The 234,246-nt window shown below is 35.6% G+C and overlaps 8 protein-coding genes and 2 long non-coding RNA genes across 14 annotated transcripts; 7 read left to right on the top strand and 3 right to left on the bottom strand.

The window, feature by feature from the left end:
• The first annotated feature begins 10,318 nt into the window (after window positions 1-10,318).
• On the top strand, window positions 10,319-119,547 carry LOC135118904 (uncharacterized). Its single transcript, XM_064042031.1, has 16 exons — window positions 10,319-10,924; window positions 83,063-83,204; window positions 106,040-106,129; window positions 106,824-106,972; window positions 107,752-107,864; window positions 108,267-108,461; window positions 108,894-109,005; window positions 109,804-109,873; window positions 110,896-111,011; window positions 111,590-111,678; window positions 113,347-113,497; window positions 114,788-115,209; window positions 115,577-115,830; window positions 116,450-116,625; window positions 117,344-117,781; window positions 118,529-119,547. The coding sequence occupies exons 1-16, from the start codon at window positions 10,772-10,774 to the stop codon at window positions 119,120-119,122; spliced, it is 3,264 nt and encodes a 1,087-aa protein (XP_063898101.1). The 5' UTR covers window positions 10,319-10,771; the 3' UTR covers window positions 119,123-119,547.
• A 2,005-nt stretch (window positions 119,548-121,552) lies between these two features.
• Window positions 121,553-122,724, top strand: LOC110384636 (uncharacterized). The gene is made up of 2 exons (XR_010277899.1): window positions 121,553-121,791; window positions 122,442-122,724. It is a non-coding gene; the product is annotated as an uncharacterized LOC110384636 (long non-coding RNA).
• A 2,875-nt stretch (window positions 122,725-125,599) lies between these two features.
• Window positions 125,600-128,681, top strand: LOC135118945 (uncharacterized). Its single transcript, XR_010277875.1, has 2 exons — window positions 125,600-127,087; window positions 128,442-128,681. It is a non-coding gene; the product is annotated as an uncharacterized LOC135118945 (long non-coding RNA).
• A 194-nt stretch (window positions 128,682-128,875) lies between these two features.
• On the top strand, window positions 128,876-131,108 carry LOC110384671 (translation machinery-associated protein 7 homolog). Its single transcript, XM_021346079.3, has 3 exons — window positions 128,876-129,037; window positions 130,297-130,419; window positions 130,810-131,108. The coding sequence occupies exons 2-3, from the start codon at window positions 130,297-130,299 to the stop codon at window positions 130,879-130,881; spliced, it is 195 nt and encodes a 64-aa protein (XP_021201754.1). The 5' UTR covers window positions 128,876-129,037; the 3' UTR covers window positions 130,882-131,108.
• An 845-nt stretch (window positions 131,109-131,953) lies between these two features.
• LOC110384670 (uncharacterized) lies at window positions 131,954-133,865 on the top strand. The gene is made up of 2 exons (XM_064042239.1): window positions 131,954-133,055; window positions 133,627-133,865. Exons 1-2 carry the CDS (start codon window positions 131,981-131,983, stop codon window positions 133,707-133,709), a joined length of 1,158 nt encoding a protein of 385 aa, XP_063898309.1. The 5' UTR covers window positions 131,954-131,980; the 3' UTR covers window positions 133,710-133,865.
• Window positions 133,866-134,081: 216 nt separating this feature from the next.
• Window positions 134,082-150,954, bottom strand: LOC110369604 (PC4 and SFRS1-interacting protein). Of its 3 annotated transcripts, none has more exons than XM_064042042.1 (17): window positions 150,863-150,954; window positions 150,579-150,738; window positions 149,617-149,672; window positions 149,049-149,211; window positions 148,486-148,599; window positions 148,034-148,114; window positions 147,697-147,878; window positions 145,941-146,100; window positions 145,436-145,472; window positions 142,354-142,518; window positions 141,809-141,910; window positions 141,302-141,436; window positions 140,441-140,622; window positions 139,819-139,945; window positions 139,083-139,202; window positions 138,270-138,661; window positions 134,082-135,929 (listed from the first exon to the last, which is right to left on the bottom strand). In XM_064042042.1, the coding sequence occupies exons 2-17, from the start codon at window positions 150,657-150,659 to the stop codon at window positions 135,870-135,872; spliced, it is 2,157 nt and encodes a 718-aa protein (XP_063898112.1). In that variant the 5' UTR covers window positions 150,660-150,738; window positions 150,863-150,954; the 3' UTR covers window positions 134,082-135,869. The 3 variants fall into 3 exon arrangements, with proteins under 3 accessions (XP_063898112.1, XP_063898113.1, XP_063898114.1); XM_064042043.1 differs by having other exon boundaries at window positions 150,579-150,731; window positions 150,863-150,944; XM_064042044.1 differs by lacking the exon at window positions 150,863-150,954 and adding an exon at window positions 137,503-137,561 and having other exon boundaries at window positions 150,579-150,856.
• Window positions 143,139-144,679, bottom strand: LOC135118857 (uncharacterized protein DDB_G0283697-like). The gene is made up of 2 exons (XM_064041910.1): window positions 144,373-144,679; window positions 143,139-144,084 (listed from the first exon to the last, which is right to left on the bottom strand). Exons 1-2 carry the CDS (start codon window positions 144,564-144,566, stop codon window positions 143,139-143,141), a joined length of 1,140 nt encoding a protein of 379 aa, XP_063897980.1. The 5' UTR covers window positions 144,567-144,679.
• Window positions 150,955-151,450: 496 nt separating the features above from the next.
• On the top strand, window positions 151,451-211,740 carry LOC110384607 (phosphatidylinositol 4-phosphate 5-kinase type-1 alpha). 3 transcript variants are annotated; one of them, XM_064041947.1, is made up of 15 exons: window positions 151,451-151,770; window positions 151,897-151,940; window positions 162,442-162,580; window positions 185,923-186,134; window positions 193,459-193,623; window positions 194,155-194,307; window positions 194,786-194,938; window positions 195,417-195,562; window positions 196,370-196,414; window positions 198,265-198,357; window positions 198,923-199,055; window positions 199,551-199,638; window positions 202,568-202,630; window positions 206,176-206,250; window positions 207,164-211,740. In XM_064041947.1, exons 1-15 carry the CDS (start codon window positions 151,674-151,676, stop codon window positions 208,267-208,269), a joined length of 2,712 nt encoding a protein of 903 aa, XP_063898017.1. In that variant the 5' UTR covers window positions 151,451-151,673; the 3' UTR covers window positions 208,270-211,740. The 3 variants fall into 3 exon arrangements, with proteins under 3 accessions (XP_063898017.1, XP_063898015.1, XP_063898016.1); XM_064041945.1 differs by lacking the exons at window positions 151,451-151,770; window positions 151,897-151,940; window positions 162,442-162,580; window positions 185,923-186,134; window positions 196,370-196,414 and having other exon boundaries at window positions 193,235-193,623; XM_064041946.1 differs by lacking the exons at window positions 151,451-151,770; window positions 151,897-151,940; window positions 162,442-162,580; window positions 185,923-186,134; window positions 202,568-202,630 and having other exon boundaries at window positions 193,243-193,623.
• LOC135118943 (uncharacterized) lies at window positions 172,234-179,737 on the bottom strand. Its single transcript, XM_064042131.1, has 2 exons — window positions 178,939-179,737; window positions 172,234-173,285 (listed from the first exon to the last, which is right to left on the bottom strand). Exons 1-2 carry the CDS (start codon window positions 178,968-178,970, stop codon window positions 172,304-172,306), a joined length of 1,014 nt encoding a protein of 337 aa, XP_063898201.1. The 5' UTR covers window positions 178,971-179,737; the 3' UTR covers window positions 172,234-172,303.
• Window positions 211,741-215,921: 4,181 nt separating the features above from the next.
• On the top strand, window positions 215,922-231,785 carry LOC135118856 (mucin-7-like). The gene is made up of 5 exons (XM_064041909.1): window positions 215,922-215,948; window positions 216,437-216,702; window positions 217,178-217,272; window positions 217,718-217,839; window positions 226,891-231,785. Exons 1-5 carry the CDS (start codon window positions 215,922-215,924, stop codon window positions 226,981-226,983), a joined length of 603 nt encoding a protein of 200 aa, XP_063897979.1. The 3' UTR covers window positions 226,984-231,785.
• The last annotated feature ends 2,461 nt before the right edge of the window (window positions 231,786-234,246 follow it).

Below are 234,246 nucleotides of genomic sequence, written 5' to 3'. Positions count from 1 at the left end.
TTCTCTGATGTATTATTATTCCAAATAAAACATAAATTCATAGCACTAGATGGAAAAAAAATACTTGTTGAGCTTCCAAAGTCTTAAAAATGAAAAAACGTATGAAAAATGTCAAATTCAAAATTAATTATAAAAAAAAGTAAAAGCTTTTATGAACTTCATTTAATAAAAAAATGCCTACTTAATACCCTTTCCAACGATATGCCACATGGGTGTGAAATCATTAATAATGTCGTCACAAACCTAAAGGTACACATTAACCAGTGCCAGGGTAATGAAAACACAAAAATGTTTTAAAATGTTTTAATTAAATTTAAGTTATAAATTATGTTCAAAATGACTGCCTCTGTTGCGAATGCATGCACGGCATCTTTTCTAATTTCTACAGTCGTCGTCCTCAGTCGCATTTCTGCTTTCATAATTTCAAAGGCGCAATTTATTCTTTCGATTAAAATTTCTCTTGTGGGTACTTCAGTCGCATACACAATTTCTTTTGCACGGCCCCAGACATAAAATCCAAGGGCGTCAGGTCTGGTGAACGTGCAGGCCAAGGAATTGGGCCGCCTCTTCCGATCCATGAATTTGGAAAACAGTTGTCCAAATGTTCTCGCACGTCTCGCTGGTAATGTGCTGGACAGCCATCATTTTGGAAAATAATTGGTTCTCCATCTAATACTGGTAATACCAATTCAGGTAAATCTTCGAGTAAAAATTCAAATAATTTTCTCCGGTCAGGCGCTCTGGTAAGAAATGTGGACCGATCAGGTGTCTTCCAATAACCCCGCCCAAACGTTTACACTAAACTTAGTTTGAAAGGAACTTTGTCTTTTCTTGCGGGGATTTTGTCTTTTGCGCCCAATGGTGAAGGTTGTGGAGATTCACAATTCCCTCGTGATTAAAATTGGATTCATCAGTCCACAAAATTCTTTTAAAAATTTGTATCATCTACGTCCGTATGCATCATAAATCGGCAAAATCGAGCCGTCTCCTGTGATCATCATCTATGAGACCTAGAACAATCCATTAAAGACTGGTAAAAATTCACTTTTGAATGGCAAAACTAACATAAATTTAAAAGATAAAATTAGAAAAATAAAAGTTACTAGGTATTTATTTGAAAAACGAACCAGTAAAGCTACAAGGATATTTGTAAACGTTTAAAATAAGTGTATGGTTAAAACCATTTTAAAATACAAGTTTTTTGGGTGCAAAATTTCAGCACAATAAGGTCGAAGATAACTGGTTCAAAATTTAGTTTTACGATTTCGCCTGATAAAATAAATAAAGTACTTAACGTACCTTGAACAGAAGTGTAGTGATACGCATGCTTTCCATTTTCCCGAAGAACTGACCAAACTTTCCAAACCGACAAGTGAAGTCTTTCAGCTACAACTCGAATACTTGTCGTTGGATCCTCATCAAAAGCTTGCAAAATGCTTTCATCAATTACAACATTATGTTGCCTCACATTAACGCGAGGCTCTTGGAAATTTATGTTTCCAGTCTCCCTCAGACGTCGATAGGTTGTAGCAAACGTCTCGTGGTGTGGTATACGCCGGTTAGGATAACGCTGCTGGTAAATTCTACGCGCTTCACGAGCGTTACAATTAGCGCTGCCATATGCCAACAACATGTCAGCATACTCTTCGTTGCTGAAGTTAGGCATTGTAACAAGCACGGTGAATACACCAACAGTTTAACAGAAAAGTTCAACAAACAAAACTTAACAAAAACAAACTTTAACAAAAAACAACGAAATAGGAAAACGTGAAATACACGGACACTTCCGATAGCAGAGATAGTCAAATCTCGACTAAACAAGGATCACATAACAAACTCCAACCCAATGATAGACAAAGACAAGAGATATTTTTCATGCGTAAGAAAGAGACAGGCAGTTTACCTGCCAATTACCTGCTTACCATTGTTCTATCAAACGGGTTCGTTGTTAGAGACGTTAGAGTGCGTGTTCGTTCCTGCTCTGATTTTGACGACATTATTAATGATTTCACACCCATGTGGCATATCGTTGGAAAGGGTATTAAGTAGGCAATTTTTTTTTATTAAACGAAGTTCATAAAAGCTTTTACTTTTTTTTATAATTAATTTTGAATTTGACATTTTTCATACGTTTTTTCATTTTTAAGAGTTTGGAAGCTCAACAAGTATTTTTTTTCCATCTAGTGCTATGAATTTATGTTTTATTTGGAATAATAATACATCAGAGAACGCAATGAAAGTGATTTGGTGTAAATTCGACAACAGACTGAAAAGTTATAGCGTTTTAAAGGTGATAGTTCCGGTAATTTTTAAAAACAAACAAAAAAAATCGTATCTCGAATACAGTGACATATAGGACATTGGGTCTATGAGTGAAAACTAGTACATGGCCTCACGAATCCCCCAAAAATTTTTGTCGGTCCATGCGCCAAACACCCTGTATATTTCTTCATTAAAATCAACATTTTTAGTTAGTAGAAATTTAAACAAATGTGTATGTTATGCAATAGTTTTTTTTTTCTTCTATAAAATCTTGATACTTTTCCCAATATAACAAAACATTTTACCGAATTATGAAATAAATAATATAGAAACTTTACTAAGCTATTGGCAGTTTTCTTCATATATTTTTTAATAGTTATTTTAGTTGATCTTACTAATCATTTTAATGAAGCAATTTTTTTATCATCACTCAAAAGTCCATTATTTTTTTTACAGTTTTACAAGCTGACTAGACAGATTGTAAATGACTGGTTTCCTCAAACATTGCTTATTTACAATATTAATAACGTTAATTAAAATTAACTTTAAATACATAAGTTTTTATCAAAAGCCTAAATACATGCTAGCTTGAATACCATAATACTAACTTAATATGTATCGAAATAAATAATGCTGTTACATAAAATCTATTACTGCTCAATAATTTATAAACTTCGATATATACCCAGATGAAATAATATAAAAAGATGAAATAAAATAATCCATAATAAATAAATATTAATTTAAACTATTTGAAAATGCATAAAAAATAAAGTCAGGCCTGCTGGAAAGCTAAATTCATAGATAAATAAATCACGAAAATTACACAAAATTAGACCGTATTGCAAAAATTTAAAAAACGCCAGATTCTCAAAAAACAGCCCAAATTATTTCCTAGACAGGCATTACGAGACTTTTGTAAAGCTTATGTCAAAATCCGTTGAGTATAACGAGGATAGAATAAATCAAAAAGACACCAGTAACCAACTTCAGACTAGCAAAGTTATTTGACGAAAGGTGTATTTGTAAATCATCAAGGGATGCCTGGCAAATAAGTTCTTAAAATAACACTCATACTATTCCAATATTAAAAAGCAACGAAGTACAAGCGACATCGTACATGCTGAAATTGCATACTTAATGCCTTATCCGGGGCCCGATTCTGCTAAATTAATAATGTCAAAATTGAATAGAAATCGAATCGCAATAGCAGTTTTAACCATATCGGGCATTCTGCTACTAATATAGGCCAATCGTATTTCAATGAATGATATTCGATTGGTCTGCCATTTGGTCTATACGGTAGTTTGCTCTACAGTCATATTGCAATCGTAAATAATTTGCAGACAATATGATTCATTACATTATTGAATCACAGAAACGGATAAAAGGGTTTATTTAAAAGAAAAAAATGCATGGATCCCAAAGAGTGACGTTGTAACAATGTCGCGCCAGGAACAGCCTGTATAGCCTGTCGTCAAACTTTGTGGGGATAAGAACACGTGGAAATCTCTTTTTGTGTATCAGCAAATGGTGGGGAAGGGGAGGGGAATATAAGGGGACATTAGTTACAAAACGCCATGAAGATTGGCGAGTATAGCACCTTTAGTTATCCATTATTACATAATGCCAGGCATCCCGTTACGTAAAGTATTTTTGTCAAGAGCCGCTAGTCGTAATAAAAATCATATTATCATTGAAATTGGCAAAGAGATTATTATTTATTTACAGTTTTTTTTTATGTCCAAAACGGGCTTGTTTGCGGATTTATTACATTAAAATCATACAACTTAAACATACTCAGGTACATTTTTACGCCTGAATTACAGAAAATAAAATTTATTACGTTGGGTTATATTTGTATGCGGTTTTTCAACGACTTGCCAAAAAGGAGAAAGTTCTCGATTATAATATTTCTGTATATTTTTAAACGAAGTAGGGGGTTCTCGATGCGGATGTTTTTAATTGATTTATATTATACATTAATTACTGAAGGACTTTATATGTTGGTTGAAATTATGAAGATATTTGATGATTGCAAGATGGGAAATGAAAAGAGGAATATTGAAATAAGAAATGGATTAGATAGAAAAGCACTGAATGTGAAAATTCTAAGTAATGTTAAATAATACGTTTTGTTATGTTATGTATGTTAGTGTGAATCGATTTGTTAATTTGTGAATGTTAAGATAGTTTAGTTAACTTATAAAAGTAGTTTGCGAGAGATAGGAATTTACAATAATTGTCTAAGTAATTGTCTCTCTGGGAAACTGACCAAGGCTCAGTTCTGGATGGTACTGTTGTAGCTCAGAAATAAATCTATCACTCGCAAAATATTTTTAAATCTTATGCATATTACTAGTTAAGATACATTGAAAGATTAATTTGTACAAAATCTAAGGTTTTATAGTGTTAGGCATTTTTTTATATGGCGACACGCATTTATTATATGGCAATACTAAAAATTGTATGATTGTTTTTTTATTATTGGTATTGTTGCCATGCTTGAAAATATATTAGGATAGTCAAAGAAATCTAACCTGCTTAACAACTGCACGGAAATTGTAGGTAGTTATGTATTATACCATCAAATACTGATCAAAATATAAAATAAATTCAATGTGAACACTATTTATAAGCGAATTTACTAAATTTTAAGTCACTATATTTATTGCACACGACAGATAAATATATATTTTCACTGTATTCAGTATAGGTTTGTACCAAATGTGTCTTGCACTGTAAAATTATATTAATTCCAAGGCAATATGATCTTCACTACCAGAAGACAACTTTGACAACTCTGAAGCCATCAAAACGCACGCGGAAATGAAATAATTCCGTACATTGACCTCTGTACGTAAGTTCTTCACGCTCGCGCAGCAGCCAACGTGCAACAGAGGTATCTGTGGGTAGGTCAACGTACGATATTCTTTCATTTCCGCGCACGTGCTATATACAAAGTTTTTTTTATATGAAGTGAAATGTAATATCAGTCTCGCCAAGATTCTTCTCATTCTAAATTGGTTAATTTTTCAAGGTACCAGACTACCAACAATAGTAAGAAGGTGAAGTCTTCTTTACTTATAATTTTACAGTGTAAAGCATAATTAATATCTAGTAAAAAATAACGTAGCAATCACTCGAATGGTTTTTATAGAAGTTAAACAGCAATATAAACACGCCTGTATTAAAATAAACGGTAAATTGTCAGCTGTATTATAATTTAAACAATAAATATCATGACATTGGTTAGTTGTTTGTTTTATTTTACGTATGTACCATAGACAGTTGCACTGCGCATCATACCTATTATGTGTGGGTATAACAAAGACAAGTAAATGGTAGGTAGGGCAACATACGAAAGTATTCGTGCTCCGCTCTCTAAGTTCATCAGCGTAGATAAAGTCAATAGCATTTCGTATTGTTCACTTGGGGTTCACTTGGTTCACTATTGGGGTCTTCTGTGACCTTTCCAAAGCTTTTGATTGCGTCCATCACGATACACTTTTACGCAAATTACGCTGTTACGGAGTCCAAAACGGAGCTCTAAACGTAATAGAATCGTATCTCCAACATAGATTGCAATGTGTAGATGTAAATGGTGCTAAATCATCGGGCCTTCCAGTTCAGCTAGGTGTGCCACAAGGCTCAATATTAGGTCCATTCTTATTCTTAGTGTACATTAATGATTTACCTTACCACCTCAAAAATATCTGCGATGTTGTATTATTTGCAGATGACACATCTCTTATCTTCAAAGTTGACAGAAATAGAGAGCAATTTGACGACGTAAACAGTGCACTCTCAACAGTTACGCACTGGTTTACAACAAACAATTTAGTACTAAATGCTAAAAAAAACAAAATGCATTAAGTTCACTTTGCCTAATGTAAAAAACCTAGGTCCTAATGTTATCCTAAACAACGTAGTTCTTCAAACCGTTGCATCTACCGTGTTTCTGGGTATAAGAGTTGATACAAAACTTCAGTGGGGTTCACATATTTCTAGCCTCGCAGGAAGGCTTAGTTCTGCTGCCTATGCCGTCATAAAAGTTAGACAGTTCACTGACGTCGACACTGCGCGATTAGTGTATTTCAGGTATTTTCACTGCGTCATGTCCTACGGTATTTTGTTGTGGGGCAAAGCCGCTGATATAGAGAATATATTTATTATACAAAAACGTGCTATTCGTGCAATATACAAGTTAGGTACCAGAACTTCCCTCAGAGAGTTGTTCAAAGAAATTGGTATTCTCACTGTAGCATCACAGTTCATCTTTGCCAACATTATGTATATTAGACAGAACCTACATTTATATACCAAAAAAAGTGAAGTCCATAGCATTAATACTAGAAATAAGCATAAACTGTGTGTACCCTATCACCGGCTTCATAAAGTGCATGACACATTCCTGGGTTTAGGTATTCGTTTTTATAATAAGCTTCATTTGAACTTACAAGAACTGCCGTTTAATAAATTCAAAGAACAAATTAAGGCTGTTCTTATAAAAAAGGCATATTACACCATCAATGATTATTTGAATGATAAAAATAGTTGGTCGCCATGATGAACGCAAGACAGCTATATTATTTAGATAATTTAAATTTCTCCCATTCAATTTCTTGACTCAATGACATTTATTTTATTTTTATTTATTATTTTTTAATGTTTTTACATTATTGACAAGATACATTCTTTGTATTAATTTTCTGTTCGGATTTTAGTGAAAAATACTACTTAGCGGGAACTGATAATTTAATCTTGATATTGAGTTGTGTAGCAGTGAGTACGTCATGCTCCCTTAGACGGCACTGCTTGCGGTAGCGTCGGCGGTCGGGTTGCCTCCCTCCCTCAAAGATGTGCGAGGGGGGCGATGGCTGATCCTCGCGTTATGCTCGTGAACGGGTGCTGCTTGTGGTGCCAGGTCGTCTTACTGACTATATATAAGTTTTTTTTTGTTTTTATTTGTAAACTCTTTTTATTTTACATATGTTCTGGCTGAGTGGTCTAATTTACTAGTTTACAAAAGAATAGCACATGTAGGTGGGCACTCCCTGATATACTATTAAGTGTAAATAATTGGAGGCTATAATTTTCTGTTCATCAAACATATTCAATGCTTGAGTTAGTAAATGTATGTAGGGTGAGTGCTAGCTAGCATGTGGTGTATAAATTATTTTACTGTATTGTCCTCTAATGTAATATACAAATTAAATTGTATACAAATTTACATATCAAACAATGTTTAAGGTTCTTCTAACCTAACAGACAGACATGTGTTGCTGGGGAGTTTGTTGCGCCACTTCTTCTTCCCAGCAAAAACACATAGGAAGTGGTGAAGGGTGGGCGTTTTGGGGGCTGTCTTTTGTAAATTTATTTTTTGACGTTCGAAATGTGCTGTTTTGCAGCCAAGTTTGAATAAATGACTTTTGATTTTGATTTGATTGATTGATTGATCACAAAAATCTCTAATAGGCTCTAGACTCGGAGTGGATGGAAAATCGAAGAATCACTCTTAGTGATAACTTGCCCCAAACATCTTCAATCTTTGCGAGCTATATTTTAGAGATCGCTGTGGTTATGAGCACAGTAAAGTAACATGTAGCAACGAGCGAAGCGAGCGGAAAAGGAAGTACACTACTTTTCTTTTTACTTAGGGTCCGTTCAGATAGACCGGGTCGGAGAGCATCGGCGCGCATTTTTCTTTTCACACAGACCGGAGCCGATCGGCTGCGCGAGCATTAAAGAGCATGCAATTGTAGCCAAACGTCAAGAAAAGCTCCTCTTATTATTTCACCGAGCGCCTTCGAGCATTCTTAATGACAAAAGCGGTGCACGCAAAAAAATAAACCTTACTACAAATACTAAAGTTCTCGATTTTCAACGTATTAAGAATTTGCTCTTCTCTCCGAGCCGGGCCCCGATTCTCCTAAGTTAATAATGTCAAAATCGAATAGAAATCGAATCGCAATATGATCGTAATAGCAGTTTTAACCATATCGGGCATTCTGCTACTAATAAAAGACCAATCGTATTCGATTGACATTTGATTGGTGTGCGATTGGTCTGCTATTTTGATGATTTTGGTCTATACGGTAGTTTGCTGTACAATCATTTTGCAATCGTAAATCATTTGCAGACAAAATGATTCATTATTGAATGACAGAAAAGGCTAAAAACCTTTATTTCAAAGAAAAAATAGCGGAATGCCACACACGCTTCAATCGTAAACGAGTCGGGATTGGATCTCAGTCGAATCGAGTCGAACGTCAATCGAATGGCGCTTAAGTAAAATTAGGAGAATCGGGCCCCGGGTCTGTCTGAACGGACCCTTAATGGTAGGTAAGTCAACGTACGAAAATATTCGTGCTCCGCTCTCTAAGTTCATCAGGGTAGATAAAATCATCAACAGCTTTACGTATTGTTCACAAAAAGTTCTAACAGGGTAGTAAGTTGTAATGTCGAGGGAAGCCTAATTTTACTTATAGCCTGGTCAAAATAGACATTTGAAATAACAAAAATTCCCACAAAGCTGATTTTTGGTGGAGAGCTAGATTTGATCATTTCCTAAAATATGTTTTAAAAGTTAGAGGAGGTATGTATCTTTTTTAAAACTTTTTATCGATTAGTTCCAACAGTATTAAAAGTACCTATTACAAAAATGTAATTCATATACAGCCACTTATTATTTTACTGCAGTTTATCACCCATTAGGTTTGGAAATAAAAATTAAAAAACATTATTAAAAAACACTTCCCACTTTACGTTATCCGTAAAGTGGGAAGTGTTGCTAGGAGGGTATTTACCTCGAATTATTTTTACATAATGCAAGCTAAAAACGAAAGATGGCGTAACTATATTCTACGAACTAAAAACCTAACACCTATCCGTAACTCAATAAACAGTGATCTGCAGGTTTTCCTGATGGGATTTATATTGTAGGTATAAGATCAAGTAAAAAAAAATATATTTATAAACAAAATACTCTTTTCATTTTGAATGCGGATGCTAAAGGAGATGGCCAAAAAAACACCCAGAGTCGACAGGAACTTCATATGTATGATTGGATTCAGTATAATTTGTGGATTTTAAAAAGTATTTCAAATCATCTAAAAACCATGGGGTTCTCTTTTTATAACGTTTTTTCGATCAAGATTTTAGTTCACAAAAAAGTTTACGTTTACTGTTTGATGTTCGTTAGAAGTTGAATGCAGACTCGTGATTGGACCGTTTTGCATTGCTAAGTCATTTGTCATATTTGACAATGTCACATGGCGCGATTTTCAAAGACAATTTCTCCAAAAACATATCATAGCCAGTTGTGAAGGTTGCATGTAACTGTGAAACCTCTCCAAGTAAGTAAGGTCGGTGCTTAATCGCATCTGGAGTGGTTAAATACAAGACCTTTTAATCACCAGGCCAACTCTGAAACTATGGAGATATTACTAGTGGCTTGTATAATGTTAGTTTACTTTGCTTTTTTATGTCCTTTGATGTTAATAATCTTTAAAATCAACATATATTCAACATAACCTATTTTTGCGATAATATGAAATAGCTCCTAAACCCCATGGATTTCAGTCTGGATTTTTTGGCACCATCAAAGGTCTATCATAAAGAACCTATTGGTAACCATTTCATTGCTGTCGATTCTGGGTTTTTTTTCTATGAAAATTTGGCCATCTCCTTTAATTAAGTAACCATATTTAGTAGTTCTAAAGATGTGGGGTACTAACACGAACGGACATCTTTATCAGAAATCAATTTATTGTTTTTCACCCTCCTTAGCAATTTTAAATGTAGGCAGCAAGCAAAAATTCCTTTGCAAAAAAGTAATGTGTCTATGGTTTACAATTTTCATTTCAACTAAAATATTATATTAATTTTCACTCAATTATGTAAAATAATGATCTATATAATTGTTCAAACGTAAAAATAAATATACAACATAAATATATATCATAAACTACAGCATAACAATTCGTAAAAATGTCCATTGCGTATAATGAAACGTAACTCATAGAGTGTCTTTGTCTATGAGTTGACAAGTAACTTCCAGCGTCATTTCTGTACTTTTTCAATTTTTACATTAAAAAACGATTTTAATATCAATATTTATATTTAAATAATATTTTTCTAATTTACTTTTAATATTTCGTGCCAAAAAAGTGAATAAATCTTCAAATAATTTTAATAGTTCAGAAAATGACGAAATTGGTCCCGCGTGTTTCCTTCCCGCGCACGTCGTACTAGGTGGAAGTTGGTCATGGTCGTCCGCCAAACGGAAAGCCGCCATGATGGCTTTCTGTAAAGTACGCTCAATATGTAAAGTTTCGTTAATGTTTTTCGTTAATTGTGACTGAGTGCGTGCAAAAATCAATCATGGGAACGAACTAGAGTGTGCAAAGTTTAGTTTTAGGTCCCTTGGGACCTCCTAGTGGAGCTATAAAGTGTTTTATAAGTGCATTTTTGTGTCGACGCTAGCGTGTTTTGTTCTGTCAACAAAATGTCGAAGCTCTCGTTTAGGGCGAGGGCCCTGGATGCGTCGAAACCAATGCCCATATATCTCGCCGAGGAGCTTCCGGATTTACCGGACTACTCGGCGATTAACCGTGCAGTACCTCAGATGCCCTCTGGAATGGAAAAAGAGGAGGAAAGCGTAAGTATTTTGCGCATTTAGATGTTAAGTCATCGGAAACTACTGTGTGTCGGCCATTACGTTATGTTTCTTATTCTCGCCGCTAGGGGCGGTAGAATTTGTCGGGAAATTGTATATTTTTGAAAATTATAAGGTATTTGGCTGCTACCTGCAAGAAAAAGAATATAATAATTCCGTTTTCAGACGTATTAATTACATGAAAACTAGTTTACCGTCTCGAGTATTTGTCGAAGTTATTGTCAAATTTTGGCGCGCTAAATGACCACATGGTGATTTTAACTTGCTGTATCTCCCTAGCACTCTATTGGGGTTTTCTGAGCTATTTGAAGGCGGATTTTGCTGGTTTTTTCGTATGTTTATGACGAAGATATGTGGGAATGATCATCAACCGGCAGCCGGGTCATATGTTATTTGTTTACAAACAATGGACGCCGGCAAGCGCAAGTTTTTAATAATTAACCGCAGTTTATAATTTAAATTTAAATAAAATCAACATCCTACAATGAAGAAAAAAATGCATTTTACGTGATAATTTTATTAATTTCTTATTTTGTAAAATTTTTCGTCACTTCTTCAATTTAACTGATTCATTATTATACAACAAATTTTATGACACTACCAGAGATTTTAATGGCAATTAATTGCCCTAGTTAGACTTCTTCGATCACGGAACTATAAATTATTTTAAAAGAATACTGCGGTTTTATAAAAAAAATTAGAAGTCAATTTTATCTTACTTTTGAACCACATATTTTATGATCATATTTTGTTGTTAAAAACAACAATGCTAAGTAATTAGTGATATTCAAAAGCATAAATGCTATGTACTCATAAAACCACTTATAATGCTACTCTAGCCAAGGAAAACAGTCTGTCGGTGAATGAAATTGGTATAACTTTATAACAAACATATTGTCATGTCTATCTTTAAATCATACATTTATAAAAGCTGCAAGATAGCTAATAGGTCATCATTACTGAACTACCTACACTTAAGCCCTGGGATTTTCCCATAGCGAGTTTACATGGCTTGTCGGAATAACCAATTTAGCAAATGCGAATATGATTTTATTTATTACACCTTTGTATCAGAGGTTTTGTTTCTAGTGCAGTATAATGGTTACCTGCTACAGTTCCATAAACACAGAGATAGAGTTAGTCTTGAAGAGAAGAATCAGCATGACACTTAAGTTAATGATAAGTTGCTCAGGTAACTTGGTTGAGGAGATCAGAAAGGTCGTCGCTCCATGTGGCACACTGGTACTCAGTTGCATCTGGTTAGACTGGAAGCCGACCCTAGAGCCTCAATTACAAGTAATGTAGTTTTGTTAGGTTTTGCTGTGAGTATGCAATAGAGGCTGGACTCGTGGAATAGTTAATAGGGACAGAGTTGAAAGAGGAATAGAAGCGGAAAACATATTGCACCAACACCTAACAGATTGGAAACAGAGCGGGAAGAAAAATAACATAGTAGGATAGAGTCAGGAGTTGGAGGTGGCTTCAGCATTTGAAGAATTAGTGCTTATATAAGTATTCTGTTGCAATTCTATTATATATTCCATGAAATTGATACTGTTTTAGCACAAAAAGTAGAACATGTATGCATACATTATTTGAATACATTTATTTTTATTTATTCCTTTTAAATGGTAATTGTATTTATTTAATGGCTTGATGTTAGTATAATTAATTCAGAGTAGGGTCATAAATTAAATAAATTGCAACGTTTTTTGTTCATACTTTTATATTCACAGGATTTTGATGCTAATGAATTTTAGACCAGTTTTCCCATAAGATAAAACTGTATTTATTTTTTCTAAAAATATCACTTATGTGAAAGAGTTATCTTGATCTAGCTTTATTATTCTATGTAGTTAGTTAGTTTTTTTAGAATTATGCATGACTAGATGTGTCCCATAGTATATCCAAGTCCCGGAGAACTTCTTCCTGTACCTGGAAAAAAATTGCTTATGTTAGTCGGGGGTAGTGTAGCTACCCAATAGTGAAAGAATTGTTCTAATCGGTTTAGTATTTTAGGAGCCCTTAGGATACAAAAAAATATTTTTTTTATGGAATATTATTCCATCTAAACATAATCTAAAGCCACATTATACTACATATAAACTGCTAATTATTTTATGATTGTCATACTTATGTGCCTATATGCTGTTTATTTTGGTAGGTGATGACCTCATGCATCCATTTAACACATCATACTATGACTACCAAAATTGCCAGTTATGTCATTGTCAAATCCATATACAGTTGGTAGTAGTGCTTTTATCAGTTGTAGTCAGTTTTACCTGATTTGGACTACCTGAAATTGGTTGATAGTGTAGCTATGGATAATTTTCAAATGCTTGAAAAATAAGGTCTCTTTGCTGAGCAGGCCAGATCATTCTATATATTTTTTTTTGTGAAGCTAAAGGATAGGAATAGTCACCTGTCGGACTAAATATGGATGTTTTGTATTTGGTGAAACTAGGTAGACTTCGAGAAAAGATTTTTGAGGAGACCAAGAACTTGGGAGAATTTTTATGTTATTAAAATCTTAGATCAGGTTTTTTAGAGAAACGTTTCACAGATTTTAGTTACAATTTCACTATCAAATTCGCTCATTAACCAAACAAATTACTTATCAGAATCGTAATAACGATTCGGCGAAATATTTTGTCTATCTGCAGACCGGATTTCGCGGGCAACGAAGATATGCTCACAACATGATTGTAGTGGCTGAGTCATGCATTATATCTCGCTATTGTCACCATGTTTATGCGTACCGTTTCATACAAATACTGCCGATGAAACTGTTATAAAACTGACTGCTTGTGTGATCTTCTCATCATCATGTATAGTCATATCCTTCATCATCTCCCGAGCCTTTTTCCAACTATGTTGGGGACGGCTTCCAGTCTAACCGGATGCATTACCTGTGTTTTACATGGTCTGATTGCCTATCCGATCTCATCAACCTAGTTGCCTGGGCAACCCGATACCTCTTTCAAAGACTGGCCGTCAGACTTTCTGGCTTCCGACTACACGTAATGTTTAGAAGACTCATTTCTGTCTCAATTGTAGTCAATTTGTTGACTCTTCTGATTTACTAAAGCTACATAACCATGTCCCAAGGGCTTGAGTCTGTATATTTTGGTACTTGTGTTGCAAAATCCGCTTATCCGTTCATGTATACGTATTTTGCTCCTAGAAAAATTGGAGGGGTACCGTTTTTGAGGCTGCATTTTTTCATTTACCTAACTTGGATGTAGGTACCACGCCTTAGAACTCAAACAGGAATATTACAGTATCACCATAATAATTTATAGTACCTATTTCTTTTTGGACCCTACCTATCGTCAACCTACGCAAGAATTTTTGAATCATAACGTCACTATTATTTTTTAATCCGCACCCATATTTGCTAAAACTATTCGTACATAGATGTATTTATCTAAGAATTTATCAACCTGCAATTTTATGATGCAACTGTTAATGTTTTAGAAAAAAAAATGTAAAGGTCGTACTCAAAGTCCGTCTTTGTTAAGTAGGTATGTTCATCATTTCTTAGCCTGAGTCATATTTAAGTGGTCACTCCTTTACAACCAGCTGACATTTTTCACTAGCATTACGAACTTACTTATAAGTATAAGCTACATGACAATACTGAGTTATTTTTGTACGGTTAAAGTTTGTCTGTAAGACCGGTAAGTTCTAGGAATTTTCCGCATGCAATAAGATATAAGTCATTCACTCTTATTCTGGAACTAAAGGTTACTTGATACCTTATTCCATTGCAGGTTAAGCAATGGTTGTCTTAGGGTCATTCCCAGCATTCTATCATTTGAGATAGTATTTTGTCATTAGCCCCTTACAAGCTATCAAATTCCTATCTCTACTAAGCGAAACACTAGATAGATTCAATATTGGTAACGGACTTTACTCTATGGATAGATCATACTTTTATTAATTCGAGAACTTTCCACCCTTTGAAAGGTCACAGCTGTTTTCAACGCCTGATAAATTTTCCAGACGTATCGGGTTGCCGAATGATCGTAGTCTGAACTCAAGCGCATATTTCTGAACTGCTAGTGCGCAAAATATCCTGTATGGTTACTTGAGGTACTTGGTTGTTTTTGTTCAGATTGGGTTTCGGAATTCCTGCTTTAATGAGAATATTCGGAGAGCCTTTTTTCCTCGTTATTTCCAAGGACGAGAAGATGCAAGTTACCTAGTACCACTAGTACTGGTAATACTGCAAGCAATCTGAAAAGACCGAAAGGCTTTAAAACTACTTTTTATCCGGGAGCGCATAGTATTTCTCACAGGACGCGGGTGAAACCGCAGACGGAAGCTAGTGTACCATACAAAGACAAACTATAATTAACCGACACAACTTTTCCAAAAAAGGTTCATAAATTAGTGTTGTTCATTACTTTCATTTTTCGCTAGGTATAATCATAACACATGCAATAGGGGACGAGTTTATTGACACCGACCGGGAACAAAATCAACAAGACTGCTACTGGGAAAATCCGTGCTATTGATATATGTATAACTTTAGGTCTATTCGTAAATAACCGATAGACTACAACATATTGTGTGCATAACTATGTATTGTGGCGTAGGTACCTAAATAATTGTTTATTTTTGTCCACATGTTAGTAGTTATCAACCAAGCCGATTCACTGGTAAAACCCCCGTTTCAGTAAATGAATCAGACTAGACGAGAAAAATTAAGTCGTTATAGTATTGTAACGTCATAAAAAGTTAGGCGTATAATTTGAGAAAGGCGTTTTGCGTTGCATACTCATCTTGTATGCGTCATTTTAAAGTGCCATGGACCCTTAACGGCAATCCTCAATGCGTAAAAAAATGGTTGGTTACGTGTGAAATATTTTTGAATAAATGAACCCTTTTAAACACGAAAATCGACAAAAACTTTACCCCTTCTTGTGCCTAACTAAATATACTAAGATCTAACTACTCTTCATTTGAAATGTTAATCCATCTTTTATCAGTACATATGATCGATACTAAAATGTCATTAATATTATCACTTAACTTACATAACGTATTCGTAGAAGCTCATTAACGCTAAAACCACCGTTATCATTCATTAAGGAACAGCTTAATGACGTCATTAATTTGTGATTGTTTAGCGCCGCCTCTAATTAGGATTATGTTATTTATTCGTTATTTCATGCTGCTAAATATTGGTACGATTGAATCTCCTGAATACTACTTATCTACTACAATTATATCTTGGATGCCATTGGCTGATTAAAAGGTGAAGGAAAACATCTCGAGGAAACCTGGACTATCAGGTCTAAAATCACTAACCCGCATTGAGCAAGCGTGGTGATCAACGCGCAATTCTTCTCTGTGTGAGAGGAGGCCTGTGCCAAGTAATGGGACGATAAAAAGGCTGTGATGACGACGAACGTCCTGAAATACTGATGATGTCATGATAAACACTCTTGGTTTATAGCCTGTTACACAGATGGTAGTTTTTTTGAAATGTTATTCTATGAAGCTTATGTAATAACTAGCTGTTACAACCGCTTCCCGGGAGAACTTCTTCCCATATCTGTACATAATATAGCCTATGTTACTCGGGGATAGTCTTCTTTCTCCTGCCCTGTTCCCAAATTTTACTTGGGGTCGGCGCAATATGTCATTTTCTTCCATTTTCCCCTGTCACTCGTCATACTGACACTCACTCCCTTCCTATTCATATCATCTTTCAGGCAATCCATCCATCTTTTCTTAGGTCTTCCTCTTCCTCTCCATCCATCTACATTCATACTTAGCACACACTTTGTTGCATGCGTATCATCCCTCCTCATTACATGTCCATACCACGACAATCTTCTACTTCTCATCTTTTCTGTAACTGGCGCTACTTTCAGACTTCCTCTAATGTAATCATTCCTCACTTTATCCATTCTTGTAACACCACACATCCATCTCAGCATTCTCATTTCTGTTACATGCACTCTCTTCTCATCCCTCTTTTTCAATCCCCAACACTCCGATCCATACTAAAGTTACTCGGGGATAGTGTAGCTTGCCAACAGTGAAATAATATCCCACCCAAAACAAAAATGTGAAAGACTGCCAAGTTCGATAATATGGGAATGCTTCGCCTGTAAAAGAAGTGAGATCTGAATAAGTACCAAGTTCCATACACATACCTCATTTAAAAATAGTTACTTTTTAATGATGTTACTTGGCAAGTTTTCATACACCTTGTTATAAACCTACTAAACTCAATGAATCAAGTATTTAATTTTCTAGTAAAACTTGCCAAGTAACATCATCAAAAAGTAACTATTTTTAAATGAGGTATGTGTATGGAACTTGGTACTTATTCAGATCTCACTTCTTTTACAGGCGAAGCATTCCCATATTATCGAACTCGGCAGTCTTTCACATTTTTGTTTTGGGTGGGATTTCATTTATTTTTGTAAGGTTGTTTATTTTATTTTTTTCTTATGATGAAGTTAGTTAAAGAAATGTCTCATTTATACTATCTTTTAGATTGTTTAATATGCACTATGTTTCTTACAAAGAAATGAACTAGATTAACTAAATGGACTAGATTTACCAACTGACTGACATGACATGTTATCATATATGTATTATGTTCGTGGATCAAAGTTACACATTTGTTATTTTCGAAAGTGATTCACACTTGGCCGTTTTCAGATTTTTACTTTACTTTGACTAAATACAAACCTTTGTACCATTCGAAGATATATTATATAAATATAGATAAATTTAGTTCGTTTTAGTTCCTTAGGGGTATAAAACACCGGGTATAAAACACCTTCATTATTATGAAACCGACTCACACTTGGCCATTTTCAGATTTTTCCCTTTACCTTGACATAAAGACCTACCTCCATGCCAAATTTCAAGTCAATACGACCATTGGAAGTGGTCTAGGTTTTTGATGAGTGAGTCAGTCAGTCAGTCAGTCAGTGAGTGTATAGTAAAAATAGCGATTTTGTGAAGTGAATATCTCAAGACCTACAATAGGTATATTAATAAAATTTTGTATTTTAGATAAGTGAGGGGGTCTCAACAGATACTAGAAATTTGATATGCGTAAATAAAATAGATTTTGAGTTACAGGGGGGTCGAATTTGGCCCGAAATGGTTCGTGTAATATAACCCACGGCCGGTGTGTCGCTTTTTTTGCTCGAACTTGGCGGACACACTGCCGTGTGTCTAGATTTCAAATCGGATCAGTACTTTTGGAGCCCATTGGGTACAATTAATAAAGAAGTGGTTCCTATATATTATATTAGTATCTCTACAGTCTACAGATTTGCTTTCAAACTCTATTTAGGTTTTACAGGACTTGCCAAGCTCTAGTACCACATTAATTAAAGTTTAAAGTGAAAATCAATACTTTTGAAGCATTTTTATAATTAATTAATTTGCAACGTAATAAAAAGGATGAAGTACTCTCGAAAATGAGTTGAAAATTCCCTGCGGACGTCCAATTAATAAATCATTTACCTGCAAGCGAGCACAAAGACCCGTACTAAAGTAGCTTTAAAATTAAAACAACATTTTCATTCGCTGGTTTATATAAGGCTGGGTTTTGGCTCCGAATACCGAAGAGTTTTTTACTATGACCAGTATTTCGCACACTCGTACTTGAGAGGCAAATGTTTTAACCACCTAGGCCACCATGATTTCGTCAGTTCTATCACTTTGCGACACCCGTTAAGGTCAATCAAAGTAATACATAATAAGAGGAAAATTTCTGATTGATGTCATTTTTGAATACCAAATGAATCGGTAGCGATTCTACCAACGATATTGACCAATGCTAGATCGTAAGAAAGATAGAAGTTTTGATGGCCGTTTTATAGCCTACGGAGTACCCATAGTGACTCAAAGGAACTTATTGTATTTAAGGCTTCGCAATAATCAATAAATCTGCAGGGTCCAAGAATAAAAGGGAGTGTCAGGCTCGTACCAACCCATAATTGTTTTCTAATATTCCTAATATTCTTGCAGCTTTTATATACTTTGAAGTTAATTATGAAAGTACAAACACAAAATGTCTTCTACCCTAAGCTACCGTAAATACAGGAAAACTCCATTTAATCTCTATTCATTCCTTAATTCGGGATATAGTCTTCCTCATACGCCCAATTACTCAATCCACCCAACGCAAACAATATGGAAAAATAAATAGCAAGCCTGTAGATGTGGACTCATCTTTAAACATGCGCTACTGAGCTCCCATTTTTTTCCGTACCCAGAGCACGTTAACATAAAAACAACATAAATATTTCAATTTGTATTCAGTATATTGCTTGAGTACCTGGCTGCCGGATAGAAATGCTATACGTGGATTATAATTTTATTCGTATCCGTCTCCCTGTATCTATGTTAGGACTTTGAGTGAACGTATCAACAAAAACTCTGTATTGGGATAGACTGACGTAATCCTGTTTTTCGAAGAATGTTCTGTCTTGTTTTTCTAGTAGTTTCTGATAAGGTTTTATTAACTAGAATTTTTCATAATGAAATGAAATGAAATGAAATGAAATGAAATGAAATGAAATGAAATCGTTTATTTTGCAAGTTGGACATTACATCACTTTTACACGTCATTTTAAGAACGCTGAGGCCGGCATTTCCTAACTGACTGATCCCTGAGAAGAAACGCCGAAACAAACTCAAGGGTCATAGTCTCTTTTTAAGTCCAAACATGTTATAATCCAATAATATTATGTGTGAGTGTCACCATGTACGCGGTCTGGAATGGCCTTTTGAGGAAAGAGCCACATCAGGCTGGAGCTGACCAGTCCCAACAGACGGCACGCATGCATCAGTCGTCGTGTAGCTCAACCATATCTTAGGGAGCTCAACGACCTGTCACACGACGATGCCAGATCTGCAGAACATTTGCGTAGGCCATTCAAAAATACTCAAACCCGCCAGACAGTATTTATGTTAGAAGAATATATAATGTTGCTCGCATACACGATACTCACATTCACAATAACAATAATAAATTTAAAAAAAATACAATTATAATATATAAATGTCAATAAAAAGATAAAAGAATGTCATTAACAAAATGTTATCTGATGATAATAATATTTAAATGTCAAAAGTAACAATACACAGGCATTTAAAAAGATATCACTCACTAAGCGAGCAGCTCATTCCCAAGCTTCTTTATCATTTAAATAATCAGATATTTTGTAATATCCTTTTTTCAAAAGTTTGGATTTTATATGATTTTTAAATTTCTTGATAGGTAAATCACGAACCGCTTTGGGTAGTTTATTGTAAAAGCGTATACATTGACCCATGAACGAGTTGCTTACTCTGTGGAGGCGAGTAGCATGTACAGCAAGATTATGTTTATTCCTAGTATTTATGCTATGGACATCAGACATTTGAACAAAGTTAGATATGTTTTTACGAACGTACATTAAATTTTCAAAAATATATTGAGAGGCAACAGTCAGAATATTTATTTCTTTGAATTTCTCTCTGAGAGAAACTTTTGGACCCAGATTATAAATGGCTCGAACAGCTCTTTTCTGTAAAATAAATATAGTTTCAACATCCGCACAGTTTCCCCAAAGGAGGATCCCATACGTCATTGAACTATGAAAGTAACTAAAATAAACTATTCTGGCTGTGTCCACATCGGTGATTAGTCGGATCTTTTTAATAGCATAGGCGGCTGAACTAAGCCTTCCTGACAATTTAAAAATAATAAGTGATTTATGTAAGAAATGTTTAATGAATATACTAAACCCATGTCCCTTTGTCCATAATAAAATGCATAATATATTATGTATTATTGAATAAACAAAAATATCTTCTTAAATAATAACATATTAAAAATCCAATCAGAGCATGAACGGTGGCTATTAATATTACGTTCAGGCACACAATTGACTTTTCGTCGAATTACATGAAGTGAGTATAAAATGTACACGTTTATATTCTTGCATACGAAATTAAAACGAGCAGACTGTCTCTTGATTGCAATTATTTTCGCTTTGAAATCTGCATTTTGTTATTCTTGCTACTAGTAAAATAATTCTTGTTAGTCTTACCTTGTTTGTATAATCTTACCGAAAATAATGTAGTCGAGTTTACCAGTAGTCGGAAATACCTATTAGTTTTCTATGACCTCACGCGTTCACCTTACAAATATGTAAAACATTGCCATAGCTTTCAATAGCAAATTAAATCTTATAACTACATCATCAGACTTAAAAATACCTATCCCTTTAAACTTTAAAGTATTTAATTTGAACCTCAATCTTAGTTTATCGATAATTCTAGACCACACACGAACTTCATACAAAATTGCCCTTTATGCCAATCAAGTATAATTTTGGAGCTAAGATAAACCGTATAATACCTTTACGACCCATCTCAATATTCTATCCATCCATTATTTTCATCCATACTAGAGATAGGAATTTGACATTAACTACTTGTACGGGGCTAATGTTAAAATTCTATCCTTACTAAGCAAAACAAAAGATATAATTTAGGAACGGCCGTTAGTCTATCAAGCCAAATCTTATCCTATATACAATTTATAGCAGTTGGTTCCCTGTAATGAAATGAAATGGTCTGACCGGCTGGGGCTGAGCGATACGCCGATGACGTAAGCAAAGAATAAAGGGCTCATAAGGGATCGTTTAGTCGAAACAATGTCTGGTAAAATCTCGTTTATACCGGATAAAGGGTAGGTACAACTTTGTTTAACGTTGAGGTATTTTTCTCGAAAACTGACACGGAGAACAAATATTTTGTTGGGATTTGTGATTGGGGATTTGGTAAATCGATGTTGGTTTTACAAAGTTGGTAGCTGCTTGAAAATTTTTAAGTATAAAATACATATGGTCTTCGGCGATACTCAAGCATAGATTTAAATACTTTTAATACAAATGACAATATTTATTTTTAGTTTAGATGTATTAATGCTCAATCCTTCTCCATGTGAGAGGAGGCCTGTGCCCAGCAGTGGGACGATAAAAAGGCTGTAACAGTTTAAATGTAAAAATACCAGTTAGGCTTAAAGTAGCCACGCTAAAATAAGCCTACCACAACGCCAGTCTCTCTTTGAACAGATCTTTTCACAAAAGCATAAGCTATGGTCTTCCAGGTTACATTGTTCGGAAACAAGGCTTATTCGAAATGACAAAATTGAATTTAGGACACCAGCTAGCCGCGGCAGAAAATCTACTTTACTATTATAGGACAAAATATGAGACATCTATATTTTGTAGCTTACTAGAACTCGAAATATACCTTTTCTCCTATGCTGTACGTGACTTTAGGCAATTTAAGAATACACCAGAAGCTAGTCTAGTCTAGAGTACCTAGTCTTTTCTAAGTCTAAATTATGTTGTCAATACAAACTAAATCTAAAGCCCATATTTGAATAATATTATTTTTGTCACCTTTAGCTAAATGTGTCTACTTGGAATCGACAAAACTGAACACGGCTGTAAAATAAAAGGTCTAACAGTGAGAAACATTTTACCGTGTTTCGGAGGGCACGATAAACTGTAGGTCCATGCTGTCAATGAACATCTTTGGCAGTCGTTACCGGTAGTTAAAAGCCAGTATGTCCGACAACCAGTTTTAGCAAGGGGTATTGGGTTGCCCGGGTAAATGGGTTGAGGAGGTCAGATAGGCAGTCATTCCTTGTAAAACACTGGGGCTCAGCTGCTTCCAGTTAGACTGGAAGCCGACCCCAATATACTTGGGAAAAGGCTAGGCAGATGAGAGAGAAACATTTTACGTAACTGTGTATTATAGTTTTACTTTTGTTGATTAAGTTTGGCCAATGTTTGATATGGGTTAGGGTTTCGGTAATGGAATAAATATGTTGTTATTGATAAATCCTTCTTGTTTTAGAAGGATATTTCCCGGGGGAAACCCAACCTAGACATGTGTGTTTCGAAATCTACCGAATACGTTATAGTTATAAATATTAATAGATAGACTATTCTTATTTGTATTCCAACAGGACTATGTTAATTTTATCACGACCAATAAGAGGAGTTGGAAATGAGTATGCTCCTTAGCAAGCAAACATACATATTTACTCAGAAAGAGATGTTAAGTAGGTATTTTGACTAGTTTTTGTCATGATATAGGTTTTCGGAGATCATCAATTTTTATGTAAAACTAAATCAACTCCTTTCATACCACATTTGAGCATGAAACCATCTTTTTAACCTTTGTTCTTTCATTCAGACGTACGCATGTACCGGTTACATTATCGTCAAGTTACAGTATTCGTAACCAGCTTATAAATATCGTCGGTATAAACTTCCTGGTACATTTGATACAGCGAACAATTCTGAGAGGATTCCTCAATGATCTTGATTGATACCCGCTTTGGTTGGCAGGTGGATTGATGGTCTAAGTAGCGTTATGTATATTATATACTAAGGTGGATATTCGTGATGAATAAGCTTCGTAAACTTCAGTTGCTGAAGACAGAACATGTTGTAGCAAAATAATGGTGTCTTAAGTTGTGAGTTGTGACCGCTATGTGTATCTGTGTAGCACCGTGACTCTTAAACTGCTGAATCAATTTGGACGCGGGTTTTTAGATGAAAGCTGGTATTCTGTTGGTGGTTCGTAGACAAGTTGTAGTTATCGTCCCATTTTTTTGGAATGTAAACCCCCTGTTCCGTATACATTAAATTTAAAAAGACGTCATGTATTTTTTGCTCAGTGAAGACTGAAACGCTACAAATCAGTTTAATATTCAAAGCGCGAGACTGATAATGAAAAATAATCCAATATAAATCTTCTTTCCCTTTTTAATATTAAACGTGTACCCAATTCGAGTACTTACGATTTCTTCGTAACGAATCAGTTGACAGCCTTTGAGAGCGTATATGATTTACGGTATATTGGTTTCCAGCCCCTTGTTATAGCTGTAAAAGGTTTTTCTACTTTGAATAACCTTCTTTCTTTCATATATTTGAATGTAGGGCACCGTTTGAATGAATGAACTCATAAGAAGTATTAAAGAAAGGTTCGTGTACTTGTTTTCTTTCTTTTTGGACTTTGAAGTAAGCGGTTCTTTTTACCTAATGAAATCCTGATGGGATGGAAGCTTTTGTGCTCTAGTGTGAGGAAATTGAGAAATATATCTTTCTCTTTATTGTAAAGACTTTCAATAGAAACTTGTATGATAATAATTAATTTGCCATATATGAGTCCGCAATTTTGATAGCGTGTTTAAAAAGTCTATGGGTCAACGTAGTGAGCGGATTTTTTCCAATAACGATTTTGAAAAACCTTTTTAAAGTTGTGAAATCGGATAACTAGACGTAGAAATTGTATTACAACTGTTTTACTTCTACCCTATGGGTTTAAAATGAATTTTCTATACCTACGGTCCTGCGCAATGCTTTTATCTCGGCAGTCTCCAAGGGAATTCATCCCTCGTAATGTGAAACGTGACGCTATGTATTGATTTTTAGGGATCATTTTTAAACCTACAGCACGTTGTTGAGTTTTTATGAGACGGATGGAATGGATGAGCTTTATTTTGTCATGGATATTGATGACTAGGTGTTCTCCCGTTCCGAGGGAACGACTTCTTGCATCCGGATAAAAAGTAGCCTGTCTTCTTTTCAGACTTCAGACAATCTGTGAAGAAAATTTCATTTGATTGGGTCCAGTGGTTTTAGAGTTATTATCACTGTATGGATTGATTGCTTTTCCGATACTTAAAAAATAAATATAAGTACTTATCGTCTGGCCAAGCACAGATTTCCTTGAATAAAATTTTTCAGTCATTTCTCTGTAATTCTAAGCTTAAAAAATGCTTCAAATAATACAGTACTGAAACAAGAAAACAACCTGCCTTATAAAAATGCTAATTTCATTGAGGGACGATAAAAAAATAGAACCTCTTTCTAAAAGCCTCCGACGTTTTATGAAGACCTTGTTGTGCCGTCAACCTTGAATGGTTAATTAAAATTGAAATTGCGGTTGACCTCAAGGAAATATTAGTTCTAGGATACAGGAAAATCTAATTTTAGGTCCAAAATGTAAATATCGAAGAGGTAAATTAAGCATAGGTATGGTCAACACTATACAATTTAAAACCAAATGTTTTAATCCTGATAAAATGTTATATTTTTAACCACCTTCCCAAAAAGGAGGAGCTTCTGAATTCGGACGTTTCAGTTTTGGTTTTAAGTTACTGAATTAGGAAAATTTTACATAGAACTCAAAATATTCGCTTTTATAATGCTTTATATTATTTTAATATAATTAACTCCCTTTGATCCTATATTACAGGACCTACAAATTATCCTTGGCAAGCATTGATTACATTGTAAGACATAATTAATAACGTACCATGGGTGGACCCCATCTTGCAAACACGAGCCCTTAATCGGACCCTGACACCATGGGACCGGCAATTATAAGGGTCGAATTTGTTAACTCATGCACATGGGGTTTTAGAAACCTTTAATGTTTTGTGAAATAAAAGCGTTGTGATGGCCAGTTTCCTTTGAATATTATTTAGAAGGTATTCTGTTAAGTTTATGAAGGATAAAAGCATATAAAATGAGCCTAGATTATTAAGGTCTTCGTAATAACGGAGTTGCAAAGGTATTTGACGAGAACTTTACATTTTAATCGTATTTTTTTGTTGAGATTATCGAAATATTAATAAGACTAGTTCGGGCATCTGTCACAACTTTTTTCCTTAACTAATTATTTTTTTTGCTATATTAAAAATGGAAATGGATCTTGTCACCTTAAGAGCTGGTTTTACAACTAAAGTAACCTTCATAGTTTAATTAGAGCATTTCAAACGTTTATTAAATAGTTTGATAAAATTTACCAACGATTGTTCCGAGTTACGGCATATCTTTAGTAAGCAAATCAATAGATAGATAGCATATTGGGAATGGCCGATCGCCGTCACAGCACAAGTTATTCAATAAAACGCCCAACCTATTCATTTCAAATCATACGAGTGGAGATACAATGACTTTGTATAAAATAGTAAAATGACTAATCATGTACGTAGTGAAATAACACGTGTTACAGCGTGATAAGCAAGTGACAACTCACGCTTGGAAAACTTAAAGGACGTAATGAGATTTTTCCAACATTTATTATCGATTACTAGCTTCCGCCCGCGGCTTCGCCCGAAGAATTCTTCAAAAGTCCGCGATAAAAAATATCCTATGTTCTTTCTCAAGGTCAACTCTATCTCTGTACCAAATTTTATTAAAATCATTTCAGTAGTTTAGATGTGAAAGCGTAACAGACAGACAGACCGACAGATTTACTTTCGTGTTTATAATATTAGTAGGGATGTGTCAAAACAACTATGGGCCACTATTTATCCGGGTGGGGCCAGTGGTTCCCTTGGGAATCGGGTGAAACTGTTCTCGAATTTAGTTTTCCATATACCATACTATTAATTTCGTTACCTTTCCATGAAAATGTATCGAGATGTATTCAGATTAGTATGATTTTAGATTCTACATATATTTATCCTGTCCTCAATTATCTAGTTAAATGTAAGTTGAGACTTGAAAGAGGGGACGACTAAATAAACGATGGATGGTCTGTGTGAAAGACGATATGGCTGGAAAGAATGTTGCTTGTGAGATGACGTCAGCCTGAATCATGGAATAAGACATGCTGCGCTGACTCCAAATAAACAAAACAGGAATAGGGGATGATGATGGAACGTAAGTTGAGATCTTAATTAATGCAATATTAGGAAGTTAGCTTTGTTTTTCGGCCCAAAAAAATGATATTAAACATAGATTAACATTAACTAGCAAGCGCAGCGTAGGACGTCCACCAGCAAGGTGGACAGACAACCTTATAAAGGTCGCCGGAAGACGCTGGATGCAGGTCGCCTCCAACAGGTATCTGTGAAGATCTAAGGGGGAGGCCTATGTTCAGCAGTGGACGTCCTACGGCTGAGATGATCATGATGATAACATTAACTAACACTCGCAACTCTAAGGTCTAATTGAGAACCAGCATCAGATATTGATGCTAAGTTTTGTCTATTTGATATACACATGAATGTTTTTTTCCTAATTTGTGTTTGTTTTGTGTAAATAAATGTATTTTCTTTCTGAACTAGCAACTATAAATCTCCAAAGAAAATAAACCAAACTTAACGGTTTCCTTCTATATTTAGAACGGCTAATTCATTACTGAAGTACTTAAGTACGGCGTTGTGACGTCATAGTATGACGTGGTACTTGTAATTATCTTCGCAGACTGGTGGGTTTATGAATTTGTTATTCAGGCTGTTTTAGGCAGCTGTGCTTTCTATAATTTATTATGTTTAAAGGTCGTTTAGTCTTTAGTAAGAGCTTGGAAAGACCTTGTTCGGAAATAGTTCTTAAGTTTTTAGTTTTTACTTGTCTGCGCCAGAAGTTAAGTGTTTTATGACCAAATGGACGATTTTATCATCTGCCTTTGTACAGTTTACTAGGCACATGCCTCCTCTCACACAGAGAAGAATTAAGGTTTAACCACCACGCTTGCTAAATGAGGGATGGTTTATCTTCTAGTTGTATGCTTGTATGATGTACGTTGAAAATTTTCTTACACAAAGAAAAATCGAGAGAATTTTCCTTCCATCAGCTCCAATATAATTTGCTTCACATTGCAACCACTGAAGTTTTTTGACTCTCAGAAGTATCGATTAGTTACAGGTGTTAGGTATATGATATACAGTACAACAATAAGCCCGTTTGGTCAGCAAACGGTAATTCTGCTCCATGTTACACATCTCCTGATAATATCTTAATTAAACCCCTTTTCCACACAAATTGGGAAGGAAAATTCGTCTAGAATTTGAACATGAAACATTTCCACATATTTGTTTTTTAAACTTGATATCTTATCGCGGTATTGTGTAATGCGTGTTTGAATGTCCTGAACTAAATTCTTGTTAAGTTCGTATATTTGTCAATGCGCAGTTTACACTTGAAGATAACTGGACTGAATATTTTTTTTTTGTTAGCAGTGTAGTTATGAATCATTGGGTGCTACTAATTTTGGGAGCTAGTGAAGATTGACCTACTCATTGGGTTTCTTTAATTAACATTACATACTTATTACCACTTTTCTGTACTATGTATGGTAGTTGTACCAGTTATAATATTGCTCACTTCATAAAAATGGGATCTTTTTTATTTCATTTTATTATATTTTCATGTGTTTTGTCCACATTGTCTACATATTTTTCCTCGAGTATATTCGTGGTTTTATATCTTACATCCCAGCTGGTTCATGTTTAAATATAGTCTATTATTACATACATAAGACTCCAACATAATTTTCTAAATCAGTTCAGTATATATCCAACATTACCTCTAAATAATATCATGGTGTAGTATGAAATCTATTACGCATGGAAAATTCCAGAAACTATTGATTTACAACGTATTTTTTATACGTGAGTGAGAACTTACAAAAACATAGTTTCAAATAGAATAGGTTATACTTACTTACCATGATACCTTTAGGAGTACCATTCACGGAGAAGGGAGAGTGCGGCGGTGCATACATCCGCATCGGCTCGTCACGGTAGATGCTGTGAACATAGCTGCCTATGTACTGTCTAGGTTTATTCCTGCTGTCGCTTTTTAGGGTTCCACACTCAAAGAGTAAAAAAGGAAACCCTATTAGTAGGACTTTCCTGGCTGTCTGTCAGCAGGTTGTGTCTTGTGAACCATGATAGTTAAGACAGTTGAGATTTTCATTGATGATGTATTATTGTTGCTGCTAACGCTAAGAACATCATCATCATCAGCCTATCGCAGTCCACTGCTGGACATAGGCCTCTCCAAGTGCACGCCACTGAGGTCTATTTTCGGCTTCTCGCATCCAGCTCCTGCCAGCCGTCTTGCGCAAGTCATCACTCCACCGTGCCTGAGGACGTCCTACACTACGTTTGCCGAGGCGTGGCCACTCTAGAACTCGTTTACCCCAACGGTTATCGGTTCTTCGGCTAATATGGCCAGCTCACGCTAAGAACGAATACCGAAAATTAAAAAAAGTTTGTTTTTGGGGGTTTCCCAAAGATTTGCATGAGTTTTATGAAGATACGGAACCTTTATTAGTGCTCGAGTCCAAACTACCACTAGGATTGGTGGGTTTTGTCAGCGTTATGTTAGAAAGCATTTAATTTTCATGTCGTAGATTGCTCATAAGCTTTGCCATTTCGTTGCTTGTATGTAGGTCTCGTCTTATGAGGAATATTATTAAATTGCATTGTACTGGCTGCATACATGTTTTGATGTTATTATTTTGTGAAAGGAAGGAATTATGGTTTCAAGTATGTTGGTCATAACGTCTGAAATCTCCATATATTGCATGGAGCGAGAGATTTACTTTTACTAGCTTCAGCCTTGCGAAAACTTCTTTCGGCCATATTAATAAAAAATAGCCTATATGTTATTCAGATATGTATTTTGAATGACTTCCGAGATTCATCAAAATCTATTCAGTAGGTTTTGCGTGAACCCTTACAAACTTTTGCATTTATAATATCACTAGATTGCCCTGTCTTCTCAGTATTAAACTAAGACAAACCCAAATTAAGGAGATAATACGGTCGATGATGATAATAAAATTGTTCTGTCATCGACAGGAAAATACTGATACCACGGCCTTTTAATCTTGATATTCCACAACCATCGCACTTTGATGTCGTAAACTCTAATAAACTTATCAGACATTTCGTAAGATAAAAGATTACTTTAACAACACTAGACCGGTTTGTAAAGCAATAATTCGGCTCGTTAGAAAATGTTTTACGACCATTTTTTGCGAGTACTAATGAAATTTTATTAAAATGTTTTTCATGCTGGCAGCGTTAAGCTTTGACGGTGTAAAGCATTCATTAGGAAAATGTTAATCAAGGGAATACGTAAAGAAAGTGTCAGAAATCTTATACATAGGTAAACCTGATTCTGTGAGGTTTGCAATACATAAAACCATAATAATAGATTAGCTTCTGCCAGCGGTTTCTCCGGTGTCCTGTAGTTACCGCTTCTCACAACAAAGTAGCCTTTATTCTGATGAATAAGCTATATAAGTGCTTTGTAATATTATTTTGTAAGGCACTAAAATGTAAGTATTGACTGTCTAGTAAATTGAGGTTAATAACTTCCCTGTTCTATGAGTCATATGTGATATAGGTACACTATTGTTTAACCAAGTATTTTTCTGAATCGTGGACTCTGAAATGGTTAAATTACGTAAAGATTCAAAATGCCGAAGGTCGTGAAAGAGATTTAGTCTATGTAATATTTTTTGGCACTAGGTTCCAAAATCCGGGATGCGTCTAGTCTAGTTTGAAGATATTTAGCCTTCTAGTTACGTCTCTACTAATAATATTAAAAGAAAAACGAAATTACATTTTATTTTAATGCTCTTAATTAAAAAAGCTATCGTAGCGGACGCTAAGGTCGTTGTACTGTAAAAATGTTTAATATTTGAATCATTATAAAATGTCGCTTAATAAATAACCTTGAGTTTAATTATATCGCGTCATTTATCTGCCTGTCTCGTGGTTGGGGACGTTGAGCTTAGTTACAGCAAAAACTAATTTCCCACTACCCTGCGGTTTTCCTCCTATACCAAGTTTAGTTATTTCGTTAAATCAAGTACAATTCTACATCAATGATGTTAATAAGCATCTGTGCGACCAGTTCTCTCTCTCTCTCTAAAATACCTACGTAACGTGAAAAAATTACAGCATCCGTTTTCCATTTTCTTGTCGTCTACGTTTTATAATTTGGTGCGGTTGTCGGTATCCAAAATTCGTACAGTTCCAAATTGGCCTGGTGCCCGAAAATCAGCGGTAATATCAACCTCTTTACTGACGTCTATTCAGTTATAAAATCCACTTCATCATCTGCAAACATGTGCCCTCATGTATTGCTTAAAAAGTACATACATGATTTCAAGATTCTTTATGATGATGATGTTTGAAATCTTGAAGAACAACTGGTTATAATGCACTTGGTATAAATCCTCGATAGTAAATAAACTCGCTGGAATTAAAAACTGCTGGTAACCACACATCGTCGGTTTTAGCCAGCCTGGCATGCAGAAACGACTCATATCTAAAGGGGCCTCAAATTATGTCGACCTGATTGCCAATCGTACAAATAAAATATTATCGAATCGCTGAACATGCGGCCCCAACATGATATGACAGTTGTGTACGAATATTTCAGATCAAGTAGTGACAGATACACTCGTATCTTCAAATTAAATGAATATCGGGACACCATTTTCACACATGGTCGGGTAGCCCCAAGTAATCAATAACTTTTGTTAGGTGCTAATAGAAATGATAAACTACATACCTATACTTTACATTTATATGAAACTTACTATTTTCATGAGGTTTAACCCACGGCTCGTGGCTACTACTGCCCGTATCGGGATAAAATATAGCCTATGTTATTGGGGAATAGTGTAGCTACTCAACAGTGAAAGAATTTTTCAAATCTGTTCAGTAGTTTCGGAGCCTTTACGGTTGAAATAAAAAACAGTTACCTCTTTATTTTATTACTAGTATAGATAAAAACATATCATTACACACAGATCACAGCCAACAAACATGCTCTTCACACAAAAATATTGACTGTACCGAGTATTGAACCTAGGACTCTTCGCATGGTAACCATCACGCCAACGTGGTCGCAAGTTCTTAATTAATTCTATCTCTAATGATACGCGTGCAAACTATGACGTTACACTGTTATACGATGTGATAAGGTTTATCTTCTTTATCGGTCAATCTAATGAGCAAACTAACCTAACCCTTTTAATGGTATGCTGGTTATCTTTGCGGTGAAATTGTATGTTCTTTTTTTCCACGTTTGTTGCCGTTTAACTAAGATTTTGCTTTTCAAATATTAGTTGTGTTACTGGACGAAGTCCTCACAGTGTTAACAGTTGAGCGGACATGTTTCTAAGATTTGAGAACTTTTAGTGACCCGTCTTTCGTCAAACTTCATAATGTTTCACATAAAAGTTAAATAGGACATACCTCCCTCAATCTTTTATCTTTTCAATAAGATTTCTTGCGTTTATCTTCTCTTTTTACAGTTTTCTAGTTTTGGATGTAGCTTTAAGTTACCGATGTTTTCGAGTCGAGGTCGCTAGCCAATCACTTATGTACCTGAAATGTCAGTTGGCACAAAAACTAAGCATTGTGGAGCTTCTAGGTAGAACAATTTCAGTACTTGAACGTAATGGTTTTTGCTTTATATTTCTTAGTTTTTCTATCTTGAGACACACTAAGGTAGTATGTACTGGATTAAGATAGGTGTCCCTACGGGACCATATTGTTTTAGGGATAAAAGGCTATGAAGGTCTTTTGGTCCATAAACTTTAAGTATGTAGAAATATATATTTTATGTCATATTTGTTGGTGAAACAAAGGCAAACATCTACAAATGTTTTTTAGATTCAGTTTTGTTGTAAAAGAGACTTCTGTGTACTAAGTTGACTTGTTTTTCTCAATTTACTTTTAAGTCCTGTACGTAAGTACGTACACTTAAATTTTATGACAAGAAAGTAGAACTTCGCCTTTATAAAACCTTATTACGGGTTCTTTCTATTTTTTTTCTTCCAATTATAACTTCTAAATATAGCAAAATTTTTCTCCATGATGCTATTTTTGCTGTTGTTTGGCAATTTGTTACTAATTACATCATTATTTACAAGAACTTTTTCAATTATTGCTAGGTACTTATTAGTACCGATACCGAGTACCATAGATAGGAATGTAGTCCTCATTACGTCAATTATCGCTGGATTCAATCCTTTTTAGTTCAGTTGATCTTACCTACGTCTAAATAGGTAGTTCATCACTTAACGTAGCTGTCTGAGGGTTTTTTCCAAGACACGTCACATCATTATTTTTCTATAAAGATCCGTCTATTTTGGGATATGATAACGTTTTGTCATCCACTTGTCATTATACCAATTTATCACGTAGTTGTCTTCCATTCATATCGGCTGTCGTTTGGGAACGATCATTTTCCTTACAACGGTATCATCTATCAAAATATATATCCATCTAAGCTTCTAAGCTCTAGTTTATCTTTTATCTCACAAACATTGGAACTGCTCTCAAAATACAGAATAGAATAACCATTCCCTTAAGATAATCTTTCGAAATCTCGAAAGCCGAAAATTAACTTTTGTCTGCTTTAGAAAAACGATTTATTCAACTTGCCTATCTCCGTTTGTAAATAATTCTGAGTTTTAAGTCCTTATAAATAAATTCGGTGATGCCCGCAAAAACGGGCGGCTTTCCTAACGCAGGTAAATCCTTAATTAAAGAAAGGATTCCCGGGAATTACGGGCAAACCTCGGATGCGAACCGGCGGGCCGGAATATACGGTATACGGCAACTGTCACATTTGTACCACTGTACAAACTAATCAGAAGATGGAGTTTGTATGTAATTAGTTTTGGAATGAGAGCATAGTTTTAGGTACGTTGTAGAAAGAATAGTTGTGGTTAATGGTTGCTGATGAATGATGATACAATATAAAGTCATTAACGGCCAGTTTCTTCATCAAAAGTTAAAGTAATGTCTAAAGTAAAAGTAACGCTCAAATTCGTTTTTTTAAGGCTAAAGTGACAGCAAAACTAATAGAAAAAATTAATTTGACCGTAACTTTTACTTTAGACATTACTTTGACTTTTACTTTTGCCTTAAGTTTTGATGAAGAAACTGGCTGTAACAGTAAGAAATTGAATTGTTCCTAAAAATAATATCATTAATTATTAAATCACTATTAACCTGAATTATAACGTTCACATTGAAGGAGCCTTTAATAATAAATTGTGTAAGCCATCTTCAATATGTAATCAATAAAAATGTAGCACAGTCGTAATACAGTATTTTTATATCACACTAATTTACTTGCTTTGTATATAAAAATTATACTATAACTAAAGAAAATTATACTGAAGAAAAAAAAACAGCTCAGTTTCATCTGGTTGGAAAGGAAAACCGACGCAGAAATTCTTTAAAAAATGCCAACATGATAAAAAAGTAGGTACTCCTGTTTCTCAAAGCATTTTTCTTATGTCTTACAGTCTTCGTTGCTGAAAGGTATGCTCGCTGTTTCGTAAGCACGGATCTATTTTTACAGCGAATTTTTATATCTGATACTGTAATATATTTTGTAAGGTAATCTTGAATGGTTTTGTTGTTTAAGCCAGATCAATAGCATTTCAAATGTCTGTCCTAGTCGATCTATACTAATATTGTGAAGCTGAAGAGTATGTTTGTTTATTTGAACGCACTAATCTCAGAAGTAGTGGCCCGATTTGAATCATTCTTTCAGTGGATAGCCCATTTATTATTCCGGAAGGATTTAGGCTATTTTTTATTAGAGTTCGTCTTGGATGCTGGTGAAACCTTTGGCGGAAGCTAGCCTGCTGTAAAATTTGATGTAAGGAAGTATGAACAGCTACCAGCTCCCAGATCTTAGAACACTTTCTTCAAGAAATTTTACTAAATCGATTCTACAAGTAAATTCTCCTTTATTACTCAACAAACTCAGTTCAACGATAACCTCACATAAAAACGAACACAATACGAATTCCGTTAGATATCACAATTTAACCCATACCGCGATAACCTCTTAAATGATAACAAAACTATCACTGAATTACAAACGGACGTAAGAGGGCTGCTAAACAGCTGACACGAGTGTTTATCTCTCAATGAACGTGAGTCAGTCGGTCACGTGGTATGCAGCGTGGAGACACACCAATGATTAATAATAAACCAGAACAGACAGTCCGAAACAGTTGTGTAGCTTATCGTAGGACGGGAATTTGGACTCTATCTTTAATTTGATAAACAATTAAATGCATATTTTAGATAGGTAGAATTGATGCATCATGAGACGTTGTTAAAAGGATATCAGGTGATTGTTAGTTTTTTATACGTCATAACTGATGTTGGATAATATGATACTTGGCGATATCAAGTGTCCTTTTCTTCACCTTTTGATAAGAATTCCATGAAATATTATTATATAGCTAGAGAGTAAGCCTTTTCTATCTACGATATTACTAGCGTAATTTTACCTTTTTGCAGCTGTGTCACGTTTTAAAGTACTATATTACGTTAGGTCTGGTCTGCACAAATAATCTACAGTGTAAAGTAGTTTCCGTCGCCTCAGGCCCTCACAATACTTGTTTTGTAGCGCCCCGCTGATGCGAACTGGCCGAATGTTGTGAAATACTACACAATAAGGTTCCTTTCTTTCTGAATATACCGAAAAATGTCCCATTGTTAGTGCTTGTATAGAAATAATAAGGCTTCTGCTTTTTTTTAGTTAGTTTTCTATTGCGAGCAGATTATTTTTTATTTAATAACTTTCCAACGCCATAGTCTTATTTTTATATTCGTAGTCTGCGTAAAAAAAGTACGCAAAAAAACTTTTTCATACTCTCAAAAAGAACAGCTGTCTTCAAATTATTCCGCATTGATTCTAGCCACATTTGGAAAAGCAGTTACTTTATTCTTTATTTTCCAATACTCTAGATCTCGGAAATCATTAAATTAATAAAAAAAAACAGTAAAAATGAGGATAGGTAGTTATGAAATGTTACTCCGACCATTGGAATTCTGGCTTCTAGCCAGTCTGCGCCAGCGAGAACTGGTTACGTGTCGAATGGCGAAGGCGTAGTTTTCAGACGCCAGTTATCGTTTTTACGTCCACAAAGGATATTGAAAAAATTACCTCTGGTATTGTGGTCAGTTTGAATTTAATCTGTTAAAAAGATGTTCCTGATCTAACATGATATCATTATCTCCTGAGTCTCCCCAACTAAGTTGGGGTCGGCTTCCAGTCTCACCGGATGCAGCCGAGTACCAGTGTTTTACAAGCAGCGACTGCTTATCTGACCACCTCAATCCATGATATATTTAAATAAATAAATCGTACAATACATACAATCTCACAAATATCTAATAATTTAAATTTTATTAAATGAAAAATAAAAGGTACGATAAATGTATGAAGTCAGACTAATGCTTACTTCATTGTAGTTCGTTCTTATATTTTTGATTGTCTACGTCTAATATAATAATGAATAGATCGCAATATAATAGGCTACCCGCCAAGTTTCCTTTGTAAACGTTACAATGTATCATCTATTGTAAGATATAGCCGACAGTTTTTCGTCTACCTTTCTTTATTCACGTGTAAAATAGTTACTGGTTTTCAAATAAAAATGTTTGAATTTTGGCTACTCTGTTAGAAGGCGAAAAAAGCAACAACAAGAATCTAAAAAGGATCATACTTCCTATAAAGTTGTTTTCAGAATCTCAGTTTTTAGCTATATCTCACTATACTTTGGTTAGACGCTTCAGCAAATTATAAGATAGTCAGCTATGGTGATCAATATGATCATAAAATAAAACCATAATCATTAAATAAGCATTTAAATTCTCCCAATTAAAAAAACACCTTTGACATAAGAACCACATAATATTGCACCATATTATGTGATTTCTAAACTAGTATTTTTTTAATCCATTAACCAATTATTTGCATAAAACATGTGTGGGAATAAAACATACAGTTTATAGTCTCAAATAAGAAGTATCGAAACAGGTTGGTAAAAATACTCGAATCGTGTATTATTCCTATTTTATCTTATGTAAGATGTTAGCATGTTTGAAATATTTGCCGTGAACTATCTACTATATTGACCGATTCGTCTCAGTACACGAATCCATTACTTACAAGCTAGCTATTATTCGTTTATGTTGTGTATAAATTCGCCTTATTACATAACTTTTTGTTTCGCACAACGAAATTGTTGAATGAACAGTCGCCTGCGGTATTTTCGAACCTATACGAACTTCGAAACTTAAGAAAAGAGTGAACTCCTTTTTCTGATGATGATGGTGTCCATAGGCAAGAATAATCATTAACCACAAGGCGATCCATATGCTCATATCACCACCATCACACAAAACTAAAACTCATTTTTGCAGCGGCTGTTTTAATTTGTGCAATTTGCACAAATTTTTTTGCAAATTTGTGCAGATTGCAGCTCAAAATTGAGGGCTCATTTCAAAGCTCCCTAAATGCAATCAATATCTTTAAATAATACAAAATGTGTGTGCTGTAGGTAGCTGTCTATCCCATTTGCTGAAAAGTAAGCGTAATATAACATTATGCTACATTAAACAAGCATTTTCAGCTTTAAATTGAACCCGACAAGTCTTGAAGTCGATCGATTTTATCGACGGACACGACCGAGCTATGTGGAAGCCATTAGACAAATTGTCAGACGGGAATCGATAAAATCTGTGCAGTGAACATACAGACAGATATGCGAGAATATCTCTATAAAATATCTTTTTTCCAGTCTTGTTAAGCACTACTATCCCTACATAAAATAAAACAAAGTCGCTTTTTCTGTGGCTATATCCCTTTGTACGCTTAACTCTTCAAAACTACGCAACTGATTTTCAGGCGGTTTTTTTATAGATAGAGTGATTAAAGATAAAGTTTTATATGTATTATAACATATAATAAATAGTGGGGAAGTACTGTTATCCCGTGCGCGTCACGTCTCATACCTAGTGAACATATAATTTCCTAAAAAGAGTGTCCATGGAGGTTCTTGTCGACTCTTCTCCATGAGGCTTACTTTTTGGAACCGTGCAACTAGTGCGATGTTTCATAATTGCAAAAGGCCTATTTGGAACAAAAATATTTGACTTTGACTTTCGTACGCTACATTATCTTCATATCATTTATTTTATGGTAGCAGTGCTGATTGTTGAGGGTGCGCCAGAAAACATTTTCGAACCTATCAGATAACATTTCGTTAGTATGTAACTGTAGGTAGGGCACCATAGAACAATGTGAAACCAGCAAAATTTATTTTTGGTACTTTTCCACAGGTTAAAATATGCGAAAAGTAAACAAAAACATAAAAGTGCCCGCCTTGTTAAAATTTGACGGAATACCTGATTCGAATTTCGTTAATTAAATAAAGTATTTTCTCCCGAAAAATAACTAGGTCCCACCGTAGTTATGTTTTGTACATTTTACTCGGAAAATGGTATCCGAGGTATGTGCCCGTTTGGGGACGTTCAAATTGTTTTCGCAAACAAAGGGGAAACCGGGAGACATGACAACGTGAGCGATGTGGCCGGTGATAGGTATGACGGTTGCATTGTAATGTTTTGTGTCCTCATTCGAGTACTAAAAACATTTGCTTTGGTATGTTTTTAACTAACGGACCTTATTTTTTTAGTTCATCTATTAAATATGTCGCATGAAACTCTAGGGTTTCGTGGAAAGTGACTTGACTGCTTTGGGATTTATTACTAGCAAATAGTGTTTTATAGTTTCTTGTAGAAACTGTACACTAAAAAAACCGACAATTTCTAAGCTAGTTTCTATCCAATCTCTTAAAGAAACTAAAATGTATGTTCAACGCTTTCTAACTTATATTTCACACTACACATTCTAAAGTAGAAAGAAGCCTCAGGTGTTGGATATCCTTCAGAAGTTTCCCTAGCAATAAGACACGTGTTTGAAACAATATACTATCACGAATGAACGGAGATGGAAAACTTTTCGCATAACAAGGCAGTATTTGACTCCCTAATCAGTTTTGTTTGACATTGAGATAACACTGACAACTTTTTCCTGGTATCGTGGGCCCCAAAATATTTTAATGTATGTGCGTATGTTATATATGCTTGTCTTTTCTAGACCATTTTTCCATACTAGTTATTACATGCTTTAGAATCACAACTTCATAATTCCTCTGTCCCTTATCACAATTTATTACGTGGACCGCGCAGCATGTTTTCTTCTTCCGTAATTTCCTAGCTGACGTCATCTCTCAAGTAAAACTCTTTGCAGCCATATCGTCTTTCACGTAATTCATCCATTGTTTCTTTTGTCGTCCTCTTCCACTATCTATCCGTCTTACTTTAAATCTAATTTGAAAATCGTTGTAGTTATTTTACCAGCATACAGCAGCAGCAGTTGTAGTTATTGTACTGTTTGCACTAAAATATTAGAAAAGAACTCGAAAATTTTAAAATAAAACGTGGTAAGCGTAAGCGCATTTCAATATCGCAAGAGGAACGTGCAATATTTAAATACTTGGCAACTGTGTGTCGAGTACGTTTTGGGAGCCGTAGTACACGAGCCGTGTTTAGTTGCCAGACATCGCCTACTGACTTACCCTTTTCATCTTATTAATGACAATAACTGATGTTGCTATGCCCGAAAAAAGAATCTCTATAGAAAAACGGTTTTATATGAAGGGTCTTTATAGATATAATATTTTCTATTCGATGGATCGATCGTCGTTTAAATCGGCAGCTTTTGCTTTTTAGATTAGCTGTTCCCTTATTTTACACCCACATCCCGGGAAAACCACTTCCTGCAACTGGCCAAAAGGAAGTTTTTATGCTTTCTCAGGCTATAGGATATCTGTGTACCAAATGGTCCAATCGTTTTGGCGTGAAAGTAGAAAAGACAATACTTAGAGTAGGAATAAAATGTATAACTTTATGGGAAGAAATAACAGTATGGAAAGAGAAAACATGCTGCCCCGAACCCAAATAAAATTAGGATAAGGTCAGGAGGATGACGAGGAATAAACTTTATAATAATATAACCTAACACCAAGTACATACCTCTATTATACCTAACTTCGACCTCTATTCGATACAACACCGGGTCTGCCGATGACAGTATTGTAACAATTTCACTAAAGCGAACGGTGCCGACGTTTAGAAGGCTATCAAGGGCTCGATACAAAACAACTGTTACGTACTACCCAACTATTGGATCGCATCCAGGCCCGGTATTGCAGTTATTAACAGGAAGGAATGTGCATTTTGTAGATTCAGTTCTGTCTGGAGTTTGTGAATTTGGAAAAAAATATGGATGAATTGTTGATGAGCCTTTTTTAAGTCGAAAGAAGTTGTTTGTGGTCTTTTTTACAGAGGTCAAAGGTTCTCAGTTTGATCTACATGTAGGTATGTATGTAGGTTTGTGTGTGGTTATCTCACTTTTGGCTGAACCGATTTTGATGCATATTTTTAGCATAGTATATGCACTTGGGAAAAGGTTTTCGGTGTGTTATTGAAGAGGGTTTGTTAGGGTATTTAAAACTTTAATTAGACTAATTGATGGATCAACAATGTTTATCATCAACGCATAGAAAATAAAAGTTGTCTTCTTATTGACGAAAAAACAACTCTTTCAATTAAAAGTATGAATTGAGTTACAAAGTTTCTTGCTAATATGAACTCTATTCCCAGTCTCATAACTTGAACAAAAACTTAGCTTTATCAAACTTATGTCCATTAAAGCCGAACGGTATTCCCTCGCTCGTAAAATTCAGCCTTGAAATATGGAAATGAATCTAGAAGACCCGTAAATTCGCCTTCCGAGCTCAGGTCCTCGCAAAAAGACTGGCATATAGCCAGAAAAGCTGCTAGTAAGTAGACCAAGTTTCCTTCAAGCCATGAAAAACTAGTCCGATGCTTGAATATACAAGTTTTGGAGCTAATAATTCCTCTATTGCCGTTCGAAGCAATATAAGCGTGGCTGGAATTTATTAGTGCTACGGGCTTCCTCATCAAGTTTTCCCTAGCCGTTCGCCGATGTATTTAAATTTTGCACATATGTTGCAAAGTACGGATACTGGAATGTTAATTGAATACCAATAACCCTTTTGTTATTTATGGTAGAAACGTTTAAATATAAAAATCTGCCGTATTCCACTCTCAATATCAGCCTAAACTAGATTTTTAGGAGAAAAATGTTTACTTTATTAACTTTACTCTCAGCTGTCAGTTTGTTACAATCCAAAAAAGCTGGTCGTAAAATAATGTTTTATTGCTTTAGTATGCAATCCGTTAAAATGTAGATTTCAAAGCCAATATCCTCATAAAAATATTTATCTCGTAATATTTCTCACAACATTATTATGCATCCATCCTTTTTAGTCGGGTATGAGTTTCATTCGTTGATTTCCATTGGAACACAGTGTGATAATATTGAAACCAATTAATTTCTCTATTGTCTCCAGTGTGTCCCTGCTTGTGAATGAGAATCGAATTAAAATAAGGTTTAGTCAGATTTCAGTCAGATTTCGCTGCTATGATTTTGACTTTTCGAAAAGCGGGTCTAAAATCCTATCCCAGTCACCGAGGGTTTAGTGTGGCTTTCCAACAGTGAAAGAGTTTTCCAACTCTGTGGAGTAGTTTCGAAGCCCTTACAGACAAACAAAAAATACTCTTGTAATATTAGTGTTGATAAAATATATAATAAAAGAGTTTTACCCATATCAACATCTGTACAGTCTAGGACTCTAGGTCAATGGGATCAACTGTGAGAATAATAATGTAATTTGTGACGTAACGACCGGTTTGGACCCAGCGTCAGTTTCTATGTGTGGAAATATTGTTCGAGTATCAGTTTGTTAGAAATTGATTTTTGCTGTGATGTGTATGACTGTTTTTTAATTAAATTTGTATACTTCCATTATTTTTTGTGGCACAGAAAGTCATAGTTGGGAAAATGCTATCCAGATGATGTCTGCCGACAGATCTCTTAATGCATTGTTCTGGTAGACATGTAACTACATAACCTATACACTTAAACCATTTTTCATTTTTTCGAAACTAAAACTTGAACAAAAACCCCGTTTCGATCACACCGCCGAAGTTGAAGACCAGACGCTACGTAAATTGACGGCGCGACATTGCGGAGACGGTTAGCCGTGTAAAACAAGAAAAAAAAAAAAACAAAAAAAAAATCGGGCATCGTTCCAATAGTTATAATGCACCGGTGACACGCATTTATATGCAGATATCCGCTTTTCTGTAGACTTTTTAAAGGACCTTCGTAATTGTTTTTATATCTTTTTTGGGTGTTTTATATTTGTACGTCATAATTTGTAGTACATCGTACATGAAGAAAAAACTAGACCACTTTTCTTCAATAACAAAGAAACTTTTAGCTACTGAAATAAAATGTTTAAACAAAAAGTCTACTTTAATTAATTAATTTAAAATCCGCTATCGTGACCCCAATTAATAAGGTTATCTTAGCAGCCGACTATTTTGTAAAAACTTTTCAAAATATAAAACTACATACACAAACATATGTACATACTACATATGTTAATAAGTACACATGATATCGTCAAAATAACAGCTGACTCACTTGTGTCTTCAGAAAGTTCCAGATTATTCCTATAAATAGTAAACAAACAACTTTAAACCTTGCACAATATTTTGTAACAACGCGACAGTTTCTAAAGTACTTTTACGTAATTAAAAATTGATGCGTCATGATTCTTACATGATATTCGCCCTTGATACTTGATAATTTCTTGATGGAAAAGCATATATCATCATCATCATTAGTCTGTCTTTTTATCGTCCCACTGCTGGGTACTGGCCTCCTCTCACACAAAGAAGGATTGAGCTATTATCACCACGCTAGCTCAATGCGGGTTGGTGATTCCACACAGTCCAGGTTTTCCTCGAGATGTTTTCCTTCACCTTTAACCAGTTATTGGTGTACACGAAGTCCTTAGAAATTACCTGCAGACTTGACCTGACCTGGAATCGAACCCACTCACTCATAATTGCTTTACTCACTAGGCCATCACGATTGACAGTAAAAAAATCCTATATTTACCAATGTCGATGATTAATTGTACCGTTCTATATGTTTTGAGGAGTTAAGACCATATTTATAGTTAACCTTAGTAATATTATAGTACGACATTAAAATTTGTAGGATACATTTTCCTTCATAAACTATTTACCGATATACTTAAATAATCGGGGCTGCCAGTACCTATATGTTGCGGTTTCTCTATCGGATGCTATACGAGAGACGAAATAGTTCGGTTTATCCCAAATTACCCAGCAACAGATCTCTCTACAAACAATTCTTTGAACGTAAACAGTGAAATATTTACTCGCGTTATTGATCTTATATAATATCTTATAATATTACCTATATCTTCTTTCTTATAAACGACTACATATACTTGTGTTCCTGTAAATATAGTAACCTGATCTGTGTAATTGTTTGATCGCGTCTTTATATACTTAACAGATTTTTTATACTTTTCCATTAGATAGAAAAGATATTAAGAGAGTACATTGGCAAGAAATTACGTATTGTATTAACTTACTTCTGTATGAAAAAAGTTAATGTCTAGTTAATGTAGAGATAGTTAAACCAATTCTGATGTATTTAGTCCTCTCTTTGATCTTAATATTATCAATTAATTGGGTTCCTTAGTTGTGTCTTTGTTGTGGTAATCTTATAACCTAAATGAACATTAAGTTTGTTTTCCCGATTCCCTAATGTCACTATTCTCGCTACAGGCTACATTAATCAAGTTTTATTAGTTCTAGAAACTGCTTTAATCCAACAAAATTCCTAGACTTCTAAACCAAATATCAAAGGAAACGTTTACATACTGAAATAGTAATAAATTATTTGTAAGTAGCAGCTGTAGCCCTTAGAAGTACGTTCCCGGACTGTCCTAAATTCATATAGTAACGACTTATAATCTGGTATTTATAATAAATCAAAATCAAAAGGCATTTATTCAAAGTAGGCTGCAAAACGTCGGTTTTCGAACGTCAAAATTACATAAGACAGTCCCCAAAAACGCCCGACCCTCAACCACTTTCTATGTTGTTTTGCTGGGAAGAAGTGGCGCAACAAACTCCCCAGCAACACATGTCTATCTGTTAGATTTGAAGAATTTTAATACAAAATTATGTCGTTCATAATATACTTGATGAAATTATGTAATTCATAATATCATCGGTCGATATCTGAACTATTTCTCGTGCCCTTGCGCCGTTTGGCATGTTTTTGATATTTGTATAGTCTATATTGAAGCTTTTATTGTTCGTTTGATATACATATAACTGATGTCCAGAATATATTTGCCAGGCGTCACAATGTTAACACTTCTATAGTTTATATACTCAAAGAGATAGCATTATTTTGTTTGTTAAAGGCTCTGAAATGACTGAACCAAAGCTATCCTATTCCCAAGTAACATATGGTATATTTTAACCGTTTTCCGTCGAGACGCTAATGAAACCGCGAGAAGATGGTTAGTATCAGATATATCTCGTACTACATCTGATCATGACTCATAAAATTCTGTGATTTAGTACCTCGAACTGTTGATCAACCGTCATTGACGCTTCACCAAAGTCAAACAAGAAAGGGAGTCAAACCTAATACTCTTAAGTATCACTTACTGACTATTATTAGATCTATGTGCGACACTTAATAAGCCTGTAATCCTTCGTTAATTGGATTGCCTCGTGATGACGTACTATATACATTTTATGTTAGACTGCGCTGAACAATATTGATCTGAATTACCTAAGCTTTAGAGTTCATAATTCATCGTTTTCAAGTGGTGTGGTACATTTGAAAATGATTTTTGGGTTTGCATAATCTCTTAATGAGTCAGTCTTGTTTTCTTTAATTCTTAATTACTTGATGGTTTTGTGTCGACTGTAATTTGATTTTACAATCATGGAATGTTTTATTGCTGTTTTATACTTAAAACGAATGACCCTATTTCAATCAATTCAACTATTGTAGTCGTTCTTTTTGATGGGGACTTTCATGCAAGTTGTTGCTGATTTGTTTAAGTATTAAAGAATAGTCTCTATCTATCGATTATTATTTGTCAGTTAAAGAGCTCTACTTTCATTTATATTTATTTCTATCGTTGATGGTAACGTTACAAGTCTTAAAAGAAGTAGTAATTCATAATGTTCATGAACCAAAGCGAGTATGTTGTTTAGACCAGTTAAATAACTTTTTTATTAATTTCTAACACCACTAGTTTTATTCTTTCGTAATAAAAAAGCAAACTGTCAATCCACTATTTATATAAAGCCGTGAGTGACGTAGTTGCGACTCTATCTCGCTAGAAACGCGTGGGTGTTCCGCGTTTATCTATCTATGCCAGCTAAATGGAGCTTAATGAAAGCTAGGGGAGCTTTCATTGACTAATAGGGTTATTACTTTGTTTTGCACCTTTTTATTTATCTAGATAAGTGAGTACATTAGATTAGTTTCGTGTCTGGGAGTTTCTGTTCGTAGTTTATGGATAGAGAGTGGGTGTAAGTACGTGGGTTTTTAGTTTGTCATCTATGTATAATATGTACTAATATTATAAAGCTGATGTTTTTTGCTTGAGCGCGATAATCTGAGAAACTTTTGGTTTGATTTCAAAAATTCTGATGGCGCACTTATCGAGGATGGCTATAAGCTACTTTTTATCGTAGTAAACCGCTAGCTGTGCCTACCTAGAGTAATTATTGATTACCTAAGTTAGTAGTTAACACGTCTTGCAGCGTTGAGAGGCATTTTCTCAATCAAAGAAATATAAATCTCAAATCCTGGCATGCGCTTAGGACATACGAGGCTGCAGACGGACACATAGGCACGTAAGTTTAACTTATGCTAACTTACTAAGTTAGCATCCCTGCTTTATTGGTGAATAAAAAATCTTGCCTATTTAAAGATAAAACAACAGCTAATTGCGATTCATAATTAAATTACGTAAAAGTATAAAAACATGTTATTTTACCGTTTCATTCCGGAATAATCAATTGGTTCCAGGATAGCCGGGTTTTGCCGTGCACTGCCAAATACGTAGCCTTGCTGGTGATTAGGGCTTTCAATACCGGTATTACGGGATCCCGTAATACCGTGATCACGGATATATTTTGGTCTTTTGTCAATACCGGTATTGACGAGCCAATACCGTGATTACGGTATTACAATCTTTTTATAATTTTAGTCCACAAATGCTAGACACAGGGGCTGATTATACTCTTCGGTCTTTTGTATAATCTGCCGCACTGTGTGGATGTGGTCTATTCGCGCAAGTCAATTCGTGATCACTCTTGAGAACAGCTTATATACGTGGCTTAGGAGGGAAATGGGTCGATAGTTCTTCAGCAGGGTTTTGTCTCCCTTTTTGAAGAACAGGACGACAACACTCCTACTCCACGCCTCTGGAGTTCTCCCTTCAAACAGGACGGCTTTAAAAAGCTTCTGGAGCTCCCCCAGTACGGGCTTTCCTCCTGCTTTTAATAGCTCTGTTGTAATGCCATCCTCGCCAGGGGCTTTTCCATTTTTGAGCTGTCTCACAGCGATCTCGATTTCGCCACTGCTGACTTCTGGCAGGTCTTCGGTGAAATGGCGTGTTAATGTGGCTCTAGAATCCTCATTTCTGGGATCAGGTCAAGATGCATGCGATGCGTATAACTGGCCATAGAAGTTTTCCACTTCCGAAAGGACTGCCGGCACCGAAGAAATGACTTCTCCACTTGTTGTGGTCAGCTTCGTCAAGTGGCTTTTTCCAAGAGATTGTACGAACACCTTTGACCCCCGATTCAGCTCAATTGCTCTTTCAATGTCAAGAGTATTGGAGCACTGGAGGTCGCGTCGTACGTGCTTGTTGATCTCTTGGTTTAGAGCCCGCTTAGCTGACGGAGTGACGGGCGGGTTTTCACGTCGTTTCTTCATAAGCCCTAATGTCTCTTCCGAAAGCTTTGATTTCTTGCCCTTACGCTGCATGTTACAGAATCTCGAACCTTCCTCCCTGAGGATCCGAACCACATATTCGTGGTTCTGGTTAACGTCTGTTGTGGTTTCCACGGCGGCAAATCGGTTCGCCAAATTTGACTGGAACGTTTCAAATCCTGAAATGGTTTGGAGCAGTGTTGGTCGGAGCCTGGCCTTCATCAGACGGAAACGTTCGGCCTTGAAGTTGATATTCAGAGAGCCTCGGACAAGTCGGTGATCGCTACCAGTATTAAACCTATTGATCACGGAGACGTCTCTGACTATGTGCTTCTTGTTCGTCATGATGAAGTCAATCTCATTTTTAGTCATAGAGTCGGGGCTATGATTGGACGCTTTTTGAAACTAAAGGATTGTGTTTTAAAAGTTTTAATCGATCTAAAATTAAACTCCGATTTTGAATTAGACGAATTCGATTTGACAATATTATAAAATATTTACAACAGCCTTTCTGTAGTCAAAGTAACTGTATTAAAAATTTGTAAACGGGATGCCAATTTACTAAAAGCGGATATTGCGCTAAAATTTATGTTGACGAAGTTAGATGGTCAAGCTAATGACTTAAGCCGAAATCTTGCAAAAGCACTTCGAAGACGCATAAAGGAGCTATCTGGAGTATTACAATATTTGCATGACCGACAATACCGTGATCACGTGATCACGGTATTGAAATTTCTAATACCGGTATTGATACCGGTAATGAAAAAATCCGGTATTTGAAAGCCCTACTGGTGATTAATCCAATTAAATTAATTGAATCCCACCGTATTTTATACGTACAAAAGCTACAGTATTTTATTAACGAAGTCGCGAGCGATGTTTGTAACTTGATTCCTGTTTTTTGATTGGTTGTTTATTTTGAGAGTTTTGATACTGTACTTGTTTGTAATAAATTTTATGAAGGTAAGTATCGTATATTTGGATGTGGTCGTTACTGTTTGATCCGACTGTCGAGAAGGGTTACGATCTTGCGAAAATTGTTTTAATTACCAATTTTTGTTTCTGGTTTCGTTTTCACAAATGGATCAGTAATAATAATTGGACATTGAGGAATGGAAGCGGGAAATATTTCGCTAACCCCAAATCATAAATTGATTACCGAACAGGAAGAAAAATATGTATTATATAAAAAATTGAGATTACCTACAAATCCATTATTTTATTCCAATTTTAACAAGTCATTTGTAACGTGTAATTGTCTGTTTTTCCTATGAAAACCATCAATAATCGTCTTTCCTGTTTAACTTCGCAAATTGCTCAGCATGACCTGGTAAAACATTGTTTTTCTTGGCCCCGAGACTTGAGAACTAAGTACCTACATAGTCTCTTGCTATTTACTTGGTCGCCATCTTGAAAACTGTAACATTGTGTTAAGGCTTTTTACACTTGATGTACGAAAAAGGACGTTTTGCTTCCAAACTATTAACTTTTTATTTTGGTTTTATGTATGTGTTCAATGGTTGTCTATATCGTTATTTGTTACATAAAACTGTGCGTTTAAAGGTGTTTATGTCAGGGAGCCTTTTATTTTCATTTTTTTTCCATTAGTAACTTTTCTCTTCTAAAAAAAAAAATAGTGTTATAACGTACGATATAATTCCTTTCTGTACGCAATTCATATAAAATTAGAAAGTAAAGTTTCATTTCATTCAGTGAACAAAAAACTGAAAAAAAAAAAACCAACGCTTCAGTCGCGAACACAAAAGCCGTTTTACTGTTAAAATGCCAAAAGCATTACCGCTACAGAATTGAGTGCAGAGAACTAATCGCTTTTTGAAAACCTAAAGCGGGATCTATCGAATCCGCTTCATTCCTTTACAAATTAGACTTGCGAGTTTTTCGACGAAAAAAGCGGCTTTTTCGAGCGTTCGAGCCCACGGGATTCGTATTCGAATCTGTGCCTAAAAATAAAATAATGGTCCGTTCAAGTTGCTCGCATAGCCGTGAGGTGGCTTCAAACGGGAGTTTTGAAAAGATAAATTGCAGCTTAAACGTAGCTTTGTTTGTGGAGTGTGAATTTTGCAGTTGTTTTCACACTAACGGTTTTGTGTTAGTTGATTCTATTCTACAGGGCATATTCACTGTTTTTCGTGTTAGAACTTATTGTCCAAAATCCTTAGTAATATTATAAATTCGAAAATAAATAGTTATCGATTTGAATGTCTGAAGACCGAGAAAGTATGTAGGCAATTTTTTATTTGTATGCGGGAAGATGTTTCCTAAAGATGCGGGTGGAAACAAACATAATATTACTAAGAGAAAGAGTTCGAAATGTTGTTATTTATCATACTTACTCTAATTTCGTGCTGAGTGGGTCTGCCTTTCGTCAATTGCAGTTATATCAAAGGCGTAAATTTTCTATCCTAAAATAGTTATCTATAACTGCCTATCATATCTCTTAAATGTTTTACCATAATGTAATAAAAAAACTACAGCTTATAGCTAAGCTAGTCCAGTAAAGGTTCCGTTGACCTCATAGCACGCACTTTGTTCTATTATTAGTACCTGTAACTATGACGTCACTGTTGACTTGGGGCTTGGAATGATCCCTTGGCGTGAGAAAAATACGTAATATAGGCACTATGGTATATGTAATAGGTTTCCAATAAAGCTTTCTAAATAAATTTCCAGAAAAGTATGAAAGGAAGACGTGGATTGCATGATATGTCTAGCATTTTCCAAACTATGTTGTGGTCGGCTTCCAGTCTAAAAGGATGCGAAGAACCTGTGTATGTCATGGAGCGACTGCTAATCTAACCTCTTCTTCAACCCAGTTAACCGGGCCATCCGATGCCTTTTGGCTGTCAGACTTTCTGGCTTCTGTAAACCCATTTTGAAACACGAAATTAACGTAATAATTTCTAAGTAAATTCCATTTACGATATAATCATCTCTGATTTACTTAAACTTAAGACTCCTCTTAACGATTGTAGCTATATCGTTTTGTTTTTCAAGCATTTTCTAAGTATATTCTTAAGCAGAAAAGAGCCATTTTATCTATCCCTTTGACGCACTTAAGTTTCATATTACAAGGATCGTTTAGCACGGCTTACGCGATCCGTAAACAGATACAAGTAAACGTATATTCTTTTACAGATAGAAAATACGCGAGTGTCTACGTGCGTTTATTAAGTTCTAGACGTAAAAACTGCGAATTTTAAGGCATTTCTTTTTAACAAATCGATACTTGAATGACTTGTTTTGTTGTAAGAATTAAAAGATAGCCAATTTCTTCGTTCCAATATAAATGATACGATTAAACGGTCTCCATGAATCACTATTTCTCATCATATGGGAATCGGTTCATTGCTTTTAAAGATTTTCTCGAACAGACAAAAAATACTAATAATAACTGAATCGTTAACAGTACAATATCAAAGTACACTGATTCACATAAAATATTATTGGGCGCTCTCTGATTCGCGTGCTACCTATACATTTGTCGGTTAGTCTGGTTACCATGGCAACGATCCCCTCGTGGGCTATCATTACCTACCTACATTCAACGTGTTCCACGAATCTCTGTGTGTTGGAAATTTGTTATTGAGTATAATAAAGTAAACGTGATCATCGTATTATGTCAATTTATGTAATGAGAATTGTATAAGTAAAATTGTAACTCGTAGGAAGCTGACACTTGCTTCGTGAAGCATAATGTTAAGTTCCTATTTATACATTTTTGTGTAATTTAGACAGGGTCTTTACTAGCCTATTTTGGGTAGGTGTGACACATAAATAGGCACATACTCTGACAAAAAAGTGCCCTAAAGACTTGATACGTGTATTGATTAAAGATGCGCTCAAAACTTCCTAAGACATTTTCAGCTTTATACCTATATTAGGAAAAATATGTATGTCGTTCCATTTGACAGATAACCAACTTTCTAAGACGACTATCTTCAGGTCTGTTTGTCTGTTCAAAAAAGACTGGACTGTTTTCAGTCGGGTCACACTTAAAGGTTCAGGAAGGTAGTTTATAATTAATACCCGTGCGAAGCCGGGGCCAGGCGCTAGTGTAATCTAATGTAGTTGTTACAAACTGTACCCAGTTTGACCTTGTTTCTATATACGAGGATCCCTACGTAATTCTCTTTAAGACTCCGAAATTACTCAAAACGAACTCTTAATTCGAATTAATTACATTTTGTGGGCGGGTTTTCGGGAGGGTCGACGGAAGCTGTATTAAAATTTTCTTTTGACATTTCTTTATTTTGATTAAGAGCGAGTGTTTTTCTTTTCGTCGTAGAAAAACAGCCATTAACCTTATTTTCTTTTGGAATGAAGTTTAAGTTGATTGCTTAAGTTATTTTGCTTTTAGTATTTAAATAAAAATCTATGCTCTCAATTCTCTGGACAGGTTAGACTGCGAAATATTAAATTATTATCCTTACGATTTTTAGGGGATTATTTTGAGTTAGTTTGATAAGAAGTTAGAAAACGTGCACATGACGAAGAACGTGGGAAAATATATATGTTCTTATTGGTATTACGTTTATACCTAGAGCTTAGATAATCTGATAGGAATAAAATAACCGATAAGTAAAGCTTAGATAACGTTTATTATACTATGATTATGATAACTGTAACTTGGATGTGTTAGATTATTTTTTTATTAGCCGATAAAATTGTAACGGTCTTGCTAATTTTGGCTAACATGTTATCAATTATGTATTATGTAATAGTAATTTTTAATGCTTTTTAATGACGTGTTACTTATGTTCTTTTTATTTGTTTTCAGGTAAGTACCGAGCTGGTTTTTAGTCTTCATAGAACTTCGTCACGGTAATGTTAATTAAGGCCTTCTTGTTCTAGTTTAAGTTTTTTTTTACGGTTTTTGACAGGTGTCATAATTTTGCGGTTGAAGTTATTTTTTATTATAAAATGACCAACTGCTATTAAAAACATGCTCAGAGTTTTTTTTATCTAGGTTAATATAAAAATACGTACAAACTAAAACATTCACGCTACAAAACAAATCCGCAGTGAAGTTGTTGCGAACATTTTTAGAATACCACCGGCCATTGCCAGTCCGGCTGCGCTTTTGATGCAAAAAACATTTTACTTAGACTTAATAGAAACACGGTCGAGTTTACCGTTCGTCCGACGTTGCCGCAACGTGCTCGCCGGAATTTAAATTGCAACGAGAATTCGCTTTGAGAATATCTTGGTTTTTACGTTATGTTTATGTATGTATGTGCAATTTTTTTCTGATGAGGTTTTATGATGGAAATGAGACATTGAAGTCTTTTTTTATCAATAAATCCACATATTGACGGATTAAAAAACTATACATCACAGACGTCTTGATCTTTTTTTTTTATCGACGTAAAATCATCAAATGACCCCTCCCGCTGTGGGTTAGCAGCGGTGAGGGAGTGTCAGACTCTTACTGACTAAAATCGTCGTGTTCCGTCATAGGCCTTTTATGTACCAGGGCCGCGGTATCTCTTTCGAACAACCCGCAGCCCCGACAGGCCTTGGCCCTGCTGGGCCCCGCTGGGGTTGCTGACATCTCTTTGAGAGACGTCTTGATCTAAGTTCAAATTTTGGCCCACTTTGACCCGTTTTGACCGAACATTTTCGCCAATAATCATGATCATCTTACTAACTTTCATGATAGATACCTTTAAAATCAGCTACTTAAGGGATATCTTAGATAAAATAATGCAACAAAATAGTTGTCACTAAGTCCGATTTTGTAACTTAGGTATTTAATTATACTTTTTATCTTAAGCTGCAACCTTGACTTACCTACTTATCGATAACTCTCGTATATCATAATTATGAAAAATAAACCGTATAATAATCGATTAAAACTCGATCCAAAAACTATTAACAAAATTTTAAAGAATTTCCCAGTTAAGTTTTCGTGGTATTCTCTCCTGATTGTATATTTTCCTGGAAATATACGGCTAAACATATAAAATTGCTGACAATGACTCTTCGTAGGAAAACAATGATAATGCTTTTTTTAAACATGCCACGGGATTCCCCTGCCACATGTTTTCAAAGCCATCGATCTAATGGGTCCGTTCTCCCTGTCCACCCATGTTATAAAACAACCTTATTTAGTTTTCAACGTACTACGATAAATAGTGGACGAGTAAAATCATCAGATCTAGCTTCGTTTTTAAGCAAAATCTTTGCAGATAAGATACTTTTTATTCATATTCAGAGAATTCGCAAAATCACGGATTTTTTCTAAAAAGTTTCCTCTTGAATAAAAGTACATATGGCCATCTTTTTCGCTCAAATAGGCTTTATCAAGACTATTTTTCACAAAACTCCATAAAACCAAGTGTTGTTTCAACTCGCCCCTAAAATAAAATAATAATACTTACGTGTCTCAAAATGTTAACTTAATAATATGTATTTTGTTAGCATGTCACCGAATCCTCAAAGGGTTTCAAACTGTAAAGGGGGTCGGGTTTCGAACCCGGCCGAGTTTGAAAGAGGGTTTGGCGTCACGCCGTGTAACGACCTAAAGTTATGCATATCAAAATTTTTCAGCAAATTCTTAATGGTAACTTGTTCTTTTATATAAAAAAAAATGGGGTGGTTTCGTTAAAATTCTTTGTATGATGATAAAAGGTTAAGCATTTTTACCAGATTTTGAAAAACGGAGGTTGTCAATTGCAATGCGTCTGTTTTCTGAGGAATAAATAACAAAAGAAAATATGCTCTCAATTATATGCTATGATCTCAGTTCTCAATTATACTCATCATCATTTGCCTAGCCTTTTCCCAAATATGTAGGGTTCGGTTTCCAGTCTCAATACAATCGGATGCAGCTGAGTACCAGTGTTTTGCAAAGAGCGACTGTAAAATTATACTCAGTTCTTCAAAAAAACTATAAGCCAATTTTCATTTTCAATTAAATAATTGATCAATACCGATAAAGAGGATTACGCCAGTATTCGGTTAAATCAACGTTTGTTTTATGCCAAAACGGACATGCGCTTAATTCGTATTTGTGCCAAATAAATCGCGTCCGTGTACGTCCGACCGACAGACTGATTATGATGTATTTATTCGTATTATTGATTATAGATTAATCTGCACTGTGTTCCGGTTAATAAATTAATATCCGATATAGTTAGGCTGAGTGTACAATGTTTGTTCTGCAAATATCAGTTTAGTTAGGGTATATGTTTGTGTTATAATCGAGTTAATGAAATTATGTCTATTGCTAACTGCTTAAGGCAATGATTTGGCGAAATATGGTCACTGTTTGAATGGTGGGAGAGGTAAACAAGATTGAGCACTGAATATCAAAGAACGATAGTGTTATGTTAATGTTTATGATTTTGAGTCTGTTTGTTTGTATCCTATTAAGGCTCCGAAACTACTGAACCGATTTGAAAAATTCTTCCACTGTTGGAAATCTACACTCTTCCTGAGTAATATAAGCTATATGTATTTTATCCCTATACGGGCAGAAGTCCCTACGGGATATGGTCCGGTAGTGTCAAACAATTTCAGTGTATATTTTCATCCAAAATAAATTAATGAACCAAGTCGTGATATATGGCAAAGTTAACGCACTTTACCTAAGAATGAAGCCCTTTTTGATAAAAGGTCTTAGTCAAAATGTAGGTGTTTGGTGTTGATGTATTTCTACGGCTTCAGCCCCGGAAATTTATCGGTATCGACACCGTTTGTGTAATATCCGGTTTTGTGTGCGAACGTAAAAACCGACTATATCACTACGTCACTACATAGTATATGAATTAAACCAAAGTCGCTTCCTCTGCCCTTAGGATATAGTCCTTATGTATGCTTGGCTTAAATCTTTAAAAGTCATCATCATCATCTCAGCCATAGGACGTCCACTGCTGAACATAGGCCTCCCCCTTAGATCTCCACAGATACCTGTTGGAGGCGACCTGCATCTTTAAAAGTACGCAACGGATTTTGATGCGTTTATTTAATAGATAGAGTGATTGAAGAGGAAGGTTTATATGTATAATAACCTCCATCAAATAGCAGTGCTCTCGTGCGAAGCCGGCAGAGGTTACTAGTTTTAAAATATACACAGAAAATGTAAGCCTAAACCGAATATATAAAAAAATATATTAAAAAAAAATATGCACAGAAAATGTGAGGCTATATGACCGTGTAAATTGGGTTTTAAACCTGATATTTTAATAATGACTGTATATTCTCAGTAAATCACTTTTCAGAACTGAATATAGTTGAAAAAATAAATGAATTTATTTCATTAGTCAGTTGCAAAATTCAATAAAAATTCTTGGAAAGTTATTAACTTTTGCTGAAAATATTGAAACAATTTTTAAATCTATATTGTGTAGTACCTGCCAGAGTGGATACACTGTTATATATATTTTTTTAACAATCCTCACTGAGTTCTAGATAGTTATAGCGAAAATATTTTTGAATATCTTCGTCGAATGTCTACGGGTATTTTTTCAGTTACCTGTATGCAAAATTCCTTAGTTTTTTTTTAATCCGCCTAAATCACAGTAACGTACCTTTGCTCGAACGAGTTTGAATAGGTTATTATCAAGGCTATATTATTATCTATTTTTTGGTGTAATAGAGCTAGTTTCAGACAGCTGCAAAAGGTCAGAGAATAAAAAAATAATGTTTGCACCGGAACTATTAATAAAAAATACTAGTTTAAAAAAATTGATTGTATCTATGCAACATTTCAACAACTTTTGTCCTATTATTCACTTTGCTAATACAACATAATGTAGTGTGATTTTATTTTCCTTATACCATTGTTAGAACTTCGGATTCCATTCTTGCATAAAACAATTAAAATTTTCCGGGTCTGGATATTGTATTATAAAAAAAGTCTTATAACGCTCGACAAAACAAAAAAAAACTTCAGCCTTTTTTGTGCAATACAGGGGAGCAGAGTATATAACACAAAACTAACTGATTTTGTCACCCAACCCAACTTCACAAAGTTGCTACGAAAGTCGCCTCCATTTCGTCTCGCTCAGACGTCTCATTTCCGTGTTTTCGACGCTCCTACATATCTACAATAATATTGTCTCGAAGTTTCTCTTCCAGTTGTTTATCAATTATTTTGAACTCTGAGGAGGGTTTATTTCAAAACTTATAACTTCGAACGTAAAGTCTTGTCATAATAAAACGTTTTTACGATGAAACTGTTAAGGAATACGTTGAAGACGGTATTGATCTTTTCAGCTGAAAAATAAAAGGTATTTCACTTCAGAATACGTTGTCTCCCGAAATATCAGTTAAATCGCGATAAAACTACATTTCACTGGTTACTGGTAAAGTCTCTGATAGCCTATCCGGATTATCTGACAAATAAACTATAGATTTTGGTCTCAGATAACAATATCTGGCTAAGCAGCCTTTATCTGGCAGATAGTATTAACTATCCGATTACTAACTGACACTTTATTGGTAAATAAGCCGCAGTCTATCGTATTTTTCATTTAATCGAAGTTAAAACAACTCACATATACCGAACGATTCAAAACAACCATTTGCAATATGTTTGCCAAACGTGATCTCGAATGCACCTACTCGCATAGTCGTATGTAGGTCTGCGCTGTCTCGGCCAGGCCATCGATTAGGACTCGAAATTGCTGATTCATTTCCTCTACTCAAGTGTTTCCAGTGCCTATTTCGAATAACCTACTAGCCTGCGGGATTATTGGAAAGAGTTACCGCAGCCCTAGTCCAGTGAGGGCTTCAGAAGGGCGAGTTTTAATCAGTTTAAGTCTGACACTCCCTTTCGCTGCACCCACAGAGAGAGGGGTCATTTGACAAATGTCTAGCAGCCAATTAAGGCAAACTTTTATATTTTTTTTTATCGGATTTTAAAGGTGTACTTTTAACTATATTCAGGTGTTTGAAGACGTCTTTATATGCCTGTGTTTTAAGACCGGAAGAAAAAGTTTTGGTAATTGCAGTTTCTTAATTTCAACTAGTTTTTACGGTAGACTAATGGTTTGATGAATCAAACTGCTCGCTAATAGTCTAATAGAAATAAATGGTTTGACTTTGGCTTTTGGCATTGTTTACGTCTGTTTTGTATCATTCTATTAAAAATAATTACTATCTATGGTTTTATATTTGCCCTTCTTAGTTATATAATCTTTTTAAGGTCCGATTTATGAAGATAGGAAATAGTATTCAAAAGAACATTTAATATTTGGATCAGCAAAGATCTCTATCCCAGACGATAGGATCGACATACCGACATTCCGAACACAAGATTCCTAGAATTTTACACTCGCAAAATTGGCTACAGACGTATAACATCGTATCTATAAGATGCAATACTTTAAATTCTTGCAGTATTTGCTACAGGGGTTCCAACCCCACGTACAGTTAGCATTTTATATGCAGGATAATCTTTAATAGGATGGATACTAGCTACCCCTCGTTTTTGGCAAAAAGCGATAATTTGAAACACATTTTTCTTGGTCTTAACATCATGGGGTTGCATTTTCTCATGGAGCGGATATTTTATTAAAGGGGCAGTCACCTCTTAGGGATCCAAAACAGTCCAAAAATGATCTTTCGTAAAAGTATTTTAGATTATTGAAGTCTAGTATCTTTTGCATTTTTGGAGCTCATTCAAATTATTGTTTTCTTTTGCATAAGGTGTCGGCGATCTATCATCAATACATTGCAGTATTCTCGAAATAAATCCGAATAAATATTCAAGAGAATAACTATGAACCCGTCACTCTCGAAATACTAACAATAACATTTGGCTTCCATTAAATATTTCCAAAGATTTATATTATTGGAATAACACAAACATTCCAGTTAAACCTGACTCGTTCAAATTTAACACCTAAGTTAACGCAATAAGAACGAAATTTCTGTGTCCACAAGTCGACTTAATGAAAATTGCATAAATATACCGAGTTCGGACGAGAGTATCGTAAAATATTTGTGAATATTTTCTTAATTAAAGGTCACTGACCGATAATAAACTTTAAGTTTATAAATATTTAAGCACTTGACGATAAAATGTTGTCAATTTTGCCTAACAACATAAACTAAGTAGGTGCAGGCCTCTGTCACTCGACGTACTTGCGCGCGATAAATGCCTACCGCTCGCTGGGTTACCGGTAGCCCCACGCGGCTCAGGGCTTTCAATAGTACCTATCACGCGCCGCGCGCGTTCCAATATTATTATTTTATTTCGTGGCATGTTATGCTGTTGGTTTTTATTAGTTTTTTAAGCTACCTAACAAACTGATGGATTATTTTGAGTTGTGTTGGTTTATATTGCGACTATTGTAAGATTTAGAAACATTTTATATTTATGAACTTATCTAGTAATTCTATTTTTTTTAAATAAAATACTTATTTTACTTTAGATACCTACTTAGTTATATGAACTTATATGAACTGTAGCTCAAAACACATCTCGAGTGTAAGTAGGTACCTATAGTTCTGGTCCAACTTAATGACGACTCGGAACATTACGCGTGTCGCTCTCGCTACGCAGAAACCAATTTTAGGTATGTATCAACACTCGACGGAGTTGTACTATATGGGGTATGGCACTTGTGCTCGAAAAATAGTTGGAAACCGCCTTTGATTTTGACGACCTTACCTATGCTTACGTATTAGGTAATATTTAGTAATATGTAGGTACCCATACTCCATTTTAGTAGGCAATACAATAGTTAACTAAAGAAAAATATAGATATTACTTTTTATTTAAAAACTCAGTTTTAAAAAAGGCTATCTTAAAAAATAAGCGTAACTTTGTTTTCCTACTTAAATATTAATAAATTGTAAGAAGCAACCCTAAGCATGGCCACGGCACGGTTGCGGTCACTGAACTGTGCGCTATCGCATTGGAATAACAATCAAGCGCTCGAGCTTTTATTAAGGTTCATTTTATAACGCAGCTAGGAATTTGTAGGTAGTTGGGGAACTTGTAGGTGCTTATAACAGTAGGTATGGACTTTTTTGTATGGAGTGATTTATCTGTTACGTAGTAACTATTATATAATCTGTGGTAGGTGTATATATTTTGTAGAAAAGATCTCGCAGTTATATTTATTAAGATGGTTTTAGTCGGAGAGAATTTCAGCCTTAAACTAAGTTAAATAAAATACGAAGCATCTGCTAGTCCTTCTCATGCAAGCAAAACATTTTACAGCCGTTACAAAACTCTAAAACATACAAAGTATTCGTAGCATTCAAAGTAAAACGTTTTCCGTATCTCAGCCTGCATACCTACTGTTTAACAGCGATAAAACAAAGCTGTCTTCGTAGTTCGCAATAAACATAGCAAATTGTACGTAAGAGCCATTTACGACAGACGAACGTTTTACGATTATACTATACCGAGTTGATACGATTTTACATTTTATTTGACGCATTTTTTAATTAAGAAAATGAATCATCATCTGTGTTGCCTTTTCCCGACTATGTTGGGGTCGGCTTCCAGTCTAATCGGTTGCAGCTGAGTACCCGTGTTTTGCAAGGAGCGACTGCCTATCTGACCCCCTCAACCCAGTTACTCAGGCAACCCAATACTTAATATTACTTCGCTGTCACAACATATTATAAAGTTCACCGCTGTGTCTGTCTTTTTGCCATACACCCACAAACATAAGAGTGTTCAAGTCGATTAAAGTAACCACGGGCGCAGCCTTGATTGAACCACTTGTTTACTAATACAAAATCCCATTCTTCCTGTCCTTTTCGCTTCTCGAAATATTTCCAAAGTTTTCCTACCACAGCTCGAAGTATTTTCCTCTATAACCTGCGAAGATACGCCACCATCCCACCCTATTGTTTTCTGTCGATATGCTAGCCTCATAAGGAAAAATATTTATTTTTGTACACCTAGTCCGGTTAGGGTGAACGGCTCTGTATGAATTTTGTTTTGTACCTAAATGTATAAAATAGTTTCAGGATTATCCTGTTATAAAATTATTTTATTGAAGAACAAGCTAATTTGTATTTGTTATTCTGGTTGGGGAATAACGTGATATTATGTAATTGATAGGTTCTAATATTATTAATCTGAAAACTTTGTTTGTTTAAAGGCAGTATTCTCAGGACTGCTGGACCGATTTCAAAACATCTTTCAGGGTTAGTTAGCCACTTATCGGGCAAGGCATATACGGACGCGGGTGAAACCTCTGGTGGAAACTAGTGTAAGTTTAAAATATAATTTAGTTTTGATAGTACCTTGTTCTGTTGTCTGAATCGTAAGGTCAACGAACTTTCGACAAAAGCAGGTGTTTATAATGCAACAAAGGAGAATATAAGGGGTTGTGTGTCTACCAGATGTTCAATCCTCGTCAGTCCTTGTAATACATTAACGTACTCATTTTTATCCATATTGCAGGCCAAATACACAAACCTTTGAATTGTAATCGCACTTACTAAGAAAAGTTCAAATAGAAAAATAAATAAATAAAAGAATTATTATTAAAAAAACAAAATACCCGACTGCACACTAAAAAAAAAAGAGTAAAACAAGCCCCACAATAATATTGATCAATACAACTTTACTGAATATAATTTATAAATATTGATGGAAAGCATCGCAGGCGGGGACCAACAGAGGCTTATTTATAGTCATTTCGGTTGTGCACCATTTAGCAGAATTTTCGTTGGTGGCGGTCAAGGTGGTCCCCGCCTGCGATGCTTTCCATCAATATTTATAAATTATATTCAGTAAAGTTGTATTGATCAATTTTATTGTGGGGCTTGTTTTACTCTTTTTTTTTTAGTGTGCAGTCGGGTATTTTGTTTTTTTAATAATAATTCTTTATTTATAACTTTTAGCTGTTTTTATTTAACGAAAATGTTGTAGATGTAGAAGACTATGTATATGTAAGTACCATTTTAAATTATTTCGACGACATTTGGCTTTAGATTACGAGTGATGTTACTCCGCAACATAAATTTACCGCCAATGCGACGTTCAAGACGATCAAGACGACGTTCATGCATTTGATCAAGACGACGTGATTGTATCGCCAAAAGAATCGCTTTTTGCTTGCTAACGCATGAGTTGCTTTGCGTTGACGCAGAATTAACATGTTCCCGTGGGAATTTTGAGAAAAAACGTATCCTATATTAATTACTCCCGTGATTGAAATGAATCTAATGATACCGCATACATATTTTTTTAAAGGGAAATTTAGAAAAAATATCCTTGGGACTTTTAGGATAAAATGTATCCTATGACACTCCCGTAATCAAGACAAATCTAACGATACCTCATACATCAAAATCCATCAAGCCGTTTAGGCTACAGGAGGTCACAAAGGAACAGACATACATACATACTTACATACACTCGAAAAACATTACCCTCCTTCTTTGGCAGTCGGGTAACAAGAGACTAAGTTATTGAAATGTCCAAATTAGAACGCTTTTGCAAAAAAATATATGTATAGGCTCGATTTCCCAGAATTTGTTTTCATAAAAACATTTCTAAGAACATTAGATGTTTTTTCAAACATTAATTGCGGATAATATATAACACACAATCTATACTTACTATCAATATAGGATCATTTTTAACCCCTCTCGCTGTGGGTGCAGCGTGAGGGAATGTCAGACTCTCACTGACTAAAACCCACCATGTTCCTTCTGGAGCGCTCTGTATACCAGGGCCGGGGTAACTCTTTCGGACAATCCCGCAGCTCAATATAGGATGACTGACAGCGGATAGACTTATTTACGTATTTAGTAGAAATAAATTATTTAGTAGTATAGAAATATCGGGTGTGTCGTTCACAATCACATTAAATCATATCACATATACTTTATGATATTCTATGGCGAATTGTAAAAAAAATAACCTAATCCATTCAGTGGTTTAACCACAGGAGTCATTTTTCGTTTTTATAATTTACAACATCATGTGTAAAGCAGAGATAAAGTTAGGAGTATCGTATGTTTTGATCAGTTGACAGCTGTCAGTTTTCAAGGGAGAATTTCAGTTGTTTGTAATGACTGACTTTTATATGGTGTTCTAATTTTTGCATATTTTTATTCCATTTACTTTGTTTGAAAAAATCATTTTTTTTTATTTTTACCTATTTTTCTTTTATCTTTGTGTTAATCGACATATATTAACCAGTATATTAACGCATTTCATTTAATGTGATTATGAACGACACACCCGATATAATAGTAGTATATCTGCAAAGCATTGCTAATGCTAAACTAAATAAAATGTTCATGGTAGACGGCCGTGATTTATATGTGTAGGTAGTACCTTGCCTTTCCAAGGTCAACCGGCCGATGGTATTACATGTTACGCTTATTTATTGTCTGAGAAAAAAATATATGTATGTACTTATTACTCACTCAGATGTTTTCTGAATCATGGATGATGCGATTACGACAAAGAACAATTTTATTTGCAGGCTGACTTACATGAAAGGATGACTTTCCATTCATATTAAATTCGTGAAAATCTTTTTACATTTACTTTTTGTAAAAGCAGGAACGAATATTTGTGATAGTTAGAACATAGTTTGCCGCATGCTTTTCTGTGTAAGTTTCACCCAAATTCGTTCTGGATGCAAATGCGATATGGTCCCAATCATACGTATACTCCGAGGAGGCGAGGTCAGTTGCTCTGCTTCTAAAATCATCTCTTTCTCTTGACAAAGAGTCAATAAACTGCTTATGAATCCCACTTCGTACGAGCATGTTATAATCAATAACTTTGTTACTTTAGAAAGGAGTATTTTCCCCATAAACGCGACAAAGAAAACAGCACATCGTTTATTCATGGCTCCCATTTCTAGCGAACGTAAATAAGGAATGTTTGTAAAACATTAAAAGACAATCCTATTACAGCGACAACAGCTGTGTTATAGAGGATAGAAGCAAAGGATTACGTTGTTTGTAACGCTCCTATTATTTCAAAAACATCTCTTCTCATCGCCACATTTAGGGTCCCGTACCAAAGAGGGTTAAGCGGGACTCTACTACTAAGACTTCGTTGTTGGTCTGCCAATCCGTCAGACACCAGGCTGTATCTCACGAACCCTGATAATTACCCCCACACTTAGAGACATTTAATGATAACTTAAGTCACTCCTTAGTGACGGATTGTGAGGGAAATCCTTCACCAAGGAGTGGCTGAAGTAACCATTAAATGTCTCTGAGTGTGTACATTAGAAAGTTAAAATTTTCACAAAAGACGTATTTATGTGGTTGCTATATAAATTAAAATTAAAATAAATATTTTTAGGGGGCTCCCAAACGTGTTTATTTGCTCTTTTCATACTTGATAATGGCACGGAATATTCCGTGTGCGAGTCTAACTCCCACTTGGCAGGTTTTTCTTTTCGATATTTTTAATTTCTTTTATATGAGAATCCAAAGGATTGAGGCGGGATTACTTGGGAATTTTGTTGTCGTTGGACATTTATTTATTGACGCGATTTTTACGTATGAGTCTGTCTGAAATCTTTTGAGATTAGTCCATGTTCCAAAGGCTGTTTTCTTTTGAAACTTGTTATTTTTAACCTTACGTTATTGAATACCAATTAATATAAAACGGTAAAATTTGATCTTCTGTCATATTTTTTTATAAACTTGGACTAATATCTTAAATGCACTTTTATATTTCGATTTGAGTCATCGTTCAAATATTCGCTATGTATGTGAGGTTTAACGTTAATGACTAACCGTGCCTGATTGACTGTTCTTTACATAAGCCTTGAAATCAATTGTTAGGAACGCATAAAATAGAGCTCGTAGAATGTAGATATAATTTCTTTGAAACATTTCCCTCACTTCGATTTTGAAATTTGCAGTTGCAGTATCTGTCATGGCTTTCAAATTTTCAAGTACGCCTCGTAAAACTCGGGATACTTAAGTTTTAAAGTCTGAGGTGCTTTCCAAGTTTTTGAGCCAAGACAAGGGACATGCAAGTACTTTGGAAGTTCCAACTTCTAGATACGGCTCGAGTTTCTTTTACGATAAATAAAGGAACGGTAGATTGATTGTCATAGTTTATATGATAATTGATGAATAACTGTCATGGTTCATAATATACAGGTCATGATAGACGGACGGCGATGTCAGTGGTAGGATTTCTTCAACTTCCTCCTGCCCTGTCAGTGGTAGGATCCAGTTTTATATTTATAGTGGGCCAGCATAAAAATAAGTAGGTACGTCTTCGAACGATATTTTGAGAATTTTCTCTTTGAAAACCAAGATTTTAAAAGTTAATATCAGTTATCTGGATAGCTAGAAAAATGCGGCTTTTCTATACTTTCTAGCAAAAGAGTTTCACGGTCAAAAGCAAGTCACTCGAACGTTTTAAAAGTAAAGTTTTGTAACAACTACAATTTATAGGGAGTTAGTCTCATTGGTTGTTATTTTTATTCATAGCCAAAGGCGTTTATTGAAAGTAGGTTGATATACCTAGTATCAATCTTTCTCATTAAGGATAAAATGAATAGGAAAGCTCCCCAAAAATAGTTACTGCCCCAAATTATACTTCAGTTGATTAGGTTTTGATTTGTGCAAAAAACTTTTTCATAGTACATGCGCTTGTACACATTCTTTAACAAAATCTTCTAAATATCTTTATCTCCGCTACCATTGTATCGTCAACAGCCTTTCAAAGTTTTCAAGGGCATGACAAATATGGCTTTGTGTTTTTTTTATTAGTTATTTTTTTATAATAATTAGTTGTAATAACAAGGTGTCGGTTGTAATGATCCAATAAGCATAATTTTGCTATTATATAATACCTTCATAAAGAAATAAATGATTAAGAGTTAACGCAAGGATATAGCTAACCTGTTTTGATGTCCTTGAAAAAGGTCGGCTGTCTGCAAATGCATGGGATAAAACCTTAAACTTTGCTAGAATAATAAGTTTTTGTATAGCACTCTAAAGAAAACTTTTTCATATAAAAGTTCTTAGTTAAAGGAATTCTATTTCGAAAACTAAACTTCACACCAAAAGAATAACGCTAAAACGACAAAAAAAATACCCAAAAAAAAAAGTATAAGCGAATTATTTGATCACGATCCACGTTAAACTTTAGTTTGCGAGCCGCGCGGTTTGGCCGGGCCTCAGGTCAACGACCCCGCGTTACGTAACAGCCGAATTTAAGGACACAACATAGCGAGGGAAAGACGCCGTATGAATATATTTTATTGCCTATTACATAGTGATAATGTGTTTCGTAGTTTTTGAGTTATTGTCCCCCAGTAAGTTGATGTGGTTTTGAGAGTTTTAGCCTGAATGTGTTCTCTGTGGTTAGCTAACGGGACCAATTTTCGAATTACGTAGTGCATTTACTAAGATGAGGACTTTTGTTGACGATACAAACTTTTTTCGCGCTCAATAGGCTTTTATTCAGATCTTCTAGGTCACATAAACTAATAGAATTTTCTGTACCTCAAATAACTTTTCTAGCTAACTTTTCAAGTTAAGTAGGTACCTAAGTAACACTAAGTTATAGACTCAGAAACATATATCAATTTAAAAGTAAACAAGGCCCATATAAACCAATAAAGTTGTTGATTTAGATTTAAACGTGCAAGCGAAACAGAGCTACCTATCTGACCAATAGCACCGCCCCATTTTCGCACTGTAATCTGGATCAATTTGACGACAGATAATACGGCCGAGTCTATAGCTGTTTGCCCGCATTTACGGCTATACTTATTGTTTATTTACTATGTAGATAGGCTGAAATTGATTGATTTATTTCTATGCTGTCAGGCTGTTGCTTTAGGTAGATAGTCATGTAGCTTTTTCTCATAAGGTGTACTTTATATATGTGCCCTGTTTTTGAAATCTGAATAATGAATGATTGAAAATTTTAAGAGACCTAGCTTCTTAAGCCCAGTAAATATTATTTGGGTTTTCAGTCGCTGAGTTGCAAGTCTGGGATCGTCCTTGATCAATGACAATTGCCAAAGTTTCGTCTCCCTTTTTAAGAACCTTCGCATACTTCAAACTTTTAGTCGGCAGATAGTTTGATTGTTCTTATACATCCATTTGGGGATGAAGAAAAGCACATCAGGTATCAGACCCACTTAAAAAAAATGGTAACCTGTTAACCAATCATCACCGGGCTAACTATCGGCTGATAGCTTAGTCCGCAGTTCACAAGGGCTCTAAGAAGCTTTACATCAAATGAAGATCCAAAACCCCTTCGAGAATTGAGGCACGACGTTACGTATCTTATAATGAAACATTCAAGTATTCCTCACGAGGCTACAAAAGCCAAATTAAGCGGTGCAGAAATAGCTTACTCTTGAATTTTCACCCCCCAACGAAAGTCGCTTCCTGATTTCGGTTCGTCAAATTAAACGTAAACAGCGTTTCTCTGGCGTTTGGAGACTAATTTCGTGTGGAGTGGCTTTCTGGCAATCAGCTTGCGTTTAAAGTAGCGCCTTGTATCTAAATTGCTGGTATGAGGCTGCCTTTAAATGAAGTGGGACTATTTGACGGGTTTCATTGCCTGTATGGATATCTCCATAAACAGCCTTAAAACTATGCTAATATTATAAAGTTCGTTTGTTTTCAATTCACTAATCGTATGAGATTTTGAGCGATTGTGTAGAACTTGAAGACTAAGGTATTGTAAGGTTTTTTTCCTCTCATTTTGACAATTTTACTGGGCTATATCAGTATTTTGCCCATAGACTGACAGAAATGTGGCTAGACAGACTGTTATTGCAGCGGCACGGGCTGTTTTTTTAGTGCACAGTAGGAAAAAGTCAATGGTTACTCCAAAATAAATGGCAGAAATATTCAAAGCAAAGAGGGAGCTCAATTTGGAAATTCTAATTGGCATTCTAAGGGCCCCACGGTTTGTTTGACATTGCACAGCTTAACATAAAATTATTTTAAGAATAACAACACGTGTATGTTGGCTCGCCTTTATGTTAACTTTTTTTTTGTTTCCCTTTATGTTAAGGGATTAAGAAATATTTACCATAACATGATAATACTCTGGTTTCGGTCAAATCCATTAAAAAGTAGACCTTCTTCCCGTTCCTGGACCAAATAGAGCCTATGTTGACTGCAGTGAAACATTGTTTCAAATCGGTTCAGAAGTTGCTTAGCCTAACAAACGAAAGAAAAAATGATTCTTCTTTATTATATTAGTACAGAGTATAGGTTTTCTAATCTCAAAGGCTAGGGACGAAATAATAGTTCTTTCTACTCTGCGTGTTCCCCTAATCTCTCTGCTCCCTCCCTTAATTTTAAATCGTCAGCTAATGTTTAAGCTTCCATTATATCAAAAGGCATTAGAATCAATCATTTTGGCAGTCTTAAGGGAGCAGCAGTGTGATTGATTGCAGTTATTATAATTATATAGCTTCTATACACATAGATAGTGCACCTCTGTTGTTTCTTAAAACATTAGCTAATAGCGTAGTATCAGATACTATTACTAAGTTATAAAAGCAAGCAGTCCTCTAATTCTAAAGATCATCATCATCCTTCTGCCCTTATCCCAATTTTGTTTGGGGTCTTCGCAGTATGTTCTTCTTCCATTCTCACAAGAAACATTTTTTCCAGCTTTATCATCGTTCTGACAGTCTATCCATCTTTTCTTTGTTCGTTTCCTTGCCAATGATACACTGTTTGTTATAGATTAAACAATATTCGTTATATGTTGGGGCAAAAATACACTGCCATATATAAAATAGGAATTCTATGTATAAAATTGGGCCAATACCCTAAAAGTATGTTAGAGCTTTGCCCTAATTCGTGTTATGTTGACTCTCATAATTCCGCAGTGATATATTGTGGGTGAAAACGATTATTCACAAAGAATAATGGCCTTACCGTCCCTGGGTAATGTTGGAGATTATAAATATGTAGATTTTTGTGGTCCATTTTATGCATGTGGATTTTTTTTAAACACATTTCCGTGATACGTACAGAAAGAGTATAAAAATTGAATAGCTTTTTTTTGTTGTGTCAATATGGGATTGTTTGGTGAAATGGTGATTATAGTGTTTTTATAACACTATCTTACTTATATTATAAATGTGAAAGTTTGTGAGAATGTATGGATGTATGTTTGTTATTCAATCACGCAAAAACGGCTGGACCGATTTGATTGAAATTTAGTATATAGATAGGTGATACCCTGGATTAACACATAGGCTACTTTTTATCAACACACCACGCGGGCAAAGCCGCTGGCGAAAGCTAGTTAGATATTATATGTAGATTAATGGTTATTGACATCACAATAATTTGAGTGATTTGTAATGGAGATTCGGATAAATGGGAACGTTTATCTCTCCCCTTTTATTATCTTCTAACTGCAGTTTATTCCGTTTCCATTTTAAACAAAGAAGGGTGAGTATCTAATAAAAATTCCCTGACTCTTTTCCAAACATTGAAAGCGTCCTAATTTGTCAGAATTCGGGCCTAACACAAAAGTCAGTGATTCGGAATAGATAATTCCAGGCTCTGCCTATATCGGACGCCATTCTTTTTGTTGATTACCATCCAATACGTCTGGACGAGCGATTGTTTCGATTTGTAATCGAAAAATCACTCGGTAACTGTTTTGTTATTTCAACAAAATTCATCGCGCACATTTGTTCGCGAACAAAACATTTGTACGCGTCAGCGCTGTGTTCGCGAACAACGGTTGCAGATTTAACGGACATTTTAGAAATGTTCGCTGGCAATTTGTTACTGTTTACTACAACGAGTAGTATGGGAGAAGCATTTGTGTGCGTCACAGTGACACACATGAGTGGAATATCGCCTTTAGGAGTGATCAGAGTATTTCACTAACATGGATTTAGCATAATCGAATAATCATGTTATTCAATTGTTAGTTTGTAGAATTTACTTTTGTTTAATTGCAGTGTTACTTTTCAATATAGATAAGTTAATCATGAAAAAAATTACCTGAGCTGGATTTTATGGAACTTAATTTAATAACACGATAAAAATCGTGTCTCCAAATGACCTTGTTTGGTACTAAATAATCATAGCGCACTATAAACCTAAGTTTACATTAACAATTTTATCGCGTTGCTAGCCCTTTACGGCACTCGTGATCAACCTTCTTAGATAAGAGAACATTACTATGAATAGCCTATGTTTGCATAGTTATAGAATTGTGTTAAAATACGTATTCACCGTGAATATATTTCAAGGTCGACGGCATGCGGCATACTCGTACGCACTCTTTACAATGAGATATTGAAAACTGTCGAGTGCTAAAGACGTGTATGTGTTATGGACCATGTGATTAATTCGGGCATTATTTATAATGCCCGAGCATTATGAATACTGTCTAGCTTTATCGGGCCAAGTGATTAATAACTATCTTAACTTCATTATTTATCACATTGCACGGGCATTATTATATTGCTACATGATAGTTGGGCAATTTGATAATAAAGCTATATTTTATGCGGTGCGAGGGTGGCAGTTATTCTAATAAATAAATCCTGTTACTTGCTACATATTTTATGATTATTGTTTTAAATTATATGTTCTATTTTAATTGGAAATTATAAGTCTAGCCACAAAATTATTAATTGGACAATTGTCATCTAATTTACTAACTCGGCCTCGTTTTTCTTGATCTAATTTTTCTTGACTCGTTTTTTTATGGTAGAATTTAATTTGGATTCAAAACATTGTATTAAAAACTGAACTTATTGACGAAAACGAATTGCTGCAAAACCGACTCCACGTAGTCTTGTCTGCCCTACCCCTAGAGTGCAATTCAAAACCGCGTAGGCGCGGAGGGGCGAGGCGGCCTGCGAGCTGAGGCGCAGGTAGTTTCAGCGCTCGCCGCCACGGCTGAGGCGCAAGCCGAAGCTGCGGTGGTGAGCGTGAAAACCATCTGCGACGATAAGCTCGCATGGGACCGCCGGAGCCCCGCAGCGCCGGAGCCGTGACAGAAGCCATGCTTGCTGCATGTTGCATGCTTACTTCTATGCTCTGTCAGTTGATATGGGATGTGTTATATTTAGTTCTTTTTAAGTTAAATGTCAATAACAGTAAAAAAATGAAATTAAATATGTTTGTATTACTTTGCCCAATAGTTCACGGGCAATATGTATAGTGACCGGTCAATTTGATTGTTTGAGTAATTATTATCAAATTGCACTCTCATATTGGGCATTATTCATAATGACCGGGCATTATGTATACTGCCCAATTTATCACTTGGTCCATAACATATGTACTGTTAAATAAATTACGAATGAATTTTCGATGTGCTGTTAAATTAGTACAAACGATTTTATTATGTTTGTTACAATTTTTTTCATGAAAACTATCGTATATTCTGATTTCATTCTACATAGAGCAGATTTTTCAAGCGATGAATTTCTTTTATCTGAAAAATATATGTATTTGACACATCTGTATTTTTCCTTAGAAGTTAACTGATGATGGAAAAATCTGTTCTTAATATATTTTCTATACACAAGCCTAAGTGCTATAAAAGGCTCTGATTCATAATAGAACTTCAAACAGGTCAAGCCGAGCGTAGGCGTTCCCTAGCAATATAAAAAAAACCTTCAAAGTAAAGTAATAACATTTAAATATAAATTCACCACCAACGCCGTATCCTCAACAATAAGCCGTAATTAAAACACTTATAAGAGTTCGTCTTCATTACTTGTAATTCCTTCAGTAATTGTAGACGTAATTCGGTGCTGTTTCGCCTTGAGGGGCTTATGTTACAAGCCGCGTTGCTTAACTAGGCCTGTCTGGCCTGGAACTACTGTCTAGGTCGAAAGGACGAAGAGGTCGTTCTAGAAATATTCAGGACTTGAAATGTTCAGGATCAGGATAGGCGGACAATGTTTTTTTTATTTTCTAAGTTCATATTAATGAATTGGTTTTTTTTTTTGTAGTTTAGTATGGAGATTGATGATACCCAAGAGGCTGTAGATTGTTTAGGATATCTAGGTAGTTTAAAATAACGAAAATTATTTTTTTCCGATTTTTTTTTCACTTGGTTCTTAAATCCAAGTTTAGGATTTTTCCATCCAAAATCAAAAGATCAATTGAAACTTTGAAATATTTATTTCTATATAGCTTTTTATCCTTCAAGTGTACTCTTGTATAAAATATTAAGAGAACATTAAATCTAACGATAAAGCTTCAGATCTCGCTTGTTCAGTCCGTAACATAGCTCCATATTATGAAGAATTTCAAAAATTGACTATATTAAATTGACTATCGTTCATAAAGCGCATACGTAACGAAATATGCATATAAGAATTTCGATAGCTGAATTCCAAATCGTGATATCCCTTGAGCAATTTTTAATTTTGAAATTGAGAGTTTTAATAGAAGAGATGGTGGGGTATCAGTGTCATTTGTTATCATCAACATCATTATTGCTGGATATAGGCCTCCCCCATTTATTGGGAGATGCTTTAGAAACTTAAGCACTAGTCCGTTACTAACTAAAATACTTTTCAGTTGAGTGGCGAACGTTTCATTCAGTTCAACTCGCCAAAATCTTTAATAGGTTTAATCGTAAGCAACCAACACTTATTGCAACTATAGCATAACAAAATCATCAGTAGTACATAGATGTTAACAATGAAATGTAATAAAGTATACCAGTAGTCTAGAAACAATTTATTTACCATCTTGTCTTGACTCACGCCGGCTATTTCTAGTCCTATTTGTTATTTAATCAGGATTCATGTTGACATGACAGCCATCAAGGATATGGCTGAGTCTATGAGGCTAACTGATCTAGCCTTAAGTTCATGATAAACAAGTTATTGTGTGCCTACTGTGATGTATATACTTAGATACTTCTTTATGGCGTTATATTATAAAGAGTTTTTGTATTTGTAGGAAGTTCCTCTTGGAAATTATGAATCACTAGCTGTTTTACCGCGATAAAAGTATATAGTCTATGCTATGTTACTCGGGAAGAGTGTATAGTTATCGGCACGAATCTTGAGCTCTGACCTTCACCTGCGCAGAAGTAATTTATTGGGTCCTTTTTGTGTCCCGGTGATTGGCCCGCAGTGCATCGCATCGTAGCCGTCACTCAGGATTGGTTCTTTGCTAATAAATCACTTCTGCGCAGATGTAGGTTCAGAGAGCTCAAGATTCGTGCCGATATAACTATAGTTTTCCATTTGTGAAAGAATTTTCGAGTCTTTAGGGTACAAACAAAAAAATGTTTGACAGCGGCAAGATTTATAAAAAATCTATGAATCTAGAAAACTTAGAGTAAGCCAGCAAAACAGTATATTCAAATTACTCTTAACTAGATATAAAAATAATACCTTCAATAAAACAGTTATTCGCTTCTATTTTACGACTTGCAAGTTAAAACTTTATCCATGTGCAAAAGTTCTAGTACTCTCTATAACTGGAAGAACAGTAGCCGAGAGAGAGCTAACTTAATTCGACACCTGTACACTCTGTTACTTATTTATCTTATTACTTTTACTCTTACTAGAATAAATAATGTTAGAGATACTTTTTAAAGACGAAAAATAGACTACGTACTTTACATTGCAGGAAAATAGTTGTGCATTTCTGAGGAATTATTAAAACATCGAAACTATAGAAGAAGGAAAAATAGGAGTAATAAAATACTAGGAACTTCTTTTTACAACCGAAAATTAAAGTAGCTTTCAGCAGATACTTACTATCGAAATAGGTGGTTTAATTAATTTACCGATTAACGTTGAATTGCATCATTTAGCTATAGCCGAACCATTTTCAGTTGTCAAGTCGCCTATTCGACCAGTGTGTGGCAAGAATAGGGCTGGTAATGATTTCGTTTTCAGTATAGCAGTCATTCTACTACCCTAGCTTAAGAAGCAAAATGTTCAGTTTCATAATTTAATTTAGAGGAATCCTAGAAATATAGGCTATCAAATACAAATGAAACGAAAACAATAAATCCTCGAGTCTTTACACAAATGAAATTAAACAGGATTACACAAAGAACGACATAAACTTCCGTTATATAAGGGTACAATTTTATTTCACTTGCAGTACAATTTTCTCATATCCCGTCGAGTATAAAAATTGTATTATATTTTTTTGCTTTTCTAACCACCGCAAGTCTACATTTCTACAAACCGCAGTTTTTTATACCTACGTTATATTGTTGCTTGGAATGAAAATAGTTTTTTTTTTCAGGGTTTTTGCCTTGGTTATTTAATTACATTGTTTTTTTTTATGTTTTGCCCCATGTGAAGCCATAGTTTCAGCTTATATGCGTGCCAAATATCATCATTACTGGCTCAGATGTTTAACAGAGAAGGCTTAGCCGAGACAGAATTTCAGTTAAAGCTTTATTAACGAATACATTTTTGTCATCATCATCATCATTATAAGGCGTCTTTTCTATCAAGTTTATAAAGTCTATATATCGGTTTTGTATGGATAAAAGCGCCGTGAACATCACGTTTTGACGGCATAGCAAATTCGCCGTAAATTCGGAAAAAACGTGCCGTGAACAAGAGCTCAAAGTCCTAACCTAGCCAATTCAGACGTAGGTACCTACAAATTACGCCTTACTGCTTACTTTAGATCTAATTCCCCAGCAAATATAAATATTCAATTTAAAACGCACCCCGTCTTGTTCGAGAAAAACTAGATCTGTTGGTAGATGTAACTCGATACCACGTGCGGGAGACGTAGCCGAGCGCTAAGCCCCCATCCTTATTCTGTGGTTTACACTCGGGTGACGTCGGCCGATGACATGGTAGGACTGGTATAGAGCTTGGCTTGGTAGATGTGAGTGCACGTTTGAAGAGAATATGGTTTTAGAACTGTTGGATAAGGCACACGAAGGTTTCCATATCTATGAAATGGCCAGAAAAATTTAGTTTGCTGTATGGGAGCCCCCATAAATGAAATTTTAAATCTATTCTAGTTTTCAACGGCAACAATAATAAATAAGCTTTGAAAATTTCAACTGTCTAGCTACCTTGTTTCATGAGATACAGCGTGGAGATAGACGGTCAGCAAAGTCTTAGTAGTAGGGTCCTGTTTGTCCCTTTGGGGTCTCTAAAATGACTCTACGAGTTTTCAATGTTTCGTCTTTAACCAATAGTTTGTGAGATCATGGGGAAAGTTAACGTAATAATTTTGTAACTATCTTACTACTCCTACATGATCAAACAAAATTATTGGTATAGTTTAAAAATACTACGCAAATTCGTACTTTGATGCCACGATTACGATAAATCTTATCGTATTATCGAAATTACTTTGGTAGTAAAAAAATACCTTTCTTATCACTATGCGTCATCGTCTGTGTGTTTTATTTATAAACAATTATATAAATGGTTCGTACGATATTATACAATGTATGACCTAAAAGGTCGCCGGAAGACGCTGGATGCAGGTCGCTTCCAACAGGTATCTGTGGAGATCAAAGGGGGAGGCCTATGTTCAGCAGTGGACGTCCTATGGCTGAGATGACGATGATGATGACCTAAAAAGTAGTAAAACGTATAAATGCCGAAATTAAGGTTTGTTTAACTGTGACGCCTCCATGAACCGATTTAAATGGGGATGCAAGTTGGCCTCTGTTACACTATCCTGGTAGGAGCAAAACTGCTCAGGTAACCACTGAAAATAGAACATGTTATCTTAATACTTGTAACCTTACTGAAAACACTGAAAACCATGTTTATTTGAGTTATTAAATGTAAAATTAAATCTACATTTATATTACATTATTTACTGTAAAAAGCTAATTGAGTTAAAAAAACTATGATGTCAATTCGTATTACAAAATTCTGCAGAAGAATTGCGTTTTTCTCGTATAAACCTTTTTAACTTAATCTCATAAAATGTTTTTTTTTTTTAAATATAATTGCTAAAGTAAATTGAGTAATATCTTAAGAATATGAAAAACTTTTCTCTTAGCTCTAAGAAAAACTAGTAGAACCAATAAAAACGCAGTATTTCTACATTGCTTAGCGCAGTCCGTACAATGGCTTCATTCCTTAGAATTTTCTTATTTTTCACTTTTTATTACGAGTGCAACTTAGTTCTCTATTGAACTATTATAAAAAATAATAAAAGCTACTGAATTTCTTCCCCTATCTTTTTTATTTGCAAAGGAAGTAGCCTTTATGAAGTAAGAATTTCTTTGTATAAACGTGTCTTGTTGATTGGATTACAAATATATCGGAAATAAAAGGTTACTTGTAGTGAACGATGTCCTAGATTTTATTATCTCGAAAATAGTTACAGAGAGCGTACAATTTCTATAATATCCGTGAAGGCAGACTTTGTGTCCAAACACATGCTTTAGCAGTCGATTCGAGACGTGTAAACAAGCAAAACTATTTTGGTGGGATAGTGGGATCTATAAAGGTCTGCTGAATTCAAACCGACCTGGTCTCAAGAAGCCACTATATACTTAAAATTGAATTGAACCAATCAAATTCTATACTCAAGACAAGATATACTCAAGTTTCAAGTAACGCGGACACAAGTACGTCAAAGTATTCGCCCCTAACAAGGCTCAACTCTCATTTCCGTCCAGTAATCTTATGAGCACCTAAGGCTCTGTGCAGACGAGACACCGACCTGGTGGCTGTGTGGCTACTGTCCCTTTTGTAATTGTCAAGGAAGTCAAGCAAGCAGTTGCCACATAAGGTATGTTGCAGATACTGATTCGCGAGTGGTCGCCAACGGCGGATTCCATACAAAACTTATCACACTAATATTAAAACCAGTTTTGGATGTGTGGAGATTTGTTACTCTTTAAAACAAAACTTTTTATAATCAGACATGGTAATAATATAGCTTTTACATAAAACATTATGAAAACTGTTTTTTAATCGAGTGGGAGAAGTAGATCCCTCGGGCTGCGACGAAACCGTGGGCGGAAGCTTATTAAAAATCATATAAACATTCCCAGCCACCGGTAGCTCTGGTGCAGTGGCTCGTCTGCGCCGAGCCTAAACAAGACTCATTCCGTACCCCGGGCCCGTATGCGTTGGACCGTAACGTCTGTCTGGTTCAATTATAGCTACGTTTGAAAGGAGACCTTTTGAGGACTTTGTCTGTCCCTGCATCTAGAAATTTTGGTTCTTGGTCGTTTCATTTTGTTGTATAAGGTAGGGGCTTTAAAAGAATTAAGTACTTTTAGATTTTATTATTTTATACCATTTTGATCTTAAAATGGATAGGTGGCTAAATGTAATGTTATTTCTCAACAGAAATATTCCCTTTTATGTTCAGAGTTCAGTCTTACTACCTAGCACGTTTGTTCATAAGATGTACATATGTTAATATCTTAACGTTACAAACCTCTTCATAATATACGTAAGTATTGTTTAAAGAACTGATTAGATGTTTTAATATTCCCATTGTTGTCAATATTTTAGTACCTGCACTACAATAGCCGTAATACAGAACTGTCCTGTTACCAACACATCGTCCCCTCGAGATGTTTCGAGAACCCCCGTTACACAGTACTTATGTTATTTATTATATTTACACTTCCTTCCCAGTAGACGTAGCGAGATTGGACGTAGGTACATATTATTTCCACTACGGTTGTATAAAGTTTTGTTCAGAACTATTTCGTCTCCCGTCTGCTCTCGACGGCCTATTTATATCATGGAAACCACAAAATTCTTCTTTACATTTGTAAGGATTAACAAAGATTTGATTTTCAATTTGAATAAATAAGTTCTAGCTTTTGCTTTCCTTGTTTGGTTTCATTCATAGATGGATGGATTAAATGGTTTAAAAACTTCATAGCTTTCCTCCGTTTTGGCGTAGTCTAGGCGTCGTCTTAATGGTCGACAGGCTGTTAATCCCGATATAGATTGATGTTGGAGGTAGTAAAATGGTAGTGTTATAAAATATACGTATCTCAAATTCTGATACATGAGCTTATCTCGCGGCCGTTATTAAGCTAATTTACTCTGCGTGGGATAGTAGTGTGACTTCATTCATTTTCCTTATCTTTACACTCTATTGTTTAGATAGTAAATGATGTACGCATTTAATATTGTATTCCAATTGTTGTTACCGTTCAATAAAACCTTATCCAGGCATTCTCATAATATGACGAAAAAATCATCGAAGCTCTTTAGATTAAGATGAAAGTTTAGGTTTTTGTGAGTAGAGACTGTAGTTTAGTAGTTTCGGGGCCTTTAGTCAGTACAAACAAACCAAAAATGTTTCCTCTTTATTATATTAGTGTAGATAAAATTTATTTAATTTCTAAAAATGCTTCTTAATTCAATTTCCTGCATTCTCACTAATGAGGCAAGTTTCGAAGAGCATGTTTTTCCATATCATGATCAGTAGGGCGTGCAAACTTGTATTGTTTACTGATTAGTAGGCGTTGTTGTTTGTTTGTGGACTTAAGTAATTATATCGCACGCCGTGCTGGTCGTTTTAATCGTTGGACCTCTCCCTGTGTTATATTTTCATTTATAACTGGACTTGAAGAAGAGTCTTAGAATGTTATCATTAGATGTCTTGTTTATATTTCATTCTCATAATTGATTTCTCTGACAAAATTATTTTATTTCAGTCAATAAGTGACGGTAATAAATATTCTGTCAGTCAACTCAGGCCTAAGTCAATGTTATATGATTGAAACTATTCAAAGAAAAAAATTTTGTTTTCCATCTTAGAGGTGCAGAGACCAAAAAAGTTTAAATTGATAATATTAATTTCATTGATTTTGTTATATAATAACAAAGAAGTCATTAATGTAAGGGGTGCGTTTGAAGCAAACGAGCGATTGTACATTCTATTTTCGCCTATCATATTATTTTGGAGACAAAACAAAGAAAGGGTGCTCGGTATCTGTTTACAATACACCAATTGGATAGGGTAAGAAAAAATGCTTTTATTCTAGCCCTAGTTCCTTGTTCGTTTAATCTATGAGTATTTTGTTCCAAAAACATACCAAGTCACCTTAACAATATTTTCAAATATCGCGTGATTGTCAAGAGTTTTGGTCAGTAATTCCAGTTAGAAATTGTGTAGTCTTGATTAAAGTATAGACTATGTTCGTATCGTGCCTAGATTTTATAGAAAAAAAAATTGGGAACGAAGATTTATTGTTATAGTTTTATGCAGATTTTGGTATTATAGAAATTGTATTCCAAAATAGTTATAGTGTGTTTTTTAAGGTTTACAAATTCTTAAGAGTGATAAAGGTATCACAATGACAAGTTTGTGTTAAAAAATAGACTTATTACACGTGCTTAAGAAACGCCAATAGCTGCACACAGTTACCTAGTTAGCGACACAGCTAGTTTCATATAAGTTCAAATTCGTCATATCTGTGTACTGTTAAAGTTTCAGCCTAAAAATGTTAATAAATCACTTAAGTTTGCCCTTCCACTATAACAAAGGAAACATCTTATGGAAACAAATGACTGTGAGTGTTTCCCCGCTTTATTTCCATATCAGCGCTCCCCAGCTTCCCTGTAAAAATATGCGGAAAAACGCCCCAGCAAACAGTAACTAATAATGTTGATAAATGATAACATTTTATATAATTACGCGCTTACTTTGGCTTGGAAAATATGAAGAAGCAAAGTGAATTAATTTATCAGTGGTACAGACATGGATTTTGTGTAAATGGAGTATTTGTTGATTGAATAAGTGTATCAGCCGTTTCAATTTCAGTATTTGTATCTTAATGAAAATTTTCCAATATTTCTGTTGGCGCCTAAATTCGTCGAAAGTGCCTTTATTTTTGATATAATGTATAAAACATACTATTTGTTAACATTGTTCTTATTCTACTTTACTACTAGATTTACTACTACTACTAGATTTTTGTGGGGACAGTTGATAGTTCAGCTTAAACGACGGTGTTCACACTCCATTTTATACTGCTCCATGACTTGCTAATTTTGCACAAAGAAGTAACTTCTCCTCTTACCTACATTAGACTGTTTTAATAGTTCATTGTTTGATATTACTCGTATTCTGACGTCACCACCTAATCAATAGACAACACATACTTTTAGATACGTTATCAATAATTCTGCAGTATTGTATTGTATGTAGTATTGTCATACGTTTGTTTAGTGACGTAACGCTGCGGATTCGAGATGCTGAACTGTGGGAACGATTCCAATTTCTGTAGCTCGTATGCAGTATCAGAAGTCTTGAAGTTGTATGGGATGCAGTCATAGTTTTGTCATATCATTGTCCCTGAGGAGCTCGTTGTTAATTGGCAAAACGGGTCGGTTGATCACATTCAAAGGTTAGGTGAGGTTTAGAGAGTCCGCCATGTTTCGGAAGCCGTCGTGGTACTCAGTTGTTATTTGAGCTCTTTGGTAGTGACTGGTTATTGCGGATAGGCAGACAAAAGAAGCACACGAGTAAATCCTCATTGGTATCTATTGACTAACATACGGTTGGGCAGAAACCAAAAGCTTAAGAATTAACAACGTTTTGTTTATGTGCCAGATAGTCAGTCTTACCAACGTCAAAACTACTGCATAGACAAAAAATAGGGGACGAGTATAACATACTCCCGACAATGTGTTTAAACTTGGGAAATTCCCCCTGGAAAATCCCAGTATGCACACTCGTAACTTAACTACTCGTAGCACGTAGTCCTAGTTCGATTCCAGGAATTAGTCGTACAAGTATATAGTACACATAAAGTGCGTTGCCGGTGTTACGAAGTGTAACATGTTACACGGGAAGCATTTTGCAGTCAGTAAGTATCGAAAGGTTCGTTGCTCGTTGGTTTCCTCAAACATGACTTATTTACCACATAGATGCCGTGTAACATAATATGTTATATGTAACGTCCTGTAACGTCCTGTAACCGTAACTGTAACTATAACGTCGGCCGGTACCCAGCTTCAACAGTCTTAAGATACTTAAGTACATAGTACATAGAACATGGAACTTTACCCTGTTCGACTGATTCCTGAAAACAAATATTGCTATGCTATTCTTTAGAACATTCAGATGAAGCCTGTTTGGTAATTCAACGCTTTATAACGTAAATAGATGATGAAGGTAGTGCTGAGCGAAAACTAATAAAGAATTCTTTGAATTTACATTTTATTTAATCAACATACTTTTAATATCAATTTAATGAAAATTCTTTTATCTCCTATAAAAATACAGCTTCCTTTTATTACACTCGTTATTATCACAAAGGATTAATAGATCTTAAGGCATAGAAAAAAATCCTACCTAAGCCATCATAATTAATTTTAATTAGATTCTCGAGTCAGTGCTATTTTGTGCTAAATTCTCGACTTACTCGTAATCGGCTTAATGTAAGTAGCTCATGAATAGTTTTTATCGGATTGTCTGCTAGATATGTATGTATCCTTGGATTTAACTGTTTGGCAGAGTACGCTTAGCTAGAGGCACTGTATTGCCAAGTTTTGTATTACATGCTGTTTTTATTATGATGTGTCACAAGCAGCTTCTCTTAGAATAGGATGATGCAACTTAATTTCTAGCCTTGGTAAGTAATTTCTACCCGCATTGCTATAAAATAGTCTATAAGCGTCTCCAATGTTCCACCAAATGCTAAAATTCGTCTCGAAAGTTAAGCTGTTTTAGCGCAAAAGCGAAACAGACAACACACAAATATTATAAAGAAGAACAGTGATCCAAAAGCATCAAATTTATGTCTTGTATATAGTTCATCATCTGCCTTCCCCAACTATTTTGGGGCCAGGCTTCCAATCTACAGTTATGGAACACCACCTTTTCAAAAAACACATCTTAAAAGTCTTCTCTGATACAGTCCAGCTACGTGCTGACATGAACATTGGCTACAAACTATCAGTCTTGCCCAGCACATAGTAGACTCCGCATCTAACCAGGCCGTCGATCCATCTTATGAGGCTAGCTATCTATCTACCCGTGTAGACAGTAATGGCTTAATGACGTTTAAAAATCTCAGCTTACTTTGTAATATCCTCGTTTAATATTTGCACTTGATAGCCAGAAAAAAAGAAATTTGCTTGAATTTTTTGGCGTTTCTTTCATGACTAAAATCAAAGGGTAAGTTCTGCCAACCCAGACGCGGGCCAATTACTTGATTAATTTTATTGATCCCAATTTTGTTTCATATTTCTATTTCTCCTTTTACTGTTTCAGTGGACTAATGAGGGGACGCGTATGTAATGTACTAAACATGAGTTATTTAATGACTTCTCTAAAACAAAACTGATAAGATTTATAAATAGTCATCAAGTAGTTAAGTTGGCTACTAATACTAGAAATCATACCGCACTTCCTAGATAGCTAATTTGTATTCTTTCACAATGGTACATAAAGCGTCCAGTCGCCCAATGTGCGATGGAGCCTTCTTGTCATATTAATGTTCTATTTACGTAACCCTCTATTCATTCTATGATGTAATGTTAGTTATAAGATTCCTCTTGATTTGGGAGTTAATTTTTCAATCTATGAAGTTTGCCTTTTATTAAAGTGAGTGCGTTCACCTTGCTTCTGATTTCGTTAATAATTTTAGACATAATTCAGGAGCAGGTACATAATTGTTATATTTTTTAAAACGGTTTTCCACTGCTAACGGTTACTTCAACAAAGCAACTTTATTCCTCAAAACACATTTGCACCACAGCAATCCAACCAATAGAAGTAAAAGCGTACTTAGAACTTACTTTGCCTGATAAGTTTATCCTAGGAAGGAAACTTTGTAACCACTCAACGAAATTACATACTTAAACATTGTAAATACTTCAGAAAATAAGTCAAAACCTCATTTTTAATGCATCGTTAGAACCTTTGGCATTGAAGCGGTCCAATAAGGATTTATTAATATTCAAAACCAGTCGTGGGAAGTATTCCAGACTTTGATATTAAAATTTTACTGCAAACGTTGGCCCGATGTTGGCGTGTTTGGTGCCAATTTTCTTTATTCTTCTTCTCTTTTATATTGGTCTTTTTAATTGGCATATCTAACTGTTGTTTCGGGGTTAAGATGCTTATGCGATTTCCAAAGCGAGTTGACACATGTATGCTGCGCCCTGCGCGATCGATTTCGCGATCGCTCACTTAGGAAGCACCGTTAGTTTTTTCAACCCCCTAAAAAACGATAAACGACCCCTATGTATACATAAGTTGGTGCGTCTGCTGTAAGGCGTCGGTATTGCAGCCACTCTACAAGATAAACGATTGCCTCAAAACATAACGTGCAATAAAAAAAACCTAGATAAGTAATAGTCAAGAAGCCAAAAGCTTAAAAACACCACACTTTTGTAGGCATTCTTAAACCATCACAGTTTACTCAGTAACGTTTTAAAATCACTTTGAAGTGTTAATAGCCCCTCACAAAGTATACTTGTTTCTGCCAACTTGTTTATCAGTGCCCAGATGCTTTTAATCACCAGCAATGTCTTATCTGTTACTGGAAATCTGGGTGCAGCTCAACTACTTCATTTGAAGGAACCATTTGGCTTTTAGAGTATCACGTTTTGGTGCTTAAGCTTCGCTGGGTGGTCTTAACATACGTTTTAGTACGTTGTTTTTGAGTATTACCGTGTTCATTGACTTTTGAATACTTTTAGCTTTATAAATTGCTGAAAATTAAATATATAGGGTTTGCGCGTTCGAGTTAGAATCAAAAGATACTGCACGGATTTTATTGCGGTTTTCACCAATAGATAGAGTGATTCAAGAAGAAAGATTAGGTATATAGTTAACTAGCCGTTTTCCGCGGTTTCACCCGCGCCCTATGATAACTACTGCCGGTATGGGGATAAAATATAGCCTATGTTACTCGGGAGGAGTGTAGCTTTTCAACAGTGAAAGAACTTTTAAAATCTGTTCAGTCTTTTCGGAGCCTTTAGAAAAGAAAAATGCGCGCCGATGCTCTCCGAGCAGGTCTATCTGAACGGACCCTAAACAGTATATTTCGAAACAAAAACTTCACAACTAATTTGTTTAATTAATGTGAGAATTTGAGCATTGTAGCGAGAACTCATTACCTTTGTGAAATGTTTTTAACTCGTTCATCATACGGATTACGAAATAACTTGAGAGCTTAGATAAAATGTAGCATTGATCTTTAATGAATTATGCAATGCGATGACCAAATATGAATAATTTGTTGGTAATTATTTTGATGTATTCGGAGAGCATATTCATTTATCTTTGACGTTAATATTGATATCTTAACATGCATTGACATTAAGTAGGAGTTAGACTGCAATAATTTTATGTTAAAATATTATATTGTGCTCCATGTAGATCTAATGTTATCCAATCTAAGATATACATAGTTTACAGACACAGTTCCTTATGTACCTTCCCAACCCACAAATTGGTTTCACCCAATTCCCATGGGAACTACTCCGCGCACCCAGACCAAAAGCCTAATGGCCTTCGTCAATAAATGGACAATCGAATTATCCAGTAGATCCTGCCTTCAAACAAACTTAACTCTTCAGCTGCATAATAATTGTCTAACATAATATTTTTTTGTCCACAGGAACACCATCTCCAGAAGGCGATATCAGGCACTGGTCTGATAATACCAACGCCTGAGGTATGCCAGGTCAGCGACCTAGAATTCTACGAGCGATGTTACCCGCCCGATTACAAAATGCCCAAGCAGCACATACATATGCAGCGTAAGTCGAATACCATTCCAATTTTGTCGTGTTATCTCAGTATCGCTACGGATTTTTTACGTACGTGCGTGATATTAAGTAGCCGTTTTTGCGATGTCGGTTTGTAGATACGGTTTTATTTTTTATTTCAAGGACTTTATTTTTATAAATGGATGACTTTTATTTCATGGAAAAATATCAAGGTTTCGGCCATAGAGTTAATGATAAGTTAACGTCAAACACTGTCGTGGTCTGTCCGTGGACGACCATTTCACGGTCAAGTGGAGTCTGACGAAATATAATTAGTGACTTTAGGTTTGAAATAGAATAAGCAGTTACGCCAATCATAAGTTTTCAGTTGTTAAAGCTAAGAGCTACTTTGCTAGACTGGTGAATTTGATTGGAGAAGCTTACTCGACTCTTACATTACCATTAAGAAATATTCAACCTTTTAAAAATATATTTTCTTTGACATCTTATGTGTGTATCTGTGTGTGTGTGTGACGTGTGTGTATCTCCATATAATCTAATACATTTTGCGAGATCAAGATAAGTTGTATTTCGTTTGAGTAACGACTCAAAATTTCCGGCGTTCCTTTTTATTTTATGTAAATATTTTAAGAGTTCGTGCTTTTATGTTAATTAACTTTTATGTACATTGGTATATTTTATGTATAACACTATAAAACGACATTTTCTTTCATAATGTTATGTTGTTTCACAGTTGAATTTACGCTTAATAATATGTTAGAACTTAGCTAGAAGTGTAGTAACGTAAAATTATGGCTCTGGTCGAGAAAGAATATTGCTTTTGTAATATCAATTCTATTTCTGCCATATTTTACTGAGAATAACTTGAATCCTTCCAATAATATAAATGCGAAAGTTACTCTGTCTATCTGTCTGGGGTTCCCGTCAAAACTTCTGAACCATTTTTTATTCGGAACACAGATAGTGTTAGCCTGAGAAAGGACAGAGGTTACTTTTCATCAGGGTGATCTGAGGGGAACAGCCAGCAATTTAAACATTTTTAAATTCGTAAACAATTTTTCATGATAATTCCGTGCTAATAGTTTGTTCGGTATCATGTACACATCTACCTTAATGTACTACAATGTCTAATTAATTAAACCTAGTAGTATTTTTAGCTTGAATACTCCTCGCATTCTCTTCAAGCTTTCGCTTAATTTATTTAAACAACTTACCACGTCAAAAGCCATGAAGCGGTCATTTTCAGCAGCCAACAATGTCCCTTTTCTACTAAATTAACTACGAATGAGTCAATGACCCATCCGGCCATTGGCCTGAGTCAAAAACGATATTGTACCTAGAAAAGGGGATTGGAAAGCTTTCGGTTTTAAGGTTAGGGGATTTTCCAGTCGAAATCATGTTTAGGCCCTAAGGCCTTTAAGCTAGGTTTAAATGGTCGACCGTAATATGTGATAGGTTTCTAATCCTAGGATTCTGCTTTATAGTCACGGTGGCCTTGTGGTTTAACCAGTAGTTACTCAAGTACGTCTGTGTGGGTTCGATGCCAGCTCAGGCAAGTTCCAATGTACAGTCAGCACCAAAAGTCGATGAACAGAATCAACATGACAAAACACCTGTTCACAATAAAATGCCATAAGTTATAGTCGCAACTAGGAAACAAAATAGACTGTACACCAGAAACTTACAAAAGTCGTTAAACACGAGTATTTCAAAAGTATCTGTGCACTAGTATTCCTAAAGTCGCTGTACACCATCAATCCAAATGTCGCTGAACATCATTGTATCAAAAGTCACTAAACAGCAGTAAATACAAAATTTGGTTAACAAAGTGTATTTTTAATGTTGCCGTGTGTTAATCTACTTTTGGCGCTTATGTTGTTCAGCTACTTTTGGGACAGTACTTGCTTGAACTTACTAATGTATGGTAACTCGTTAGTATCTATTTCAATAATTTTAATAATTATTTTGGAAATACACTCTTTTGCAAAAAAAGCGGGCACCTATGCGAAATCTTAGTTTTAAGGACTTTACGTGTATTTCAAAGGGTTTTAATGATTGTAGTATGTTTCTAGTATCAAAAGGGTTAGCCAAGCATGCGTGAGAGTGTATTCTAAATTTGAATTTTGTACAATTGCTAAGAAATTGGTTAAACCATGTTTTGGACTAATTGCTGGCAGAAAGTTCGTCGGTGTTTTGAAAAGTTTTTGAAGTGATTTTCAGAAAACTGATAATGCAGTTTTAATTAATGATTAATGTACCTTTTTGTTAGATAAAACATTTTTGAAAAACTATGCGTATTTGATAAAATTTTCACCTGCTCTAAATGGGCTATACTGATGATTGATGGCAATGTTAAGAGTTTCGGTATTTTAGTGTAAATCGTTCTTCTGTTTAGATATTATACCCACGTGTTTTAAAATATCGCTTTTTCATAATTAAACACTATTTAGAGGAGTATCAGTACATTGGGCTGCGACAAAACCAATTTAAAGTAAGCAGTGCCGATCACAACTCGTCTTCTATCGGACTTTGACATTGAAAAATACCAAATTTTGTGATAAATGTTAAAATTAACCACATGAAAAATGATGAGGAGGATTTAAGCTATCTGAAAAGTCTAGATCTTCGGAGGTCTACGGAGTTTACCAAGAGACGTGGTTGCTTGAAAATCAGTGATTACGAGACCTTAAGACCTCGTGCTCACAGTCGATGCGCTGTTTTCTGTATTTTGTAGAATTTCAAGATTTTTAAAAATGTTAAAGTCTGAAAGGAGACGAGTTGCGATCGGCACTGCTTACTTTAAATTGGTTTTGTCGCAGCCCAATGTACTGATACTCCTCTAAATAGTGTTTAATTATGAAAAAGCGATATTTTAAAACACGTGGGTACAATATTTAAACAGAAGAACGCTTTACACTAAAATACCGAAACTCTTAACATTGCCATCAGTCATCAGTATAGCCCATTTAGAGCAGGTGAAAATTTTATCAAATACGCATAGTTTTTCAAAAAATGTTTTATCTAACAAAAAGGTACATTAATCATTAATTAAAACTGTATTATCAGTTTTCTGAAAATCACTTCAAAAACTTTTCAAAACACCGACGAACTTTCTGCCAGCAATTAGTCCAAAACATGGTTTAACCAATTTCTTAGCAATTGTACAAAATTCAAATTTAGAATACACTCTCACGCATGCTTGGCTAACCCTTTTGATACTAGAAACATACTACAATCATTAAAACCCTTTGAAATACACGTAAAGTCCTTAAAACTAAGATTTCGCATAGGTGCCCGCTTTTTTTGCAAAAGAGTGTATTTCCAAAATAATTATTAAAATTATTGAAATAGATACTAACGAGTTACCATACATTAGTAAGTTCAAGCAAGTACTGTCCCAAAAGTAGCTGAACAACATAAGCGCCAAAAGTAGATTAACACACGGCAACATTAAAAATACACTTTGTTAACCAAATTTTGTATTTACTGCTGTTTAGTGACTTTTGATACAATGGTGTTCAGCGACATTTGGATTGATGGTGTACAGCGACTTTAGGAATACTAGTGCACAGATACTTTTGAAATACTCGTGTTTAACGACTTTTGTAAGTTTCTGGTGTACAGTCTATTTTGTTTCCTAGTTGCGACTATAACTTATGGCATTTTATTGTGAACAGGTGTTTTGTCATGTTGATTCTGTTCATCGACTTTTGGTGCTGACTGTACATGTGTCCTTTTTAAGTTTTATGTACTTTCTGAGTATATTTTGGACAGAGTTCCGGAGCGCACGTTAAACTGGGGGCACGTGGGTCCCGGCTGTCACTGAACACCTTTAGCAGCTGTTACGGGTAGTCAGAAGCCAGTAAGTCTGACACTGGCCTGGGTATTGGGTTAAGGAGGTCAGATAGGCAGTCGCTCCTTGTAAAACACTGCATTTTTACTAAGCTGCATCCATTTAGACTGGAAGTCGACCGTGTGTCGACCTACATAATTGGGAAAAATGCTCGGGAGATTATGTACTTTTCAAGTATCTGAGTATTTTGTCTCCTAGGACTTTTAATATATCAAATAGTACTCGAGAAATTTTCAAATATGTACATATATTCCCACATCATCTGCATAGGCTTTGTATTCTGTGAATTGGCACCAAATCTGCTAGCACTACAGAACTAGTCCAAGGTCTTTGTTCCTGGAATCGATCGGACCTATATTTTGATCTAGGTCACACACATGCGATACAGGACAGTCGTAATTAGTAAACTACTGTTGTATTATTATGTAAGGATGTCTGTACCAAGGTTATATTAAACGTTGTCTTGTAAAATAATGCGAAAGTAACTCTGGCTTTCACACCAAAACTGCTGAACCGATTTACATAAAATTGGGTACACTAATAGTCCGGCTAGAGCCTGAAAAAGGACCCTTTTTGAAAAGTATAGGTTCTTGAAAAAGTTCGAAAATACATTCCATACGACATCGAAAATATAGACGGTAGATGTGTAGTTCACAAATGGCATTAAAGAAACTTCAATGAAATATTTTAACAAAAGAGCTGAAAGTATAGAAGGGATAAAACATCAAACTAATATTAAGCTATGTCGCGTATACGTTTTGTCCGCTAGTGTGTATTATCTGTAACATTGTTTAGTTTTTATATTTATTTGTTTGTAATGTATGGTCCCTAGTATCAACATTAATTTATTTCTCCTCACGTATTGTTTGCGATTTTCTATTACATTACAGTGGTAACCCTACATCAACAGAATATCATAGTCAAACAGATAATATTTGCTTTCGCGACGTAAAAGTCAATGGCGTGAAGTTCATTCCTCTTTCTATACTTCTATTCCAATATTATAAAGAGCAAACAACGTTATGTTTCTTTGAAGTAAAGGCTCCAAAACTACTGAACCATTTTCAGCAATCATTTCACTGTTGGGAAGCTACACTATGTCCGGGCGATGTGGGCTATATTTTACCCGGGTGCGGGAAGTTGTTTCCAGGCCGTACTGCGGGAAACAGCTAGTCTACCATAAAATTACCAAGCATTCCTCTTATGCATTCTCTTTTATTGTTATAACCTTAGAAATAAGGTCTAGAATCGTAAAAGAATACTGCAAAATTCTTCTAGATTCTAGACAATAGATGACATTGATTTGTGAAGCTAATTTAGAAAGGATTATGACCTTTGCTAGTTTTTTCTGTTGAATAGAATTTGTAGGAAGCATCGTGTCTCCGTAAGGCAAGATCAATCAATCATGCTACTGTAATAAATCAACTTTACAGTTCGTGGCTTTTTTGATTATGTAATTACTTACTACGTGGATGTCCTTCTTCCCACAGATGGGTATATCAGTAAGCTTTGCTGGTAGGTAACCCAACCTGGGTTAAGCTGACCTTTGTACATAACGTATATAACCTTTCTTTATAGTGTGTGTATTAAAACATATTGGTTAGCAATATATAAATATTCTAGAACTAGGTTCCGTCAGCGGATTCGCGTCCCGAAACAAATACTCTATGAACCTGTATAAAATGTAGCCTATGTAGGTCGGGCCCTAGACTATCTTTGTACCAAAATTTAATTATAGGATCTAAAACTTGTAAGGACGACAGATACACCGAGAAGTATACGACTCACACTTTTATTTCGTGAAATACTCCCACACAGACATAGTGATCAAATGTAGAGAGTATTTCTTTTCCTCAATAACATATTTTACGAGTACATTATCATAAAAGAACATAACGTTATACAAATAATAAATAAACATGTCAACACTTCTGTCCAGCTGTGAGCCGACACGGGTGTTGTGTCAAATTAATGAATAATATGTCTTCTTGTCCCTCAGGATTTGTACGGACAGACAAGTGAGACAAAGAACGTTATTTTATTATAATATTTAGTTTATTAGTGGTTAAATAAGTTCATTCGAGCACTATATCGACCAAAATTAATCGTAACTTGAAATATGCTTTGCTAACTTCCGCTTAAAATAAAAAGGAGCCTCTAGCCTTCGTCAATAAATGAGCTATCTAAAACGGATATATTTTTTTCAAATCGAACCGTTCCTGAGATTAGTGCGTAAACAAACAAAGTCTTTTGCTTTATAATCCTTCTCCGGGCAAATAGACCTAGAATAGAGAGAGAATAAACCGCAAAAAGAAAACATTGTGTTCACAAAACTGTAGATTTTATACATAGCTACGTATCTATGCTAGAATACTTTGATTATATTTTTCGTTCTTTCTGTCTAAAGGGATATTCAAAGTGACCTTTTGACCCTGAGGAAAGTAAAAGTTATGCACCTGCTTCAACTCATTGTTCCTTTTCCCCCACCAGTATCAAGACCTATGTTATTGAACTAAAATAAAATATAATTCAATATATAGAAAGCTCGCAATTCTACCGGACGTTGTCGTCGCAATTGCACGCCATATGACGCGTAACATCTGTCTTGTTGTATGTACCGATCGTTACTCGGAAACGCCTGTATCGATAAACAGAGTACGTAATTGTGTGTTGTTACATTTTTATAATACCGACGCACTAGTACAGTTTTCCTGGTTGTTTGAAATTGATAGTAGATGAATAACTCGTGTTTGATTTTTTCCTTGTGTTAAAATAGGGATACAGTTTTGGTACAAAAGTTAATTTTGAATTATTTACCGCGGTTCGCTGCTTTTTCACCCGCGTACTGCGGTAACTACTCCCGTACTAGAATAAAATATAGTCTATGTTACTTGCAGATAATATAGCTTTCTAGTGGTGAAAGATTTTTTAATCGGTCCAGTAGTTTTTGAGATTATCCACCTACTAACAAACATAATTTTTTTTTCCTTTATAATGTTAGTAGTTTGCAATAATTTTGCAAACCATAAAATTCACATAGGTACTATTGGGATTCAAAACATAACATTTCCATTTTTTTCACCACGGAAAACTCATTTTAATTCGATTTTGGCTTTGTAACGTAAATGCTGTATAAAATATCTGTAGCTATATTTAATCCGGACGCGCCCAAAGGGCAGGTCGTCAACTGTTCACGTTGAATGCTCTGGTTAAAAGCTTTTTTGTGCACATGACATATGTGTACAGGTATACCTATGTATAGGTTTTAAACTGGGTGATTTTAATCGTACTTTTATGTATGTGTGTTGTACATAATGCTTGAAGCTAGGTAGAACAGATATACAAGGCTTTTTGCCCACTGTTTTGTCTTTTGGAATCTTGTGTTCCATGGCTTCGTTATCTTTTCAACAATTTCAGAAAAATTGCCATAGTGTTGTGTTACCTACATGTGTACTTTCTCGTTATGAATTAAAAGAAAGGACCATTCGGACCATTCTATATTATTTGTCCAGTTTATTTTACAAAAAAATCTCTGTGTTTGGTGCACAATATTTAGTTAATTAATAATAATTGGTTTTGCAATATAGCCGTTTATCCTTCACGTAGGTAATCAATAGCGACTTTCAAGAATTGTGACAATAGCTAGTCTTCTTAATTATACCTTAATTGGTAGTAATTATAACGGAAAGTCTTATTGCAATTATGCTCAATTTTGTAAGCTTTCCAAAATTTACGAATTTTCGGTTTCTAGATACATTTAATTTAGAGATTAGTTTTGGAGATGAAACTTGATGACGGCAAAATGTAATGTATTGTTAAAACATGTTTAACTATGTACGTGATACCATATCAACTCGGTTACACTTCATTGATTCTCCCTTGTCTGATCTCCTCAATAGATTAGTCATACCAGACTTGATAGTGACTAAGCATATACTATGTACAGTAAATACAAGTCTAATGTATGTATGTGTGTTTGTGATATGCTTAATGTTTGTATACCAAGATATACTAAGTCATCTGTTCTACGTAAACAAAAGAATGTTATAAGGTTGAAAGATCGAGAAGTGTGGAAGCAAAATGGGGAGGCCTTTGCCCAGCAGTGGGACATTATGGGCTAAAAAAAATAATATATAAGGTGTAATTTGCTCTGGAACAAGGATCCACAACTTAAAAACAAAAAACTCGAAACACGCGACCGAAGCTTACGATGAGTTGATACCATTTAAAATGATACCATTCAACTTTATAGTTGACCGAACATTTTCAGTTATCAAAGAATTCTGGTTATCGTTATTATGTAGTCCAACTGGGTCTTAAACTTAAAAGCAATCATAAATTCAATAAACAACTTTAAATGTTAACAAACTCTTAACATTAACGTTCTCATAAACGCTGGTAGGTATGAAGTTCGGAAACCAGTCGCGGAAACTTTCATACATTACCTGCTCTATAGTTTTCATTAGCGCGAAGAAGTTTGCATTGAACTACTACAGTCTAGCAGTGTACTGAGTAGTAAAATAAAAACTATTGAGATTTATTTTTGTACCTACGTGTTTTGAAATTTGTTAAATGAGTGATGAGATGTGGCATCGTTGGTCTAGTAGTCGCTAAGTGCGACTTTTGTACATTTTGGTCTCGGGTACAGTACCTAGGACAGGCTGAAATCGCTTTGGAAACTTCCACAAAGCAGCCAAGGAGGTTGGTGATTGATACACCCGTGCATCGGAGAGCTCGTAGGTACTCATGTCGGTCCTGCGCCTGATCTCTCTCCGGTCGTGTTTATTTGTTCAAATGCAGTCTTCTGAATATGTCTCTTAATAATCAAGCATTTCCAGGTATATTCCCAAGTTCTACATTCATATTATGTAACCTGAATATCCACCTATGCTGGCTTGCAAACACAGTTGATTGTGCCATAGAATAATACTCCCATGGGCTATGAAATACAGATTGTTGGTATTCACAGGCAATGGTTCCAAACATAGTTCAAACTCCCTCGGGAGAATAGCAGAGCATCTAACTTTGGCTATGTGGATATTGGATAATAATATATTATCCTGTATTGTAAACTAATATGCATATTGATTACAAAGTAGTTTGTAACTCCTTCACGGTGAATGAGATCATGGCAGACGCGGAGAAGTATGGAAGAAAATGACACGCTACAACGACCCCAAATAAAATATGGGATTAGGATGATGACATTTTTGCTTGAGAATAGATTGAGATGAATTTTGCGTTTGAAAAACTTGAAACACAGCATGTGGGCAAAATGGTGAACTTAAATCTCAGACAGGAAATATGTCATTATCTGCCTATTCAGACAGTCAGGAAATACGTACTATAGTTAAAAGTAGGAAGGTAATCTAAAAAGCTTGACCTCTTTCACCTCAATTAGAACAGGACTGCTAACCCTGAAACGACAAAAGGCCAAGGCTGTACAATCGATTAACTAAATAACGTAGCCTACATCAACTATCGATAAAGCATCGGACAATAGTGACCGGTTGTTAACCTCTACGTAACATTGCAATAAAGATAAAGATAGAACTGAAGACATCAAGTTTTTACAACCACTAGCAGTGCTGTGGAAACCGCACGTATTTTATATGGGTTAGTTAGGGTTCTGTAGAGAAATGAGGAAGTCGCTTTTAACACTCGCATTGCCATACTGAAATAATAAAGATGATTTTTATTTTTACCCTAAATGCTCAGAAGCTACTGAACTGATTTCAAAAAGTGACTCTTGGAAAGCTATACACTCTTCCCGGGTAATGAAGGCTATATTTTTCCTGGTTTGGGCAGTAGTTCCCACGGGGCGCGGGTGAAATCGCGGGAAAACGTCTAGTATACTATAATTTGTGTGGTTTTAATTACACTGAATGTCGAACATAGCGATTACTCGCAGAGTTACACCCGCGTTCAGGTGACACTTCATCACATACCTGTACAAAATATAGCCAATTTTCAACAATTAAAGGATTTTTCAAATTGGTTAAGTAGTTTTGTAGCCTTCAGTGAGCCTTTTGGTAACTTTAGGTCTCCTTTCTTGAAATGTGTAAAACTTCACGTCCACTTTTAAATACGGAACCCGTCATTTCTACACCTGCACACACATTCCCACTATTTTTTATACATTTCGCGGCTTCCATTAGTCATCAGCCAGCATTCTGCATCGTCGGAATCTCGTCGAGTATTCAGTTAACGAGCGTACCGTACATAAATAATATACATATGTTAATTTTAAATAGCCCTTACTCATTTATACATACAAGCCTTTTCAAAGTTCTTTTTTATTTAGGTCACTTTTTCGACGTACTAAGGTACATAATTAGTTGAGTACATTTTTACCAACTGTGTGCTCTATGAAAATGAATGGTCGACAAGTTTTCTCCTGTTTTCAACCTTATTACTGAAGTGTAGAGGAAATTTGGTTTAGAAAATTTTCATGTTTGTAGAGTATGTTTTGAGTAGTGTATGTATGTTCTATTTATAAGCTTAAGGTGTCTCGCGGTTTAGCCCGCATCCCGTGGAAACTAATCACAGTATCTGGACAAATTATGCTCATAGCTTTTGATACACACCCGGAGATACTGAAGGGTTCAGAGTAGTGTAAGAGTATTTATCTTATACATGGACAATCAACTAAAGGAAAAATTTTCTTAGGTATTATGTCACTTTATTTAGTTCTTAGATGAGTGAGATCATTTATTAAGTCGTGTCCTTTCTTGTTATCAGCTCAAATTGAGTAGGAAGTCCTAGTCACTTGAAGTTTTTAATATAAATCTTTGCTCAGCTATTCACAATTTCCTGACGGAAAATTGAATAGCTCTATCTGACTTGAGGATCAAGTTTTTTGTCACTGAAGCACTTTTTCTTTATTTACTTGTTTTTGCTCGTTTTAATCGCTACGACATGATAAGCTTTTTATTTCTTTACTTTTAAGTAATGTTTCATTTAGGTCAACAACTATATATATTAATCATGTTATTTTAAGTGCAGAAGTTTTGTACTCAATAATCATTTACAATATTAATTAATATTATGGAAAAGGTTTTCTTATGTATAGAATAGACAGTATACATAAAGGTAACTTACTAATATTATACATGCGAAAGTAACTTCGTTTGTCAGGCTTTCACGCCAAAACTATTGAACCGTTTGAACGAAATTTTTATCAAGGTAGCTCGAACAGCTAGGAATTACATATATGTACTTAACTTACCAATATATAAATAACTTCTATGTCTAACATAAAAATGGTTGTCACATCAAAAGGTAAAAAACAATTCCATACTCTCTTTGAAAACTCTTAATTAAATCATAGAGCCTCGCTCTCCCCCTATAAACTCCCAGCAGACTGCCTGCGGACTCCCTACAAGTTTATTTTTCAATATCGAACACAAAGGGTGCCCTGTGTGTAATTAAATTCAATTTATTATATTTATATACCCATTGTCTGGCTTTTTAATATGAAAATTGTAAGGCGTGTCTTGTTTTCCAAGTCGCGTAGTGTGACCAGCATTGTATTGGCAGTGTTTGATAGATTTGAATATAAAGATAGACAGGGATTCTGGTAATTTAGATGTGTTTCTTTTGAGGCCGGCCTTGCTCTTGTAAGTTTTGCTTACGTAATTGACTTAAGATAAACTTACTAATGAAGTGGTAATCGCGTATCGCGCTTAAAATTCACGGAAGTTACTTACGTAATTTTTAAGGACAGAAGTGTGCAGTCGTTGCTAAATTAGGTGTGAAGATAAAAAACGGGATCCTTGTCCTCTTGTAGTCATAGTAGTAACTTCTGCTCCTATCACGGCACAGATTTTATAAACTCCCTATCACATATACCTACAGGTGACTAGGAGTCGCTAGAAAATCTAAGCTTTAGCTGGTTTTTCTACCGATTTTTCCGACGAGGTTTTAGTTCGTGTTAGTTATCTGTCTACCTACACGTACAGGTATTTGGGTCAGTTTCTTGTGAACCATTTTCTAAAAGCACCAGTCACAGCCATATTTGTATTTTCGGCTTTTAAGTTTTAGTTTTTGGCTACATTTTTGTATATGCGTCGTAAATGTAGGGAGCTTCTGCGAAATTTTATACTAGTAGGTACTTATTGTCAAGCTGAAAAGTTTGCTTGAACGCGTTAAGCTCAGGAACTACTGGTCCGATTTGAAATAATATTTCAGTATTACATAGCACGTTTATCGAGGAAGACCACATTCTACTAGGGAGAATATAGTTCTCTCTAGCTAGTATGTAAATATAAACCTAAGCATCCCTTTACACACAACTTTGTACAATACAAAATTATTTACGGGCATAAAACAAACGTTTACCCTGAAATATTGCCGGAGACACGGTATATTTATTTAGCTAACGTTCGTAAAACAAACACAGACTCTCATATAATTAATGTTTTTATTTTGTTAGAGCTCATGTGTATTTTGTATGCTTTTACCGAGTTCCTAGTAAATTAATATTATTTCCTAAAATTTCTCGGAAATCTGTGGAATTAATTTGTATCGGACACATTTCATAAATTTACTAAAAGCACTTTCATTTGTTTATTGCTGGAATATATGGAATCATATTTTCTGTTAACATATACGCATGCTACAAAGAGTGTGCTAAGTATGAATGTGGAAGGATGGAGAGGCAGAGGTAGACCGAGGAAAAGATGGATTGATTGCCTGAAAGAGGACATGAAGCAGAAGGGAGTGGATGTAAGTATGACGTCTGACAGAGAGGAATGGAAGAAAAAGACATGTTGCGCCGACCGTAAATGACTTGGGAACAGGGCAGGAAGATGATGATGATTTTCTGTTAACATGTACCATGTTTTATAGAAAATGGAAAAAAAGGAAAATAAGTAGGTACGATGTTATTATCAGGGATGCGATTTGAAGCAGATCTCGGTATGTTACCATTTATTTACCTATTAGTAATCCTAACGATCAAATAACTATAACTGATGTTCTTAAACTAAACCGTTAGTCATAGTTGGCAGTATCAGCCAGCTTCACCAGTTAATCACGTTGGCAACCCGACTCGTGGCACCTACGTGTATTTATTGCACCTATTCATTGAAGCTACGACGATTGATATTCTAGCCACGTGTTTACTTCATACGTCAAAATATCTTTAGGTACTAATATTATGATTCTGATTAGTTTGTTTGTGTCAAGGAACTAATCTTAGAAAATATTGGTATGATATCCGATTGAAAACTTTCAGTGTTATGTAGCCCGTTTGTCATGGACGGCTATAGACGACATTTTATCCGGTTGCGCGAAACATAACTTAAGGGAAATTGTGTTATACTCTACTCCCTGTTTTCGGGAATTTTATACAATACCCTTGGAAAGTACTCCACCTACCTCTATCTCAGATTTCATCTGAGTCGTTTCAGCGGTTTCATCATGAACACGTAAAATCGAATTCAGTAGTATGAAAATAATGGTAAATTCAAATATTGAACTGACAAGTAAAAGCAACGAACCAGCATGAACAATCTGCCAGATACGCAGACGTATCGGATAGCCGAAACCGCAAAGCAATCGATATATTCCATTTCCATTAATAAATAGAAATCGCTCTTGTGGGATTTCTACTCCAAGAGCTATGAACAGTGATGTTGTATTGTGTTGTATTCCTTTTTCTAAGTTCTATGAATAAAACGAATGTTTGTAGGTATTCAATTGTATTTCTATGCCTTTGTAATATTTCATAACAGCTACTGTCTGCGGTTTCACCCACATCCTGAGGAGACCATTTCTTGCACATCCATAAAAAGTAGCCTACCTATGTATCACTCGGATGTTATGCAATATAACGATGGTATTCTCAAAAATAAATCAGTAGTTTTGTGTGAAAGTGTAACAAACACATCCACTAAACATACTTTCACGTGTATGATATTTAAAATTGATTTGATTTTGAATTGGTTCACCTCCTTCTCGTCCTACAATTTATCTATCACGACGAAGTCTCAATCTGTCGATACTTTAATGGCGAATATTTTAAATCTTTCTATCTCCTCTCAAACTTAATACGTAAACAGGAACAGTCGATCCCCAAACTAAACAAATACACTATTGTTTCAACGGCTTCATCGAAACTTAACAGTTTGACTATAGCAAATAGCCAAACAACTAGATATGGGTCAAGTGGGTCTTCCATTCGAGTGTACTCCTGATAGATTTGACACCGATCTGTCTTCAAATTGCTTGCTTGCGAATTGGTGGACTGGATTAATATTTTTCGAATGAGCTGATGTTTTTAAAGGTTGGAATATGCAAGTTTTAAATGTCCTTAAGCTTACTCCGTTTAGTTTAATTTCAAAGAAAGTAATAATTGAGTCGGATTGAATAGTATTAAAGTCTATCTATCTGTCGTGTTGGTTAACTCATAATGACAAACTACATATTATTTTCTATACAGCTGATGCTCTTAATAAGCAGTCTCAAATCTAAGTTGTTTCCTCCTTGGAAAGCTATTGACAGATGATCACATTTCTTTCACCTAGTTAAGAAATTGTTTCGATCTCCTATAGACTCATTTAGAGAAGCATTATCCTATAGCGGGTTAGTGTAGTTTATATCGCAACTTTTTCTGCTCATCATAGAATAGGTAAATTGGTGAATTTCACGTCAAACGATGTCAGTTGAATTCGAAAAAACTGACACTAGGGCTTGTTAGGTTAAAAACCTGCAGCTCACTCGATAAAAAGAAGATAGAATAGGTCCAGATGAAACGAACCATAAATCAATCGAGATCGTAAGCCCCAATGTTTCCAACAGTATTTGATTTGACACCACTTTGACGTGCCGTTTGACATCAATTTACAGCACTCGGTTTGACGCGACAAGGTCGAATCGAATGTAATATGAAAGTTTAATTGATTGGCGTATCCATGTTGTTGTGTAGTCTATACCTAGACGTATGTATGTTTAGAGGTTGAGCTAATTTATGTGTTTGTGTCTAGAATTGATTTAGCGGGAGTACATGTTCCTGGCTTTGAAACACGTATGTGACTGATTAAGGGAAGATAGGAGTTGTTAATGAGGATGCTGTGGGGGATAATCTTTGTGGCCACAAAATCAGAAGCGTTTCATATCTAAAAATACTCTTTAGTGCAATGAAAATTCTCAGGCTAAACATTGCTCAAATATAGGTCGCCCTGAATGGCAGACTTATTTGATACCCTCAAATGATGCTTTTTAAGTTGCAAGCCTTTGCTGCCAGTCCCTAAGGACGTGGGAAACAGATAAACATTATATTATGTCAGTACCTATAACCGTAACATTGAGCTATACTCCTTTAATAACCCGATATTCGGTCTTATCTCCGAATGCTTTATCGAAAACGCTATGATATGGCAATATTACGATATTATATTACGCCGTGGACCCTACCCACGCTGCCCGAGGGAAATTACGACTTCACACCACATTATTACGTTATCACATATCAGAATATATGTGCTTTATCCCGTTTTATATTAAAACGTATAATTTAGTTCACGCATTGTATTTATGTGGTACCTACAGCGCAGAGGCCATTCAAAGTTAGGGCTGCCATCTCGAATTTCGCCAAACCCGGACAAACATTTAAAAAAACCCGGACATTTGGCGTAAATCACATTTTTACCCCGAACGAGCACGATTTTTTTAAACAAAATATTACCTAATTTGTAATCCATTTACTATTAACATATGTGGGCTAGAATATTGTTAATTTTAATTATGCATGTTTTTATTTCTGCTGTATATTGTATATTCTGGCTGTTTGCTGTTCCTACGTAATAAAATAAAATATACTTAAATTCAATGAGGTGCTTCCTTACATGAAAAGTGTCCGGGTTTTCCCCGGACACTTCTTGAAACCCCGCCCGGACGGCCCCCGGACGGCCTCCAAACGAGGACAAATCCGGGGAAACCCGGACGGATGGCAGCCCTATTCAAAGTTAACCAAGTTGACTCTAGGTCAGTCTTTGACTGTTTTTGTATCCCAATTTTGTGTGTTGTTCCCAATTTCGTTCTCCCTGTTTCGGAAGGGGATGGCTAACTGTTATTTAAAACGTCCTTAGCAGTCGTAACGAGTAGTCAGTACTTAAAAGTCTGTCAACCAGTCATAAGAAAGATTATCGGATCAGCAGACGCTCCATGTAAAACACAGCTGCAACGGGTTAGACTGGAAGCCGACTCCAACTTAGTTGGGAAAAGACTAAGCAGTTGGTTCACTGACAACATAATGTATCATGTTTCTGTCATAAAACTCATTACTAAAATTAGTTTCCTGATAAACATTTGTCATAATATACAGTCCTTAATAAGGAAAACAGTCCGATATAATTTGCACCCCCATGCGAGCTAATATCGTCCCTCGCATCCGAATATCTCTTTGAACTCTCAAAGGGGATGGGAAGGTCGTCTATTTGCAACGTTTTGGGGGTCAATAAACTCCACGTAGTATATTTTGTTTCGTATGCGAAGGCCTTGGCTAATTCTAATAGGAAAAGGTTAAACGGTTGCCCAGTTTATCTGACTTTAAAAATAGTGGAAATATTTTTTGTTTGTTTGTATCCTAAAGGCTCCAAAATTACTGAACCAATTTGAAAAATTATTTCTCTGTTGGAAACCTATGACTAGTGATTCAAAATTTTTGGTCCAATTCCCTTTATAATGTCCATAGTAATGGTTAAGCATATGCTTGATATGTCTTGTTAAAAATGGCTGTCCAAATTTCCAGATTTTGTTTTTGGAGTATCCAAAATGGATTTGGATGAAGGTATGGATGTACCGCGGCAGGTAGATTATTATTATTATCACAAAATACAATATAGTATGTACATATTGTACATAATTTGAGTTCAATTTTCTGCTAAAGCCTTTTGAAACGGCTTTACTGAAGCCCGAAGTGCCTCTCCCAGACCAGAAGTGTTTTGTTTGCATAACGTTAGCTCTATGTAGGAGTACTATTGCCTCAAATCCTTTGCCATGAACGATGTACCTTCGTTTATGGAAGCCATTTCACAACACAGCCATCTGTTTTGTCTGACCACCCACTCATAATTTTATCACACAATCAATAATAAACTTAAACTCTAACAAATAGAATTCATTTTTGAATAAGGTCGTCATAGCACCCCCCGGATATTGAAATTGATACCTAAAACCCGATGTACGGAACCCTTTTTGTTGCAGTTTTTGTAGGGTTCCGTACCCAAATGGTAAAACGGGACCCTATTGTTTTCGCTCCTCTGTCCGTCCGTTTGTCTGTCATCAGGCTGTATCTCATGAACCGTATTAGTTAGAGAGCTGAAATTTTCACAGATGATGTATTTCTGTTGCTGCTATAACAACAAATACCGAAAACTAGTACTAAATAAACATTTTGGGGGTTCCCATACAACAAAAGTGATATTTTGCTCATTTTTGCTCTGGTACGGATCCCTTCGTGCGCGAATCCGACTCGCACTTGTTTCTTTTTTTTTTTTGGGCTATTGTTCCTGCCGATTGAGCGTTATTTATTAGTGAAGGGGTTATTTCAACCCTTGTTTTGTTACCTGTTTAAAATTTATATGGGTGGTTACTCAAACCTGATGCGTATGTAAATGTTTTGATGTTTCATATGCTGGGTTTAATCGAATCTCGGGTTACAACGGGAATAGTTTGATTTGCATAATTGTTTTGGCGTGTGCCGTTTTTTTTTGGTGTTTTTTTGCAACTATCACACCTGATGGTAAGCAATTATATAACCAAGAATGATACCTTTTTTGTGGAATAAAGGGTGAGTTGCACTATTTAACTATAACGATAACCAAACCATAACCAGCCGTGTACTTGCCGGCCATTGGTCAAATCGGTGATTTGACAACTAAAAATGGTTCGGTTATCGTTATAGTTAAATGGTGGAACTTATTTAGGTAAGTTTTATTCACAGCCATCCCTAATAGTTTTTCCTGACGTAGGTGGTTCTTTCATAAATTAATTGCGAGCAGCTCGTAAGGTTTCGATTTCGATTAGTGATCTCTCTTTGTGATCTTTCACAAAGAGGATTAAAATAAGTTCTAAAATAAGATCCTACGTATTTTTTGTACATTAAGTATGTATAATGACTATGTTTATGCCAAAGTGTCCTTAGGGTAATTAAGGCTTTTTGCATTAACCCTGGAATACCTACTTATTTGTCTCATCATTTTCCCATGCCCCATTTTAGCCCCATGTGGTTACTGATGATATTCCAAAAATAGGGCTTTATTAATCTGGAAAAATAATCATAAAACTATGAAGATCTTTCTCTGGCCTCTCGTACTAACCACATAGATATTATGTGGGCAGAACAGTCATTTAAATCTCATCCCGTCCATATCGGATCGATTTTACGAGCTCATTATCATTAGTGTTACCGAGAAAATCTTCAATGACTCATTCTTGTCGTATTTTTATGACTGAACGACTTAGCAACAACGTTTATGTATCTGATTTGCATTATGTACCGTTAAAATGATTTATATTAAAATATCCTTGGCTTTTATATGATTCTGTTTGAAATTATCTCAGTGTGCAGTCCAATTGGCTACTCCTCTTTAGCACAATCCATACATTGTTGCTTTGCTCTTTAATTTGATTTTCAAACCTGAAAAGGTTATCAAGTATGGGAATGGTGTCTGAAGGTGTCATCATCCATCCATTTTTTCACAACTATGTTGTTTTTGGCTTCCAGTCTAACCGGATTCAGCTGAGTACCAGTGCTTTACAAGAAGCGATTGCCTATCTGACCTCCTCAACCCAGTTACCCGGGCAACCCGATACCCCTTGGTTAGACTGGCGTCAGACTTACTGGCTTCTGACTACCCGTAACGACTGCCAAGGATGTTCAATGACAGCCTGAGGGTGTACTTTTACCAAAACCGCATTGCTGGACGGGATCCTAATTTGCATATTCTTCTTTAAAGAGTCATCATCATCATAGGTCATAGGACTTCGCTGTAGCAACAACTGATTATAATCTACCGTCTTACAGTAACATCTATGTACGTTATGAAGATTATTTCAGCTTACGTCATGGTTTTTTCCTTTGGATTGTGTCCTAGTAACAGGTTCTATATGTTTAGTTTATGTATAGCGAATGTGGTCTTGTATGTTTTGTACTCCGTAAAGGATTGTGAAATTATCAAATGACCCCTACCGCTGTGGGTGCAGCGTGACTGTCCGACTCTTACTGATTAAAACCTACCATGTTCCTTCTTAAGCCCTTTGTGTATCAGGGTCGCGGTAACTCTTTCAATCAATCCCGCAGCCCCGGCAAGTAAAGGACAATTTTACCTGTTGCTATTGAAATCTCCAAAAAACCTGTCCGTCTATTAAACTTCAATAAATCACTTTTCGCAAAGAATCAGCGTTCACAACCTTGCGGAATACTTGAGACTGACAAAATAGTCTTTACAATAAAAGCAATTGCTAGCGCTAGATGAATTACTAAGGAACAGAGCAAAACCGCTTTGAGTCTGTGTGTGTTGCTCTGCAAATGTGTGCGTGTAAGTAAACTATTGTATGTCTGTCTGGGTGATAACGACGAACGCACGCGTAGTAAATTGTCCGAAGATATTTTTGTCTTAAGATTTGTTGTCTTCGAATATTTTTTGTTATTAATTTTTCGTGGTAAAATTAATTTGAAATGTAAAGACTGCGTAGATTGGTCGTTAATTGAAAGTCTTTCGATGTTGCTTAAATATAATTAAAATTAAACAAAAACATGAAACATTTTCGGTCTCCGTCGAAAAACAAGGCGAAAATGAAATTATATTTTTGACCTATTTACTGTTTGAAGTAAAATCAACATTAGAGATGGCTTGTAAATTGAATTTTGAGTGTGCCTATAAACATAATATATTTTTTTATTATTTGAATGTATGAGTACTTTGACTGGAGTTACCTTTGATTTTCGAAATTGGGTTCAAAGGCCCCGATGTAATATTAAAAAGTAAAAACGAAAAGGGATGAAAGTTCTAGAGCTGAAGTCCTAAAAAACTTGTTAGCAAGAGTTGTCCACTTTTATTTGAAAATGTATTTCGAAATTCTATTCCCACCTCAAATTAAAAAGTTAACAAAAAATAATTTCATTTTACCTTACAAAATGACGTTTTCCTTGTTTTTGTCCCAATTTCTCTTTCTATTTGTTTTTAAACAAAACCTTGGGAAACAAGCGGAAACTTTAGATGTTCTGAATAAGTTGAATTTCTTTTACATTGTTATGAAGGTTTTTTTCTTTAAAAGGGGAGCACTTTTTGAATTCTGACACGTGACGTTTAGTCGTATCCATGTTTTTGGTTCATCTTACTTGTTCATAGTATTTTGTCAGACTGGCTGTGGGTTTTTGCTGCTCTCTTTAAGGGTCCAATCATACATTCCTATCGGATCTATCCGCAGCCCAAAAGGCATTTATATCCTGCATCTGTATAGAAAGTAACCTATGTTCTTTCTGGTTCTAGACTTTCTGTGTTCAAAACGGCAATTAACTCGGTTTAGAACTTTTGGCTTAAATGCCAGACAGACATAGAACTACTTTCGCATTTATAATAGTACATTACATAGCAAGGATTTTGATATCATAAATATGTTATTAAATTCCTATTCCTCTTTGCCAGGCTGTACATAATAACTAATATACGTAGCTTTCCATCAAACCAATATGGGTACAGTTGATATAGGCATTTCATAGTTTGCCAAAGCCGATCTGAGTGCCCCAACCGCACCGAATCCCTTTACGCTAGTTATTGAATAGTCTGGCTATGCCACTACTTCAGCCCCTGTCTACCTGTCTGTGTCCTAATTACGTAGCGTAATTTTTTTCAATGGCAATTTAAATGCTTTTAACTTTGTTTTTTGTTTCATATAGTTTCTTTAATAAATATTAAGGGAATGTTTGATGCATGGGGGATAAGGCCAACTTCACCGACAACTTAATCATCAGTTTTCTTTAAATGAATGTTTGCTATAAATTTTTAGGTTCAAGTTTCAAACAAATTCACAAAAAAACAAGTTTCAGGGTTCAAACAGTTGTTTTAAGAAAAATGGATGTTCATCCCTTGCCTTTGTAATAAACTGGCATGGTTCGCGTGGCGTCATGCGCATTTAAAGTGAACAGCAGAGCTTTATAGCAGTAGGTGCCTATTAGATTACGATTCTTTAGAATAGCTTCAGAAATGTGTTAATTCCTACATATACTTTAACCCAATTATATGCACAGATTACTAAATAGACTATAGGAAAGTTACATAATTTCTGTTTACTACCATTTTACGTAATAAGTAGCCGAATACAAATACTGTGTATAGAACATTAATTAGCTATTGTTGCCCTTTCCCAGCTTATGTTATCTACTATCTAGTTATTAGTTATATACGCGCTTAACGAGGTTATTTGACGGCCCAGGATTAACTCTTAATTGCTCCGCCGGATTAGGGGAAATGTATAATATGGTTGTTGTTATGAAATAGTTTTAAGTATAAGCTTTAGTTTGGTATGTTGATGATTATGTGACATACTTTGTCTTTTAGGATAAACTTTTTTTTCATGGCATCGATATTTTTGGGACTCATATTAGTACATTCTTTTTAAGCCCAATGTTCATAGACAATATACGTCAGTTTTATTACTCAGTTTTGTTAACTATACCACGCAATTTTCAAAGTAAACAGTTGTTTTTAGAAAAAACTGATTTATGTTGCCGGCACTCATAATCATTTTACTTAAATTAAATGTGGCAATTCTAATTGCCTGTTTCTACATGCGTTCATAGATGTTGTTTCTGGCACTATTAACAGCACGCATTTTAAAAAATTTAAAATATTATCTTAACAAAAATCCTCGGATATAAAACGTCGTGTGTGTTTGTCAAGTCTGCGCACGCGTCTGGTGATGCGATTACGTTAGCCGGCGCTGTCAGCTGTGAGCTCTCTACGCTGTCGGCCTTCGCACAACGATGGCGGACGCCGAGCAGAGAGGTCGTGCGGTGGGCTGCGGGATTATGTACGAGGTTTTTATTGTGTGTTAGCTTAAATGAAAATTAATTATCGTAGTATGCGGAACTTCTGAACGACTGCATTATTTTTTCAAAGATATATTATGTTAATTTAGTAAGTTGGTATGTGAGGATAAATTACAAAGAAATTCCCCGTCTTTTATGTAAAGGGATTCAAATTACATAGATAATAATGCTTAATTTTAATATAATTAGGTCAATAAACGTTGAGCTCTCAAGAAATGGGCAGATAGAATTACTTCGTTTTCGGAGAATAGCAACGGCTTATTATTATTACCACCCAATATGAAATCATTAATTAATTGGAGATCATTATAAATAGCACTGCATAATAGGTATGTAATTAATTGAATCCCGTAAAATTAACAATACATATACATTCTTTAATGAAACAATAACTCATTAACTGAAAAAGAGGGTAACTGATTTAACGGTCGCACATTTCCACGAAACGTGACACAAACAATCCATAAAGCTTATATAACCTACCTTTTCATTTGAAATTAGTCGATGTTTTATATAAGGGTTTTTCGGAATAAGGTTGGATTTTTAACTACGTTATACAATTATTTGGCAGAACATTTTAGAATTGTGTGATAGGTTTAGAGAGACGTTTATTTTTTCTAAGGACTCGAAATCGAAAGCCTGCAGTATTCTTTTAAGACCACAGACCTAATTTTATGATTTAGAGAAGTATGGAAGGAGATGGATGCTGCGCCCAGACAAATGATTTTTTTTATACTGACAGCAGGATAAAAATTTAAATGCTGACTGTGAATTTGTTTTTCTGTATAACCCTAAAAGTGTAAGCAACTTTAAAACATAACTGTAATTGCTTATGTAACTACATCTACTAGAATGCGAATATGATAAAAAAAAAAATTAAACTTATGAATTTTGCGTCTTAAAATTTCAGAATTTTTGTTACTGTTATTTAATATATATTTTTACTTGTTACAGCGCTATGGGAGGAACAAGAGGCGCCGGAATACGATATCGACACGGACGACGAGCGCTGGCTGAAGCAGCAGAGGCATCCAGAGCTCACAGGTATACATGCTCACCCGTATGTAAATTATTGTTATTTATTTACTAGTAGTTACCTACTAACTAACGACTAATTTGAGGAGCTAGTGGTTAAGTAGTAGAAGAATGTTGCACAAGATGTTTTTATGGCTGAGCTGGTGGCCATGGTCATTCTGTGCCTGAAAACTGTTCAAAGTTGCCTAATTAATGTGGAAAATACAAAAGGTATCCTAAAAAATCTCTTACCATCCCCACTTTTTAGTTATCGATACCTGCAGAATTTTGGGGTTTTGAGTAAGTAATCAAAAGTTTGTCAAACAGTACTCGTATGTTTGATGCAGTTTGATGATTATTAATTAATGAGCACATCAATGTTCAGGACTGGCGTTTCATCTCTGTCCATAAATGTTGGTCCTAAACCTGATCTCTCTGCTTGCTCCTCTCGGGTTGCTGTTCCATTGGGCTTTGAGGTTGAGGGATAGAGTACACCGGTGTTTGCGCAAATGCTTGTACACTATAATATCCTCTATGCAGCTGGCTGATCTCCCAAGAACGAACAGTCGCCGCAGCCGACTATCCGCCTGGGCGCCTGTATTATAAGTCTTCCTATATAACTTACCTGCAAAGCTGGATTGGCACATTGAAATATATCGTCATTTCGCTCCAACATATCAAATACTGTCTACACTTCTTGACATCTTCTTCTGTTTATTTCCAGAGCTAAAATTCGAGCAGATGATGGACAAACTGGAGAAGAGTTCAGGCCAGACGGTCGTGACTCTCAACGAGGCTAAACTGCTTCTGGAGAGGAACGATGACCTCGTCATAGCCGTGTACGATTACTGGTTGAATAAGCGCCTCAATACGGTGAGTTACATAGTTTTAGAAACCTGGGTTATAATGTCTAAAATCACCAACCCACATGGCATCACCAGCAAGCGTGGTGATTAACGTTAAAGGTCCGTTCAAACAGACCGGCACGGAGAGCATTGGCGCGCATTTTTCTTTTCACACAGACCGGAGCCGATCGGCTGCGCGAGCATTAAAGAGCATGCAATCGAAGCCAAACGCCAAGAAAAAGTACGCGATCGGAGCCGGTCGGCTCCTCTTATTATTTCACAACGAGCGCCATCGAGCATTCTTTATGACAAAAGCAGTGCACATTCAAAAAAAATAAACCTTACTTCAAATACAAAGTACTCGATTTTCAACGTGTTAAAAATTTGCTCTTCTCTCCGAGCTGGTCTGTCTGAACGGACCCTAAGTTTTTAGACAAAATTGTAAATTAAATGTAATTGTACAAATTACATAAGACTATTCTGGGTTCCTGCTCCATTAAATTTGGAAGTGGCATGTAATCATTAAATCTTACTAATATTATAACTGCCAAATTTTGTGACTTTCCCGCTACATTGACGCGGAGTTTGATGAAACTTGGCAGCCAATATATAGCATATAGTACAGCAATATATACCAGAACAACATATAGGATACTTTTCATCCATCTGCTGGAAAAAAATCCCTCGGTATTAGAGCGGAAGCTAGCTAGAATTACTTAGTTATAATGTAACAAGGACCTTAGATTAACCTTAGATTTAACAAGGCTGAAGTTCCAATATTAATTACAATCACTGTTTTGTCCACAGCAACATCCACTGGTCCTGTCAGTGAAAACAGAGAACAGGCCGGGCCAGTCCTCTAACAACCCCTACTTGGCGTTCAGGCGGCGGACTGAAAAGATGCAGACTAGGAAAAATAGGTGAGTGTTAAACACATATTCAGTTTACTATATGACCCTTATGACATCGTCTACCTACAGCTGACACTAGAATAGAGTACAGTTGCTTTAATTAATGGTTTTCAGATATTTGTTATGTGTCATCCAGAGCAAAGAAGAAAAGCTTACATTATTTTAAACGTGTGACTATGTGTTGATTGACATTTAAATTATACAATTGCAAAGCGTTATGATTTCCTTTCATCTCATTTCATACAGAGAAGATATGAGCATCCAAAACTGCGCTTGCTCAAACTTTGGTCCAACTTTTTTCAACAATATTTTCCTTCACCGTCAATCAGCGATGATGATTAATCTAGTCCTGTCTTTGGCTTAAACCACCAACTTGCACACATTAAACAATAAATCTTAATTCTTTTACAGGAAAAACGACGAGAGCTCATACGAGAAGATGCTGAAACTCCGTCGTGATCTCGCTCGGGCGCTGAATTTGCTGGAGCTGGTGGCGCGGCGCGAGAGTGCCAAGCGCGAGCTCGTGCGCCTCACCGCGCTCATCGCCGAGCGCCGCTACGCCGCCGGCGACTTCGCCAACCAGCTGCTGCCCGACCCGCCGCCCAGGTATGTGTGTCCCCCTCCCGCCTGCCGAGAGTGCCAAGCTGACAAATGGACATCTACCCGTAAAAAATACGGCTAAAAATGAGCAACAGAACGCCCGTTCGGAGCGAGAGATGTCGGTCCAGCAAAATCAGCACAGGTTTTCAGTGACAACCTTGAATGATGTCCAGCCACGGACGCTGTCCGCTAAGGAGATAAGCCACACAGGACATATAGTGCACAAGTAAGCATTTACGCAGACTCAGGTGCACTCACTATGCCTTCACTCTTTCTCATAGCGCGATGGTACGGCAATCCGACTCCACCAGAGTCAGATCACAGGTTAACGTGTGACTCTAGGCCGGCTATACCAGAAGCCATGAGCTTCTCCAAGAAAATACCTCAACACATTTCTCTATAATATGTAATTAAAACTTATTTTATTTCCATTTCCAGGCCCGCGTACACTCCAGTCCCGCTGACGTCGTCGTCGTTCCGTCGCGAGGCGTACCCCCTCCCGCACTACACCCCGCGGCCGCCCCCCGCGCCCGTCGACCAGCCGCGACAGGTACCCACAGATATATCACCCCTATGACGATATTTTGTCGCCATATAAATTCGTATCAGTTTGTACAGATCATCAATCTGTCAATCTGTCTATTTTTATCAATCGAACTTTAACCTTCCACTACTGTGATACGGTTGAAAATCTGTTGAAGAAATTTGTCAGATGTCTGAACATAAATGGCTCGCTGCATGTGTAAAATATTGCAGTGTTTCGAGGATTTGTGTTGCCTTCTCTATGATGGACCTTACATGTTAGGGATCAAGTTATTTATACATAAAATTGACCTTGGAATAGTGGCAACAATAATGAAACTTCGATTCGATATGAAAATCTTCAATTCATAGATATGCCACTAAAGTTTATTAAAAAAAATGTGTTTTAAATCTGCACAAAAAAAGGGGCTGATACTCGCAACTTAAAACCTGCCGATTAAGACCGAAAAATATTTAAGTGATGTCCGGTCGACCGGTTAACAGTGAAACATCTAAAGGCACGTACTACGAATTATTTTTAATACGTCACGCACATTTTTTTTTACAAGTGCCCTGCAAAAATTTAGTTGAATGGGGAGCTTTTTCACCACCCAGGGCGGGCTTTAAATTGACGTTCAAATGAAGTGCTGCTTTTCAGCTTTATTTGGATACAAAATAAATATATAAAATAAGATAGTAGGGAACGGTGTGACGTGTCAAACGCGCTAATAGATGTTTCACTCAATAAAAAAAACAAGTTTTACATACATATATTAAAATAATAAAAAAAGCGAGTAAGATATCATGATAGTCTGTTGCCTTCCAGCGAGAAAAGCGTCCGTACAAGAGACGGAAACACAGGCATCCCGTCGTCGGCTCCGTGCAGGGGCTGCGAGGTACGTATCAGTTTATACGTGGCGCTTTCACGACGTGGCGCAAAAACGTCGTGGCGCAGAAATGTCGTGGCGCAAAAGCTTTATGGCGCATACACATTGTGGCGCAAAAACGTCGTGGCGCTTGAACGTTGCGCCAAAACATGGCGCTTATACGTACTAAATAGGCCTTTGAGGTTCTTGGGTCTAATTGTTCAATAAGCCCTTAGTGTCGAGAATTTGAAAAAACCTCAGGGGTGACATTTTAAGGTAGTATTGTTCAGTTTTTACATATTTTTAAATTATTAGTTGAATACCAATAGTCTCACTTATAAAATTAAACTTTTTTAATGTGGGTTTTCTTCATTAATGTGGGCATATTATCTTGTAAAAAGATGAATAAAGATTCATACACAGGTAGGCTTTGTTTTGTGATTATAAATAAGCCATAGGATAACTGAACAAAAAAAACAGAAAAACTGCCGTTTAATATTTGTGTTTCCTGCATCTAATCTCTTGTACTGGATACTGCACTCTAGAAAATAATATTATTTTCTCAGACGCCATTCATATTTTCATAATCCGAAAATTAGGATGCCTTATGTCAAAAAGTTCAGTAACCGGTAGTTATAAACAATTTAAAATATCTTGGCAATACAGTTTACCGAAAGCGTACCGAAGGGTAGGTATGTTATATATTTACAATATTACTATTAAAATTAAAATATTACCTATATACCACGCTTTCATTATACTGCCTTTGCCAAGATATAAATTTAAAATGTACTAAAGACCAATCACTGTTTAATTACACCGACAGCTGTTTACGTAATTGGCCAGTTAGGGTTTCTTTTTAACTTTTTTGCTAATGAGTCGTTTGAGGATTATTAAGTCCGAAATATTATGTTTACCTTTGTTTATTTGAGGTATTAAAAACAGCTGTTTACCTTAACCAGACTATACTTGGTGAAAATGGTTCCAAATATATTCAAAACTTTTTTGAACCTAATTTAAAATAACATACGAATACATTTGTAACATTTCAGATTCAGGCGTGTACACTTCTTCGGAGGAAGAGGGCAGCGGCCGCGCCGACGCCGCCACGCCGCCTGACGACGGGCCCTTCGCCTTCCGACGCAAGCCCGGCTGTTATTATGAAATGGTGAGATTTAGACACGTTTATGTGGAAATATTTCCAGATCTTAGTGGCTAGATTCCATTTGTAAGATTCTGTGCTGAAAGTTGGCAAAGGGAAGAAGTAAAATAAGGAATATGTGTAGCACAGGTTACTTAATATGTATCTATGTTAATTAATATATAGTTCAGTATGGACGAACCAAATTATTTCTGCAAAAAAAACTGTGCTAGTCCAAAAGTGTCTTCAGATCGATCAAAAAATTATCTAAAGAACATCAACATTATAGTATATTTTTTTTCTAAATTGGTATACTTCTTTCTTTGCCGACTGTACTACACTGAGTAGTTCAAAAATAAAATCTATTATCGTATCCATTTGGTAAAGCATTTTAGAATTATATCACTTCTATTTCTTGTTTCGATTAAAAAATGATTATTTTGGATGTGAAAATTCTGTCACATCATAGTTTACATTCATATAAATTGCACAGAATGTTATCGTTATTAACAGTAAAAGTGGTGAATTTAACCAGTTTTCAACTATCGTATTATGAGAAAAAGAAAGTTTTTAACCGTGTTTAATATATAGCATTATGTTTGCAGCCGACGTCAACCCTGTACGGCGATCCCGTGGACCCTGATGATCCCTCCAAAGACGGGATGTTTGAGCACGAGATGGATGAGAGGCATAGGTAACATATACATTTTTTATTACTTATATATTCCTACAGTTTCACCCGTGTCATGTGGGGACTTTTTTCCGCATCCCGTGTGAAAAGTAATTAACGCAGTTTCACGCATGCCATGTGGGAACTATTTTCCGCACCCATATGAACAGTAGCCTATGTTCTTATTTCGTATACAAATAGTGTGTATACCTACAAATACATGGCATCTCATTTGCCTAACTTTTTTCCAACTATGTTGGGCTCGGCTTCCTATTTAAACGGATGCTGCTGAGTACCAGCACAGTATAAAGAACATACAGTAGGTCGACGCCTTTGATCTCGTGTAAAATGCCGACATCGTCTAGACAGTAACGCATAGGACAGGGTTGTCACAAGTAAACAATATTTGTGAAATTATTTATTTATTGCAGACCAACATCGATAGCAGTATTATAAATAAAACAAAATTACATGATATTTAAATAATTCTTAATCCGCTCTTTACTGCATGTATTATTAAGGAGTTGAGTATGTCAATAAAAAATGCAAATTAGGCGTATACAAAGAGATTTAAAAATGAACTGATGCAGTCTTGGTAACTAGTTACTGTGACACTAACTGTACCTACTGTGATCGTGAAGTTTTTAAATAAATAAATAAGTCAATTGTTGATGTGACTTCACGGTTCGCCAAAGGACACGGCTTGAATTCTGCCCGTGACAGTTGTTTTTAAATCTCTTATAGCCTAAGTATACGAGGGATTTTTGTCCGCGGACTTTTTTCTCTTGGATTTCAAAAAGGATGGCTTTTTCGTAACCAGCACCCCAATTTAACTCAAAATTGACACCCATATCAAATTATAAGAAAATGACGTCCGCCATCTTGGATTTCAAAAAGAATGGCTTTTTCATAACCAGCACCCCAATTTAACTCAAAATTGACACCCATATCAAATTATAAGAAAATGACGTCCGCCATCTTGGATTTCAAAAAGAATGGCTTTTTCATAACCAGCACCCCAATTTAACTCAAAATTGACACCCATATCAAATTACAAGAAAATGACGTCCGCCATCTTGGATTTCAAAAAGGATGGCTTTTTCGTAACCAGCACCTCAATTTAACTCAAAATTGACACCCATATCAAATTATAAGAAAATAAGGTCCGCCATCTTGGATTTCAAAAAGGCTGACTTTTACGTAACAAGCACTTCAATTAAACTTAAAACTGACATCCATTTCTTATTATAAAAATTACGTCCGATGAAACCGCAGATCTTTATTTATTTGAGATGAAGACTTGCAATCACTCACAGCACACGTCGCATGCAACATTTTAAATAAATAAAAAATATTATAAAAAAGAAACACGCGTTAGCCCTCAATGATAGATCCCAAACTGCTAACATCATTTTGTTCGTAGTTTGGGAGCGGCCTACCCGCGTCTCGCCCCTCACACCCCGCACGATTGCCCTGTCTAGACGTCTTCGTCGGACGACTGTATGATTTTTAGACTGTGGTACCAGTGTACCATATGAACTGACTACCTATCTGAACTCCTCAAACCGGGTTGCAGACTGTTTGTCAGATCCCTGCTTTCTGACTATTCGTAATGAATTTCAAAGATGTTCAAATGATAGTCTGTGATCTACCAATGTAACATATGATTGACCTTACCACTTCTGTTTATAGGTACACGCTGACTTCCCTCCGGTCAGGCTGCATCGGCTTCGCCCGGCGGCGCCTGTGCCGCGGCGGGCGCGTGGCGCTGGACCGCACGCGGACGCCGCTGCACGACCTGTTCACGCGCCTGCCCTTCCCGCCCCAGCCCCACCAGCCACACGTATGTATCACTACTGGCTATATACTCTGCTATGGGTGGCGCTGGACCGCACGCGGACGCCGCTGCACGACCTGTTCACGCGCCTGCCCTTCCCGCCCCAGCCCCACCAGCCACACGTATGTATCACTACTGGCTATATACTCTGCTATGGGTGGCGCTGGACCGCACGCGGACGCCGCTGCACGACCTGTTCACGCGCCTGCCCTTCCCGCCCCAGCCCCACCAGCCACACGTATGTATCACTACTGGCTATATACTCTGCTATGGGTGGCGCTGGACCGCACGCGGACGCCGCTGCACGACCTGTTCACGCGCCTGCCCTTCCCGCCCCAGCCCCACCAGCCACACGTATGTATCACTACTGGCTATATACTCTGCTATGGGTGGCGCTGGACCGCACGCGGACGCCGCTGCACGACCTGTTCACGCGCCTGCCCTTCCCGCCCCAGCCCCACCAGCCACACGTATGTATCACTACTGGCTATATACTCTGCTATGGGTGGCGCTGGACCGCACGCGGACGCCGCTGCACGACCTGTTCACGCGCCTGCCCTTCCCGCCCCAGCCCCACCAGCCACACGTATGTATCACTACTGGCTATATACTCTGCTATGGGTGGCGCTGGACCGCACGCGGACGCCGCTGCACGACCTGTTCACGCGCCTGCCCTTCCCGCCCCAGCCCCACCAGCCACACGTATGTATCACTACTGGCTATATACTCTGCTATGGGTGGCGCTGGACCGCACGCGGACGCCGCTGCACGACCTGTTCACGCGCCTGCCCTTCCCGCCCCAGCCCCACCAGCCACACGTATGTATCACTACTGGCTATATACTCTGCTATGGGTGGCGCTGGACCGCACGCGGACGCCGCTGCACGACCTGTTCACGCGCCTGCCCTTCCCGCCCCAGCCCCACCAGCCACACGTATGTATCACTACTGGCTATATACTCTGCTATGGGTGGCGCTGGACCGCACGCGGACGCCGCTGCACGACCTGTTCACGCGCCTGCCCTTCCCGCCCCAGCCCCACCAGCCACACGTATGTATCACTACTGGCTATATACTCTGCTATGGGTGGCGCTGGACCGCACGCGGACGCCGCTGCACGACCTGTTCACGCGCCTGCCCTTCCCGCCCCAGCCCCACCAGCCACACGTATGTATCACTACTGGCTATATACTATATCCTTTCTGCGTCTCACGGTATATGCTCTAAAACCCTCTCTAGAAAAACAGACGGAATTATATAAAAAATATTTACTTAAACATACCAATCTTATTTACAGGAGGACATCGAAACGAAAGCGCAAAGAACTCCAAAAGAACTATCAATGGATTACCACAGCAGCGGCAAATATCCTTGGAGACACGCCTTCCGACGCCACCTCGCCCGCAATCCCGACCTCTGGACAGCCGATACGGACATCAAGCAGGAACCAACCAAGTCGGACTTACCCGACGTCCGATCCGACCTGCCCGACATCCGATCCGACTTGCCCGACGTCATCCAAGACAGTGTTAATAGTGTTAAAAGTGATATTAGGTTTAGTGCAAGGACTTTGGATGGTGTAGTGAGAGATAATTTGCAACGGGTGATGAGGAAGAGAGCTTGGAGCGGGTGTTCGGATAGCAGTTATGATTCGGATGAGAGTCTGCAACCGGTTGAGAAGGAGTTTGAGCAGTTTATCAATGAAGTTAATAAGAAATGGTGAGTTTTTTAAATTAACTTTATGCGAAATTAGCTTAGTAATACCTACGTGCACTCGGATAAAAAGTAACTTAATAATACATAATCTGTATACTTAACTTTAAGTAAGTATAAGTTTGAAGTAATTTTGGTGTAAAAGACAGAGTTACTTTCACGTTTAAAATCGTGAGAAATCTATAATTTACTGTTGTGTGCCTTGTAAAATCAAAGGCAATCACACAAAGTTTCATCAAAATCCGTTCGTTGTTTCGGATATATAACATCAATCTTATTGAGGCATATAAAAACCCTTTTGTACATATTGTACGCCTTAAAATCTTGTGTATGACAAAAGAAAATAACTAAAACTATTTTTTTCCAATTCCAGGTTACATTTCCGACCAAAAACCCCCCCACCGTCACCCCCACGCCCAGAGAGCCACGACACCGAGTTCCCAGTGTCGCTACACACGCCCATCGCTGTCGAGATCCGGTCCGACACCGTGTCCGACACTCACGACACTTTCACTACCTCAGAGTTCACTCTCGCCGATCTGTACCCGGATATAAACCCGGTGTTGGATAATAGTGTGGCCGGATTAGATGTTAGTTCGGACGATTTGCTTAGTGAGAATTTTACGGGTGAGTTTTATTTGTTTGTTGATTAGAATAATGAAATCCTTTATAATTTTTAATGACCTACATAAATTAAACTAGCTTCCGCCCGCAGCTTCAATCCTGTTCCGAAGGATGTATTTCTCGCACATACATAAAGAGGAGCCTGTTTTATTCTGATATAAATGCTATTTTACAACTAAGTGTTATCAAAATCTAACCAGTAGTTTTTACGTGAAATAATGCGTGCTCAATAATAATTGTAGGATTCCCTTTATAATTGGTTACTGGTAAAAGTCCACTTTTGAAAAAAGAATGCTCATATTAATAGCCCTGATAGTTTTCGAATTGTTCTTAGTGCACTATGCGAAAATATTAAAAAAATACTAGAATTAGGCATAATTTTTAATAACTAGAATATTTTTCAGACCTTCTGAAGTCAAAAAGTTGCTTAAACACAGTTAACTCGATTTAAACCTAGAGCTTAATTTTTTGGTAGGCAGTATAACCCATTTTACGAACAGTTTGCAAAAAAATCTTATTACTATGATACTATTTAGGATTTATGTGTACATATTAGGAAAGTTAAGTGTACATGTACTTTTATTATTTTTTTATTTAACTTACCATCTCATTTGTTTCCCAGGTCTATCGGAAATGAAGGTGGATAGCCTAGCGCCCGCGCCGGCGCCGGGCGGGCAGTTCCTGTCTGCGCCGGCGGCGGCGGGCGGGCCGGTGGTGGCTGCGGCGGCGGAGGCGTCGTTTTTATCGCACGGCCAGAGTACGGGGGGGCGTGCCCACTCTGGCCCGGACTACAGAAAGGTACGTGCTATTTACTTAATTTATGTTAAAAAATTGAGATGAAGAAGTGGCAGTCTAAAACCGGCAAGGACATAGGACTTTTCATCTCTTGAGATTCACAAACTTATTTTTTTTTATGATACTGGTGTAGACTTAATTGGTCTTACTACAAAAACTTAAACATGTGTCTAAGACTTGTCTAAAAAAATTGTGGCTGCAAAATGGACCTTATTTCAACGTCATAATCTGACATTTTATAACGATTATGACTGGTTTACATCATATTTAAAAAACAGAGAACACAATATAGAATATTTATAATATAAATTAATAATTTATAAATAAACGAATATAAATTTAATAAATAAGTAAAATGTAAATAAATCTACACGGAAATAATACCTACTCAAATATCTAAATATAATAAGATTTTCTACATTTAATTCAATATTATTATGTTCAATAAGCGCTCTTCGTCCTCTCCTCTATAAACTAACTTTGCTGTGCCCGACAGGGTCCATAATTGTTTCTTTTAATTTTACCCACCAGCCTGTACACATTATGGAATGCAATAAAGTTATTGAGTATTGAGTATTTTTTTTAAACAAGTCTTAAACTGACGTTTAAAAGTTTTTGTGGTAAGACGGAATAAGTTAAGTGGTTTTTTTTTTTAAATTCTACAAACTACTTATGTCTTACGACACAAACAAAACTTTAACATTCCTTTTTTGTTCCACAGGCGGACTCGTTTGGTTCGACCGTAGTGAACGTTACAAACGCGGATAAGGAGCCCATATACATCGACATGGTCAAGCCCGAACCGCCGCCTATCAAAATCGAAACGCCCAAGCCAACAGTCAAGGAAGAGAAGATTATCGACGTGCCCGCCCCAGTACCCACATCCAACATTATTATAGAAGAAGTTAACGAAGTACCACATATTAAAATCGAGAAGAAACGCAAAGAAGATACTATAGAGGAAGTTCAGTTGCCCCACGGGGTGCAGTTGAAGACTGTTCAGACGAAACATTCGCCGCTGAAGAAGCATATTATTAGTTCGGCGGGACATCGCAGGGCGAGTGACGTCACAATCGTGACGTCGGTGCCGGATGGTCAGGCTCAGCCGCATACGTCGCAGCCGCAGATCGTTACCGTCGCTGTGTCTGATAGTTTGAAGGTACGTTTTTTTCTGACCCTAAAATTAAATGTGAAAGCTGTCTTTGTTAATTGTATTAAAATGCTTGTGTATAATCATCGGCAAGGATATTGAACCCTGACCTTCACCTGCGCAGAAGTGATTTATTACCTTTTGTGTACAGTGCGCAAAGCAGATCTCTTCCGCCGAGAGCTCATTATACGTGCCGATAACTATACTGTAATATGTCCTACGCTGATCTCATGAACAGAAGCCGTGGACGGCAGTCGGCTTGGACTCCACTGTTAACAGTGCTGTCACAGTAGATTTTTTTTAGCGACAACTACTTAGTGCTTACATGCGTCACAGCGAATAATTTTCTCAATAAAAGCTGCGCGACAGAAAAGCCGACTGGTAAATCCTTGTCCGAAAGTCGAGCTTTAGTTGTTCAATAAGAGTAGAAGAGGTCGCGCAATGCGCGTCCGGTCGTGTATTCGCGACCGGGGTCAGTGACCGAGTGGCAGTCCCTTCGTCAGCTGTCTGGTGTGTGGCGGTGCGTATAGCGCGATGTGCTCATCAGCTGTTCAGGTCGCACTAGCGCCGAGCGCGCCCACGGTCTGATGCAAGTCGGAACATCAAACGCCGCGTGATCTAAACACGTGAACAATCGCTCACTATGAAAGTGTTGGGCTCCGAATAAGGCTGATAGCTACATGCTACATCTTAGGAATATCGTATTACCCCATACTTGGTTAATACCAATTCTATAACAATTATTTATTGTTGCAGGTGCGACTACAGAACCACCTGGTGTCGGGGCAGGCGGGCGTGGTGGTGGGCAACGGGCCGTTCCCGGGCGTGGTGGGCGCGCGGGCGGGGGGTCTGCGCCTGCCGGTGCACAAGCACGTGCCGCTCGTGGTGCCGCACGCGCCGCACTCCAAGCTCAAGGTGCTGCACGCGCACCCGCTGTCGCACTCCCAGCGCGCCGCGCTGCTGGCGCAGAACCGCGCGCTGCACCTGCCCGCCGTCGTGTCGCTGGCGGCGCTGGACAAGGCGGCCGGCGGCTCCGTGGCGCAGCTGTTCGAGATCAAGGCGGGGCAGCTGGGCAAGGGCCCGCACCTCGTCAACGTGGTGCGCCAGGCGGCGCCGCGGCCCGCGCTGCAGCTGGCGCGGCGCCCGCCCGCCGTCACCGTGGCGCCGCGGGCGCTGGTCGCCAACCTGCTGCACAAGGCCGTGCCGCTGCCGCACAAGCTGCTGCCGCCCGCCAACGTGTCGGCCATCGCCTTCGCGGCGCCGCAGCTCAAGCGCCGGCCGCCGCGGCCCGACGCGCCGCCCGACGCCGACGCGCCGCCCAAGCCGGACCTGTCGCCCGAGGTCACGTGACAACCTCCTCTAGCTGCTAGATTGTATTGCGCCGTAGCTAGTGCCGAATAGACTAATGTTCGCGTTATTGGGGTTTCATGTAAACAAACAAAATGGTATCGAGTCGTTCGTTGCATTATTCAAAAAAAGCAGTGAGTTAGTTTTTCGTAGCAGTTGATTGGACGTAATGAGCTGTTAGGAAAAAGGGCTCGCAACAAAAAAACTCCCGGTTTAAGTATGTGTATACATATATAATTAGTAAGTATCATATACTGTATTATCATATACAAATGGCTCGGCCTCATGTTGTCGTTGGGGCCTTAGACATACGCTTAGTTGGTGACGTACCTCATAAGTTCTGAATTGTAGTTGTATGTGAATCCTTTCCTTAGCTTGTTGTTGTAAATATATTATATTGTTACTGTGCAGCAATAATACGCCATTCTGTCAACTTGATGTCTTTTATTTCTCTCCCTTGTACCGTATTCATTACATACTAACTGTACCTCGCGGGAACTGTGAACCGTGACAGCGTTATATGTAAAAATATTAGGAGAGTATTTTACACAGAATCTAACCTTCTATACTAAATCATATTGATTAATTTTACTCCGGGTAAACCACACAATTGCTTGGAAAAACTGTTATCACATTATTATGGACTCGTTTTGATAATGTTGATCACTGAATTACACGACATGAAGAAAGAAAGGTAAGTAAAGAAAATCGTAAGTATTTATTATGCTAATTTTATTTATTTATTTATTTATTATACTTTTTGCACACATTTTACAAAAAAACAATGTACAAAGGCGGACTTAACGCCTTAGGCGTTCTCTACCAGTCAACCTTTAGGTGGGGTGAATTTAAGAGTTCATTCTATTTAGATCAGGTAACTAATAACACTTCCTACATGGGTAGATATAGCACCCCACTACCGCATGATAGATCGTCAATGAGTGAGAAAGAAAACGCAAATTCTACTATAACAACAAAACCCTCGATATTTTGAAAAAGATTATAATCAAAATGAAAAAAAAACTACATAAATACCGATTTTAAAATTAAGTAAAGCAGCAACATATTATGTACAGCTCACATGAAAAAGTTACTCAACTGATTTATATCATTTTTGGTTTCACTAAAAATCTGTATTATATACTTACCTAGAGTTCGCGCCAAATATACTTTTTGAATAATTCAAAAGTTAGCTATTTGCATCCTTGCGCATTGGTTTGTATAGACACATTTTACAAAAACAAGTTAGGTTTTAAAGTGATATAGATCTTGTCGATAAATTTTGGTTGTCTGAGAATATAAAATAACTAATGTTGTAAAACTATGGTTCAGTTTAGTTTTTTCCCGCGCTTGCAAGTTGACAGTCTTGTCAAGGTACCATTCCAAACAGCCCAAGAGCATTGACATATATTCTAATGAGAAACAATTAATGCTAGTTTCTTCTTATGAGCAAATGTTTTTTTTTTATGAAATGAATATTAAAGAAATAAATAATAAATAATTTAACAATAGTTCCTACATGTGCAAGATTTGCATGCAATTCTAGTATATATGTACGTAGAAGGAGAAGGATTGGTAACAGCTGGAATTTCTAGAAAAATCCTTTTAGTAGTCTGTTAATACAATTATGTTGGGGCCGGATTTTACTCTTAACAAATGTTGCTGAAAACCAATTAATTATCGCAGAAAACTATTTTAGGGTAATTAATCATTATTTCAGTTGATGACTACATTACCATCATTTATGTTATTGTTTGTCCTCATACAGTTATTTACCCTATTTCATGATTTAATACACATAAGCCGATTTCCCGCGGCCTCACCCGCGTCCCGTGGGTACTACTGCCCGTACCGGGATAGAATATAGCCCACGTTACTCGGGAAGATTGTAGCTTTCCAACAGTGAAATATTTTTTCAAATCGGTTCGGTAGTTTTGGAGCTTTTAGGGTAGGTTACAAACAAAAGTTTCAGTAAGTATGTATAAATAGATAACTTATAAATAATTCCATATTTGGCTGCACTGTACCAACAATGTTTTTTCCTGTTGGATCATCACGGTCATGTAGTTAAATATGTCGTAGTAAAATTGAAAAGTACGTTTGATGTATTTTTTGAAAAATGTGTGAACCTTACAAGAACCAAATGTTTACTTTTCAGTAGAATCGTATTTATTGAAGGGAAATGAAATGAATGAAAAGCCAAAATTTACGAAATAAGTCCATAGGTACCTACAATATGCCTATGTACCTACACAATACACTACCAATTTACCTTTTCATGCTAGAACTGCTTAACAGATTTTCATGAAACTTGGTAGTGACATAGCTCCAGTTTTAAGTTCCCTAGGGACGTAGATAAAACCACATGAAAACAGCTAGCTATACATTCCTAACTTGTCATCGGAGTTTCCTTATTTACCCGATTTAATTCCATTGTTATCTATATTTTCCTGTAGTCCCTATATTTAGTACAACACCTACTATATATAAAGGGGCAGTTGACACTTGGGAACAGTGGTACTACATAGTGTCAGCAGCGAACGCGTCTTGTGACGTCACAACCATGAAAATATTATTTGCTTTGTTCGTCCTGTGTGTGGTCACTTTGGCCAAAGGAAACGAAGAGAATTCTCCACAAGTTTCTGTTGTACATAAAGATTATGGACCGAAAGGTAAATATTTTCACCGATAACTGTTTACTTCGAACTTTAAAAGTGAAAATTGATTCTTCAAACTCAAACTTATTTATGTTTATGAATATGTGGATCTTATATTATTTAAATAAAGGAGCATTGACCATATCCTACCATAAGGCTTGCAAAACACTTAAAACTATTAAATATGTACAAAAAGTAGATAAATATACAAAGCAATTTTAATAAAATTACTGTATGCTATTATAACTTTTCTTCTTAAAATTCACACTTTTTCTGAGCACTAAATAAGTTTCATAAGCAGTGGCTTAAAAAAACTTGACTATTATAGAACGGGGTCTTTAGAAGTACCAGCTCTACTTCTAGGTTTAGTCCATTTACTTTGTTAGGGACTATGGTTTAAGCCTAGTATTAAAACTGTTATTTTTTTAGACCATTTCTTATAGTAAGGTGGATCTTCCTCCTGCCCATATTCCAATTTTATATAGGGACTGCACAGCATATCATGTTCATCCATACTTTTCTATCTGATATTACATCACAAGAACTTTTGAGTTGGCTTGTAATAGACCTCTATATTTAGACCGAGTGCAGAGGTTCAAACAATTTGCAATTTCATATTTAAAACAATTAATATTTGTATATTTAACTTCAATTTTCTTTCACAGCCGGCCCGGCTTTAGTAACGGCGAAAAGAATAGAACGTGGATATTATCACCCTGAACCCCCCAGCATGGTTCGTCATGTCAATAGACCAATAAGACATAAAAGACCAGACATCAGAAGACCAGGGCATAGGCGCCCAGGACATAGGAAACCAGAAAACAGAAGATTTGAGAGGCAACGTCCTCACAAGAGACCTATCCGTCGTAGACATCATAAGAGAACGGCTTATTAAGATGATTAAATATATAATTTCATTTACCTATTTATTTTTAAACTTATAAGTTACATTTTTTAATATTAATAAAAAAAACATTTAAATTATAAAAAATAGGTTATATAATATTATTATTTTGTAAAATATTTAATAGAATGATTTAAACTCTTTTTTGTCATATTAATTTAACACAATTTCATTTTAATTTAAATATTCATTATGCAAATAAACAAGTAAAAATATCAAAACGCTTAATTGTTATTATTATTTTCACGCTTATATCAAATCACACTAATAATAATTCATCATCATCATCCTCCTGCCTTTAAAACAATTTCATTTTTGGTCCTTCCATACTCTTCTATCTGCCGTCACCGGAGAGCACGTAAATGTCGGTCCTGCGCCTGATCTCTCTCCGGTCGTGTCGGATTGCCGTACCATCGGGCTATGAGAGTGAAGGAATAGTGAGTGCACCTGTGTCCAAGCAAATGCTCGTGCACTATAATATGTCCTGCTAGTTGGCTAATCTCCTTACATGAGAACAGCAGCCGCAGCCGATAATCGGTTAGGAGGACATCATAATCATCTGCCGTCATCTCACAAGTAATATTCTTTCTAGCCATGTCGTCTTTTTTCCATTCATCATACTAGCTAATGCCTCATGTTGTAAACGACAATTAGGTATCTCTATACTAATATTATAAAGAGGAAAACTTTGTTTGTTTGTAGTGGATAAACTCAAAAACTATTAGACTGGCCTTAAAAATTCTTCCACCATTAGAAAGCTACATTATCTGCGAGTAACATAGGCTATATTTTATCCCGGTACGGGCAGTAGTTCCCACAAGACGCACATTTTATCCTGGTACGAGAGGAGTATAGGTACTTTAGGATTAATCAGGATATTGATAATAAGGTGAGTCACCAGCGCCCTCAACCTACTTCACTAATCGTCCACGGGTTTACGTTTTATGCATATTTATAAATCTACCTCGTGTTTGAATCATTCATCTCGATCTAATAAATACTTATTACTCCATATTCACTACCTATTATTTAATTAAATCATAAGGTATTTATCATACCTAAATCATAATCATCTTTTATTAATTGTTCTTGCATTGAAAAAGGAAATAAATATAATTTTTAACTTTGACTTGTATTTCAATTAGGTAACCGATCCTAAATCCTGAATGCCAGACACTACCAAAGTGTAGCGGAGAAGTTTTTGAGCAACCAATAGAACTTTTTATTCTAACATTTTATCTAAGCCTAATCATTTATTCTTGAGCGGAAAAATTCTACTGATTATAATTACCGGCACGGATAATGAGCTCTCGGCGGAAGAGTGGGGATCGCTTTGCGCACTGTACACTTAAGGCAATAAACCAATAAATCACTTCTGCGCAGGTGAAGGTCAGGGCTCAATATCCTTGCCGATGACTACTTACACATATTTTTAAAAGCTGAAGAGTTCGTTTGATAAGTTGAACGCGCAAATCTCAGGAACTACCGGTCTGATTCGAAAATTTCTTTCATTGTTAGATAGCCTATTTACTAATCAAGGAAGGCCTACTTTTATCCGAATTCATGCAGAGTTTCCCAGTTTCCCACGGGATGCAAGTGAAACCGCTGGCAGAAGCTAGTCACTACATATATGTAGTTTAAAACGAAGTCGCTTTTTCTGTGCCCGTGTCACGGTGTACGCTTAAATTTTCAAATCCACGCGCAATTTTCATGCGGTTTTTTTTTGTTTTAAATAGATAGATGTATAATAACATACATTAAATAGTGGGGAAATACTGTTATCGAGCGGGTCGCTAGTTAAAGTATATAATAGTCATTAATGTATGCAGATTTACCTCCTAGTATTCAACCTATACTTTGCATACCATTTACCTAATACAACGCTGCATAATATAGCTTTGTCACCAACTTCTGTCTTGTCAGGACCTCTTATTGCTTCTAAGTTGTCATTTGTTTCTCACGCCGTGCGCATGTTTGTTACAATATGAAATACTTCAATTTAGTGGTTTTGCTCTTATTGGTATTTTATACTGTCGAAGCTGAAGGTGAGTAGTTTTAATCTATACTAATATTACAAAGAGGAAAACTTTGTTTGTTTGGTTGTAATGTATAAACTCAAAAACTACTGGACCGATTTTAAATATTCTTTCGACATTAGAAAGCTATATTATCTGTGAATAACATAGGCTATATTTTAACCCGGTGCGGGCAGTAGCTCCCACGGGACGCGGGTGAAACCGCGGGAAAACGGCTAGTGTAGGATTAATTAATTGTAATTTTATTTGAATAACTTGGCTCTATAGTAAAGTAGATATAAATAAGATATACCTATATGATTGTCTGACTTAAAGAATTTAAGATTTTGCCCCGTTGGTTAAGTAGATGTCAATGTGTTGTGTAGTGGATGCCGCCTGTCGGGTTCGATTCCCGGTTCAAGCTGAAATAGTCTTGAGGATATAACAAAGTGCGTGCTTTGTTGCTGGGGAGTTTGTTGCGCCACTTCTTCTTCCCAGCAAAAACACATAGGAAGTGGTGAAGGGTGGGCGTTTTGGGGGCTGTCTTTTGTTCCCTGACGTTCAAAAAGTGCAGTCTTGCAGCCAAGTTTGAAAAGATGATTTTTTATTTTGATTTTGAAAGCATACCGAATTCTGGAAGTTGGAACTGCGGGAAAGTAAATATTTGTTCTGCTTGAGATCTCTGTCCTATCTTCATGATTAACTTTTATTTTCAGTGAAAAGTTTGAGTGTACCTCCGAAGGTCGTGGCATGTAATTTCTACAAGGCTAAGCTATCACAGTTAAAGTCTGCCGGCTTATCTCCCCAAGAAGCAACTAGACTTGAAGTCGAAATAAAAAAGAATATTAAAATGTACTGTGAAGACCGCTAATAAACGGAAATATTGAGGTAAGTAGATAATCAATGTTGTATTTTTGTTTTTAATCTGATATACAATAAAATAGAAAGTTTATTTATTCAAGTAACATGACTCATAATATTAGTAAAAAAACTTAATTTTATGTTAGTAAAAAATATAATAATATACCTAACTACCTTATACTTTATTTGTGCCTACTCGAAAGACTCTGAAACTACTGAACCGATGTAAAAATCACCAATGAAATGAGCTACAGTATTCCCGAGTGACAGGCTACATGTAATGTAGGGCTGCCGCCATCTTGAATTTCGCCAAACCTGAATAAACATAAAAAATCCCGGACATTTGGCGTAATCGCATTTTTTCCCCGGACGGACGAGACCGATTTTTTTTTTAAAACAAAACAATACCTCATTTTTCACCCATTTACTTTACCATATAGGTACTTAAATTCAATCAAGCGCTTTCTTACATGAAAAGTGTCTGGGTTTTCCCCGGACTCTTCTTTAAACCCCGCCCGGACGACCTCCAAACGAGGACAAATCCGGGGAAACCCGAACGGATGGCAGCCCTATACATCTACATGTAAGACATTATGCGACACAAGTCAAACCGTGAGAAACAGCTAGTGTTATAATATTTGTTACCCCAGTGTCCTGTGTGAACTACGAAATAGTTTTATGAATGAACATAAAGAATGTAAATTAACACACAGTGTTCTATTCGTATAGATTATATTTTGACAATCGTAAAGCCTCAGCATACCTATTTGACCAACTCTGCGAGATGCAAAATTATTTATATGCAACACGCGACGACTCTATAGTTGCATTATGCATGTTGCATACCTAAATGTAATAACTACAACTAAGTAGGTACATATTGCAGGTATCTAGATTAGTTTTCCGCATTATACACATACCGAATGAATGATTAATGTCTGCATTGCAAATTATAATAAACACATATTCTCATGTCAAAAGGCGACCAAACCGATCGTAATTTTGGGGAACCGAATTTCTAAATGATCTGCTAAAACAACTAGGGATCTGTCACGCTCGATTATCGCTGAAACACGTCCACTGCTGGACTGCTGCCTCCCCCAAGGTTCACCACTTAGGTCGATCTTCAGCAACCCACATCCCCCGCTTCCGACCACCACGACCTTGGCCAGATCGTCCGTCCATCTAGTGGGGGGGCTACGCTGAGTCTTCCGGGCGCATTCCGTTTTCCCGTTTGGGCATTGTGTTCTAAAAATCCCAAATATTACAAAAGGCCGATGACTAACTTGGAATTATTTGGCTTTGTCTTAAGAATTATTCATAAGTATGGAAATACCGGCCAACGAGTAGGTACCTAGGTATTTTCCTCTATAGTTAAAAACTAGTTTTCTTTGCGTCTACAATGTGTAATTCAGTCATTTATAACGATTCATTTGTAAAGTATACTCGTGTGATATTTAAATTTAAAATATGACTACATTAAAGTTATTATCTGTTCTCCTAGTATTATATCTCATTGTGAATGTTAATGGTGAGTTAAATACTTAATACCTATAGCAGATTTATTAAGGAAACTTATAATAAGAATCTACTGCGCAGTTTTAACTAACGGCTGATCCCAATAATTTATCTCGTCTTTTATCTGAAGTAATCAGATATAATTTTGACATTAGTTTCATACTAATAATGTCAAATTCCTATCTCTAGTAACAGATGGATAGAATATTGGGACAGTAACTATGTGTAGCTTAACTTCAGTCTCCTCCCCAATATTGTAACGTAACGAGACAAATACTAGGCGGTCCCATAATGAACTGGCCTGATATAGTTCTAGGCGACATATCGCTACATGTTATGTGGCATTAACAGTCGGGTAAAAAGTACGTTTATCGAGTACTTATTATAAAAAACACGCATCGACATGAAATGCGTAGTTTTAGTTTAGCAGGCATTTGAATGACGAGAGACGCGTATTTTTTCCAAATGTCGAAAACTGAGTATCGAAGTCTCATACAGTTTCTGTTTAAAGCAGGTTTATCCCCTGCGCGAATAAAAGAATGAATGGATGGTGTGTATAAGGAGTCTGTCCTCTCCTATAACACAGTGAAAAATTTGGTTAAAAAGTTTCGCCTCGGGAGAGAAACCGTCGAAGAAATTGGGTATGACGGTTGGCCTGTGGAACTGCTCAATTCCGAAACAATTGCTTCTATTGAAGAGGTGGTTCGGAGTGACCGTCGTTTGAAGATTAGAGAAATTGCAGCTAGCCTTGGGCTCCCTAAAAGTATTTTTCATCATGTGCTCCATGAACATCTTCACATTAAAAAAGTGAGTGCAAGATGGGTATCGAAACTTCTTTCAGCGGTACAGAGACGGGCGTTGCGTTTCAGAGTTTTTGGATCTTTGTGGAGGAAAATTCAAAGATGTGATCAAGACGCTAGTGACTGGTGATGAAACTATGATTTTGTATTATGATTCACAAACCAAGCGCGAGTCAATGGAATGGCGTTATCGGGATGAAAAGCCCCCTAGAAAGGCAATAGGCTGCCTTTTTTGGGGTAAAATTGTGATTACTTTTATAAAGGTGAAGAAATTTTAATTCGCAGATGTCAGAAGTGTATTGGTATTCATATTGATTATATTGAAAAATAAAATCGGTTTCGTCTCCTTTCCTCCATTAGTTCATGTTAGGCCAATTCATTATGGGACCACCCACGTAAGAATTTGTTGATGAGACGTATTGCCGAATGCCGGGTGACAGCGACGAGGACCAATTTTTCGACGGCCTTTATTAGTCTTAAGTTTTTCTTTTATGTAAATATCGATTCAGTTTTTTTAAAACATTTTAATTTGCTTATTGTTTATTATTTTGTATATTTTTGTTACAGCCGACCTCCTTATGCCCGGCTCACACTTGCAATGCATTTACTACAGATCTAAGTTGGAAGAAGTCAACACAAAGCTGGCCAGCTCTTCAGGCACCCAAGAAGATAAAAACCAAGAAGCAATGCTATTACAACAACTAAAACAGTATTGTTAGCTTTAAACGAATATAGAAAGACTAAAATGTATGTTTTATACTTCGCTTTAAGATGTTATTTTTAAGAAAAATACATGGTATTTGGTGATTTTTGTCGTTTTATTGAATAAACCAAATTACGTTAAGGTATTTTCCTAACGATTCAAGAAGAGCCGTATTCAGACTTCGCTTGAGTATTTGGGACACAAAACGCCTATCTAATGCCACTCGGTTAAATAGAAGCCGACGCCAATATTGTTGGGAAAAGGCTAGGCAGATGATGATTAAGGTTGAACAACATTTCTGAACGAAACATCGACATCTGGCAACATTGCGGTCAAGTGACAGAGACAGTTAATTTGTCAATTAATCAAAACGTCAAGTCTTCTCAAATTTGGGAAATAGCGTGTTTTCCTAAATTTCATTGATTTCGTTCACATTACATCTCCTCTGCCTGTTTCAAATGTAAGTATTTTACCCGTACTTTTAAATTTCTAGCCATTAATATGCGCAATAAACTTTAAACGGTATAATTCCGCTGCACTTTAGCAATGACTAGTACATAGTTGAGGTTATTAAAAAATAAAAAATCTTACGCTATGCCAGCGATGCTTTTAAAAAAAGTATTAAGTTTGTTCTCTTTTCCCTACTTTTACTAAAATTATCATGTTTTGTTACCTAACTTAACATTCGATATAACAATATACCTCGAAGTAATTTTTAATGTCTTTGTTTTACTTCTAAAGTACTTCTGTAAAAGTTTCTAAATGTAATCTGATGAACTGTTGAACGCAAAATGTAAAAATATATCGGATTGCATATGAATTGTTAACTTTCAGAGTTAAACATAGACATAAAAAAAATCTTTGAGCTATGTATATTTATTTTAAATACATTTAAGAGTAAATTTTAATGTCTTTTAGCACTCATTCAGAGCGATGGATCTAAAGCATAGTCCTCTCGTTTAAAGCAGGGTGCCATAGCAACATTATTTTCACGTTAATATTTCAACTTTTCATGAAAAGCTGTGGAAATAAAACATAATAAGTTGATGACTAATCTTTTTCTATTTTTATTATAACCAGCTCTTTTACTGTGCCTATGGTTAATCATGCTAGCACTAAAGGAATTTCAGACTAATTTATGCTATATTAGATCTAGACTTCAAGGCTACTTTTTATGATTATGATATTTTTTCAAAGCAAAGTCAGTCTCTTTAGTACCCGCTTATCAACCTTGAAAAATTAACACTTTACATAAGAATCCTTGAATGTTAAGTGTATACTAATTTTGAGTTCATGTTTTAAAAACATCATACTATCTGAGTAACGCCACGGAAATTGGGACTTTTAAGTTTAAATTGTCATCTGCTTAGAGCAAGAAGTTTAAATTTGAAGGGTAATCAACGCCCATGCTTAAATTTTCCTCTGTGCAAATATTGCATGCCCCTTTTTAATGTTTAGAGTTGTATTGCAACATCTTTTAGACATGTCAAATTATGGGTAATCTCTATTAAAATGGTGTCTCTTATATTCCACGAGTTGCTAAGTGTCTAATCTCGAATAAAATATGGATACAAAAAAGTGTTTTATTCAACTTTACCAACAAAACATAGTGAGTGGTGAAGGGCGAGCCTTTTAGGGGATGGTCTTTCATAAACAAAACCCTTAAAAGGTGTTGAATTTCAGCCTTCTTTTAATTAATTACTTTATTCTGATTCACAGATGTCTGGCCGTGAAGGTGGCAAGAAGAAGCCCCTAAAGGCGCCAAAGAAAGAGTCTAAAGACCTTGACGAGGATGACCTAGCCCACAAACAGAAGTTGAAGGAACAGCAAAAGGCCCTACAGGTATAGAGTTTATTTCAATGTTTCTTCTCAAGGTATATATATATTCTGATAGGAAATACTGACACAATCTTGGTTGTAATGATAATTTTATGAGTATAAGTGTTGTGTTCACACTATTTGCAAACTAAATATTTTGTATCATTCATATTTTCACCCTTTATTACATAAAAAAGTTCTTTTGATATCTTTAAGCTTATTTGTTAACAATCGGGACTTAAACGCGATACTATGTATAGTGATTCGTGTTTATAAAAATTGCAAAAAAATTTGAATAGGGTGTTGTAATTTTAACTTAGACGATTGTAGATCAAAAGATTTTTTTTAGTATTATATTTTCCAAAAAAATTAATTATTATTTCGTGTAACAGAGCATTTCTTTTTCTTTTTTAGGAGGCGAAAGCAAAGGCTTCACAGAAAGGTCCTTTAGCGACTGGAGGTATCAAGAAATCCGGCAAAAAGTGACACAACTACTTTTAACTTAACTTATAGGCTATAAATTCTAATGTAAGAATTATTAAAAAGATCTTTGTTGTTTTAATTTGATTTTATATTACAGCATAAACTATGGATATTGACTATCATGTAACTGCGTACTGCCACAATTAGGCCCAAGTAAACGTTTATAACTTACATACATACCAAACTTGTAACATGCATTTTATATAAATAAAACATTTAATATCAATTTACGTTTTGTTTTTGTTGTTAAGGCTGAATGAACTTTTGACCTTTGCTTGTAACATATTTCCCGCCATTAGATTAATGTTTTTCTCGGTGTCTATGTTTTTTTCTGTAAAAGACGAAAAGTTGAGTATTTTGAATAGAAGTGAATCAAGTAAAAAATCCTAGATTGTAGATCTAAGGACTGAAAACTTTTAAGAAAGGTGAGTTTCCCTAACTTATCTACAGACATTATTACGTAATATTAATGTTACCGATTCGAGTTTGTGATTTCTAATATTTTCTACATCTACTGTATGTATTTAAGTGAACATAAACCTATTAATCATAATATCCAAGAAATGAACGACCGTTTACCTGCGCACATTACGGGACGCGGGCGAAACCGCTCGGGAAACGTCTAGTAAATAATAAAGTAAGTATGAAGTTATGATTAACGGTAGGTAAATAAATAGATAAGTGTTAACAAAAAAAACTGCAAGTGTATTTCATGCGGAAAAATTAAAAAAAAACTTTCATGAAAAGTTGAACGAAGTTCTTGCTTGCACCAACATCTGCACTGCGCTGAATTACCTTTTGAAAAAAAAACTATATTTGAGTTAATGATTTGGTAGTTAGGTACCTAAATAGTGTATTAATATCTACTTTACTTATTCCCTGTTTAAGCGAGAAACGTCTGAACAATTATTTTTCTATATTACAGTTAACAATGGACTTTTTTCGTAAATTATTTCCTTCGTCAAAGAAAAATATGATTTCACACTCTGATAGCATACTAACAAGCAAAGATACAAAAAAATATTCACAAGACCATAATATTGACACCATTTTGAGCACAAATAATCTTGAAGATACAAAAAAAGATGCTTCTTTCGGAGAAATGACTGAAAAACCTGATTCTAATAATTCCTTACACTCTGTAGAAGATGTTCCATTAGAAATAAGTCCGAATAATATCAGAACTGATCAGATATTACCTGAATTTAAAGAACCTAATGATATTACACCTGAAATTGCAACATTTAATGAAGATATCGAGAAAAATTGCGATGAAACACCAATCAACGCTGATACTAATTTTCTTGAACCAATTGTTATAGAAACGGATGGATTAATATGTAATAAAGAACCCACAATATTTAATGATAAGGAACTTAAAACAAATGAAGTTTGTTTTCTCAATATAGAAGACGAAACTTTACAATCTCTTAAAGAATTTGAAGAAACTCTAAATAACTATGAAAGCTCCAATAACTTTAGAACCGAATACATCAACCTTGATGATTTTTACGAAATTTTTAATGCATTAGACACTGTAAATAATGATAAGTCGGCAAAAGATCCGATTGATAGCAAAAATAATAATTACGATGACGTAAAGATAATAGAAGACGTTAACGTTTTTGAAGATATCGATGTAATTTCAATAAATTCTTCTACAAAAGATTGTGAAAGCCAAACAGAGGATGTTAAAGAAACCATATACATAAGTTCTGATGCAGACGAAGGGGATACACAAAGTTCTGAATGCGACGGATACAATTCATCTGATTTCGAATTCATTTCTGAAGCAGAGGCTAAATTAGATGGATTAATACTTAATTTCAAAGGAGCTAATCGTCAGAATTCCTCTCACAATATTTCAGAATTTGAAAACGATGAAGGTTTTAACATAGATGAAGTTTTTGACCCATGCGAGGGTCCTTCTGGTCAGAATAGACCAAAAAACCAGTTTGAAGATAGAAGTTATAGGGACAATCATCAGATTCCCATAGGAGATGATTATTTGGCGCTGTTTCAGGGGATCTATAACCCTGTGCTACCGATGTCAGAGATATTTTTCTTGGAGAACAAGTCGGTTAGAACATCGGCTATGAATAGTCAGTATGATGGTATTGGGTTTGTGAAACAACTGGCTCTGAGAAGACAGCAGCCTGATAGTTCGGAGGATGAATGTAAGTTGAGTATACAATAAAAACTTTTTTAGGCTGATTAGCTCCATTTAAATATAACGATAACCAAACTAGCCGTACTCGCCCCCTGTGAATCAAATCGCCGATTTGACAAGTGAAAATAGTTAGTTTGGTTGTCTTTAGTTAATCGGTGCAACTCATCGATGTGTTAAGATTTTTAGATTAAACTTTTAAGTCCTTTTAACCTTTTCACAATCAAGTATGACTCACCCACTTTTCTGAGAACACACATCTACATATACCAATTAACTGCACTACCGAAGTAACTATTAAGTAATCTATGGCACTACCTTCAAATATGAATTCTCAGTATGTAGTAGTAGGGCTAGTGCCTAAGGATTTTAGGATTTGCTCGTTGCACGCTATGACTGGCTTAGTTATTTACTGCTTAGACCTAAGAAGCTTCTAGATTCATACTTAGTTTTTACATTATACTCTGCCGCCTACCTTTGCAAATGCATATTGCAATCAGCTTTTCAAGGGCAACTTGTAAACTTTTAACGAGTTTTTTTTTGTCTCAAATTATTTCTAAATTTTTCATTTGGTTTTTCAGTCGCAGACGAAGCGAAGGAATGTGCAAAACAGATTTTAAAAACTTACCCCAGAGACAATAGGAAGAGAAGACGTAGACACTAGTGTTTTATAAAGTTAATTATTACACACATCACACCCGTTGTGAAACTATTAAGTGGTTGCTAACACTATACTTTGAAGCACGTTTTTTTATTTATAAATTTTATAGATTTTGTACACAAAAACTGTTTTATTTCTTCGACTTTTACTGGCTGACCAATTAGGGACAATGTCCAAAAATGTATGGACCCAAATCGCGGAATCGACTGAAACGACTTATGTTGGGTAAGGCAGAGCAGACATACCCTCAATCTAATACAAGTTTTCGGTAAAACAAACACCAAGTACCTTCTGAAAAAAATCATAACCAATTGAGTATCTTCCATCGTCTCTGAAACCGCGGGAAAACAGCCATTTTTCAAATAAAACAAAATATTCATATACGTAGGTATGTTTATTGTAAATATTTACAATGTAAATTATAGCTAACATTTATCTCTAATATACGTCTAATACAATAAAAAAATGTACTTTATTAACTTTTTTATTCAGTTGTTTCCGAACATGAAATAACAAAAGTTGTAATATTTTGAAAACATCTTACTACGCTTTTAAACGTTCTCAATCTGTGCTGGATAAAAAAAAAACTATAATACCTATTAATTAAAATGTTCTTTTGATACTAAACTAATTTTCTTGTAATTTAAAAAATAGTTCTAATGAAGTTTCAGACTGTGTGAAGGTAAAAAAAACATTTGGATGACACCTGGATTTAAAGTCCGCTTTCGCGCACATGGTGATTAACGCTCATTGATCATACTTCTAAAAGTCTAGTTTAATCAGATAAAATTTTTACGAGATATTTTGGGCTACATATGCAGTTCCATAGAAAAGTAAGTATAAGAAGAAAAACTATAATTTTCACAATATCTGAGTAATTTTCCACTAAAAAGTCAAGTTACAGATCTTATCTCTTCAATAGTAAATTAATAAGGGTGAGTTGCACCATTTAACTATAACGATAACCAAACCATAACCAGCCGTATACTTGCCGCCCATTGGTCACATCGGCGATTTGACAACTGAAAAGGTTCGGTTATCGTTATAACTAAATGGGTGTTACAGAGTCGGAGAGATCAAGATTTTGACATTAAAAAAACAATCACTGTAATTATTGATCCTTAATAAACATGCAGACTTATTATAAAAGAATTTATTTAAAAAAATCTTGACAATACTATTTTGCAACCATTCTATTTTAAAATCAAACCTTTTCTAAAATCTGTCTTGGATTTTCATAACACTATAGATATAATATTACTATTATTTAGTTGAAGTATACAATACATTGCACAAAATTATGTATGCGTCTGACGGGTTTTCTGTGCAATTGACAGTTGCTGTAAGTTAATACAAAAAAAAAATAGGTTTTCCCTAGAAAACTGGCAGCTGTCAACTACACATAGAACTCGGCAACTCAATTTAAAAACTGGGAACGAAAAACCTTTCTTTATACATATAAAAAAAATGCTACATAAATTATGTACCAACGTAATGTTTAGAAGACATTTTCGTACAAATAATGCTTGTTATTCATACTTATTTATGATTATTTCGAATATTTCATAGAAACTTGTTTATACGCTAAATTTTTACATAATAATTTGCGGGTTTACCACTATTCAGCTTGTGGGTGCACTTTTTTATTGTACTTTGTTTGTTTATAAGTAATTTATCTACTAGTAGATTTACTGAAAAACTAGCCTCTGTATGATTATTTGTTATTATTTGTAATGCTCTAGGCAGCTATTAAATAGGTACACGAGAAAATATTTAACAAAACAATATGTAATTATGTTAATTTTACAGATTCTTCAAGAAACTACAGAATTATCGAAATTTATCATTTTATATAATATTAGATTATAAACCATTGCACATTATTTGTACCGCAAAGGTTCCGAAACTACAGAACCGATTTCAAAAATTCTTTCACTGTTGATAAGCTACTACTGTCCCTGTGTAAGTCTCTCTAGATATCCCGAATAGGCTATATTTTATCCGGGTACGGGAAGAAATTCACCCAGGACGCGGGTGAAACAGCACTATAGTATAGTACAATATAAAAATGCACCCACAAACAATAACAAGACCGCACCGCGCGGCCGTTTCGTACAAAAGAAATAAAAAGTCCAATGTTTTATTTAAAAACAAAAAAATCATTTAAAATTTTGACTTTCTCTTTGCTGGAGATCTGGGTGGCGGAGGTTCAGTCTTCTTGCTCTGCAAAACAATTATAAATTTACTAATTACTAAATTGTTATCAAATTTTTGGAGGTGCCTAGATATTTTATCATCGGATATATGTGATATCATTGAGGCGTAAGTTCATCGACTATATAAATGTCAATTTTTCTTAAAACAACTGATTCAAAATTCATTAAAAACAGACAACAGTTGTTTTAAGAAAACTGGCATATATGTTGTCGGTGAATTTGGGCCCTTTGTTTTATAGGTATCAACAAAACTATACGATATTATAAACAATATATTTTTTTAAATCAATTTGTAAAAAATGGAAGACATTGTATGACATGGTATGATTGACATGGTATGCATTTCGAAAATAGTAGACCAGAGACGATATCTGGTTCGAATTCGAAAAAAAAATGTATATTAAAATGTTCTCTCACTTTCATTGGCATATAAATTGAAAATAGCTAATTTCTATAATCATTCTATTAAATTAATTATCATGCGTCTATCTAATACTTGCAGTTTAAGCGAATATATTTAGTTAGTAATTCATTCCGATATATTATGTATTAGTAAACAATTTATAATAAAAAATGTTGTAAGACCACAGATATTTTTTGGAAGCAAATTCTCATAATATTGCCCTTAGTTTTTACTTTACATTTTTAAGTTGAAATTTTTGAGTTTATATACACTCATATTATTTATTTATGAATCTCTTTTAAATTAACTTTGAAGCATCAATTCCTCATAAGGCACTTTTTAAATAATAAATATATCTTTCACGAATAGAAACATATTTTTTTGAGTTGCAGTGTTGATATTGATAATACTGGCAACTTTTAAATAGCACCATCAATATGTAAATAATAATTATCAAATCAAAGATTAATCTAAAAACTAATTTATCATAGGTTTTAATATAAATAATAACTATTAGTATTAAAAATATAAAAATTATTATTAATACTGCTACAGATTTATCGAGTGAAAATTCGTCAAAATATCGATTTTTGACAGAAAAATCTGTCGACACGCTTATAGGAACATGCTTATCTACCTAAAGATTAATTATTTCTTAATTTTCTAAAGGCATTCTAATCAAGCTTTTAATTAATTACTTTATTAAAAAAAGCATTTTAAAAATGTTAGTAATTTTTTTCTAATATTTACTCGCATACGCGTCAAATTGGGTACTTGACTACTTTTTTTGTATTATATACTTCGTGCAAAAATACTATTTTATATAGGGCTGATTTTTAAATCATTAATTAACTTTTATCCGAGGAATAAATATGGCGTTTTGACATATACTAATATAATAAAGAGGAAACATGTTTTTTGTACCGTAAAAGCCCCGAAACTACTGACCCGCATTGAAAAATTCTTTCACTGCTGGAAAGCTACACTCTTCCCGTGTAACATAGGCTATATTTTATCTCAGTACGGGCAGTAGTTCGGGACCGACTCGAGGGGGTGAAACTGCGGAAAAACGGGTAGTTCCTTATACAAAAGGTGCCAAAACGTCAAAAACATATTCTTCAGATAGGATTCAACTGATAATTGAAAAATAGGCCCTTAAAGAATGAAAATATCTGACCCTTTCAGCAATATGTGTACAAAACATCATCATATTACATGGATTCGCCTGTGTCTTATCTGCAAAAATGAAATTCTTCGTTTACTTCTTAAATCAGTTTCGTATTATTAACCGACTTCAAAAAAATTAGGTTCTCAATTTGACCTGTATGTATGTTTGTGTGCGATCATCTCACGTTTGGATGAACCGATTTTGATGTTATTTTCAGCATTGTATTTATCAGGCTAAGGAGGTTTTTGGTATATTATTGAAGTCGGTTCTTAGGAACTATAAAAGTCAAAATAATTTTTAACTACATTAGAAACTATAAGCATAAAATTTAGACATTTATGTTATAAATCCATGCAAAGTATTAATTTAAAATAAGTAACAAAAACTTGGGTAACCTTTTTTTAGATCTCGATTTACAAATTAATTACCTGTTCATAAGTATGGTAAAAATAGTAATATTATAAAGTTTGTTTGTATAATTGAATACGCTAATATCAAGAACTCCTAGACGGAATCAAAAAATTTTTTCAGTGCTAGAAAGCCAATTTATCGAGTAGTTTCCAAGGGACGCGGGTGAAACTTCTTAAGCCATAAATAAATTTGAGCCATATCAACCAATTTACTAGCAATTTAAATCTGTTTATATCCTCATCTGCCTAGCCTTTTCCCAACTGTGTAAGGGTCGGCTTCCAGTTCCATCGGATGCAGCTGAGCACCATAAAAAACTAGTCAAGTACCCAATATAAAAACTATCAAATCAAAGTACAGAAACTAACCTCTCTCGATCGTTTCGCCCTAGGTTCTCCAACTTCCTCCTTTTCCTTAACCTTCTCCACTTTCTCCGCTTCATTCTCCACATTCTTCTCCGTCTCATTCTTCTCCACTTCTCCATTCTCTTCTTTAGACGGTTCTGTGTCTTCTGTTGGACTTTCACTGGGTTTTTCTGGCTCTGGGGCGGTTTCTGGCGTTTTTTCCCGGCTTTCGTTCTGTTTCTCCGTTGCTTCTTCACTTTCTGTGGGTTTTGGTGCTAATTCTTCTTCTTCTGGTGTTGTTTCTGTTTGTGCTTCTGCCTCTGGCTCTTTGTCTTTCTCTTCTTGTTGTAGTTTTCTAGAAGATTGACGTTTGACGGGCTGTTTTGGTGTGTTGTTTGCTGTTTTCTTTGTTTTTGCTGGGGAGAGATATTGTTTGTTATTTGTTTGTTTATTAGGCCTACATTGGTGACAGTGTAATCTTTCAAAATTAAAACAGGGTGAAAATTATATTTTACGGGGTGTGGATGAATGATCATCTTGTTGTGACAAGTATCTCGATGTTATGGGGAGCACGTTAAATTCGTGTGTTCCGATAATCATTTTGACATGATGTGCAGTCGGGTTTCGCGTTGCCTAGGTAACTAAGTTATGGAGATCAGATAGGCAGTCGCTTCATGTGACAGAACAAGCACTAGTATACGTAATTTAGTGTAAGGCCAACATGTACCAAGTAATTATTAAAAGCCACAATCTACATGATTTAATTAAATATTGATAGAAATTCTTATTGGTATTTAAGCAAGGTAAGTTTTGTGAGAAGGTTTTAATAAAATGTACCTGGTGTAGATTTCTTCTTAGCTTTGTCATCGTTCTCTGGTTGTGTGATCTCGAGCTGTTCAGCCTCATTGGCGGCGTCAACGGCTTCTTTCATCGAGTGCATTGTGGGTAGTGACATCTCTGGAAACACAACAATATATTATAGACTTATGCCCATTTTCACCAACAAATACCTAAATTAAGGGATCCCCTAAGAGCATTTACGGAACACTTAATAAGAATTTCGTTTTCACCAAAGTTTAGGTATCCCTTATCCATAGTTATTTATGTCAAAATTGGGAGAGCCCTTATTATAAGTGGCACTTAGATTAAGAGATTGTTGGTGAAAATGGGCATTAGTTTCTGAGAGCGCTTTTACTTTTACTTGCTTCCTTTTCCTTTTTGCAACTACATATCGTACTCAGATAAAAAGTAGCCTATTTGTTTTTCTGACATATAAGCGACTTTTCCAAGGTTTCACCCACGTCTCAGAGGAATTTCTGCTCGTATTGGGATAAAATATAGCCTATGTTACTCAGGGATAGTGTAGCTTTCGAACAGTGAAATAATTTTTTGAATCAGTTCGGAAGTTTCAGTGCCTTTAGTATACAATATTATTAGTACATAATTATAGCTTTTACAGCCAAGTTTAATCAAAGTTCACTCAGTAGTTTTGGCAGAAAGATGAAAAAGATCCATACATACATTCTTTCGCATTTACAGTATTAGAAGAATATAGATTGAATATAAAACTCACCCAAAGGCTCATGAATCATTTCGAGCAACTCATCAGCGCTTAAATTGGATGTAACCTTCTTGAATTTGAGCACGCGGTTTGTGAAATACTCCCAGAACGATAATCCTTCTAGTGGCATGAATAGGTCCTGAAATAAACGACAAACGTTGTTATTAGACTAGGAGGCGTTCAAAACTGCTGGCGGAAGCCAGTCAACTATAATGGTTTTCGATATGTGAATATTGTGTGTCCATCTTAATCGCAAACACTGTTCAAATATCAGAAACTGAAGTTTGGCAAGTGACGATTTTTAAATCTTTGATTTGTAGTAAATAAAAAAAACTAAAACACACGCTAGTCATGTATTTTCATCAGAACTCAGAGCATGTTTTGCAATGCAATATGCCAAATTGTGCATATTGTGGAATAGGATATCTTTAAAATAGATTTTTAATATATGTGTCTACCTTTTCATGATAATTTTTTAAAAGATGAATATATCAAATAAACTTAGTCATGAGATCATGTCACATAAAAGATGTAAAGAATTACTAAGATTCGTTGTGTAGATTTTTACTAAAGATTTTACGGAGAATCATCACTTTTCCTTAACAAGCTACCTTAACTTAGCTACATATTGTACCTTCATCTTCTTATAGAGTGAGTCAGCCTGCTTGCGGATCTTATGCGCCTGCTTGGTGAAGACCAGCGCCGCGCTCTCGGACAGCTCCCAGGAGGGAGTGTTGCCGACATACGCTCGCATGCGCTTGATGGTCTCCAGGCACGTCGGGTGCTTTAGCAGCATCAGGGGTTTTATGTCTAGTTCTGTTGGAAAGAAAATAATAATATTAAGATGACATGTTTTGAATGGTTTCTGGGAGGAAAATACTCCATTTACTTGGATAAAAAGTACCTATGGCAAGTTTCATCAAAATCCATTTATCTGTTTGTAACTTTGTACCAAAATATAAACCAATTTGTAAATGTTAACACCATGCATTTTAATTTTGTCATTTTATTCTCATAATTTTTGTCTGTGATTCTACATGATCTTCCATGTTATTATCGTATTTATTACCTATTGTTTTTAAATAAGAGTAACCATGGAGTTTCTTGCCCGTTCTTCTCCATAGGAAGCTACTTTTGGAATGGGCAACTAGAATCAAACATATTTATAATTTTTGACGGTCATAAGTGCTTGTAAAGGCCTAAATGAAATAAATGATTTGACTTTGACTTCGATGGTAGATTTTATGTGAAAACACGAAAGACAAAGTTACGCATTTATAATATTAACTAGCTTCTGCCAGCGGTTTCACTCGCATCCCGTGAGAACTACTTCCCGTACCGGGAAGCCTATAGCCTATAGCCTTCCTCGATAAATGGGCTATCTAACACTGAAAGAAATTTTCAAATCGGACCAGTAGTTCCTGAGATTAGCGCGTTCAAACAAACAAACAAACTCTTCAGCTTTATAATATTAGTATAGATAAGGATTACTAACCAATTAACTCATCCAACAGTTTGAGGCACATGTCAGTATCTGCCTTGTCTAGAGAAAGGCACGTTTTGATCTTAGCGTCCAGCTCGATCAGCTTCATCTCAGTCTTCAGGAATTGTACGCGGGACTTCTTCTCCTCTGAAAATAATTACAATATTATAAAAGATATTTTAGGCGTAGATATATAATATCTTGAATTTTTGTTTGAAAGCTCAGTTTAAAAATAAAATGCGGCAAAAAATCAATGTAAGTACAATAGTAACCGGGGCTGCGGGATTGTTCGCGCGAGTTACCGCGGCCCTGGTACATAAAAGGCCTACGACGGAACATGACGGTTTTTAGTCAGTAAGAGTCTGACACTCCCTCACCGCTGCTAACCCACAGCGGGAGGGGTCATTTGATGATTTTTGACGTGGTTAAAAAAACCTTTAGATAAGTACCTATCAAATGGAGTATTGTTTTTATCTATTTAGTTTACAAGGTAAGTTAAAATAAAAACTGGTTAAATACCTGTTTCTCTCTCCTTATCAAGTGTAGCCTTTTCCTCGTCTGTGAGGTTCAGATCTGTCACCAGCTGAGCTAATACTGACTGAGTTGTTATGTGACCTTTTTCTGTTGACAAATGACAAAATGTTATTTTAGAGTTGGTGTCAAATAAATACGAACCATGTATTAAATGCATGTGACTAGTTTTTTTTTGTAAATACACTATCTGTTCCCCTAAATCAATAATTTACTAGCTTTCGCCATGTATGATGTAAAACAAAAAAATTGCCTTTCAGAATAAATAAATTATGACTTGGGAACTATGCCGCGCATCTGGATAAAAAGTTTGTATGTATAGATGTGTGTACGTATGAATGTTCATATCTTTTTCACGCGATAAGGACTGGATTTTGATGACACTTGGCAATAATATAACACATAGGCTACTTTTTATCCATGTGTGAAAAGTAGTTTAAACGGGACGCGGGTGAAGTGGTTGTCGGAAGCTAGTAATAATGTATGTAGATAATATAAAATATTTATAGATTAGTAAAGTATATTCAACTTACCTAATTGTAATTTGAGTGTCAACGCGTTAGAAGCGGCCTGTTTATCCCACTGGAGTCTAGAGGCTTCGTTCTTAAAGCTGTTCGGTCTAGACTGGAATAGTTTGATGCCTATATACTGCCCCGATGGTAAGTAAGCTATTAGTATATTCTCTTTTTCTGCGTCCTCTGTGGAAAATGTATTTATTTCTTCATCAAGAAAAAAAAAAAAAAATATTTTCATAATAATAGCCTCCAAGCCGACTGTGGACCACGGCGGCTATTTCTTCTTTAAATATATAATAGTAGATATTGACAATCGAGTGATTTTAGTGAAGCCAAAACTGAAATACATCAGTTGAGTGACTTTTTCACGTATAAGTATAAATGTGCTGCGTTCCTCAACTTCAAAATCTGTATTAACTGCTACAAGGCAATCTAGGAATCGAACCCAGATAAAATTCAGTCGCATAACAAGACCAGTTAAGAGCCTTTTCCCATCTATGTTGAGTTCGGCTTCCAGTCTCACCGGATGCAACTGAGTACCAGTGTGCTACATGGAGCGAGTGCCTATTTGAACTCCTCGACCCAGTTACCCGGGCAGCCCAATACCCCTTAGTACTAGTAAGACTGGTCGTCCGACTTTCTGGCTTCTGACTACCGTAAAAACTGCTAACGATGTTTAAATGACAACCCGGACCTACCAATTTAACGTGCCACCCGAAGAAAGACCAGCTAAGAAATCAAAGACAAATTAAATCAACAAATATTTATATCAACAAAAATTCTACTAAAATTCATAATCAACACTACATATTTAACTTCTTCTTCAAAATACTATTTTCTTTCGGATACATATTTATTATTTTCGTACAAGTATCAATTTCTTCCTCGCTTCTCTCAAATACTTCACCATTTTGGTTTTTCATATATTCCGAGTATTTTAGATTAAATCCTATATCACCATACTCTATGGTCATAGGGACATATTTAACCTTTTTACAGGCATTATTTTTGAAAAGGTCTAAAAAATCATTGCCCTGTGGTATTTTATAGATATCGTTAATAAAACTATTGCAGTCCAAATTCTTGTAAGTTTTACTCAAAGACGTTACAGAGCAAAAAGATTGGTTTTGACTTTGTGACAGATTTTTTACGCTTGAGTTATCTGAATTCTGGGATAGATCTGTAGGTATTATATCTTCATTGTCTAGTATGTTTAAGGAATTTGATATTATACAGCCTAGGATACCTTCCCTCCTCTTTGGCAGCGAAACTTTTTTTTGAAAAGTATTTTCATTTACAATATCTTGTGTATGTGGTATTTCATTAACATATGATACACGATTAATATCTTCGAAAATATTATCATTGTCATATCCAATATTTCCATAGCTATTGTCTACATAATCTACGCTATTTATATTTGAATTAAAAGTCTCATTCAAGGGTTTGGGAAATACATTTTGAGTTGAATCATTTATACTAGTAGTATCCGTAAATTGTGTAAAAGGTACAAAATCATTAGTTTTTGAAGAATTTTCAGTCAAATATTGGGTCAATTGCGAGTTCTGTGTCAAACTTTCATCTGAATAGCCAGTTTTATTCGTATTTACTTCAGTAATGTTATTTTTAACCGGTGGAACAAATTTCTTAGGCTTGGCAGTAGGTTTCTTGTTGTCTTTTTTCAAATTCTTCTGTTTACCAAATGTAGGTATTATTTTGGTTTGGGTAACATTCTGTTCTTTTTCTTTGCTTGAATTTGAATCTAAAAATATGTATAGAACAATCATTAATTATTCTTTTAATAGTAATAAGAATAGGTCTAGATTTCGAAAAAATTTTGCCAGAATCTCTAGAAAACCGACCACCATATAATTTCGCAGTAAAGAGTTGTTTTAAGAAAACTGATGTTTATGAGGTCGGTGAACTAGGGCCTTTGTATATTTTCGAAAGAATTTACACAATAACTCTCAAAATTGAATATTTATTTTTAAAAAGAATGAATTTGCTAGAAAACTACATGTATTTAAAAAGTCTAGCTATGTATTTATATGTATGGTTAGATATATAAAAATGGTTAAAAAATAATTACCTTCACGCATCTCATCATTCTTAGATCCAATATTACTTTCGTAACTTTTCAAACAATCTTCAGTAACGAAATTATCGTCATATTGACTGAATATATCGTCTTTCAAACTAAATTGACTACTTTCACCACTTATATCGTCCATTTCTCATAAAAATTCAATAAAAGTTGATATTTTTCGCTACAAAACTTTTTTTCTTTGTAACTTTCGCGGCAATAATGCATTGTTTGAAAATAGAATTCACTGTGGACGAGTTTTTTTTTTTTTTTTGGTTGCGATGTTTAACATTCAGCCTATTAACAAAGAGGTTAAACACAAAAATAATAGAAAGATATTAATTTTCTTTTTTTAATTTACTTAAAAATATTTCATCTTTTTTGTCATTAGATAAATATATTTGCATGATAAATCTGATATGTTTACTGAGCGCTTCCAATTTCTCATCGGGTACGTCACGAATGAGATCGTTGACCTCTTGGCAAATTGATGTCCTACTTATCTTGGTATCGGTCGTTCCTGAAAACGATACCTTGTTTTATACTCGTATTTAAATAAAGTCGAAATCTACATAATTAGGACTTTCAATTAGAAGATTAATTTATGCTATTGGAACGGTCAACTTTGCGGAAAGGTCAATGAACTCGTTCGATAAACTCAATTCTATTCCGGCCTAAGATTTAGTTTTTTTTTTTTAATTATTTTATCTTATTATTATATTCCTTCGTTATCCGTCTTCCAAAAAAGGAGAAGGTTATCAATTCCATTTTTTTTTGTTTAATAATCATAGCTCCACACGAGTCAATCGATCAAAATATAGGAAACTCTTGTGTTTCGGAAGTCTCGTTAAATTGTACATCTTTAGCAGTCGTTACGGGTATTCAGAAGCCATTAAGTCTGACTACCAGGCTTACCAAGGGGTTACCTAGGTAACTGTTCTGAAGAGGTCAGATTGACGTTGTTTATGGTTGGGAAACAAATATTCTAATGGCGAGATATAATTAAAAGATTCTTACCTGGTTTAAACGGCTCTTTTAAATCTTCTAGCTCTGACTGTAAATAAAGAAAATTATAACTTTAATTAAAAACATAATTTCATAAAGAGAAAATATAAAACCTATATAAAAATTGCTGGCCAAAAATAGGTGCCTATGGAGTTTCTTGCCGGTTCTTCTCCATAAAACCCACTCTTTGGAACCGTGCAACTAGTTTGACGTTTCGAAAGACCTATTATAGGCCTAATTGGAATAAAAAAACCGGCCAAATGTTCATAAAACGGACAAAAAAATCACGTTTGATGTATGGGGGCCCCCCAAAATATTTATTTAATTCTAGTTTTCAGTAATTATTGTTATAGCGGCAACAAAAATACAACATCTGTGAAAATTTCAGCTCTCTAACTATCATCTACCTGGTGACAGACGGACAGACGGACGGACAGAGGAGCGAAAACAATAGGGTCCCGTTTTACCCTTTGGGTATGGAACCCAAAAAATGACTTTGACTTTGATTTCGACTTACCTGTGACACAGCATTGAACTGTTTAACATTCTTCTCTGGCTGTTTATCTTTCTGTTCAGTTTTCTCTTTCTCCTTGTCGGGGGGAGGGGAGGCGCCGCGACGCTTTTTCGGCGCGGGCGAGGGTAATGTCATATTGTCTTCCGTTTGTTCGTCTATGTATCTGTGGGTAAATGGTCATTAATTTTAGGAAAATATTATGAACATGAAAAGAAATTCATGTAGTAGTTACAATTAATTTGTATATGAAACAAATCAAGTCGGGAATCCTACTTATCCTAATCCTAATTACTACTAATATTATAAACGCGAAAGTTTATGAGGATGTTTGTGTATGTTTGTTACTCTTTCACGCAAAAACTACTACTACTACTAAAGGATTTTGACGAAACTTGGCAATTATATGTATAGCTTATCTATAATGTGTACAACGGCCCTTTCGTCTATTGCAGACGATTTATGTGGTGGTGTCTGTGATACAACGCCTTTCATGACTGAACAGACCGATACGTGAGCGACATCTATAATGTATTTATTTATTTATTCGAGTATGGGTCACACTCACAATAATTACTAACAATCATTTTAAGCATCGTGTATGTCCGTCTCAATCGCAAACGCAGTTCAAATCTCAGAAACTGAATTTCGGCACGAGACGATTTTAATCTTTGGATTCTAATTGATACAATGACTTGCTTAAATCATTATAACAGAGGTTACAGAATCCAATCTATACTAAAATTATAAAAAGGAAAAAATAATAGTGATATTTTGTGGTAAATTAATAAAAAATGTTTTCTTCTTTGTAATGGATAAAATAAAAAACTACTGAGCCGATTTTAAAATTTCACCATTCAGGAGGCTACATTATCTGCAAGTAACATCTATGCATATAAAAATTAATCCCACTTTTCGTTGTACATAATTGTATAACTCAAGAACAAGCTCACCTATCCAAACCAAATGTTTAAGCTTTGTTCAGACCATGTAGTAGACGGTTGTGAACCTTGCACAAATCGGTTGAACGATTCTTTATTTGTCACATTTTTTGTAACAAAATGGTGGATTAATATTTATGTTTTAACTCGATACGGGCAGTAGTTCCCACGGAACGCGGGTGAATCAAATCAAATAACTTTATTTTCAGGCTACGTTGGCCCATAGATATATCTATCTATGGGCCAATTAGTCTGTAGGGTATACCCTACAGACTAACATACATATTATATTGTACAAATTGTTAGTATATAAAAAACTAGACATTTTCCCGCGGTTTCACCCGCGTCCTGTGGGAGCTACTGCCCGCACCGGAATAAAATATAGCCTATGTTACTCTCAGATAATATAGCTTTCTAATGGTGAAAGAATATTTTAAATCAGCCCAGTAGTTTTTGAGTTTATCCATTACAACCAAACAAACAAAGTTTTCCTCTTCATAATCTTAGTATAGATAGAAAAACTTAAAACTGTAAGTAGTACTTCACTAGCACTATGTAACTGTGAGGTTCTGTGGCACTTGTCCCCGGAAGCAACGGAACACCATGTCCTGTGGCCAGAAGTTCTCGTCCAACGCGGGTGAAACCGCTGGAAAACGGCTAGTATAATTATCGGCAAGGATATTGAGCCCTGACCTTCACCTGCGCAGAAGTGATTTATTGGTTTATTGCCTTAAGTGTACAGTGCGCAAAGCGATCCCCACTCTTCCGCCGAGAGCTCATTATCCGTGCCGATAACTATATCTAACAACAAGCTAACTCACCTCTTTGGTCGTATCTTCCGTCCACTTCTGCTGACAATCTCCTCGTCCTTCTTCTCGTCATCTTCCTCCTTACCCGGCTCATCCTTCTTGGCCTTGCTGCGAGGAGTCTTGGGCTCTTTCGCAGGCTTGGATGGGGTTTCTTTAGGTTTAACGTCGGTTTTGCCTTTTTTTGTTTGTTTTTGCTGTGGGAAATTAAGTTAATTTGAGATACAGTTGCGTTTTATCATAAAGTAGGGTACTGTAAATATCGTACAGTGAGTTGCATCATTTAAATTATTTTAAATATAACAATAAGCAAACACACAGACAGTTGATTATAAAATATTGTTTTACATACCTTTCCTTCATCTATGACCAAGTTTCCAGTGTCATCTGAGTCTTCAACTGCCGTGTCATTCTGAGTAGCATTGAGGGTAGTCTGGAAAAAATAATGTCTTTGAAATAAAAAGGAAAAAACAGACACGTAATATTGTAAGCCTATTTATTTTTACTTTTTCTCTACTGTTTCCCTTTCTGCTGTATTGTTAATTTATTTTTTGTTATTATGCATGCCATGTGCTTGCGCAGAATATTTTTTTTTCTACTTCTGATTCCTGCTAATCATTAGTTTTAATATTATTCTACAACATGTTCTAATTAAGATTATAAACTTGAATTCATCGCCATCTTCGCTGACATAAAAAGCAGCCATTTATTTACCTGAATGTAACAAAGGCAGAACAACTATCTTTGAAATTAAGTGGAGTTTCAGCTACCAGCAGTCAGTATTTTAAAAGTTATAGAACTTACGTCATCAGCCATAGTATCGTCGGCAGCGGTGGTGTCGACCGCGGTGTCATCCATGGTGTCATTTGTCGTGGAGTCATTTGCAGAGTCGTTTGTTGAAGATTCAGCTGGTGGTACCTGCATTTTAATATGAATGTTTTTTTTATACGATATATTATTCATAAAAGGCGTCGAATTGGTACCTCTGTGAAGCCGTATTTATAATACCAAGGCCATGTACCGCTATTTATATTGAGCAAAAAAATTTATCACATTGATTGACAGTTGCCATTGATTTACAATTTATTGTGGAAAAAAACTTGGATTAAAGTCTCTGTCATTCATTGCCTCTGATGAAGTTGTCAGGTCTGCTTTTATTGCTCTCCGGTGGTATGATTGCCGTCCAATCGCGCTACGAGAGTGAAGGAATAGAGACTGTCACATGTGTCTGTGCTTATGCTTGTGCACTATATTATATTCTGCGCAGCTGGCTGATCTCCTTCGACAACAGACACCATGGCCCAAAATCAAAATGAAGAGAAAAATTCTACGATACTAAAATAAATGCAAGAAACCTAGGCTCTTACCTCCATAGGAACTCCTATAACTTGCTCAAGCGGCACATTATTAGCGAAGTCATGTTCTATCTGCTTCACTCCATCGTTGAAGTCTCGTCGCTTCACGTTCTTAGTCAGAAACTTATCTTTGTTCTCTGCATAGTCAAATATCATGGCGGGGGACAGATTTGCTCTGAAAAATAATGTATAAAATAAATATCACTATTTTATGCTACTTTTTCTTCCTTGTGTGTTTACTGTGTACATAGATGGTGAAATAAAAATATTTCAAAAAAATAACTGAATGATTAACAGAATCTAAGCCAATAAAGTTAATGTTTTTACAATAACTATAGTTTTCCTTAGATAAGAATTTAGATACATATATTTTATGGAAATAATGTTGCTATTCAAATTCACTTATTTCTGATAACATGATTATCATGCATTTGAAATAAAATACATACAATACAAAAACATTCAAATTACTTGCTTAGTAAGGGACAATCTATAGCAGATATATAGTTTAGTCTAGTTTTATAGATATAGTCTAGTTTTCAGAATTAAATTGCTAGACATTATAAAATTAGTCACTTACGTCTCTCCCGTTCCATAGAAATATACAAAGTATTTCTTCCCATTTGCTTTCTGGACCTGAAATCAAAATTTAAAATTTTTAACACTGTTTCAGGGAAGCTTATTTAGGGCAAAACCAAAATGATGAATTTTCCCTACTTATAATGTAGTAGAGAATGTGTGTTTTCTGAACTATGATATTATTTCCTTATTATGTAAGCAAATAACTTATTTTGTATTATTATCAGCATTTAAATTGAATAAAAAAGAAAGCATAAGCAGTCGAGGCAGAAAAATTAATTCTACAACAAGCTTTAACAGGAAAAAACTATGTAGTTTATTAATTTGTTTACTTTGTAAGAAGATCAATTAGCAAGTTGCTTTTTCATAACTAAAATAAGAGACCAAAAAAATTTGGTGACAAAACTAGACAGATAATTTTTATTATTGTCAATATTTTTATTTACCTATCATAATAAAAATACAAAATAATCTGAAGATTAGATACAATAATAGTGCAATAAAGATTTAATCATTGTTCAATTGACAAAAGATGAACAAATGCTTTCAAATGAGTGCTTCATACAAGTGACAATCAATTATTATAATGGTGACAAAATTTTATCTATTACATACACTATCTTTTTGTTATAAAGTACTAATTATTTGTATTAGAAGCTTAAGGAATACGAGTCAAGTACAAAAACGTAAAAACCCCAACTGAATTATAACAAATCAGTCATTAAATGATATTAAAACAATGTTATCAGTTTTCAGTGATCTGTTGCTATGTCAATATTAAAAATGTAAATTCTGTGGATAATATCGGCGCTATTTGCTTTGTGAGACCTTGGGGCTGTGCGAAGGCGTCGGGACCGCTACACAACATGTCTTCCCGCGCTCCAACCCAATTAGAACACAAAGACTCCAGCTTTTACATTTTAACACACAATGACAGCAATATAACTGATATTTCACACTCACCCGGGCTGGCCATGCTGGATATCCTTTTACTTTAGCGAAGATAAAGTCGCCAGATTTGTATTCTCTTACTTTTTTGCCCATTTTCAATGAACGCCGATGTTATGCTTAATGTATTCTTGCTATTCCCAACTGCTCACTGCGTTTTCACAGAAACTGGAAACTAAACGATATTGTACCGGTGATTTTTATTTATTTAATAAAGCATTTGTTGTGAATATTCTGTAATTATTTAGCTTATTCATAAAGACGCCAAGATAAGTAATAACCTATAAAAAAATTCTTACCGCGGCAACGAATTGACGGTAAAGAAATAAACATGGCGTTTGTTGGTGTTCCTATATGAAATTATTAAATATCTACCATTTTTACATTTTTATTTCGTTCGTAAATATTTATTAAAACAATACAATGAACGATGCGGAGTTATTAGTTAAAATTCATTCATCATTATTTTGAACTAAAACAGTTAAAATATATTATTTGATAGTAGCATACTTAGCTAGATCTGAAGACGCCCCAAAACTGGGAGGGATGTAGTGGTCAAAGATATGAAGAAGTGCCAGGTGTCCGAGAGCGACGTCATGAGATCGAAATGAAGGGAATAATCAGGAAAGCTGACCCTTTAACTATCCAGTTATAGAAGGAAAAGAGAAAGAGCAGTCATGGCTTGATGCCCTCTAGGTTCTTACTGCATTGGCGAATGTAGTTTCATGTAATTACCGTTCGTTTATCAAGCAACGATTAAAAAAATTAAAAGATATTCAAAAACATTGCGCCTACATTTACTTGCATTTCAAATCACGATTTGCTGTGTGTGCCAATAGGTGCCGATAATAACCCTATCCACCCACTTAATTCTATTGTCTATACACAAAATATTTTAATTTTTAATTTGCAACCCAGTTACTATGAGTGGTCGTGTCAGACGGATGCTTCGGGCGAGCATTTTCGCGTAAACTAATTGATTTCTTCTAATTAAATTATAGTGAATCATTGTGTTAGCGATGCAAGTGTGATGTGAGCCATGCAAATTAATATTGTGCAAACATTTAACCGAGAGACGTTAAAATAGGGGATGTAAAAGAAAAAATAAAAATGGCTTCAGGAGATTCTGATCATATAGAAGTTATGGACACTTCAGCAGCTAAAAAGTCTGATAACGCGACTGGACCTTCGGGCGCGGACGAAGATGGTAGTGCATTTCTAAATCTAATAATACAACGCATTCCATTGTTGTAATCCCATTGTAACAAGATAATAGCGTAGTCAACGGTGACGATTTTCACAAAGCTGATCGGCCCATTTTTCTTCTTTGCAGACCGAGACAAGAGTTCAATCGCCGAGAAAAATGCACCGTACGACGTAAGTGATGCATTTATTTGTTATTATAGTGACAATTTCATTCATAAACGCGTGAAAACTTGGAAATATTGTGGAGAAAGTGCTGTGGAGAGTGGCTAAATGACTACTAGTAATTAACATGCAAGATTCATTAACAATTACTTGGTGAGAAACTGCAAACTATTACAATTGTGCTTACAATATAATTATCGGAACGCGTAGACGCAAATTCTTCACATTAACGCGCGTAATTTTAATTAAAAATACCATTAGTGAGAACGAAAACACCAGTCTCTTAAAACAGTGTCATGTCGAAATTTCGATCAAAATGTGTCAAGCAGTTTTTGGGTTGTGTCACCAGACATATGTTTTTGATTGTAACATAATTAAGATAAGGTGTGTTACATCATAGAGGTATTTTGTTTTAATCTTTATACCATAAACAATCACACAGATATGTATTTTTTTCATATCTGGCTTCAAATATTTATTTTAGCTAGTCAGAGGCCCTTTCTACCCTTTTGAGATAAATTACTACAAAACAATACTCATTAGAATTAATTATATAAAATAAAACTTCATGAAATGTGGGTTTTAATGTAAGAAGTAAATAACTTGTTATAATATAAAAATACTGACCTACATTGGGCCAAACTTTGACTCCCATAATCTACCTGTTATCTTGCCACTTTAAATTTGATCATAATAATTATGTATTCAAAGTACACATTTGTGTCACACATTTTAAATAAATAAAAAAATTTCTTGTACAAAAAATATAGCTTCCTCGACATAACAATGTTTTTATATTGATACTTGAAATATTTTACAATGGCTTGACCAATTCTTTTTTTTAAGCCAAAGTCAAAATCATTTATTAAAGTAGGCTAATACGATTAGCACTTTTTAACATCAAAATTACAAAAAATGACAGCACCCCAAAAACGCCCCCCTTTCACCACTTCCTTGTGTTATGGCTGGAAAGAAGAAGCGGTGAAGAACAAACTTCCCAGCAACACAGCTAGGAATTTAGGTTTATTTGTCTAACTCTAAAATGATGTCTAAATACATACAGACATATGATAAGTCTTTTCAGGAAAAATTTCGAGTACATACCTAATAAAAAAATAAAGAAAGTAATAAAAACAGTTTAACCATCTGTGTTTTATGCTATCAATTATTTACAATCGACAAATGCTTATCAAAAGTTTAGGCTAAAAATAACTTGCAAAATCTAATCCTACTTAATGTAAAGTAGTTATTTATAGATTCTAATCTAAATATTTTTTTCACATAATCTATTTTGTTAAAATGTTTTCTGTACTACTGCTGTACTATATACCACTACTGGACTATAGAGTCTGAAATCAGCAACCCGCATTGAACAAGAGTGGTGATTAATGCTCAATCATTCTCCGTGTGAGAGGAGGCCGCAGCCCAGCAGTGGGACGATACTAAGGCTGTAACAGTAACAGTATGACATATGGACATTTTAAAGCACTACAACTTATTCCACACTCTCTGTAGGGTACATGATTAATTCCTGTGCCAAAACGAAATATAGCTAAAGACACTGAAACAGGCTTTCTATCAGTTAAATAATTTTTAAATTCTTTTCTCTTCCAAACATCCTCCTTCCCCAATTTTATTTGGGGTCGGCGCAATATGTCATTCCCTTCCATTTTCCCCTGTCACTCGTCATACTGACACTCACTCCCTTCCTATTCATGTCATCTTTCAGGCAGCAGTTCCAAAGATTACTGCTTACAAACTTAGAATACAAGTATAAATTATAGAAAAGTAGGTTAGATAACCATGAGTATTTCTACTCTAGTCAATAGCCATTTAAAAACAAAATTGGCAAATTAGATCAGAGATAATAATATTAATATCATGTTATCTAAACAGATTATTTCATAACTGATATGACTCAGTTTCAAGTGTTAGGAATTTTCACATCTTGATTAATCTTTATAGTAATTATAAGTGATGTCATAAATAACTTAACGTTTTGATTACCTATCTACTGTATAATTTATTGCTTTTTCTAGTAGTTTTTTCTGATCTATTTGAATTTATTACTGGACTGAGTTTTACTATATTTATTGCTGTACTGAACTGCTCTGGTATATTTTTTCTTTGAGGTGAAACATAATCAGATGATCAATTAGGGTGTTAGTCCCTTCCTGACTAAAGCCATCACGTTCCTTCTGGAGCCCTTTGTGTTATTTAATCCATTATTTACCATCCACCTTGTATAATTAATGAATAAATAATAAACTTAAAAAAACAAAGTAGTGAGTCAGAAACAAAATAAACAATTCAGGGTACTGCAATATCCATATAGAACCAAAAGGACCCCAAAAATATCAGTGGTTAAACAGTACATAAGTATCCAAATTATCCATGGGTTTCAACCCACCTATTATTTTGACTTTCACTCAACATGGTAACTATCATACTGGTATTTATTAAAGGCAATTTTCTGCATCGGTTTTGTGTGACATAATATTTTTTATGTAATGATAATAAACTGGTTTAAATCCCATATGATGCAAAGTCCATATTAAAGATATGACGTTACATTAAGTGTGGTTTGGCGGTTTTTTCTTTCAGCATATGTAATAACTAGCTGTTCGCTTAGATTTTACCCAGGACCCGGGAGAACTACTTCCCGCAACCGGGTAATAACGGACAGACAGAAAGAGTTACTTTCGCATTTATATGTATTATGTGAGGATAATGAGTGGGGTTACCATATCTAAAATCGACCATCCAAAGCAAGAAATTCGAAATCCCCAGATTTGGGTCCGACTCGGATTTTTCAGTTTTTATTCAACTAGGTACGGAGGGGCGTTTTGGGGTGGCTCGCTTTACTTTAAAACTTTAAAATCCGGACTTTCGGACCTTCTCAAGTGGAAATAAATCGGAAAACCCGGACATAATGATAAGGACTACGAAATTCTTCGACTCTAAAATCCAAATGGCTAAAGAAGAAACTCGTATCGCTTTTAGTCAGTTAGTTTGACTTGCATGAGTTCCTCCCGCCTCCCAAGTAGGAGTAATATCATGATGTTCTATATCATTACAAACTTAATTAAGAACACTACCGACTAATGCACCTTTCAAACAAAAAACAGAAATGGTTCTTTCGTTCGAGAGTTCGGGACATATGCACACATTGACACGTCAAACTTACAACACCCCGCCGTTTTTGAAGGGGGTTGAAAAAAATAGTGAGATAATTCCCATATCGGTTTATTATTTTTGGAGCCTTTAGGGTACAAACAACCAAAAAAATGTTTTCTCTTTATTATATGATATTATAGACGTATCGATGACTTGCTATTTAGACACCAAAAAAAAACGGCCAAAAGCAAACACCCATAAAAGCATAACGAGACAGACCAAGGCGTCTGCAAAACAGCCTAAGAAATCAGTATTCAGCCTTAACAAACATTGTCTATGGGAAAAAGCGATACAAAGCTGGCATGTGGCCAGTAGCATAAACTACCGTCCCATGGAGAACTAAATGATTAGCGGAGATGTCATAACGGAAAATCTCCTAAGAAAGTAGCGCGACAAAATGCGGGTGTTCGGGGGACGAGTAACGCTACAAGCTCCGCCCTTGTTTGGACACGAACATTTTTTGTAATACCACAAAATCGTTGTCAGATGTCCCAAAGAATTGCTGCGAGGTTTAAAGATTACCGCGGCCCTGGTACATAAAAGGCCTACGACGAAACATGACGGTTTTTAGTCAGTAAGAGTCTGACACTCACCGCTGTTAACCCACAGCGGGAAGGGGTCATTTGATGATTATTGACTGACCCGAACGCTTTTTTAGTTCAGCTGTAACTGACAGCTTTGGTCATGCCCACCGTAGTTATTGACCTAGAAGAAGGCGCCTGACCTACCTGCATTATGGTATCTCCGCTTGTTTCCTTACTTCGTGTGCCGTCCCCATTGTTGCTGCGTGAATATATATATCTTGTGTCGTCTTCTTCTTTATGGTTTTTATGTGAAACAGGTACTTGGTAAATGAGGCCGAAGTTCCCTTCCTGTAGGTTTTGTAAAGTTCTGTTTGGAAGAATTAGCAGGAGTAGGTAGTTGATATTTTAAAACATGAAAAAAAGCTATGTATATGTGCTGATATTATTAAGCTGAGGCGTTTGTTTGTCTGTATGCGCTTATCTCAGGAGGATCTGGACGGATTTGAAAAATTCTTCAGTGTTACATAGCCCATTTATCGATGTAGGCTAAGGGTAAGGGTTACATTTCATCGAAATCGGCTCTGTCGTTTTAAAGTTATTAGCAATATTTGGTCTTTATAAAGCCCAAACAGCTTTTTACTATGAATTTGCAAGTTCTAGCAAAGTAAACAGTGGTTTTAAGAAACGGACGGACGTTTATGTTGTAGGTGTACTTGTGCCTAAATGATAGCTTTTTGTTTTATTCGACGTAACAGCTTACTTAACAATACAAGGACTAACAAGTTAAAAAACCTCTTTACATGAATACTTACTTATCCTTCACTGAATGTGGGAAATGACCTTACAACATAGACTGAGCTCCATTGTGATTTCTCAATGACTCAAACGTTATTACTACCATCCTTACTTATGTTATGAATTCCGAAGCCACTGTATATTACACGTTTAGGTATAGAAAACGGGAAAGCTATATAGATGGCATTTGTTTCTTTTCGAGTGAGCTGCAGGTTTAATCACTTAACAAACCCTGGTGTCAGAGTTTTCACAAATCCACCTGAAAGCTTCTGTCGTGGAATTTAATAAGACTTTTTGCTAAGCCTTTTCTCAACTATGTTGGGGTCGGCTTCCAGTCTAACTGGGTGCAGCTGAATACCAGAGTGCCACATGAAGCGACTGCCTATCTAGAAAGAAAGAAGAAGAAAGAAAGAAAATCAGTTTAATTGCCTCCTCAAGCCAGTTACCCGGGCAACCTTCCGCACAATCGTTTTATAGATAGACTATTGTGCGGAGCCCCCGCACAATTATGTATAAAACGCGCTAATACCAGGAACTACTGATTCGATTTGAAAAAATATATATATCTTCTTTCAGTCCTCGGTAGCTCATTTATCGAGGAAGGCTTTAGGCTACTTTTTATCCGGGTTCGTGGAGATTTTCCCATGGGACGCCGGTAAAACCGCTTACAGAAGCTTGTAAATAAAACTTTAGCTAAAAACCTACATATCGAAAAACAGGCCCTTACATAACAGGCGGAACCACAGGACACAAACACTACTGAACTGTCTACGTCTGGAAATGCTGACTTATCTATTGGACCAGACAGTCGTAATATCTCTCTTAGCCAACTCTAGGATATTATATCATTGTTGGTATACGAATTTATGGATACAGTTTTGGCAAAAGTAGGATATAGGATATACTTAGTACACAGAGTAAGGAAAAAGCGGAGATGCTTCTAGGTCAAATACGTACAGTGGGCATGACCAAAATGATCAGTTACGAGTGAAATAACGAGAGTTTTTTGAGACATCTGTCAACGATTATTGGCATTATGTAATAAATTATCGGGTCCAAACAAGGCACATAAGGGCGGAGACTAATACATATAGTAAATAGAGTATAGTTATCGGCACGAATCTTGAGCTCTGACCTTCTGACCTGCGCAGAAGTAATTTATTAGGTCCCTTTTGTGGTATGAAGTGAGGCGCGGGGGCGGGCTAAAGCGGTGGATGGCCCGCAGTGCATCGCGTCATAGCCATCAGTCGTCACTCGGGATTGGTTCTTTGCTAATAAATCACTTCTGCGCAGATGTAGGTCAGAGCTCAAGATTCGTGCCGATAACTATAATATTCCTCGTTCTCCGCACACCCGCATTTTGGCGCGCTACTTTCTTAGCAGATTTTCCGTTATGGCACCTCCGCTAGTCATTTGTTCTCCATGGCTTAGACCTAAAAGCTTATACTAGTTACTATTATGACGAGGTTATTATGTAAAGTAAACCCTTTTAGGAGAGATAGTTCATATCCGTAGACTTTCCCTAGTTTGGAGCAAATATGTTACTTTGGCATGTGTCCGTCAGGGTAATATGATGTAGTCCATTTGGTGAATTAATTCATTAAGATTATACTAGGTTTTGTGCGTAGTATAAGCAGGCGTTACTACGCTCAAATTTTTTTTTGTTTTTCGCAATGTTGTTTTTTCGCAAAAGCCATTTATTTGGACTAAGTGGAAAATCAACATAAAAACGATACATAGGTATATGGAACTGGCATTCCCTTCTCCATTACTGTGTTTTTCATAGGTAAAGGTGACGGAATAAATCCCCTATAATTTTTAAACCTATGTATCATATTGCAGCCTTCCGGTACTGCCTATCCACCTTTGTGTAGCAGGGTCGCGGTAACTTTTACGAACAATCCCGCAGTCCTTAGCAAGCTCGCAGATCCCAGCAGATGTACGTTGCCTAGTAATAAATCTGCTACTATCTTCTAATTAACATTCTCCTTAACTAAAATCCTAAACCAGATAGCACAAAATATATGAAAATGTATCAAATTGAACCGTTTGTGTCATTAGCAATACGTCTAAACCCATAATTGTTTGGGGCCGTTGACCTTACCAATTTAGGTGGTTCGGTCGTGTCACAATGGAGACAGAAATACAACTGAATATTGCAGTGACAAATGTATCAAAAATACTGTATATTCAAGCATATTGGTGTTTTTTTCTTTCTCATGTTTTAGCTTGACTATCTTTGTACCAAGTTTCATTGTTTGGTCCAGAGTCTTTGCGTAAGGGGAGGGGTTTTTGACTAAGTAATTAGTGTTAACAAGAGTTATCAGGTTGCTCAGGTAACCGAGTTGAGGGTCTAATATAGCAGTATCTGGTGAGACTAGAAGACGACCACAAAATAGTCGTGGAAAAAGACTAGGCAGATGATGGTACTGATTGATGTTTTTTTCTTCATCTGTACTGACCCACTATCTGCGATGCACTATCAGTGATGACCATCTTTAGTTATCTACTAGGCAACAATACTGGCTTTTCTCCAGATGCGTTGACTTCCAAGATGAAGTGAGTTTTTTTCGCGTGCCCGAAAAAAAGTAGTCTATTCCTTTCAGGATATAGAGTAGACTATCTGTGTACCAAGTTACGTTTAAATAGGTTCAGTAGTTTTGACAGTCAGATAGACAGAGTTTCTTAAAATATTAGTAGGGATATATTTATGCTGGATCTTCTGAACGACCTCTCTATACGGTGTCGGCTAACGCGACCATTGTGGGTGTTGGCTATAAATAACTAAATGTAGGTGAAAGAAAGGTAGGGAGACAGTCAAGATTGCCAACTTGGGTTCTGGTACGGCTACTGAAAAATATTTATATTTATCAGACCCAATATTCTGTGTATCTGTTGTCTTGCATACTAGAGATAGAATTTGACATTACTCGTGAGGGTTCATGGGGCTAATGTAAAACTTAGGTATATCTCTAGCAAGCAAATTCACATGAAACGGCCACTAGTAGGAAATAAGTGTTTTCCGCAGTTTTTGTTGTCAGAATCATGTATGTATAAGCTACGTCATGATATTGGATTGTTGTCAGATTTCGTCATATCAGTTGTGAACTTTCAGAATCATATTATTGTCCTTGGATGTTGTTACCTTTATTTACTTTCATACTTATTTACGTTCCCTGCGGATCCACCCTCCACTCGACGGAATAACTTCCCGCACCCGGATGAAAAAGTAACATACAAGCTTCCTCGATAAAGTAGACTTTCTAACACCGAAAGAATTATTGACATGTTTTGATAACCTACTCACAACTTTCATGCATTTTTCTGCTTCAAAAGCTACCTTTGAAAGCCGTCACAGACTGTCCTACTAAAGCAATGATAAGGTCACTGACTGCCATAAAAAAACATGGTATTCGCAAAATCCCCTAGTCTGCCAAAACCCCATTGCCAATAGTATCATACTTCACACTCATTTCCCTCCCGTTTATTGATCTGTCTATCTATTTTTAACCCTATAATTTCCTCAAGAGATAAGTACTTATTAATTGCCACAGATTTCGTAAGAAATAGATGTCTATTTTTAACTGTTTTCCTCCAATGAATGTGGTTGATGATTGAAGTGGCATTAATAATTATTTATAGGATTGTTGATTCATTAGGGTTTTTTTTATTGATGGAAAGCAGTCTCCCGGGAGAAAATCTTCTCTTATAATCATCGGCAAGGATATTGAGCCCTGACCTTCACCTGAAGACCTTCGCAGAAGTGATTTATTGGTTTATTGCCTTAAGTGTACAGTGCGCAAAGCGATCGCCACTCTTCCGCCAAGAGCTCATTATCCGTGCCGATAACTATACCCGGATAAAATCTAGCCTATATCACGCGGGTATAGTGTAGCTTCCAAAATCGGTTTAGTAATTTCGGAGCCATTAAAAACATAATATGATTCCCCTCTATAATATTAGTTTAGATAGGCATATATTTCACCCCTATCTTACCACCAAGGTAAGCAAAACCACGATAGCATAGAAGTGACTTTTTCACTCTTAACTTACTCCTATTTAAAGACGATGTTATTCCTTATCCTTCATATCCACACCCTTCCCAAATTTCTTCTTCTTATTGTTTATCCCGTTTTGTGCGGGGTCCGCTTTCCGTATCTTCTTCTTCCACTTCACTCTACCCAGGACATCTTCCTCTTCGAGTTCGCAGATTTTCATTTCTTTCTTTATGACAGTCAACCACCGCAGTTTTGGCCTGCCTCTGCGCCTTTGAGCGGGTATATCGAGATTTAGTGTCGCATTGCCGATTACACCCTTCCCAAATTATCTCTTCAAAATATGAAATCATTTGAAAGTTCAGTTTTTACAAATAGATAAGATCGTCTCTTTTTTATCACAATAACAAGTTGTTACGTAATATCTAATATCCAAAGGCGTTAGTCATACTTACCGCAGTTTGTTTGTACGGATGCTACCTGACATTTATTTATGTAGTCAAGAAAATAAATACTGAACTTTGATTTCCGGGAAAATCTTGTGAAGAAATGCCCCTCTTTAATATTTAAGTGAGATGTGTTTAGATGGGTTTTGGTAGTTGAATTGCTCGTGGTGAAGTACCAGCCACATGGGGAAATTGATCAGAAGGTTAAGTAACGCTTGGCGTGGTCGATCCATGGATGGGTGACTATCATGTCATGATGTTAAATTGGTGGGCCCCGGCATTCATTTTACCATTTTGGCAGTCGTTAGGGGAAAAGCCAGAAAGTCTGATATCAAGTCTTACTAAGAGGCGGGGTCGCCCGGGTATTCGGTTGTCCGGGTAACTGGGTTGAGGAGGTCAGATAAGTTGTTGTTCCATGTAAAATACTTTTACCCAGCTATATCAGGTTAGACTGGAAAAAGAAAAAGGCTGGGCAGATGATGAGTATACGTTTTGAAAATAAATAGTGACTGTTTAAATAGGTGCCAAAACCGACACCAAAGAGCAGTTCTAGGTATTTCAAAGAAATGTTGACATATTTAGGGGAATACCAGTTATGTAAAAACGTAGTTGATAATGAATTCAGCACCTAATTAATGTTATCAAGCCACGCAACTCTTTCTCTACTACAAAACTTGTTCATTCAAGTGATAAGACATTATTTTTAACAAAATTATAGTATCTTTGTGCTAATGGGTTATTTAAACCCTGCACGTGTTGTATGAATTAATTTGTAGTATGTATTTTTAGGAGTTTTAGCAAATTATTATCATCGTTAAGAAGAATCTACGTACTTCATCACTACGTAGTATAAAACAAAATCGCTTTCTCTCTCCCTATATTCCTATGTATGCTTAAATCTTTAAAACTACGCAACGGATTTTATAGATAGAGTGATTGAAGAGGAAGATCTAGCTAGCGACCCGCCCCGGCTTCGTACGGGTGCAATTTAGTATTAATTAGCATTGCACCCGTGCGAAGCCGGGACAGGTCGGTAGCACCAAGTATAAAACTACGTCTTCTACCGCGCCTGTGTTCACGATAAACTCAAAATCTCCTGCACAGAATCCCATTGATTTTTTCAGCAATAGATCATGGTAAAAAAGGTACACAATTTTTTTTCCAGGTCCTTTAAGCTACTGACTACAAACGTTTACGATCTCTTGAATGTCTTATTAATAATGGTGTCCACGGCCGATTTCGGCCACGGCAGCTGTTCTCATTTAAGGAGATCAGCCAGCTGCGCAGGACATATTATAGTGCACGAGCATTTGCACAGACACAGGTGCACTCTCTATTCCTTCACTCTCATAACCCGATGGGACGGCAATCCGACACGACCGGAAAGAGATCAGGGCGCATTAAACACATTAGTCAGCCGACAAGATGATTTTTCTTCAGTAGCACGATACCCGGACAATATTCTATCGCCCCTGTTGTTTTCACCACACAATTGATAATAATCTTCTTTATCCATGGTTAACCATTCCCCATTGTCACAGAAGAAATTCTTATATTCTATATTTCCTTTCAGCCGGCCGTGGGCCCCTCTGGGGCTATCAGCAAGGTGCACAAATCAGACAGGAAAATTGGCCATCGACGAGTCGGCGAAGGTGGTGAGATCACCTACAAGAAAATCCAATCATCGCAGATTATGGGATCTATACAGCTTGGTAAGTCTATTATATGATGTCTGTGATGTTTTGTGCAGAATAGACCGTGTCTGTGCACAATAGACTGCGTTTGTGCACAATAGGTTGTTTTTATGCACAATGGGTTCAGTTATACATTTATCTATCGTAACATAGCTATGATTACAGGTACTAATTTTTCAAATGCGGTAGTGTGATGTGATGATTTGTGTAGTAACTGTTTTATCCTTCTTAAATAAAAATAAAGTAAAATAAATATGTATTACCTGCTTGTTTCGGCCGTTGTTCCTTGGGAATTATATCAATTAGCGAAATAGAAGTAGGCCATCAACTTCTCAAGAGTATACTTTAAATTAATAAACGGAACGTGCAAAATAGGTTATGTAAGTTTCTCCCACATTAGGCTGTTGGTACACTACGCTAAATCAATTTTTCTTTTTTGGTGGGATATCATCAAATTACCCCGCTGTGTACTTGAGGGAGTGCCAGACTCTTACTGACTAAAACCCCAACATGTTCCTTCTGGAGACCTTTGTGTACCAGGACCACGGTAACTCTTTCAATGATCAATAATTGCTGGGGAGTTTGTTGCTACTTCTTCTTTCCTGCAAAGTCACATAGGAAGTGGTAAAGAGTGGGCGTTTTGGGGGTTGTCTTTTGTAAATTTTGACGTTCAAAAAGTGCTGTAGTTAGCTTAGTTTAGTGAAGTTTTTTTTTTTTAGGACGCGGAAATTCATCAAATGACCCCTCCAAGTGTCAGATTCTACTGACTAAAAACCGTCGTGTTCCGTCGTAGGCCTTTTGTGTACCAGGGGCCGCGGTAACTTTTTCGAACCATCCCGCAGCCCCGGCAGGCCTTGACCCTGCTGGGCCCCGCTGGGGTTGCTGACATCTCCTTGAGGAGCGCGTGGAACAACACGCGCCGCCGAAATTAAGTGTACCTGGTTTGGAGAAATATATATATTTTTCCTTTCAATTACGTGGTCATGAATTTTGATAATATAATATTATACTGCGAGCTAAAGTCTGATGATAATGACAAATGGACATCTGTCATACTCGTCTGCGTTTAGTTATGTAAATGTTATTTGAATACTAATAGCAATCATTACATATAATATAACTTTACTTTTGCATAGTTTTATTGTGTAACTATTTATGTGTTGACATGGTCATTAGTATTGGACTTTGTGGCTTGGTGATAAGACTAGTTGGTTCCCATGGTTTTGTATGTATCTTGAGAGATCATTATCATTATTCCCCTATTTATTTTTGTGGGAAATCATCAAATGACACCTACCGCTGTGCGTGCAGCGTGAGGGAGTGTCAGACTCTTACTGACTAAAACCCACCATGTTCCTTCTTAAGCTCTTTATGTACCGGTGCCGAGCTTGCCGAAATCTCGAATAGAGATAGACTAAACCTTAGTAAGGACATCTGGGTGTTAAAAGTAGTTTCTTTAGGACGCAGGTGAAACCACGGGAAAAAAATAGTTTGCTTATTGCGGTTTCATGGTAGATCATTTTCAAAAACTACCGTTTTATCCGGATGTTGACACTCAGTTTTGTCTTATATTTGTTAAATTATTCCAACGGTTTTTAGTTAACCCGAGATATAGTATTTTCACACGGAATCGTGGGATTCATCTATGTGAATTAGGTATGATTTCCATTTTTTTGTGAAGATATTTTTTGTATAGTCATTAAAAAGAAAAAACGGAAAATAGCGTTACTGTTAAATGTTCAGAGCTTATTACACTTTTAATCACCACGCTTGCTCAAGGCGTATTGGCGATTTTAGACTTTTTAAGTCAAGATCTGTAAAAATGTTTTCCTTCATCATTCCGCAGTCATCGTTGTTCAAGATACACTTAGCAGTCGTTAGGGGCAGTCAGATGCCAGTAAGTCTGACAACCAGTCTTACCTAGGGGGATCGTGTTGCCCGGGTAACTGGGTTGAGGAGGTCAGATAGGCAGTCACTCCTTGTAAAACGCTCGTACTCAACTGCATCCGGTTAAACTGGAAGCCGACCCCAACATAGTTGGGAAAAAGGCTCGGTAAATGATGATGAAACTGGTATTTGAGAGACTCTTTGAGAGGTGTTTTAACCACTAGATCAAATAAGTAATCGCTTCAAGTAAAACTACTTCAAATTATTTGCTCATCCAACCGGATTATCTATATTTTCACACCATATCGCAATGTTCCAGCATTTTCCATGCTTGTGTTACGAACTAACACACAGTTTAATGACGATAAACAAGCGTTTGATGGCATTAAACTTTATTTACTGTTGTTGTATCTAGCGTCAATCGGTTCTGATCAAGGGCAGAGTGATTAATACTGAAATATATTGCATTGTTAATTATGGGTTATGTACTATGTAGTGATGTTTAAAGGTTTTTTTTCATATTGAAATTGAATTGTTGGTATTGTGTGAGGATTCTCAATTTTTTTGAAACTTTTCAGTAAATGACTTACATATCAGGTTTACATAATAGGCTTCTTTTTATCGATGACCTTTCATATTGCAGAGTGTCATACTCATACTTTTACTAATTAAAATCCACCATGTTCCTTCCGGGACCCTTCGTTATTTCTGGGTACCAGGGCAGCGGTAACTATATCGAAGAATCCTGTAAATCATAAAAAAGTTATCAAAATCAACTGGCCTAGCCTTAAATCTTTCAAATTAAACATCATCATTTACCTAGCTCTTTCCCAACTATGTTGGGGTGGGCTTCCAGTCTAAACCGATGCAGCTGAGTACCAGTGTTTTACAAGGAGCTTCATAATCTTTCACGTCACACATTAGACAATATTCTAGGCATAATTATAGGAAAAGTTTGATAGGATTTTATTCCAGGAGATAAATTAACAGCTTGGAAAAGTTTACGTAAATCCAACCTTAACACTGGTCTGTAAATAGTTTACACACATAATTTTCCACTACCGTTACTATATATTTGTAAACAAAACCGTAGGATTGCTTGTGTAATGGTTATATTTAGATTCTGCAGTTAGAAGACGAATGGATAAGGCAATTCAGATTATTCTCAAAATATACAGACAGCACATAAACCCACCCTAATCTGTAAATTTTTTTCAATAGATTTTCAATCTTATCACAATAGTGGATTATTTTTTTATTTATTACTAGCAGCCAACTGTATAACATTTTAAGTAATCTAACGAATTTTACCGTCTATTCAACTGTACTTAACTTTCAAGTAGCTCTGGGCTAATATAGACAGAACAATTAATACAATACTTATAGATATATACTATGGACAAAGATCAAGATATAACAATCCACAATATAATAAAGAATTGCATATAATCACGTCACTTTTACATAAATCATTAACCCATGACCCTTGACCATGCCATGAGGAAAATCATGGTATAAACATATTTCTTTTACCCATAGAAAGAATACGATGATCATCATTATTAGCCTTTTTATTGTCCCACTGCAGGGCTGCGGCCTCGTCTTATACAGAAAAGGAATAAATATTAATCACCAAGTGCAGGAGAGGCGGATTGACGATTTTAGAAACAAAGAAAAAGTTAAACTATTTTAAAAGTGAGTCAGCAACGTGATTTTTTAAATTCTCACTCCTTAAGATTAGATACCTTATGAATAGTACTATTATTTATAAGTACCTACTCATAGTATTATCTTAAAATACTATCAAGATAATATTATCATGATAGTATTGTAAGATAATCGGATTTGTCTTGTCTGACTCACGCTTCCCAGGTGCGCGAAGTAGTATACTCGAGAAGTGATCGAAACAGTGGGGAAACAGCTATCATATTACATGAACCTCTCTACTTATCTAGTCAAAGCCGAAGAGGTGGAGAACCTCGTTGTGTCTTTTTAGTAAAGACTGTAAAACTACTTGACGGATTTCCAACCCTTTGATACTATTTGCTGTGTTATTATTAGGAGCGTTTTGGTCTATTATTATTTATGCTATTAAACAGCCCTGGCTGGTATATTCGCCAGCAGCACTCTTCCCAAATCTGTCAAATTCTATCACCGTTGGGAAGGTACACGGCTATATTTTATCCGGGTGAAGAAGTTCCAACGGGACGCGGGTGAAATCGCGGGGAAATTGATTGCTATGGGTGGTTTTGACACCACAGAAAAGAAACCTAAAAGCATCCGAATTGAGAACCTCTTCCAATTTGAGTAGTCGGTTAAATGATTATTTTGCCGTATCCAGCAATACTAGCTTCAAGTCTCCACTAACCCGAATCGTAATATTGTGTGCGGTTTGTCTGTTGCACAAGGTCGATTTAATTGTCGGATAAGCACACTTTATACTTTAACCTGTTCGTGTCATATCCAGTCAAAGTGTAGTAAAAACGACAATGGTAATTTTTCATAGAACTCAAAACTCAAACTTGGCTGTAAAACAGCACTTTGAAAGTCAAAATTTACAAGAGACAGTCCCCAAAACGCCCACCCGTCACCGCATCCGATGTGTTTTTGCTGGGAAGAAGTGGCGCAAGAAACTCCCCAGCAATAAACAGAGACATGGGCATTTGACGGCTGAGCCAGGATAGGTAAGACTGGTTGTCAGACTTACTGGCTTCTGACCCGTATCGACTGCCAAAGATGTTCAATAACAGCCGGGACCAGCATTCAACAAATCATCGTCTCCCGAGCCTTTTACCAACTATGTTGGGGTCGGCTTCCAGTCTAACCGGATGCGGCTTAGTACCAGTTTTTTACAAGGAGCGACTGCCTATCCGACCTCCTAAACCGTTACCGGACAACCCGATAACCCTATATAAGACTGGTTGACAGACTTACTGCCTTCTGACTACCCGCAACGACTGCCAAAGATGTTCAACGACAGCCATGACTTACAGTTTATAGTGCCCTCCGAAACCCAGTCATTAGTGTCCAAGATACTTAGAAACGACTTAAAATTGGCTGACCTGGAATCGAACCCACACTCAACTTGAGAGATTGATTCTTCACCCACTAGTAAGCCATAACATACAATAGTATTAATATAATTACCTACTAAATAATGGCCGTCGGAACCTCATTGTGTATGCCTGTCAGGCGGGCATTTATTATACCTAGTAGCTATATAAACTAAACACTGCCTAGGAACTACTAGGAAGTGTGCCGTATTTACATACGTTTATTTATAGACTCTTTCGTTTTTACCTACCTCAAGAATTTAATGTGTTGCTGTAGGTCTTTATAGTTCAAAAGGTGGTGGCCTAGTGGCAAATATACGTTAATCTTAAGTACGAGAGTTCGATTTTAAGTCAGGTAGGTGCACTGGAACCTAACCGGTATACCTAATTTTTTCGGGATAAAGTCCTGGATGAATGGGATGTCTATCTAACATTGAAATAATTTTACAAATCGGTTTTGTGGTCCCTGAAGATTCGCGTTGAAACAAACTCTTCAGCTTTATAATATTCGCTATAAGCCACATTATTTGTGAGTGTCATAAGGCTCTAATTTATCCTGTTATGGGAAGTTGTTCCCCCGGGAGGCGGATGAAACTAGTAACTTTTGGAACATTGCCCGATAAATTGCAATAAACTCATGTTGCATAGGATTTTAAAATAACTTACTATATATGGACGTACTATCAACCAATAATATTTAGGGGCTGCGGGATTGTTCGAAAGAGTTACCGCGGCCCTGGTACATAAAAGGCCTACGACGGAACACGACGGTTTTTAGTCAGTAAGAGTCTGACACCGCTGCTAACCCACTGCGGGATTTGATAATTTTTGACGTCGTTAAAAAAAAGCCTCTTTAAACAAGTTTTCGTAGAAAGAATCAAAAACAATTAGGTCGAAATTCGGCAAGCTCTGTAAAGGAAGTCTGTTTTGGCAGTTTCAAACGGTTTTTGAGATAAACTAGGTCATACATGTCATTGGTTGATAGTACATACACACGTATTGAATGATTCACATTTTGTATATAAACAAATACAATGCATTAGTCATTTGTACATATGTTCGCTGATTATTTATTGACGTAACATCTATGAATATTAGCTGAGTAAATACTGTAGTTGTTTTTCTCTATAATATTCCCCGAAAACGGATTGTTTATAAAAGTGCATGTAATTTAGGTTTGGGTATAAAATGGATACTTTTTACTATATGTAGTCGAAGTCTTAATACAAATAAAAACTATACTGGTTGTTTTCTGGATGCAGATTTCTGATTTTCGCTGGATGCAGGTCGCCTCCAACAGGTATCTGTGGAAATCTAAGGGGAGGCCTATGTTCAGCAGTGGACGTCCTATGGCTGAGAAGATGATAATGGTTGATTTGAATTATTTTGGCAAGTTAGGGATACCTATATCTATCTAGACTTTCGGGGCTGCGGGATTGTTCGCGAAAGTTACCGCGGCCCTGGTACACAAAGGGCTCCAGAATGAAAAAGTTGGATATTAGTCAGTAAGTCTGAAGCTGGTATTTTTAACTCTATTACACATATGATAACCAAACTATTGATCTACGTCACGCTTGTGTTATGTGTGTCATAATATACGTCAATGAACCATATCTACTCTTATGGACAACATACAGAGCAGTAGACCATATCAGTTTTGTTGTTGATCACGTAAGCAAACTTTGTGATAAAAAATCTAGATGACTTCATCTCTTAATTGTTATCAAAATTCTTTTGTAACTTTCTCTCTCGCATCAATCTCTGAGACAAATCCGAGATTCTAAATCCTACTTCCGAAAAAGACTGGAGTACCACGAAAATTACAAAAAAAAAATAAAAAAAAAATGTTATCGCTTTAGTTGCTTGTAATTGGTCTAGAATTGTTATGTCATCATTCTTTGTATTAGTTTATTTAGCTACTCATAATGTATCAAACCAGTGAGTCTTCGTAGTCGTCACAGCCACGTCCACTTCTGTTCAAAGGCCTCCCCCACGCTGGGGAGATTTGCTTTTGTTTCAGTATGTATTTGGACATAGGCCATCCCCAAACTGTACCTATCTCACTCCCCAGCCTTGATATTTATAATTCGCATTACACTAATTGACACTTGTGAATGCATTTCACAAAAAAGTCGATCGGGTTTTGCAAGCAATTTCACAGAAAGCGGTTGCAATTTGCCAATCCTTGACGTCATATGTTTTGATGTAAGCGGCACCTGGTGACCTTTGCTTATGACCAGTTAAGTAATTTGCACGTTTTAATCACCTTCTCATCTATTTTATGATGAAGAGTTCCTCCGTGCTTTGGAGGCACGGTATTGGGTTGAGGAGATCAGATAGTCACTCTATGTGGCACACTGGTACTCAGCTGCATCTGGTTAGACTGGAAGCCAACCCCAACATAGTTGGGAAAAGGCTAAGCAGATGTTAAATTAGGCATGCGTTTATGGCAAACCCATGAGAAAAACGTCGAGGGAAATGGTATAGGTACCCAGAAAACCTATGTGTCAAACAATTCTCAGAAATATGACGGTCAATTGGCTGACTTACAGTTAATTGTATCTATGTAATATGGGTATCCTTTGCGTCCACGACTGACCGCAAAGCTATTGAACCCAAGAAAACTGATCCTTTTGTTTTTATTGTGAAGGTTATAATTGTGATATTATCTGACTCTTGCATTGAATATTTGGATCAGGTGAAACGTTCTCCACAGTCCTTGCTATTTGGAAGCAGGGATCAGAACCATCTAATGTTGGTCCGGCTTGTTCTCTCTCCGGTGCGAGCCGAATATCTTCCTGGATACCATTAATCTATCCAGTATGAAATATCCGTGTTATTTGTCTAGCTGAAGTTTACCAGTAAACAATACCAAATCGAAAAACTTTTATCCGATAATATCATACCAAAACCAGTATGGTATGACGTAAGGACCTCTGAATTTATTCTTCGTAAACGCAGTCACCATTCACGAAGTTTTTAGTTGAACCCTATTGTTTCTGTTCCTCTGTCCGTCCGTCCGTCTGTCAGCAGGCTGTATCTCATGAACCGTGATAGTTAGAGAGTTGACATTTTCACCATTTTTTTGTTGCCGCTATAACAACAAATACTGGAAACTAGATTAAAATAAATATTTTGTGGGCTCCCACTCCCATACAACAAATGTGCTTTTTTTGCTCCGTTTCTAAATAATGGTACGGAACTGTTACGGAGTGGGTCGGAAAATGGTTTTTAAAAAAAACTATTTAATTGGCTAAAATAAAAATGTATTGAAAAATAATTAGAATCACAAGAAAATAGAAAGAAAGTTGCCCGACGGAAGTCCAATCCAAAACTGAAGAAATATTATTATCGCTAATTAAAATAACATCGGTTTCCTATTGCATTGACGTCAATGCAATGGGAAACTCAGCAATTTAATTTTATATTGGTAACAGGGGTTATTTCGATATAACAACCCCCCCGTTAAGATCGATCATCACATCTCAAAGTGATGAGAGATGTCAGGATTGATGTATGCTAAATCATGTATGCTAAATCGCGTATGCTTAAGTGGATTTACGTCGGACATTACAATAAACAAAAGAAACATATTTAAAACACCAAAAATAACAACTAATTTCAAAAGACATCAATACAACTGTTAAGGATAGAAAAGTTACTCAAAAATAATAATTATTAACTACATTTATCATTATTTAGGATGCAAGGAAATCCAGATTAGAGTTAACAATTAAAGTATTTAAACAATTAAACATTATTGATTAATAAGAGCAATTATTAAAATCTAGATAAATCAAGATGACAATATGAAAAGAAAGAAAATTATTACTTAATTACAAACCATGTGCATTCATTACAAATTAATTATCATGAGTCTTGCCAAACAGAATATTCCTTTTAATAGGGGTTGGCGTCACTCGTAAGTCCTCTATAGACTCTGACTCGTCCTTATTGACGGGTGCTATTGTATCACCATGAAATACAGTTTGAGAGGTTGGAACCGAGTTATTTTTTGTGTTATGACATTGGTTAAATATTTGAATGCAACATGGGGCATTAGTACGACAAAGTAACTTACGACTCTTATATAAAATGTAAAATAAGGTTAACATCGAGATGCATAAACTAAAAGACAAATAGTGAGTGCTATACATTTGAAAATGAGATGGATTTTCTATCTTATTGATCTCTTCTTCAAAAGAGTTCAAGTGAATACTGGCTTGCAGCAGAGAATCAAGATTATCTAAGTTATTTAACTTTGAGTAAGGTAATCGTTCTAGAGTTTTATTTAACTTAGATCGCTCACAACAATCATCTTGTAAGATGTTGAAATTTGATATTTTATTGGTTACATTTCCAATAACTGTTTCGCCAACAGCGGCGAATTGCAACGTCTTGTAAAAAGCCTTACAGTTTCTAGGCAAAGACAAGATACCAGTACCAAACAAAATAACGTCAGAACTTATGTCTTTATCATTACAAGTTACATGACACTTGCCAGGTTCAGATTGTACAAAAATCCAACGATTTAAAGTTAACTTATGAAATAGATCAATTGAACCGTGAATAAGTTTTGTAACACAAATGTCAGGAAGTTTGCTAATCACATCACTTAAGAGAATCGTTTCACACGTAGGGTTAGCGATTGCTGAAAACACATTAGTTAACACACACACGTAACACTTCTCACTTATTAACTTGCACTTGTCTATGTCTGCGATAAGTGAATAAAACATGCGATCAGCTGTGATTGCTACATATGAGCTAGTTGGCTCGATAAGAACGTAGGTATCTGGTTTCAACATATCGTAGGGAACAGGTAGGGAATGATCCTATACAGGTCATACACCTGAGGTAATACGAGAGGGATCTTGACAACAATAATTACCTTATTTAAATGGAAAAAGCACACAAGTTGTGAAATGTCAATAAGATTGTGTATATTTTGTAGCGTTAAAGGAACGGGAAGTTCATAATGGCTAGGAAGATTATTCCTATGCTTATCTAACTCACTGTACAATTGGTGTGGACTGAGTACAGTGGGATGCAACACGTTGAGTTTTGCGAATAGAATGGCATTGTTAATATCTTCGATATCAAAAGACAAAGTCATTATAATAGACTCTAATGAATTTAATAAGGAACTTAATTCAGATTTAATTTCTAGCTTGTTGTTACTATTTACAACAGTTTCTAGTATTTTATGGATTGTTTCCATGTTCCTTAAAATGTGGTTTTCGTTTTCGTTGACCTTAGATATCGTGTTATTGAAATATGATATGGTCGACTTAATTACATGAATGTTATCTTTCATGAGATGAGCGAGACGTTTCTCATCAGTTTGTACTTCGTCTATGGCTTTCGAAAATCTCACCGCGTCTTCAGAATCCAAAGTGCCAAAAATAGTTTTAAGGAGAGAGCCACCGAAGTCCATGAGACCTCTTTTAAAACGCATATGGGGTTTTTCGTCGACCAATAAATAAGATACGGAAGAAAACTTACTAACGTTAAGAATATGACGATTTTTTAGAGCGGACAACGAATTGATACAGTCGGACTGTATCTTAGAAGAAGCTAACGAGTTGCAGAATACATTGAGCTTTTCAAATAAAAATTCGACCTTATCTAAATTAGGTTGTACATGACCTATATCAACATATGCTATAACATTCCAATCACTATTAGTGAACTTAATGTCTAGAAGCTTATCAAAGTAGACGCCAGGACTGCTGACGATAGAAGAAACGTATTCGCATGTGATCGGCGATGACAGCGTCGATCTGAAATAACAATGAAACGCTCATGTATTACGTTACTACTGTTGCGTCACTGGCCGGCTTGATTTCGTCGTAGTGGTGACGTACGTGTTTACGATTAATAAGCAGCGTAACAGAATGGTTGCCATTTAGTTTTATTATTTTGAAAGGGCCTTTCCACACAGGGGATAAGGCCTTATTTTGCTTGTGATGGCAACGGACATATACCATGTCTCCTGTTTTATAGGACAATGGTTTCGTACGAGAATCATAATAAGTTTTTGATTTCTCTTTTGAGGATTGAATATTTTGGAGAGCCTTCTGACGACTGTAGTATAGTCGGTGATTAAGGGCTCGGATGTAATCCGTATAGGTGTTTGTATCAAGAGTATCGATACTTGAAGGTAAGTAGGGTTTGAACCCGAAAAGCAATTCCAGGGGTGAGTAACCTGTGGTACTATGTATATTTGAATTATATGCTATCATAGCACTAGGAACATAGAGGTCCCAGGTATGTTGGTTCTCACCGATATATGATCTAAGGTATTCCTTTAGAGTAGAATGACTTCGTTCAAGGCTACCACATGTCTGAGGGTGGTAAGGAGATGCGAACACATGTTTGATGCTGAACAACTTCTCAAGTTGTTTGAAGACATCAGAGCAGAAATTGGTGCCTTGATCGGATATTATTAATTTAGGAATCCCCATATGGGATATGAATAGAACTAAAGATTTCGCTGTTTCTTCAGCGGAACAAGATTGCATAGGATAAGCCTGAGAAAATTTAGTCAAGTCATCTTGTAAGGTAAGTAAGAACTTATATTTGTGTTCATGTGTTTCAGGAAGCGGACCGACTAAATCGAGATAAAGTTTTTCGTTAGGCCGAGATGCTGTAGATGTTATAATCATAGGGGCCTTATTCGTTTGTCTTAGAGGTTTATTTATTTGGCAAGAGCGGCAATTTTCACATAATCCTCGATGTCTTGCCGCATGTTTTTCCACCAGAATTGGGTTTTGATTCTATCAAACATGCGCGATATACCCGGGTGGCCAGCTAGAGGTGAATCATGATTATCTCTAAGAATGCTTTTGACCTCGTCAGGGGTCGGATAACGTATAGAATTACGATAGATGTTTACTTTAATGTTAGTGTTATGAAATAGAAATGATAAAATATTATAAAGTTTTGTGTAAGATAATTTTGTGTAAGGATCTGTAAAGTCTGATATAGCGAATTCTTTTTCTTCCATATACCAATACTTTATCATTTCTCTATAATCACGAAGGAGGTTAAATATGTCCTTGTAACTCATTTCATCATAGTGGTTAAGTTTTAGAAATAAATGTGTAAATAAATGATTATCATTAGATGTGGAATAGTAAGTGTTTAATTCGCGTTCTATGTCGCAAATTTTAGGTTCACTAGTGGAGGCGTCCATGATATCCTTGCAGTATGGCACGGATTCATCTAAGTCAATGGACGTCGGATAAGCAATAAGCTTACACTTTGCTTTCATCAATGACTCGTTATGTTCCTGGATAACGGTGTCGAATGACACATCAGGCTGTTTTATAATTTTAAGAAACTGCTCGTAAGTTTCTGATATGGATGGTGAATTACGTGCGTCTTCCTCGTTGTTAGAAGTCGATGCCGGATTGCAGATAACTGAATCGGAGCCTTCGTTATTTTCTAATACATTTACGGGGAAACGAGATAAAGCGTCGGCGTTTGCATTTAATTTACCCTTTTTATAAACGATTTCATAATCGTACTCTTCGAGTTTAAGACGCCATCTAACGAGTCTAGATCCTGGATCTTTGACATTGAAAAGCCACACTAGAGGTTTGTGGTCAGTAATTATCTTAAATTTGCGGCCGTACAAATAAGGGCGGAATGTTTTCACGCCAAATAAGATTGCTAGGAGCTCCTTTTCGATAGTCGAATAGTTGCCCTCGGCTTTATTAAGGGTGCGCGAAGCGTACGAGACGGGTTTGTCAGACCCGATTGCGCCCTGAGATAGTACAGCACCTATCGCATAATTAGAGGCATCAGTTGTTAGAAGAAAGGGTTGTGTAAAATCAGGATACTGAAGCAGAGGCGCCGAAGTTAATTTATCCTTGAGGGTGGTGAACGCTTGTTCTTGGCTGTTCGACCATTGAAATGTGGCATCTTTTTTCAGTAGGGCAGTCAGTGGTTTAGTGATCTTGGAGAAGTTATTAATAAAACGACGATAGTAGCCGACTAGCCCTAGAAACGATTTTATATCCTTTGGATTCTTAGGAGTAGGGAATTGAGAAACGGCCTTGACCTTTTCGGGATTTGGACATACACCTTTATCGGTGATTATATGCCCAAGATAAGCGACCTCGCGTCGCAAAAACTCACACTTGTCAGGTTGGAGTTTTAAATTGAACTTTCGGATGCGGTCAAAACTAACCTGATTTTGTCCATATGAGATGTCAAGTTACTACTGTAGATTATGACGTCATCAAGATAAACATATGCATGGAGACCTTGGAGACCAGAAAGGACAGTGTTCATTAATTTCTGGAAGGTCGAAGGGGCGTTTTTAAGCCCAAAAGGCATCCGCAAGAATTCGTAATGCCCTGTACTGCTAGAATTAGTGTTTATTGAGAACCCCGTTTTTTGTGCATCTTGGGAGTTCATTCTGATCTGATGAAAGCCACTGGAGAGATCTAATGTACTGAAATATTTTGAGTGGCCTAACTGATCTAATATATCAGTAATAAGCGGCAAAGGGTAACTCTCAGAGACAGTGACGTCATTCAGACGGCGATAGTCTATTACTATACGCCATTTCTTTTTACCTGAAGCGTCCATCTTCTTGGGAACTACCCAAACAGGGGCGCTCCAAGGTGACGTTGACGGACGTATAATATTTTGATCGAGCATCTTGCGGATTTGTGAGTCCACTTCTTCCTTGTGGCACTCAGGAAAACGGTACGACTTTACGTGAATAGGGGCTGAATCACCCGAATCTATAGAGTGCTCGATTGCGTTCGTAAATGATAGAGGTTCGCCCTCTAAATGGAAAATATCTGTGTACTCAGAACAACATTCTAGCAGTGCCTCCTTTCTTCGGAGTTTAGATGAGAACAACGTATTAGATTCAATACCTTTTGAGGTCTGTCAGATTCTGAATAGGATAAAGCATTGACGGATTCGTTTATATCTGTGGCAGTATCATATTCAAGAGGCGTTAACTGGACTTTAAAGTCTCGAACTTGGATATCAGAGTTAGTAGTATTTAAAACGGTTACGTTAATCCTTTTATTAGGCTTTATAGTAACAAGACAATTTGCGATATAAATACCTTCGCTTATAGAATGATCTAATAATAGGCCCTCATTATTTTTATAATGTTCAGGTGAGTAATTAGATACTGCGCATTCGATGACCGCTTCGGAACGTGCGGGAATGACGTAAGTCGGTTGAATATAGTTTATGTCCAGGCTCTGTCCGCATATATGAACTGATTGTGAGGTATAGTCAATATTGGCTTTGAAATGATTTAAAAAGTCGCTGCCAATGATACCGTCATACTCTAGGTTAATGTTATCGTCAACTACATGGAACTTAAACTCGTGGCGATTATTATTCAATGTAAAATACATCTGACACGTGCCTAAAGTTTCTGAATAGGTGCTAACATTATTAAAACCTTTTATCTTAGCTATTTCACGAGATAGCTCAGGCGCTTTAGTTAAACTTGACAGTTTGACCAAACTAATACTCGCCCCGTGTCGATAAGAAGGCGCAACGGATGAATGGAAAGAGAAGTACTCACATATACGTGAGGCAATGACACCTTTTTAGAGTATGAAGATACCTCGTAGACAGGAATTTCGGGATTGATTTTAATTTCCTCTTTAGGATAATGCGGCATAGCGGACTCATTATGAGAAGGAAATTTTGGACTCAACGATACAGGGGCTCTAATAGGAGCTTGTTGAGATGAAATGGTATTTTGACTCGACGAAACAGCGGTTCTCTGTGGAATGTGTCGAGATGAGACAGAGTTTTGACTCAGCGAAACAGGGACTCCTTTTGGAGCGTGCTGAGATGAATTTGGCTTTAGACTCAACGATTCAGAGGCTCTTGGAAGAGTGTGTTGAGATGAAACAGTGTAACGACTCAGCGAAACAGGGACTCTCTTTGGAGCGTGCTGAGATGAAATAGGATTTGGACTCGACGAAACAGGGACTCGCGGAGGAGCATGTCGAGATGAAATATTAGAACGACTCAGCGAAACAGGGACTCTCTTTGGAGCATGCTGAGATGAAATAGAATTTGGACTCGACGAAACAGGGACTCTCGGAGGAGCATGTCGAGATGAAATATTAGAACGACTCAGCGAAACAGGGACTCTCTTTGGAGCATGCTGAGATGAAATAGAATTTGGACTCGACGAAACAGGGACTCTCGGGAGAGCGTGTTGAGATGAGATATCGTTTTTATTCGATTTATTTATAAAGGTACGAGTGCCTAAATTATCCGGATAACGACGGCACATTTTCGTAATCCGTGGTGTTAGTTTAAAGAGTTTTCAGGGTCGTCGCCGTTCTCACAAGGAACATAATAAGGTGTCGGTGACGGCGCCGATGATATCGGCGGCTCGAATGTAACATGATGCATCGCAGCTGGACGGTCGCGATTCTCGGAATTAAACGTATTACGCCGTTCGCTATTATATTTTCTTTTGCGGCATTGAGTAATATCGTGACCTCTGTTTTTGCAATATTTGCAGAAAAGTTGAGACCCGAGTTATAAAATGATGTTGATGGTTGAGGCCCCGAAGGAGTAAATGGTGGACCTGTGCGCTTTTGTTTCTCCCGGCATTCAGCATCCGAGTGCCCGGGTTTACCACAGATCCTACATTTAGGTTTAATAGATGTTTTATACAGGAGGTTTTGTATCTTTTCCTCCTCGAGAGCCACGTTGATAGCATCATTAAGTGATTTTGGGTTTCTACATCTGACATTATTACTCAGTCGTGGATTTAATCCTAAACTAAAAGTAAATAATGCCAAATCTTCGGTCATAGCGATGCGACCGGATATGTCCTTCTTTAGGGATTCAGAATTATAAATTTCTGATTGAAGATCGGTGAGGCAGCTTTCTACACGCAGGGCAAATTGCGCAACAGTTTCGTGTGTTGTTTGCCTGCACGATTGTAAGTCTAGCAACAAATGATTATAATGCTTCCTCTCACCGAAATTTTGCTTAAGAAAACATTTCAACTGATTAAAATCCGAAAATATTTTATTAGAGCACGCAATCTGAGCTTTACCTTCAAGGCGTGATAGAATATATTTATTTAATAAAACTATTTGACTTGGTGATGCTAAATCTAAGGCATTTTGGCAGTTGGTGAGAAAGGCGGTAAGAGTTTCGCGCTCTCCCTTATAAGGGCTAATAAAATCACAGAGCACCTTGATGGGAAACTGTTCGCTCAACGACATTTTCTTAGAAGAGGAATTTTCGGCTGTTTCCGTAGACATTATGAACTTGAAAGGAAACTATAAAGGTAGACGAGTAGCACGTATAATTATGATAGAATAAGGTTTACGATATGTGATACCCTAGGTAATAAAAATACCTAATAAGAATTAAGAATATTGTAGCGATAACAGCAAAATAATATGTTCTACTCACAGACACAGGAACACGAAGAATTCGATACGCATTTTCTGGCACTGAATTAGCACGATTACTGGAACAGGAGGACTGCGGCGCGATAAGTCGCGGCCAGCAGCAGCAGGAACGTCAGGAACAGCGGGGTGGCGATGTACGGCACACGCGCGTGCACAACGCGTACACGTGGCAGCACCACGCGGCAGCTCCGCGTGGCAGGGCGGCAAGGGCGATCACCGGCTCCTTGCGGCGATATCAAGGTGACAGAGCTCGCGTATATTGAGCTCTGGGAGATAGAATTTGGAAATTCGGGACGATCGGCAGGCTTACGCAGGACACTCGTAAGGCTTACTGTCGCGACTCGTCTTTGGAGATGGCACTGAGTTTGTCGAGGTGTGATTTCACTTAGAGAAAATATAGACACCCCGGAGCTGGATTATCTCGTCGGCAACGTGAAGTTCACACACGATAACTTTTCAGTTTTCAGGACACACACGACCCGTTATGGAATACCAGTGGAACGATTACGGCGATATCAACACTGGTATCCCACTTCTGACACCACTGTTACGGAGTGGGTCGGAAAATGGTTTTTAAAAAAAACTATTTAATTGGCTAAAATAAAAATGTATTGAAAAATAATTAGAATCACAAGAAAATAGAAAGAAAGTTGCCCGACGGAAGTCCAATCCAAAACTGAAGAAATATTATTATCGCTAATTAAAATAACATCGGTTTCCTATTGCATTGACGTCAATGCAATGGGAAACTCAGCAATTTAATTTTATATTGGTAACAGGGGTTATTTCGATATAACAGAACCCTTCGTGCGCGATTCCGACTCGCACTTAGCCGGTTTTTTGTTTTATTCTCGATGCAACCAGTGACTCAATGACTCAATAAATGTCTTTCCCGATAATACTCTGAGTCAGATTGCCACGTGATCGTTTTGGAGCCAAAATTCGCGAGATGATAATCGATATTTCCGTTTCCGATTGTCATTGTGATCGATTGTGGTCATTGTTTGGAATTAAATGGCTGGTGTTTGCTGCATTTAGAAGTAATTTATGTAGCTTTATGATTTTTCTGTTGGTACATTTTTACAGACATCCCAAAAAGGAGGATTTTCTCCTCAATATGACAGTGATAGGTTATTAACTAGATTCTGTCGCCGGAAGACTCTGGATGCAGGTCGCCTCCAACAGGTATCTGTGGAGATGTAAGGGGGAGGCCTATGTTCAGCAGTGGACGTCCTATGGCTGAGATGATGATGATGTCAGTTTTTTCACTTTTCCTATGCAATTATTCCGTGTACCCGGATAAAATGAACCTATAGCCTTCCTCAATAAATAGGATTTCTAACAATGTTTTTTATTTCAAATTGGACAAGTGGTTTCTGAGATAAGCGCGTCAACCAATCAAATGATTTTAGCTTCATAATAAAACATCATGTAAATAGATGAATCATGTTTTGTCATCAAAAAGTTAGGCAGAAATGTTATAGAGATTAGCTATATAAATACCTATATCAAACATTTACTTCATAGAGAACAAGTTATATTTTTGTTAAAAGGAAAATCTTTATCTGTTTGTGTTATTATTAACTATCGTTTTGTTATGAGTTTTTTTAACCATGTTTCATCGGTCGGGGAAGTCCGTATGAGTCATAGAAACTATTGAAGAAGTCTAATGACGAAAGAAATAAGCAAGATCTACCTAAGATTGGAGATCAAAGTCTCATATGCAGCTGTTGCTATATATAGGTATTTCCTCCCGTCTTAATCCATCCAAAGGTTGTCTGTGAAAGATCGCGTTTAGCGATAAGACCAGCCATTGAGTCATCTCAACTTTTTAAAAATATTTTAGATTGTTTATTATTTAAATTGGTGTACATTATAAAGAATATATCTACCTATTTATCTTATATATTTCTCGAAATTTGTTCGCGCACATTTGTTCGGGAACAAAAAATATGTACGCGTCGGCGAAAGTCCACAGCTAGCATGTGTTCGCGCACAAAGGGTGCAGTTTCGCGGACATTTTAGAAATAATGTTCGCACGCAATTTGTTACTGTTTGCTAGAGTGAGTAGACCAGAAGATACATTTGTGTGCGTTACAGTGCCGCATATGATACAGGTATAATCTCGTTTTTACAGTTTTTTTTGTTTACTAGTTTATTTATAATATTTATTTATAACGAAAAATTAACTACTCAATTATCACCATGTTTATTTCAACGTCAAGGACACTAAATATAGACGTTTTTAGGTATTGTAACGGCACATATTTGTTTGATAATATATAACATTGCAAAATAACCTATTGCTTATTATTTCCTTTTATACGAAATAAGGGTTGGCGCAAGCCAGTTAAGTTTGACATTAATACAGTAACTAAGCTCTCTGAAGTGACCCTCTTGATGCCGTGCGTATGAATCTTCTTCAATTTAAGAGCCCAGCTCTTGTCGGTGCAGCTCCTTCCATTTACGCCTATCTAGCGCCAACTCCTGAACTTCCTTATACGTCACAACATTCACCTTCTCTTTAATTTGCTTGATGAGCTGTACCTTATACGACCCTTTCCCCTCTTTCTTTCGACTTTCCCTTCCACATTGTATGCATAGTAGTATGTTTTTTTCGTAGAATGCCTTTGCCCAGTAGTGGGACATACTAGCAATAATAATGAATAAAATAAGACAATCCTGAAGTAACTTGTAACAAACTTCACATCGGCAAAGTAATTTGACGAGATCTGTAACTATTATTTCTATGCGTCACGCCAGTAGTGGTACGATCTCGCATTTAGGGTTTACCGCAGTACAGGTCTTTTACAATAGCAAAAATTAATTAAACCACTTTAGAATTGAAACAATTATTTAACTTGACATCCCTAAATGACTAACTGTCCAAAGCCACAAAACATTGTAAATACATACAAAGCATAAAACTGATATGGACCTGTTTCCCGTCAAAAACGATATTATACTCAGTCACTAACTATACGCCATAATAGAAGGACATGAATTCCCAACTTATTATTAATTGTTTCATGAGGAAAACCAGCAAAAACTACATTTAAGGATATTGTTTTAGTATAAACTCAGTTTCATACCAAGTGTGGCGTTTTTAAGTGAAAAAAGTGGTGTTTTTAAAGTGCATATATGTTTCTTCTTATCGAGTGAGCTGCAGGTTTAATCACCTAACAAGTCCTAGTGTCAGAGTTTCCTCAAATCCGCCTGACGGCCTCTGACGTGGAATTGTAACAACGACTGCTACTGGGTAGCATTTGAGGACGCCAGTTTTACGTGCCTTCCTAGGCACGTGATTTTATATGGATGTGTTGGTGTAGTGGTCTAAAATGGATGCAAAAATGCTGATGCATGATATAGTATGCGGTAAGATGTTTCAAATAATCTTTAAATGGTTTTGTTTTCAATGAAATGTCGTTTGAGGCGTGGTTAAACTTACTGGAGGGATCCAGCTGGACTTACCTTCTTTGTCTTTTTGCCCTGTTTGTATATTCCTTGCCATAGGTTTAAATTATCTACTAGCTTTTGCCTTCGACTTCGTTCTCAAACTTTGTCACCCCTTTTTATCCCATTGGGGTTTTCCAAAATCCCTTTAGTCTCTCTTGTAATCCATCTTTGGGAAAGTAACCCCCATGCATAAGAGTCTTAAGCAATTGTGATTTCAAAGTTTTTGTGATGGATGTCAGTGACCTTTTGCTAGGTATATGTAGTTTAATTTTCCTCATAAATTCTTCTACCTACTGGTGGACACCGCTTGTAAATGTCTTCAGTAGTTTTTGAGTTTGTCCCGGATAAACATAAAGTCGCTTCGGGGGACATTTTTTTATAATTTGCAGTATATAATTGGAGATTATTCTGATTTAGATGTATTTTATTGACGTTACAGGATAATGGAATAATATATTGAATCACGTGATCCACGAGTATTGTTGTAATTACAATAAATGAATTATTGTTGTTTAATACTCAGTTGAAATGTATAAATGCGTAGTAACACCGTATCTGTAATTTAATTGCTAATTGTATAACGTAGAAAAGTTTTTTGGCTTGCTCGAATGAGCTAATCTAAAGAAATTCTGGTCTGATTAGAAAACAACTCCCAAAGTTAAGACCATTTATCGAGGTAGGCTACAGATTACTTTTTATCTGGGTGCCCGGGTGAATAAGTCTGGTGGTACGCTGGTAAGGTCTCTTAAGTAAGCTAGTTTATTATCATTTACTGAGTAAATTGTAGTAAATGCTGAAAATCATTGTTCAGTTCAACACAAAACACACGACGAATTGTAAGAAATGGAGGAAAAAATAGCAACGAGACCGCTTCCTCTGGTGCATAGGAAGTTGATATAAATCCAAGGTTGTGATGCCGCGCTGTGACAAGGTTGCATCAGGCTATAGAAATACTGTTCTGTAGGACCTTGTCATGCGGTATTTTTGTACCATTCAGGATAGGTGTTTGAAAGTCAATGTCAGATGTTTAATTTCAAATAGGTCTTTGCAGGGGCTTATAAAACGTTCCAAAGGCAAGGTATGGTTCCAAAAAGTTGGTCCCATGGAGAAGAGCCGGCATGAAACTCTATTTACACATTTTCTTCAAAATATGATATTATTTCAGCCTTGTTATTTCTAAGACAGTTCTCCACGTTTCCACCGGTGTCTTGAAAGAGCTACTCGCCGCATCCGGATAAAAAGTAGCCTATCGTTCTTTATCAGGCTCTAGACTACCTGTGGTATCAAAACTACTGAAGGTTACCAACCTTTGAAATTAGTTGTTGTTGGGCTGGGGGTGGAATGGGTTGTTGGGTTGAGGTTGATGTGTGTATGCTGGCTGGTTCAGGTTGGGGTATAGAGGCTGTGGCGTAGAAAGACAGAGTTACTATCACATTTTATAAATACTAGCAAGGATGCTTTGAATGGAAACCTTGGTACGCGATTCCGACTAGCACCTGAGATATTTTTTTTTTTTCAAAATACCCAAGTTTTCCAAATGTTCATTTCTTGTTGTAACCGAACTTTGATCTTCTTGTACAGGACCAATAGCAGTTACTTTTTTGCCCTCAAAACTGGATCCTTCATTTTAATTAACCGCATTTGTAGTTTTTCCTCTGGCTGTTGGTGATAGATAAATCGTGAGGTACAGAATAGAGAGCAATGACTGGTTATGAGGAAAACTTCTAAATAATAAAAGAGCAATAATATTATATAGTAGTCATCACACTTTATAAACCTGATTGCTTTTGATGTGGGATAGTTGTTATTCTTTCACGCAAAAACCTGCCGATGGTATTCAGATGGAACTTATCAGTAATATAGCTACAATATACAATGGGATAATTAATAGGCTATTCGGACGTACACTTCCTCGAATAATGAGCTATCTTACACTCGAAGAATTTTTACAATCAGTCCAGATGATTCCGAGATTAGCGCTTTCAAATAAACAAACTCTTCATGATCATAATATTATTACAAATAAGTAAACTTCTTCATCTAGTAATGTTGTTCAAAATATGATCTACTAGCTTCTGCCAGCGGTTTCACCCGCATCCCGTGGGAACTACTTCCCGTAGCGGGATAAAAAGTAGCCTATAGCCTTCCTCGATAAATGGGCTATCTATCTATCTTAACACTGAAAGAAATTTTCAAATCGGACCAGTAGTTCCTGAGATTAGCGCGTTCAAACAAACAAACTCGTCAGCTTTATAATATTAGTATAGATAAAAGAACTTGAATTTTACGTTTTCATGTTTCGATCGGCACTTGAAAGGGTCCGAGTTATTTTAACGCGGAAGTACTTGTGTGCCCTCGCGGTGTGCGTCTTAACCTGAATATTTTACATCACATCAATTTGGGTATTATCGACGTCTTGATGTTTTTAATGGTGTATTTATAAATAATTATTACAGCTGTTTCTTTGGGGTCTGTGGTCTGTGTGCTTGATTTGAGAGGATACCCTCTCTAAGGTCAAATAAATAAAGACATTATGCAATTCCTTACCATTATAATGAATGCTTAACTAACTTTGTCTGTCTTTGTGGCTTTCACGCAGTCTTGACCCTGAGAAAGAACTTTATTCTCGTGTGTGGCGAGTAATTCCCTTGGGATACGGTTGAACCATTAATAAGGGAGTGAGTGATAGTTGTAGTGGCATAACAGTTAATGCGGCAGCTTCTCAAGTATAAGTGTGCTGGTTCGATTACACTACAATGCCGCGAGTGGAGGTTATCCCCTTACCCTCGTCTCAAGTTGTATGCCTATTGCCATGTCGACCTGTCTCTAACAGTTCTTAAAACTATAGATTTTGATTCCCGCAGAGTTAAGTCAAAATGGAAAAACCCACTAACACTTGGACTCGAACAAAAGACCATTCATCGGATCTAACGTCCGCTAGAAAAACTACTATTAAAGAAAAAACTATTCTTACTGACGTAGAGTACAAACAGCTATATGTAATAGCTGACAATATAATTACCTTATAACGATGCTAACTCATTAGCGACTTGGTCAAAGAGTAAAGCCGAAGTTCACCAACAGGATAAACGTCCGTTTTTCTCAAAACAACTGTTCACTTTGAGAATACATCTTCTCCCGAGCCTTTTCCCAACTATGTTGGGGTCGGCTTCCAGTCTAACCAGATGCAGCTGAGTACTAGTGTTTTACAAGGAGCGACTGCCTATCTGAAATCCTCAAGCCAGTTACCCGGGCAACCCAATACCCTTACTTACATTGAAAATTGAACCGTAAAGTTCATAGTAAACAGTTGTTTTAAGAAAACTAACGTTTATGTTGTATGTATGTGAACTCCGGCCTAAGTCTTAGAACTTAGCCTTGTATGTTTGAATGTAATTAAGATTTTAATGCTCAATAGATGTTTATGTGCCTTTGAGGTCTTACAGTTGTAATTGCTCTTTTATTATAAATACGCCTTTACCATATTTTTATTCTTCTTTTCTAACATAAAACCAATCTTCTTCCACAGGAATCCAGCATGCAATCGGCGGGCTAGCTTCCAAACCGGAGCGAGATCTCCTCATGCAAGACTTCATGACTGTGGAAACGACCAACTTCCCACACGAGGGCTCGAACCACACACCAGCTCATCATTACTCAGAGTTCAAGTTTAAGTCTTACGCTCCGATAGCGTTCCGATACTTTCGGGACCTTTTCGAAGTTCAGCCCGATGATTTCCTAGTAAGACCTCTGTATTGCATAGATTGGAACGCTTTTTTTTAGATGTTCTTGTGTGGTAGTTTTGGAGCTCCGTTTTTTATGGCATTTGTCCTGTGATTATTTAAATATGAAACGGCCATTCTTCAAAAATATATGGGTCCTCCTTTACTGAATACTCAAAAAGGTAAATGCTCAAGACAAATAAGTTTGCTCCATCTATTGGCGATTGCGATCAAATTGTACGAACAAAACATTAAAGAACATATACATGCATGTGGCATCAGATAGTGATGCCATAGTGGCAAAGTTATTTGACTTGATACTTGCTTGAGTTGTTAAGGTAGTACAAGAAGTCTCGTACGACAAAAAAATATGCAAACCCACATTGCATATAATGATAAGATTCACAGAACATTTGTCGTTTAGCAAAGACGAAGCTCCTATAGGCTGCGGGGTGCAACACCAATAGAATGGATTTTTTTAAAAGAAAAAAAAAAAACATGGAGCGACTACCCATCTGACCTACTGAACCCCTAGACATTCAGGCTTCTAAAAATGAAAGCCGAGATTCTCCAATTTATCGTGCTTTCCGAAACACGAAGGAAAAGCTATAACAGAATTTCATCAAGATGAAGAATTTCAATATTTAGAAATAGTGCTTAACTTCCTCATCCCGCAGCCTGCAAGTAGATGTGATACCCACCCTGTTTTAGACACCCAAAATATTTTCGATAGTCCCCAAAAATCACGTAGCTGTTTTGATTTTCTAAATGTTGCATGATTGCACCTAGATTTTTTTATATTTCACTGAATGATAAGTAAGATAAGCTAGTATATTTTTTAATAAATACAAAAATACATTAATACACTACAAACAAAATATTATGGTACTGTTAGGTACGTTATGTTTTTTGAAATGAAATGAAATTTATTCATTTATTTTTAATACATACTTCACACATACATAGTATTAAATAATACAAACAGTAAAAAAAACATGATTTATTATAACATGATTTATAGTATTTAGGGTTGCTAGGGACATGCTTCTCCGCTGAAAACTAAGTTATATGAATTCCTAACAAGATGGCCAATTTCGAGTTAAAAAGTTTCCAAAAAGAAAGATTTATTAATGTTATTGGATAACCTTTTTTGAATTCGGACAAATATATCAAAAGGAATACACCATTCCATTGCCTATATACCTAACAGTGTATAGGGTGTAAAATAGGGAACAAAAGTCAAAAGTCAAAGTCAAAGTCAAATCATTTATTTCATTTAGGCCTTTACAAGCACTTATGAACGTCAAAATTATAACTAAGTTTGATTCTAGTTGCCCATTCCAAAAGTAGCTTCCTATGGAGAAGAACGGGCAAGAAACTCCATGGTTACTCTTTTTTAAAAATAATATAGTATTACAGTTTGTATGTATTGATACATACAGTAAAAGCATGCGAAGATCATGTAGAATCGCAAAGACAAATGAGGATAAAGTGACAATTAAAATGCTACATGGTGTTCACATTTACAAATTGGTTTATATTTTGGTACAAAGTTACAAACAAATAATCAAAAGATGAATACAATTTTATTTGCTGGTGTAGTTTTAATTTGTTAATTAATTAGATATTGTCAGTATGTCCTATGGAGCAGGACCAGCATGTTTCCAAGCATTTTTATCTTGAATGTAATCTTCTAATTTATAATATGCTTGCTTACAAAGTGTGGCTTTTATATGAGTTTTAAACCGCAAGTCATTCAATTCCAGAATGTTGTCTGGTATTTTATTATAACATTTGACACAATATCCCATGAAAGATGTATGTACTTTAGATAATCTAAACTGCGGGATAGCTAACTTATTTTTATTTCTAGTGTTATAATTATGTCTATCACATATTTTATCAAACAAATGTAAGTTTTTCCTAACATACATGATATTTTCATAAATAAATTGGCAAGGTACGGTCATGATATTAATTTTTTTAAACAGTTCCCTAAGAGATTCACGACCACGTAAGTTGTACATAGCTCTGACCGCTCGCTTTTGTAAGATAAATATGCATTCAATGTCAGCAGCTCGTCCCCACAGCAGAATGCCGTACGACATGATGCTGTGGAAGTAACTAAAATATACCAGTCTAGCTGTTTCTACGTCCGCTAGCTGCCTCATCTTTCTAATAGCATAGGCGGCCGAGCTAAGACGACCCGCAAGAGATGTTATGTGGGGTCCCCATTGTAGTTTTTTGTCAAGAGTGATTCCCAGGAAAACTGTCTGATTTATAAATTCTAGTTTTGACTATTGAGTATTATGTCACATTCACTACTTTTACATTTGGCAATGAAAATCGAATGCATTTTGTTTTTTTCATTAAGAGCCAAGTTATTTGCGTTGAACCAATTTTGAACCTGGATAATGGAATTGTTTACGTCGTCTAGGTTACGTCTACGTCGATCAATATTAAAAATAAGAGAGGTATCATCGGCAAACAACACCATCCTAGGTTGATTATCAAATAGATAGGGCAAATCATTAATATAAACTAAAAAGAGGAACGGACCTAATATGGAACCTTGTGGTACGCCCATTGCCATCATTGAGCCCAGTGAATTTACGCCGTTTACTTGAACTTTAAGTTGCCGATCGTTTAGATACGATTTTAATAACTGGAGGGATGTATCTTTGATTCCGTAATGCTCTAGCTTCTGCAAAAGCGTTTCGTGATTTACGCAGTCAAACGCTTTTGAGAGATCGCAGAAAATTCCAATCGAGTCTTCAGCTTCCTCCCAAGCCTTAAAGATGTGCTTGATCAAAGTTACACCAGCATCGGTTGTACAGCGACCTTTGGTGAAACCGTATTGTTCGTTATGAAAAATGAAGTTTTTATTGAAATGGCGCAACATTTGTGCAAGCATCAACTTTTCGAATACCTTGCTGAGAACCGGTAAACCGGTAAACAGTGTATATTTTTCAGAAAAAGGTCTATAATAGTCATGTTAAATTGTAGGGAGTATCACAAATTAGCGAAAAAACGTGTGTTTTATAAAAAGTCCAATTTGTAAACCTTTTGGGAAGTCAGACAAAAGACTACTATCACACAAAGAACATCAGAACATTTAGGCGTGCTCATCAAACAATGTCTCCACTCCAAAGCATATTATGTTAATGAATTTCTACCAGATGTCGATGTGTAGCGCCCCGCTGCGCGAGCTCAGCAACCCTGGCGCCTCGGGCAGTATCTTCTACCTCACCAATGATGATGAGTTCATCATCAAAACTGTACACCTTATGTGTACATAGTATTCTATATTACATATAGGAAAAAAAAAACTTGTTTAGAAGCTAATAGCACAAATTCCAGGGTAATTAGAGTAGTTTAAAATCTTACCATGGCGGCCATTTTGGATTAGCTGTCAAATATACGGTTTATTGCAATTGCTAGCTATCTAGGTTAACATTGTAGGTATCAGAGGGAGTATAGATGCCCATCTTTCTAAAGCATCAAAAATTACACAAATAATATAGGTCAGAATGTGTCTATAACAACGTGTCTAAAAATCCGATGAACTACCTCTTTTGGGGAGTCGGACAAAAATCTCAAAGACTACTATCACACAAAGAACATCAGAACATTGAGGCGTGCTCACCAAACAATGTCTCCACTCCAAAGCATATTATGTTAATGAATTTCTACCAGATGTCGATGTGTAGCGCCCCGCTGCGCGAGCTCAGCAACCCTGGCGCCTCGGGCAGCATCTTCTACCTGACCAATGATGATGAGTTCATCATCAAAACTGTACACCTTATGTGTACATAGTATTCTATATAACATGTAGGAAAAAAAACTTGTTTAGAAGCTAATAGCACAATTTCAGTGTAATTATTATTTTCAAGTAGTTAAAAATCTTACCAAGGCGGCCATTTTGGATTAGCTGTCAAAAATTTTAATTATACGGTTTATTACAAAAAATAATCCAATAGCTAGCTATATAGGTTAACAATGTAGGTATCAGAGGGAATATAGATGCCCATCTTTCTAAAGCATCAAAAATTACACAAATAATATAGGTCAGAATGTGTCTATAACAACGTGTCTAAAAATCCGATGAACTACCCCTTTTGGGGAGTCGGACAAAAATCTCAAAATTCTACTATCACACAAAGAACATCAGAACATTTAGGCGTGCTCATCAAACAATGTCTCCACTCCAAAGCATATTATGTTAATGAATTTCTACCAGATGTCGATGTGTAGCGCCCCGCTGCGCGAGCTCAGCAACCCTGGCGCCTCGGGCAGCATCTTCTACCTCACCAATGATGACGAGTTCATCATCAAGACTGTACACCTTATGTGTACATAGTATTCAATATTACATATAGGAAAAAATAAGCTTATAGAACATAATCCAGAGTAATTAGAGTAGTTTAAAATCTTACCAAGGCGGCCATTTTGGATTAGCTGTCAAATATACGGTTTATAACAAAAATAATCCAGTAGCTACCTATAGGTTAATAGTATAGGCATCAGGGAGAATATAGATGCCCATCTTTCTAAAGCATTAAAAATTACACAAATAATATAGGACCGAACGTGTCTATAACAACATGTCTAAACATCCGATGAGTTTACCTTTTGGGAAGTCAGACAAAAGACTACTATCACACAAAGAACATCAGAACATTTAGGCGTGCTAACCAAACAATGTCTCCACTCCAAAGCATATTATGTTAATGAATTTCTACCAGATGTCGATGTGTAGCGCCCCGCTGCGCGAGCTCAGCAACCCTGGCGCCTCGGGCAGCATCTTCTACCTCACCAATGATGACGAGTTCATCATCAAAACTGTACACCTTATTTGTACATAGACTTCAATATTACATATAGGAAAACAACTTGTTTAAGAGCTTATAGAACATATTCCAGTGTTATTAAAGATTCTTAAAATCTTACCAAGGCGGCCATCTTGGATTAGCTGTTAAAAATCTTAATATACGGTTTTTTACAGAAATAATTCAATAGCCACCTTAACTTAGCAGTGTATGTAGGTATCCGGGGTAATATAGTGTGCTAATCTTTCCACAAAAGTTTATTACAGTCTAAAACACCAAAAATAGGACGGAACATGTCTATAACGAAAAAATCTCAAAAGACTGCTATCACACAAAGAACATCAGAACATTTAGGCGTGCTCACTAAACAATGTCTCCACTCCAAAGCATATTATGTTAATGAATTTCTACCAGATGTCGATGTGTAGCGCCCCGCTGCGCGAGCTCAGCAACCCTGGCGCCTCGGGCAGCATCTTCTACCTCACCAATGATGACGAGTTCATCATCAAAACTGTACACCTTATGTGTACATAGTATTCAAAATTACATATAGGAAAATAAATTGTCGAAAAGCGTATAGTACAAATTCCAGAGCTATTAAAGTAGTTTCAAATCTTGCTAAGGCGGCCATTTTGGATTAGTTGTCAAACATCGTAATTGACATTTTATTACACAAAATTTTCCACTTTCTACATAAATATGAAGTTAACAGTGTATTGGAGATATATAGGGTAGGGTACCATCAAAAATAGGTGTTTTACGGCCTAGAGTACTAAAAATTACTTACATAGAGTGTCACAGAAAAATATAGGACATACCGTGTCTAAACATTCGATGTGTTAACCTTTTGGGAAGTCGCATAAAGTACTATCACACAAAGAACATCAGAACATTTAGGCGTGCTCATCAAACAATGTCTCCACTCCAAAGCATATTATGTTAATGAATTTCTACCAGATGTCGATGTGTAGCGCCCCGCTGCGCGAGCTCAGCAACCCTGGCGCCTCGGGCAGCATCTTCTACCTCACCAATGATGACGAGTTCATCATCAAAACTGTACACCTTATGTGTACATAGTATTCTATATTACATATAGAAAAACAAACTTGTTTAAAAGCTTATAGCACAATTTCAGTGTAATCATGTTATGAAAGTAGCATAAAACCTTACCAAAGGCGGCCATTTTGGATTAGCTGTCAAATATACGGTTTATTGCAGAAATAATGCAATTGCTAGCTATCTAGGTTAACATTGTAGGTATCAGAGGGAATATAGATGCCCATCTTTCTAAAGCATCAAAAATTACACAAATAATATAGGTCAGAATGTGTCTATAACAACGTGACTAAAAATCCGATGAACTACCCCTTTTGGGGAGTCGGACAAAAATCTCAAAAGACTACTATCACACAAAGAACATCAGACCATTTAGGCGTGCTCATCAAACAATGTCTCCACTCCAAAGCATATTATGTTAATGAATTTCTACCAGATGTCGATGTGTAGCGCCCCGCTGCGCGAGCTCAGCAACCCTGGCGCCTCGGGCAGCATCTTCTACCTGACCAATGATGACGAGTTCATCATCAAAACTGTACACCGCATATGTACATAGTATTCAATATTACATAAAGAAAAAAGAACTTGTTTAGAAGCTAATAGCACAAATTCCAGAGTAATTAGAGTAGTTTATAATCTTACTAAGGTGGCCATCTTGGATTAGCTGTCAAAACTTTAAATTAATGCAAAAATAATCCAATACCTAGCTATACAGGTTAACAGTGTAGGTGTCGTGTGGAATATAGTATGCTTATCTTTCCATAAAAGTCTATTGCGGTTTAAAGACCAAAAATAGGACAGAACGTGTCTATAACGAAAAAATCTCAAAGACTACTATCACACAAAGAACATCAGAACATTTAGGCGAGCTCATCAAACAATGTCTCCACTCCAAAGCATATTATGTTAATGAATTTCTACCAGATGTCGATGTGTAGCGCCCCGCTGCGCGAGCTCAGCAACCCTGGCGCCTCGGGCAGCATCTTCTACCTCACCAATGATGACGAGTTCATCATCAAAACTGTACACCTTATGTGTACATAGTATTCTATATTACATATAGGAAAACAACTTGTTTAGAAGCTTAAAGCACAATTTCAGTGTAATCATGTTATGAAAGTAGCATAAAATCTTACCAAAGGCGGCCATTTTGGATAAGCTGTCAAATATACGGATTATTGCAAAAATAATGCAATTGTTAGCTATCTAGGTTAACATTGTAGGTATCAGAGGGAATATAGATGCCCATCTTTCTAAAGCATCAAAAATTACACAAATAATATAGGTCAGAATGTGTCTATAACAACGTGTCTAAAAATCCGATGAACTACCCCTTTTGGGGAGTCTGACAAAAATCTCAAAAAACTACTATCACACAAAGAACATCAGAACATTTAGGCGAGCTCATCAAACAATGTCTCCACTCCAAAGCATATTATGTTAATGAATTTCTACCAGATGTCGATGTGTAGCGCCCCGCTGCGCGAGCTCAGCAACCCTGGCGCCTCGGGCAGCATCTTCTACCTCACCAATGATGACGAGTTCATCATCAAAACTGTACAGCATAAGGAGGGAGAGTTTCTGCAGAAACTGCTGCCTGGATACTACTTGAATCTCGATCAGGTTGGTTATATTTTTGTTATTACTCGACCGTTGTGTTCCGTCGTAGGCCTTTTATGTACCAGGGCCGCGGTAACTCTTTCGAACAATCCCGCAGCCCAGTCTTTAAGGGACTTCATTATTCATTTTTAAAAGCATCAATGCGAGTAAATGTTTTTATAGTTTGCTCTAATAGGGTAGTAAACTTCTGTCAACTTAAAAATTATTTTTCGAAAGCATTTGTCCTTTTTATGGAAAGAACTGTTATTTAATGATAATAAATTAATGTCAGCTAAACAAAATAAAAGTTAAAAAAAACATTAAAAATGCACGTAAAAACCAAAAATCTAATCGTGGTCAAAGTTCATAACGAGATACTATAACAAGTTCCAGTTCATGTCTTCCAGCATCCGATCAGTTCAACAGTACCATATTATTGTATTGTCATCAGAACTACATATAGCTGCCAATTTATTACATAAGGCTCACTTTGTTATGTTTAAATTTTCTTCATATACAGGTGATTTTATAATTCTATGTTTTTATTTATTCCAGAACCCACGTACATTATTACCAAAATTCTTCGGTTTATACTGCTACCAGTGTAACAGTAAGAACGTCAGACTGGTAGCCATGAACAATCTGCTGCCATCGTCCATTAAACTGCATCAGAAATATGATCTGAAAGGCTCTACGTATAAGAGGAAGGTATGTAGCTTGAAGAAGTTCTATACTACATAGTTAAAAGTCTCTTTACTGTCCCAAAGCAGGGTACAGGTTTCTTCTCATACAGAGAAGGTATGAATGAGCGTTAATCACCACGTACTCTCAGGGCGGATTGGCAGACTCAGTCCAGGTTTCCTCAAGATGTTTTCCTTTACCTATACTCATTATATTTTTCGCTCCAAAGCGTCAAGCGCTAAAATGGTGTTTTCGGGGGACGAGGAACGTTACTGGTTATAGCCTTCATACGCCTTCTTTGAAAGGAAGGGACCCGCCCATTTTTTTTAAACCAAAAATCTCTCTTTAGTTCACTCGTAACGTATCGTTTGGGTCACGCCCACCCCGTCCGTATTTGCCTTTTGGGATCTCCGGTCATTTTCCCTTCCTCTAGAGTCGTAATTAATTCGGCAAAAGAAATCTACGGCAATATAAAAACTACAACATAATAATTTCCTTTTCCCAGGCAAACAAAGGAGAACGTCAAAAGACATCGCCCACATACAAAGACCTGGATTTCATGGAGCATCATCCCGAGGGTCTGTTCCTAGAAGCTGATACTTACAACGCGCTGATAAAGACCATGCAGCGAGACTGTCGGGTGCTTGAGAGTTTTAAGGTATGTATTTTGTAATATAAAGTCTTTACAGTGTATAGTGAAATCGCTTTGCGGTCTTTATAAACTTTCACGAAGCAGCCCGGAGCCTGGAAGTTGGTGATTGATACACCCGTGCTTCGGAGAGCACGTAAGTGTCGGTCCTGCGCCTGATCTCTCTCCGGTGGTGTCGGAATGCCGTTCCATCGGGCTATGAGAGTGAAGGAATAGTGAGCGCACTTGTGTCTGCGCAAATGCTTGTGCACTATAATATGTCCTGCGCAGCTGGCTGATCTCCTTGTATGGGAAAAGCCGCCGTGACCGAAGACTTAATCTCAGGAACTACTGGTCCGAATTAAAAAATTCTTTCAGTTTTTTAATAACCCAATTATGGATCGAATAAAGCTATAACAAGCTACCTTTTATCCGGATGTAGAAAGGAGATATCTCGAAAGCAATATACAACAGTAATAAATACATAATCTTCTAATCACGCTTCCAGATCATGGACTACTCCCTCCTAGTCGGCATCCACAATCTAGACGAGGCTCAACGCGAGAAGACGGAAGCCAGGAAACGCACAGACTCGGGACAGAGCGACGGTGATGATGCTGAGGGAGAACCTAGGAAGGGTCTTAATAGGACGAGGTATGTTGTAAAGAGTATTTATTTAATATGCTATAGATTTTATAGGGTGATATGAAAATATTCGTGAGCTGAAAGGGGGCTTAAATGAGCCCTTGCACACTGTCAACTGTATACTGTGTCTTAATTTGTGAAAAGATACTATGTACATTTAATTTTAGTCGGCATTTAACCAAAGGTAATCAATCTTGATGACTATATACGTATAAACCAATATCAAACGAATGAACTACAGATTAAAATAATGATTAAATTGATTAAGGAATCATTATTACTGTGTTTATATTGATTTTAAAGCCACATTTTATTTTTAAACCGAGGTTTTGAATAAATAGCCATATCAAGGTGGTTTATCTTTAGATAAGTGTCAAATAGTGTACATATATCCCGGCAGCACATCTGTCACAGCCGTTACGGGTACAAATGATTTATTTTACAAAAACGGGTGAGCTATACTTGTGTGTACATTGTCTTTGTACGCGTAAACTCGGGAAGGTTCAATAGTAGTCGAGTTGCCGAGACATACAAAAACAATGTGCTTGTACATTCATATACACACACACAAGTATGGATGACCCGCTTTCCTGAAATAAATCTATGATCAAAAACCAGAAAGTATGGCAGTCATCAAGTATGACATCTACCAATAATTATTTTTAAGATTTTCTACATTTTCTATTTGCAACTTATTTTTAAACAACACAAATATTATTTTAGCACTACACCACTTATAATTTGTACAAAATTTTCGCACAATTTTCTTCAATATCGGTGGCGGTATTTTATTTCTGTATAAAAACAACATTTCAGATCCGAAGGCAAGGAGGATTTCACCGCGCAAGTCAAGAGGACACAGTAATATTCAGTTTTTATGTGTTTTTTGAATGTTAATTTTTATTAATTAATTACTATTAATTTTCTAAAAAAATATTTTTTATCTGTGTATTTTTTTTTGTATTTTTTATCTGTGGTGGTTGATTGTCGGTGGTTATTTTATTGATTGTTTATGGTTGGGTGTAATGATTTGGGTAATGCTTGTGGGCTTGTAATTTCTCTGTCTGAGATGCATGGGGGATGAAATTATGTTGTTTGATATTTCCAAAAATATCAAAATGCTTAAAAAAAGAGTTCATAAATATGTTTTTCGTAAAAATTAAACGGCTAGCCCTTTAGCTGAACAACGTCTCTCAACTATACATCTATACGTCGTTTAGCCGACTAGTTCAACACTGGTATGGTCAAAAATAATTTCATTTAACGTACAGAAAACGTCCGAATTTAGAACCTCCCCATTTTGGGAAGTCGGTTTCTGTCTGAAATGGGGTTTTTGTCTTAATAAAAATAACTGTTAATCAAATAACTGTATACTGATAATCAATTGACCACGCTACGTCATGTGATCTAATAGTTAGGCATTTTAACTGGAATAACAGATGATCAGAACTATCTCTCTATTTAACTGTGTATCTATTTATTGGTAATTATTATGCATGTTCTAACATGGTTTGTTTGAGGTTTCATAGTGATTTAAGGGGGTAAAACTTGAAAATACTATATATTTAAACTAATTTTATAAAGTTAAAAGAGTTTGTTTGCTTGATGGAACTAATCTGAGGAACTACTGGACCTATTTGAAAGAAAAATCTCTAGATAACTTTTTATCAAGACAGGCTAATTCCTACTTTTTATCCGGATGCGGGAAGTAGTCGCCACGGGCCGGTGTGATAACGCTGGCGAAAATATATAATATAGAAAATAAAATATGTTAAAAACTATGTCAGTGACACGAACTTAATACATCATATTAAACTTGGATTGTGTTTTATCTATGTATTTTTTATTAAAAGTCGCTATGGGGCCTCAAAAAAAGTGAATGTGTATGAAATTTAAAAGCATGCATCTACTACGTGTACTGATTTACTGATTGCATCAATTCGTTCAATCGTTCATTCAAGGTTTGTATGGAATTTTGGAAGGCAGTATTTCGGTTTAAACTTAATTATTTTCTAATTTATTAATACCTATATTTCCTTTACGTTCTACGTGCTAATTTCAAGTCCGAAATATTGTATTTCATTAGTATCTTAAAAGGCCTAATTCATTAAAACCAATCTTACTTAACATCCAAATGAAATTGTTTGTATGCACAAGTTCCTATACCTATCCTCTTTTTTACTATTGCACGTATGCAATATAATTTTTATGACAGCACAGTGTGTGGGATTCCTCCTTTTTTGTCATTTTCCCCTACTACAGGATTTGGAAGCCTTTTAAATTAGTTATTTCCCAAAAATCTAGTTATTTCATCCGAACTATAACTTTGAACCTCTGTCTGTGGCATCCTGAATGGATGATCCAATTTTGTGTTTGATGTCCTATCAAATATTATGAAGAATTTCTGACTTCGTAGGGGATCATCTCTGGGGTAGACCCAGGATCAATTTTGCAAAAATCCTTTTCCCAATGAAAACCTATCGGACCTATGATTATAGAAACCTATAATTGTCTGAGCTTGGTGTACAATAAAGAATATTCTATCTATTCTGTCTACCTACATTATTTGAGTTTGTCATAGCCTACATTATACTATCCAGGTATTTATTCCAATTTGTTCCCCGAGACTCAAAACCCACCTTCCTAACCCCAACTTGTGCAAAACAAACACCCCACATCACCCAGTATACCAACATAACGGTTCGTTGCAGGTCGATAAACCGACAGCGGCTGGTAGCGCACTCTACCGCGATGGAGAGCATCCAGGCCGAGAGCGAGCCTATTGATGAGGAAGAGGATGTGCCGTGAGTAGATACTTGTGTTTATGTAGGAAAGTTTTAGTAAAAATACTGGATAACATCCTTGATGGTCGGTAAGGATAGCTAGAATAAGGTAGAGAATGCCTGGCACTAAGTCCGCCAAACTGTTTTTTGCACATGAAGTATAAATAAGTAAAATGTCTGATAACCCGGTAAGACCTGAATCTGACCTTTAGTAATTGGATATGGGATATAGAGCTGAAATTTGAACATAACTATGACATTACAGTGTCTCTCGAAGATGGAATATGAAAATTGCTTAAATTAGCCATATTTTTTGGCTGAGATTCTGAAGGAAAAAAGTGGTTAAGTCATTGTCAATTCCCCTCGTCTAAGTTATCTGTATCGACGAGACGAAGTTTAGCAGTTTTGTAAATTAAGATTTGTTCAGCTTCTTTTGAAGCTGACTTTATCCTACCAAAGGAGATACTTGTGAGATCAAGTTGGATAGAAATAAAACATTGAAATAAATTTTGATAAAGGCAAGATGATGAATTTGGTTATGATCAAATAACAGGGCAGGAACATAACAGTACATTTTATCTTCCAGTCCTGGCGGTATTCCGGCACGGAACGCCCGCGGCGAGCGACTCCTCCTGTTTCTCGGTATCATCGACATCCTGCAGTCGTATCGGCTGCGGAAGAAACTCGAGCATACCTGGAAGAGCATGATACATGATGGGGTAAGCACTTACTACAGGTACCTTCTCTATCTTCCATTTGAGCAGGCATTTGACTTAGAAGCAGTAGAGGGAGTCGATTTATCGTAGGGTCAAGTAACGCTTGGTGCAGGCGGGCTGTGGATGGGTGATCATCTATGTCCTGATGAGTTCCTCTGTGTTTCGAAAGACATGCTAATTATGTGGGATGCTTTTGAACATCAGAGACGAAAGCCAGAATGTCTGACAACCTTCAGACCACCAGTCTCACCAAGAGGTATTGGGGTGCCTGGCCACACTGCAAGCTGACTCCACTTCATTAGAAGTACGGCCTTCATTGGGAGTAAGGCTGGGCATATGATAATGAAATCACTCAGATGGGGAAGGGATTCCCACAGATAATCAGCAATATACTGTGATTTGAGTAATATTTGAATTCAAGACGGCGTTGCCGTCGCCATAATAAGTATATGGATCTATTTATGTTTCTAAAAATAATTGTTTCTTTCACAATTCCAGGACACAGTTTCCGTACATAGACCGAGTTTCTACGCGCAGAGATTTTTAGATTTCATGGCTAAAACTGTCTTTAAGAAAATACCTTCGTGTGAGTATTACTCTATGCTTTACATTAAAGCCTCTTTCATTATAAAACATGTTCCTAACTCTATGGTATTTCAATGTTGCCATCTACAATTTAGGGTTACCAGTCTAAATAATTTCAAATATTTATCTTCTTTTTAAATTCCTGTCATTAGTTAAGCTCAATTTCATGCTATTGTCTTTTAGATTTTACCGAATAGACAGTCCTAATGTTTTAGATTATATGTTTTTGAGGTTTCTTTGGAGATAATTGGGTGGAAATAATGTTATATTCAAGATAATAATTTAGAAGCTAAAATTTCGAATAGCTCACTAACGTCTTAAAGCTGAGTTCTGTTTGGTCCAATATAAGATATGGAATGCTTATAAGGAATGCATTGATTGAGCATTAAAATTTTTATTAAATAGTTTTTTGATCGAGAATAGTTCACAAAATATTACTTTAAATAAAAAAATAAAAAACTCCGCCCACTTTTCTTTAATCTAACCTTTCTAATGAATAAAGGTCCTTTTTAGATCCAAAGCTACAATAAAACTTGGACACGAATAGCTATTTGCAAAATATTGGTATCTAATGTACTTTACTTATCATGGGTTCGATTCCCATACTTTAAATTAGATTTTCAGCAAAAGGTTAGACATACTATGAGAAATTTTTGTAAAATCATTTCTTGCCCGCTTGTTTTCGATTTTCTATGACAAAACTCGTGTTCCAATTTTTATATTAGTCTTGATCTATCTATACTTAAATGCTAACATTGTGTTTAACGTTTGTTTGTTGCCTAATCCATAATATGGGGCGGTTAGGTTTAACATACTTTTGAGACTCCTAACTTTTATTAAAGATTTAAACCACGAAGCTGGTAAATGTCTTGAAATACACATAATGGGCCAAAGAAAAACTGCTTTCATAAATAAGTTGGTCGAAATGTATAACACACCCACACGGTTCGATCTATTACAAGGTTAAGCTTGGCACGGTCGCTCCGTGAATGGGTGACCAATGACCATCTTGTTATGTCGAGTTTCTACCGTGTTTCGGAAGGCATGAATGGTGGATTTGGGCTGTTACTTGAACATCTTTGACAGTCGTTATGGGTAGACAGTAGTTAGAAAAGAAGTTGTTTAAAAGGAGTCTTGAAAGTATGTTAACAAAATTACTAAAATTATTACAAAGATATGTGTTTTTAAAAACAGAGTAAAATATAATCCCCTTTTCAAAATTCTTCTGTTTTTCTGCGACGCAGCCTTGAATTCGCTTATAGGGAGTTGGTCTTGTCTTTTTAAACGTACATACATACATACAAAATCTACATACTTTTGTTAATAACTATCCCTTGAAATATTGTCAGTATCGAAAAAAAAATATGATGGTATATAAGGATAACCCACTAGAACGTTAGATACTGATTCAATTAAATTGAATTATTTTATCACATAAACTTATCAGTCCAAAACAGGAAAAAATATTGATTGCATGAAATAGATGTAATTTCGTAGTTATTTAAATCAAATACATAAATAATCACTTTTTCACATGAGTTTATTTTCCCTGTATTTTTACCCGACTGCCAAAGAAGGAGGGTAATGTTTTTCGAGTGTATGTAAGTATGTATGTATGTCTGTTCCTTTGTGACCTCCTGTAGCCTAAACGGCTTGATGGATTTTGATGTATGAGGTATCGTTAGATTTGTCTTGATTACGGGAGTGTCATAGGATACATTTTATCCTAAAAGTCCCACGGGATATTTTTCTAAATTTCCTTTAAAAATATGTATGCGGTATCATTAGATTCATTTCAATCACGGGAGTAATAATTAATATAGGATACGTTTTTTCTCAAAATTCCCACGGGAACATGTTAATTCTGCGTCAACGCAAAGCAACTCATGCGTTAGCAAGCAAAAAGATAGGGCGTGGCCTGGCATGCGGCGCGCGGCGCGGTGCGGAGGGAGATATGCTCGAGTATACAGCCGATAATCATAAGTAACATCACTCGTAATCTAAAGCCAAATGTCGTCGAAATAATTTAAAATGGTACTTACATATACATAGTCTTCTACATCTACAACATTTTCTTTAAATAAAAACAGCTAAAAAGTTATAAATAAAAGAATTATTATTAAAAAAACAAAATACCCGACTGCACACTAAAAAAAGAGTAAAACAAGCCCCACAATAATATTGATCAATCAAATGCTAAAAACTAATTATGTAATACCGTTTAAACAATACCTATATTAAAATACACTACAATATGTGTTCGTAATCGATAGTTAAATAAACAGAAACTTATTTTGAATACAAATTTACTGAATATAATTTATAAATATTGATGGAAAGCATCGCAGGCGGGGACCACCTTGACCGCCACCAACGAAAATTCTGCTAAATGGTGCACAACCGAAATGACTATAAATAAGCCTCTGTTGGTCCCCGCCTGCGATGCTTTCCATCAATATTTATAAATTATATTCAGTAAATTTGTATTCAAAATAAGTTTCTGTTTATTTAACTATCGATTACGAACACATATTGTAGTGTATTTTAATATAGGTATTGTTTAAACGGTATTACATAATTAGTTTTTAGCATTTGATTGATCAATATTATTGTGGGGCTTGTTTTACTCTTTTTTTAGTGTGCAGTCGGGTATTTTGTTTTTTTAATAATAATTCTTTTATTATACCAATGAGATAAATAAACCGATTTCCGAATGAGATCCGTATTAAAAAAAAAAACATACCAAATATGATTTTTCTTCGCGTACAATTTGCTATTTCTTGTAAAATTCTTATACCTATAATTTTATATTTTTTTTTCTCTTAGTATCTAATACTAAAATTTATGTACGTAAAAACACAAGACCAAATCCCCTCACTGCGTCTCGTCCGTAACTAAAATAATAACATGACATTTAATATTGCTATCAGTGGACCTACCAGAGATCAAGGGGAATCACCGCAAGTTCAGAACTCTAGTCACCTCGTATATAGGTACCGTAGGGCTTACATACATATTGTGTTTACTGTATAGTGTTATACTGTGTGTGAATGTGTTGGGGGGTCGGTGTTGGTGTGCAAAAGGGGGGGCTAGTAGTTTGCAGTGCCGGATTTAAGTCTAAAATACAATTAATTTTGTATAAATTATCGACATTAAACTACTTCAGGGACCTCTTACGGGCCTTGGTAGGCCTTATTTGCAGGCCCCTGTAGGCTCTTCTTGCGGGCTTTCGTAGGCCTTTCTTGGAGGGCCCTATATGCCCCATTGGCTAGCTCTTAAATGCTTTAATTGCGGGCTCCTGTAGGCCCCACTTGTGAGGCCCCCATATAAAATGTAACTACAATTACGGAGTCTTCAAATCAAGAGTGAATAGGACTACTGGTAGGCATGCATGCGTCTTCGACCACATCGTCGCTTACCATCAAGAGAGGTAGTGGTCAAAAAGGGGCCTATCATCCATAAAAAAACTATACTTTTGGAGCTTTTGTATACTTATACTACTTATATGGTAGTGGGGCTCCAAGCACTAGGACCCATGCCTAGGTTTCTAAGTTATTATACATGGTAAATCCGGCACTGAATATTTATAGGGAAATATACCTTTTGTAGTAGTTAAATGACTGAGCTAGAACTTTATGCCAAAAATTAGGTTTAGTGTCAAATGTATTATTATATGATTTTCTTGCATGTCAGACTTGACAAGAAAATCAAAAAGACAGTATTTTAGGCCAAATTTTGAATTAGAAATGATGATATAAGTAGATTCGATGTGTGTTACTTATGTAGATTGATGAAAAAGCATGTTTTTAATAAATTGGTGACTAAAATGTGTACTAGACAACACACAAGTCTTAATTATAGAAATTGTTTTTTGTATGTAGTTTTTTTTCATAATTATTTATCGACGTATTGGAGTTGTATGAAAGCTTAAATTATGTAGGCTTTTTTCTTTATTTAGAGATGAATTGTGGTATATAGTTATGTTTTATTAAATAGGTTGTTTTCTAGTAATATGGGGGAAAACACCAACACCTAAACCTCTATTTAGTAGGAAATTAGCTGAATAACGTGGTTTTATTTAACTAAATTATAATTTCGTTTTTATTTCGATTAATTTTCGTTCGAAGCAAATATAATCAGGCATGTATTTAGACACTTTACCCTATTATTTTAATATTATATATTTTTTATTTTTGAAAATATGATTGGATTGCAATAGCATGATGATTTAACGGAGATCATGCACGCCCTTGAATAATGTTGCCAGCCAAAAATAATATCTGTGTTTTTTTCCATTTTCTTTCCCGACAATTGTCCGTTTTCGGATTCACGCGCGGGTCCGTGGAGGTCTGAGTAAGTCCCACTTGTTTTGGGGGTCCCGAAGCATGAAGACGTGACCTTGTGACCCTGTTGACCCCGTTTCCCATTTCATGACCCCTCGATATCGATGTTTTTTGGATTGTGTCCAGTATTTTTTTGAGTGTGTGGTGTTGTTGTAAATATGAATTTTGTTAAAAAAAATGTTTGTAAATAGTTTTAAGGGAAGAAAGAATTTTTGCAATGGATCCCACAATAATTATTTTTTTTTTTTTGAGAAAGTACCTCTACCATGAGTTAAAGTAATAATATTTGTCAATACTCAATACCGACTTCAGAAATTATTGTATGTAATAATATAAATAAATTTTACAGCGCCTCTTGCGGTCACTAACAGAACTAAACTTTGCCATCCAAAAATACGAGTATCGACAAATATTATTCCTTTCAACTCACAGTAGATCTAAAGTTTAATATAAACTAATTTTTAATATATTTACGACAACAACCCCGCAAATGTGTTGATACCTGTACAGTAGTCCCAGGCATCGCCAGTGGCTCCCTCTACCGAGCTCACATTCATTCATAACCCCCTGACTGTAGTTAGACCCTTTCCTGTGGTTTCTATCGAGTTTTTCGTCTGAAAGCCGACGCATTGTGGTGAAGTGGAAAGCGTTTTTACTGTCAAATTATTGTGGACTGATAGTATCTGTGTCATGAAGAGACTGAATCTAATAGGTGTGTTGATTGATTTTAGTTTTATTTCAATGTGCGGTGGATTTCTTTAAAGTTATCTATCCGTTCTTTTGCGATGAGATATGTAAATGACGTTTTCACTCTTGTGCCGTGGTAACTACTGCCCGTAACAGGATAAAATATAGCATGTGTTACTCGGGGGTAGTGTACCTAGCTACCTAATGTTGAAAGAATTTTTCAAATAGGTTCAGTAGATTCGGGGCTTTTAACAAAACAAATCCTTCCCCTTTATTATAATCATATAGATGTTATAAAATCAAGTTTACCAACAGTCTAACCAAGGGGTATTGAGTTACCCGGGGAACTGGGTTGAGGAGGTCAGAAGGGTAGTCGCTCCTTTTAAGCACTGGTGCCCAGCTGGTACTGGTACATTCGGTTAGACTGGAAGCCGACCTCAACATAGTTGGGAAAAAGGTTCGGGAGGGTAATGTTAAATAATATCTAAACGGAAGGATAGATAGCTTAAAGAATTCTGCAAATATACAATGTCGATTATGATTTGACGGTAAAAAAGATCTAAGATTCGCTTCGCCATATTTGTGTCGGCCATAAAGCACGTTTCTATGTCTGTTTTTTTAATTTTTCTCAACTATTTTATTTTCATGTCTTTTTGCAGTTTTATTTTTCTATTGTTTTGGTCTGTTTTCACGAATGATGCGAAATGGTCTCGCAATCGTTTTGTTTTTTGTGGTTTTCGAAAATTTTCGGTTTTTCTTTGTATATTTTGTTTTTTTTTTCTCTTCTTTTTTGGGGTTGTGACATCTGATGTGGAAAAAAAGTTTTTAAGATTTTTTTTTTCAAAATAAGATTTTTTTTTCCTAGTTTTTTTAAATATTTTTTTCAGATGTTATGACTCTTTCTAACAAAGGATATTCTCACAAAATTCTTCACTGTATTAGAATGCTTTTTGAGAACATTTTATGAATTATTTTGCGAAACTAAAGCGATCACGCTGTTGTTTATTTTATTTTTTGTTTTTTGAAAACAAAAAGCTTTTCAATTAGTGAGCTGATGTTTTTATTTTGATTTGGAGTTTTATAAATTATTTGGAATATTATTGTGGTGTATAATTTTTTCATATTTTAAACGTCCATGTGTTATATTAAGTCCAAATATATTAACTTAAATTAAAGGACGTATATGCATTTTGCACGGGACATTTGAGTGGTAAAATAAAATTACTAAGGCATTGGTTCGCTGACAACATAAACGTCCGTTTTTTCTTAAAAACAACCGTGAATTTAAAGTAAACAATTGTTTTGAGAAAACAGACCTAAATGTTGTCGATGAACATGGCCTAAGAACCATTGACAATTTAAACATTTTATAGTGAATTTTTACAATATGAGAGATGATGATGATGATGTTTATAATATTTTTTCTATATATAAATCACCACAATAATATTCCATATATACAATCCGCTATTTTAATAAGCCTAATGCATTTTTAATGGTTTCCCCAGCCCTGAAACACTCGCCGTCAAAGAGAAAGAGCATCGCCAAGCCGGCTAGACCGCAGGAAGAGATTGACACGCCAGGTAAACTTGCTCACATATTGTTTAGCCGTTCATGGTGGTATTTTTTTTTCTGGTTGAAGCGAGTTGACATTTTTTTTTGCATTTTTTTTTAAATAGTATGATAATGTTAATATATAAACCGTCAGTTGCACAAAGCTCCATTAAAGATAAAGCTTCATTAAATCTATTGCTAACAATTTTTATCTTGTTGACAAAGAAAGAGTCAGCAATAGATTTAAAGAAACTGTAACTTAAATGGCTTTAACCTAAATAGCTTTGTGCAACTGACGGAAAGTTATGGGAATAAAATGTATTGTAATTTTTAAATTACATAGTTGCCCGGGTACTGGGTTGAGGAGGTCAAATAGGCAGTCGCTCCTTGTAAAGCACTGGTACTCAGCTGCATTCAGTTAGAATGGAAGCCGACCCCAACATAGTTGGGAAAAGGCAAATGGTTTTCAAATGTCAACTCGCTTCATGGGAATGCTCGATTTTTTTTTTTCAAAACTAATTTTAGTTTTACTATTAACCATAGATTTTATTTTTTTGAAAGTAGTTTAACCCCAACTTATCCTAACACTGAATGCGACTTATGTTGGTACCTATTATATTATTATACATTTCAGTTTATTTTATCCCCCCCACCCTTTTCCCTTCCGGTGTTTGTTATCCAAATTGTCGTTGTTTGTGGACCGTCCTTATTGCGTTTTACCTTATACATATTTGTAGATTATTTTTTATTGAAACCGCGTTTTTACGTTGTACAGACGAAAAATTGTGATTGTGTTTTTTGTGCTAACGGTGTTGGTGATCGAAATGTTCAAAGCATGGTTTGCCGACGGGGGACCGAAATAAACTGAAATGTACCAAAAATAGCGAAACGTCCAAGGTTAGAAATTTACCAAAAAGCATTGACACGAAGTTTTTTATCCAGGACGTATCTACATCGGCAGACCGATAAAAGATTACAACCCTGATCTCTTGAGGCAGTCGCGACTATCGCCAAGGTCTTCTATAAGATCGAGTATGAGCGATTTTACTGACACCACTATCTCCACGTGGAATCAGAGGCATCCTAGCATCCAACCCCCCACTGAGTACCCGTCAGTCCTATCTGACAGGTTGAAAATCGACAGGGATCGACTAGGACCCTTCCCAAGACGCATAGAGTTTGATACCTCAAACTTGCAAAGAGACCCAGGCACTTCATACGGGAATAATGTGTATAGAACATCGATCCAAGATAGAATGGAATCACTATCTGATCAGCTGACGAAAGTATTAAGCACGGGAGCCGGTAGTTCCCATATTAATGGGAGCTTAGCTGACAGTGGTATACAAACAGATAATACGAGTACCAGTGTCCCCCAAATATACGTAGAAGCTCACACTAATGCTCCAACGAAGAAAGATGCAGCCGTAGACACAAGAAATGAGAATAATCTACAAGATATACCCTTCATAGATGATGAAGATGATGACAAATGGAAGAGACGATCGAATATTCTAGAAAAACACAAAAGTACGTCGAATATTCCAGCGAGAATTGACGAAGTTAGCTCCAAGGATGATTCGAATGAAAGACTGTCCCACAGCCTAAACAGAGCAAAGTCACCGACCTTCGTAGAAAAATTCAAGAAATTCTTCGCCGATATAGGTCTAGTGAAAGCCGATAGCTCTATGAAAGCTGAGAATTCAAATACGTTACCTAAAAGCTTAAATTCTAGTTACCGACGAAGTGCTACTCCCAGTTTAGAGGCCAGAGAAACTGCTACTCTGCCGAAAGACATGAGATTTCGAAAAGTAAGATCTACCCAAACGGTTTATATAAAACCTGAATCTCCAGTCATGAAGGATAAGAACTTACAAATATCAGAACACGTTTCTGTCGTCCAACTAAACGGCGACGAACATATAAGGGATTCGAAGTCAGAACTTTTTATCAAAGAGGTAGTATACGTGAGAAGCATAGACAAAGCAGAAATATACTCTGGAAAAGACAGCGGAAGTACCATAATAGTAGTACCACCGGCAGATTGAGCGAAATAAATTTAGAATTTTCGGTTACACATAAAAATCGATAGTTTTGCTGACCTGACGTCAATAATCTATTGATTCGGTTATCGATATGTCGATAAATTTTTAGTGTATATTTTGGAAATTATCGATAGATAGACTGTCTTGAAGTTACTGTTGGCGAGTTTTGAATCGATATTAAGAATGTTAGTCGATAATTGTAGTGAAGTGTATTGGTATCGATATTTCTGTATTGTAATAGTTCTGTTAAAAGACATATTAGCTTAGAACGTATCTAGCTTAATTATTATGCTTATATGTGACTATTATAATCGTATAAACTTGGCTTATATAACTAGAAAAAAGTCGTTATCAAAGTATCGATCAATTATATCGATAGCACAAGCCTTAAAAAAAACTTTAAGTAATAAATATTGACAATAACTATTGCAATAATGTCAATGTTTTAAAAAAATATTTAAATATGGAAAAGGCTTGTCATTATTATATCGATATGTTGAAATCCCTATTTATGCTAAAATGCTTATATTAGTCCAAGTTTAAAAAAATATATAACACCATTTATAGTTCTATTCCAATTATGTATTATTATGATATGAAAGCTTATTTCATTTTATAATACACATTATCAAGCACTGAGCTACCATTTAGACTTATTATCGACAAATAAAATCGACTAACGGCTGTTCCCAATATTCGATCCATCCATTTTGCGAATAGAGATAGAATTTGAATATTAGCTTCTTATAAATTATGTCAAATTCCAATCTCTTATCTCAAAACCATGGATAGTTCGATTATATGTTGAAGTAAGACTACACCAAAATAAAAGATAGTCGAATTAAACCAATTTTCACCAAGAACATTAAATGTCCGTTTTTCTTAAAACATCTGTTTACTTTGAAACTTGACCATGAAAACAGAATACTACATAGTATGGTCTGTTTTTTTTGTGCACTTGACAGTTACGTTAATCAGTACATATAATACTATTTTAATTTGTAAATTGACAGCTGTCAATTTCACAAAACATTCAGTACCAATACAAGGTGTTGATTTGCATCTGTGCAATATTTCAGGAGGTTGACATAGAATACGAAAAAAGTCGATAGGAATTACAGTAGACGGGAAATATCTAATATGCGCTGCTTTTTTTGTCATTGTAATTTCATAGTATTTCAGAATTAACCCAATTTTATGAATGACCGTTGCGTATGCTTTGTGTTTGCTTTTGTGTGAGACTAGGGCTGCCATCTCGAATTTCGCCAAACCCGGCCAAACATTTAAAAAACCCGGACATTTGGCGTAAGTCGCATTTTTTCCCCGAACGAGTACGATTTTTTTAAAAACAAAATAATACCTAATTTGTAATCCATTTACTATTAACATATACTTAAATTCAATGAGGTGCTTCCTTACATGAAATTAAATGAAATGAGCCCTATGTGAGACCAAAGTGCAGTTTTAAGGCCAGTAACACACGCGCCGAGTTTAAATACGGCCAGGTTAAACTGACGGATTTCCGAAAAAATATTGCACGGATGAAATCAACAGCTCGTATAGAGTTGTTTTAAGAAAACTGACTTTTATGTTTTCAGTGAATTTGGGCCCTAGTATTCTTTGTTACCTACACTTTCCAATGTTATCGTTTAATTTAAAAGATGTAATATATGCAGTATTTTATTTAGAATCGATGTATGTACGTTTGGGTTCTTTTGTGAGATCAAAGCAGGTCCAGTTATCAAGTTTCTGATAGAAAGAAAAAACTAGAATGTTGAAGTATATGAATTTTATTCAAAACTGCACTTTGAGGGTCGATTTTTCAATCATCGGTGAACTTCTAAAGAAAAACAAGAATTTTGAATTAAATGAATTTTATTCAAGACTGCACTTTTGACAGCCGATTTTTCAATTATCAGTTAACAAGACTGCACTTTTGACAGCCGATTTTTCAATTATCAGTTAACAAGACTGCACTTTTGACAGCCGATTTTTCAATTATCAGTTAACTTCTATCTGAGGAATAAAATATGGCGGTTTGACATATTTTCTACACAAAAGCTGTCAAAATGTCAAACTTATTCTTCAAATGGAAGTTATCTGGTGAAAGAAAAATAGGAATAATAATAATCAATCATAATAATAATCAATAATAAAGAATCTAGTGAATATTAGTTTATTTCCTTGCTACTTTTATATTTTGTTCCGAATATAACAGAATATTGAAATGTTACTGCGACTTAAATACTGTATACCAAATATTAACGAAAGTATATTAATATTTTTGGTACAGTTGCAGTCAAAAGTGTAAAGTTGTATTATTTGAAATATTTTTTTTTAGGAGAACTGGCTTTTCCAAGTTATGGTAATATTTTTTTTTCACATAAATGTCATGAATAATGAAATGATAGAAAGAAACTGTGGTGCAGTATGTCAACGAAAGTTTGTATGAATTGATTATATTATTATTATTTATTAGGAAAATATTATTTTTATTGATTTACGATAGTTTAATTGTGGTGTCTGTATTTTTATTATGTATATATTGATTTGGTTTAGGATTTAAATTATTTTTCAGTTTTTTTTTCATTTATGCTGAGCTTTCGATTAACGAATAGCTATGCCAACAAATACATTTTATTAGTTTCGTCTAATAGTACTGATTTTTCAAACTATTTCTGTTTTATCAAGTTTTTTTAATTGGTAATATTTATTAAATGTCTTCCAATTTTTTTCATAATTATAACACTTAGGAATACTCCCAATCTACTGAGTACCTTACTTACCGAACAATTAGAAGAAAAAAAAAACAAATATAATTAGTAACATTCCTCTAAAAAGTATTGATCATGTCACAAGATTAATTCGTTTTTAAATTATATTTTTTCACTGTACACAACCCATTATTTTTTATTTACCATTAATTTTAATATTAAATAGCAATTTTTAAAATATTCCGTAGAAATTATTTAGACACCTTTCACAATATTATTGAGATTAATTGAATGATTGTAAGATAAACTTACGTGTATTAAGTTTCGTATGACAGAATAAAAAATATACTACAAAAAAAAAACAATGCGATAGGTTCAGAATAACAATTGATTTCCTATTGTTTTATAATTAGCTGTATTCAAGCAGTTAATGCTTGATAAATGTTTTATTTTTTTATACGAAACTTAAATATACACAAAACTTTTGTTTTTGATTGTACTACATATATTGTTTTGGTAAAAAAGTTAGAAAAAAATTTTTTTTTCATGTTTTTTTTTTTACATTTTACTCTAGCAAAAATATGTTCTAAGTACAGTAAGTCAGGAACATAAGTTTTGTCGTCAACTTGAGCAAAACCAGTGTAAGTAAAAGTTATACTTGTGTAGTAGAGTGTAAGTGTATTTGTAATGCGCTTGAGCAGTTCGACCAAAATTGTATGTATATATTATGGTAATAAATGTGAGGTTTTGTTGGCTGAAATTTTTCGTTTTATTTTTAATCTGAAAATCTGGAAAAAACATAAAAAAATCTTATTTAGACATGGGTTAATTTCATCACTGGGTGAATATTGGGTTTAAATAACTATAGTATAATACATACTATGATATGGAAGAAAACAAAAACATTTTTTTTTTAATACTAATATGTTTTTTTTTTTAAATATGTGAGAAAAAAAATTTCAACATATTTTTTTTTACAAAAGAAATTGCTTACTAAAGTTATGTTGTCTCAAAATTATTGGTTTTCTATATTTTGCTCACGAATTTGACGTAATATTTTCACGCTATCGAACGGATAGGAGCTGGATCGAGTGGTGTTGCCAGCGTCAAAGCAGGTGAGACTGAATGTCGTTTTGTGTTTTATTATGTGACAGACTTTTTTAGGGCTCAAACGAAAAAAAAAATGTCACTTAAAGAAAATATTTTTTTGTATATGTTAAAAAATATACGATAATGTTGCCATTAATAAGTAAATATGATTAAAGTATTAAACAAAAAGTGTAGCAAGGATTACACTTTTAAAACTTACTTTAAAAATAAAACTAAAAATTCAGTTACCATTAAATGCTTAATTCGATAATTCAGTATTCATTAAATAAATCAATTGGCTAAAAGTAGTTCCAATATATTCGTTGCTTTATCATTGGTTACAAAATTATTTTATTCATCATCAGTCAATGTTGCTTTTGCTTTGTCAAGTGATCTGATTGAAAACACGAAAATTCATTAAAAAATCTAACTTTAATTGGCACTTATGCAAATTATATTCACACACAACACAAAGATTGGTATATTGTGAATACCCTTGCTACGCTTTTTGCTTCGTAAATTGATATAAAAATATATATATAAAGAAACTTATGGTCATGTTATCTCTCCTTTTTTCATGCTGCTGTGGCCTTTATTGGAACTTTTTCTTATTGGGTATACCATCAATCTTGGCTTTTATTTTTATCTCCCTAAATCTGCATGCTGTAATTTATTTTTAATATTATCTAATATAAAACTTGATGCACCAATAAAAAATACGTTATTTAAACGGTCAAGCTCCATCTAAAAAATATAAATTTAAACACGCCATTTTGGATATATAACATTACGTACAACCGTCTAACTGTAACTACGCTTCCACTGAAACACAAATCTTTTAACGTTTTTCTATTGTTATTATAATGTTATTTTTTCGAATGTGCCAAATTTTCCGTTTATACATTTTATTATTATTATTGTGTATTTTAATTGATATTGTATTTAATAAACCTATACAAAACTTTGAGCGTTTTTGTCGATCGCCAGTTTCTTTATCGGATGTGACAGCGCATATAACGCCGATATCAGTGACCTCGCCTGTGTCGACCGCCGCTAAGGTGACTACGTCGTCGGCTAAGACGACTACCGCGTCCTCGGAGCCCGACATGGCCTTCCCCGCAGTCTTGAAAGGCTCCCAAAAGCAGAGAGTACCCCCGCCGGTCCCTCCGAGAGGCTCTCCCAAAGCTAAACGAGGAGGTGCCACCTCTCAAGCGTCTAGCATCGACACGAAAGGTGATTATCCGAATCTAAACATCTCTGTGAGTGATATTCCTCCGCAGACACCTATCACGAGCAGCGATGATGATTTCTGCTTCTATGGGCATGACTTTAAGTTTAAAGAACCCACTGCATGTCGCATCCCACCGTCCGTATCCAACAGTTCAGTTAAGATCACGAAATTAGTTGCATCCAACTCTTTCTTAGACTTCGTAGAAGAAGCTGATAGTATCACGGAGAGATCTCATCTTGGTAAAGATTTGATTGCTCAAACTTCGATGATGGCTAAGTTTAACATCGATAAAGTTTTGATAGAACATTTGGACTCGGGAGATTATGATGACACTTCACTTACTGAGTCGAGCAGCGAGGAAAGGATTGTTGTTCATGAAATCCGAGATCTCGTTGAAGAAGTTAGAGCTAAGCAATCGAAAAGTCCTTCACAGTTTGTCAAAGAAGTTGTAACAACGATTGGTGATAAATTGACTGGGAAAACACCAACTGACTTAGGCTCTTCATCAGAAAAAGTTAGCGTTCACAATGTGAAATCATCAGATCTGATATTTGCAGCCCGATCTCTGAAAAAAGTAGCACCTGCAGATCAGACGAAGATAGAGCAAGTTCAGAAACCAGAAACAGAAGTAAAAGTTGAACAGAAAGAAAAGAATGGCTCAAAACAAGGAATAATATCAGGCATATCAAAGAAATTAAACTTCAATCAATCTAAAAGAGACAAAAACCGTTCTCAAGATAAAAAACCAAAACCGAAAGTAGAAATAAGAACATACATGCAAGGAATGACGAAAGACCAAGTTGTTTGTCAGAAAAAGGCTAAAGCAAAGATCGATTTATTCCAAAAGCATATTATCAGAGCTCAGACAGACTCTGATAGTTCAAGGCGAAGTTCTATATCATCGTCACAAGAAAGCAAGCAGTCGGACAAACAGACAGACAAGCAAAGACTGGTCAAAGAAACCAAGAAAATATTTGAACCAATAGAATATACCCACGGAAGTTTAACATCAATTGACAAGAAGAATTTCTCATTAACCACGACTGTTGTAAACCCAGTAGTCTCGAAATCAATAAGTGGCAATGTTCACGAGAAGATAAAACAGTTTTCAGTGACACCTTTGACGAAAACTCCTAATAAAATACCGAGGAAAAAGAAAGGCAGTTTTAAGAGGAAATCTGATAGAAAGAAAGTGTTGATAAAGATGAGAAAAGACATTGAAGAAATATTGTAGAAGATAAATTTGAGGAGGAGCGGAAAAGAGAAATTGGATTGAGATAGTCAAAAAAGAGATTGAGAATTTCAAAAATTATGAGACAATAATTTCGAAAGATGGATTGATAATTAAGAAGATATTTCCTATAGGCTCAAAGCCATTAAAATACATTTCGTTAAGCATGTTAAATGTGTTAGATTGTGTTGTGAATCGTACTGACTGCCATTTTTTCTATTAATGAGTTTCACGTTATTATGCTCGGTCGTTGGATTTTTCAAATTTTATTATATTTCCCTTCCTATCATGTTATGTATGTATGTAGGTAGTGCATCCTTTTAGACTAACACATTTTGCATATAAGTATTTAGTTGCTACATCAATCACCAGTATTTAGGTACAGTTGGCTAAGAATGTGGTCTACTTTTTGACAAAAGAAACTGAAAGATTTCCGTGAGATATTATATGGCTAAGAATCGGTTTTCTAAGGAACTGTAAAAGTTGTAGCAAAAGATCACATTTTTATCGGACTGGGTATTAGACGTTATGTAGATACATATTTCCCATTTAACATATTGAGCGTCTTGAAAAAGATCATTTTTGTTATTTCTGACATTCTTAAGTTACCTATGTAATAAACTTAAGTGTTTTATTATTTTAATACTTTTTAAAAGTTTTCTTATATTAATATTACGTGTCGATTTTATACAGATATTTGTAGTTTTGGAATCATATAAGCTATGGAAAGATTTTTTGCTACGGAGGATAGCAACACTGGAAGCTGGACGAAGCTTTAAATAATATCTAAACTGAAGATATTCTCACTTTTGAAGTTTCGTTACTTGACAGAAAATACCTCAGCTTACATCAAAGCTTTTGTTCTTTTATACATTTTTTATTACACGAAAATGTTCGACCCATACTTGTGTGTGTAAGTGTACGGTAGACTGCACATCAGTGGTAACTGTCATGCACCTTAACTCAATAGAAATAGGTACGATTTTCCTATAAAACTGTTACCACTGACCTGAAGTTGACTGTACATGCACATTGTCGTTGTATGCTTAAGCTCAGGAGCGCTCAATAGTGGTCGAGTCGCAAAGTCATACAAGGGCAATGTGCATGTATATTTACACACACTAGCGTAGCTCAGCCGCTTTCGTGAGATGAAATATCTATTCCTAGTTACTGGCTATATTCATTATTAAATCCCACATTTACATGCTAAGACAGTTTTATTTTGTTTCACATATAGCTAGAAAATTCAGTCAGATTTACTTTACAAAGACCTAAAAATTCCTCACGTCAAATAAAACCTGTTAGAAAATTGGCAAAATTTTATAGTATACTTATACATTCTTGGTCCTTGTGATTTAAATCTAGAAATATATAGTTCGACTAAGATGAAATGACACGCCCCACCACCGTATTTACGGTATACGGTTAATTTAGAATGCGATAATGTGCGCTACATTTCAATTTAGACGGTACATAATGCCAGTATCAACACTGCTTGAAAATACAACCTTTATTTGATTTTTACTATTACCATGGAATCATTAGTTGAATTCAGTTCAGTGTAATCTTGCTGCAATTCATATACATACCATAATTTCTTTGCCTTTTACCCTTTTCATAAACTAAGCAACGAATGAACGCCAAGAAAATATATAATTCCTAAGATCATGTAAGCTTACAATTAGCGTTACATTGCTTACACACAGGCGGATTTTCCGCTCGGTATTTTTACGCACGACACTTTCCGAACGTTAAAAATTCTATCGGGTGGTTTTACTTGTCGTCGTTTTGAAGCCCTACTATCAGAAAATTCGCCAGTGTGAAAGTGCTGCTACCATTATTTTCTGTGAATCTTCCGTTCATTTGTCATACCACCATATTACCTACCATCAATACCCAAACCAGCTCACATCCTCAGCTAGCCAAAGTAGTAACGCTAGTCAAACCTCAGGCGGTGCTCCGCTGTCGTGTTGCTCAACGCCTCCGCCCCCCTTCGAAGAAGCACCACCTCCTCGAACCAGTCGCACCAACTCTTCGTCAACTACGTCTTCGAGTGCGTCCGGGAGACGTCGCGGGGCGTCTAGTGCGGCCAGTGTGATGACCACTTCGTCGGCCTCTTCGCTCGCACTGACGCCTGCTGCGTTGAGCAGCGCGCGTAGTAATGAGGCCAGGTAGGACTTTTTTACCTCTTTAATATTAGATAAGTCCACGACATACACGCAGACAGAGAAACGAAAAGGCTACATGAGTCGTTGCATACAGTCGTTTACAAATGCACTCACACATTTAATCTCAGACTGTGGGAACAGAAGAGAGAATCCTCCCTTTTACACAAACTGATAAATTACTGAGAACCTAAACTTTGATGAAATCTACAAAAATGAAGATATCTTTTAAAGGTCAAGGTATTGGCGGTTTGTTGGTTCCTATTAGTTACAACGGGACTTTCACTGACTAGCTAGCTGATGTAACAAGAAGTAACTTAGGCTACTTTTTATTTGGCGGGTGTGGGATGTAACTCTCTTAGGACACGAGTGAAACAGTGGGGAACACACATACACATTCACTCGCAAATATTTACCATTAAACACACTCAACAACTATGAGTATAGGTAATTAAACAATAACATATAATAATTTTTCCAGTGTATGCTGGACGCCGCCCGCGTCTGTGGAAGGTTCTACTCCAACTTGGACGGAGGGCACGCCTAGCTTCACTGAATCCAGTAGTAGTGAGCAAGGTAAGACACAATGTGAAGACTTAACATGATCGAGTGAACTTATACCTCGTGGACTGGTAGCCTAGTGGTTACAGCATGCCTTTCAACGAGTGTGCCGATGAGATTCCAAATCAGAGAATACCTCTTTTTCTTTTCCACTTGTTGGAATCCCACATGGTCTCAGATTCTTGGATAATAAACTCTTAAATAACGGGGAAAGAATACGGTCCTCACTAAGCAGGCGTAGTGATTAACACTCATTCAATCTCTGTATGAGCAGAGGCCCCAACTATGTTGGGGTCGGCTTCCAGTCTAACCGGATGCAGCTGAGTACCAGTGTTTTACACGGATCGGCTGCCTATCTACCTCCCCAAGCCGAGCCAGTAACCCGGGCAACCAATTACCCCTTAACAAGACTAAAAGCTTTAGAAGAAAAAACGCTGATGATGATAATGGCAATTTCCAGGCTACCCAATAACTCCAGCTCGCGGCGCGACGCCGTGCGACGGCCGACGCTCTCCCCGGCCCCCGCCGCCGCCCGCGCGAGCCCTCCCACCAACCACCATCAACTGTCTTACCAGCGAAGTGGTAAGTTTTATGAGCTGATTGATTCAGTATATGAGTTGATTGATTCGGTATATGGGTTGATTGATTCAGTATATGGGTTGATGGATTCCGTTTATGGGTTGATTGATTCGTTATATGGGTGGATTGACTCATTTAAAGGGTCACAAGTTGGGTTAATTGGTTTGATAGGGAAGACGGATTATTTTTTAAGATATGTTACAGCTTAATTTTTATTTTCACACTATTCACACTTTAAAAGATTGTTTCAAATAATTTTGCTCATTCGTTTTTTTTTTGTTTTTCGTTAAATACTTTATCCGTCTTCCCCAAATTATACCTCTATAGTAGATTTGACTAATACGCATTCAAAATGGTAAGTGTATGTAATAATCACGTGTATGGTAAAGGATTTTACTAACTACCCACACTAACAAGCATTTTACACGCTACAGCTTTTATACAAAGTTAAAATGAACGCCAAAAATTCTGTAGTTTTGTTGATCGGACTTGGCTATGCCAGATTATTCGTATATAATATTGAATTTATACTGACAAGCAAAAGATTTTATAGATTATGTGACTTGGCCGTTCATTTTTAATGTAACATTCGATGACAGAAATTGTTATTTGGTGTTTTATTGGAACTTTAAATTTTTTATTTTTTTTTTTGATTTGAATTCATTAAAGACATTTTATGAGAAATAACCGCCTGCAATTTAAATATTTCGGACATTTTTCAAATTAAATACATTTGTAAAATACGTTTTTCAATAAAAAATAATTCCTTTTTTGTAATCTATTAACAATTTCTGTCACACCAAGCGCATACACGCCTACATATACTACTTACTTAATATTTTTCCTTATATTATTATACAGTGCATTTGATTTCTAGTGCATACGCAATATTAATGAATGCCTATTCCTCTTGGACGCTGCTAACGGTGGGTTCTAGATGCATCTAAAAGAAAGAGTAGAGAAAGATTACAAATGATCATAAAAAAACAATATTTATAACGCTTATAACTCTGTTTTTACAACGCTAGCTTTTTAGGAAAGTTTTTTCGTCATGGCAATCTCTTTAAAAAGTATAGATAACAAAATTTGGGTGCTTCCATTTTGAGGAATGCGAAAATGAAAGCTTTTGTTTTTGAAAAATTAATGGCGCAGAAATGGCGTGACGACAGGGTTGAAATAGTGATGCTAATTAGTCCGTCTTTTACCAAAAAATATTGGACACGTATTTTTTATTAACTAAACTTCAATGGCTTTACTACTGAAACTTAAACACCTGTTTTACACTTGTCTAAAAAAATTGTGGCTGTAAAATGAACCATATGTCTACGTCATAATTTGACAGTTTTTTAGACAAGTCTTAAACTGACGTTTAAAAGTTTTTGTGGTAAGACGGTAAAATGTTTAGTAAACATCTGTTGTTGTCAGATGATGACGTTAAAATAAGGTCCTTTTTGCAGCGACACTTTTGTTAGACAAGTGTTCAACAGATGTTTAAAGTTTTTGTAGTAAGGCTGTAAAAAAATACCGAGATAAATTATGGCATTCAAGTTTGAGAGTGGGAGTTTGTGATGTCACGTTTATGTAATATTCGACGTAACATAGAGAGCATATCAAAGAGGGTAGTGTTTGATTTTATTAATAGTATCAGCTCCGTATTTGATAAATGTAAATAAATAGTAACTGTGCATAAATTTATGAATAAACAGTATAACTGCGTACAGAAATTGACTGTTAACGATAATTAGTGTTATCTCCTTAGAATTCAAGTGCAAAGTGACAATATAAGCAATGTTATGTGCTGTGTTAAACAAAACTGAAATTATTTAGTGACACTGCTTAAATGTGCATAAACTGACTTTGCAGTATATTACTACAATAATATATGTGACGGCAGGTAATCTCATAGTGGAATTTCTTTCTTTTTTTTTAATATTTATAAAGAGAGAAAAAAGTCAATAATTACAAGTCACTGTGTAAACATCACAGAATTTAATAGAGTGACATCTAGTGTCACATATAGATACTGTGTCTAAGACATCTAGTGACAAATACTAGAACTACATACAACACTATGAATAATATCGATAATGTTACCGTTAGACGAGTTAGAGCACACTCAAACTCTGATAAACATTTGGATGAAAGTTTTAACAGCTGCACGCTAGATGGCACTGTATGTAGTATGCCGGAGATGTCTGACGATGAGGACATCGATTTAATTACTCAACTAAAGAAACAAATTGATGAGCTATCCATTAAACTATGTAGTGCAAACGAAGAAATAGACATTTTAAGCCATGAAAATCTTAAACTAAAAGAGGAGAACGAAAAACTGTGTCGAAAAAACTCACTCTACAAACAAATAGCTATTAGTCCAAAACAATCTCCAACACCTAAAAAAAATGGGGCAAAACGTCAAAAACAGGCATCATGCAACAATAAACAAACTCAAACTGATTCAATCATAACATCCACAGAAAAAGTTGCTAAATCATATAATGAACAAAAAACAATCACTTCACATTCCAGTCCACAGATGGCGTCACAAGCCATAAATGAACAGACCAAAGATGTCAACAAAAATAAAGTGAAAAATAATCTATGTATTCTAAGTACTAATAAGACAAATAAGAATATATTAAGTTTGGCAGAAGACTATTTTCGAGAGAACTATTATGTCTGTCATTATCTCACACCGAATGTTAGTATTATCCATCTTCTGCAGGATATACAGTCAAAACTCCGGAATTACACTAAACAGGATTACTGTATAATAATGATCGGCGAGGAAGATTTTAAAACCACAAAATCCTACTTCGATTTAATAACACACATTAGAAGTACCCTGCTGGATATAACTAATACAAATATAATTATTTCATTGCCAACGTACAAATTCAATAATGGCTTTAACATACTATATAACTCAAGATTGGAAACTTTCAACAACATGTTATATATGGACAATAATACATATGAATATGCATACATTCTGGACACTAATTTGAACTTAAGTTATCATTATTCTTTATTATTTATTTTTTCTATTTTGTACCAAAATATAAAAAAATAATAAAATTAACGCAACGCGCCCAAAACTCATATAAAATTAAGTCGTCATCCAATAAATCCAAAGCAACTTGGGATATAATAAATAGACATAAGCTGAATGGACCTAAAAGTATAGCCACAGCTCTTAACATAAATAATAAAGTAGAATCTGATCCTCGTGCTATAGCAAGAGCTTTCAATAATTTCTTTATTGAAAAAATTAAACCAATTCCTCAAGCGGGTAAACAGACTTTGACAAACATTTCCACTTACAACAACTCCATGTTCATGGCTCCTAGCACTCATATAGATATACACAGAATAATACAATCTCTTAAAAATACCGCTTGTGTTGGCTATGATGAAATATCCACAAAAGTTTTAAAATTTGTCAGTGAAAACGTCAGCGAACATCTAAGTTACATTATAAACCTATGCATAAGTGAAGGTGTATTTCCTCAAGACTTAAAAATTGCTGTTGTGAAACCGTTATATAAAAGAGGCAATAAAATCTTAATGGATTCGTACAGACCTATAGCATTAGTACCGGTAATCTCAAAATTATAGAAAAATATATATATGGAGAAATGTGTAAATACTTAGATAAATTTAACATAATAAATAAACATCAGAATGGATTTCGAAAGAACAGAACAATAAATATGGCGCTGTATGATTTTCTAAATGACGTGATGCAAAGTGTGGATAAAAAAATACCCGTATCATCCATATATTGTGACATGACCCAGGCATTTGATTACGTAGATCACGCTATTCTGCTTGACAAATTAAACGCCTATGGAATAAGAGGCAATATACTAAATCTAATTAAATCATATTTAACAAATAGAAAACAATTCACAACAATTTCTAGAGTTGATCCTAAAACTAAGAAAGAAATAACATATAATTCACATTATCGAACAGTTTTATATGGGGTTCCACAAGGAAGTGTACTTGGTCCCCTACTATTTATAATCTATATTAATGATCTACCACACATTACAAGTCATCATATGTCATTATTTGCTGATGACAGCACAGTTACCATCCACTGTACTAATAAGCTCAACTACGAATGTGATATAAATAATACTCTAAAATCAATAGTTACATGGCTAGACAGTAATAACCTTAAAATAAACATAGAAAAAACTAAAATCATGCTATTTAATCAACGCAAAAAGCCAGATGATCTAAATATTCATTATAAAAATAAACCAATTAATCGAGTCGGCACATCTAAATATCTAGGCCTGATAATAGATGAGAATCTAAATTGGAAGGCTCATACTGAAGGTCTTAATAAAAAAATTCATAAATCCGTCTACGCACTTTATAAAATAGCACCCGTCCTTAATACAAATGCACTAATTACTGCTTACCACGGGTTAGCTGGCTCACTTTTGCGTTACGGTATAATTTTTTGGGGTAATTCTACAAACAAAGAATCAGTCTTTAAATCCCAAAAAAGGTGTATCAGAGCAATGTTTGGTCTGGAAAGCACTGAATCTTGCAAACCATATTTTATACAAAATAAAATTCTTTCACTGCCGTCATTGTACATTTTTGAATGTGCAGTATTTGTTAAGTCCAACGCACATCTTTTTGAAAAATTAAGCGATGTGAATAATCGCAGTAGAAGAGATAAGACCAAATTACGTGTGAGGGGGTCCAAAACGACGCTTATGCATAACAGCGTATTTTGTACAGCACCTATAATATTTAATCGTTTGCCAAGCTTCTTGAAGGATCTTAATGTAAATTTATTTAAAAAACAATTGAAAAAACTATTGATAAAAAAATGTTATTATAGTTACTCAGAATTTTTAAAAGATAAGTCTTTGTAATGTTGATATACATATATATACATTTAATTTTGAATAATTTATTTCATGTTCTAATTGCTTTTGTAATCTTTCGTTTATTTCACTTTTATATCTTAGGTTTATATAATGTGTGTTTTACAATTAACAACAGGACCTTTATTCGGTCTGTATCATAAATTTGTACACCTGTTCCAGGTAGAATATGACGATTCTGTTAACTATTGTGTCATCTTGTATACCTACTCATATTCTGTGCAAATACTTTAATAATAAAAAAAAAAAAACAAAAATTCAAAACGTGTTGTATTTTCGTCGTTTTTAATCTGCGAGAGAAAAAAAAAATACTTGTCCATTATTTTAGAGTTATAACAGACGGACTGATTACGTTTTTTTTCAATCGTCATGCCTAATGTCTCATTTTTTTTTTGTAATAAAATTCTTAGCAATAATATCTGTTTCGTGGTATCTGCTGGTGTAACTTTTTAAAAATAAGTGTTGCAAATGTCTTGTTGATATTCATATCGTGAAATGGATCGCTAGTTGATGTATAAACGCAGTTTTTTGAAAATATTTAAAATTGCCAAAAGAACGGACCCATTTTTTTATTAACAAAAAAAATGTTTTTTAGACTACGTAGCTATTGTAGTAAGTAATAATTTTAATTGTATTTTTTGTACTTTTGGGACTTATTTATTAGTGTTTGAATAATTGATTCGTTAAATTCTTTAATATAACTCTCACAGAAATACAATTAAGTATGGTCTGACCGTTTTTTGGTGCAGTTGACAGTTGCTGCCAGTCAGTACAAACAACGGTATTTTCCCTTGAAAACTCGCAGCTGTCAACTGCACAAAACATTTGACACCCCTATACGTTTGACGTTTTGAGTATTTATCTATCAATAATGTAAAGATTTTTTGTCATAACTTTCATTAAAATCCTATATAAAGTTTTCATGAAAATATTTTGTCTATTTTTATTTGCTTCATTAAATAAATAGCAAGCTAATAAATAAGTCCCAAAATAAAGGTCTCGACTGACTTCATCTAATCATATACAGCAATCGACTGATCTCGACACATATTAGCGAAGATAGGGACTTATATACAGGGTGTTATGATGAAAAAAGTATGTGTGAACTTGCGTATTCGAATATCTATATGGCACAACTTCGCACACCCTGTAAAAACCGGCTTGCTATCGCTCAACGTAAAAAAATATATATTAATCGTCTGTCGTATTTGTCGTATCGAATATGACAAACGGTTAATCTTATTAAACATCGATATAAAGCACACAAGAAATACGACATTACAATTTAATGCTATACCAAAGAGATAAAGTAAAAGCATACTACTCATGATAGCCGGTTTTGCCCGTAGTCATTTCAAGAACAGATATCATTAATTTGTATTTTTGAGTACTGCATATATTCGCGTCCAGTCGTACTTAAGGAATCATATCAAATGCGTTGTACAAAATAAAAGAAAAACAGTTACAACCAGAACTTCCTTTTTTTTAACTGCCACGAGATCCAGTGTTGCCAACACAAGTCGACCAAAATCTACCACTATCGTATTTATTACTTCCGTTTAATGTATTGCTAATAATAAAATGAAGGTTGTCAGTTAACAGAAGCAATTCGTTGTTCGCTTTTGAAATACATATAATCCGCTTTCATGTGAGTGTAATAATATTTATGAAACTGTATGAGATCTGTAAGTATTTTTACCTATAAATCAAGTTATAAAATATTAATGTTTAATACATTTTTGACCTTACGCTTATTAGGCAAGGCTCTGGTCAAATGTATGCAATTATATTTAAAACAAATTCGCATAATAAATGTTTATTAATCGGAATTAAAAACAAGTATATAGTTATAACACAGACCATTTTAATACGTAGAATAGACTTGTTCGTTATGTCGGGGCCAGACGTCTGTAACGTGTAATTTATTGTCAACAGTGCTGGCGACACGAACTTAACGCGAATCGGTTGTATTCAAAAGCTACGCGAGCTTTTATGTTCGCGATAAAACCGACTGTCGATGGCGCGAGCGTTACAAGTAATGCTCATAGTGTCGTCCACACGTAGCATTCGCGTTACGTTACACGATACACGCGTCTGGGCGCCGCTTTATATTCAGATAATTGTAAAAGTGCTTACAGATCGTTATCTAAATTTAAACCTTTTTGTAAGTGGTGACCATTCATTGGTATTCGATTATAAATAAATATTAAAATGTGTTCAACATAGGATCACTAGTACAGTACAAATTATAATATTTATTAGTGTAAAATCTCAATTTAATGTTGCATTAGTTAAAATTATTAACTGTTTTAATATCATGATGATAATTTGTAGTAAATATGTGATATTCACATATTAGTAAGCGACTTTAATTCAAATAAACATTTGAAATCTTATTCAAAATCTATTCCAGTTCAAAGCTATCTCAAAGTCAGGTAAATAAATGAAGTCTGTTTTAGATTACCCAGGAGAGGTACTTTTAGTACCCATACAAACAGATTAAAACTGTCTTATCCACTGAAAATAATCGTCAAGTGTCATATCACCATCAACTATTAATTAAATGGAAAAGGCTAGGCAGATGATAAAAATATCGTTTCTTAAAAAAATTTAAGGAATTATATGACGTTTTGGCATAGTTAATTAGTGCCATTTTTAGAACTATGCCAAACAAAATAAAGGAATTGAACATCACAAATTAATCCTAGCAAAATCTATTATATTAGTAAAAATTGGTAGAAAATTATTTGTGTCCACTGGTCACCCTTACAAAAACGTAGTCTGGTGTGTATAAACTGTTACGTTTCTCATCGTTGTTACTATATATCAATAATGTATATTTTGTTGTTGTTAACTATTTAAAACGACCGACATGTAGAATAAACATTTGAGAAAAAATATGGATACTTATTAATATTTTTGGTCCTTTTTATGAGTTCGTTCAGTTACCGTTAAACGATTGCCGTCAATGTAGGTTTGTTCTGAACTTTTGTATAAACCTCTCAGTAAAAACGGCTTTTCAGAAGATTTTCCAAAAGTCCCTTATTATTTCATAACACGTTAATTAGTAACTTACCTTAGGGCTAACAGACCGTGTGTGAGAAGGTGTCCCGAGATTTATTTATTCATCCGTCCACGTTCTCTTAACATAACTATACATTAATTGTTTACCTGCAAATTCTCGTATCACGGTATTTAAGTATCAAGTGCAAAATAACTATTAGATTTTATCATAATAACCATAGTACTGACACCGTAACAAAATTTGATTTATAATCCCTAGAATACTCATGTAGCAATGAAATAGTTGGTATGCATGAAATATTGTCAATATACATTATTATATTATATAGCATTTAGTTTGTAAGAAGTATATCATACCATTTATCCTACTAATTTGAAGAAAGTACACGTAACACGTGTTATTTATAGTTGCCCGTATAAAAATTCACTGGTCATATGTCAATGGTAATTAATGAGTAGATAAGCATACTAAAAATAGTACCTACCGTAGATAATTGCCTGATTAGGAAACTAATGTCATTCATCCTATTAAAACTTACTAAATTGGTAGAAATCATGCTTAAAGCTTACCTATGGCTGGCTTAAAGCAAATAATGATAAAACTAGTTTTTTTAACGGATAACCGCTTGCAAAGGTAAGATTTTAATATTGTATCATATAATTTAATTATGGTTAAATCGTAGGAAAATAGTAAAATTATTAATACATGCGGCACTTTTCCCCAGCAAAAGCACATAGGAAGTGGCAAAGGACAGTCGTTTTTAGGGGCTGCCTCATGTAATTTTGATTTTGAAATAAGTATATTGGACGTTTAATTGAATTTAAAAGAAATAATGGTTCTATTATTTTCCTACGACATGGATAATAACATTGATAGAATACTTAGTTGTATGGGATTAGATAATTTAATATCGTATTAATAATACACATAACTTATAGGATTCGTTCTCCTTTCTACCAATCTAAACACTGTTACTAAAATATTGAGATGATTAATTATTTCATTATACAATGGAACTATATTCTTCTTAACACACATTCAATTTAAAAAATCCTTCACTTCTACATTACATTTAAAAGAAAACTTCACAAACTGACCACAATTTTATCGTGACAGGTGGAAATGACACACTTAAGATCTGAAACTTCAAGGATTACAATATCAAGTTATGAAATACACACCAGAGAAGATGAAGAGGAACCATGTTAGTTATAAGTTAATCCAAGCAATTTCGCAACTAATTTTTGTAGATTTATTGCAATATAATCGTTGAAAAGCTCAAGAGCCATGGAGACCAACTGTGGATTTCAATAACCGATTCGTAGTTTTGGATTGAAGATTGAATTTTGGCATAAGCTTCGTATAATTTATGTCAAATTTCCATCTGTTATCGCAAAACAATAGATAGATTTATTATTGAAATTCGCAGTAATTTAGCTCACGTGTTTCGTAGGTTTAGAAGTTTGTCAGTTCAAAAAATGTTATTGATTGATAACTGCCGAATTAGATTGTGAAAATAAACACGAGTTAAAGGGAGTTAAATAAATTGGCATATATGTAAAATGGGTCAAATTATTAGCCAGTTTTACGTAATGGGACGGATGAAGGATTATACTGATGAAGGATTGATAATGGCACAAAAATTATACTAATTAGAAATCTCAAGAACAAAGACTTAGGCCTATTCAAACGGTCAAATAAATTAGAAAAATTATACACAATTTAACTAGAAAATTATAAATTCTTCGATAAGAATTATATTGCAATAAATGAGTACAAATTATTATGTATCTGCTAATTATATTTAACTGTTATGAAGCTTAAATGTAAACGTTGAAATCAGTATTGTATTCGGTGCTTTACTAAAGATGGCCACTGAACATCAAAAAATATTTGAAAGACTCACCAGCGGAATTTTAGAGCAGGTCGAAAGATATTTGTGTCTTATCTAAATACCCTAAAAGTTCATATTTCATTGACATGTCTAGAAAAACGACACAACCCTAGATCAGTTACTTTTACATAAGAAGAATCAATATGCTTGCAATTTGATGTATATAAGAAACATAAAATATTTTGAAACGCACTCCGTTTGATCGAATCAAATGAACAAAGGACTAAATCTATAACAAGAACTTATATTTGTTTAAATGAAGAGAGGTGAAATTAATAAATAAACCAACAACAAGAAAAACATATTTGATACAATGAATACAATATGAATATACCATTCCCGTATCTATTGATCCCGTTGGTGACCTTGAATGTACTTAAGTTCTCTTGAATCTGCTTTAATATCATATAGTTTATTTCTTTCTCGTACCACTGAGACGTAGCCTGATAAACCATTTAATAAATGTTCAGGAATTTTAATTAAGTTTCTACAGTTTATACGAAGTACGTAATCTGTTAATTTTTAAGGAAATTACATTTAAATCGTAATGGAAGTCTGAAAACCAATAGGTACCTTGACCCTTTGTATGTCGGAGCGCAGATATACGCGAGACACAATTATTTTCTTTTTTTTATAATTAGCGACATACAAGCAGTCAAATCATTTTTCTTCTCTGATATATTGTAAATGAGATTTATTTAAGTTTGAGTAAGGCCAAGTAAAAATGTCTCGAATCCCAACGTAGCCAAAACTTTTGAAGCAGCGAGTTGCCATCTTTAAAGTAATTGTATCATTAAAATTATATTACTCGATATATTATTATTAGAATAAGAATCTACCCACTGCCATTGTTGTTAATTTTAATATTTTGAATGGTACCTAATTCTAAAATTGTAATACAAAATGCTAATATGACAATTGATTAATACTACAGCTGATTAATACGACAGTGCGTTAATTATGATGATGATATGACACTTCATTAATACTACGAATAAATTATGATTATGAAATAAAAGCTACTAGAAGTTTCCAAATAAAATAGTATAGTAGGTGCCATTCAAAAATATCAATAAAATACGTTAGTTAGGAATAATATCGTGGAATCTATAATTTGAAAAAGGAAGGTGCAAAAAAGTTCGTCTTAGTTTATTCTTTGTTTAATTATGTACTCCAAATCAGTATTTTTTAATCTTATATGGGGCAACTATATTTTCTTGCCTGTTATACAAATATTTAACATGTTAGGTAACTAGACTTCATATTTCTGAACGCCTTTAAGCTATACAAAATACTGAGACCCAGATATTCGACATTCAAGACATTATTCAGCATTGTGTCGGATTGCCGTCCCGTCGGGCTATGAGAGTGAAGGAATAGTAAATGCACCTGTGTCTGCGCAAATGCTAGTGCACTATAATATGTCCTGCGCAGCTGGCTGATCTCCTTAAATGAGAACAGCCGCCATGGGTGAAATCGGCCTTGGACGTCATAATTTTAATTCAACTTTCAACTTCGATCGGTTCAAGTCAAAATATATGCAGTCTAGTTACCTATTATGTTATTTTAGACGTAATTACTCTTAATCGGTGTTTGTCTTAAGACGTTAAGTTATTACAATTTAAACGTTGTTACTGTTGAAATCAACTATTTTCCATTTGAGTTAATTAATAATCGAATTTTCTACTCATTTAGAATCTATACGTATTACTCTATATTAAAGAGAAAGGTTAAGGCTTTATTACTATGCTCTTAATCTATGCAGCCATTATAAAAAATGACTTATTAAATTATTTTCAAAACAGCAATACACGTAATTTTATGTTCTACTGTTTTGTAAAAGGGTCATTTAATATTTTATTTATAAAACTGTAATAGTTAATTTCAACTAGTATTCGAATATAAAGTTTTACTTAAATTTTATTTTTGTCATCACTTATGTTACGTTTTACTTTTCATGTTTAGTTCTTTTGATAGACTGATTTTAACTATTTTAGATCTGATTTTTATAATATTATAAACTTACAAAATTAATTTATACAAAACATTTTGTAGTTTATGATTCATAACCAGTATCATTCTTTTAATTTTTAAGTAGACCAATCTTATTTTCTATTTAGTAAAATAATCATGCTCATTTTATTTCTTTATTTCATAATTTTCATTCTAATTATATTTTCATTTTAATTCACTTAGTTAAGTTACTCAGGATATATTTTTTACTAACTCAAATGTATGGTACAAAAATATTAAAATGTTGAAAATGTATATCGTATTGTAAGCGCTTATAGCAATACGCAATTTAAAAATTAATCAATCATCTGTCGAATTATACAAATTAAATTAGCCTTTTTATGTTCAATATCATAATTAAATTAAAAATCATTCTACAAAATAAATATTTTTTGTCAGAAAAATGATTTTTCCACGCATTTTTTTTAATATGTGGCGTTCCTCATGATCTTTCAAAAATATTATTTGTGCTATACGTAAAAAAAACATCTGATTCTAGGTAAATCAATTTATGAAATATACTTAATGTATTTTGAAGTATGTAAACTTCCATAACGTTAACGTACTATGTAGTTCACAAAACATATTTAATGATTGTTTTCGAAACTGCAACCATTAAGAGGTCCCACTCTACTTTGCTCAAAATTGAATTTCCCAACAATACATCTTAGTACCTTGGGCAGTCGCTCCATATGTCACACTGGTACTCAGCTGCATCCAGTAAGTCTGGAAGCCGACCCCAACATAGTTGGGAAAAGGCTCGGGAGATGATGACATCTCAGTCCCTTGTTAAATGCATACTATTTGCAATAATTTTAATTATATAATACTGCGCATAGAATTTATGCACAGTCACACAATAGGCTTTCGTATCAACTTTAATGTTTAATATCTCAATGAAAGTTCTGCTTATATTTTATATTGTTATGTGAGTTCATGAGAATGCATAAGATAGTTTATGCAACGAGCCTAGTAACTGAGGTTTATGGGGACTTTCATTCTTACTTCATACAACATGATTGGATGTCCCTATATGCAAGTTATTGCAATCTAAAACTTAATTTCCTATTCATAAATATGAATAGATATAGTATTGCAATATGTAAAACACTGTTATTCGGCTTTATCTTGTTGACTGTGTGTGTTTTACATTTAAAACACAGAAAACAGTTTTACTTTGAATTTATATAGTACCTATCTATCCGTAATGACATTGAGCAAATATCAAAACTAAATCTCTGATCGAAAATCTACGGAAAGATGGTTATTAAATTTACCGTTAATTAACAGTGAATCCAATAAAATCATAATATTTTATTTCTTTGTTTTTGCATCAATTTTCCATCGGGAAAATTGGTTAATCATTAAATAATTTTAACGGCATACGACAGTTGATTAAATTGTATTAATTAATTAATTAATCGTAGTAATTAAATCAGTATTTATTTTTTAAACAATTATTGGTCCATTTGAAATATTCCACCGATATGTAATCAATGTTCTGTAGTTTTAGGAAATGGGGTATCAAGTTTTAGTTTACATTAGAATCCTTTCAAATACTTCTATTAAAACTTTTATTGGGATTTGTATATGCCAACATTTATTCAAAAAAACAAAATCATTCAATCAAATTAGGCTGAAAGTAATCACTTTTAGAACGTCAAAAAGATACAAAGACAGCCCCCAAAACGCCCACCCTTCACCACTTCCTATGTGTTTTTGCCGGGAAGAAGAAGTGGCGCAACAAACTCCCCAGCAACACATGTCTGTCTGTTTGGTGCATTATTTTAGGCACATTTTTTACACAAAGTATAGATGAAAATATCTAAGTTCTATGCTAAATGGATTACAAAATCATGACCGCTATTTGTAAAATCCGTTTTTCTTGTATTCATATTTTTTTTATGCGTATTTAATTTGTGAGCTAGTACTTGATATCCCAATGATTGTTGTGTAATAATAATGTAATTGTACAAAACGTTTTGTAACTTGTTGAAACTTTGCTAGTGCTGTACCCTTATATGTCGATAAATAAATGTATTTGTATCCTGTGTACTTATCTGTATATCGCGAGAAAATATTTGAATTAAATGCGTATTTCCAATGTTTTTCGTTTTATTTTATAACCCAGAAAGAGAAAAATAAATGTAAAAATTTCATGACATCCAAAACCGAACACACAGTTTTTTTTTCATCCGGCTTCAAGAATGTAGGTTCCCAGTTTAACCTAAATATGTGAGTTTGTGAGCGTTAAACCTATATCTTATTATTGACAAAACTGATTGATGCGATTTTCAGCATAGTATTTGTCAGACAGGAAAAGGTTGGAGTCATACTATTGAAGCCGGTTTTATTTTTTGGAATTATTAAATTTATTTATGGCTGAAGAAAGTACATTAATTTCTGATAGAAAAAAAATACTTCTTGACAATTTCTGATCTTACATCTACTTTCAAAATTTCATTTACTTGGACACAAACTGTACCGACATTCTACCTCAATCTACACATCTTCGGGGAAAACACAAATTATTGGCACAAAAGTATATTTTTGAAAGCTTGTAAACAGCACTTGTGTTTCTTGTGTTAATCACATGGTGATTGGTGATTTCAAGTAAGTACGGGTCTTATATGTTGCATGCTTAAGTGAGTTGCACCATTCAACTATAACGATAACCGACAACCGGGTAACTGGGTTGAGGGGGTCAAATAGGGCAGTCGCTCCTTGTAAAGCACTGGTACTCAGCTACATCCGGTTAGACTGGAAGCCGACCCCAACATAGTTAGGAAAAAGGCTCGGAGGATGATGGAATAGCCGATTTGACCAATGGGCGGCAAGTATACGGCTGGTTATGGTTTGGTTATCGTTATAGTTAAATGGTGCAATTCATCCTAAATGTTTTATGTGACAATCTAAAATAGGTATATATTTTAGATACATGTGTATGTGCTAACTGAATTAAAAAAAATATATTTTATTCCGAAGTTTTTTGTGTTTTTTAGAATGTTTGAAATTGATATATTTTTAGATGATTTGATTTGAAGATGTGTTTATGTTTGCAAAAAAATATTTAACAGATTTTACATAACAAAATTACAATTTATATTTTCAGACCCGGCTTTAAGAAGACTGAAGAAACAACTTTATGCCAAAGGAAATTATGATTATATTTATGAACATTTTATAAATCGCACGATTTTTTTAAAACTTCGTATTAATATTTTTAGCTCAATTTTGTTTTTTACACATTATAATTGCATACCAAAAACTTATTTTTTTGTAAGCAGAATTTTTACTTATTTTTGTACAGACTACGTACCTACGTAATTATTTAGCCCAATTTTTTCTCTCTTATAAATAAATTTAGGAAATACTTTTATTATTAAAAATAAGTTTTATCCTCTAAGTTTGTAATTTTGTTCATATACAAAATAACGAAAAATAAAGGTGTATAATGAAATGTCACATGAATCGATATATTCCAGCGATATCGATTTTTTCATGTGCTTTTTTTTTAGTATAAAATCTGAAAATGCGTCTAGTGTGACATAAAGTGGATATCAGACACTTCGCTTTAAATTCAGTTTACATGCTATTTTAAAATCTCAATGTTTTTGTAAAAAAGAGAAAAAAAACTTTAAAAAAATATGAGCAAATAAAACATAATTTCTTGCAGTTTAAAGGCAAGACCGCACTTAGCGACACTGCGCGACGCGACACGTAACGACAAAATATTAGTTGTAAGAAATTGTATGAGGTATAACGCACTATGCAGCAGCGGAACTACGCGACGCGACACTCAGCGACAAAGTTGGGCAACTGACCAAAAGTGTCGCAACCTGTCGCGTCGCGTAGTTCCGCTGCCGTTAAGTGCAATATAGCAAGCGACGCGACACTTCACTTTTTTCAAGTTTTGGTTTAAACGAGAAGTCGTGTTTGGAATGGCTTTCGACGAAGAGAAATTAATTATGTTAGTCAGTCAGTATCCTGAGATATATGATCATCAAAATGAACATTATATGAATTCTCTTAGGAAAAACAACATTTGGAGGGAAATTGGCGAGGAAATGGGAGTATCGAGTAAGTAAATTTCATACATCTTTCTGAGTTGGTACAAGATATTTATTTTCATCAACTTTTTAGTAAGTAATAGTATGGGAAAGCCAATGTGATTTCTTAAATTTATGTGGGTAGACTTAGAATAAAAAAAGTGACAGACAAAATTTGCTGCAAACAGTCGCAGCACTGCAGTTCAAGTGCGGTATACCTATAGTGTCGTTACGTGTCGCATCGCTCCACTGCCGCGGAGTGTCGCTTAAGTGCGGTCCTACAGTGGTAAATGGAAGAACTACAAATACGAAATAAACATTAATAAACATAATTTTATGAACAGACAATACATAATTTGTGTTTTAAACATTTCATTTCGAGTGAAAGGTGACGAATTAAAGGCGAAAATTAACGCAAAATGGAGCGTCTGATATCAGCTTTAAAAATGTGTGAAAATCAGCACATTTCGTATGTAGGTAAAGATCTCAATATATTTTTGCAGTTAGCAGCCTTTA

Source organism: Helicoverpa armigera, chromosome 27, assembly GCF_030705265.1.
Source record: "Helicoverpa armigera isolate CAAS_96S chromosome 27, ASM3070526v1, whole genome shotgun sequence".
Taxonomy (NCBI): Eukaryota; Metazoa; Arthropoda; class Insecta; order Lepidoptera; family Noctuidae; genus Helicoverpa; species Helicoverpa armigera.
Note: the sequence above shows the minus strand (reverse complement) of the source record. Positions and strands in the feature narration are given on the sequence as shown.

Bases quoted from the DNA above. Each gene is read 5' to 3' on its own strand.
- LOC110384670 (XM_064042239.1), top strand. From the start codon at position 131,981: ATGACTGAAAAACCTGATTCTAATAATTCCTTACACTCTGTAGAAGAT. The intron at 133,056-133,626 runs GTAAGTTGAGTA...TTGGTTTTTCAG, and splicing joins TGATAGTTCGGAGGATGAAT to TCGCAGACGAAGCGAAGGAA.
- LOC110384607 (XM_064041947.1), top strand. From the start codon at position 151,674: ATGGCTTCAGGAGATTCTGATCATATAGAAGTTATGGACACTTCAGCA. The intron at 151,941-162,441 runs GTAAGTGATGCA...ATTTCCTTTCAG, and splicing joins AGAAAAATGCACCGTACGAC to CCGGCCGTGGGCCCCTCTGG. The intron at 196,415-198,264 runs GTAATATTCAGT...GGTTCGTTGCAG, and splicing joins GCGCAAGTCAAGAGGACACA to GTCGATAAACCGACAGCGGC.
- LOC135118943 (XM_064042131.1), bottom strand. From the start codon at position 178,970: ATGCGTATCGAATTCTTCGTGTTCCTGTGTCT. The intron at 173,286-178,938 runs GTGAGTAGAACA...TTGTTATTTCAG, and splicing joins TTCTTCGTGTTCCTGTGTCT to ATCGACGCTGTCATCGCCGA.
- LOC135118857 (XM_064041910.1), bottom strand. From the start codon at position 144,566: ATGGACGATATAAGTGGTGAAAGTAGTCAATTTAGTTTGAAAGACGAT. The intron at 144,085-144,372 runs GCTAGACTTTTT...TTCAAATTCAAG, and splicing joins ACCATACATATAAATACATA to CAAAGAAAAAGAACAGAATG.
- LOC135118856 (XM_064041909.1), top strand. From the start codon at position 215,922: ATGACACGCCCCACCACCGTATTTACG. The intron at 216,703-217,177 runs GTAGGACTTTTT...TAATTTTTCCAG, and splicing joins GCGCGTAGTAATGAGGCCAG to TGTATGCTGGACGCCGCCCG. The intron at 217,273-217,717 runs GTAAGACACAAT...GGCAATTTCCAG, and splicing joins ATCCAGTAGTAGTGAGCAAG to GCTACCCAATAACTCCAGCT.
- LOC135118904 (XM_064042031.1), top strand. From the start codon at position 10,772: ATGTCGAAGCTCTCGTTTAGGGCGAGGGCCCTGGATGCGTCGAAACCA. The intron at 113,498-114,787 runs GTATGTATCACT...TCTTATTTACAG, and splicing joins CCCAGCCCCACCAGCCACAC to GAGGACATCGAAACGAAAGC. The intron at 115,210-115,576 runs GTGAGTTTTTTA...TTCCAATTCCAG, and splicing joins AATGAAGTTAATAAGAAATG to GTTACATTTCCGACCAAAAA.
- LOC110384671 (XM_021346079.3), top strand. From the start codon at position 130,297: ATGTCTGGCCGTGAAGGTGGCAAGAAGAAGCCCCTAAAGGCGCCAAAG. The intron at 130,420-130,809 runs GTATAGAGTTTA...TTTCTTTTTTAG, and splicing joins AACAGCAAAAGGCCCTACAG to GAGGCGAAAGCAAAGGCTTC.
- LOC110369604 (XM_064042042.1), bottom strand. From the start codon at position 150,659: ATGGGCAAAAAAGTAAGAGAATACAAATCTGGCGACTTTATCTTCGCT. The intron at 146,101-147,696 runs GTGAGTTAGCTT...ATTTACCCACAG, and splicing joins CGGAAGATACGACCAAAGAG to ATACATAGACGAACAAACGG. The intron at 142,519-145,435 runs GTAAGAATCTTT...CATTTTCCACAG, and splicing joins AAAAGAGCCGTTTAAACCAG to AGGACGCAGAAAAAGAGAAT.